Genomic DNA, 245,057 nt, shown 5'->3' with positions numbered 1-245,057 from the left:
TAAACACCATTATAATGTGTGTGTGGTACTGGAAGTGAATGCAGGGTTAACCATGTTGGACTCTTGAATACACATGTCCCTGGTTCCTGTTTTATTTTATCGTCTCCGCCGGGTCGGAGGGCTAAGTGCGTGCATCCGTCCGTCTGTCCGCCTGGATTTTCCATATTTCACCCTGTTTGGCTACAATTGGCTACAAGCTTCCAAAGTTTGCAGGAGTAGCCCATTTTGCACAAAATGCCACACATTTTGAATGCAACATCCAATTGCAGCACATTCCCACTAGGCCAAGGAAGAAATGCCTGATGGTGGCACTATAACAGGCTGATTCACATTTGTTCAAAATTCACTAATACACATTAGTTCTCGGGTCATGTAATAGAGATCGCATTCCAATTGCCTGCCTTCCGCTAGCAACTAGCATAATGGTCTGGGCAGCTAGGCTGGCAGTGCGTTGCAGGTTCGAATGCCGATCCCTGGCCTCATGTGCCACCTGTTTCCCTCACGGACTGTCTCTCTAACTCCTGTTTTTGTCCCATCGGACCCATCCTCTCTCAGAAGTTACCTGGTGGGTTGACTACAGTTGATTGACACCTGGCTCCCCAAAGACAATGTGGTCCTGAGCTTAGTAGTGTGTGACATGTATAATGAACTGGTCTGAATACTAGTGGGCCTTGCCATATCCAACTAGTGCTGTGAGAGACCTTGGTTCAAATCTGACATCTTCTGCATGCTTTTCTTGATTGTTTGATGCTTGACGAGGTTAAAAGCTACATTTGAAATATAAATACGTCAACGTGTCAAATCAAATCATTATTTCATCTTGTTCATCCTTTTTTTGGCTCTGCACTTATATGCATGTGGGAATGGGAAGGTGCAGTTGCACACCGGCGTATTTGTCAATGTGAGACTGCCAGACTGGTATAGAAAACGAACAGCACATGCTGGTGTGTCCCTTCAGCCCTCACACAAAACATCAGAGGGAAATTTGGACATGAGTTGAGTTCATTGATCTGAGCTCACTCTTTGTGGGCACTAACAGAGGAACTTTGTGTATGCTACGTGCCCGTCTGTCACTTCTGGGTGCAACAGAAAGCTCAAGGGATGTTGTGTAACATATATCTTATGTATTGTACCTTTTAATGTTTTTATTCATGTTTTTTTTTTATTGTTTGGACCCAATGTTTTATACAATTGTCTTAATAAAGTTACTAACGGCCCAGGCCGTAGCGTAACGGTCTGGGCACCGGACTGGTAAACCAGTCGCAGTGTGCCGCGGGTTCGACTCCCGGACCCGACACGGCCTTTACTGCATGTCTTCCCCCCATCTCTCTCCCGTTTCCTGTCAGCCTACTGTCTGTCCCTTCAAAAAACAATAAAAGGCGTAAGCCGCAAAAAAATATCTTAAAAAAAAAAAAGTTACTAACTAACTATGTCTCTTGCTCTTTTTTGTGATCATTTATCGTCTCCATCATGCCGGACAGCAGAAGGACAGAGGCTATGTTTGTGTCGCGTGTGAAGTCCGTCTGTGTGTCTCCGTCCGTGTGTCTGTGAGCAGCAGCTAATCTGTGCTGTACCAATCAGCTTTATGCGCATACTCCCAGGAGGCCAAGGAAGAACCTCTGCTCATGGGCCCCTCACCCACATTAGAAGGACATGCAGCAGAACCAGATGTGTGTGTGTTTTCAATTAGTCTAACTTGGTTAAAAAGGAGTTTGAAGATCATTAGTTTATACAAGACGGGGCTGTGTTTGATAAAAATGAATATCGAATATCTAAATATTGAATCAAGCAACTGCCTGGGATGCACACAGAAGCCCAAGTAGGTGTTAAAATGACCCCCAAAGTGTTTTAAAGTGAAATAGCCTGTTTAAAGTCAGCTCAAACACCTTAAGGGAGGGTGATGTACTTGGTCAAACACACATGCTCGACCAAGTATATCACCAGGGCAGCGCTCACTGGTTCCAGGAGGGGCTATTCCTATCCAAAACGGTGATAACCCCTGTCAGGATGATCTGAGTGGTAGCTAGAAGGATTTCAGTACCTTATTTGAGACTTTGAGCTTTATCAGCTGTCAGAGGCAGGGTTGCCAAGTCCGCTTGTTTCCCGCCAAAGTTGGCTTGTTTTTTTCCAGAGTTGTTTTGAATATCAAACAAGCCTTGTTGGGCTTATGAATTTGGGGGAGTATGAATCACATTGAGTGACAGAATCGGTCTGGTGTCTCAACTATGTGTGGAATAGTAATTATATATATAGAATTGATAATGATAAATGCATTAGTATATGGCAATATTATTGGGCTTGTTTTGGCTTGTTTTTCGAGGGAAGATTTGGCTTATTTCTCTCGCCAAGAGTTGGCTTGTTTTGGACTTGTTTTTGGAGGTGGGTTGGCAACTAGTTGGCAACACTGGTCAGAGAGGTGGTACAAGCGATGTCCACAATGTCCATGTGCATTGTCCATCTGATGTGCACACCGAGGTACTTGAAACTGTCCCATTGATCATGAGGGGGATATTGGACTGTATGTGTGTGTGGTGGGTATATTATGCAAATATGCATGTAATGCATGATTGCATACTGTCCACTCTGTCTTCAGCAAACAGTTACAGAGACACATATTTCCAAGTATCCTATATGTTCCTTTCTGGTGTAAAGTATAACAGCATGCCAGGTCACGGCTTCCGTTTGGAGCAATTTCTCAGCCAACAAAAACAAACATTATCAAAGCAGGAAACAAAGACTGGGGAATGTTTGCCTGCTGTGTCTCTGCAGTGTATGTGAATATCTGTGTAGGTCTGCTCTGAGGGAGTCTGAAAGACTGTAAGAGCATGTCAGAGGAACACATGTCCCTGACCATAATATACTATACCTCGAAGAAGGCTTGAAAGATGTGTCAGGGAGTCTTTGAACAGACGCAGTGATAAATGCCTTGTTTCATGACACAAACAGTTAACACTTGATCTGTGTTTACATATCCAGTCAATGACCATCTAGCTTGAAAATAAAAGTTTCTGCCAGGGTATTAACTAGTACAGAACCAGTGGTGGACAAAGTACTGCTCAACTGCAGTATAATCAAAGTATACTTCTGGACCTGGTCAAATACTACTCTCAGCTATAAAGGTTGCTTTTCACTATTGGAATTGTTTTATGTTTGTGGTTAATTCATGCCTAGAAATGTCAATTCCTTCCTAGAAATGTCGTGTCAAAAGTACAATATTTGTCTTTGAAATGTAGTAAAGTCAAAGTCAAAGTATCCAGAACGATCCAGTGTCCACTAGGTGTCACCATTGCTTTGAAGGCTCCCCTCCTCCCAATATTATAATAGTGAAACTGTCTGTAAGAGAAGCAAATGTCATTTAATTTGTCAAATTGTCACAAAAGTATCCCATATTGTCATGTCATCATCATGTCATTTGATCTTTTAAATGGTTATGTGTCTGACACACTCGCACTGACTAGGAGTAACTACTAGTCAATGTACTTTGCAGCTGCTTGTGAGAGAGAACTTGAAGCCTTCAGATGAAAGCCACTCCTTATTGGGACCACTGGAGATTTGGACATTAGAATGGTCTCCTGTGGTTCAGTCTAATTCTCCAGGCCTAATGTGGCAGCCAAGCGAGGTCAGATGAATGCTTCCCCTGTGCTCAGCACTGCGGACTGCCGAGCATCTGCACACACCAAACAGAATAGGACTACAGCTCAACACCCATTGCAGTCAGAACTGCAGCATCACTCCCAATCTTCCGCCGTAGTCTGAAAACCCACCTTTTCAGACTCCATCATGGCCCATAGCACTTACCCTACCCCCTTAGATAGCACTTCCATAGACTTAGATAGCATTTGATACAGACTTATAGCATGTTATGTAGACAGCACTATAATTGCATTGTATATAGTCATAGCACGCCATAGTACATATGTATAGCATAGTAGTATATATGTATAGTTTCATTATATAGATATTCCACTGTTACTTTCTTAGCTTACGCATGTTTCATGATAAATGCTTTTATGTGATGTATTCCCATGCTTTTGTTCTTGCTTAATGTAAGTCTCTCTGGATTAAGAGCGTCTGCTAAATGCCTAAATTGTAAATTGCTCAAAGGCAGCATGTTGTTCACTGAATGTTTCCAACAAGCAAAAGTTTTAATAATAACAAAGACTGCTAATAAATGTGTTCGGGTGTAACATCCCAGATGTATGCACCAGATGCGGTGAAGAAAGAGGCACATTGTTCCACTGTCTATGGTCCTGTCCAAAGTTGATGGAATTTTGGGGGAAGGTCGGGCAGGAAATACAGAAAATTTTGTCAATACATATTGTACCAGAACCAAAGTTCTTCCTGCTCGGTCTGTACCCAGAGGGACAGAAGATAAAGCGTAATGAACAAATATTTATAGATATATGTCTTTTACAAGCTAAGAGAATGATAGCATTGACCTGGAAGAGACCAGACAAACCGAGTATCACACAGTGGTTCAGGGAACTGTCGATATGTTTACCTTTGGAAAAGATTGCATATATTCTCAAGGACAAACAAGAAGTGTTTCAGGAGGTGTGGGGCCGTTTTATTAGATATATAAAGAACAATAATTTGTCACACTTAATGGATGGAGCTGAAGAGGAGTAGTGCTGTTGTTGTTTTTTTTGTTTTGTTTCTTTAGGTTATTGTTGTTTTGCTTTCTTTATAGTAGTAATTGTATTGTCTCGTAATGTTCATTGTTGTTTTCTGTATGTTTGTATTGTCATTTGTGTGTAAAAAAAAGGAAAATAAATACATTGTTTAAAAAAATAAATAAAAATATGACGTAAATTAAACGTCAAAACATTAAAAAAAAAAATGTGTTCGGGTGCATTGCACTCTCTGCAGGCTTGAGCCGTGAGTCCGTTTTTGTAAATAATGTGAAAACCACGTTGGCGTTTAATTCAGTTTGGCATGGAGACAATAGTTTACATTAAGCCCTCTTTTTGAGCAGTCACAAGAGTGACAGTGTGTGTGTGTGTGTGTGTGTGTGTGTGTGTGTGTGTGTGTGTGTGTGTGTGTGTGTGTGTGTGTCTGTCTGAGCACGACCTATTGACCCCTGCAGATGATGCTGATTGGGGTGGCATTAAGGTCACAAACCCTGATTTATTTCTTAACAGGCCACTTGGTTTGCACCAGTATTGTTTTGATGGGAGAGAGAGACAGAGAGTTCTAAACAGTTCATGTCTGACAATGACAATATTAACTAGAAAAAGTGCCCCTCTGGGCACAGGTCTCCACCAGGCCAGGTCAGGTTGTGGCCTCCTGGTGGCGTTATAATAGGCCAATGTGAAAAGGGTGCCATTTGTTCTTACACCATTGATGGCAATTGGATGATTTGAGGCATTTTGTTCCAAAAATGTGTTTTGCAAAAATCCACATGTTGGCTATAACAGGCCAATGTGAAAAGGGTGGGATATATTCCTCAGCCTAGTAGGAAAGTCTGTGAAAGATTTCACGTAAATTGCACGCTGTGTTCATGATTTGAGGCTTTTTGTTTCAAAAGGGCCAATCCTGCAAACTTTGTTAGGATGGAATATGAAATATCGGACGGATCCATCTTGAACACAGCATGTGTATAGAGAGTTTTTGCGATTTTTGGACAGAATCTGGAGTAATATCACCTCCTGGTGGCGCTATAACAGGCCGTTCTGGGAATTTTGAGGCAGAGGTTCATCGTTGGCATCCAGGGAGTGTTTGTTCAAAATTTGGCATCGACCGGGTTAACGGTGCCGGAGATTAGCTGTTCACAGAAGGACGGACGGACGGACACACGGACGGACGTGCAAACAGGCAAAAACATACTCTCTCCCATGCCTTCGGCCTGGTGGAGACAATAAAGCTAGCCATGAGCCCGGAGATTCAAACATTACTCTTATGTTCTTAACTTCTTCTACTCTACTTCTTTTCGAGGTTTTTCCCTCATGCCCCTCCTCATGTTCTACTACACTACACAGAGCGTGGTCCAACATGTGCAGACAGAGCCGATTACCCAATCTAAACAACAACAGGCTGCCATGTGAGTAGTCGGAACGCTCCAGTGATTGGCTCATATGTGACCAATGAGAAACATCGCAAGAGCTTGTTTGGATTAGAAGGCGTGGCTCCGAGAGCTTTGAATCACTGACACACATTAACCAGGAGAGAGGATATTCTCTCTCTCTCTCTCTCTCTCTCTCTCTCTCTTTCTCCACTTCACGTCTGCACTTATATCCAAGTCGCACCACAATTTAAGCAAAATGATTAGGTGTGCATGACGTAGTAACATTAGATTCAGTTTAATTGCTTGATATAGCAATAAGAACTGAACATGACTCACTCTGGTCCTGACATATGCCATGGCCATTGCAACTCTTTTATCTATCCTAGATACATCCCTTCATATAATGTGTAAGGGTAAACTTGCAATGCAGCGTGGCCTACTTCCCCATAGAACTGTTTGCATGGCAGAGGGAGACGGGGAGAGGTGATGAAGAGGGATTGAGGATGGGGGTGTTGATTGAAAGATGCTGAATAAACCCATTTCTACATTTCTACTCTAAAAGACTAAAACTATCCCATCCAGCCAGAGCAAAGACACATTGCAATCCTGATCCCTTCTTACACTGTCAGAGTCCTTTATACAAACACAAAAGCCAACATTTTGGTTTTGGAGGATGATAGAAAAAGCTTAAAAAGATTTAAAAAAAAGCTAAAGCTTGTCTCTGCATTATATTATTATTATTGGTTCATGAATGAATTCCTCTCCCCCGTTTGATATCATGTATATTTTTAGTACTTTGACTGGAAAAGAAATACTATAGGCAGGAACACAGCATTAGAGAAATTACAGGACAGAAACATCTATAATCTCAGACTGTGTCTAATTGTATAAGATCTCTCTCTCTCTTTCTGAGACTCTCTCTCACACGCGCACACACACACACACACACACACACACACACACACACACACACACACACACACACACACACACACACACACACACACACGTGTGTGTGTTTGGTTTGGTTATGTTTTTACCAAGATTTCTTTTGTTTTTGTCTTTTTCAACACCATTGTTCATACAAATGCTTTGCAATGGTATCTGTTTATTCAGTGTGGCATTTCCAGTTCTCGAGTTTGTCACATTCTTTCCAAGTGACAGAATGGAACATGTCATCATGTATTGAATTGAATTATTTGTCATCATATTCCTTAATAGTCCACTTGGCAGAATGTGAACCCAAGCATGTTGAGTACACCAACGTTTTATGTTAGAAATGTTGAGTATGGGTCCCTAGCATGTAGAAACTGCCAGATAGGATTCTAACTTGCATATGTTTTCCATGTGACCATACCATTAACAACCTAAAGGGATTTTTCTTTTCTAAATTTCATCATGCTTTAACTTGCATGACGTGTCAAAGTAGGGGGTTTTGATGATGCTGAATCCATTCCAAGCATTAGATTTGCACAAAAAACACTCCTTGGGCTAAAAACGGCCATAGCCGTCATAACAAAATGTGATGATGTCAGGGAGCACATTTGGGCAAGTGGCTATATGGCCGTTTTAAGCCCAATGACATTGAGTGTTTTCTTTTTTTTTGGTAAACGAATGCTTGGAATGGATAAACACCCTAGTTTGACATGTCACATGCTACATAAAGCATGATGCCATTTTGAATGTTTTGCCTTCTATAGGTTGTTAATGGTATGGTCACATATTATGCCAATTATGAAAATTGCTCAACATATGCAAGTTAGCATCTGACAGTTTCTACATGCTGGGGACCCATACTCAACATTTCTAACATCAGTTTCTACATGCTGGGGACCCATACTAAACATTTATAACATCAGTTTCTACATGCTGGGGACCCATACTAAACATTTATAACATCAGTTTCTACATGCTGGGGACCCATACTCAACATTTATAACATCAGTTTTTACATGCTGGGGACCCATACTAAACATTTATAACATCAGTTTCTACATGCTGGGGACCCATACTAAACATTTATAACATCAGTTTCTACATGCTGGGGACCCATACTAAACATTTATAACATCAGTTTCTACATGCTGGGGACCCATACTGAACATTTATAACATAAAACCTTGGTGTAGTCAACATGTCTGGGTTCACAATGGGGCTCTATGGGCTGGCAAGTGCCAAGTGCAAGGCAATTCCAATATGATTTTATAAACCTATCTAATTCTTTTAAAATAAATGCATCAATGGCCTATAACAAAATGCCCTGTCACAATATAACATTTAAGTGTCCAAATTTTAAGTGTCCAAATCATTGCCCTTTGCGATCTGCGTGCGGTTGCTACGGGAAGTGTCGTCACCAGCCTATGACAGCTCTCACAGTGGAGCAGCAGAAATCCTACAACAGTGGAGAGCTGAAGAAGCGGACGATTTCAGGAGAAAAACTCGCAGTAAATCCGTCTCCATCCTGCGCTATTCGGGGAATTATGACTCCCGAAACATTGAGAGCATAAACTTCACATTCCGAGCTTTCGGACAATACCAATATTGTAGCAATTTGAAGATTGAGGAGATAAAAAAGGGATGGTGAAAGTTGGATTGTCACAGAAGGAACTGAATCTGGTTGGGGTTCTGGGGGAAGGGGGAGTGCACCAGTAAAGGGAGGTGAAATATTTGTTTACTCTGTCCACATTAACAACAGTAAAACGTGTATCATTGTTATTTTACGACGAGGTGACGCCGGTTAACAGAGATAAACGAAAGGCTAAGTAACGTTAGCCAAAAACAGCAAAATGGAACTGAGAGTGGGGAACCGATACAGACTGGGCAGAAAAATCGGAAGTGGTTCTTTTGGAGACATTTATTTGGGTGAGTAAATAACATTTCATCAAATTATTTGTAGTCCAGATTTTATGCGAGTGGTGTTGTATTATTATAGCTATATAGCAAGCTTAGATCACCTAATCTCAATGACGTTCCTCTAGCTAGCTAATGTCATCTTTCTAGTACTAGTTAGCTAACCACTATAGCCCATTTAGCTGCTAGCTAGCTGCCAGTGCCAAGCCAGAAATTAAATGTTGGTTTGGTATGATAGTTAAAGGTTAACCGATGGGATTAGTCTGTCAATGCTGTGATAAAACTGTCACTAGAATAAAATGGCTCTCAGCTGTCAAACATGCCAAGTATGTCAACTGTCTGACAGCAACGCAGCTGGACAAAGCTGGGGGAAGAAAGGGATGTTGATTGTTTGTAGTTGTAAACGTTCCATGGAATGTTTGTAATACCGTGAAACGTTGCACAATTTCCCTTTGTCTAAATTAACACCACAGCAATTACTAACGCAGATTTCTCAAAGAATTTAAAAGTCCAGTTGAAATGTCAATTCTTAAAATTGACTTTCCTGTGCCACGAAGTCCAGTGCGATAAACCTCAAGTTATGTGATACGACAGCCAATATGACAGTCTGACACCAATGGAGGAGGCAGACATTTGTCATAAACGATATCTAAACAACGTTATGTACTGAGCACGTTGGCAAAAAAGACTCATCTTAATTGTTACTCACTAAGTAAGACACCACACATAGGTTACAGTTTGGCTAGTGTGAATACTAGAAATCTAGGGACTCAGGGAGGCAGAGATTTAAGACCCACCAGTTTGCCAATAGTTTTACAGTAGCCTGGTTCCTTCCATCTGTCAACTAATTCCAATGCTGAAGGGCTGGGCATGAGATAACATTAGCTAGCCACTAGCCAGCCCAGCAGTAACGTTCTGTCCTCCTGGCTATGACAGCTTAGCTACCCATATTGCAGGAAACACAGTGAACCAGTTTTCAAATTCCCATTTATTGTCTACCACAGTTGGCTTGTCAGATGCTTGTCATTTTTCACTGATGACATTACGATTGTATTGCTTTTATGTTCAATGGTGTGTGTGTTTGTGCCAACAATAATTGGTTGTCCTGGCCCTTCCAGTTTATGGAGTTTTAAGTCGAGATCAGTTACCCTTTTCCTATGCAGTCACCAACAAGGTTTAGCTGAGTAACTGTAGTAATAATTGTACATCATCATGATGTAACATGTCTTATTTGCTCGTCCACATATGACGTAAATTCTCCATTCATTGTCAATGGGAATTTAATGTTTTGTGTATGACAAAATTACCGATTTGCTCGTCTACATATGAGGTAAATTCATTGTCAAGGGAATTTAATGGTTGTCTAGTACTAATAGCTGAATATAGGTGGGGATATCACCCCTCAAATGAGCTTGTTTTATTTTTTTTGTCATGCCATAGATCGATGTCAGTAGAGCTTCAGCCATTTTGCAACCTCTTTGACTTGTTACCACCAGCCAGGTGGTTGACACATCTACCTGGAACCCTCATTCCAGGTAGATGTATGGATTAACGGACCTCTATTGATCCCTATCCCTATGGGGGAATTCAGGTGTCATATAGAAGCAACGGCAAATCGGCAATATATATGAACACAAAATGGTTACAGGTGAGAGTAGATGAGTTACATAACATTTTATTTAACCAGGAGTTGTTCAGAGACAGGAACGAGTCTGACACACACACACACACACACACACACACACACACACACGCACACACTCACACACTCACACACCTCCCAAGGCTGACAAAGCACAATTGCACACTAGGATATATGGAAAGGAATATTGTTTTCCATGGAGGATATCAGCTGTGCTATCTTGTTTTGTTGTTTCACAAATTCAGTCTGTTTGTACAAGTTGATATGGAAAACTGGAGATGACCGTCTGATTATGGACTTTCACAGGGGGAAATAGTCTCCACTACACTGCTTATCATCTTATTTCATCTGCCTGTGTTACGGAGCAACTTCTGATGAACAAAATGGCTTGTTAATGGCTTGTGAACTTTAAGTGATATTCATCTGTGTTGAGTCTGAAGACGGGTTAACAATGCTCAACTGACAAAGCTGTGTGTGTTTGTGCATGTTTTCTAGTGAGTGTCCCTGTCCCAATGGTACACTGTGTACCGTGTCATTCATTTAGTGTGCTACTGTCACTGGGATAACATGAGAGAAGCATTATGTCTCTCTATTATGTGAAACGTGTAGTGGTAATCAGAAATCCTTAGGCTTGTTCTTTCAAATGGTGACAATGTGTAATGGGCTCGAGTCTCGACCCCCAGCCAACCCCAGTCGCGTCTGTGTGGAGGTTTCTGAGCCCTTGGCAATAGCACACATGTGGTTTTCATAAGGTCATTCACCCCACCCTGCGCCCTGGGGTTTCACTCCAGCCCAGAAATACAGTCGTCACACACTACACATACTTAGTTTTATAGAGAGAGACCTATCTCTGCTTTAAAGCTGCATGTTGCATAACAGGCCAGGGTCTGCATTTGAAACATACTGGAAACATTAAGAAGGCCTACTCCTTCAAGACACCTTCTCTCAGTTTGGACTCGTTGATATTCTGCATCCATGGCTAGTTTTTATAATCTGTATTTTCATGTTGAATTGTCTTTGTATGTATTCAACTTTTCTTTGCTGTTGTAACTTTGGTTCCTGAATGAACCCTCTGGGAGTAATAGTTGTATTAATTATTTAATCTTGACACACAAAGTGTCACTATTCCCTCAACAGCATCATAATAAGCACTGAAAAGTGTGTTTCAGTCCTCTGAGGTGGTGTTGTGTTAATGTGTATGGCTTAGGTTGCATAGTAACACTAACACACACACACACACACACACACACACACACACACACACACACACACACACACACACACACACAAAACGGGTGAAGGGAAGCTCCAGTTTATTATAATTCCCCCTACCTTGCACTAATGTAGACACACACAGTTGGTTTATGTAACTCTATGCACATGTATATGAAGCGTAATGAATCACGCAGCCAGCATGTTGAGTGTATTTCTGCATGGAGGTGTCAAGTGTATTTTCAGGAGATGGCAGTCCGTCAAAAACTGCAACTAGCTGCCTGGTAGTGTCTGTCTTTGCATAGCAAGTCACAAGCCGACACATTATTCATGCATCTTCAACATGCTTCTGTTGTCAACAAATGTTCAAGTACAGTGTATGTGGTAATCTGTATGTATCTATCGAGTGCAGCGCTACTCAACCCACGGCCCGTGGGCCGCATGCGTCCCCTGCGACATGTCTGTGCGGCCCGTCATGGTCATACCAATAAAACATATTTTGGTTCTATCTCTCTCTCGTCGTCACGTAGTTGTGACGTTTACGGTTTACCGTCCCCGATGTATGTCGTCTCTCTCCTGCCTCCTCTTTAACAGATGTCGCTCAAATCAAACCTGATTTAGCTGATTGATTTATGAAACTATTTCACGAAACTATTTTTTTCATTTGTATACAGTAATTAGTAAAGTAAAGTGTGACTGAATGTCACCGGAAGATATTCATGATTCTCTGTTTGTCAAGCCAGCTGTAGGCAGATGTTTTCAAGTATAGGCCTATATTTAATTTGAGTATTTTGCCTTTTTTCTTATTGCTACAATTGTTACACTGTTACTATTCACATTTGGTGAATGAAGCCTGATTCTTGATTTGGAATAATTTATGTCCAGAGAGCCTGAACCCATTAAGTAGGAAAAATGTTTGTTTCCAAAACTGTATTAAATTTATAGGTATGTTATTTGTATCGGTCCATAAGACTGATATGGCTTATTAATTTCAGTAGTATTGGCCTCTTGGTCTACCTCTGATATTTGATTTATTTGCAACAGTAATCTGTTCATGTTCTCTTCACATTTTGTGAATAAAAGCCTAATTTTGTAACTTAATTTCATTATTAATCATTCCATGTCATAACAATAATTTTGTTCAATGAGGTTTGGCCTTTCCTAGATGGAAATGTAGGCCGTTTTGTTTCCTCCATTTTTTGACTATACCGTAAAGAAATCCAATATAGAACCAACGTTATTTGGGCTTGCAGCCTTTGGACTTTTGGTATTTCGCTGAGTGGCCCCTGAGCCATCTTAAGTTGAATAGCCCTGATCTAGTGGGCAAAATGAATGATACTTTATTGCCCTTTTGCATAATGAAAATGACATATTTTCAACTGAAGTGTTCATGCCAATAGTCAAATCACTCAACTCACTGATCCTGGTCGCTTCGCTGTCCTGAAGCACAAGTAGCCCAGAGGTGCCTGTTTACACTCAAGCTTCAGACTTATGTAATGCAATGGTCTTGTTCCTATGGTGTGAAACTGAAACCATACAGTATATTCTGGCCTTTCTGCAGTCCAAGGCTCTGGCTGTGGAAGTTGGCTTCCTGCATTGTTTTTATTGCTCCTTCTTGGCTAGGATGGGCCTGGACTTGCTCAGTCACTCTCACCGTTCCATGCCAATCCGTTATGCTAAAGAAAGTACTCTCAAGGAAAAATTGAACTTGTATTTTTGTCCAGCAAAATGGTTGAATAGGCCTTCTCACTTACTCATAGTTCCATTGCTGTGTCACATCCATGCTCATAGCTCTGACAAACTTAAAGGGATAGTTCAGATTTTAACTTAAGCTGTATGAAATACTTGCCAATAATATAGTGGTTGCAACTGTATTGATTGATTGCCTGAGTCCCATGGTGGGAGTTCTGCTTTGGTTTTGGTGAAATATTAAGTAGTTCTTGTCATTTTGTGTGGGGCACTGGGGCCACGCAGTAAAAGTAAATGAATCCACAAAACTAATGTAATCTGTATTGTTGACCTATTTCAAAAATATTAGTGCAACTTTTGTTCATTTTTGACCACACAGAACTGTTTTTTGTGTCCATTGGAAATAGGTCAACAATACAAATGACGTTAGTTTTGTGGATTCATTTACTTGTGTGGCCCCAGTGCCCCCCACAAAATGACCGGAACTACTTAATATTGACCAAAACCAGAGCAGAACTAAGAGAACTTGATTGCCCGAGCACTTTTTACCTATAAAGTGCCGTTTACACTGATTGTACACTCATAAAACAAATATAAAATAAAAAAGTGAGGGGTGCTCTTATCATCGTACATCATCATTCATTGTCGATGGGAATTTAATCTACATACATCAATTCTCCATTCATTGGCAATGAGAATTTAATGTTTGTAAGACGAGAATAGCTGAATATAGGAAGGGTTCACACTCAAACATAGTGTGAACCCTTAGTCTTATTCATAGATATGAAGGTATTTGTTATAACAAATGAGGTATGACATTTTGTATCGCAAATATCCCGTTAATCAAATTAAAAATCACACCTGTGTGAAGTGAGGGGTGCATGTTATACATCATCATGCATCATCACAATCCGGCCAATCGCAATTTTCGTCTTCACTTTTCTGTCTCCACTTTTTGAGGGGCACAGGTTTAATGTTTGCCTTTAGTTCAATGCTACCTCATTACGTCATATTGTCTCTTTATTGTTAATGGCGTTTAATGTTTGTGTTGGCACCGTTTGTTTTACATCACCATTACATCACCTAATTTTAACTTTAATATATTAGCGCCCCTCACTTTTTTTATCTTCAATATGTACTTCGCTCAGCCAATCAAATCATCGCTATGGGGTGATCAGCCTCAGCCAATCAAATCATCGCTGTGATTCACACAAATCCACAAAGCTGGGCATGGCGCCCCTGAAATGTACCTATATTCTTTTATTATGGACGATTGACTTTTCGGGCAAGTGGGCATGACCTTTGGGCAAGTAGAGCATCTCTGAGGCCTTAGTGTCAACCCCTGATCTCTGGATATTCATGAAGGAAGTTGTCTCCTCTCCCATAGGCACGGATATTTCAGTGGGTGAAGAAGTGGCCATCAAGCTGGAATGTGTGAAGACCAAGCACCCCCAACTCCACATCGAGAGCAAGATATACAAGATGATGCAGGGAGGAGGTGAGGCGTCACATCATCACACTTTTTTTTTTTTTTTTTAAGATATTTTTTTGCGGCTTACGCCTTTTATTGATTTTTTAAGGGACAGATAGTAGGCTGACAGGAAACGGGAGAGAGATGGGGGGATGACATGCGGTAAAGGCCGTGTCGGGTCCGGGAGTCGAACCCGCGGCACACCGCGACTGGATCACCAGTCCGGTGCCCAGACCGTTACGCTACGGCCTGGGCCATCATCACACTTTTAACCCATTCTGACCTGAGATCAGATTCATACGAGTTTTCCACTGGACACACACTGGTCTGATTAACCCATTCTGACCTGAGATCAGATTCTAAAAATGTCAGTCGTTCTTCGATTTTTCAAAAAAAAAGCAGACCTACAAGCTCGTATCGCGCCACTCGGTGGCGCGATATGAGCTTGTAGATCTGCTATTTTTCAATAGCTAAAGCATAACATGATGCTGACACCAAAATGGGTGCCCGGTCAGAATGGGTGAAAGCTCTCTTTCTGTTTGCACATAGGTTACTATCTGATTTCCTGCATTTGTGTAGGGGTGGGCGATCTGGTGCTAAATATCGCCATATATATATATATATATATATATGGCACTGCTTTATTATAGTTCTGAAAAATCTGTAATGTAAATGTTACAAGTGCAACAGTGAATTGTATTTGAAAGTACTTGAATTATTATTTTTCTTCAAACATTCATTCCACCCTCCTTGTTTTCCTTCCTCCAATGTAAATGTGACGCACACATTGCTGGGTCAGCCGGTGATTCCACATGCGTCACCCAGCAGGCTGAACGAAATGGACTGACTGGAACATTGAATCGGCTCACAACTGGTGCCTGAAAATTGCCATGAGTCACTCACGTGGGTCAAGCCACTTGCTCAACTGGAAACCATGTTGTCCGGGTGGGAATGGGTTAAAGCCAACTATGCTCCAGTGAATTCAATTTCAATTGGTGTGAGCTGCAGTGTAAACAGTGGAGTGTTTTTAGTTAAAAACACACCACTTTGTCTTTAAGTGCCTGGAAGGTTTGCCATGAACACAACATCATTAGTCTGTGTGTTGGTGTCAGTAAGGTATACCTTGCTGACAAATAAGCGGGCTTAGTTCATTGCAGTTGATCGCATAGTTCTGTTTTCATTCTAAATGTTTGTGTAAAGTATAAATTAGCTTTTAATGCTAGTGAGTTAATAGATTGGTTTGACATTGGTTTTCAATGCATTGATTGAGATTCATTAGATTCGAGGTTCCGCCGGAGCAGCCCCTTCATTATCTGTGTACCGGTAATATGCCAACAAGATCAAAACATTCTTCCCTGGCCTTGGTACAGTACAGTACAGTACAGTACAGTCACGTTAGCCGCGTTATTATAACATCATTGAATCACGGCATTTAGCCCATTTAGACCTGAGGCTGATACTAAAACGCCTTCTAAATCCTGACCAATGTTTTCAAAAAAACCTCAAATATGTAAAAAAAAAGAAAAAAAAATTAAAGGACAACTTTAGTTTTTTTCAACTAAGTTTCATGTTTTAGGTTATTATTAGAGAAACTAAAAGGTTTCATTTGCTGCTTTCTTTCGTTTTTGGGATTTTAGCAGTTTTTGACAGGGGCGGGGGCATTCGAGCATGGGGCTAAATATGTGTTTTTTTACAAAATATTATGGCGATTTATTATTTTATTTTTTACTATAGTCCTAATAAAGCCCAAGAAATTACATCTGACCACAAAAGATCACAGGATCTACTGAATGTGTCAAACTGACATATTGAGCCTATAGACCGATTCCGTACCGGTTTCATGGTTGCAGCCTACGTATTTCCTGTAGGCGGACTCGACATAGCTGCGGGAGTAAAACCCTCACCAGGCGCACCTCTTCCACTACAGTGAACGGCAGAGTGACTGATGTTAGTTTGCCTCAAACTTTACTCCTTTACCTGCTTTTTTACTAACACTAACATTACAAAAATGCCCAGAACATCGAGATGAACCTGTGTAGTTTATGGCTGCTCCAACAGTAGTGGCAACATAAAAAAAAAAAAAAAAAACGGAATGTCTAATATCCACCTCGGTGGCGGAGACCAGAGCCATTGAGTAATGGTTGAGACAAAGCAGTGAAGGGTCCTGAAAGATACGTAATTTCCCAATACCCAATCTTTCTGTTTTATGAACACAAGGCTGCTGTATTTTATACCTCATACTAAGCATTTAAAGTATGAGGTATAAAGTACAGCAGCCTTGTGTTAATAAACAGAAAGATTTGGTATTGGGTAAGACTTGCGTTATGTATCTTTCACTGCTTTGTCTCAACCATTACTCAATGGCTCTGGTCTCCGCCACAGCGGTGGATATTAGACATTCCGTTTTTTTTTTTTTTTTATGTTGCCACTACTGTTGGAGCAGCCATAAACTACACAGGTTCATCTCGATGTTCTGGGCATCTTTGTAATGTTAGTGTTAGTAAAAAAGCAGGTAAAGGAGTAAAGTTTGAGGCAAACTAACATCAGTCACTCTGCCGTTCACTGTAGTGGAAGAGGTGCGCCTGGTGAGGGTTTTACTCCCGCAGCTATGTCGAGTCCGCCTACAGGAAATACGTAGGCTGCGACCATGAAACCGGTACGGAATCGGTCTATACACACAGTATAAGCCTTCCCCCAGTAGGCTACCTTCACATTCAGTAGATCCTGTGATCTTCTGTGGCCAGATGTAATTTCCTGGGGTTTATTAGGACTATAGTAAATAATACAAAAATAAATCACCATAAAATGTTGTAAAAAAATACATATTTTGCCTCATGCTCGAATGCCCCCGCCCCCCTGTCAAAAAGAGCTAAAATCCCTAAAACGAAAGAAAGCAGCAAATGAAGAAAAAAAAACACTCACCTTTTAGTTTCTCTAATAACAACCTAAAACATGAACCTTGGTTGAAAAAAACTAAAGTTGTCCTTTAATGTACGTATAGTGGTTTCCTGTCTAAATTGGTTCATCATAAAACAAAATCAATTACTTATACTGGGCTGCCATAGCTATTTTCATTGAGGTGAAATCTTTCTTCTTTGTTATTAACCCATTTTGGGTCGGGGACCCCTTTTGGTGTTAGCATTATGTTATGCTTTAGCTATTAAAAAATAGCAGATCTACAAGCTCATAGCGCGCCACCGAGTGGCGCGCTACGAGCCTGTAGGTCTGCTATCTTTTTAAACATCGTGAAAAATTTCAGAAAACTGGAGGATTTAGAGAAGAATCTTTTTAAATTTCGAGGTCAGGCCAAAATGGTTTAATTAGTTTATTTTCCATGTGTCAGGCAGGCAATTAATGGCATTTTTCTTTCTTCCAATTTCCTGTGCAGTGGGAATCCCAACGATAAAGTGGTGTGGTGCAGAGGGGGACTACAACGTGATGGTGATGGAGCTGTTGGGGCCCAGTTTGGAAGACTTGTTCAACTTCTGTTCCCGCAAGTTCAGCCTTAAGACGGTACTGCTGCTGGCTGATCAGATGGTGAGACATTGATTCCTGGTCACACCTTTTTACATGATTACACACTGATATTGCTCCATAATAGAAAGCATTGTTTTTCTCTCTATCTCTCTGCCTCTCTATTATCTGTCTGCCTCTCTCCATATATATATTTTGTCGCATTTCGTTACTTGAAGTGAACGAGTAGCCAATTACGTTACAGAGATGTCCCCGCAGCCTCTGATTCGTATAACGGCTGTCATATCAGCTTCAACTTTGCGTAATGACCTACTTTCCTTCCGGTTCTCCTTCTCTGCACTACAGATCAGCAGGATAGAGTACATCCACTCGAAGAACTTCATCCACAGAGACGTGAAGCCAGACAATTTCCTGATGGGCTTGGGCAAGAAGGGCAACCTGGTGTATATCATTGACTTTGGCCTGGCCAAGAAATACCGCGACGCACGCACACACCAGCACATCCCCTACCGCGAGAACAAGAACCTGACGGGCACAGCCCGCTACGCCTCCATCAACACACACCTGGGCATTGGTAAAGACCGAACACACTCCAGTCTAATTTATAGTTGGTTGCGCATTAATAATCCAAAGCACTTTTCTTGATACTCAAAGTCACTTTACACAACGGAACAAATAAAATAAACTTTATTAAGATAACTAGTCAAAAGGACTACCCTCATTATCAGTTGTCATTTGTCACTACTACAGAAGAGGATCAGCTCATTAACCCATTTTGACCTGGGAATGATTCTATAAATGTCTTCTAAATCCAGACAGTTTTCTGAAAAAGCTGTGTTTCTATGTCAGTCATTCTTCGATTTTTCAAAAATAGCAGATCGAGAAGATCATAGCACGCCACCGAGTGGCGCGCTATGAGCTTGTAGATCTGCTATTTTTCAATAGCTAAAGCATAACATAATGCTAACACCAAAAGGGGTTCCCACCCAAAATGGGTTATCCACAAACTCTGTCAAGATGTGATGTTCTGGATGAGTTGTCACTTGTCAGGCTGAAAGTGTCCCCCCCCCCCCCCCCTTTGGAACTGCGTATCTCTGCGATAGTTGTTTTTCCTCATCGGCATACCTGAAGAATAAATCTCCTTCTTTTTCTATGTCCGCCACTACAGACAAGTGGTGGACAGACTGTGTAGCTCACATACCTGAAGAATAAATCTTCTTCTTTTTCTATGTCCGCCACTACAGACAAGTGGTGGACAGACTGTGTAGCTCAAGAAAAACCCAAATGTTAACCCACCACCTGACACAACAGTTTCTCCCAAGTTGATTTATAGTCAGGATGGTGGTCCCTTGCTCACAATCAAGTTGAAATACCCTGGCCTAAATAAACAGCTTTTCTTTCATATGCATTGTATAGGCCTATACACATTAATAATTATTATTTTGCTATAAACCTTTGTGCCTGTCTGACATAGCTTTGAGTGGTTGCTTTAAAACTGCAGGGAGAGCAAGTTGTTTTTGCCTCAGTGACTGTCCTCTCCTGGTGCTAGCCAGGGAAACGCCTGGGTGATGTCAGTCTAAATAATTGTAAAGCAATCTTTCTATTGACCACTTCTTCCTGTCCCAATTGTAGTTGATGCTGAATCCATGTTCCCTGACGGCACCACTTAAATTATGCTCCAGCATATTATAACTTTGGCTTATTGTCCACCTTGTTGTTTTACATCAAACCGTGATGATTGACATGCAAACTCGGGGAGAAAGATGCCCGATGTGAGCACGGCAGTACACATAATTGCTCTGATATGATTGTGTTTGGGACTCTGACAACTCCCCTAATAATAACTTGGTTTGCTGAACCAAATGTCACTTTCTTCGTACCGAGTTGGTAGTGGTACACACATGCACTTGATTGATGGATGGCAAGCTGTCTATCGGGCAGAAACCTACCTTTTAGGGAACAGAAAAATGAATATTATATGGATATTATTATATGAATATACTCGCATGCTCTTTTATAATATATAATACTTTTTTTTCCTATACTTTTTATCCCACGATTTTGTAACTCATTTTTCACCCCTGTGTCAATTATCTAATGTGATCCTGGGCTCTACACACCCTCCACCAACCTAGTCCCCATATAGGGGAGAGCAACGGACTTGAACTCATGCTTCCTTCATGCCTGGGTGTCCAAGTTGCTCCTTTACACCTGACAGAGGGAGTTTCCCTGGTTGGACGTATCGCGTGGAAGGAACACGTTATTCCAACCAGTTCCTTTCCCCTCAATCAGGTGCCCCGGGTGGCCAGGGGGAGGCAGTTTAGAGACCAGGATTACTGCATGTTTTTTGTGAGGGTACCTACCCTAGGCCTAGGGGACACGAGGAGAACATGCAAACTCCACACACAAAGGATATAATACTTTTCAATGTTTTAAAGTGATATTCTTTAGTTAAAATAAGTGTCAAATAGCTCTATAGTTTATATAATGACAGATGCGATACATTGTGAGCTTTGAGCTTGTATCAGATATTTTCACTGCTTTTAGGCGACTGTCATACAATGTATACAATGTCATACAAGTATAAAATTTGCAAAATCAAATCAAAACCTATGTATATATTCTGTATAGGGAGATAAAAGGGTTTTTATATTGTAACATATAATAATAATATATGTACTGTATAGAGCAAACGGATGTTTTCATTTGTTCCGGGTGTGACCTTTCTCTTGTTTTCCCCTCTAAAGAGCAGTCCAGGCGTGATGATCTGGAATCTTTGGGCTATGTCCTCATGTACTTCAATCTGGGATCTCTACCCTGGCAAGGACTCAAGGCTGCCACCAAGAGGCAGAAGTACGAACGCATCAGCGAGAAGAAAATGTCGACCCCCATTGAGGTGCTCTGTAAGGGATACCCCTGTGAGTACTGAGTTATGTTGGCCTTTTCCATTGCAAATGGTTTGGACGTCATTGTGTGCTGTGATTTCCTTGTATGCGTTTGTTGAGAGAGCCACAACTACCTGGTGTTGAACCGATTATGGAATCGTGTTCCGTGTCATATCTTTCTGTTGCAACTGTCTTCTACAAAACAAAAAAAAATGCCAATAAATATATCTGTATACTATATAGTGCATGTAATCTGTTACATTAGTTAATATGATCTTATCTTTTTCACAGCTGAGTTTGCCACGTACCTGAACTTCTGTCGTTCGCTGCGCTTTGATGACAAACCAGACTATTCGTATCTGAGGCAGCTCTTCAGGAACCTTTTTCACAGACAGGGATTCTCTTATGACTACGTGTTTGACTGGAACATGCTCAAATTTGTGAGTATAGACCGTTTCATTGTATTCTATAATAACAATAAGCTCATAACATAATGCTTGACACCAAAAGGGGTTCCCGTCCTGAATGGGTTAATGTTTGTAACCACTGCCCTCCAAAACGACCAACCTATTGAGAAAACATCTGCTTGCTAGCTAGCTAGCCTACAGAAATTGTCCATAAGATTTTTCATTGTATTATTTATTTATTTTGTACTGTTATTATTCAATAGCGACATCATGTACACTGGATTTGTGTTTTTGAGACGATGTTGAACACATTGTTGAATCATTGGATAGCGAATAAAATCGACACATGGCACGTGACGGGAATACAGTTAATTGCCTTCAGCGCCATATCTGTTTTCCTTGCATCCGTGTCATTGGTGGTATGATTTCGGTCTCGTCCTAGGGAGCCAATCGTGCGGCAGAGGAGGCGGAAAGGGACCGCAGGGACAGAGAGGACAGACTGAGACATGGCAGGACTCCCGGAGCCAGAGCACTCCCCGCTGCGTCAGGACGGCCCCGCGGAACACAAGAGGGAGCGCCGGCCACCCCACTCACACCCACCTCACACACAGGTCAGACCCCACTCACACCCACCTCACACACAGGTCAGTCCCCACTCACACCCACCTCACACACAGGTCAGTCCCCACTCACACCCACCTCACACACAGGTCAGTCCCCACTCACACCCACCTCACACACAGGTCAGTCCCCACTCGCACCCACCTCACACACAGGTCAGTCCCCACTCACACCCACCTCACACACAGGTCAGACCCCACTCACACCCACCTCACACACAGGTCAGTCCCCACTCACACCCACCTCACACACAGGTCAGTCCCCACTCACACCCACCTCACACACAGGTCAGACCCCACTCACACCCGCCTCACACACAGGTCAGTCCCCACTCACACCCACCTCACACACAGGTCAGTCCCCACTCACACCCACCTCACACACAGGTCAGTCCCCACTCACACCCACCTCACACACAGGTCAGTCCCCACTCACACCCACCTCACACACAGGTCAGTCCCCACTCACACATACCACCCCACCTCACACACAGGTCAGTTCCCACTCACACATACCACCCCACCTCACACACAGGTCAGTTCCCACTGACGCATACTGTATACGGCAGGGTTCTTTTGAAGCCAGCTTGTGCGCGCATACTGATTGCTATCAGTACTTGTCTGATATAACCCATTTAGGACTGAGACCAGATTCGACAAAATGTCTTCTAAATCATGACCGTTTTCTGAAAAACCTGTTTCTATATCAGTGGTTCTCAAACTTGCATGTCAAAAACCCCAAACATAATATGTAATTGGCCACCGACCCCCGTCTGAAAATATGTACTTCCAGGCCCCCCCCCCAGATCTACAAGGTCATCGCGCGAATTCACAGTGCCGTGCTATGAGCTTGTAGATCTGTTTTTTTTTTTTTCTTCAATTGCTAAAGTTTGAAATAATGGTTAACCCATTCTGACCGGGCACCCATTTTGGTGTCAGCATCATGTTATGCTTTAGCTATTTAAAAATAGCAGATCTACAAGCTCATATCGCGCCACCGAGTGGCGCGATACGAGCTTGTAGGTCTGCTATTTTTGAAAAATCGAAGAGCGACTGACATTTTTAGAATCTGATCTCAGGTCAGAATGGGTTCATCAGACCAGTGTGTGTCCAGTGGAAACCTCGTATGAATCTGATCTCAGGTCAGAATGGGTTAAAGTGGTTAAAAGCTAAGGTGACACAGATGCGTTCCAGTCCTCAATGGGATAAATGTGCAAACAGCTCTCTCTGTCTCCCCATCCATTGGTCATGTAGCAAACACGTCCCCTCGGCAAGTGTCCGGTATGGAGCGGGAGAGGAAGGTGAGCATGCGCCTGCACCGGGGCGCTCCCGTCAACGTGTCGTCTTCAGACCTGACAGGACGGCAGGACACCTCCCGCATGTCCACCTCACAGGTACAAGCCCCACCCTTTTCCTATATCAGCTGACCTCTGCCATGGCGTCGCACCATCAGAAATAAGACCACAAACATGTAATGTGTGGAAGACTCTGGCCCAGCTCGGTCGCTTTGGATTACGTCCTACGCTAAGCCTTATGATGGTGTACACACTCGGGACAACAGAGAACGGAATCTCGGTGCTTTAAGCTTTATGGTAATCTATTAAAGAAGAAGCTTTAAAACCCCTACTCGTATAGCTTCAAATAAACCATGTGGTGTTTTTACTCCACCAGAGATCGTTGTAAAGGAAGCGAGGTGGTCCATGGAGCGACTTTCTACATGCCTCATAAAACGATCATCTAGTCGACACAGTAAAAACCTGTGAATGTCTCAAGAGACCTTTTCTTTGTAGAATGCTCCATCTGGAAAGTCAGTGTACCAAAAGAGGTAGTACTGTTAACAGTTTGACTGTTTTTTACGATTAACCCGCATTTTAATCAACCCCCCTTCACTGCCGAGATTGTTGTATTACCTTTAGAGCATACGCTGAATTATTTGGGCTTTTAATCCGCGAAAATCCATCAAAAAAAGCTCCCATGGTTTGTTATGATCTGTGTGTAGCATCCACCATCTTGGTGCACCCGGAAGACGCACACAAGATTGGTTTCAATGAGGCGTTGCACCCAATGCATTTCCATTGGCCTCAATTTCCCAGAAGCCCTAGCAGCCCACAGCATGTGACGATTTCCGGTTTCGTCATCACAGCGAAGGCATCGAGTCTCATTCTCCGCGACGAAGACGGATTTTCTTTTGATTCATTACATTACGGCGGATTAAACACATAAAACAAAAGGCGGGTATGTCCGATACGGCAGCGACATTAACCTGGAGTAATCCATTCCCGGCACGGAAACTGTTAATGAAGAAACGGTGAGGGCTCGATTAGGAGTGTGCGCAAATAAGATTTGGTTATTCTATTTAATATATGTTTAATTGAGATATTAACTTCTTTATTATACATTTCCATTTTGCCCCGATATTACTGTCATGTTTAAATACAATGTTGCTTTTTAATGAATAAAATCAGCAAACTTAAGTAATGCCACGAACAGGCGGTCAAGATGAAACCAGCGGGCTCCGCAAAACCCCCGCATCCTCCCGCAAAACAAACGGATACAGAGCTTATACACTTGCAAGTTATGAATATGTCCGAGAACGTAATTTCCACTACTGTGCTGGACAACACACCGTAGGTATCGTCTCTCTCCAAGCGACATCTTCAGGCACGCTTCCCAAAGCGTGTGCATGAGCGCACCCCGCAGGCACGGAACGGGAACTTGGCCGCACCATTAAATTATTAGTAGTCTGTGAGAAGTGTGCGTTTTACCGACGTTTCTTTTCCCATGACGGTCATTCTCTGTTCTATACCCCTTTTGCTTTCCCTGTGTGCGTCACACTCAGCAATAATTATGTGAAACGGAACACAAAGATGAGTATTTTTATAACCACCAGCACCCCTCTCTCTCTCTCTCTCTCTCTCTCTCTCTCTCTCTCTCCACCCACCGTGTACGCACTGCTGTGCAGTGTCCGTGACACAATATAATAATATATAGCATAATAGGCCTAATATATGTCCGTGTATCTGTGACTGTGCTCCTCACACAAATAAACAACCCCTCTCTCGTGCACGCCTGCGCAATCTCAGCAACCGTTTGGGTAAATGTAAATTATGTAATGTTTATCTATCTCAATGGAAATATTGCTGGTTTTGCGGGACTAAACGATAAAATTGAGGCATGGTGCGGGACTAAATGGGACCTATTGTTTTGTTGCGGGCGGGAGCGGCGGACAGGTAGTCACTGCGGGCGGTCAAAATGAAATTTGGCAGGAATGGTCAGAAATTCAACGGGAGCGGGCAGGAATGGGATTAATAAAACACTCCCGCGCAGGGCTCTACCCCAGACAATATGAGTGAGCTTTCCCAGCTCTCCCAGTAATTATTTATCACAGCAGAGTTGTGCTTTCTGTTAGAGCGAGTGTGTCAATAACAAGCTAGACTTCTTCGGGTGTCTGCTGGAGTGGGTGGCAGCGGGTTTTGACTTTGACGTATACAGCCTTCTCTCTCCCTCCCCCCAACCTCAGAATAGCATTCCCTTCGAGCATCACGCCAAGTAGACGCTCGCCATGTCCTTGTGTGACGGCGGCAGCACACACCGGGTGAGTCCCGTCCCTGAGGCACCTAGGATGTACCGCTCCAGTTCTCAAAGTATCTCTGACTGACTCAGCCTCAAGTTGTGATATCATTCCTTTATGCTTAACTGTCAATTTACCCGATACATATATGAATGTTCAGACCTACATCCTTCATACCTAAAATGGAGAGCTTAATGCCACACTTCATCTTGTGTGCCAAATTTAAACCATGCCATGTTTGTGATAGTGTCATCATGGCCTGTCATACCGACGCCTGGCTCTGTCTCATTCAAGGACTCTTGAGTCAGTCAGACGATGAATATTTTCTATGCTGTAAAGCCACCACCCTTTGGAACTGGAGTGGAAGGTGCAACACAGTGCATCAAAGTTTTAGATTGTACCTCCCTCTTTACCGACCTTCTCCCAATGTGGCGGCAGCCCCCCCCCCCCCCCCCCCCCTCTCAACTCTGCGGCTGCGCCACGCCTGTGGCTTGTTTGCTTGCACTGTTGGTTTGATGCCTGCGTAAGGCTGCATCTCTCAGCATGCAAGCCTAGCTGCAAAAGCCTATAAAAAGCACTGATCCCCAAGCCTTGCCCTAGTGAGTGGACGTGCAGTCAAGTGTGTGTACCTCCTCTCTTGCGATTTCCCTCTTCCCCCCCCTGGCTTTTGCATTCAATCCTTGCATGATTTTGCGCTACTCTTTTTGAAGTCCCATGCCTGCAGCAGAAGGCATGACATGCAAAACACCTTCACAGGTTAACCCTTATATTAAAGCAAAGGTATTTTTTTTCCATTTGTAAGTATTTTAATGAAGGTACATGAACAGACCAAAACTAGCATCTGACTCACCCATCATCACTTTCTCAAGCTTGCTTTATCCGCATAGCCTTGCTTTGCTGTCAGTGGTCCCGACATGTTGCTATGCATTAGATTAGAGTGAGAATTCTGTTTCGATGTTCAGTTTGTTAACCACACGAGGGTTCCCTGTTCTAAGCATGTCATAATAGGCGAACATTCAGTAAAAAAAAAAAAGCAGATCTATAAGCTCACAACGCATCGCAATGTGAAACTTTGTGTGCTAGTGTAGGTCGGCTTAAGAGATCAGGTGTAGATGGGACTACCGGTAAGCTTAGTCCCCTTCTGGGACGCCGGCCAATGAATTATATAAGGTGGTTAATGAAGCTTGAGGAAGAAGTAAAGTAATGATTTGGAATGTAGTCATTTTGATTAGATTTGAAGAATAGATTGAACAGACATCATCTACATCAGATGGTGGCTTTTAGGAACCATGCATGGAATTGTTGTCCTGTTCAACTGGTTGACCGTCTGTCTGTCTGTCTTCTGTGTGTGCGCGCTGTAGATGGTGTCTGGCGTGACCCCTGGTGGTCTCCACTCTGTAGCTCCACGATGAGCCCCACCCTGCACCTGGCGGACCAAGCCTCGCTCACTCGGCAGCAAATCAGCTCTCTATGACGACTAATAATAAATAAAACGTACCACTATGAATGCTCCAGCTACCAACCCGAGGAGGCCAGCCACTGACTCTGCGACGGCGTCTGACAGGCTCTCGCTCTTCCTCTCTCCTCTTTTCTCTAAATGTCTCCCTTGCTCTCCCTCTCTCTGTCTGTGAATACGTCACCCCTCCCTCTTAACGGTGACACACGTTACGGTAAAGAGTCTTTGACTTTACTGGACCACTTCTCCCCGTGTCCATGTTTATCAGGAGACACTTGCACAACCCTCCACACTGCCCCTTGTGTTTTCCACTGTTTCTTATTCCTGAGGAAATCCTCAACGGACTGCGTCAGTTTTTGGCAACCGTGGCAACTCGACAGTCCTTTTTAGGACGACAGTGGCTGACGACACAACTGTTATTGCCATGGCTACGGCTCCTCCTCCTCCTGTCTATAGGGATGCTACATTTATAAATTAACTTTACACTTCTGCTACATTGCCTGAACCAATAAAATAGCTTTGTTTAGTTTTTCTTTTCTTTTTTTTCTGCAGTAAGGCTTGATTTATACTTTGTTGTGCACCAGGGTCACACACACCAAAAATGGCAGCTCTACAAGCTCAAAATGTTTCAGCTTGAACTTGTATATTGGCTACTTTAAGTGTGCGACATTGAAGCACAAAAAAGTATACATCAGCTTACGGTCAAGTAGAAGGACTTAGAAACTTCATGTTTTACATATGGCTAGTTTGGTGTGTGATGCTTTTCATTTGCTTTTCAGTTTCAAGTCTTTGCAGAGGACTTTAATTTGACCACAAGCCAGTTTTCTTTCTTTTGTAATTAATTGATTACAGACACTGATGGCTCTCTTCAATAACTATAGCCATTTGTATTAAAAGCTATCTACTTTGCATGCTTTAGCACTGCACCACCTGTTTTGACCAGTCAATTGTGGTTGGTCAAGTTCTGAATTAGTTGTGGCTAGCGGAGCCCATTCTTTACACACCAACTCTTTGCATTATGTTTGGATCTGGAGGTTGTATATTTATGAAGTGGGGCTCTCCCTGTCCGAGATACCTCTGGTCTATTCACCAACGGGCTTTCTTGCTAAGCTTCAAATGAACCCTTCTTCCCTTCCTAGTGTCTATATATATAAAATGTGCACTTTACAAAGGGATAAAGGGTGTCATTTCATACCTTTTGTCAGATGTCCATTCACTGCTGTACAGATCTACAATTTCATTCCCTTGTTATTTGTATTATTTCTAAGCTGTGAAATACCTGTAATATAGATGTGTACATTTTCTTTCCACTTTTTTTCATTCTTTCTGTTAAGAAATCCATTTGGGTCGGGGTGTAAACGGTGACCTTTCAAGTTGGTGCAGGAGCTGAACTGCAATTACTGGGTTCAATCATTGGATGCTCAGTATATTCTGCTCTTTTGTATTGATTACCATGTACACCCCTTACATAGTCACTTAAGATGAAGTGCAGGATCATCGATCGTGAAGAGATGACGCTTGCTCGCACCACCGAGGACGGACTCGAGACACTTGTAACTTTGACCAAAAGTTGATCGCTTCTAAACGACCACCGCCTTTCAGCGGTGCTGTTGTGTGAAAGAGTTTTCGTATGAAAAGGTGGACAATGTCGAGATCGAATGGTCCTGCACCGATGTGGCTAACCTTGGAGGCAAAAGGCACTGAATAAACATTACTCATACATTTTCAAGGTGATACTGAATGAATTACGATTCATGTGCTCACTCATAAAAGCAATTTAGTGTTTGGACGGGGGGGGGGGGGGGTTTGATATCTAAATCATTTTTGTCCTCAGCCTGAGTATTTCTATGGCTGCCGTCTATAATGCCATGTCTTTTGTCACAAAAGGCCTGTTGTAATTCAGCCTTCATACTACTATTTTCTCCATTTGTTTGATTTTGACTTGTGGCCTTTTTGGTCAGCCACTCAAACAGCCACTCAAACACCTATGTAATTATCTAAGCTACCACCTCAATAAGATTTACTTTCTCTCATTTGTATTTGCCACTGTATTTGTGTACTTTAAAAACTGTAAATAAATGAAAGTACTTGTACTTGGTGTTATTTAAAGAAATGTGCATTTGAATGAAGCATTCAGTGAAGGTTCATCTTGTTGGCCTGTAGAGGGTGCTGTATGAATGCTTTGGACAGGTTGGACTGGCACTCACTGTTCCCATTCTGTTTGGACTAAGGCCCATTCTAAAAATGCCTTCTAAGTTTTATAAAGAAATTCAAATATTTATTAATAAATTACAAGAATATTATGCTGCTAATTTACTGTACATGGCAACAAGAACCCCAAAAGCAGTTCCCGTCCAGAAGGGGTAAAACACACAAAGGGGTTCCCCCCCGCCACAACATGGGATGTGTTAAAAAAATTCAATAGTATACCGTAAAGCTTAAACGGTCAACTCTGACGTATCTATCTAATGCAAAACATGCTGTCTGTTTATTAGGTATTGAGGTTTTTATAATTCAATTTTATTGATGTATGTACATCAAAGTTCATATCGTTGCTGTCAGGAGGAAACCACCTAACTATTATTTTTTGCATAAATCAGTGCAATTAAACACCCTGTACGTCGGAGTTAGGTGGTTTCTTCCCCGACAGCAAAGATATAATGTATGTATGCTTTACATACCTGTATTTGTTTCCACATGTGCTTTTTAGGGGCGCGCATTAATGGGCAACTGTCATCTTCCACAGAAAAAGTTTATTTGTAAAACCTGACATCAAAGATCTGTCCTATTAGGCAGTGTACAGTAGTACAGTAAATATATTACTGATTAGATCTGTCCTATTAGGCAGTGTAGTACAGTAAATATATTACATTTCTATTAGGCAGTGTAGTACAGTAAATATATTACATTTACAGTGTAGTACAGTAAATATATTACATTTCTTACAGTGTAGTACAGTAAATATATGGACGCTGTTGTCGGGTGCTTTGAAGCAAGGTCTCCGACCTAAACCCAGAGGATCAAGCACGCAATAAATACAGTACAGCAGCAGCTGCCGATGCCATCTGTAAAATATGAACCTCACTAGCACATACTGTACAATACCAATAACACTGAGATTTTTTAACCTGTATCCTATTATTCTATTGTGAGGATGTGAACATCTGATATAAAACTTCCCAATGGCATGTGCCTCGGAAGCTTCCCCGCAAAGGCCATGGTCAAATATGTCGCCTGGTGAAGAGATTGCCAGGTTTACAGAATAAATTGGCAAAGTTCTCCAGGTGCTAAGCTGGCCTTCACAGGACAAAGACGAAACATGAAGTACACTCAACAGTCATATTTGAGCTTGAGCACGTTCAACAACACATTTTGACTATACAATCCAGAAGGTTTCCTCAATATCATATTGACAATTTTCTCTTACTGATATTACGTAATGGATGTCCAGCCACAACATGGCTCACAGCAATGAGTAACCAAGCAACAATATAAAACGTTTTTTTAAATGACAACACTCCAAATAATGAACTTTGTGCAGATGCCCGACAGCAGGTCTATGCCTGCACTTTTTGACAGGTAATCTGTGCACAATATTACCGGTGGATTAACACATTCCAGTTGTCCTTAACATAGAATAGTAAGTAAAGTTAAACAATGTTTGAAGCAAGGAAATTTAAATACCAGCTGAACGATGTGAATGGAAGCACACATCAAATAGAAATACTAAACATACTTAGAAGTATACAATGAAACACAAATACAAATAACGTAATCATGTTGTACATTGAAATGTTGACAGTCGCAAAAAGATCATTCATTGTTGATGCTACATAATATAACAATTAATTTACTTTACTTTTATGTACCATTTTGATGAGAAAATCAACTGAAGATTGTTCTTCTGCCCTGTGTGTGTTTGTGTGTAAAATGTGTTCAGTGCAGATCAAGAATACATCTCAGTCCATGTAGAACAGAGTAATGTCCCAGCTCTCTCTCTCTCTCTCTCTCTTGGTCTCTGTCTGCCTTCCTTCCACTGTCCACTGAGACAGATTGTGAGTACTCTATTCCGGACATTGTCCTTTTGACAGGGCGTCCAGTTCCACTCCACGATAAACGGATAACTCATGTCTACTTCACAGTGAAGTCTCAGTGTTTACATCAAGAGTCTCGCCCGCTGATTCCTTCACCGTGTTCACCACATCTCCTTGGCCCGTTTCACCTGCGGAAATCGTTCCGTTCTTTCCCGTCTTTGCTTCCTCCCCGGTCTCCTTGTCTTCTCCGTTTTGCACACTATGGTTCAGCTCCTCCTTCTCGCTGGCGTTCACGGCCATCTCCAGCTTGGCCTCAGGTTCTTCCGGTGTCTTCTTGATGCAGAAGAAGTTGCCGAGGGAGATGATGATAGCCGCCGCGCAGACCTCACATCCCGCCAGCAAGAACACGTACATGTACTGGCCCGTGGCGTCCAACAGACGACCTGGTTGAGAGAGGATGATTATTGTAAATGTTATGAAGAACTTTCATGATAAACATGAAACTCGACCAAACACATTTCTATTTCATTAATTAAAGAAATCACACCCGTGTGAAGTGAGGGACGCTCTTATCATTGTGCATCATCATACCATATCACATTCCGTGCTCAACCAATCAAATCATCACAAATGTCATTCCGGCCAATCACTTATGGCGTCTTCACTTTTCTGCCCTCACTTTTATCTTCAATATGTACTTTGCTCAGCCAATCAAATCATCGCTATGGGGGTGATCAGCCAATCACAAGCAATGTTTGTGTTCACACAAACTTGGAATGCTGGGCATTGGGCTCAAAAAATGACTACGAGGGGACTTTAAAATGTTACTTTGTGGCAGTAATGGGATTTCATACCACAGTAAACATGATGAATAAAGGGAGAGAAAGCTATTATTTTAGGATCTTACCTGCTCCAGGAGGCCCCAGTAGAACAGCGACGGCTTCCACAAGCAGCACAAGTCCAATGGCACTGGAGAACCTCTCTGTTCCTATGATGCTCATGAGGACCTCAAACTGTAGAGCTCCCACCATTCCGTAGGACAGGCCAAAGAAAATGCAGAAAATGACCAGCCCCCAGTAGTCAGTGGCCTGTAAGGAGAGATGAGACGGCTCTAGTCACGGTCCCACACATCCCATTTTCAAGCTTTTATTTATTTCCCCAGTAAATAGATATGTGGACTCCTAATTATGTGTTTAATATGGACCATAATCTACTTAAACTAGAGCAAGTTCTAGTGCTAACCCTTTTTTGTCAGAAACAAAGCACGGACAGAAGGTATGATTATTGCCAAAATAAAAAGGTGACAAACATAACATACATACTACAGCATATAGTACATTAATAAGATGGATGTGTGATTAGATTAGGTTAACTTTTTTTTCCCACCCTTTTTGATGAAAGCTTAATTGTGATATTATTTCTCACACCTTCTTGCTGTGTGTTTAATGTAGATGTAAACACAATCCTGACTGCTCCAATCTTACCTGTGAGCCTATGAGGTCTGTGCAGCCGTTGAAGAGCATCGCAAAGCTGAACAGGTAGACGCATCTGGGCCGCACCCACTTTAACCCTGCTATTATGCCAGACGTAGGACGAGCAAAGATGTCAACAAAACCCAGGATGGTGAGCAGCAAAGCCGACTTTGTGTCCTCGTTACCCATCCCTTTAGCGTAGCTCACCACAAACACAGGAGGCACAAACAGTCCCAGCACCATGACAGATGCTGCGATGGTATAGATAAGGAACCCTCTGTCCTTAAACACGCTGAAATCCAGCAACTTCTTTTTGGCTTGAGGCTTCTTCTCCTCCGAGGGTCCATCGAGGGTCTCCTCTGAGCTTATGGACTTCTTGGGGGCCAGCAGAGGCCTCATGAGGGCCCCGCAGGCACAGCAGTTCAGCAGCATGCCCCCCAGGATGAGGAAACCTCCCCTCCAGCCATACTTGTACTGAAGAACCTGTCCCAGCGGAGAGAGACAGCACAGTGCCACCGGGCTTCCTGCTGCTGCCAGTCCATTGGCCAGTGGGCGCTTTTCACTGAAGTACCGGTTCAGCATGATTAGTGAGGGCTGGAAGTTCAGAGCCAGGCCTAGACCTGTTATAACTCCAGTGCAAAGGTAGATATGCATGATACTGGTGGCAAAGGAAGCCAGGATCATTCCCAGTGAGGCAAACAGCCCTCCAACCATCATTACTGGCCGGCAGCCGAATCTGTTCACCAGCACACTGCACAAAGGCCCTAGGCACAGACAAAAATAGCATTATGTTATAGCTAATTCCATATTATGCTGTCATACTGTATATTTATATTCTCTCATGGTTGCTTTCATTCCAAAGTGAAATAGCACTTCTTTGGGGTCACATTTGAAATTGCATTTTTTTTTCTTTCTTTTAGTCTTTAAAGCTGCATTGTCTGTCACTTCAACTTGCTGCCAATCCATAAACAAGGGGAATTATTCCAGGTTGTATACAACAATCTAAATGAGTTCTCCCAATCCTCTGTGGGGCTTGGAGAGGGGAGCTTAGTACAACATGCTTTAGAAAGGAGGGGAAAACAACATGGCCAGCCACTGCAGCCAGTGCATGCACATAATATGTTTTCAGTAGCATTGGGTCTCCATCATTATAGACCTCAAACCGTCACACAGCGCATACTATTTTAAGGCATTGTGACTATCACAAATATTACACAATACAGCTTTAAAAATTTATAAATAACTTTATGGTTGAAAATATGTGAAAACGTTGTCTGCATAATCATGAGGTGTTGAACATTATCATGGAATGCAAATGGATTTTTTCGGAAAGAATCCCTTCAAGTTATCACTCTAAAATGTTTCCGTGCAGCTGATGCTTTTTACACAGTATAGTTTTAGGCATACCTGTGCCATACAGCATGGCGAGCAGTATGGACGAGATCCAGGCGGTGTCACTGTAGCCCACGCCAAACTCTCTGATCAGCTCCTTGAAGAAGACACTGACCGCCTTGGGGAAGGCGTAGGAGAAGCCTGTGATGACGAAACAGCCCGACAGCACCGCCCAGCCCCACCCTCCATCTGGCGCCGTCACCCCGGTGGGCCCGTCATCCACTACCGCTCCTCCCATGATCTCCGCTGGCTGCTCTGTCGAGGTACTTTAAGTGACTGTCAATGCTGGGGGAACAAATACAGAAGACAGAGGGTTAACTGTAACGGACCCACAGGGATGTTTCCAGGGTTAATATGTGTTTTCTTTGTGGCTTTTATTTTGAAGGGTTCCCTGCCCAAAAGTCAGTTCTCCAGTGCTTTTATTTGAATGATTTCCTGCCCACAGTGACAAATCAGTTGCAATTAAATGATCAAGTTCACCTGTGACTGAGGACAACGCCCAGGATGGGGTTGCACACTGAAGATCATAAAACTGCCACCTGCCCACCTCTGTGGTAAGGAGATTAAGGAACAGATACTGCCACAAGAGAGGAATGGCTTACATGGAGAAATATGTTTGTTAAGGAAGGGACGGACGGTACCGACAAGGAAGGATTGTTGACCACAAGCCCTGTAACAAACTGCTATGCACATGCCACTTTAATAGCACCTGGCTGGAAGGGGAACAAGGTTAATCCTTTTAATATTTGTCATATCTTGTATTTTTTTACTGCTTATGGATTTGATGGGCTTATTGTTGTGGGGTTTGTCATGGTTGATAAAAAGGGGGTTTTGAGTTATGTTTCACAGTAAAGTGAACGGTGATTAACTTTGATTGTGAACATTTATGCTGTTTGTTTAGGTCTATATGCATATGTCTCAACCTTTGCTGTGTTTGTTTATGGATTTATGAAGTTACTTATGTTATGTATATTTTTATATTACATATATCAATTGATATATCAATATCAATATCATATATCAATATCATATATCAATTTCTACGGTGAATTTTGAAATAAAGTATCAGTCAAAATCACTGTCAGTCTTCAACCTTATTGGCCAGCTGGGTCTGCTACATTAACCGTGATGCCATGATGTTGGCTGTACATGTCCAGCACATTGATTCCCATTATATAACTAAATAGCATTACTGACTTCAATATAAATGACTCAATTCAATGTAACACTTCCATTCCTTCTTTGATATAATGTGTATATAATATATATGTAAAGTGTACAGGAGAGGAGGATATTTTGACCAACATCTATAGTGTAAAATGACCTTGAGAAAGACTATATAGTGTTTCCAGTACAGGGACATGCAAACTATTCCTGAGAAAGAAGCACCTGTTTGTGTGTACGTGTGCAGTTGTGCAAGTGCATGTAGTATATTGACAGGATATGACTTGTCAGCAGGGTGTGAAAAGCATTTGCATGGTTCTTGCAGAAAGTAACTCTTTCAGACGGTCATGGTCAGTCACACAACATATGGAACTATCATAAATCTTCATCTTTTGACAATATTTCCTGTAGTCTATGCAAAAGAGACATTATTGTAATCTACTATGATCATCACGAGGATATTACAATATTACATAGTGTTGACCAACTTGGGGAAGTTGAAAAACGCACATAATTGTTGCAGGAAGCATGAGCATGACGAAGTGTGCCGTTAAAGACCACCTGCAATCTGAGAACCCATCTGCAAATAAAGGAGAAACGGCACCCTCTTTTCCTTGAGACTACTTATCAACTGGCACATTTCGATTGCCTGCCATTTAATTACCTCCCAACCAAATTATGGTCAATTAAAAGAGTTTAGAACAAGACAATGGTCTACTGTAAATCTAGATGGCAAGGTAAAAGCTGTTGGTTGAACATGATGTTGAACCTTCAAAGCTGTTTCACACCTTTGCTGTGGTGGAGATTAATACAATTCAGTCACTCAGGTGTTTATTCAACAGTGGCCAGTCAACCAAATGCTGATTCCTGATGAAACATTTGACATGGGTCTATATATTAGTATATGTTTTTTAAATGAAATCACATTTGACTGTTGACCTGTTGGGTAGCACCTGCCAGGTGTGACGGGAGTGTACCTATGTTCCCCAGGTTCTATGTTCCCCACCATGCAAAAAAAGTTATTTGTTCCCCACTTAGAATAAACCTAAACATGCAGGAACCTAACATAGTAGTTTTAATAATTCTAGAAGACTAAAAGTATTTTAGCAACTTAGTCTTAGTGTTACTTTTAGTAGCAAATTCTGATTTAAGTTCAGTCTTTGAAGAATCCATTGAACTTTAGGCCTGCCTATAGGCTACTTAAACTATCTAGTCTTAGCCAATTAAAAATGAACACTGGCATAAAATAAACTAAAACATAATTCCTCAGACTCTTCAACAAAGATGGCAAAAACAATTATACATACAATTGTATAGTATACAAAACACTGAACCTGGGGAACATAGGGATGACCCTGGTATGGTTACCACTACTACTACTATCAGAAAATGGACTCTCCACACACACACACACACACACACACACTCTACATTACAAGACAAAGTATTTTTCTCTGCTCTCTCTTGTGCGTAACCTCTTCCTTTCCATTCCGCTCTCAACATTTCCCTTGCATGTAGGCCTACAGACTACAGTATAGGGTTAGAGGTGTCTTTCACCTGGGCCGAGGTGAAAGACAAAGGTGGCAGTAGGCCCACCAGGCTGACAGTGGGTACAATGAATGAATACAGGAAGAGTGGTCACATGTTATGAACATGCACGGTACATCATTACCAGACTTAAATGTACTGTTCAAGTTCCTGTTTATGCCCTTAGCAATTTGTAGACATTTTAGAAATATTAGGCCTAATCGAATGTTCAGGAATGTTCCCCCCCCCCCAAAAAAGTGGAAACAAATGTCAATTTAACTGGATGAAAGTGAGGTGCCCACTCTTCCTGTCACCAGTAATATTGAGTGCGTGCGCGTGCGCGAGAGAGAGAGAGAGTGCGGTGGTGAGAGAGCATGTCAGCCCGATGAGGGTTGTGGAATGTAACTGACTCCTGTCAGAATGTTCAGTTCACAGGTTATGGCACGGGAGGCTTCTGAGGCACATGGGACACTTGATAAGATCAAAGCGTATAGGCCTCAGAGATGTGCATGTGCAGACTGCGCACACATATCCACCACCACACTGCAGGTTTCCTGCTATATTTATGGGTACCCCCTTATATCAGGAAACCTTTAAAGAAGCAGTCGGTGAGAGAGAGGAATGTAAAAAGATGCAATTTGGAAAGTGAAAAGAATATAGTCTACTACTTAGATCAGTGGTTAGTACACTTTTGTGTCATGTCAAGGCTTTTTTTTTTATACTTTAACAGTTTGAAGGGGGAAAAAGCAGAGATTTATACAATGATGATAAAGGATAACCTAAAAAAAACATGACTTATTTCCATTGAGGTCCTGTTATGTATTCAATTCAGTTGGGCCTGTCAAGGAAATGTGGAATACCTAAGTTGTACATTTAAGGAAATCATAAACCAAACCATGAGAAGCTGTTTTCTGTCCCCACTGACATTTAACCTGTGACTTGTGTGGTCTGGAGGGGTCTTCTCATTGGCATGTGTTAAGACCCACCTACTCCCTGAGGGGGGTAGTAATGTATTTAAGCTGAAGTCTAACTGAGATGTGTTGAGTCAGTACATGGTGTTCCATTGTAACGCTGCACTGCACTCCGTATTCGAATACATTTATTCCAATACTCTGAAACTCTGAATTGTGTCTGTCTCATTATGTTGTTCAACTGTGTTATAAGTGCTCACCGAAAAAGATTGCATTAACAGGCCCCCGCCCCAAATTAAAATGTATTTGGCTGCGGACCCCCCATCTGAAAAGATTTTGTGCGGGATCCCCATATAAGATTTGTGTTGTTAAAATGTTGTCAACACATGTCGAGTTTGTAGATGATCACACCCTCAAAAGTGCCTAGGGACTCTGCAAGGCAGGGGCGTCCTACTCCCTGAGCCAGGCTTGCACTTGACCTAAAGATCACATGGTGGTCAGATCAGAAGTTGAGGTGTGAACACTGAACAGGGACACCATGTCCTGACTCCTGCTGAGTGTTATGGATGGGGTTGGAATGTTAAAGTGCCATGGGGTATAGCTAGATCATAAATCAAGCTTCCTTTACTATTAGTATTATTACTATCATAATCTAATTACACATGTTTACAAACGTAATCTGGGTTTATTATGGTTATTGTAGTTTTCGTAAATCGGGTTACATAATGATTAATCCCGGGCAGTATAGGCTATGTATGTATGTGTGCTGACTAGCCTGACTGGTGGCAACTGAGGCGTGTGTTAACACAGAGCGACAGAAGAACCATGCAGAGTGAGGAAGAGAAAAAAAACGGATGCTGTCAAAACGCACGTAGGCAACCATGAGACAACCCCGCAGAGCAGACCCGGCAGCGTGCACGTAGCCTCCTCCCTCCTCCTCCAGTACCATATAGCCTATTAGGCCTACCATACACAGCCTACAGGTGACTCACGGGAAGATGCCCGGAGTCTGCTGGACTACGTGAGCAAAGGAACGTAGGCTACACAGTCTCAGACTCATGACCATCTGTGCATGACTATGGCATCATCGGACGGTAGCCCGCCGTTATGTCTATATCATGGTGCCCAGTACAGTACCCACTTCCACAGAACAGAATACACCGTGGACGTCATGATGATGAATCATGCGGTGCCCGCAGTTAACCATTACCAAGAGTTTGAATACGTAAAGCAGCAGTGTCGTCAGAGTGACATCGACATGAACGCCATGTCCATATAGGGCTATTTTTAGCCTATACTTACACAGACCTTTGTAGGATGTAGTATACAGGCTAGGTAATAAAAAGCAAAACATGCAATTGCTGATATAGTCTGATAAAAAAACACTGTGGGTCTAACAGTAGGCTACCGATATAGCTTGTGAAAACAAGCTATAGGGTTCCATCTGTCCACAATTAACTTGTGTCGTGAACGCGTGACGCCACCCACCTGTTAAACATAGGCTCATTTATACTTCCTCGTACGCCGGTGGCAAACCATATATGCGGTCGCATTTATATAAAATGTGCCCGTGTTGTTTGCATATAACTCTATGATGAAAATGCGTTTCTACGACTCTAGTAGTTGACACTAGCCTAATATTAAATAAGGTTTAACCTGCGCGCAATTGATTTGACTAATAGCCTACTGTACGTGTGGCAATGAATGGCGTGTTAACAACATGTTAAAATACGTGTATTAGAATAAAAATACAAAAACAATGTTAAGAGAGGGTATACCTGGCTGGATGGTCATTGGTCTGTGTATCTCTCGGATGCTCTCGCATGAAGAAGAAAGTAAGAAACGCATGTGGACGCGTCCTCAGTCAGTGGCCCTGCATTCTAGTGATAATAGGGATGTCCCGTCTATCACATCTATTGGTCGAGGAGGGTCTGACTCACCTACTGGGACTAGATGACGCGCCACCAAGCCAGCCTCCGTTGAACACACTGGATGGCGCACACGCAGAAAATAACATTTGCGCCCCTCTCTCTCTCTCTCTCTCTCTCTCTACCCCCTCTCTCATCTCTCCCACTTGTAATGGAGTCTGGACTCATTATGGACTGGTCAATTTGGTGTCTGAGACAGTCTGTACGTGACCGCAGTGGCGTGTGATGTGGATTGTGATTTTTTTTAAACTAGGGCTGTGAGTTTGCATTGCACGTACAGTGCGCTCAGTGCGCTATTTCAACCTTACCTCACGCCACGCACAAGACACATGTGCTGTTGCATTGTTAATTTGTTATTTTTGTTTCAATTAATTCTTAAAGTTTCTCTAAAAAAATCTGAACTAATAACATAAGCCACATATAATGAATGTGGTTTGTTGGTTAGTGGAACGTTTCTTTCACAACACAATCGACGACGGACAGTTTTCCCAGACGCACAATTTCCATGGCAACCGTATACAACGTGAACGTGAACCAGCAGTGAACCATAACAACACGGAAGAGCGGGGGAAAGAACAAATAAGTTTAAAGTTCGTAATGTTAAACCTCAATTATACATATGATTAAGAACTTATTTATCTGGTACTTGAATGTATTGGTAACTACTTGTAATGTATTAATAATAATATGGTTTGAAAGACTTAGTTAATAGTTAGCACTTAGCACTTAGCAGTAGCACACGGCTATCGACGATACAGTGTCCCCCAAATGCATATTTTCCCCAGGCAGATATTGCCTGCCACTCGAGGCTATTTCTGTCTATCATTAATTGGGAATGGAAAAAGAAAAAAAATATCTGTGTTATGTGTTCAGCACAGTTACATAAAAACTCCAGCCATAACTCAATAATTACTTTAAGTAATTTAATAAAATAATCCTGTTAAAATAGCTACAATTACAATTCAGGCATTTAGCAGACGTTCTTAATCCAGAGTGATTTACAGTAAGCATATAAGAACAACACATGGATTTGGTAATACATCAAAAACATAAAAAATAATCATCAAGAATCATACGTAAGCTATAAGAACCTGACATCTGTCTAACAGTGCAATAATATCTGTATAATGAAACTATGCATATACACTGTACAGTAGAATATCTATAATAATAATAATAATAATAATACATTTTATTTATAAGGCGCCTTTCATGGCACTCAAGGTCGCCGTACAGGTCAAAAACAGTACAAGAACACAGTTAAAAGCAGAAAGAAAAAAAACTAGGGCACAGCTATATAATTAATCTATATGCGTATACACTATGCCCTATAGTGTATACGCATATTGTTTCATTATTATAGCTGTACCCTACATAGCACCCTATAGTATAGGGTGCTAAATGACATAAAATTACATAAATTGAGCCTTTGCATGCGCCTGTAAGGTCATTGAGGCCAGGGCAAGTGCTACAGCAAATGCTAAAATGGAGTCGGAAGAGGTGGGTCACTGGGTTTTCAGACTACTAGCTACTGTCGGTAGGCCAATCAGAGGCAGGCGGGGCGTTACCATGTCTATGCTCGGACGTAGAAAGAAATCACGCGTAGCTAGTAGCTAGCTACCATGGGTGTTTTGCCTTTTATGACAGGCAGACATGATGTGACTGTCTCTTCAGGTATGCTCATGCGGTCTGCAGTGGCCATTGTCCCAAACGATCTGGCCACTCAGCTGGCCAATAAGGAGAGAGAATGGAAGGAACTGCAGTCGCTCAGGGCCCAGGAGCTGGAGGGTTCCCTTACAGAAGCTCAAGAAGAACTCTACTCTCTCAGGTGTCATTTGCCTGAACCATGATGTATTGTTATTATTGTATTTATTATTGCTCTGACTGTGATGGAGTTCTATTTCCTCTCTTGATTTTGACACCAACTGCCCATGTAAGGTTTGTTCCAGTGGAGGGAAACAAACCTGGTGGGCTAATTATGGATGCAGTTCTGCTGGAGCAAAGCTAGCTGCAATTTGCAACACTAGATTTTTTATATTGGGTTGAATGTAGAGTTGAACTGAGAGAAACAAAGACTGCCGAAGCAGAAAACCTGCAACACTCCAATTTAGAAATTTAGAAAATCCAAATTAGAAGGGTGGATTCTTGTAGGTGCAAGACTCAAAGATACTCAATTAAAAGAAGGAATGCCAGCACAATACCTTTAGTTACTCCACTGCGCCCTCCACCGATATTGCCAAGAGAAAAATCTCATAGACAAGATTGACTCAGAGTGCGTCCACTAAGGAAAGTAGGCTTTCTAATTACACAAACCGCCTTTGTATTGGTGAGTAAGGAAGGCCCATCTGGCCGAAGCGCGCACGTTGGCTCGGAGTCATCAGAGGTAAAATACCCTCCACTGACAGCCCAGTGATTAAATAAGGGCCTTTCTCGGCCCCACCCCTTTCCCATTTGTTTATATTGTGTTAAGGATCCAAGATGGCCCCAGCACCAGGAGGGGGTGGGGCGGAGGTGAGTGGGTGGGGTCGACATGCCCTTACTGGGCTGCGTTCACACATTCAAGACACCTGTCTTGTCTTTGTCTTGTGTCTGTGTTTAATGGCCGCTCCAATGCATTTCCAATGGAAGCCCATATGGTTTGACCAAACATTTTGTTTGATGGGGGGAGGGGGGCAGAACACATCCATCAAAGCTGTGTTCAGACACAAGTCAGGTGTCAGACACAAGGCAAGTGTCTTGAATGCAGCCCAGTAAGGGCATATGTCGACCCCACCCGCTCACCTCCGCCTCACCCCCTCCTGGTGCTGCGGCCATCTATAAACAAATGGGAGAGGGGTGGGACAAGAACCACCCGTCCGGGGCCGTGAAATTCCAGGTACAAGTTTAAATCATGTCCGTTCGAGGGAATGCAAGGTTCAACAGCCGCAGTGATTCTTAGCAAGGTAATGGGTATCTACAGCAGAAAGATGGAGGAATAACGTCACGAGGTGGGGCCCCCCTGTTATATACCTGGAGGGCAGGGTCAGTGGAGAGGAGCTCTGAATAACTAGTGTTGCAAATTGCTGCTAGAGCAAAGTCATTGACTCATTATTGTGTAATAATGCCATAATGCTGTGTGTCCCTCCCAGAAAGCGCTTCCAGCAGCTGAGGGAGGATTTCCGGTTCAACTTGGTCGTGCTGGAGGAGAGAGACAGAGAGCTAGAGAGATATGATGCCATGGCTGCCAGGGCGCAGACTGCAGAGAGTGCAAGGTGGATATAGTTAATTAGTTATAGACACTCCTCCAGAACCGATTTCACTTAGACCCATAGGTGGCACCTCACATATCGCACCACACCTCACAGGCAGGATGGCAAGGTGAAACAGAGATCACCTTGCAAATGCTCATTTGGGCGGCAGTGGCTCAGGGGTAGAGTGGCCGGTAGAGTGACCGCGAGGTTCCCTGTTCGATCCCGGGCTCCCCCAGAGTTAGTGTCAAAGTGTCCTTGAGCAAGCTCTGGACCCCTAATTGCTCCCGATGTGCAGGTTGGTGCCTTGCATGTTTTCATCTGCCATCGGTGTATGCATGTGTGTGTGAATGGGTGAATGTGATGCACAATCTATGTAAAGCGCCTTGGATAAAGGCGCTTTATGCACAGCCTACATCCATATCCCCAGTAAAAGTTTGTGTAATCCCAAAATATGACCTTTATTTCCAGGGAAGAGGAGACGAGCCAGTTGCATATCCATGTAGCAAAACTGGAGGAGCAGAGAGACAGAGAGGCTAAGGAGAGAGAAGAGGTGCTGAGATACAGCCAGCACAGAGCTGCTGAACACAGACTTCAGCTGGAGAGGCTGCAGAGGTGAGCCTAAAATTAGGCTTATAAAATTGATATAGTTCCAGTCCTTGATTGTGTGAGCTGCATTTGAAGTTGAATATTATTCCATAATCACACACCTGTGACTGCACTGCATCAGTATTACTGCGGCAAATGTGGATTTTGGTTTAGTTGTGCAAATAGATGGACAGGACTGCTCTGCATCATGTCTAATAACGCCCCTTAGCTGTTCTAAATAACTGTCACTCTTGGGGATTATTGCTTTAATAAGAATGATAATGATGGAAGGCTGGATCACAAAGTGAGAGAAAGGGAAGCCGGAGAGGTTGACAGAGCAGGGAAGTGGATGGATGGACTTTGTTAACAACTGATGACAAATTTTGTTTTAGTTCAATGTTCTTCAGAATAACGGCCAATGAATGGGCACTTCAGAATAATCCTTCATAACATTGATTGGCTCAGCTGGCCGGCAATACATCAAAACATATGTAAACATAGGTCATGGTGACATAATATTAAGTGGTGAGTGTCCATGCATCTGGTTGGAGCCAGCTTTGGGACAAGTTGATTAAGCTCGCGCGGAGATCTTGTACAGTCGCCTCAGAGCTTTTCAATTTCGAGCAGTAAGTGTTTTATGGGACAGGACAGTGCATCTATCTTCAGAGTTGGGTCAAAAACATTGTTGCTTGCTTTTGTGGATATAGATAGACTTTTATTGATCCCGCAGGGTAAATTTAGATGCCAGATCCAGAACACAAGGCTGATACAGACAGAAAAAATGAAGTATGGTACAGCTACCCTTGGCAAGACATCTAATAGAGTAAGAACTACTATGTACTAATAATGGTCGAGGAACCACTATTAACACAGTGTCAGCAGTGAACAGCAATGTATAACATGGTAAAAAGTAAAAAAAAATAAGATTACTCACCCCATGAAGTCTTGAATTCATGGATCTTTTTATTTTTTATCGTTATCGTTATTCCAAATCCAATAATTTGATAACCAGCAGTAATTCCCTGACACACAAAAAATGTGAAAAGTCTATGGACTTTGTTATGTTTGTTTAGAGTACTTTAAACAAACATAACCAGGCGCCCCTCACTTCACACATGTGTGATTTGTTTTTGTAATACAGTAGTTAAATTCGTCTGGTGATTATTTTGAGTCTACTTGCGTGCGTGCGTGCGTGTGACCGTGCGTGCGACCGTGCGTGCGTGCGTACGTACGTACACCTTTCTGTCTCTGTTGCTCTCTCGTTCTGTCCCCTCATTGCTCTACTATCTGTGGATTGCTTTACTGGGGGAGAATGGAATTAAGGATGAAAGTTCCATTTGCAACACAAAGCAAGCAGGGTAAGTGCTTAATTTATACTCCGTCGTACGACCAGGCCCGGATTGGCCAACAGGAGATGGCCAATTTCCTGATCTTGTGTAAGCACTGATGTGGCCTGCAGTCATGGCCTGTCAAAAATACAGGACAAAAAAAACTTTGCTTTGATTCAGCCCAGAAACTTGTGTTTCTGGGCTGAATCAAGACCAAAGTCATGATTATGAAGTCCATTTTATATTCTTTCATTTTGTTGCTGGCCTGTCAGAGGAAGAATACTCGTCAGTTTCACAATAGCGATTGGTCAACATGTCAATAATCAAAGAAGTAAGGTGGTCTGTGAGGAGGTGTGTGAGCAGTATAACCATCAGAGCAGCAATTCTATTTTGACAAATAGTTACATTATCAATATCAACAATGGACCCCAATGGAGCTGAAAGTCCCCAAATACAGAAAGGCCTGTGAAATTCCTTGCTTGCCACATATCATTATCTGTATGTCCACACACTACACAGATAATAAGAATGAAATACCACAGGTGGGTCATTAAAAGGTTTGTAAATGTCTAATGTTACTGAAATAAGATCACATAAGTTGAAGTTGTTAGGGTTAGCCTGTGTTGACCTGGAGTGACTTCATATTGTTGTTGCATTGAATATTGGTATTGGGCATTGGCATATATCTTTGCTGTCGGTACAAACCGATACAATATGTCCAAAACTGTTGCTTTTCAGGATTCAAATTCCAAAATAGCAAGGTTTACAATCTCAAAACGTGTCACAATGCAACGTGTTTTGAGCTATTTTTGCTACTTTTGTATGTCACTGACTGTAGTACAGTATGTTGAAGTACGGCATTATGTTTATTTTTACGAAAAACAACAACATAAAAAGTCTAAATATGGAGATTGTTTATGCCCGACAGCAATGATACTGAATATCCTTGGTAGCTGGAATCTAAATAATTAGCTGACAAAATAATCATTTATATACAATCACAGTGTTCTTTAGTTTAGCATAAATGGTAAATTTATTTCCATAGACTTATTGTAGAGTCTGTAGAGAACTGTATACTGTAGATTGCTACTTTTGGTTATGTTTAATGTGCTGTTATGTGACTGTGAGTCTCTAACCGTGGAATAATGAGCTTTGGGAATACTTTGGGATGGAATAATGCAGTGGCTATTGATTAATTTGGAGTGCTCCTGTGACATATGGAGGCTGTGTGTGTGTGTGTGTGTGTGTGTGTGTGTGTGTGTGTGTGTGTGTGTGTGTGTGTGTGTGTGTGTGTGTGGCAGGGTGGGCTGTGTGGTGTGTACACTATAGTAACTACAGGCCTGAACTATTGTCCGTACCTGCAACTGCGTACATGTACATCCCAGGTATTAATAAAAAGGAAAATTCAGCCTTTTCCAACATTGCTATTTTTTCCCTTTTATAATACTCAGATTGTCAGAACAATCATAAGACCACAGGTGAACACCATCATAAGAACACAGTAGGATCTCACCCCAGCAAATTGAACCCTGCCTATACACATTTGTGATGATGATAACCTGCTTTCTGTACTACAGGTCAGGAAGCCAACAAACTAAATTCAAACATTTCACATTGGCATTCTTGAATAGTATCTAATATTCACTTCACTGTTAATATAAATAAAATCACACTCACGCTCAGACAATCAAGTCATTTCAAATTTAGTACACACAGATGCTGGGTATAGGAGAGGCTATAGCGCCCCTCAAAAAGCGGATTTGAGGGTTTGAGTTGTCTTGGACAACTCCACGCTGACTATCAACACTAAGATGAAGGTGTACCAAGACTGTGTGCTCAGTACACTGGTTTATGGCAGCGAAGCTTGTACTCCTTCACTCCCACCAAGAACATCCATCTACGCTGTCTGGGCATCACCTGGCAGGACCGTATCTCCAAGAACGTCCTGGCACATGCGGGAACACCAAGCCTGTTTGCTCTGCTTACTCAAAGGCGCTTACACTAGCTTGGCCATGTCAGCCTCATGCAGCACCGTCAAGATGGCACAATCCCAAAAGACATGCTGTATGGGGAGTTTGCCACTGGCTCCAGACCTAAAGGAAGTACTCATCTTTGCTACAAGGATATCTGCAAGCGAGATCTCAAGGCAGGCATCCAGAGGAGCGAGAAAAGGAGAGAGGACCTCTGGGAGAAGAGGAAAGAGCGCAGGCGACAAAAGGCAGCATCAGAGACTGCAACAGAGACTGCCACTCAAGCATTGGACTGTTCAGCCACAGCACATGCTGTAACCCAACAACAGACTAATCCCTGGCTCATTGTCCATGGTTGAGTTCATTACAAAAACAAATACTTGATTTTCACGATTTCATGTTTGCTTACTTGGCACGTTCTGTCAGACCCTGTCAAATGTAATGCAATCCAATTATACAGTTTCCGTGTGTGTGTGTGTGTGTGTGTGTGTGTGTGGGTGGGGTGTATTAGCTCTACAACTGGGGACATTCAGAAACAAAGGGAGGAGTACGAGCAGATGAAGCGGGACCTTCAACGTCGGATACTGGAGCTGGAAGGGGAGCTGGCCCTGCAGAGACAGGTACTTGATGAACACGCACGCACGTGCACGCACACTTAGATATGCATTTTCGGCACTTCCGGAATTTGGTTTTAATTCATGGAAAACGTTTTTTGTAAATGTTTTGGAATAGTTATAATTCAAAACAAAATGTATAGGAAACAAAAAAAATGAAGGGACCCATAAAAGAAATTCCGCGACCCACAAATGGGTCCAGAGTAGACCCACTGTTTGGGAACCAGTGCTCTATGGTGCCTCTGGCTTAGCGTCTGCTCCAACAAACACAGTTCTTGGACTGGAAGCCGTCAAGGGAGGGTGTTCTCTGTCACTGACTCTAATAGTACATGGTTGGTCCGGGAGCCTGTTCAGAACGGAGATGAACTGTGAGGGATAGCGTGTTCCTCTGCGTGTGTAGCCCAGGGCTAGCCTAGAGGCTTATCATGTCGAGTGCATTCTCTCTGTCTAACCACACCCTGAAGAAAACCATCCATGGTCCAAAGCAGTTCTATTCTGATATTGCCCTGCAACTGAATAGTTTTTAAATTCGTCCTCCTGCTCTATTAAACACAGACACATTTTTCTATTCTCTTCCTCATCTCATCTGTGTAATAGTAGTCTCTCAAGACAGACTGTTGCCTCGCGTCAACTATTTAGAGGAACAACAGGGGAGGCGCTGTTTTCCCGAATATGGGACGATGGGATTCTCAGATTGGTGTAATAGTGACATAAGTGTCAAAAATGGGTATTGCCAACAACAACCTCATGATCGATCGATACAGAGGCCACGGTACGATATGTATCGCAATACGGGGGGGGGGGGGTTGCCTTTATTGATATACAGTACATAGACAGGAAATGGGGAGAGAGATCGAGATCGGGACTCGAACCCGTGACACACTGTCAGGACACCAGGATTACCAGCCTAGGTTCCCCGACCCGATACGCTTTGATTTTGAATAATGACCAAGTTTCCAAATCAATTAAAAAAACGTAGTTGATAACATTTAAACAAAAAGCCTAAGAAAACAATTCAAATAAAAATAAATATTTCTTTCATGGATAAATGCAAAATAATTAATCGTAACTGTCACACAGCATTTCCTGACGTATCGATATGGGGGTACATGTGTTTGTTCCGACATAGTCTGACAGGCATTAGTCCGACACCCTGCCCCAAACCCTAACCTAACCTAACCCTACCCCAAACCCTAACCTAACCTAACCCTACCCCTAACCCTACCCCAAACCCTAACCTAACCTAACCCTACCCCAAACCCTACCCCAAACCCTAACCTAACCCTACCCCAAACCCTACCCCAAACCCTAACCTAACCTAACCCTGCCCCAAACCCTAACCTAACCCTACCCCAAACCCTAACCCTAACCTAACATGGAAGCCATGGGTGAGTTTAACTGGCAACACATGTCGGGATGACCGTGGATGCCCTCCAGTCAGAAGGGACTAAAATAACGTATAGACCAGCCAGTCACTGACAGAGACCTTTTAGAATGAACCCAGACAGAAGGCCACTGGATCTGGAGAGGCTGAATGATCACTGCTGTAGGCTCAATGGGCCAACTCTACGGACATACTGCAACTGTATATAAATAAATGTGTGTATGTGAGGAAGGATCCCACAACCACAAATCCTTTCATCTATCAGTAACGGGATCCAGTGGTGATGAACGGGGTGGAAGGATGCTTGTCTGCTAGTGTTGGCTCAGAGTCTAGAATCTCCTGTTTAATCATGTGATCCATGCCAGGTCAAATCCTGTGCCAGTCACTTAGCCCCGATTTCCACTGCCATGGCAGTCAGAGTCAAGTTGATGTTAGATGTCAGAAGATTATCTAATAAAAATATATATTTTTGAGGGCCTCCTATGTCCAGGTTTTAGTGTATGTGCTAACACAAACTTTGTCCCTACACAAACATTAAATGCCATTGACAATGAATGGACAATCTTGAGTGTTCGTGTGAACACAAACATTGCGTAACACAAACATTGAAGACGAAGGTGAGGACACATATTCTGATTGGCCGGAATGAGACGATGTACCATGATAAGATCGCCCCTCACTTCACACAGGTGTTTGTTGCTGTCGTGGGGTTGATCTGACTTTTTCTTCTGTAACCAGGAAATGAGAGCAGACTTTGACAATGAGCTCCGACTGCAGGAACATGAGTTCAACCTGAGGATGGATGAGATGCGTGCTGTGGTGCTATCTCACGAGCTTAAAGTGAGCTTGTGTGTGTGTCTGTGCCTATTTTACATGTGTACTATATGTAAATTAATACTGATGTGTTCCTATGAACTGTATGTGTACTTGTATTGTCCTATAATTTTATTTCGTCCCTGTGATTCTGTGTGTCTGTGAGCAGCTAATCTCCCCGCTGGAAATATCGGTGTGAAACTTTGGGAAACGTTTATGAACTAGTTAAAGTGTGCAAAGACATCCTCACAGGATCAATCATGCCAATTCTGGGCTCTAAAATGACCTCAAATGGGTGTAGCGCTATGTGTGGGTTGTGGTTAGCTCTGCCAGGCAAGTTGAGTGGGTGTGGAGACGAGTGACAACAAGACATGTGGGCATGTTCACACATAACACATCTTCCACCTTATTATGCAGTACTTAGAGTACTACTATACAGCCTGCTTTATATGTCTACTCTGCACTGAAACTATCCATCTATTGTGTGTGTGTGTGTGTGTGTGTGTGTGTGTGTGTGTGTGTGTGTGTGTGTGTGTGTGTGTGTGTGCGTGCGCGCACTGTCCAGGTGAAGTTGCTGTCTAAGGAGACAGAGGTTCACTCCCAGGCACAGCTCCAGGCTGTAGAGGCCCTGCAGGCCTCAGAGGAGCTCTGCCAACAGACAAAAGCCCAACTCCAGCAACAAGCCTGGGAGATCAGAGACGTGGCAGCTGTTAAGGACAATAGGTACAGGGCTATCTCCATCTGCCTCTGTACCGTATGTGTGCATATACAATGTGTGTGTCATGCATGTATTGTATAGTATTCTCATGCACATAATCGTTGTACAAGCGATCGATGTGTTGCGTGCACATTCTCTCAGGATAAAGGAGCTTGAGGACAAGCGGGCGAAGATGCAGGGCAAGCTGAAGAAAGAGGAGGACAATCACATTAAAAAGTGAGAAAATCGAAAATAGCCGATCTACAAGCTTGTAGTAAGCTCATCTATTTTCGGTGTGTGGCACAAAGTATAAATCATATAAACAACGCATACATCGGGCTTCATAATAATAATAAACATGTCATTCTGCACGTTCTTGTCTGTCTGTCTGTCTGTCTGTCTGTCTGTCTGTCTGTCTGTCTGTCTGTCTGTCTGTCTGTCTGTCTGTCTGTCTGTCTGTCTGTCTGTCTGTCTGTCTGTCTGTCTGTCTGTCTGTCTGTCTGTCTGTCTGACTGTCTGTCTGTCTGTCTGTCTGTCTGTCTCAGACATGAGGAACTGGACCGCGCTCTGAGGCAACGTGATGGGCAGCTGGACGGCCTGCGCCGGGCGCACACGGCGCATCTGCAGAAGGCGGAGGAGCACATCGCTAAACTGCAGGACGATCTGGAGACCGCGGCTACGCAGACGGGCAGGGCACAGGAGGAGCACCGCCAGGGCCTGGCACAGAGGGACGAGAGGATAGAGAGGTGGGGTTGGTTTGTGTGTGTGTGTGTGTGTGTGATGCATTGGTGCATGTGTGGGAAGACTGGCAGCTGGAATTATGTAATCTTGTTCTTTGGGAGTCTGCTTGTGTAAGAGTGTGTGTGTGTGTGTGTGTGTGTGTGTGTGTGTGTGTGTGTGTCTACTTTTACTTGTTATTGGCTGCTTGCCTTGTTCTGCAGTCCTCTGCGAGCAGGCGTGGTAGTAACAGTAAGATTGAAACGCGTCTTTGATACAGTAGGGTGAGGTTCAGCGAAGTGCATGCAAGGAGATAAGACCAGAAAGAAAGTCTCGACGCTTAAAAGCTTTGCTTTTGTCCAGCGGATTCCCCGGCCGTGCACGGCTCTCGTGACCACTGTCCAGTAGGCTGAAGATGCATCTTATGTTACCCAGTGTTTGGTGCAAAGAGGGCACAGGCAGATGAACAGAGGGACCACTGTTTTGAGATGAGGTAGCAGCATCCATCGTTTCTCTGCCTCTAGTGGCTGCTACAGTAGCTCCGCCCCACCGTCATTGGCTTTTGAGAGGTGACAGGCCCAGCGGGCATGGAATGGCCCGACCCAGAAATGAAGAACAAAGATCAGAGACTTCAAACGCATGCACACGTCGCACGCACATGCACACCATGCCATCAACCCAATACAGTTGTGTTCACTCATACTGCATGTGTGCACACAGACAGTAGCCAATGACTAGACGACATTGTCTGTTGTAATTGTTCTTTGATGCATTTACAGTAGGCAACAAAGTCCCACGCACACCTGACAGGCTCTGAGACGGGTGCGTAGGCAGGACTCAATGTATTCAGAAGAAATGTGCACAAAGACCTGCACGCCGTCTGCACTTGCAATACTAAATAAAGTGTCCGTATTGCAAGTGCCGACGGTGTGCGGGTCTTTGTGCACTTGTGCATATTTGTTCTGAATGCATTTACAGTAAAACATCAGCTATCTGAGACTCTGTTAACTAATGGGCACAGTAAAATAAATTACAACTGTGTGTGTGTGTGTGTGTGTGTGTGTGTGTGTGTGTGTGTGTGTGTGTGTGTGTGTGCGTGCGTGCGTGTGCATGTGCATGTGCAGGCCACTTCATTATTGAAGTGGCCTGCACCTTTGATTCTAGCTTATGATTAATGACCAAAGTCATTAAGTACCAGCCGCTCCTCCAGACTATCATAGAGCTAGGCTATAGGTGCAGTCTACTTGTGTTAATATCTTCGGCAGCCTAGGACACGTACACAGTTTGGTTGTAAGAGGCTTCCAACAACTTGGGATGCCAAAAAAGCAGCTAAACGGCTTGCGGAATTCTGTGCAATCTCTTCCACTATCGGTAGCCGCTATTTGTCTGGGATTTGCTGATTGCACTCTGTACAGCACCTTGTAAATATTTGTGTCCTTGTATTGTATCTCTTATGTGGACATAAATACATGATTAAAGTGTGTGTGTGTGTGTGTGTGTGTGTGTGTGTGTGTGTGTGTGTGTGTGTGTGTGTGTGTGTGTGTGCGTGTGCGTGTGCGTGCGCGCGTGCGTGTATGTGCGCGTGCCTGTGTGTGTGCCTGTGTGTGTGCGCGCAAGGCTTCACAAAGAGGTGGAGACAACACGCCGCAGTTGGGACAAATATATCCATCAAGTGTCCAAGGAGACTGTTGTCAAGGATACAGAGCTGCTGGCCCTGCAGGAGAGAGACACCAAACTCAGGACAGAACTGGAGAGGAGCAGAGAGGATGTGGAGAGGTGAGGGGAGGGGAGGGGAGACTAGAGGAGTGAAGGGGAGGATCAGAAGGAAATTGTGGCAAAACTAAAAAATACATTATTTCTCTTTGTACCATCACAAGATCCTGTGAATGGTGGACCGAAGCAAATGGTGCTATTTGAACACTGCGCACAGTATTATGACATGATTGTCATTGTGTTTGGGATGTCCAGATACAAGCAGCAGCTGAGTGCAGGTGTGGAGAGAGAGAAGGCTCTGGACCAGAGGCGTGTCCAGGTGGAACTGGAGTGGCAGAGACGCTGCGAGGACGCCAAGGCTGAACATTACCTGGCCAGTGAACAGTTGATACAGGGCCTCGCCCAGGCCAGGGACCAGGTGAGCCTCTCACAGGTGCAGCTTCTCTGCAGAAACAGTGTAACGTTGTGAACTCTTCTCTCTAGTCTACTACGCCATGTCTTACACCCAGCGAAAAAGGCACAAAGCGCAGTGAGCTGTGTTTGTCAGGTCAATTATTGTTGATGAATCTTATTAAGAGTGAGTAAAGTCAGAAGGCGATTGTACCGTAGCCCAGTGGTTAGAAACCTTTTTGAAATGAAGCATGTTTCAAGGTCCGTATAAGGTCAATAAAGGGTTTAACACAACAGCGGGTGTGATTTTTTACATCAAATATAAAAATATTTCCAGCAGATTGTCCATAAAAATAACCTTTTTCCTTCTTTTGAAATATTTTCTTTCACACCAGGACATTGTAATTAATGATCATTAGGCAATAACCCACAGGTATCTCCCAGACTCTCTCCCCAGTCAGAGTTCAGAGGTTGAATGGATGTAGAATTATGTGCAGGATTTTGGACTTAATTTTATTGATTACATTTAAACCGAACATCTTCTCTCTCTTACTCATGCCAGTGTGCCAGTGATTATTACCCTTCCCTGTGCCAATGTTGGCACCCGTGCCCAAGGTTGCCTACCCCTGCCGTAGATCATCTCTGACCTGGTGTACTGTACAGCACAGTATTTGCCTGCTATTTAAAGAGCAGGGAAATACTGTGCTAGACGCATTGCAAACCTGCCTATGTAGGTCAATATAGATTGACCTACATAGGCAGGTTGCAACGCGTGCAGTGCTTGCAATCAAAATCCACCCGAATTCAACACACACACACGCGCACGCACGCACGCGCGCACGGCGCAACAACACTGCAGAGCTCAACACCCTGATGCTAGACAGGAGGGTGTGGAGGGTGATTCAGGATTCCCGAGTTGGTGTTGGCTAGACTGCACTCTCGCATCGCAACATCTCTAGTCTGGGGATGTCTCGCCTGTGCATTGTCGCTTTCCAAGTGTGAGCTGCAAGCTTCTCTATCAAACCGGTGAATAGGAACAGATTGGACTCCTGACGTATCAGGACCATGTACTTCCTTTCACATTGACCTAATATCAAATCACTCAAAGAAATAATTGTGTCACGCCCGATGTGAATGCATTCTCAACCACCGGGAATTGTAAAGGTGTTTTTAATGAGCTGAAAAATACAGGTTTTTAGAAGAACAAAATGGCACTCCAACTGTACATTTCAGTAGTTGACCACATGAAGTTTCAATATATACCAAGTCTTCACTTACTTCACATACTGCATGTCTCTCTCTGTCCGTCAGGCTCAGGCAGAGCTGAAGGAGCGAGACAGGGAGATGCGGGACCTGGCGGTCTTACTGCGCTGCGTCACCACAGAGAGAGACCAGGCGCTACAGGTGAGAACACACGGGGTCAAGCAGTGGGGTCAGAGAGTGACAACTGACAAACCACTCTCTCTTTCCATTGCTCCATCTGAAGCAGTGTTGCCATGTCTGCTTAATGCTTATTATAAGACACTTTGGGGTTGTTATTCTGCATAGTCGCGGTTTGTTTCTCGAAGTGTAGTTACTAGTTGCTTCTTTGGGCTTGTTTGCTAATGTTGTTTAACCCATTCTGACCTGAGATCAGATTCATACGAGGTTTCCACTGGACACACGCTGGTCTGACGAACCCATTCTGACCTGAGATCAGATTCTAAAAAAATGTCAAGTCGTTCTTAGATTTTTCAAAAAATAGCAGACCTACAAGCTCGTATCGCGCCACTCGGTGGCGCGATATGAGCTTGTAGATCTGCTATTTTTAAATAGCTAAAACATAACATGATGCCAACACCAAAATGGGTGCCCGGTCAGAATGGGTTAAACATTTTGATGTCAAGTGCCAGGGACCCCCATACCAGGTCGCTGTTTAAAATATTATTTTTTTTTCCTTTTTTTGTCAAGATTTTCTTTAACAAAATGGCAGATCTACAAGCTCACAACATGTTGCATCGTGTTGTGAGCTTGTAGATCGGCTATTTTCCAATTATATAGGTTTAAGACCAGCTCAGTGGCCTTGTGGTAGAAATGGGACCCAATGTCAGATCAGCTACAAATGATTCCCGAGCACGGCACAGATGCGGCTCACCACTAGATGGGTCAAATGCGGAGAATACATTTCGCATACAGCAATGTATGTTACAAATAGTAGGACTTTAACCTTTAACTTTTAAGTGCTTGTGTGGCCTTGTGCCTTTTGGGCTTGTTTTAATAGCTTGTTGCTGAGGTCTCTCGTAAAATCTGGCAACAGTGCTCTGAAGTAGTCACATACAAATCACCACTGAGTTGTTAGACGCGGGAGCGTGGAGATCTTCAGTTTGTCTTTCTTACACGATCTGAAGACACACGTGTTAACCTTTCAAACCCCGGTGGTGGCTAGCGTTACACAGATATTCCACAGCCAGCAGGATGCCAAGTTCAGCCCACGGCCAGAGAGGACGAGGGGCGACTACTCTGGCATGCCTGACCGATACCGAATACTCTGTAATTAGTCATTAATGTTCAACATTTAAAGGGTCTTAAAATAGACTGCTAAGAGAGACCGGGGACCACCTATTGACATGACATGACATTGACAGAGTGTGCCCCTATTGCCCGAGTTATACTTAGTTAGTTACGTGGACTGAAAAGAGAAAATGTACAAGCTCACAACGCGTCACAGTGCAACGGGTTGTGAGCTTATATATCTGCTCATTTTAGTGATTGACACTGGCCTTCACTGGGAACAAATCAGGTATATCACTTTCACACAAGTACTGTATAGTATGTGCACATGTTCATTGTACATACTACATACTGTATAGAGCACCCTCTGCCCATTTCAGCAATGTGCCCTTTTGGAGAAAAAAAAGAGAAATAATTGTATTTGTACAGTGAACAGTATGTGGACCATGGTGACATTGATCAATTCTTGATAAAAAAGCTTCTAATATATTATTTAGGCCCCAACATCTATTAATCTCTTAAAGGACCACTTCACCACTTTTCAAGGTATCTTCATATAATAGGTCCTCATTAATAAATCATGAAAAAATGGCACGATTGTTTTCAACTCAGTCTGTGTCTCATAGGAGGGCTGTGGGCAGTTTAGAAACCGTCTTCCAGTGACATCATCATTAGGCAGATTTTTTAAACAAGATTTTTTTACAAAAATAGATTTTAGATTTTCATTATCGTGAGAACGATGGCTTCCACTTTCGCATTGCAACTTTTCAGGACTAGAAATCCTGCAGTTTCTATTAGCTTGTATTCCCCATCGATGATGTCACTGGAAGACGGTTTCTGAACTGCCCACAGCCCTCCTATGAGACACAGACGAGGAGAAATAAATTGTGCCATTTTTTTCATGATTATTAGTGAGGACCTATTATATGAAGATAGGTTGAAAAGTGGTGAAGTGGTCCTTTAAGGCTATTAAGGCAACCGGCCGGTTCCACGCGCTGCACAAGGTGCCCTTTTTTCACTTGAGCAGTATGAAGCAGTATATCTTTCCCTAGAAAGGGACCATAACTCACCATAGCCTACTACAGGAGGAAGCTACAGTATGTGAATTGAAGTTCATAACCCTGATATAATATTACACCCATCAAGTCCTGGCGACTCCCTCTGTGCTTCCTGTTTTGCAATCTCTAATCCGCTAACACCGGATCTGATGTAATTATCGAGCCTGTGACGTCGATGCTGAAATTCTCATGAAGCTTCTGTCACTGGCAGTTAGGTTTTAGCGTGTTTTGGTGCTTGTGTGAGAACACTGCCATTTGACCTCTCTGTACCAACAACTTGACTATGATCTGTTTTGAGCTCAGAGTAGAAGCCATGTGATATTTTATTCAATTTCATACAAGAGAATCTGTAAATGTAATTTCCTAAACAGCTGCGAGTTGATGTTCTTGGCCCCTCTGTCTTAGACACAAATAATGCTACTTTTTGATCTGTACAAGTGTTTCATTCAATCTCTTAATACACACACATACAGTATATTGTCTAGAGAGTACAATTCATACCTCTCACAATTCCTATCACATGAAGTGTTGTATTTCCTATGTCAGTTGATACCCTCGCATGTCTCCCAGAGAGTATTTGTTCCCATCCTGGTGCTGTTTTAGGAGTTGGCCTTTTCTTGAGCGTCCACAGTGGTATGATGGCCTTTCAGCTTGGCTTGGTGTCTGACCATCATGTTCCCCTCTATGACGTATGTGGCACCCACAGGGAAAGACCTGCTTAAGATAAATGAGCTGGCAAATATCCAAATGTAAAGCAAATAAAACAACTATTCATTGTCCATACTAGTAAAGTGATAGTAATACGTTTAAAACACTGCTTAACCAACCCTGGCATACCAATGTTCGGGTCATACTTTCAACACTTTGCGATTATGCACTGTGAGCTTGTAGATATGATATAGTTTTTTTGTGGTTAAGTCAAAGTGGTTAATTTGATGTCTGTTTAAAATGTTTTAAGAAGTAAAAATACAAACAAACAAACAAACAGCATTCAACACACTAACATGTCAAATCAATCATATCATCTTGTACAACTAGATGACCTCCTCACTCAGTGGACTTTTCTATTCATAGTGTATATTGCAGTGCAATATACACTATAAATCTCTGGGCTGCCTTCTTGTCTGGGATGCATACTGTATACCAGACACCACACTGTAGGATACAGTGTACCGGACACCACACATGCACAGCTGTGAAGTAACTGTTGTGAACGGAGAACGCACACTCATAAGTTATAGCACTTCAGAGTCTGTTCTACTTGGAACCTTGAAAGGTCTAGAAATGTGTTTTACAGACTATGCCACCTCGCCTTCAGTCCAAAATCATCGTTGGTACAGGAGTGGGAGGTGCTTTTGAGCAGTAAGATCAGTTTGGTTTTAAACAGGTTAACACCACCTGTTTCACAAAGGCTAAGAAAGAGTGAGCATGTAGTGACAGGGTTTTATGTAGTGACCTCTCAAGACAGAATGCATTGAGAAATCATATTTCATATTTTCATAAAGGTAGAATCATAGGACTCTGGTAATTTAAAAAAAAGGTGATTTTGTGTTATTCATGTCATCCCATCTCTTTGCCTGTCTCCTGTCTCTCTCTCTCCACTGCTTCCAGTAAAAGCAGGAATCCCTTAAATATATTTGATTGTGTCATAGTTTGTGTGTCAAGAGTTTGACCAAGCTGACATCACAGTATGCGTGTCTGTCCATTAATGTCTGAAACGGAACACCTTAGGCTAGCGTCTGGCACAAGGCCAAGCAATACATCAGCCCTTTACAACCACGTGTGACCTGCCAAGGTCACTGAATGAATGTCATGTTGATTCTGAGGGAGTCTTGCATGATTAACCAGTATATTAAGCCAACCAGTATTAGAACATGTATATATATTTTGCAGGGCTGTCTCATAGTCAATTAATCAATTCATTAGTCTTTGTCATCCACAGTTGTGTTAGTTTAGTCATCATGATTTAATGCTTTTGTTCAGGCAGGCGTGCACATCTCTTGTAAACGGTATTAGGCATATTATGTTGTTTCATGAAGGTTTCTGGCAATGGTTCAGGCTACCCTACTGGGATGATAGAGATGATACATTCTTTGGTGGAAAAGATTAAAGTTCAATGTCAGAATTACATATTTGGTTATATCTCAAGAATGGAGTGGAGCGGAACAACAACTGGTGTGACGCTAAGGTTTTTTATTTTGCTATGGACCATCCCATACTCTATGGAGAGGAGTCTTCCTTGACCTTGGCCGCCACCCATCCTGAAGTACATGGGGGACTTTTTAGATGGCGAAAAAAAAGCGATGGCTAAAAAAAAGTGATGGCGAAAAAAAAGCGATGGCGAAAAAAAAAAGCGATGGCGAAAAAAAGCGATGGCGAAAAAAGGCGAAAAAAAAACGATGGCGAAAAAAAAGCGATGCGAAAAAAAGCGATGGCGAAAAAAGCGATGGCGAAAAAAAAAAGCGATGGCGAAAAAAAGTGATGGCGAAAAATGGCGAAAAAAAAACGATGGCGAAAAAAAAGCGATGCGAAAAAAGCGATGGCGAAAAAAGCGATGGCGAAAAAAAGCGATGGCGAAAAAAAAAGCGATGGCGAAAAAAAGCGATGGCGAAAAAAAAAGCGATGGCGAAAAAAAAGCGATGGCGAAAAAAAAGCGATGGCGAAAAAAAAAGCGATGGCGAAAAAAGCGATGGCGAAAAATGGCGAAAAAACGATGGCGAAAAAAAAGCGATGGCGAAAAAAGCGATGGCGAAAAAAGCGATGGCGAAAAAAAGTGATGGCGAAAAAAAAGCGAGATGATGATGATGGAGATGATGAGATGATGATGAGATGATGATGAGATGAGATGGCGAAAAAAGCGATGGCGAAAAAAAAGCGATGGCGGAAAAAAGCGATGGCGAAAAAAAAACGATGGCGAAAAAAAAGCGATGCGAAAAAAAGCGATGGCGAAAACAGCGATGGCGAAAAAAGCGATGGCGAAAAAAAGCGATGGCGAAAAAAAAGCGATGGCGAAAAAAAAGTGATGGCGAAAAAAAAGCGAGATGATGATGATGATGAGATGATGAGATGATGATGAGATGAGATGGCGAAAAAAGCGATGGCGAAAAAAAGCGATGGCGAAAAAAAACGATGGCGAAAAAAAAGCGATGCGAAAAAAAGCGATGGCGAAAAAAGCGATGGCGAAAAAAGCGATGGCGAAAAAAGCGATGGCGAAAAAAGCGATGGCGAAAAAAAGCGATGGCGAAAAAAAAGCGATGGCGAAAAAAAAGCGATGGCGAAAAAAAAGCGAGATGATGATGGAGATGATGAGATGATGATGAGATGGCGAAAAAAAAAGCGATGCGAAAAAAAGCGATGGCGCAAAAAGCGATGGCGGAAAAAGCGATGGCGGAAAAAGCGATGGCGGAAAAAGCGATGGCGAAAAAAAGCGATGGCGAAAAAAAAGCGAGATGATGATGGAGATGATGAGATGATGATGAGATGGCGAAAAAAAAAGCGATTGCGGAAAATGGCGAAAAAAAAAGCGATGGTGAAAAAAAGCGATGGCGAAAAAAAGCGATGGCGAAAAATGGCGAAAAAAAGCGATGGCGAAAAAAAGCGATGCGAAAAAAAGCGATGGCGAAAAAAGCGATGGCGAAAAAAGCGATGGCGAAAAAAAAGCGATGGCGAAAAAAAAGTGATGGCGAAAAAAAAGCGATGGCGAAAAAAAAGCGATGGCGAAAAAAAGCGATGGCGAAAAATGGCGAAAAAAAACGATGGCGAAAAAAAAGCGATGGCGGAAAAAGCGATGGCGAAAAAAAGTGATGGCGAAAAAAAAGCGAGATGATGATGATGGAGATGATGATGAGATGAGATGGCGAAAAAAGCGATGGCGAAAAAAAGCGATGGCGAAAAAAAAGCGATGGCGAAAAGAAAAACGATGGTGAAAATAAAGCGATGGCGAAAAAAAGCGATGGCGAAAAAAAAGCGATGGCGAAAAAAAAGTGATTGTGAAAAAAAAGCGAGATGATGATGATGATGATGGAGATGATGAGATGATGATGAGATGGCGGAAAAAAAAGCGATTGCGGAAAAATGGCGAAAAAAAAGCCATTTCTAATGTCTAATTAAGTGAAATCAACATCAGAATGTTCAGGTCTCAACCTAACAAACTGAAAAGACTGGTCTCTGCAAGTCTGCATGATTGTATTCAGAACAATTCTTTATGATGGCGAAAAAAAAGCGAGATGATGATGATGATGATGAGATGAGATGGCGAAAAAAAAAGCGATTGCGGAAAATGGCGAAAAAAAAAGCGATGGTGAAAAAAAGCGATGGCGAAAAAAAGCGATGGCGAAAAATGGCGAAAAAAAAGCGATGGCGAAAAAAAGCGATGCGAAAAAAAGCAATGGCGAAAAAAGCGATGGCGAAAAAAAGCGATGGCGAAAAAAAAGCGATGCGAAAAAAGCATCGCTTTTTTTTCGCCATTTTCCGCAATCGCTTTTTTTTTGCGAGATGATGATGATGATGGAGATGATGAGATGATGATGAGATGGCGGGAAAAAAAAGCGATTGCGGAAAATGGCGGAAAAAAAAGCGATGGTGAAAAAAAGCGATGGCGAAAAAAAGCGATGGCGAAAAATGGCGAAAAAAAAGCGATGGCGAAAAAAAGCGATGCGAAAAAAAGCGATGGCGAAAAAAGCGATGGCGAAAAAAAGCGATGGCGAAAAAAAAGCGATGCGAAAAAAGCATCGCTTTTTTTTTCGCCATTTTCCGCAATCGCTTTTTTTTTCGCCATCATAAAGTGATGGCGAAAAAAAAGCGATGGCGAAGAAAAAAAGCGATGGCGAAAAATGGCGAAAAAAAACTGTCGAAAAAAAAGCGATGGCGAAAAAAGCGATGGCGAGAAAAAGCGATGGCGAAAAAAAGCGATGGCGAAAAAAAGCGATGGCGAAAAAAAAGTGATGGCGAAAAAATAGCGAGATGATGATGGAGATGATGAGATGAGATGGCGGAAAAAAAAACGATTGCGGAAAATGGCGAGAAAAAAGCCATTTCTAATGTCTAATTAAGTGAAATCAACATCAGAATGTTCAGGTCTCAACCTAACAAACTGAAAAGACTGGTCTCTGCAAGTCTGCATGATTGTATTCAGAACAATTCTTTACTATATGGAATTTACTTTAGAATTCGGGCATATGTTTAGAATATAATCAAGTTTTTATATATATATTCAAATAAGAAACTGCCTCCAACAGACAAGTATAATGAGTTTAACTCCAGGATATTGGCATGTGCTCTCAATTTCATGCCATGCCATCCTCAAAACTGCTGTTTCAGTCTCCATCTACTGGTCAGGATAGTAAACTGCATCAGCTCTATGGTATGTATAGACCGATTCCGTACCGGTTTCATGGTCGCAGCCTACGTATTTCCTGTAGGCGGACTCGACGTAGCTGCGGGGGTAAAACTCTCACCAGGCGCACCTCTTCCACTACAGTGAACGGCAGAGTGACTGATGTTAGTTTGCCTCAAACTTTACTCCTTTACCTGCTTTTTTACTAACACTAACATTACAAAGATGCCCAGAACATCGAGATGAACCTGTGTAGTTTATGGCTGCTCCAACAGTAGTGGCAACATAACAAATAAAATAAAACGGAATGTCTAATATCCACCGCGATGGCTGAGACCAGAGCCATTGAGTAATGGTTGAGACAAAGCAGTGAAGAATCCTGCAAGATACATAATTTCAGTCTTACCCAATACCCAATCTTTCTGTTTTATGAACACAAGGCTGCTGTATTTTATACCTCATACTAAGCATTTAAAGTATGAGGTATAAAGTACAGCAGCCTTGTGTTAATAAAACAGAAATATTTGGTATTGGGTAAGACTGGCGTTATGTATCTTTCACTGCTTTGTCTCAACCATTGCTCAATGGCTCTGGTCTCCGCCATCGCGGTGGATATTAGACATTCCGTTTTATTTCATTTGTTATGTTGCCACTACTGTTGGAGCAGCCATAAACTACACAGGTTCATCTCGATGTTCTGGTCATCTTTGTAATGTTAGTGTTAGTAAAAAAGCAGGTAAAGGAGTAAAGTTTGAGGCAAATTAACATCAGTCACTCTGCCGTTCACTGTAGTGGAAGAGTGCGCCTGGTGAGGGTTTTACCCCCGCAGCTACGTCGAGTCCGCCTACAGGAAATACGTAGGCTGCGACCATGAGACCCGCTACGGAATCGGTCTATAGACGAATCCACCGAGGGGTGCCCTGGGTGCAGCCATTACTGAGGTGTACCATTAATAAGGGAAAATTAGCAAAATGTGTGGCAAATCTGCAAAAAAGGCTTACCACTAGCTTTCTTCACAAATGTGTTCATAAAATGTGAGCGAGATGATGATGATGATGGAGATGATGAGATGATGATGAGATGATGATGAGATGGCGAAAAAAAAAGCGATGCGAAAAAAAGCGATGCGAAAAAAAGCGATGGCGAAAAAAGCGATGGCGGAAAAAGCGATGGCGAAAAAAAGCGATGGCGAAAAAAAAGTGATGGCGAAAAAAAAGCGAGATGATGATGATGATGATGGAGATGATTAGATGATGATGAGATGATGATGAGATGGCGAAAAAAAAGCGATTGCGGAAAATGGCGAAAAAAAGTGATGGCGAAAAAAAAGCGAGATGATGATGGAGATGATGAGTTGATGATGAGATGATGATGAGATGGCTGAAAAAAAAAAGCGATTGCGGAAAATGGCGAAAAAAAAGCGATGGCGAAAAATGGCGAAAAAAAAGCGATGGCGAAAAAAAGCGATGGCGAAAAAAAAAGCGATGGCGAAAAAAAAAGCGATGGCGGAAAAAAAGCGATGCGAAAAAAGCGATGGCGAAAAAAGCGATGGCGAAAAAAAGCGATGGCGAAAAAAAAGCGATGGTGAAAAAAAAGTGATAGCGAAAAAAAAGCGATGGCGAAGAAAAAAAGCGATGGCGAAAAATGGCGAAAAAAAACGATGGCGAAAAAGCGATGGCGAGAAAAAGCGATGGCGAAAAAAAGCGATGGCGAAAAAAAAGCGATGGCGAAAAATAAGTGAGATTTTTATAGACGAATCCACCGAGGGGTGCCCTGGGTGCAGCCATTACTGAGGTGTACCATTAATAAGGGAAAATTAGCAAAATGTGTGGCAAATCTGCAAAAAAGGCTTACCACTAGCTTTCTTCACAAATGTGTTCATAAAATGTGTCTGCTATCACCTATTTGTTTGTTCCAATTTGTTTCCCTTGGAAAGGGTTTAGGGTACCATTAATAACCTATGTAAGGCAAAATTCTCACATTTTCATTATGCTTTAAGTAGCATGTAATCATGTGTCAAACTAGGGTTTTCATGATTCTGAATCCATTGCAAGCATTAGTTTGCATGAACATTTGGGCAAGTGGCTATGGCCAAATTTAGCCCAAGGAGTGTTTTTCATGCAAAACTAATGCTTCAGAATCATGGAAACCCCCTAGTTTGACACATCACATACAGTATACTTAAAGCATAATGACATTTTGAGAATTCTGCCTTATATGTTGTTAATGGTACCCCAACTTTCAGCTGCTGTCACAAAGTTTCCCACGGGAAACCAATTGGAACAAATTGATAGGTGATAGTAGACACCTGAACACATTTTGTGAAGAAAGCTAGTGGTAAGCATTTATTTTGCAGATTTGCCACACTTATTCTAATTTTCCCTTATTCCATTAAGCGCAGCTTTACACCACAGGACTGATTAGCTACACCTGGCCTACAGGGCACTGCTCCATGGATTTGTCTACACATTCCTACCTCTTGTCTGTTCCCAATGCACCTGCAGGGTTCCAGACTAAGTCCAGGGGATCTGGCGTCTGAGGAGATCAGTCGGCTGCAGCAGCAGAATGCCGGTCTGAGAGCTGTGGTGGCGCACATGAGAAAAGACATGGAGAGTCTTAGCCAGACCCAACCCCAGGCGCCTCCTCCGCGGCATCCTCCCCTGCCCCCAGGTGCTTCTGGTCTCACCACCACTGGACCTTCAAGCCAGACCCCTGTCCAGCCTGCTGACAACTACTCTGGAAGCAGAGTGCCAACAGGTGTGTGAATACCTACTTCTTTCCTTTTTATTTTGTTTTACAAACGTGATTCCTCTATCCTTCAAGTACTTCCGTGTATGTGAGTTTGTATTGATTGAATGAGATTTATTGACAGAAATTCCTATAAATGACAATGTATTTGTACATTGTCATTTATAAGCAATGGCTTGCCTGCCATTGCTTAATATACCAATCGTCGGCTGCACACATTTCTGTATTCAGGTTGTTTGCCCATGATGCTGTAGAGAGGTCGACCATAGTTTGCTGGTTCGATTCCCAGCACTGTCACTGTGTATTCCAGCTGTAAAATTGGTTACTGCAAGGTACTATGTACATGTACCGTATGTCCCTTGCGCAAGGCACTGCACCCCATAATGGGCTCCAGGGCCACTGCAGTGCAACTGACCCTCTGACCTCTCTGATGTAATACATACAGTAGGTGTAGGACTGTATGGACACTGTATGTGTGCGTGCATGTGCATGTATGTGTTGTAGGAGCGATGGGCAAGAGTATTTCAATTACCATGTGTTGGTTGACTCTTAACTATGAAGTGAGTGAGTCATTCTTCTACAAATGTCAGTATTGTCTCGCTCAGTACACCTCTGCATTGTATAATGCTATCTATTTCTACAGGTACATTAGAATACACCCAGGCTCTGGAGCAAGAGGTCTCCGAGCTGAAGGCTCGATGCAGGCACCTGGAGGAGAAGCTAGAGGGCGCCACAGGACCCCTGCACCCCACAGTTACAGCCGAGCCTGCAGTGGCACTGGCCCCGGTGTCTCCAGACAATGCATATATGCAGAACCACATCCGCTCACTCAATGAGACAATTGGTACGTCTAATTGTTGTATTGCATTTATGACACTAATGACAAATGAAGAATTCTAGTAATTACCTAGCTCACTGCCTAGGTGCAAGCAATAAGTTGAACCTAAAACAAAACATTGTGACGACAATAGCTTGATCTTAAGTTGTCCTTTTGTGTGCAACTGATCAGGCGGATTGCGTATGGAGAAAGTGGCCAACGCTGCTGCTCTGAAGAAGCAGGCGGTTAGAGTAGCCCACTTGGAGTCTTCTCTCTCTCAACTCACACAACAGGTACCAATGTGTACTAGATTGACTAAACTAGTGCACGTTGACAAGCCATAACCTGTGTCGAGCAATGTTAAAGCCTTAGCCATCATTATCCCAACTCACCTCACCTATTTATGTTGTTACTCTAGCATTCTCAATGTGTGCTCCATTTATGACTCCCTCTCTCATATCTCCAATGCATTCCACCTCCGTCTCCTCAGTGTCATGCTAAACAGCTGGAAGCAGAGGAGCTACGTCTGGAGCTGGCCAATCAGAAAAGAATGTGGGCCTCCGGCGAGGCGAGCCTACGCCAGCGGCTTGTCGTAATGGAGATGGAGCTGGAGGAAGTACGCAAAGAGAAGGACGAGTATCACAAAGGAAACATTCTCAACAACTTGGAGACGGTTGCCCTGGGAAACCAGGTAACTTCGAGTTCAGACACATATTTGTCTTACAGCTGCAGTTTCTTTGAATCAGGCCTGGCCTGAAAATCCAGTCCTACGTTGCGCTTCTCAGAGCAATGATCATTGGGTTATTAAGTGTTAACACACTGTGCCCCATGCATGCAATTTAGATTTTGTTTTTGGGAGTGACTATTTACACGGCAGACTCTTGAACAATGGCCCCTGGTGTGACTAATTCTCATGGCAGACACCTGAATAGTATTTGTGCAAAGTTTGGTGCAGAACTGCAGATTGGAGCAACGGTGCGCCTCGCAAGTAATTTGTGACCTCCACCGTCGGTCAGTTTTAATATTATCGGTACGATGTTTGCTAGGATCAGGGGCCAATTATTAACAATTCTATCTTATCAATGATGATTGGCACAATCAAAGCCTCTTATCCAGTCTAGGGATCTTGTATTAAATGTTATGGCGATAACAGAGTGTAATCATCCACACTATTTATCTGTTGAACCACAGGTGTCAGCACTGAAGTTGGACATAGCCAGCAGACGGGAGCCCATTGTTTGTGAGCAGGTATTTTGAAACGTGTTTGTATCTAGTCAACTTCAACTTTGCACCCGACATTTTCTCCCAACATTTTGTAGTTTTCAAGGAAAGAGTTATAAGGGTAAAGAATAGATAGAGAAATAAGGGAAAATAAGCCAGATAACTGGGCACTACTATATCAAATAGGCAATGTCAAATCATTTCTTAAAGCTGCTATAAGCAATAATGCCAAGATTTGAACGACCTTTTTTTGGGTATTCAGACAGTCAGTAATGGGTAAAACACTCCCAAAGAAAATTAGTCTCTGTGACACATCTAGGGGCCACAATCTGCATTCAAAGTGTTCCGAGAAGCGTTGTCATTGGTCGAGAAAAAACCCCGTTGCAATGACTAACCAATCAGGAAGCAGACAGGCAAATCGACCAATGACAAAGCTTCTAGAAAAATCTTGTGGCCCCTAGATGTGTCAAAGAGACTACATTTTTTTCTACCCATTGCTGGCTGTCTGAATACAAAAAAAAGTATAGAAACATTTGCAGCAGATATAAATAGTAGTAGATAGAATCACAGTCTCTTGTGCAGGTAAGACATCACATTTAGCAGTAAATATCAAACATATACATAAGTGTATACATAAGTGTAGGCTGATTTATCATTCACAAAGTCCAGGACTCAGCACCCAAATAGTTCTGAAGTTGGGTTGAACGTGTTCTTTAGTCTACACTACAGCAATCTATGTCTTTCTCTCCATTCCACCAGAGTGATTTGGTACGACAAGTCCAAGAGCAGAACCTTCACCTAAGACAGCAGCTGTTGGCCTCAGCCCTAAAACCTGGTGGCCCCTTGGGGGACGTCCAGGGCGCTAAACTAGGCGCCCCTCTTCTGCAGTCCAAGCTGAAGCAGGCAGCTCGCTGTATCGCACGTCTGACGAGGGACAAGCAGCAGCTGATCGAGATGGGCAATCGTCTCCGTTCGCAACTCAATGCTGCTGGACTACAGGGTAAAATAACCATGTAGCCTGCCTGCCTACAACACCATTTACAATTTAGCCACTGACAAGAGTGGCATGGTCACTAGACACTAGTCAACAGATGACAGTGTTAATAGTCACATAAGTGAAAACAATGTAGTACTTCAAAGAAACTAGGATATAAGGGTAAACATCAAACTTAGCATCTGTCTAAACAAGATTCTTAGCATTTGTGGTCAAGCAGATGCTACTCTAATAATACACTAATAGGTAATTAGGCTTGATGGTGGCCATGGCACATCTTAATTTGTTGAGTTTGAGCGCACAGATAACCGAAAAGACTAATCTGAGCACAGAATATTCTAGAGCCCTGAGGCCTCCCTTCTTGTCAGAATATACAGAAAAGCACAAACACTTCATGGGTTAGGAGTTCTACTTTCTGTGCAGCCCAGCTGGCGACGTGAGCGTCCTTTATTGATCTCGCAGCACAGCAGTTAGAGTAAAGTTACAGAGTAAGGAAAGTACTGTCGGGTAGAGCAATACAAAGGTAAGAAATAACAATAGAAGGACCATCAATAACAGTATACGAAGGCATACACCTATACTATACCTGAAGCGGCATCCTAGTGATGCAGGGGCAGAGAGGAGTCTAGTCTGCTAAATCTAGCTCCTCCAACTCCTTCAGCAGCTGATCCTCCTTCTGCATTTTCTCCACCTGGTTCTTCTGCAGGGTTTTTCCAGACGCCTGCAAGTCCTTCAACTCTTCAATGGCTCTCAGCTTCTTCTTTAAGTTCTTAATCTTCTTGTCCGTCTCCGGGTCACCTGTGGTGGGTGCTGATTGGTTGTTTGTGGCGGCGGGGGCGAGCTTAGAGAGAGGCTCCGGGGCTTCTAGTTTTGTCTCCTGTCTGGCAGCGTTCCTGGCCTCTCGTTTCTTCTGGTTTTTCAGAGCAGCTTTGGAGCGTTGTTTGTCTGCCGTCCCTCCGCCGCGCATGTTCTGAGGGGGCTCCTCCTCATGCAGTTTGGAGCGAACACTGACTGGTTTGTTGCGTAGTGCTGGTGGTCTGTAGGCCTGTGCTGGTGTGGCCTGGGTGCTGCCCAGGTCACTGGGGGCCGCATGGTACTTGACTGGCCGCTCAGGGAACACATCCTCTGGGAAGGACTGCCACAGAACCTGCCACAACTCTGCATCTGCTGGGGTGTCCTGCCGGTGGAGAACAGAGCCGGAGTAGTGCCAGATCTTGTAACCGTTATCAACACGCAACCGCGGAGCACAGGTTGCGGTGACAACGTGCTCGCCGTCTGGACACCAGGAGAAGTAGGTACAGTCCGGAGCCTGGGGCTTAGACACCTGTTTGTATGTCTTGACATCCCAAACCTCCATCTGTCCACTCAGGTTCCCAAAACCAGCTAACACCAAGAGATGACCCTGAGGACTGTAGTAGACCGCGTTTCTGGGTCCAGTACCGAAGTCAAATACAGGTTCACATTTGAGGTTAAAGATTGTGGCCTTTGCAGGCATGGAACCATAAACCACACAGAACTCTGTAGAGTTAGGACTCCACGCCACGTCATATATAGGACCATTCTTAGGTAGTTGGACCACAGCAGTCTCTCCATTAACAGCCAGGTAGTGTAGACCCTGTTCTCCGTAGTACGATGCTCCAGTCTTATCAACATCAGTGCTCGTTGAAACCAACACCGCTGACGCCTTTTTATTCCACAGCATGGACACTCTGTCCCCTTTAAAGAAGCTCTTGTTGGCCAGGACGGCGGCATTAACTCCAAAATGGGGGTACTGATAGAGACGCACGAAGGACGGGGAGCCCTTAACACCTGGAACATACACGGCCACCTTACAGGGCTGTCCTCCTGGTGACATAACAAAGTCTGACACCTTCTGCATGTGGAGCTTGTTGGCGATGGTGTTAAAGTCATTGTCCTCAAAGAAGTGCAGTTCATTGTTAACGCTCCGAACAGCAATCTTCTCATCATCTGACCAACTGGGACACCACGAATCAACCTTCTTCTGATAAAGAGCCTTCAGGTTGCTACCTGTGTGCAGGTCCCACAACTGAAGATTAGGCTCCCCCTGGTATGGTTGCCAGGTAACCAGGACGGTATTGAGTGGGGAGAACTCGAGAAGGGCTGTTTTAGGCAGGTCAAAGGTCGAAACGGCCGACCCGTCTGACACCTTCACCACATTGACCTTGTCTCCATTGCACCATCCAAATAAGGAGCCGTCTTTGCTGAAGGCCACATGTCTGCTCTGTCTGTTGTCCCTCTGGAAGGTGGGACTCTCCTCGCAGAATGGCGGTCCACGGAGCAACGTGGTACCGTCCGAACCACGCACTGCAAGAACGAGGGTGGGAGGCGCCATCTTGGAAGTAACCGCACGCGGGCCGGCGGAACCAAAAGGAGCCGACTCTGTTGTCATGATAAAGCCATGTGAGGCTTCTTCACAGTATGATTGTGATGACTGTAAAATACAAATCACGGTGATATATAAGTAAGCTGTGACATGGGCTCGATGTCATAACTTTCTTATAAACTATGACATATGACATGAAGATGTCACGTGTTTCCGGTTCGAATCTGCTGCCGACCCAATCAAATGAAGCAATGTGAAACTGAACCGGAATAGGAGACGGTTATGCCAACATCTATACACCCGGGAGTTGTGCACAGAGCCTATACAGTAATGTAGCCAGCTGCATCAGCCACATTACCGCACAGAGGTACATTGTTCTGGGTTAGATTCCTGGTTACAACGAATTTCGTTGTATGTCTCATACAGTGACAATAAAGATCTTATCTTATCTTATCTTATCTTATCTTATCTGGTTCAGAAGCTGTGTTCCTTCCTGCCGTAAAGTAGATAAGTGAACCAAAATGTGGTTTTGATGATAATTATAGAATAAAATGTTATCATTCATTACATTGATTATTACAGTCACGCTTCAGTCATACACCGTACACGCTGAGCGATCACATCTAGAGCACACTGACTAGACACAGCATGCTGTGTTTGACAGTATAATCAGGAAGTGCAGCTGTGTTTTGATTGGCCAGGCAGTGTTGACACAGACAGGAAGTGTGGGATCTCCTCTGCATTGTGGTGTGTTGCTGTTTCACACTGCCGTCCTGATCCTGGGTCCCCTCTGGCCCCGGGGATGAGAGAAGAGTTAGCGAGTTCACACACTGAGAGAAGATAAGCACTCCCAACTGTAAACACAAATGCTGTTCATACACCATATCATCATATTATTTAAACAAATACACAATGTACCGTGGCATGCATAGTTGCGTTTAAGCAATAACATTCCAGGGGGAGCATTGCTGTTATGTGGCTGTAGGCCTATGCAGATAGAAGGCCCATTTTAACTGTTCAATTATTTTTTCATCCCCTGACCAAGAGAATAATACAGGGTCTAATAACGGCATAGTTATGGATAGCAAGTTACTGTGCTCACTGCTCAGTTTGTGATCACCATGCAACTCCATATTTGTGCAAATATTTAATGACATGCTTGAGCAAAACCTTTGAGGGGGATACATAATGTACAGACAAAGATGCTCTAGAGACAGCTGATCCCTTTGACGTACCGTAAAAAGAAAATCTAGTAAATGTAGAAACATTGTAGCAAGTGAGCGTGTTAAGCTAATTAAATGTAAACTAGGTGGAGTGACTGAAGTTGCCATGTACTGAAGCTTTCTATGTGTAATGCATTATGCTTTATGCATAATGAACTAACATTGCTCATGCCTCAACAACAAACCTACAAATGTTTCTTCCATCTTCATTACGACTTCTGTTTCCTCTCAGTCACACCAACCAAGTCAACAGAGCCAGAGAGAGACTCCAGAACGGACGACCAGCAGGGTCGTCTCTCTGCTCTGGAACAGCTGCAGTGCCGGCTCACCACACAGGTAACTTTCTACCTATCCCTCTAGTCTGGCAGCCGACAGGCTTGCTCTGTTTAACCCATTCTGACCTGAGATCAGATTCATACGAGGTTTCCGCCGGACACACACTGGTCTGATGAACCCATTCTGACCTGAGATCAGATTCTAAAAATGTCAGTCGTTCTTCGATTAAGAAAATAATAGCAGACCTACAAGCTCGTATCGCGCCACTCGGTGGCACGATATGAGCTTGTAGATCTGCTATTTTTAAATAGCTAAAGCATAACATGATGCCAACACCAAAATGGGTGCCCGTTCAGAATGGGTTAAAGTGGCAAATTTGGTATATAGTCTTTTTTTTATTGGCCTAAAATATTGTCTATGTACATACATTCATGAATCCACTTGCTGACCGGCTGTCAGCATTGAGCAATTTTTTTTATAGGGGTTTATAATGTGACCATACCATAAACATCTATATATAAGGCAAGATTTTCAAATTTCCATTATGCTTTATATAGCATGTGACATGTCAAACTAGGGGGTTTTCATGATTCTGAATCCATTTCAAGCATTAGTTTTGCACAAAAAACACTCCTTGGGCTAAAAACGGCCATAGCCACTTAGCCATAGCCAAATTCCCCATCACATTTGTGTTTTTAGGCCCAAGGAGTGTTTTCTGTGCAAAAGTAATGCTTGGAATGGATTCAGAATCATGAAAACCCCCTAGTTTGACATGTCACATGCTACTTGCATAATGAAATGTTGACATGAAATGTTGAATTTTTTGCCTTATAGGATGTCTGGTATGGTCACATATACACCCCTATAAAAAAAGGTTGCTCAATTCCAACAGCTGGTCAGCAAGTGGATTCATGAATGTATGTATATAGACAATATTTTAGGCCAATAAAAAAGACTATATACCAAATTTCCCACCCCAAAACCCCAGCTGCCGGACTACTCTATAATTACAACATAACACATTATTCTCCCTTGCACTGAGCGCCCACCCAGTGTAGGCGAATGTTGAAGAAATCATCTCTGAAGGGACCACAGAGCAGTGTTACTTTTTTTTTTTTTTTTTTAAGATATTTTTTTGCGGCTTACGCCTTTTTATTGATTTTTTAAGGGACAGATAGTAGGCTGACAGGAAACGGGAGGATGACATGCGGTAAAGGCCGTGTCGGGTCCGGGAGTCGAACCCGCGGCACACCGCGACTGGATCACCAGTCCGGTGACCAGACCGTTACGCTACGGCCTGGGCCTGCAGTGTTACTTTTGACAGCAAATTCTGGTTTAGTCTTAAGGACCTTGCAGACTGATGTTATTTTCAGAAACAATGCCAAAATACTGCAAAACATTGCAGAAAAATCAGTCTGCAAGGACCTTTCACACCATTTCGTTTTAGCCCTATTTTAGTCATCAGAAATTGTTTAGTCTTAGTCTAGTCCTAGTCGGTTTTTTCTTCGTTTTTTAGTCTTTTGAATAACCCACCATTACATTTTAGTCATCTGAAAGTCTTATGTTGCGTTCACACGAGGCATATGCAAAGATGTGAAGATCACAGCATATTTGTCGCTTTGTATATCTCTCACATGGTCGTTGACATCATCAAGTGTGCGTGTGTCGGAGGTGCGGCGGCCGGCGGAGGAGATTGAGAAAAAACAATCCAGCATGGATTGTCCAACTGCGAGCCCCTTTGGACCTAGGCATTGTTTATATGCATTGGAAACAATGAAAGATTTGCTTCATAGCTTCACAACGCTGGCTTAAATTGACAATGAATGGTAGACTGTATCATTGCATCTGCCCGTGTGAACGCACCATTAGTCTAAATCAACTAAATGAACACTGCCACAGAGTGACAATTGTAATGTTGTGCATTTCTCTGTGTGATCAGCAGAGGGGGGCAGCTGGTTAGCCTAATGTTTGATCTGCCTCTAGGAGCTGCAGTACGCTCAGAGAGAGCAGAGGCCTGGGCCGCTCCTCTCCGCGGCTGACAGCGGAGGCCGGGGGGAAAACGGGGCCGCCAACCCTTGGGCCCAGGGGCACCAAGACACAGCCCGGCATGAGGTAACATCGCCATTCTAAATAATTGATTACCTGAAAGCACTAAAGCTAAGCCAGTTCACTCATCATAAAGAGACCAGACAATACAATACAGCAATAGATTCTGTAACACTTGTCAATAGCTCTGTGCTACAAAGTTACAAAGTTACTCATATATAACATGAGACATTCCATTCTCACACACAAAGACACAATGTAGCCACTCGAGTCACACACTGGATAATACAATACGCCCATTCAAATTCTGTTGGATTGTCCATAGAGATTGTCAATAGACATAAATAGGCATGTGTGCATGTGTGAAAATTAATAAATGTATATGCATACACATAGTTTGGAATCCACAGTATTATATTCTTGCATTCTAATTATAGTCTAAAATCAACATTGGATTTGCCAGTAATTATATCAAACGGAACTGTGGATGTAACAAGTTTCGAGATAATTAAGTAGTCGGACTCGTTACGTAAAAGTGTAATTGGCGAAGTTGATCGAAAGGAGTCACTCAACCTCGCATCGCCCTTTTGTCCTCTTCCACTTCTTCAGCATTCCAGAAGCAAAGAGAACACTCCTCCCCTGCTCGGCCAATCGCAGGTCTCCCCTCATCTGGATGTGGGGTCACATGATCTATCCTCTAGCCTGTCTGGTCCTCTGCTGTCATCTGTAGCCACGGAGGGGTCACTGAGGGAGGTGTGGCAGATGCTGGACCGAGGCCTGAGTCCCTCGTTTCTCACTGAAGGTTACTCACATCTCTCTTAACTGGCTTTTTTACTACACCTACAACTCTTCTGAAAAGTTTGGTTCCATTTTTACACTTTCCTGAGTTAGAAATTGATACATTTACAGGATTGTACTATTGTGTATACCAACTACATGCCTGTGAACCCACAGACATTTACTTCCAAATTTCATCACCTTGGCATGGTAGGCAGAATTTTAGAAAGAGTTCATTGAGAGGCTGTACAATGATGTAATATTTAGCTAAAATTGCCAATTACTGTAATTCAAAGTTCAAACACTTGGTATTTGGTCAGCTCTTGTACCTTGCCCTCATGTCCTCATCAACGTTTAATATAACATTACACAACCCATCTCCTCATCCATCATGCTTACAGAGGAATTATAAAATCAATTTCAATTCAATTCAAAGGGCTTTATTGGCATGAAAAAACATACGTTTACATTGCCAAAGCATGAAGAACAATACAACAATACAGCAATACAATCAAAACGAAAATGATGTACATTTGAAGGTCAGAATCTTCAATAGATCAAATTCTATGTACCAAGGTCACTCGGTGCAGGTATAGTGCAGGAATATACACAATAATTAGTCTTTAGGGTGGTTGTGTTCCATTTGATATCTTTCTCCTATCACAGCAACTCACAAATCTTGCTGCTGTGTTTGCACATTGTTGTACTTCGCCCAGCAGATATGGGAGTTTTTTGTCATTGGTAACCCATGTTTTCAAAATCTCTGTGTGTGGTTGTAATCTGTGGGAAGTATGTGTCTCTGATGTCTTGGTACAATGGACAGATGGTTAGGAAGTGTAGCTCGGTTTCCACATTTTGTGTGCAGTGGGTGCATAGTCTGTCTTCTCTCGGGATACAGGTCTGCCTATGACGGCCTTTCTCGATCGCGAGACTGTGCTCACTGAGTCTGTACCTAGTTAAGATTTTTCTTTGTTTTGGGTCGGTCACGGTGCTCAGGTATTCTGCCACTGTGTATTCTCTGTTTAGGGCCAGATAGCATTCTAGTTTACTCTGCTTTTGTGTTGCTTCTTTCCAATGTGTCAGATAGTTTTCCTTTTGCTGTTTTATAATTTGGTTTAGTCCAATGGGTTTTCTATCTCGTGGCTCTGTTTGTGTTTGTGCCCGGAGTTCCAGGGCCAGATGGCTGAGGGGGCATCTCTCTAGAGTTTCACTGTGTGTGAGTGCCTTGTTATGGAGTGCATCTAGGTCACTTTCTTTTAGGTGGTTGTAGAACTTAAGTGCTCTCTTTTTTATTTTGATTATGACTGGGTATCGTCCTAATTCTGCCCTGCATGCATTATTTGGTGTTTTTCGCTGGGTACGGAGAATGGATTTGCAGAGTTCTGTGTGTAGGGTCTCGGTTTTGTGTTTATCCCATTTTTCAAGGTCATGGTTTGCTAATGGTCCCCAGATCTCGAAACCATAGACGGAAATTGGTTCTATCACAGAGTCCAGTATTTTAAGCCAGGTTTTAATTGGGATGTCTATTTTGATGTTTCTTTTGATGGCATAGAATGCCCTTCTTGCCTTGTCTCTCAGGTCCTTTACAGCTTGGTTGTAGTTACCTGTGCTGCTGATTTTTTTTTTTTTTTCTATTTTAACTGCACATTTGTTGTTAGTGTACATTGATTTTATGATGTCATAGGTTTTCCCCCCAATGCCACTTTCCAACAGTTTGTACATCAGGCCCTCATGCCAAATTGAATCGAATGCTTTTTTGAAGTCGACAAAGCAGGAGAATAATTTGCTTTTGTTTTGGTTTATTTGGTTGTCAATTAGGGTGTTGAGAGTGTAAATGTGGTCTGTTGTGCGATATTTTGGTAGAAAGCCAATTTGTGATTTCCTCAGGACATTGCTTTCTGTGAGGAAATTTTGAATTCTGTGGTTGAGGATCATGCAGAGGATCTTTCCGAGGTTGCTGTTTACACAAATCCCGCGGTAGTTATTTGGGTCATATTTGTCTCCACTTTTGTGGAGTGGCGTTATCAGCCCTTGATTCCATGTGCTGGGGAAATCACAGTGGTCATTACATAGCCTACCATTTGAGCAAAAACTATTCTTTAACAATATTGATTAATAACCTGAGTTGCAATTTGAAGTCGTATAATCAGGTTTATCATACATGTGCAGTCCCAAGCTGCAGAATTCAGTTAGTCAGCATTTGCTTGTTGTTTTTTAAAGGAGAAACGTCTGCTGTAGTTGTGAATCCTATCGTTTTATTTTGAGGAAGACACAACACATCCCGATGTGTTTTTTTTGTCAACACCTCACGCTGGAACATCACTCCAGCTCCAGCATGAGCTCTAATGCAATGCATTTGGAAGTGGTATGTCAAATATGTCCTCCTCACAATAGAATGATAGGATTCACGTTAAATACCAGCAACATTCCCCTTTAAAGACAATATGACCAGTGTCTCACTCTGTCACAATAAACACACTCACACCCATATATAATTCGGAACGGTATGATGCATATCCTTGCTATTGGGCAGACATATTATATTCAATTTAATCTATTTTACCCAATTTTATTTATAGTTTATTTGTTATAGTGTTTTGCTTTTTATCATGCCCAAAATATGGATGCCAAGTTTAAAGTGATTTAGTCTGTCTGTGGGGTTTTTACATATTTAACTAATGAAAAGTATTAACCAAAGTTATTATTTAACTAAATAATAACTTACATTTGATCCATGTAACACTTTTCCATGTCCTGAACAGTTTTGGACCTACAAGGTTTCCGGCCACTGGCAGCGATATCCTTTTTGGGAGAGGGTTCGTTGCCCAATGTCTGGCCTTGTTTCTCAACCAGCCTTACCAGCTGCCAGATCACGCTGAAAATTACTGATCAAGGACATATAACCTAATTGAGCAACGACACTAACCTTGCAAAAGGCCTGGGTACACTTTAAACCACTGAACTGAATTGAATGAAATATGTATAATAATAATAATAAGCTATTATATATTCATATGTTAAACCTCCATACTTAATGTAATTGATGGAAAGTGCACAAATGTAAGAGCTTCTTTTTTGTTTTTGCAACATTTAGCATGTGTCTGTGTGTACAGTATGTGCATGACCTGCGTTGATCAGACACATTGACATATGTCACAATATTATTGTGACACGTTTAGTGTTCCACAGACATTGCTCCACAGACAGATAGCACTGCCAGGCATTTCCAAACGATGGAGGACATTGGCACAAGTAGAAGAACACCTCGGTGTTGCATGCTGGATGCAAGACAAATGTGCTGAAGTCTGAAGATGTTATCTAATCTGCATGTTTGAGCAAAGCACAGGCTTTCATGGGCATAAGAGAATGACTAGGATAAAAAGATTGAGTACTTTTCTTCCCCGATTTTTCTGTGCTAGGACCCTGCAGCATTTCTTTATGAGTGAACCTTCTGTTTCGTATAGACAAACTGTAATGGCAACGGAGCTGTGAGAGGAGTTGTAATATTACTGTTACAAAGTAATATTGCGTTTACCCGAGGTATATGCAAAGATCACAGCATATTTGTCGCTTTGTCACTTGTCGTCATCAAGCGTGTGTCTGTAACGCCCGGGATTCGAACTCTCCCGCGTGAATGTCCAATAGCTTAACCACTAGACCAAAGGGATATCCCAATGGACCGGGGATCGAGATATTAGACATCAGGCTGAGGCTCTGAGCCACACTGCTACACGTCCATAGTGAGTAGTGACGTGTGTCGGAGGCGCGGCTGGGGAGATTGAGAGAAAACAACAATCCAGCATGTAGCTTTGTAGGCTTGTAGCTTTCATCCGTTGAACCCAGCTCAGCTTCAATTTGTAGCTTTGTAGTTTTTTCAGCAGCTACAAACGTCGGCTGTATCTTTGCATCTTCATGTCGCTGGCTTCCATTGAATACGAATGGTAGACTGTATCTTTGCATCTGCCCGTGTGAACGCAGCATATGACTTTAAGGATAACTGTAGTCAGACTGACTTACATTCACTCGTATGGTATATTCAATTTTGATAGACTGAGACTTACTTATAATTCATGTATTAATTGATGTCTGTACTTACACTGATTATATTCATATTCACTGTTGATAGACAACAAATATCCAGGTATTCACTGCAGTAGACACTGTAATCACCATGGGCAGAGCTTGAGGGGGTTCAGGGGGTGCACTGCACCCCCTGGCAAAAAAAAAGAAAAATAAATTAAACTTAACTTCTGGCTTCTGACTGTAGTTTGTAATCATCTCTCTTATCATGATATGATGACTCGCTGTACGGCTGTAGTGCATGTGTGTATGTGTGTGAGCTGCTGTACTACCTAAATAACTCATTTTTAGGGGTTAGGGCATTGTAAAAACGCTAAAATAATAAAATAAAGGTCAAGAAAATGTGTCGTTGGCCAAGCAGTCGCACCCCCAGGCGCCGTCAAGTTCAAGCTCCGCCTATGGTAATCACTGTTGATAGTTTGTAGCCTACATACATGTATATCCATTGACAATAGATACATGCATATACTGAGATATTGTATATTTATACTTTGGTCAGTAGTAGGGATGCACCGAAAGGGAAATTCTTGGCCGGAACCGAATACCGAATATGATTAATATTATATATATTCTTTTCCTACCATTGCTGCCATGGCCGTACTTGCTACCTGATTTATGGTTATGGCAAAACTTAACTTAAATAATAATCACTATTATGGGTCCATAAAACACTTATTCAGTTCTTTTGAATGCACTAATTGCATAAACTATTCAGTGATATATTTTCTGCCGTAGATTTCCTGCGGCCGAATATTCGGTGCATCACTAGTCAGTAGTGTCAGTCTCTTAAACCATGTGTGATTATCCATTATCTCTTTTATCTTATCCTAATCGTTCTACCTGTCTTACACCGCGGCTCCACTGGACGTGTCAGCGTTGCGTCTCTGTCACCACCAGGGAATGTTCCCTTTTTAATGAAGGGTGGCTCCACTGCCTACGATGCGTTGCGCTGCGTTCGGTGACCGCTTTAAAATTGCCCCGGTTTGTTTTTTGACCCGCGTCACACTCGTCCAGTGGAGCCCCGCCGTTACCTACTACCACGCTTACTGCCGTTGCTGCTTCCCCCTCAGGGCTCAATAAAGGTTTATCTCAACGTAAGATAACAATAATAATTCATATTGTATTGCATTGTCTGCACCCTCAGGCGAAGCGGAGCCGAGCAGGCGGGACCTGGCAGAGCTCAGCAGTCCAGGAGTCCAGGTGAGGGTGCAGGGTGTCAGGGCTCCTGTGCAGGAGAAGAGGAAACCTGCTGGGATGTCACTGTCCTCACAAACAAGCAAGACTGTCACTGCAGGGACGGGCAGGAGCAGCAAGATCAGAAACTACAACATTAAAGACTGATGGATGTGTAACTGTACCGGCCTGAATGCATTGCATATTATGTATGACATGCAAATTGGGGAAGCATCATAGATATAAAAGCATATATATAGCTACTTTTGCATTCATAGCCACCTCCTTTCCTTGGGGGACCCACGCTGATTCATAGATTAAGCCTGGATACCATAACCAGTATGCATCTTCAAATCAAACAAAGGCATCATGGAAGCTCACATGAATTGATTCTTTCATGTTTGGCAGTGGACTCAGTGCTGTTGTGAATATGTCTGTTTTATACTTTTATGAATGAATGAATGTGCTTATCCTGGATTCCTGGTACTGTACATTATGTGCTCAATCTCAGCCTGTATATTTTGGCAGAGAAGATGACAATGACGTGTCTCTGGCATCACATGTCGATACCTTGTTTTACAAAACCACATTCCTTTGTCTCACGGATTATTGTTTGCCTGTGACTAGCATATGAAGCAATTTTGCAGAACAATATCAGTTCATTTTGACAGAAAAAGATCATGGGCTTATAATATATTTTTGTATGAAACAAATTATGCATTTTTATATTATCATTGTCTCATCTTGTGAACACTATCACCTTTGTGTTGATAGTAATGGCAAGTTCAATTACATATTTAAACATATTTAGTTAGTTTAATGAGCTCTTAACGGTAAAGGAGTCCCTTCAGAGTAGATTATCTTAATGATTGCATAGGAGAACAACGATAATTTTTAAAGAACATGTTAGCTTTTTTGTTTGAACTCTAGTAACCCCGACAGTCAGGACGAAACCCTCCTTACTTTACGTCACTATCCCTCGCTGGCGACAAGCTCCGCCCTTACATCACCCTATCTCCTAGCAATTCCCTCCGTCTATTTTGATTGGACAACGCCACACACCCCCGCTCTGTGATTGGCCGCACTAAACATCACTTGGAAAATCAGGATGTGTGTCACCACGTGTGTTCACGGTATCCAATGCATACATTATGATACGGAGCGTAAATATTATGCAATATTGCACAAGTGGCCACTTGTCTTTGTCTAATCGCACTGGACGGATGCCAATGAGAGAGTCACTGTAGTTTACAATGAGATATCACTATCCAGTCTGCAATCTACCATGTACAATACATGTAGGATAAAGTAGTATATATATATATGTATATACATATATATATATATTTATATATATATATACCTTTATGCTTGGTTTTATGTTTTACAAACATTTATTTTATACATTTAATGTATTATGAATTTAAGAGACCATAACACTCATTCACCACACAACACATTATTATAATTTTATTTTAATAGTCAATATAATTAAAATAAATTAATATAAGGTATGTAGTCTAATTTATTAATCACATCAGGATAATCCCAGAAAATAAACGTAGACATTTACCGTACGGTAGGGTAGGTTGCTTCATCAGTATTCAGTACCATGATGAAATAGTTGTAGAAAAATAGAAGACAGCTCATTTATCAACTTTAATTGTTCCAAGCATTTGATTTTTTCTTTTGCTGAGTCAATTCTTTGCTGAGTCCACTGGGCACTGTGGGCACAGTGGTGTTTCTCAATCATCTCCACGTGCCAGATCATGTCTCCAATGAGTGAACGTCAGTGATGCTGAACTTGAACTTGAACTTGGCTGCCTCCATGTCTGTCTGTGACTGTCCCCTGTTCGTTTCATCCAGGATGGTTCAGGGGTGATCTTCTGAACTCTAGACTTCAGTGTTTGATCCATTCCAGGCCAGATAGATGATCACACTGAACTCCAGACCGTGTCGGGTCCAGGATGGTTCAGGTAGGTGATCATCTACTCTGAACTCCAGTAACCCTGCTGTCTTGCCATCTCACTTTTTTTCTCTCTCCCTCGCTCTCTCGCTCTCTCCTCCCTGTAACAAACTGGGGCCGTTCAGCGAATTACTCCATCACTGGCTGGATCCTGCACCCTGCCTCTTTTCTCATTGGACTGTGCGGCAGAGCCAAGCTGTCAGCCCATGTGGCGTGGCCAGAGTGAATGTGAGACATTTAAATTCATCACAGAAAGACACATTAAAAGAAGAGAGCAGATTTTGTTTTGGCAGCAGCTGGGTCAGGGAACGGGAAGCGAGATAGGTAGTGATTCCCCCCGAACAACTGTAGAGAAGCACACGATCACTGCGTGGAGCAGGAGCAGAGGATAAACGGATTATAAACATAATACATGACAGCCAACTGCCAACATTGAACGTCACCATTATTGTGATTTATAGGACATTTATACATCGTCTGATCATCTTATAGGTAAGTTATCGGTATTAGTCAGCAAACGCGTGTGGCAAATGATTCGATGCATGGTCATTGCTGAACAGCTAGGACATGTTTTATGTTTGATATAAGTTAACAGTGAAGGGCCATATCATATCGATGCAATTGATTCATTGTGTCCTTTCTTTAAGTGTATCGATGTCACTTTTAAAATGAATGACCGCTAGCTAGCTTAAAGTGCATCACACACACACAGTACCGCTTCTGCATGGTCTTCACTGCAATGTTTATATTACGTTTTGGCCACATGACTTTAAAACAAATCGCGGATCTTGTTCTTGACTTGCACGCAATGTACAAGGGGAGAATTCGAGGAACGTTAAGTTCTTGGTTAGTAAACGAACGTCACTCATGTTGTGACATGTCACTGTCTACTGTACATATGTAGGTATAGTTCAGTTCAGACTCCGCGGATTTAATTAATCGGAGTAAATATGTTTTAATAACCGTTTCAGACAGTGCTTTGATTTTAGCATTCCCCTTCGTCATTTATTGCCGATGCCGCATATTAATCTGCGTATTATATGCGAGCACGAGTGTTTTAGTTTTTTTTAAAGCCAAGGCCTTGTTAACTGTAGCTGATGAAATGAATGCTTGTGACATTTTCCCCAAGAAAAGCGAAAGCGTGCCTGTTACTGTTTTAGTTGTGCTGCTCTGCCTAAGGTGCACCAGTCATTTCTTTCAGAGATTTATTATCCAGGAGTTTATTACTCAGCAGCATCTCTGGGCCAGGGTGGTCAATGAATGCTTCAGTTCAGTTCCTGTTTCACTCATACTATAACACACGTGTGTGTGTGTGTGTGTGTGTGTGTGTGTGTGTGTGTGTGTGTGTGTGTGTGTGTGAAAGCACTGTCATTGTCTTTGTACTTGGCTGGCAATACTGTCCCCGACTGTTGGACACCAGTGAACAGAGCACAGAAAAACCATAAAGCCAGAATAAGACATGTTTTTTTATAAAAGAAGTGTCTTTTAGGTTTCTGAACACATTTCATAAAATTATAGTCAAATCAAGTTACCAGTAATTAAGGAGATTATATGACCAGCAGCAGTATATTATGAACACATGGATGACTTTATCCTGTAGGACTTCAAGCTGCATAGTATGCTCTTTGTCAGTGAGACTCTCCTCGGAAAAATAGCTTGATTGTGCATGAGAGAGGACCAGGCCCATTTTGAAGCTTGGTTGAGGAATTTACCATGCACTCATAGCAGCCCTTACACATGTGACCTGGCTGGACAAATCACATAGATGCTACCCAGCCAAAATGTTAGGAGGAGGAGTGTTCTTTTCAAGGGGGGGCTTTCAAATAGTCTCACAATCGTCCCTCTTTTCTCTTCATACTGTGAGGCTCTGCCAGGTCGCCTTTTAGCCAGTATGTGGGATATTTATTCCTACTTGTCTTTGATGAGTAAAGTGAATGGGATGTGTAAAATCAATGTGGTCGCGATTATGAACAGCTCTGACAACTCAAGGGGGTGCTGCAACATCCTCCACTCTACAGATATGCTAGTTATCTAGAATTATAGATATACTGTATATTGGTTAGGTTACTTGTTCACGTGTTTTGTTATTTAGATTAGTTTTGCTTGACCAAATATTGTAGATAGCATGTTGTTTTGACCAATGCTAGATTTGATGTTAATGTGGTAGTTTTTTTGAAGCACTATAATATTGTCTTTACATTTTACGTATATACATAATACATCCATACATAAAATGTTTTATATGTATGTGACTATTTGCCCTGTTGAGTCCATGCCATTTACTCGTTACATAAGTGGACTTCTCTTTGGAGGTTATAGGTGCTACAGTAGCATGTTCACAGAACTTCACACACTACTACAGTAGATGCACCTTCCCTACAGTACACACACAAACCTTATGCTGTGTTTTAGAATGTAGTCTTATCTCCACTCTCTTCTGACTGTGTGATCAGTCTGGACAGTGGACACGTTTCAGGAACATTCCATGGCATGGTATCACCACAGTGGAATTAACTAATAATATAATACCACCATATATGATTATACCATATAGCGTATATATCTGTCACCAAGTGCTTGTTCCACCTGAGCTTTGGTTATTAATTGAATCCGGTACGGTAATGGAGGCAGATCTCTCAGGTTTTCCTTTTGACATACTGTATCTTAAGGCATATTCATACTGCATTTTTAGTCGATAAGGTGAGTTAGGTGGCCATTGAAACGATAGTAAAAACAAGAGAGATGTGTTGGGGTGAGCGTCTGAGTCGATTACCACTGCTGAGTGAAGTCATGTTGTGGTTTTTCGGTGGTCACCTTATCACCTAAGGCTGGAGTATGAATAGGCCTTTAGAAGTAAAGATTTACCCACCGTAATATGACATAATTGTAAGGTGCTATGAATATGTACATGTACATGTATATGGTACAATATGCCATTCAAGGGTGCCATGGGTGAAAACATTATTTAGAGGGGTGTCCTCTAAAACACTGTTTGTGAACCACTGGCTTATACTGTAACTGTAGGCTACACAATTTATTTTGTTTCCTCAGCAATAATAACTGGGATTTGACTAAATGATCAAAACAGAGGTGTTGCATTGACTGTGTCATCACTCAATCATCATGCTCTGTCCTGGCTCACCCTTTGTATTGCAGCAGACAGCAGCAGCAGCCAGTCACTGATCTCCTCAGTCAACCTGCTGTTTGTTTGTGTGTGTGATCTGGGTCAAGTATATATGTACAGTATGGGAGCTGGTGTTGTTCCATCATGGCCTAATCCTTGGCTCCTGCATCCAGGTGACCAAATCCCATTTAGGCTGCGTTAAGCCTGATTTATAGTTATACTTGGTCATACGACAGTGTTGTCGGAAAGGATCTACAAGCTCACAACGCGTCACTTTTCTTTTCAGTAAGCAACAGCGTCACTCATAATACACCCAGCATGAGATGGCGCAACTCTCCAGGACTGGTGAGACCAACAGCGTCGGACCCATGGTCCTGCCTATGATGACTGATAATGATGTCACAGATTGAATGGGTATACCTCTATGAGATTTATGTCTAGTTGTCACAATGCTGATTTCATCTGTCTTCGACTTCTATGTTGTTTACAGTTTACACATTGGCATATTGTGGAGAATGTTGCTGTAATGTGCGTGTACTGTAGGTAACACACAACACAGACTGGTGCACAGATACAGTAGAGAGTACCTCTTTGCACACGCAGCACGAGTTGTTCCCTTTTCCCTCCCCAATTTAGTCGTTATGCCAATTGATTCCTCCCCACACACATTTCTGTTGTCACTTCTGTTGTATCCTACTGACTCACCTGCCAGTGAGGAGCCCCCACCAGGAGGCCTGTAGAGCCTTCATCCTACTCGTCCCGCCCAGCACTCCCTGCTGACGGGTGCAGCCCCAGCCCGTATGAGTACGTGCAATGACCCGGGTTCTCTCCCTCAAACACTGGCCAATTGTGTTTGTGTATACTGTAGAGAAAGCTATGGATGCACCACAGTGGATTATTTTTAAACCACAACCTCCGTGGTGTTGGGCAGGGACTTTACCACTGCGTCTTGGGAAACTGATAGTTTCACTGTCCTTCTCATTGTTGGTTCAATTACGGTTCAATTATAATATACATTTATTAGCACAAGTCACATGTGACTTAATTGAGCATGTGTGTTTACCAGCTGAGCTTGCTAATACAGACCTGGAATTTCTAGTTTGGGGATTAGCGTTGCAATGTCAGTTTCCAGAGTGCCAGAGTGCATCATGGGATTTTGGCAGCGTGCACTGGTGAGTCATTCAGTCATACCGCTTCCAAAATGACGACAGTGGTCGTGTGTGAGCGTGTGTGTGGCGTGATGTGATGCGATGTGAGTGTAGTGGTGTGACACGGGAGAGGGTTTATTGAGTTTCGTGTACACACAGCCTCTGTCTGACTCTGACACACACACACACACACACACACACACACACACTCTGTGTGTCCGTATTCAATAGATCCGATCCAATACGTCTGAGCTAACGATTAACCCATTCTGACCTGAGATCAGATTCATACGAGGTTTCCGCCGGACACACACTGGTCCTGATGAACCCATTCTGACCTGAGATCAGATTCAAAAAATGTCAGTCGCTCTTCGATTTAAAAAAAAATAGCAGACCTACAAGCTCGTATCGCGCCACTCGGTGGCGCGATATGAGCTTGTAGATCTGCTATTTTTAAATAGCTAAAGCATGACATGACGCTAACACCAAAATGGGTGCCCGTTCAGAATGGGTTAAGAAATGGAAAGAAAAGAGTAATACATTTGTACTGTATGATGTAGGCCTATTGTTTCGGGATTCCCTAATTTCTCTTAACATGTGAGCATATGCTTTCACAATTGTTTTTGGCATCATAAGTCTACAGTGTAGACTTATCCTGGACCCCACGTTGTACAGTATATACACACCATTAAGCTTTCATTCTATGCATTCTCTCTTGTCCCCATCTCATGTATTTCTTATAGTGAGGCTGATACGGTGTCTGTCTCGGCATTTGTTGCACACAGGTTCTATTCCATTATGTTTACCTCTGTCAAGGATCTCATGTTTTGACCAATGGTATCCGTGGCCAAAATAACATGGCCAGCCACATTGCATTTTGCCCCAAAGAGTGTTTAGGTTGGATCATGCCCGCATACATTTTATTATACGGATACTCTAGTCTACAGTATATACTTTTATTTTAAAATGAAATTTGTCTGAAGTTTAACTCTATCTCAATATTATTCTATTGTGAGGATGTGAAAAATCATGTCATGTTCTGTATGTCGAGATCTCACTTTTGAGAGTGGTTGAAAATCTCCACCAGCCTACATGGAGTTTCCATGCGTTTTAAATAGACTGTTGGAGATACACAGAATGCATTGAGGAGTTGTGCATGGAGGATGTTTGATTCTCCTACATCAAAAGACAAGGTTGTGAACATCTAGTCGGTCACTGGCGTATCCGTTTTAAAATGAAAAGAATCTGCAACAATGTTTCGGCCACAGTCTGGCCCTCATCACCTGATGAAGCTCACGCCGTGGAACATTTTGAACATTTCTGCCAATAAGTAACGCCATGCCCAAAATGGGGACGCCAGGTTTAAAGTATGAATCTGCAAGTTTCCGTTGGCATAATACGGTGATTATCATCAAACTGTAAGCATAAAGAATATTGGCAGTGATTTCACGGAGTCACGGGCACTGTCTCGACCGCAGCGGTCACATCCACACACTGACACATGGCTTTCTGTAGGACAGAGAACGGCAACGCACTGGGACAAACAACTCTCCTTCCTTTTGTCTAGTCAGCATTCATGTCCATCTAGGACGGACTACTTTGACTTGTTATTAGGCTGCTTGCCTTGTTCTGCAGTCCTCTGCGAGCAGGCGTGGTAGTGACATCACAAAGATTGAAAAGCGTCTTTGATACAGTAGGTTCAGCGAAGTGCATGGATGAAAGGAGAATAGGAGATAAGACCAGAAAGAAAGTCTCGACGCCTAAAAGCTTTGCTTTTGTCCGGCGGATTCCCATGACAACTGTCATGTAGGTTGAAGATGCATCTTATGTTACCCAGTGTTTGGTGCAAAGAGGGCACAGGCAGATGAACAGAGGGACCACTGTTTTGAGATGAGGTAGCAGCATCCATCGCTTCTCTGCCTCTAGTGGCTGCTGGCTCCGCCCCAACCCCTGCGGCGTCATTGGCTGAAAGAGGTGACTGGCCTATAGCGGGCATGGAAGTGCCTGCATGGCCCAGAAAAGAAGAACAAAGATCTGAGACCACACACACACACACACACCCACCATCATGCAACCCAATCCAACACAATACAGTTCACTCATGTGTGATTGTGTGCACACAGACAGTAGCCAATGACTATAGATGACATTGTCTGTTGTAATTGTTCTTTCATGCATTTACAGTAGAATATCAGCTTTCTGAGACTCTGTTAACCAATGGGCACAGTAAAATAAACTGTGCGTGCGTCGTTGCGTGCGTGCGTGCGTGTGTGTGTGTGTGTGCGTGCGTGCGCTCTACTGAGAACATTTAAGCTGCCAGTGTGCTAATGTAGCATATTTGTAATGGCACAATTTATTTTTGTTCGTTTCAGTCTACAATTTCAAAGCATTTCAAAGCAAATGTTGACTATTTCTATCGCAAAATAATTTTAGATTCTTGGGGCTATAGTATATAGAACGTGACTGACACAATGTACATTCACATTCAGTAACTTTGCACAGTTCACATCAAATAAAAACAGATTATGTGACATAATACGGTGTGTGTGTGTGTGTGTGTGTGTGTGTGTGCGCATGATAAATGGGTCCGAGGCCTCGCAGGGGTGGAGCATGTCTCTTTGTGTAGTAGACAGTAGACGCCCCCAGGGTACCTTTTGTCTAGACTTTCTGCTACTCAGACCAGCATATTATGGTTTGAATAAAAAAAAAGATGAATTAAGAGTGATAGGAAGATCACAATTGCAAGAGGATGAAGCAAATACCTTTAAATATACAATGGTGCGCGTAGTATTAGGAGATCCTATAGGCTAAATATGAGAAGTTATATTTTACGCTTAGACATTTTCCCTTATCTTTCTACGTGGGTTCAGTCTGAGTGCTTTATTTGTACGGCTCATATGACATTCCATTACAAATTCTATAATGTATTTTGTACAGAAAAGGTCTCAATACATTGCTTTTTAGCTCCATTTGTCATATTTTCATGTTGAATTATTTAGTTGCCATCACGGCTTATCCTACACCCGTCATGTTTACTCTGTATTACATCTTCCTCTACTTGTCCACAGTGGTCTAGCATGGAAGAACGGAAGTCTAAAAATCAAGAATGATAACTATCAATAACATTAATGATGTGAGGCTTGTGAGCATCATCGTTACACTGACAAAGACCATGTACATTAAACAGTGGCGCCAAGCATGTAGTCTGAGTAGTCCCCACTCTATAGCTGTGTTGGAGCCATGAAATAGACTGATGATTATTATGTTATTGATGTACTGTATGAGGAGTTATGCCGAGAAACAAAACAAGAAAACAGTAACACTTATGCAAATGTATACATGTAATCAAAGCTTAATTAATGATGAATTAGTGATGAACTCACACATTAATGAATCTGTGAAGTCAATTTGGCATAATCAACTGTAGGATGGCAACGAGGGTCTGTCGGAGACCGACTGTCCTCGCTACTCTTACCTATCGGAGACTTTAATTCATGGATATTTTTCTGTTTTTGTTGCATTCCTAAGCAAATAATTTGATGACCAGCAGACTATTTGTGTCATAGGGAACCACTGCACATTACAAGAGTCTTACAAACGATAATGAATCTAATCCCGATTCCCAACCCTAGTGGTTCTGAACTTCTGGTCCTTGATGTGGACGGCTCTTTTAGACAGGTCGTTGTGGTGATAATATGGCTCCGTCGTACTGTTCCTGTTGACAAAGAGGCACACCTCTTCTCCCCTTTTGTGTTCACAGTAGTTCCAGTATGGATGACATAGTCATAGCAGGGATATCGGGCCGCCTGCCCGAGTCCCACAACCTGGAGGAGTTCTGGGACAACCTGTTGAACGGCGTCGACATGGTAACAGAGGACGACAGGCGGTGGAAGCCAGGTGAGACGTTGAACCCCAGCCTGCATGTACAAGTTGATAGAGATGTAATGATATGTATTTTCCCCTTCCCGATACTGATTCCGATACCCATAACTTGCGATGCCGAGTACAGGTCTATCCGATATCCACGTGTAATTTAAAAATCACACCTGTGTGAACCGAGTGGTGCAACTCCCCTCTCTCCCCCCCTCCTCTCTCTCTCTCTCCCCCCCTCTCTCCCCCCCCCCCCTCTCTCTCTCTCTCTCTCTCTCTCTCTCAGATTAGCTTTATTATGGATATCAATCCGCGTCGCTGAGAACTATGTTTTCATTATTATTTTGGGTCGGCCTTTCCTTCTTTAGCGTACCTAGACCGGATCGCGCATGCAAGCTGCCGTCCACGGGGGTCGGCCTTTCCTTCTTTAGCGTACCTAGACCGGATCGCGCATGCGAGCTGCCGTCCACCTCCCATTATACAGGCAGACTAAAAGCTTCAATAACTCCTAATCTACAGAGCTCTCCATGGTTTGGTCAATTAGCGCGATGTTCGGAGGTCTTTGCTGATTATCCGGTGGTCTAGATGGAAACATTGGTGCTTTCTAGAGCAAGGATGGCTATATTTTAGCTCGCTAGCATTTATTTAGCACAAGATGTGAGGCACGCGTTGTGCAGGCACGTGCATTGTACACACACGTGCGGATATTGCTGGCCATTGCTGGTTTCACGCATGCGCACACCACTCGTGCTCATGGCGGATACATGATACATACATGATACATACGGACATTCCTGGTTGTAGGAGTGGTTGCACCACTCAAAAAAACAAACACATCTAGGAAAGTGGGCTCCAAGGGTTCCTTGAGGGAGTTTCTCAAATGACCCTTACAGGTCTGTACTACTAAATGGACCTGTACACTCTCTGAGTTATGTGGGTCCTTGAAATTAAAAAGTCTGAGAACCAATGATCTAGGAATAAATACAAAAGTTGTTAATGTTAAAGTGCCGAAGTTAGTAAAATAATAATATAAATGCTAGTACAGGTAGTCAACTGAAGCATTCAAAACAATGATATATCATCATGAGATACATTATGTGGTATCGGATTGGCATAGACTGGCTTACTTGCCGATACCAACATTGTAGGCGGTATCGGCAGCTTTTCCGATACTGACATTTGTATCGGAAGTTGATAGATAGAATCAAATATATAAGTTGACAGCATCTTCTTCAGTTCTCCCTGAGAAAGACACCGCTCAATCAAAGCATCAGTCTGTTAAGCATCTGGTTCAGGTTCAGACAATGGCCTAATTGCACCTTTTGTCTCGGTTCTTGCACTTAAACTCTGTAGTTGCCCGGAGTCTCCCAGGGCGTTGCACTAGGGCCTCACCCTAGACTAGACTAAATACCTTAGCCTAGCCGTAAATAGAAATTCTACAAGCTCACAATGTGCTGTGACGCATTGTGAGCTTGTCGACCCATGTTTGACCCAGAATAGAAATTTAAAGTGGTTAATAATTGTAGGGTGGGTTTGGTTTGGGCTTGAATTGTCATGTTTTAGTCGCACTCTAGTCACTGTCGTCACTGTCGTTCGATCCAGTCAGCACGACCCCTTATCAGTGGCAAAGATAAGATATGACGGTCATTATCTCTTGCTTTGAAATGTAATCACAGCTGTAAACATTGTATCTTTACTGCCAGTCTGCCACTAATCGCTACTTGCTGAGTTATGGTCTTTGCAGTGATACAGTGGTATGGCAAAGTAACTGTTATATTCACGTGCGTTGGGTCATGTTCATGAAAATTATGTTCAACGCATCCTCAAGATCAAAACTCTCACTACCCATGTACAATTCAACACAATGATCAGATCTCAAATCACTGAGTAGACTGGTCCTCTTTGTTTGTTTTGTTGGTAAGACTGTATGTATATTAAGGTCCGGTCGACTATAGTGCATTATAAGCGTATGTATTATGCATTCATAATCTGTTTATAAGGCATTATAACACTTTATAAGTGTTTTGTTTTGAACTCTTAATTTTGTTTAACTCTGCATAATTGGTTTTAACCGTGTATGTAGCTCAACATCACTGCAGATGGGGGAAATCTCAATGATGAGGCTTAAATAAAGCTTTGCATGGATGAATGTGGGATTTTGCACAACAGGCTTGGGATTGTAAGCTCCACCTAAACCAAGCTCTGTTCTTCTGTCACATACCACTTTAATGAACCCACATGAAGCCTGGAGCTCGTATGAGAGCGCTGTGTTGTGAGGTGAGACTCTGTAGTCTCTCTGTACTACCCTCTAGTAAAGCTGCAGACTTTGAATTAGACTTCCTAAGTTCTTGGCAATATTGGTCTGGTGATTTGTAGCTCTCTTTCATCCTCTCTCTCACTCACGCGCACGCACGCACGCACACACACACACACATGCACACGCACGCGCTACAACAGCCCTGCTGTTTTCAGAAGTAGCCCCGTTTATTGACGATGTCCCTTGTCTTTGCAATCAAAGCAATTCTACTCGTGCTTAATTTATACCCTGTTGTATGGAGTCATAAAACAACTCTGCTGCCTCAGCTCAGCCTTTCGGTCTTGCTTTCCTCTGATCATCTTCTCTTCCGTCTAATTTAATTTATTGTGTCCTGGACCCGTTTCTTGTCCATTTCTCATTACGTAAAGTGCCTTTTTTCCTTTCCGTGTCTCTCCATTTTTTCCCCTCTGTGTGAATACCACCACTCATCCCCTCAGTGCTTGGCAACCACCTAGAGCTCACATTCAAGTGCTGAATAGGTCCCAGGCAGGCCGGCCGACACCCAGAGTAGACCGCACGCACGCACACACACACACACACACACACACACACACACACACACACACACACACACACACACACACACACACACACACACACACCTTGGGGAGAGAACATAGAACAGGAAAGAGGGGCTGCTGGTACAGTGTTTGCACAGTGATTTAAAATGGTGCAGACAGACAGACTTTCTGCTGGTTTCCAAAGACAGTATGTTTTGGTAAAGGAGCATCCGTCACTTCTCTACACCAGTACCTGTTAGTAGCTTGTAAAAACTCTGACAACCGTAAATACTGTAAGAATGTAATCCAGTCCAGTTTTAGTTTTAGTCAAATAATATTTGCACAAATATTGAAGTTTCAAGCAACACAGGCTCTTTCTCAGATTTCACAAAAAGAGAAGAGCATGTGTTGCTCATAACATTGCTATTTGTGCAGATTTAAAAGTATTTTAATGGGAGCTACTTGGTGTGGAGATTATTGTTTTTAATTTCATTTGCCATTTATCTACAGCAATTATCTAGCACATAAATTATATCCTGACCTCCTTGTGATTAATACATTTCCATGAATGAAAACACAGACCGTTTCCTCCTTTTTATAACCTTTCGGTTTATTGTCGTCTTTTCGTTCTGTCCCAGGTCTCTATGGATTGCCCAAGAGAAATGGCAAGCTCAAAGACATCAGCAAGTTTGACGCGGCGTTCTTCGGGGTTCACCCCAAACAGGCCCACACCATGGACCCCCAGCTAAGACTCATGCTGGAGATCGCCTATGAGGCCATCGTAGACGGAGGTGAGGACAAAAAGCCTTTATCCCATTCTGACCTGAGATCAGATTCATACGAGGTTTCCGCCGGACACACACTGTGTCTGATTAACCCATTCTGACCTGAGATCAGATTCTAAAAATGTCAGTCGTTCTTCGATTTTTTTCAAAAATAGCAGACCTACAAGCTCGTATCGCGCCACTCGGTGGCGCGATATGAGCTTGTAGATCTGCTATTTTTAAATAGCTAAAGCATAACATGATGCCGACACCAAAATGGGTGCCCGGTCAGAATGGGTTATGTGAGGGTGGCATGAACCGGTTTCACCCTGGTGACTCAACCAGTTAGCATTTGTATCACCATACAGACCTAATCCCCATGTCACGGGTACAAATCGGGATCACGGCCTGTGTCACAAGTCATCCCCGACATCATCTGGTGAAACGAATGGCTGAATAATGGAGTAGCTGCACTGTGGCTGAGACTGAAGCGTGTGTGTGTCTGTTGTCTCGCAGGGCTGAACCCAGTGGCGCTGCGTGGCAGCAAGACTGGCGTCTACATCGGGGTGAGCGGCTCGGAGGCTGGCGAGGCCTTCAGCAGAGACCCAGAGGAATTGCTAGGCTACAGCATGACCGGGTGCCAGCGGGCCATGTTTGCCAACCGCCTCTCCTATTTCTTTGACTTCAACGGTACGCAACTATAGCACAACACTCGTTCGTTTTAAAAGAGTTTTCTATCGAGTTATACTTTGTGAACTATGGTATCGTTTTTTCCCCCCCGCTTAATCCACCTTAATCTCCCCAGGCCCCAGCACTGCCATCGACACTGCCTGCTCCTCCGGCCTGTTGGCCTTGGAGAACGCCTTCCACGCCATTCGCCACGGACAATGTGACTCGGCGCTCGTGGGAGGGGTCAACCTGCTCCTCAAGCCCAACACCTCGGTGCAGTTCATGAAACTGGGCATGCTCAGTCCTGAGGGAACCTGCAAGTCCTTCGACGCCTCAGGTAGAAAAAACCTCAGAGGTCATAGCACATCATGGTTATTATAAGTGTTTTATTCATGTTTAAAATCATGTTGACCTAAGTGCTTTACAATCAATCAAATAGTAGAAACCCCCCCCCCCCCCCCCCAAGCATTTCTGTATATAATATGACTGAGATTTTCATTTTTATGGTCTGTCTGTCCTTCAACGTTGCCGCCCAGGAAATGGATACTGTCGTTCCGAGGCTGCGGTGGCCGTGCTGCTGACCAAGCGCTCCATGGCTAAGAGGGTTTATGCTACAGTTCTGAATGCTGGCAACAACACCGACGGTTACAAGGAGCAGGGTGAGAATGAACCGTCTTCAACAGACCTGCCTGTTCTCGTTCTGTTCTGACTCGTGACTCCTTAGTTGGCACCAAGCACGCAGTCTAGTTTGTCTGTCCACACATGGTTATTGGAGGCATTACGTAAATGCCCTCTTTGTCTGCTGGACACATTATTTTGTTGACTAGTGCCCAAGTAGTGCCCAACAGCTTTTGTATTTGCTAGTATTGGCCGTCGCTGAGTGGGTAGAGCGTCCGTCTGGTAATTAGAAGTTAACTGGTTCATCCCCCCACCCTGCCTAGTCTATGTGTCAAAGAGTCCCTGAGGAGGGTACACATGTCACGTATGTGCAAATAGTGATAATACCCCAAAACAACAAACGGTGACTATATTATTATCAAATGCACATTTTGATCTCAATTTGAAGAAATTGAGAGTACACTTATGCACGCATATTAAAGACATTATTTCTGTTTTGTTGCCCATCTCCCTGGCTAGTAATACCCAGGCACCTCTAGCCATTCGAAATACAAATACAAGTAGATGGAGACCTCTGTAAGGTATAGTGTGTCAGACTACTTTAAGCTAGAGTTTCTTAGCATGCACGCATGTATGTGCACACACCGTATAAATTAGGGAATGCACTCGTGCTCACCTTTCAACCATTCACTCTTCACTTACTTGGCTACTGAAGCTGTGTCTGTTTATAAACATGGACATGGTTGATGAGCAAACTTACACACATGCCTAAAGCGACACATATTGATATGACAAACTCTCTGAAAACTCATCTTTCTACATATCTATGTTCACAGAAGTTTCACACTTATCATTCCAAGCACATATACACCATGCTTTTGGTCGGGCTGTGAGGGTCGTTGCTTGTAGGTCAGAGTTGAATTGGTGTGACACAGACGCAAGCATTGGAATGAGGAGCTATATGCAGACAGGTCCAGTGCTATAAATATTAACCGTAGAATTTCCCAGTTACCACCTTCTCTGCACGCAAATGGCCTAGAAGGATTCCCAGTCAGTCTCATATTTACATTATTAGTTAACTTCATGGCACTATCATGTGAAATAGACTGCATGTCCATGTCTCTCATATAACGAACACACACACACACACACACACACACACACACACACACACACACACACACACACACACACACACACACACACACACACACACACACACACACACACTATAGTCCTTAAAGCTGCAATCCAGAAATGATTCTGTATAGTACAGTATGTTAATACAATATATCTAACACTATTGGGTGGTTGCAGGGGGTATCTCTACTTTCCATTGAGAAGTTCAGACCCTGTGTTTTGCAGTAACACTAGTGGTTGACAAGTGCTATTGCTTGAAGCTCAACCCATTCAGGGTGTCTCAGTGTTTCTCCTTATTTGAATTTAGTCATCTCTCATATAGAATAATCCCGAAGAATATTTCTGAATGACTCTCTCCTCCCTTTCCTCTACCAGGCGTGACGTTCCCATCGGGTGACATGCAAGCGAGGTTGGTGCGTTCCCTTTACGAGGAGGTCAATATCAGCCCTGAGCAAGTGGAGTATATTGAGGCCCATGGTACCGGAACCAAGGTGAGCTCACGTACAAGGCCTTTTTATTTGCTTCATCATTTCGTCACTAAAACAAGCCGTCTGCGAAAATGTAAACGCGCCAGTTGGAAGTTTGTCTCAACGACTGTGGTGTCTCTTGCTTTTCTGCATCCAGGTCGGTGACCCACAGGAAGTGAACGGCATCGTCAGCGTGTTCTGTCAATCGAAGCGAGACCCTCTGCTCATTGGCTCCACCAAGTCCAACATGGGCCACCCCGAGCCTGCTTCTGGTCTCGCCGCCCTCGCCAAGGTGAGACGTGGAACAACAAGGCCTTTGTTTAGGAAGATCTTCTCTGGTCCCCTAATAGTTGTGTAGTACTTCACACTTGGTCTAGCTTCATTTCGATTCACTTCATTATTCAGACTGAAATCCCTTCCCACGGTAGCACCAACCAATCAAAATAGTAGCAAAGCAGATGACGTCGTTGTCAATGTGGGTTGCTGCTAACGAACACGGTCAACGAGCGCTACTAGCATGTAAACGACGTTAAAATATGTCGGATGATGATGTTTCTGTAAAGAAACTATTCATCATATGGCGATTTAATAGCCAATTCAGGGGCTAGAGCCAGGTTAGACTTGGCCTGGAAACCAGACGAATAAACTGATGTTAGTCTGGCCATGCCATGCTACTCCAGACTGAGTTCAGGATTCAAATTAATCTGGTCTCAGTATTAACTCGGCATTTATATTTAGACAGGCTATTGTAGAGAGACGACAACGCAGGTTTCAAGGTGGAATCGAACCAGGAGATGTTTAGATCACGGTTTCCCCAAACAGTGAGTCGGGACCAGGGGGGCAGTCAGACAGATATTTTGTGAAGCCACAAGGAAATTGGGATTTCCTGAAAGTTCATATAATGGCCTGTTGTGGCGCTGTCATTGGGCCCAAAAAAACCCATAGCCCCATAGAAGTCCATGTATTTTGGCCCAACTTCACCTAGACTGTATTACCTTACATGGTCATGAATACTTTTTGCTTCCAGTCACTAGTTTAAAGTCTCATTTCTAATGTCATAATATTCTTTTTGGAAAATTATGGTCCCATTTATAAAAATAATTACCATAAAGTCGCGCATGTTCTGAGGGGCGTGGCTACCGTTACAGTCTATGATCGGGATCCCCCACCCACTCGAGTCAAAATAAAAACCAACGAAGAAGAAGGGGGGAAGTCCCGCCTCGTTGTCTGGGCCAGCCAATGGGCCAGCTGGGCCCAAAAGGATCTAGAAAGATGGCGACTTACAGTGCAAGGAATTATTGGCTTCATTTTACGTCCATGTTAGACCCGGGGAACGCTTTGTCCATATTTTTTTACAGTCTATGGTCGGGACCCATTTGGGACCCATTTGTGGGTCACGGATGCATTTTTATGGGTTTCCTTGAATTTATGATTTCCATAAATTTAGAAAACAAATGTTTAAGCAGTAGTGAAAATAGCCGAGTTTGTGTCGTCTTAAAGGGATTGTGACATTAAAAAAAAGGTTTTGGAATTGTTCTTGTATTTTTTAGGTTTTCTAATCTCAATTGCACCCAAAAAACATGAACTTTTAACATTCAGTAGATTTTCTGTGATCTGGGCTTTTCTGGCTCAAACAGGTGCTCTGATTTGCCGGCAGTAAGTGACATCACTTACTGCAAATCCCATATATGTCAATGGGATTTGCCAGCAGATGTCACTGTTTCACTGTGTTGCCTGTTTTCATTGTAGCTCAAAAGGCCCAAAAAAAACCCAAAGAAAACTTCAGACCCCAGAAAATCCACTGAATGTTCAAAGTTCAGGTTTTTTTGGGTGTAATTGAGGTCATAAAACCTAAAAGAAAAAAGAAAAAGAAGAAGAAAAATAAAAGAAAATGAATGTCATAAAACCTTTAATTTCTCCTGTGGGTGACGGGCAACGGGTTTGGGAACCACTGGTTTTAGATTTCTGTGGTCGGCGCACGACTATCCACTACTATCCACTCATCTACCGGCCCGCGCCGCCTCTCCCTCTCTCCCTCCGTCCAACCACAGGTGGTGCTGTCTCTGGAGCGAGGCGTGTGGGCTCCCAACCTGCACTTCAACAGCCCCAACGAGGACATCCCGGCGCTGGCGGACGGCCGCCTCCGTGTGGTGGACCGGCCCATGCCCGTCCGCGGGGGCATCGTGGGCATCAACTCCTTCGGCTTCGGGGGCTCCAACGTCCACGTCATCCTCCGGCCCGTGGACGGCGTCGCCCAGAAACCTCCCGGGTATGGGGATGTTGTCGATTATCCATGAGTTTGTGAAATTGATAACCTTTTGTGTCCATCAAGTGGCGTTTAACCCCATTCTGGGTGGGAAGTTGGGAACCCCTTTTGGTGTTGGCACTATGTTATGCTTTAGCTATTGAAAAATAGCAGATCTACAAGCTTGTAGGTCTGCTATTTTTGAAAAATCAAAGAACGACTGACATAGATTAGAAACGTCTTTTTCAGATTTTTTGAATCTGATCTCGGGTCAGAATGGGTTAAGAGAATAAATATCTGAGAATCTTAATTTCCCTCAATGTGACATAAAAAAAGACAGAAAGAATACAAAAGTCGTATTATTATATTCCTTAATCAAATATTTATTTGACCATTTTGAGATACAGGGGCCAAGCAATGTCATATTTTCTGAGGAGTGAAATTAAATGGAAAAGTGCACTGTGAGTGTCTTCTCTGTCACGTCACATGCAAGAGCAGAGACGTTGCTGGTGGCTACCAAGGCGGTGGTGGTGGTGGGGGGGGGGGGGCAGGGACTTTTTTTAACCGCCCCCCACATTGAAGAATCGATTCGTCGATTTAAATTGAAGAATCGATTCATCGATTAACAATGGACTATTTTTAAAGGTATATTCAGTGATTTCACTTAATTCAAATATCACTTATTTTTTTGTTTTGTTGTGATAATCCTCCCTACTATAGAGTGTGCTGGCCATATAAGGAGTTCCTCCCTGTCCCCAGTTAACCCCTGGGGGTCAAAAAACCTTAGGTTTCGTTTTTGACTCTCTATCCTGATTGGACGAAAGGCTGGGTCCCACAGCCAAAAACGAAACCTAAGGTTTTTTGAGTGAAATCACTGAATATACCTTTAACGTACCTATTAACAGGATGACAGAAACGCCCCCCAGGGCGGTCCCAAGGGTCCTCCAGGCCTGCGGTCGCACGGCGGAAGCGGTCGGCGCTCTGCTCGACAAGGGGAAGGAACACGCCGGCGATGACCACTTCCTGTCTCTGCTCAACGAGGTGGCCGACGTTCCCACGGCCAGCATGCCCTTCCGAGGCTACACTCTGATTGGCTCCCAGAGTGACGTCACGGAGGTGCAGCAGACCCAGGCCACTCCCAGGCCTCTCTGGTACATCTGTTCAGGTGAATGGTCTGCGGGTTAAAGCATGGAGCGACGGCTCTACCTTCGCCATTAAACGATGTCGGAACAGGTCAGCTCCATATATGGAGATCTAAGGGATCGAGGTTTGAGGTCAGATCTAGAGTTGCTGGCGCGGATCGGCACGTGCACACATACATCCGCCCGGGTGACGGCAGACTGCTGGGCGAGTGCCGTCTCTTTGCCATGGGATCAACTTTGACCAAAAAAATGCACAATGAAAAACTGGTATGGCCGGGGTCCATGGCTCATGGCCATGGCCATATATAGTGTGTCTTGAGTGTAGACTAGAGGGTTGTCAGACTGACATATGATGGACTGACAAGCATCTAAGGGTCTCCATGATGTCCCGAGATGTCATGAGGTCAGATCCATATAGATCTAAGGGTCACGAGATGTCACACAGTGCGATACCATAATGGAACCGTGGGTGACTAACTAACTAACTAACGGACGGGAGATGCAGGTTTTCAGAGTAAACGTGACCTTCGGTCGCATTCATCTTTGGAAGCCAAAATGGTAAAAAAAAGTGATTGATTAAACAGCCCGAAAAGAATGGCAGTGTATAAAGTTTACTTTTTTTTTATTTTATGTAAAAATTGCAGATCTACAAGCTCATAGCGTGCCACCGAGTGGCGCGCTTACGAGCTTGTAGGTCTGCTATTTTTGAAAAATCAAAGATTGACTGACTGAAACGTAGCTTCTTCAGAAAACTGTCGGGATGTAGAAGACATTTTTAGAATCTGATCTCAGGTCAGTGCTATAGAATGTCCTTCGGTCCAACAGCATATTGAAGTGAATGTGTGTGTCTGACGTCCACCCAGGTATGGGCACCCAGTGGGCGGGCATGGGCCGCAGCATGATGCAACTGCCAGAGTTCAGAGAGTCGATCCTGCGCTCCGACGTGGCTCTGAAGGACACGGGACTGTGCATCTCCACACTGCTCATGGAGGCTGACGAGAACACCTTTGAAGACACGGTCCATGCCTTTGTTGCTCTCGCTGCCATACAGGTATGGCCGAGCCACCATCTTGATAATGTGGGAACCTTGGCTGGGGCAGGATAAGTCTTTGAAATGAAACATTCCATTGAAATTCTTCTTTTGCGAAGGACATTTTTCTCATTTTCACTCGTAGTAATATAAAGTAATCACTGGTGAAGTGAGACATCTTCCACAGTTTTCCTATTGTCTAAGACAGGGGTTCTCAACGTTTCTGGCCGGGGACGGCCCCGGAAATGCTTTGGCAATGTCTCGGGACCCCCGCCCCCTCCCGACCCCCAATATAAATTGACTGCTACAATAACCTTAATAATGGAGACAATACTCCATAAATAAATACTCAAACCAGATATACATTAGGGAAGGTGTATGCATGTACTATGTAAACTCTTCATTTCCATTTTCCAGCCATTCAGTTGCAATTGTTTTTTATATTGTAATTTTTTTTTGGAAAATAATATACCCCCCAAAATAATTTGGTGACACCCCCCCCCCCCCCTCCTGAGGGGTTGCGACCCACGGGTTGAGAACCCCTCGTCTAAGATAGGTTGTGCTCTCTAGTATCATCTCCTAAACATTGCGGTTGCAGCCTTTAATGCTAATAATTGTAACCCATGTAACTCATACATGAATCTAGAAACGGAGGGTGTAGGGATAAGTGAAAAGATATAAAAAGTGGTTCCCTGCCACACTGTGTGGTCTCCATCAGTGCCCGCTCCTGAGTCCTGTTCCCTGCCACACTGTGTGGTCTCCATCAGAGCCCACTCCTGAGTCCTGTTCCCTGCCACACTGTGTGGTCTCCATCAGAGCCCACTCCTGAGTCCTGTCCCCTGCCACACTGTGTGGTCTCCATCAGAGCCCACTCCTGAGTCCTGTCCCCTGCCACACTGTGTGGTCTCCATCAGAGCCCACTCCTGAGTCCTGTCCCCTGCCACACTGTGTGGTCTCCATCAGAGCCCACTCCTGAGTCCTGGATGTGTCCTAGCTCTGGTCCATATAGCGTTAAGGACATCTCCTTAACGCTACGGTACTTTCAACTTCCTGCGCACGCATGAAATGCAGCACAGGCTGTCAGCCGTCGACCGCTGCAAAAAGAAAACGCTACTCGCCAATACAAAGATGTTTTTTGTGGAGTCGAAAGGCCTGCTTTCCCTAGTGGTCCCCCACCACACATATAAAATGCACCTTTTGGCCATTTTCTGGCCAAAAAGTGCATCGTCGGGGGCTCAGAGTCTGTCCACTAAGGGAAAGTAGGCTTTTGACACGACAAAACCGTCTTTGTATTGGTGAGTAGCGAAATCGTATTTTTTTTGTTTTGCAGCAGTCGACGGCTGTGCCAGCATTTCATGCGTGCGCAGGAAGTCGAGAATAGCATATCGTTAAAGGAGAATTCCATACTAAAAGGCTTTCTTACCTTTCTATGTAGTTGTTACGTCCCCACCAAAGAGGTCCAGGTGTTATTTTGTGCAAAAGCTCCTTATTGGCTATTTCCCCTACCATAAGCCCTAAATGAATTGCATTGAATTGAATGGGAATTGAATGGGGCTATGGGGTGTTGTGCTAATTCGCTTATTTCCATTGCTCAAAATTATAATTTCTTAGTTTGTATATATCCTCTCTTCATAATGTAAATAATATCCCAAGCGGCACACTTTACTACTTCTTTCGATGGAAATAAGCAAACTAGCATAACACCCCATAGCCCCATTCAATTCCCATTCAATGCAATGCAATTCATCGAGGGCTTATGGTAGGGAAAATAGCCAATAAGCACAAAAAAACACCTGGACCTCTTTGGTGGGGACGTAACAACTACAAAGAAAGGTAAGAAAGCATTCTACCATGGAATTCTCCTTTAAGGAGAAGTCCTTAACACTATGGACCAGAGTAGGCGTGTCCCACCGGACACAGACTAATGTATAAAGTAACACAAATCAGCAAAAGGCATACTGAACTTGTCTCTCTTGTCTTTTCGCAGATAGCCCAGATTGACCTGTTGACCAAGCTGGGCCTGGAGCCTGACGGCATCGTGGGCCACTCTGTGGGGGAGCTGGCCTGTGGCTACGCTGACGGCTCCCTGAGCCACAGTGAGGCCGTCCTGGCTGCGTACTGGAGAGGCCGCTGCATCAAGGAGGCCAACCTGCCTCCTGGAGGAATGGCTGCAGTCGGTAAGGATGGAGTGGAGGAGGAGCGATAAACTGTGTGTGTGTGTGACAGTAATGAACGCACTGTAGTCGCAAGCATAACACAGGGTGGTTGAACCGTTCCTCATTTTGCTGGGGACCACTTGGAACCCCCATAAGGACCCACCGTGGTGTGTTGTTGTTCAAAGTGTCTGTATTAATATTTTAATCACATATATGGGTCAATAAAATGATGTGCCAAGTGTATGTTACCCCCCCCCCCCCCCCAAAGTTCCCGCTCCGAAAGAGCCACAACCCTGGAATCTTGTACCATTGGCAAGAAAAAAATAACAATAAAAGATATAAACAAGTTAAATATGCACAGTAGAATATTCTCATGGAGGCGTGTTGTAATTGTCTGTGTGTCTCAGGGCTCACATGGGAGGAGTGTAAGGCTCAGTGTCCTCAGGGAGTGGTCCCAGCCTGTCACAATGCAGAGGACACGGTCACCATCTCTGGTCCTCAGGTAAACGGACACTTAAAAACCACTTCATTTGGTTGACCGGAGTCCCTCAGGGCTCCATACTAGTGCACCTTTCTCTCATCGCTCTACAGGCCACACTAAACGTCTCCGCTGAGAATAGGCGATCTAGAGGCATTATGTAAGACATTTGGGGCGGAGTAAGATGATGGAACTGAATGTACAGATACTACTGTATGCGCTGAACCCAGTTATTATGTTGGAAGTAATGTACACACACATAATGCTATCCAGATGTGGTCAGAACACATACAGTAGTGAAGCTGTGGTAGGTTACAAGAGTGTCTTTGTCTTGTAGTTAGGAGGGGGGGGGGGGGGGGGAACGACGACACTCCAATGAAATTCACATATCCAGTATTCATTCTTTGTTCAGTGCATGTGTGCACATTGCATAATCTGAGTTTGTAATGACTACCTGGAGATATGTGTCACCTGCTTCATATTTTGGCACGAAGATCATAACAATAAAAAGATCCTGATTAACAGGTTTTCCCCTTTAAACAGGACCTCATGGATTAAAGTTTGGATTCCATGGAAGACACATTGAGAGCTTGCAGTTAGGCTATTTGCATTTATTTGTAAGATTATAGCGTTTGAATTGGTCAAACTAGCAGTTCCAGAAGCATCTTCCATAAAACCACAATAGTCTTGGATAGTTCAATCAAGCCTCAAAAACATCCAAATGTCACATATTGTGGTAGTTGTAATAGTTTAGGAAACAGTGCTGGTGTGAGGGGCTCCTTTCACACTGTTTCACAAATCACACAGACGCACACTGGGACTTGGCTATTTAAAAAAACATGAACTGTGTTGTTGTCTGCCGCTTGCAGGAGGCTGTGAGTAAGTTTGTGGCAGAGCTGAAGGAGACCGGCATATTCGCCAAGGAGGTGCGTAGTGCTGGGGTCGCCTTCCACTCGTACTACATGGCCGCCATCGCTCCAAACCTGCTCGCGGCACTTAAAAAGGTAACTGCCAACTATACTGACCTACCTAGTATGACAGTGACACCTACTGGCAAACATGGGTAATACAACCATATCTTCATTTCGGCACACCCTAAATCAATTATGCAATGCCCATTGCCCCCTGCTAAGCATAATTTATCAAGAATAGATTATAGAGAGAATGATGAATTTTAATTTATGCTGGGTGGGGAAGGTATAGGGCAATGAAATGTTTTTAATGTGGAAAATCAAATAAAAGAAAAAATATATAAGGGGAAAAAATGAATAGATTGTTCTGATCCATATATCAGTTCAATGAACACGCAGGCTTTATTTCTCCTCCTCTGCAAGGTGATCAAAGCGCCCCGGCAGCGCTCCTCGCGGTGGGTCAGCTCCAGCATCCCCGAGGCTGACTGGGCGTCGCCCCTCTCTCTGTACAGCTCCGCTGAGTACCACGTCAACAACCTGGTGAGCCCCGTGCTCTTCCAGGAGGCGCTCAACCACGTGCCCGACAACGCCGCCGTGGTGGAGATCGCCCCCCACGCTCTGCTGCAGGTACAGTATGGCATCAGGGGTTGCAACTACTTAACAATTAGAATTATGAATAGTTGGTTTTAGTTATTATTTCAGTTAACTAAAACGTATTAACCCATTCTGACCTGAGATCAGATTCTAAAAATGTCTATTACATCCTGACAGTTTCATTATTAACCCATTCTGACCTGAGATCAGATTCTAAAAGTGTCTTCGATTTTTCAAAAATAGCAGACCTACAAGCTCGTATCGCGCCACTCGGTGGCGCGATATGAGCTTGTAGATCTGCTATTTTTAAATAGCTAAAGCATAACATGATGCTGACACCAAAATGGGTGCCCGGTCAGAATGGGTTAAAGAAACAAAAGTCATTGTGAAAATGTCTATTGGTTTTAGTCTTTGTCACAGATCTTCAAAAATAGCAGATCTATAAGCTCACAGCGCAATGCAATTTGCTTGTAGATCTGCTTTTTTTTCTTCCTGACCTTGTTTAGTCTGGCTCCTGACTAAGGAAATCCAATAAACGAAATGACATTAAAACTCTTCAAAACTAAACCCGAAATGGAAAACAGAAATTCCAAACGAAATCAAAGGAATGAACGACGCGACACTATAATAATAACTATCCCACCACCTTCCTTTCTTTCCCGCTGCCATAGGCCATCCTGAAGCGCAGCCTGAAGCCCACCTGTGCCATTCTGCCCCTGATGAAGAGAGGCCACGCCAACAACCTGGAGTTCTTCCTCTCGCACGTCGGCAAGCTCCACATGAGCGGGTCCGTAGCTGCCTCGCAATGCGCTGCATCACATCACACGTGCTGTATAGAGCAGGGGTTCTCAACCTGGGGTGTCGCGACTATCACTTTGAGTTAACCACATTCAGCCTGCCTTTCCTACTGTATATTGGGCAAGTAATTATTGTCAAAAAATGTTCTACAAGCTCACAAAGCATCGTATCGTGACACATTGTTTCGCTTGTTGATCAGCTTTCTTCCTGCAACACTCTTGTATGACAAAGTATAAAATAGGACTTAAAGGACAACTTTAGTTTTTTTTCAAACAAGGTTCATGTTTTAGGTTGTTATTAGAGAAACTAAAAGGTCAGTGTTAATTTTCTTTCATTTGCTGCTTTCTTTTGTTTTGGGGATTTTAGCAGTTTTTGACAGGGGGGGGGGGGGGGGGCATTCGAGCATGGGGCTAAATATGTATTTTTTTACAAAATATTATGGCGATTATTTTTTTTTATTATTTACTATAGTCCTAATAAACCCCAAGAAATTACATCTGACCACAAAAGATCACGGGATCTATTGAATGTGACAAACTGACATATTCAGCCTATACACACAGTATAAGCCTTCCCCCAGTAGGCTACCTTCACATTCAGTAGATCCTGTGATCTTCTGTGGCCAGATGTAATTTCCTGGCGTTTATTAGGACTATAGTAAATAATACAAAAATAAATCACCATCAAATGTTGTAAAAAAATACATATTTAGCCCCATGCTCGAATGCCCCCGCCCCCCTGTCAAAAAGAGCTAAAATCCCTAAAACGAAAGAAAGCTGCAAATGAAAAAATAAATTGACTCATCTTTTACTTTCTCTAATAACAACCTAAAACATGAACCTTGGTTGAAAAAAACTAAAGTTGTCCATTAAGTGGATAACGGAAAACAATGATAACATCTAATATAATAATTTAATAAATAAATACAAATGTATTTTGTTCCGATCAGTCGGTGCCAGCAATGCTTTTACTGGATTAAACTGAAAACCGGAGTCGCTTCTGTTATATTATTTTTATTCTGGGCGTTGGCCCCCCAGACAAGAAGCTCTGCTGTACACCGTGAATCTTCCCCCTTTGTCATAATTATTTCCTACTCTTCATGGTTTGTTTTCTGCGCAGCATCAGTGTGAATATTAACCGCCTGAGTCCGTCTGTGGAGTACCCGGTGCCATGTGGCACTCCGCTGATCTCCCCCCTGGTGCAGTGGGACCACACCCAGACCTGGGACGTCCCAAAGGCAGAGGACTTCCCCTGTGGCTCTGGGGGATCTACGTCTGCCACGGTCTACAATATTGGTGAGAATGCAGTAGTGTGTAGTCCCCAGATACGCTATATACTGTAGTAGGGCTGTCCCCGACTAAGGATTTGTATAGTCGACTGATAGATGAATACATTTGCTGTTAGTCGACTAATAGTCGACTGAGCAAAAAAAAAAAAAAAAAAAAAACTTGTATATAAAAATACAATATTTACAAAAATATACAAAAATATTGTATTATTCCACTAGGTCTGTGGGGGACATAAACACATTTGAACATTCTGACTGTTCAAATCTTTTTTTTTAACAACTGAGAGGCTTGTCATTAGCCAGATGTAGCACAGCAGGTGAGATTGAGATTCTGGATTCTTATCAGGCCAGCGCACTTGTGCGATTCAAGTCACAGGCAGTGGCACATTGCCACACAGGCAGACACACTCCACATGCACATTGGATATTTGAACAGTCAGAATGTTCAAATGTGTTTATGTCCCCCACAGTCCTAGTGGAATAATACAATATTTTTGTAATATTTTTGTAAATATTGTATTTTTATATTTAAAAAAAATGGATTTTCTTTTTTTATTTTTTTTTATGAACATCGACTAAGAGGTGGTCAGTCGACTATTCGACTAATCGAGGTCAGCCCTAATACGTAGTATGCCGTGCCGACGTTTTTTGAGAAAAAAAAAATGCTGTCTGCTAATCCATTTCCATCCATTGACCACGAGCGAGTGTGTATAGCCTAATACGCGCGCAGGGAATAATTATTGTATACCGTCTGCTTGCTCTGGCACAGAATCACTTGCTGTACATGTGAGGAAAATGTGCTTAAATGTCATCCAATCCGACTCGCTCCCTCCATGACACAGACATCAACCCAGAGTCCCCAGACTACTACATGTTGGGTCACTGCATCGACGGCCGTGTCCTCTACCCGGCGACCGGCTACCTGGTGCTGGCCTGGAGGACCTTGATGAGGAGCCTGGGCGTCGTCATGGAAACCACCCCCGTGACCTTTGAGGACGTCACCATCCACAGGGCCACCATCCTGCCCAAGACTGGTGAGGGCAAACATTCTGAACTGTATATTTTACATGTGATGAACTGAGTTATTTCTGTTGCTTTAATCCTTCACTAAAACACGTTTAAGCTGACTTGACAAGGTGTTTATGGTTTTATTCTCGCCAACAAGGGTTTCTATTTTATTATGCAAGTCCTGTGTACGGTTTAAAGTGGTTAAACTCATTAAAACAAAAGGAGGAATAATATTTCTCTGATAGACAAGAGTCTACCTGGCACCCCTACTACTAATAATGCGAATGGACAACGGCGATGATGAATTCTGTATCATATTATGTTATAAATGGATTGTGTCAACATGTGGAGAATACATGATTTGATATTGATTTTCATCGATTTTCTTCTTTCTCGTATACATGTATTTCTGTCTCTCGCAGGCTCGGTTCAGTTGGAGGTGCGTCTTATGCCTGCCACCAACAAGTTTGAGGTCTCGGAGAATGGCAACTTGGCTGTCAGCGGTAGGTCATATCACAATCTCTATAAGAAAGAATAACTTCTAACTAATTCTGCTACTTTTGTCTACATACTGTAGTCTCACCTCATAACAATCGCAGGGCCTATCAGAGAAGCAGATTTTACGTTTCTCTCGTGCAATCAACATAAACATCAAATGAGTCCACTCACCCTTTGACCTACTGTATCACAATCCTCTGGTTTCATTTCCAGGTAAGGTGAGCATTCTGGAGGACGCAGCCTTGGATTCATTCCGCTCTCAGATTGCCAAGTCAACTGTTGGCAAGGAGGACAGCAACCCTAAAATGAAGCTTACAGCCCATGACATCTACAAAGAGCTGCGTCTCCGTGGTTATGACTACGGAAAGACCTTCCAGGGTATCCTCGAGTCTAACAATGCAGGTGTGTGTTTCTGTGTGTGTGTGTGTGTGTGTGTGTGTGTGCTTGGCTTCCACAAAATTCCACAAATTCTGTAGAAATGTCACTGGTGCGTCGTTTTCACTTTCTTCTATTGGCATGAATATTCTATCTTAAATTGTTTCTAAAGTTTCCAATTTTATAGGATACATTTTCCATATCTCCTCATAGTTGCGCTCTTCCAGTCACTATTAATAGATATAAATATGTGTGTCTGTTTTAATAATGAGTCTCTGGACAATAATGGTCAACTATTGATTTGACGGGAACAAATTCCCCCTCCCGTCGGTCCTCCAGATATCTTCCTATAGTGTTGTTTTTCATTTCACTTCAGCTCCTTACAGTGAAATTATAGGCCTCTGATGCACGTCCAGTGAGCGCTACATTGTTATTCCGTTCGTTCATCCTTCCAAGTCCACAGAAGACCTAATTAATGCCCACAATCAATGACGGGCAGATCGCTGATCAGGACCCCTCTCTCTTTCATGATTTTTTGATTACATTACAATATCTCTGCTTTATTTTCGATAGAGAGAGAGGGGGACAAAGAGAGACGGAGACTGAGGCGGAATCTATCGGCATTCGATGAGACGAGACTAATTAACGCTGCCGCTATCCTTGCTTGTGATTGGTTGTCCCAGGTGACAGTGGGAAACTGCAGTGGACGGGCAATTGGGTGACCTTGCTGGACACCATGTTGCAGATGATCGTGGTGGGCCTGTCCGGCCGTAGCCTGCGCCTCCCCACCAGGATCCGCTCTGTGTGTGTGGACCCCACCCTGCACCGGGAGAAGGTCTTGGACTACTCTGAGGGCAAGCAAGGTCTGTGTTATACAATAAATGATAAGAGGCACACGTTTTAGTTAGAATAAAAATAAAGATAAATCAAAACTATTTCAGCTAGATTAAATTAGTTCTTAGAGCGGGTTTGCTAGTTTTTAGTTTCGTTTTTTATTAGTTTTAGTGTTTTTATTAGTTTTTTTTTCATACTTTGGGATATTTGTCAGGTGCCAGATTAACCCATTCTGAACGGGCACCCATTTTGGTGTCAGCATCATGTTATGCTTTAGCTATTGAAAAATAGCAGATCTACAAGCTCATATCGCGCCACCGAGTGGCGCGATACGAGCTTGTAGGTCTGCTATTTTTGAAAAATTGAAGAGCGACTGACATTTCTAGAATCTCAGGTCAGAATGGGTTAATCAGACCAGTGTGTGTCCAGTGGAAACCTCGTATGAATCTGATCTCAGGTCAGAATGGGTTAACAAATGTCAGCGTAAGTAGGCCTATTGTGTAATAAAACTCTACTCGAGAAAAACTAATACTAAGGGCATTTTGTCTATAATTTCAGTTTTCTTTATTTCTTTTTTTAAACACACAATTCAATTTCGGTTAGTTATCGTTTTTCTTTTTATTTAGATATTTTTTTGCGGCTTACGCCTTTTATTGGTTTTTTGAAGGGACAGACAGTAGGCTGACAGGAAACTGAAAAGAGATGGGGGAAGACATGCCGTGTCGGGCTCGGGAGTCGAACCTGCGGCACACTGCCACTGGATTACCAGTCGGGTGCCCAGACGGTTACGCCACCGCCTGGGCAGTTATCGTTTTTTAACCCATTCTGACCTGAGGTCAGATTCATACGAGGTTTTCCGCCGGACACACACTGGTCTGATGAACCCATTCTGACCTGAGATCAGATTCTAAAAATGTCAGTCGTTCTTCGATTTTTCAAAAAATAGCAGACCTACAAGCTCGTATCGCGCCACTCGGTGGCGCGATATGAGCTTGTAGATCTGCTATTTTTCAATAGCTAAAGCACAACATGATGCTAACACCAAAATGGGTGCCCGGTCAGAATGGGTTAATTGTTTTTATTTAGTTTATTCTTTTTCTCAATTTTAGTTTTTGTTATTTCCGTCAACTATAATAACCTTGACTGGGACTCATTTACCCCAGTATTACCTTGAGTTTAGTATACTGAAAACTGGAATGGTCTCTTGACGTCGTTCTTCCTGTCCGCCCCACAGCTGTGGATGTCCATGTGGACCGTTGTCTTGACAACATAGTGGCCGGTGGCGTCCAGATCTGCGGCCTCCACGCCACCGTGGCACCACGTCGCCAACAGCAACAGAGCCCGCCCACACTGGAGGAGTTTGTCTTTGTCCCCTACGCGGAGGCGGACTGCCTGATGGCCAATGAGAAGCTGGCAGAGCAGCTTAGGTTCTGCAAAGGTACAAGAATTCACTTGGTCTTTCTGTGTTTAAAGGGACACTTCACCCTTTTTGCAAAAAAATATATGTCAATGACGTTTAGAAGCTTTAGAACACTTTCCTGGAGATCTTTATGTGTGTAATATGTGGTTTTAGATATTTTAGATTGTAGCAGTGAGCCTGTTGTCTCTGATGTCATGGACACTGGGCTCACTGAGACTACATGTTGTCTCAGTAAGACAGCTCTCCCCCTATCCACAAGGAGGAGCAGTGCACCAGAGAATTATGGGAATTGTAGTCCAGGAAGGTAGTGAGACCAGTGTCCATGACATCAGAGACAACGGGCTCACTGCTACAATCTAAAATAACTAAAACCACATATTACACACATAAATACCCCCAGGAAAGTGATCTAAAGCTTCTAAACGTCATTAACATATATTTTTTTGCAAAAAGGGTGAAGTGTCCCTTTAAGAGAAAATGCACAATTGGAATGAAAACTTAGATGATTGCTTGTTATCTCAGGTATTTGCTTGTTATTGCGTCTATGAGTGCCTTTTGTAGGATCTCATCTAGTTGTTAGCTATTGCTTAGATGAGCAAAGTCCATGCATACTGTACATCCGGCCGGCTATTGACCAGCTTCTTCGACCTGATATGATAATGTAATGTTATATATACAGTTAGCTTAGGCCAACTATGTTAACTATCATCAACCAGCTTAGTTTACTCAATTGTAAAACTAAGTAGTTTACTTAGTTTTACAATGGGGAATGAAGGGGTTGAGCAATGTTATAATTTCTCACTGTATCTTTTCACCATAATAAATACATTGCACTGTGGCCAACTGCTGACTCACAATCTTTGTTTCAAGGAAAGGAAACAGAAGTTCATATGGGTTGGAACAGTTGTTAATGTCGTTGTCGGTTTGGAAAACCCTCTATAACGGCAGTTTGTCCTACGCTGTTCCTGCAGGTTTGATCCACAAGCTGCAGTGTAAGCTGGCCTCCCACGGAGTCAAGCTGTCCATTCCCGGTCTGCAAGGGGTGTCCGATGCCCCGCTGCCCAGCCCGGAGCCCTCCGAGCCCGGCCTGGTGCGGCTGCTGGCGCTGCTGTGCAGCCTGGAGCTGAACGGTAACCTGCGGTCGGAGCTGGAGCAGACGGTGCAGAAGGAGAGGGGTTGCCTTCTCCAGGACCCCCTGCTGAGAGGCCTGCTGGACGCCTCCACCTTCAGACACTGTCTGGACATCGCCATGGAGAACTGCACACCTGGCAAGATCAAAGTCCTGGAGGTAAGAGTGCGTGTAACGTACTGTGTACGTACTGGCAGGATCCGCCGGGAGAAACTATGCGCAGCTGCGCGACATGAGACTAATTACTTAGAGCGACAGAGAGAGAGAGAGGAGCGTGTGTGTGTGTACATGTGTGCGTGTGTATGTCAATTTTACAAAGGTGCAGACGATCAGAAATCAGCAGAGAGTGAGCAATGTTTGCGCTACTCTATGCCGAATTGAAGTGGACTCAGACCCAGACTTTTCTTTCCTCCCTGGAAATAAAAACGTCTGTGTTTCCGAGGCTACTGATTGCCAAACAGTGGGTCGGTGGACCAATTTGTATGGGTGACGACTCGTGTGTGTGTGTGTATATATATATATATATATATATATATATATGGCAAAGCGACACGTTGTGAGCTTGTATATCTGCTATTTTCACTATTGTGGGTACCGTGTAATCTCTCTTTTGGGTCTCGACCTGAAAACTTTGGGAAGCACTGGGCTACACAATGCAATGAATTGAAATGTGTGTGTGATGTTATTTGCAAAAGGTACATTTATATAGCGTCTCCTTGTAGATACCGGATGTCAGTGGCTCACTCTCGTTTAGCACTCCACTTCCGCTGGTCTCTTGAGAAATTTGACATTGTGTATTATATTATTTACACAATAATTTGGCAGGCTCGATATTATTGCGCCTGTTGCCAACCACTGGCCTAGACTGTAATTTAAAACGAATTAATCTTTCAAAGGACTGCTGTGTTTTTTCTCTTTGTAAATAGGCCATCACAGAATAAAATGGATTTTTACATTTTTACCTTGCCGAATTTGAAAATGTTAACCCATTCTGAACGGGCACCCATTTTGGTGTTGGCATCATGTTATGCTTTAGCTATTGAAAAATAGCAGATCTACAAGCTCATATCGCGCCACCGAGTGGCGCGATACGAGCTTGTAGGTCTGCTATTTTTGAAAAATCTAAAAAAACGACTGACATTTTTAGAATCTGATCTCAGGTCAGAATGGGTTAATCAGACCAGTGTGTGTCCGGCGGAAACCTCGTATGAATCTGATCTCAGGTCAGAATGGGTTAATGTACCATTTTACTTCACTCTCAGGCTCTATCCGGCGACGGACAGCTCTTCTCCCACGCCGTGCCCTTCCTCAACATTCAGCCCATGATGCGCGTGGACTACACGGCCACGGACACCGCCCCAGACCTGCTGTCCCCGCTCCAGGCCAGCCTGGATGGGCTTGGCGTCACGGCGGCCCAGTGGGACCCTGTGACGGGCCCCGCTCCCAGTGGACTGGGCGGAGCAGACCTGGTGGTGTGTAACCACGCCTGGGGCACTCTGGGGCCAGAGCAGGCCGGGCAGCTGGTGGCCAACCTGGCCTCTGGAGCCAAGGAAGGGGGATTTGTCCTCCTCCACACCCTGCTGAAGGGAGAGACACTGGGAGAGACAGTGGCCTTCCTCTCCACCCCCTCACAGAGCACCAGCAACCAGCAAGGACTGCTCACGCAGGTTAGTAGTAGTGTTATTTCTCATGGGGATGGGGGGGGGGGGGGGGCTTTCCACAAAGCCAGGAAAAACACAATACAGGCTGTGTCAGTTAGAAAACCTCATTCTCCAGACAGGTTCAGTACTGTACGTGCACCACTGTCGTGGTTCAATTCCTGTCGGTCCGGTGTGGTCGACGTAATTTTAAGTGTTTCACTTTTTTGTTTTGTTATATAAAGGTATATAAAGGTATAAGGTCCAATCAAATTAAATCCACTTTATTTATAAAGCAAATGTAAGACGACAGGGGTGAACACTCAGTAACAAAATATATATACTATTGATACTATTGTTGAAGGGCATAGAAATATTTTTGTACACACTTTTTGTGGCTTGGCCAGGGATTAAATCCAGTCTCAAGGCAGACACTAACCACAAGGCCACTGAGCTGCATTTATTATTACTACTATTTATTATTAGGTTATTATTACTTATCTATATTTCCATATAGTAATGTTAATATTTAAATATAGTGTCCAACAAAAACAAAGTGCCATGACAAACAAAATGGTAGTCATACTCTACTTTTTTTGTTTTTTTTGTTTTCAGCAAGTTGGCTGAAAACTGGCCTTGCTATTACTCACACATTATTAGCCTGAAAGAGCCCTATGCTTTTATGGGCATAGAAGAACAGAACAAACTAGCGCTGGAAACCCTGACTCCGACTTCCTATTGGCTCACCAACCTATGAGCCCGCCTCCCCTCCCCTCCCCAGTAGAACTGAGCGGAGGACACTGACATGACATCACCAAAGTTTGAGCAACGTTATTGGTTTAACGAAATGCAAGGTTCACTCCCACTGCTATGTCACTTTCCCTGCTTGGCTCGCCCAGGCTTTTTTTTCCCCTTCAAAACACCAGCTGTTTCCAAAGCTACTTGCACATTAGCCTCAGAAACCCAGACATTTTTATTTACTTGCACATTAGACATTGTGTGAACCACTGGAGGTCGCCGTTTCCCCACTCTGTTTTAGTCCCTTTGCATTCAGATACATTGGGCTGTATTTTGCATCTTAAGTACCGGGTCTTATTACTTAACTTAAGACCTGGAGGTGTGATCAATGCCATTTGGCTATTCTGAGTGGCCAAAGAGCATTGACCACGCCTCCAGGTCTTAAGTTGTCTCTCCCTTCAATCAATATGGCAGCTAACTGTTCAGCACCAGCTTTATCACCCTGTCTGTCCAGTCCTTGAATCAGTCCAGAGCAAATAAAGGCTGGGCATGGGATGGCAATTTGAACACCTAGAAAGGCAGAAATGCTTTTCCGTTTTCACTTAAATCAGTAAAGCTGGATTTATATATTGCTGTGGGCAGGGACTCGCACGGACAAGCTCACACCGACACATCACACGCACAACACGGCATATATATGAGTGGCTCTCCTGGCCTCACTAGCAACACGTGGGAAGGTGTAATGCTGCGTTCACATGGGATCAGGCAAGCGGTAGGCAGCAAACGGCACCACATGCTGGACGGCACAGAATGGTAAAAAGATTAAATATTTTAACAATGATGCTGTTACTGTCGCCGGTTCTGGTTGCCGGGCTGCCGTGCCGCCCCGTTCTGTTTTAACGTCCTGCTCCCGTCCACTAAAATGTCTTCCGGTCTGCCGTCTTGCCTGATCCCATGTCAATGCAGCATAAGTGAGAGGTATATTTATTATCGTCATCTCCTTCTCCTCTCCTGCCAGGCTGAGTGGGAGAAGGTGTTCTCAGAGGCCTCTCTCACCCTGGCCGCTGTCAAGAAGTCCTTCTATGGCTCCGCTCTCTTCCTCTGTCGCCGCAAGTTACCCAGCAAGCAGCCCATCTTCATGGCTGTGGACGGCACAGACTACCAGTGGGTGGAAACTCTCAAGGTGAGCTCCTCAGTGTCTCTGTCAAATGTAACGTGATTACACGTCTGATTATATTTCTTGTATAACAACACCTGATTACGTTCTAGTTTAGGCTGGCTACTGATTGTACATTCAATCATGGCCTTTGTCTGTATCCATAACACTGACTATAATCGTGTGTGTACTGTATATGTGTGTTTCTTGTCCAGACAACACTGGCTGAATCCTCGGACTCCCCTGTTTGGCTGACTGCCTCTCAGAGCCACTGTGGAGTTGTAGGAATGGTCAACTGTCTACGGCAAGAATCTGGGGGCAACCGCATACGGTAGGTTGCACACGTATACTGTATACAATAGGTATGTGTGGCACATCTGTCACCAAATGTACTACCGGTAACCGCTTCTCATCGATGTTTTCACCAGCTGTGCGTTTGTGTCCAACCTCGACGAATCATCAGCCGTGCCAACCCTGAAATCTACCCATAATTCCATGCAGTCCGTGCTGGAGGGGGATCTGGTCATGAACGTGTTCCGAGACGGGCACTGGGGCGTTTTCAGACACCAGCTCATCACTCAGGGTACCAAACTCCTCACACAATTTCATACATAGATCAAAATGCACACTGGGGCAGGGAATGTCATGAACCATTGAACCTATATGAACTATATCCTTCATTAACTGCCCGCCGGTGTCCTCCAGGGGTCTATACTCGGTCCCCTCCGTTTCCCCCTCTACACCAGATCTCTTCACCTATTTTCACTGAATGTTTGCCTATCCTCGGAAAAGGGAAACGAGGGGGTTTTGAGGTGACATTATTATGTGTTTTTGTCGCGGCAGATCTCAACGTGGAGTTGACGGAGCAGGCCTACGTCAACGTGTTGACCCGTGGGGACCTGTCGTCACTGCGCTGGATCGCCTCGCCTCTCCGCCATTTTGTGGCCACCGACCCCAACGTGCAGCTGTGTAGCGTCTACTACAGCTCCCTCAACTTCAGAGACATCATGCTGGCCACCGGCAAACTGCCGCCAGACGCCATTCCAGGTGCAGGCAACATAATAATGTATAAGTTCACATTTATAGCCTAAATTGGAAATAACTGAGGTAAAATTGTTATTTGTGCTATCTTATATTCTCTCGTTCCCTTTTATCTGTCACACACACACACACACACACACACACACACACACACACGTGCGTACTCTTAACCTTGCTCCTCCATCTCTCACATGGTAGGAGATCTTGCTCTGCAGCAGTGCATGCTGGGCATGGAGTTCTCCGGACGTGACCCTAGCGGTCGGCGTCTGATGGGCCTGCTGCCGGCTAAAGGCCTGGCCACCTGCGTAGACGCTGACAAGCGCTTCCTGTGGGATGTACCCTCCAGCTGGTTAGTAAACTGTGTGTGTGTGTGTGTGTGTGTGTGTGTGTGTGTGTGTGTGCGCGACGGAGAGTGCACACTTGAATGTATCAGTATGCTGCTAGCGCATGTGGTTTTTAATTATTTATACACTACACAACACTGTACACTTCACAACAACTTAACAAGTCGTACAGCAAAACACAGTAGCAAAGAATACAGATGCACAGATCAGCAAAAACAAGAAAGATTACCACACCGTGTTTAATACCACTGGGTAAGAAGAGGTGGACATGCAATCAATAAAACTGCAGGCTTTCCAGAGACAGGGCGTGTTCAATCCAATCCACTTTATTTATATAGCACGTTTCAAAACTCAGAGTTTACAAAGTGCTGTACAGGAGAAAAATTAAAACAAATGCACTAAAGCTACCACACAGAAAAACAACAGCGAGAAAACAAAGTACAAAAAGTGAAAACAGCTGAGACACAATACAGAAAGACAACAGAAAAGCAACAGCATCAGTGAGACAAAACATATACAAGGACCAAAGGAACTCAAGCGGGGTTAAAAGCCAAGGTATAGAGGTGGGTCTTTAGGCGAGATTTAAACGTCTCGATGGAAGGGGCCAATTTGACGTGGGAGGGGAGTGCGTTCCATAGTTTGGGGGCTACAACAGAAAAGGCTCGGTCGCCTCTGGACTTTAAGCGGGTCTTCTTTGTGACCCTGAGATTAAGCGAATACTGGACTACTCGCCCCGGTGCTTGCCCGTTTTTCCTCCCGGAATTTTCCCCAGTGAGGGGGATAACTTTGTAATATGCTATTGGCTGTTTGTATTCTTTTTGGAAAAATATAAAAAGATACTCCTGTGGAAAGGCTATATTATTTGACTTATATTGAACCTATAAACAATTTAGTATTATTTAGTGTAAGGTTTTGCCCCCTCAAATGGTACCTCGTCAGATAATCCCCACATATCCTACAACAACTTCTGTGAACAGACTTCACTCTAGTAGCTTTTCATCAATTATATTTGTACTTAGGCTGTTCTGCTGTCATGAAAGTTTATAGTTAGATAAATTCAAAGTCCAGCCGTCTGCTGTCCAGCCTCTCCCACCCCTCACTGGGGAAAATTCTGGGAGGAAAACAGAAACGGGGCGAGTAGTCTTGTTAACACCTTTTTGGGGGCCTAAAAATACACTTTCACACAAGATATCTCAAAATATAATGGGCAGATTGCCATGTAACTTATATTGAGACCCACCTCTTCAGACTCCATCTTAGCCCGTAGCACTTGCACTAGCCTCGGCGACCTCACAGGCGTATGCAAAGGCTAAACTTGGATAGCATTTTATGTAGACATTGCACTCTATAGTGTATACTCATAGCTTTACTGTACAGATTTTCTACTGTTAGATGCTAGGTTATTAGCTTCCGTATGATTCTTGATGACTATTCTTTTGTGTATTTGATGTATTACCATGTGTTGTTGCTTGCTTACTGTAAATCACTCTGGAATAAGTGCCTAAATTGTGTCCGTTTCCCCATGCAGGACTCTGGAACAGGCTGCATCAGTGCCAGTGGTCTACGCTACAGCCTACTACTCTCTGGTAGTGCGCGGCAGGCTCCGCCCAGGAGAGAGTGTGCTCATCCACTCAGGGTCAGGGGGCGTCGGCCAGGCAGCCATCGCTATCGCACTCAGCAAAAAGTGCAAGGTCTTCACGACAGTAGGTTAGTAGTACACTACGGCACACCTGCGCTGCACACACTGTCCCGTTTTCAAATAAATTGCTTCCATGCCGGCCAAGCCATGGACAAAAAGTGGTCAGTCAGACTGTATGTAATCGTCGAGACGAATTTATTTTTGGGGTACAAGAAACTAAATGCAATTGAGGTCCTCACAGTGCTGTGATAGGATAAAAGCTTGCAAATGCGTTGTGTGCTTGTAGATCTGCTATTTTCCCTCGTCTGGGTCCCGGATCTCGAGCTAAAGGGTTTGCGAACCACTGCTATTAGAGGTGCTCCAATCATCATCAGCCGTTGACTTGATTGGTGATCTGCAATTTACCCGATTTGGAGAAACCGATCTTTTATACCATTTAAGTGGTATAAAAGTCAATCGTATATATATATATATATATAGTATACTATCGTTTTGCATCTTTGTGACAGGCCTAAACATTCTCCCCTTCCTCCCCACACATAATCATTTTCGAAATATTCACATCTTCCAATTACGTACAAGATCGGTATCAGTCGATTGTGAGAAAAACCATCTGGGATCGGTCCCAAGAAACCTGATCTGAGCATGGCTATAAAGCATAGCCATTCAGGGTCCTCACTGTTCATTACTGTCCCCGGGCAGGCTCTGAGTCTACAGAGAAGAGGTAGGTTCCCTGAAGTTCCCTCAGCTCACAGCCCAGTCCTTTAATGTGTTAATTATTGTCCCCAGGCTCTACAGAGAAGAGGAGCTACTTGAAGGGCAGGTTCCCTCAGCTCACAGCCCAGTCCTTCGCCAACTCCAGAGACGCCACCTTTGAACAGCACATCCTGCTGCACACAGAGGGCAAAGGTCAGGCTGCCTGAAGAAATAACCTCACCAATTCATTTTCAACACCACACTAGGCATTTTGCTGTTGGTTTTTATCACATTGTGTGTGTGTGTGTGTGTGTGTGTGTGTGTGACCAGGTGTGGACCTGGTACTGAACTCTCTGGCTGAAGAGAAACTGCAGGCCAGTTTGCGCTGTCTGGCCAGACATGGACGCTTCCTGGAGATTGGAAAATATGACCTCTCCAACAACTCCCCGCTGGGTTAGTGTGACACATCATCACCGTGAAATTCCACACAAATATAGTATAAAACCTAAATTCCCAAAGTATGAAATGAATGAATGATGAATGAATCCTTCTCTAGAACAGTCTGCCCACACTGGCAGCCATTTTTAGCATTTTTACTAATCTTTCAAGACACAGAATACTTTGGTCATATGTTTCAGTTTGCGATTGAAAGGGGCTCCTTCTCCAGAGACGTTAATGTAGCCATTATATCTTTGTTGTTGAAGAAGAACAAAGACCCCACGGAATGTGGGAGCTACAGGCCGCTCTCACTGTTGAATGCTGACCTAAAAATATTTGCTAAGGTGCTCGCACGTCGTTTACAGGGTTACATGACTAGGTTGGTACATTGTGATCAGACAGGTTTTATAGGCACCAGATTGGCCACTGATAATGTTAGACGATTGTTGCATATTATTGACCGAGCTTGTGACCTCCGATCTCCTGCTGCGGTGCTGTCGCTCGATGCTATGAAGGCCTTTGACCGTTTGGAGTGGCCTTTTCTGTGGGCGGTGCTAGATAAGATGGGATTTGGTCCCACATTCATCACATTGATTAAGGTATTGTACTCAAATCCAACAGCGATGGTATTAACAGGCAAGATTTGTTCTCCTCTGTTCACGATAGGCAGGTCATCGAGGCAAGGTTGCCCCCTTAGTCCCCTCCTTTTTGCCCTCTCGCTCGAACCGTTAGCGCAGACAGTACGTCAGTCCACAGCGATCACACCTATCTCAGTTAACAACACACAACATCGTATTTCTTTATATGCGGACGACATCCTACTGTTTATTGAGAATGCTCCACAGTCAATTACACACATTCTTAAGATTTTTGATCAGTTCAGTGCCATCTCAGGCTACAAAATCAATTGGACAAAGTCAGCCCTTTTGCCGCTAAATGAGGAGATGCGATCTGTTGTTCTGCCTCCCATAATCCCAGTAGTGAACAAATTTAAATATCTTGGCATAGATGTGTTCCCGTCTCTTCAAGCTACTGTTAAAAACAATTATAGTGACACTTTGAACAAAATTTGTCTTGATTTAGACAGATGGTCGTCATTGCCCAACTCTCTTCGAGCTCGAGTATCAATCATAAAGATGAATGTCCTCCCTAGGGTTAATTTTGTGAGTTCTATGCTCCCACTGCCACCGCCAGCACAGTATTGGACTAAGATTCATTCTGCTATATCTAAATTTGTGTGGAATAGGAAACGCCCACGTCTTAAACTTTCCTTGTTACAGCGGACCAGAGCTGATGGCGGTCTCTCGTTGCCTAACTTCAAATTATATTATTGGGCTTTCACTCTTCGCCCCCTTTTAAGATATTTCGACTCAACTATAAAGGTTTGTTGGCGAGAGCTTGAGGAGAGTTTGGTTCATCCTGTTGAATTGAGAGATCTGATCTATTCAAACATAACGAATAATCAATGCAAAGTTCGCTTTGGGCCAATCATTTCTCATTTAGTAACAGTGTGGAGAGCGGCTGAAAAATTGCGCAAGATTGATTTGAAATGGAATTCGTTTTCCCCAGTGTTCAACAATGATGGTTTGCTTTTGGACAATCGTCCTATTCGTTTTCCAAGATGGAGTTCCAAGGGGATTCATACTTTGGGTGATTTATTTGATGCTAATGGTTTACGTTCTTTCCAGAATTTATGTGATATTTTTAACTTGCCTGGTAACTCTTTTTTTTTCTATTTACAATTGAGAACTGCCATGAGGACATATGGGGTGCCATGGCAGACCCCCCTTGCAATGCACCCTTTGCATAGACTTATCTGTGGTATTAGGTCAAGAGGTTTTGTTTCCATATTGTATGATTATTTATTAGAATCTAGTTATGGGACCTTGCCTGTCGATACTGTATGGAGGAATGACATACCAAATCTAGATCCAGATTGGAGTTGGGATACAGTGTGGTCTAATGTTATCCTGTCTTCTAGGAATCCTGATCATCAACAAATTCATCTAAATTTTGTTCATAGGACGTACTTAACCCCCCGTAGATTGTGTGCTATGCGGATTTTAAATAATCACAACTGCACTTTCTGCACTTCAAACACCATAGGTACATTCTTTCATATGGTGTGGGAGTGTCCGAGTGTCCTCACATTTTGGAATTTGGTTGCTACTAACCTTTCGACTATTCTACAAGTTAACATCACACCCTCCCCATCTCTATTCTTATTGAACGATGTATCCCAGTTGCCATTAAATAACACCCGTATTCGTGTCTTCTTTGCTGGCGTAACGGCCGCAAAGAAGATGGTTGCTTCGCACTGGAAACCGCCTCATACATTGTCATTTCGCCAGTGGGCTTTGACCTTTCTGGATATCATTTATCTAGAGATGTCTACAGCAAGATTGCATGGTGCAAAAGAGGAAAACGTTGAGATTTGGTCTGGTATTGCAGATTTGGTTGGGGGCATGGTTTGATCATTATTATTGTTATTATTATTATTTGTTTTTTGTTTTCATTGCACAGTGGTTGAAGTGATGACATTTTGTGACATCTTTGGTCTCGGGGGGGGGAGGGGTGGGTGGGATTGTTTGTTTTTGTTTTTGTGTGTTTTATGTGTGTTTTGTTTGCTTTAAGTCTTTCATGTTGTTAACGTGTCTTGTGATTTTTGTCTTAAAATAAAAAACATTTGATAACAAAAAAAAAAAGAATACTTTGGTCTATATGACAATGTAAACAACAGATATCGTGAAAGGAAGAGTCTCTACTTTATCTTTCTATACTTTATAAAACACAAGTGAAAATATTTGGGTAGTTAATTAAATTCGGTCTAGTTGTGAGAAACTTGGAGGCTCGCCTCTAAGGAGCCACACTGTACTGTAATAATTTTAAACCCACCCGCAATAATGGCGTCTGTGTCTCTTGTCCAGGCATGGCTCTGTTCCTGAAGAACGTGGCGTTCCACGGCATCCTGCTGGACGCGCTGTTTGAGGAGGGCAACCGGGAGTGGGAGGAAGTCTCCCAGCTGCTGAAGGAGGGCATTGTGGGAGGTGTAGTCCAGCCCCTGAAGACCACAGTGTTCGAGAGGGGCCAGGTGGAGGATGCTTTCAGATACATGGCCCAGGGCAAGCACATCGGCAAGGTCCTCCTTCAGGTTAGTCTAACTCCCTCCTCAGTTTGAGGGATTTACAGTAAAGTTGCATTAACACGGCAGACGCAAAGACGCAGTCTACCGTTCAATGTCAATGGGAGCCGGCGACATGACGATGCAAAGATGCATGTATAGCTGCTCCAACATTGACTGGTAGACTGCATCTTTGACTGCTTTACAAACTAAAGCAGTGTTGATTTTGTCGACTAAAACTATCACAGAAACTGTGACATTGACTGTATTCACACAGCGGCCAATTTGTTCTGACTTCATATTTACCAGAAATTAAATACAAGGTCTGCATGATGTCACTTTCCCTTCCTTTGTGGTCTCCAGGTGCGTTCGGAGGAGACGGGTGCAGCCACCCAGGCAGCGACGCCTCTCTCCCTCCCGGCGATCTGCCGCACCTTCTGCCCCGCCTCCCACTCCTACATCATCACCGGCGGTCTGGGAGGCTTCGGTCTGGAGCTCGCTCATTGGCTGACCGAGAGGGGAGCCCGCAAACTGGTGCTCACCTCCAGATCAGGAATCCGGAACGGTGAGCGAAATGTTATGCGTCACAAAACCGCTGCGTTGCTTCATATCGCGGCCTTGACATCGCACACATTGGGGGAGACGCGTGGTTGTTGTCGGTACGACTAACTGCAGGAGACGTTGGTCTACAATGCAAGCAGTGGTGTGTTTGTTCTACCGTTCTATGCTATATACGTATGTAAGTGTATACCGCCTGCAAATCATTTCATCAAGGAATAATTAACGTATACGTAAACCTAGCACGTAGCACTGAATTGTTCGGGAGAGAAATGTGCAGTGTGCCTTCATAAGAGAGAGAGAGAGGGGGGGAGAGAGAGAGAGAGAGAGAGAACATTAAAGTTACATGTGTCATAACAGTTGTGACCCATACCCTGAATCCCACATTAATCTTTCACAGATGTCTCTGAATCGATGTAGTCAAATATTAAACATTACTCCCGATGCGTCTGCTCGAATCTGTGAATCCTCACAACGACGCCAAAAATCAATGGAAACTTCTCAACATTATTGATTTTGTTTGCATCCTGTGTGTGGTGTGTGTGTGTGTTTGTGGGTGTGGTGTGTGTGTGGTGTGTGTGGTGTGTGTGTGTGTGTGTCTTCGTTCCGGTTGCCAGGTTACCAGGCAAAGCGTGTGCGTGAGTGGCAGAGTCAAGGCGTGCAGGTGCTAGTGTCCACCAGCGATGTCAGCACCATGGAGGGGGCGGAGCGTCTCATCAAAGAGGCCTGTGGCCTCGGACCGGTGGGAGGTGTCTTCCACCTCGCCATGGTAACTGTCGTCCCTACGTTGATTCCATCAGTCATTTGCACAGCGGTGGAATATTTTTTATATTGCAGCAATGCTGCAATATAAAAATACCCTTTTAAAAAAAAGAATAATCCGGAAGTCAAAAATGTAATTGAGGAAAAAGTACAAAAGTATTGGCGTCAAAATGTACTTAAGTAAAAGTAAAAGTGTTCATTATAATGCAGAATATCCCATTTCAAGTTTTCCGATTTCTAAAAATAAAAATATTTTGAAAGCAGTTCTACAAACTCAAAATGCATCTCGATGCGACACATTGTGAGCTTGTAGAAGTGGTTAATGCATGTGTTGTAATAATTAAAATCTACAAAGTAACTAGTAACTAAAACTTTTCAAATAATTGTAGTGGAGAAAAGGAAAGAAAATGGTCTCTGAGATGTAGAGGAGTAGAAGTTAAAGTACTGGAAATAGGAAATACTCAAGTAAAGTGCAAATAACTAAATATTGTACTAAATATACTTAGTTATACTTTCCACCACTGCATTTGCATTCCATAGAAGTCAGCATGTCTTCTATATGGAATTGTGTCACACACACTGAAAATAGAACAAGCTGTGTAGTAGCTTGTAGATGGCCTATTTTTGTATCCTTAGTTATTTTAAGATTAATCCATGCTTTGGTCCTTGAACCGTTCCTTTACACGACTGTTAGTTATCGCACAAGATATAATATAAAAAACTATATGTACTGTATATATTTTTTTCTTTTTCTTTTTTTTTCTTCTCCACTGCCTCTAACTTAATTTTCCAATGAATGTGAAACTAGGTGCTGAAAGATGGCATGTTGGAGAACCTGACCCCTCAGCTCTTCCTCGATGTCAACAAACCCAAATATGACGGCACCGCTCACCTGGACAAGTAAGAACCGCTGCATCTACATCTACACGCTGCTGTCTGGTCCAGCCGTCCAGTGGCACCACCAGTTGCATTATGAAGGATGGTGGTCTAATAACATGCAACCTGGCATCACTATTTTGGCCACGTACTGTAGGCCCTACTGTATAGGCCCAAAATATATCCCCAGGACAGGTTACAAGAACAATATAATAACAATAATGACAAAATAACAAAATAAAACTAGAAAAAGTGCCCTTCTGGGCACAGGTCTCTACCAGGATAGGAATGTAGGACATTGCAGCTTGCCTTCATCTGGTGGTTGGATAAAAGGGCAACAAAAGTAAATTAGAGGTAAAAACACTTTTCGGCCAGTTATAGCGCCACCTTGAGGCTGAGTTGAAATTGTTCATGTGGCATTTCTTCCTCGGCCTAGTGGGAATGTGCGTGCACAATTTCACGGAAATCACGCGATGTGTTCATGATTTGCAGCATTTTGTTTGAAACTGAGCACTCCTGTGAACTTTGGAAGCCAATCTTAACCAATCAGGATGGAGTCTGAGAAATCTGAAAGACCCGTTTCGTTGAATGGCTCTAGAGAGACTGTGTACCAATTTGCGCGATGTTTGGACAAAATCTGTAGGTGTACTGTGCAAAAACTTGTTTTGCACAAAGCGGCCTCCTGGTGGCGCTATAACAGGCCGTTCTGGAAAGTTTGGGGCAGAGGTTCATCGTTGGCATCCAGGGAGTGTGTGTGCAAAATTTGGCATCGACCGGGTTAACGGTGGCCGAGATTAGCTGCTCACGGACACACACACACACACACACACACACACACGGACGGACGGAGTGCAAAACATACTCTCCCTCCATGCCTTCGGCCTGGTGGAGACAATAAAAGGTACATGATATTTACAGTTTAGCAGTGAGAGAGGGTGGAGGAAGGAGGGGAAGGCTCCACCAGTGGTTGAGGTTGGATGTAAAAAAAATCCTATATTAAAATTGGATTTCGGGAGAACGGGCGTACCATCGTCACGATCGTGTCACAATGACAATTGGCTACCGTATACTGTATGCCACACGAGTATAAAGGGCTTACGTCGTTATAATTATATGGAAACATTCAAGAAATAGTTGTTTGTCTACTCTAAGCTGTCCCAATCCTTCCGGTCTGCACAAACAGCTTGTCTCAACACACATAATCTAATTAATGCAAATGTGCCTGTTTGTTCAGTCTTAAATCAGTCTTAAATCAGATTGGGAAGAGTTTATGTGCATGACTGCATGCATTCTAAATTAATATGTTTATCTATCTTTTTCCAGTGGTGGAAAGTAACTTAATTACATTTACTTTAGTTCTGTACTTAAGTGCAATATTGAGGTATTTGTACTAGGAATGCACAATAATTATCGACCCCAATACTTATCGGCTCGATATCAGGAATTATGACATCGGCGCTATTAATAATCTGATAACATTACTAATAGCGCCGATAATATATTGTATATATATTCTTTATTTTATATATTTTCATATGCTTGCAGTTCTGTTAATTGATTTGTTTTATCTGCTGACACCGTTACTCACTAGTATGTCCTTTATTAATAATTTATTATTATCGGTTTTTAGTATCGGTTCTTGAGAAGCAGCTGTTTAAAAAATCTAATTTGTACTTACTTGAGTATGTCAAATTTAGTTACTCGTTACTTTGTAGGTTTTGATTATTATTACAACGCATACATTAACCACCTCAGCTCTATACATTTCGGCCATTTGAAAATAGCCGATCTACAAGCTCACAATGCGTCACATGCAGAACTTGAAATGGGACATTCTGCACAATGAGAACTTGGTACTTTTGGTACTTTTAACCCATTCTGAACGGGGACCCATTTTGGTGTTAGCATGCTAAATAGCTAAAGCGTGCTTTAGCTATTGAAAAATAGCAGATCTACAAGCTCATATCGCGCCACCGAGTGGCGCGATACGAGCTTGTAGGTCTGCTATTTTTGAAAAATCGAAGAACGACTGACATGGAAACATAGCTTTATCAGAAAACTGTCAGGATGTAGAAGACGATTATAGAATCTGATCTCAGGTCAGAATGGGTTAAGTACATTGTGATGCCAATACCTTTGTACTTTTAGTAGTAAAGTAAAAGTTTGAATTCCGGACTTTTACCTGTGACGGAGTATTCAGTAAAACGTGCGAGTGCTTTAATCTTTCCCTCCCTCTCCTCTCTCCAGAGTGACCAGGAGGTCGTGTCCGGACCTCGGCCACTTCGTGGCCTTCTCGTCGGTGAGCTGCGGCCGCGGCAACGCCGGCCAGAGCAACTACGGCTACGCCAACTCGGCCATGGAGCGCGTGTGCGAGCGGCGGCGCCGCGACGGCCTGGCCGGCCTGGCCGTGCAGTGGGGCGCCATCGGCGACGTGGGCGTGGTCCTGGAGACCATGGGCGGCAACGACGCGGTGATCGGCGGCACGCTGCCCCAGCGCATCGCCTCCTGCCTGGAAGTGCTGGACCGCTTCCTGTGCCAGCCGCGGGCCGTCATGTCCAGCTTCGTGCTGGCCGAGAGGAGCGTGGTGAAGAGCGAGGGCAGCGGGCAGAGAGACCTGGTGGAGGCCGTGGCTCATATTCTGGGTAAAGATCACAATAATAGACCTATAAAGGTTCCGGCTCTGGTGTTCTCCAGAGGGGGGAAAAGCTTTCCCCTGTGATTCCTTGCAAAGCATAGCGGAAGCCTCTTAGATGTAGTGGAGACGTTGAGTAGAAGTAAAACTATTGGAAATTGGACAAATGCCTCAAAATATTAACCCATTCTGACCTGAGATCAGATTCATACGAGGTTTCCACTGGACACACACTGGTCTGATGAACCCATTCTGACCTGAGATCAGATTCTAGAAATGTCAGTCGCTCTTCGATTAAAAAAAAAATAGCAGACCTACAAGCTCGGAATCGCGCGATATGAGCTTGTAGATCTGCTATTTTTCAATAGCTAAAGCATAACATGATGATGACACCAAAATGGGTGCCCGTTCAGAATGGGTTAAGTACAGTACATAAGCAAATTTACTTTGTTACTTCCTCCCACCGCTGATTAACACGTAGACCTTTTTGTTTCTTTATTGTATTTCATTGAATCTTCGGGACATCGCGGTTACGTGCTGTAGAGTCTGACAGAGGCCTCAAGTGTGCAAATACTTTTGTTTGACTTGTCATCTTGCCATGATGACATAGACGTCACTTTATTTACAGAGTAAATATTAGATCGTGCCGTGCCTCTCATCTCCGCAATCCCCGTTTTCATCCGTTCGTCCCCGCAGGCGTGCGCGACGTGAGCAGCCTGAACGCCGACGCGTCGCTGGCCGACCTGGGACTGGACTCCCTGATGGGCGTGGAGGTGCGACAGACGCTGGAGCGTGACTACGACATCGTCATGGCCATGAGGGAGATCCGACAGCTCACCATCAACAAGCTCCGAGAGCTGTCCACCAGCAAGCCGGCAGGATCTGAAGGTATATATCCGATTATCCGCCATGACTTGAGTGTAGAATCAGACCATTTTACGACGACGTCGAGGCTCGTCAAAATAAATCATACGGTATTTAGTTGTCTTAACGTCGCAACGAAGCTTGTAGATGGCCCGTTTTCGGTTGTTAGTTATTTCAGTCTTTCAAGAAAGGTCTAATGATCTCAGATATTTCATAACCGCAATTGTTAACGCCTCAATCTGCAATTTCTTCAACTGGTTAGCCATATGGCTATATATGGCTATATATGTTTGCAGGACACACGCCGCTTAGTGTTTGGTGGTGGCTCCTTTCAATGCTGTTTCACAAAATGATGTGAATTTCACTGAATTATGGCCTAGCAACATTTTCTTTTACAGTCGTGTGAGATTTAATTTGTGCTTTTATCCATGTTCAAACCTCAGAGTCTGCTGTGAAGAAGAGCTCGGTCCACACGCTGCTGCAGTCTGACCTGGACCTGCTGCTGGTGAACCCCGACGGCCCCACAGTGGCGCCACTCAACCAGGTGCAGAGCCAGGAGAGGCCGCTGTTCCTGGTCCACCCCATAGAGGGCTCCCTCTCCGCCTTCAAGACCCTCGCCTCCAAGCTCAGCGTGCCCTGCTACGGCCTGCAGTGCACCAAAGGTCGGTTACGTTACAAGTATCGACGCTGCAATGTAGAAATTGCTCTGTTACGTGTAAATTCCGGAATTCAAATTGGACTAAAACACACATACTCATTATACAGAATGTATAAAATCTATAAAAAAAATCTTTTGAAAATAGCAGATCTACGAGATTGTCTATTTTCAAATGGCCCGAAATGTATTTAGGGCTGAAGTGGTTAGTGTATTTGTTTTTGTAATAATAAAAATCGACGAAGTAACTAGAAACTAGAAACTAAAGTATTCAAATAATTGTAGTGGAGTAAAAAAACAAATTGTCTCCGAGATGTAGTGGAGTAGAAAACAAAGTACAGAAAATTGGAAAAAAAACTACAGTAATCTAAAAGTACCTCAAGATTGTACTTAACTTAAGTACAGTACTTGAGAAAATAAATATATTGTAATTTTGTCTCATCTTGGTAGCCCACCATGCAGAAAGTAATTCAGCTAGATATACAGTAGCTCATTCTGACACCTGCTCAACAGTTGTACCTGATTCATTGATTATTGTATTAACAGTTTGTATAGCATGGGTACAGATATATCATATACAGGGTTAGAAAAAGGAAAAACTATTTACAGTATAGAAAGAAGGGGCTGTGGTCACTGTGTTCATTGTTTTTAATATTAAGAACAGAGTAATTTTCTATCAATGAAAATGCCATCGTGATTCATCTCCAGACTGTACAGCAGTTTGCAATCTGTTCCATAGCTGGTTTGCCTGGGGGAAAAAACTAATTAACTAACTAACTAATTAGTTATGTAAATTTTGCAACTTGTGGGGATTAGCTTAACATTGGTCATGATAAAACCATAACAGCTATCACTGCAGCGAGTAGCCAACGTTATGCAGCGACAGTGTTATGTAGGTACAGTAGGCTATTTCACGGCTTTTAAGAGCTCCAAAACTGCAGAATATCGTGGTCTGGGGGGTCGGACCGATGCCTGCTAGTTGCTAGCTTGCATCCGAGTTGTATCACCGTGGCACCGGCGATAAATAAAAAAGAATAAAGCGCCGATGCGGCGCCAAATGAATGGGTAACGTTGTATGAATGCAACGCCGTAGCATATTGTTAGTTCACGTGAGGTAACGTTAACCTTTGCTCGAGATTGCGATATTTTTGGCGATGCAGATTGTTAATACATTCAAATAATATTGGTTATTATCATATTTCTCCATAAAGTACAAAAAAGGCTTCTTACCTCGTCCGCCTTTCGCCCTCTGTGATGTTGCTCCGTTTTAAGTCCCGTCGCGACATCCCTTCAAACGAAGGGGATTCTACCCCTCGCCCTCGTCCCTACCCCTAGCTCCAAACAGAATTGAGATAACCCTTCCTCCTCACGTGAACGCGCATCAGCAGAAGGGCTAAGGGCCATGGAGAAGGGGGTAATTGGGAAAGGGCCAAAGTCTTTTCCCCTCAGCTGCCCGGCTGCTCAATGTCTCTGACTTCCCTTCCACCCCTGCCCCCTAGTGACACCGCCACTTTAGACACCGGCAAAATTGATGCACTATGAAATATAACTCTGCACTTTATATTTATTTTCCCTGCATGGTGTTGTCTTGTGTCTGTTGGTATTTGTGAAAAAAATTATTGAATGCACTCATGTTAATGTCAAAACAAATTCCTATGTGTGTATACACAATGGCAAATAAAGGAATCTGAATCACACACATTCATGTAACTACTGTACATGCACAAACTGGCGTTCTGACTAAATGCGCTTTCATCATTCATAACTGGGGGTCAATTGAATGTACAAAGTACTCAACCCCCAGTGCTTGAGTCAAAGTATATCCAAAAATACTAAAGTGGTGTATTTCAACTAGGACTTTTGACTCAAAGGCTTTCAGGAAGAAACCAAAAATACACAGGGAAGACATAATTGAATACCCTATTCTAACCACACTTGGGGGTCTATTAGAGTAATGTTAACTCCATAGACGCATACAAAACGTACAACAATCACGACACTCTATCTTTAAAAGGACAACTGCTTTCAACCCCCCACCAAAAAACCCTCCAATGTGTCCTCCATGTGTATGCTCTCCAATGCAGCCGCTCCTTTGGACAGCATCCAGTCCCTAGCAGCCTACTATGTGGACTGTGTCAAGCAGGTGCAGCCCGAGGGACCCTACCGGATCGCCGGCTACTCCTTCGGGGCCTGTGTGGCATTTGAGATGTCCTCTCAGCTGCAGGCCCAGAAGCGACCCGTGGAATACCTCTTCCTGTTTGACGGCTCGCACTCGTATGTGGCCGCTTACACGCAGGTGAGAGGGGGGGGGGGGAGCACTCGAATGCTGATGTGCAGACTTGCCATTCACACGCGCGTCAAACATTGACCTTTTTACAGGTCACTTTATACACCGAGGTGCCAATTACCACCTTCCAGCTGCCAATGTTTAAATTGTACATGGTTCAACCTCTGCTGTGTCCAGTAAACTATGCAAGCTCTGCTTCTGTCTTTGACCCCAACTGTCACCTTCTCGTTTCTATTGCTGCAAAACAATTTCTAGTTTTACATCATTTTAGTTGTTTAGTTTACAGTGAACTTGATCACTAGACATGGCTGCAGCCGCTGTTTTCCCTGTTTTGGGGGCTTTTTGGGCCTTTATTGATACTGGAGTTAGACAGGAAACGAGGAGAGAGGTGTGAGTGATGCGCAGCGAAGGCCGTAGGCATTCGGACTCGAACCCACAACGCGTTGTCAGGCTACAATGGAGCCTAGCTGCCGGGAAGATTGGCTCATCTCTTTAATTGACTCACAAGTTACTTTCTCAGAGATGGAAAAGAAATGGCTTTGAGGGTGTAATTTCAGGCTATAAAAATGCCACTGGAGAGGAAAAGATCTGCACACTGTCTTTATGCTCCCAAACATCTTGTTTGAGTAGACCATAAAATGACAAGGTTTTTTTGAGTGGTGCAACCACTCCTACAACCAGCAATGTCCGTGGGTATCTATGTGGCCGTCATGAGCACGAGTATGTGACTTATTAGTACCAGTAGGGGGCAGGGGGAAACTGCAGTCACTAAATGTTAATAGTATTTATAGTAGAACAGTATAGCACAATTATAAATTTGCACCCTAAGGCCAGAAAGTAGTCTAGGAGAGGGGGGACTTGTAGTCCAGGAAGGAAGTGAGACCACATTTTCATGACACATTTTAGCATCAAAATAAGATCTGGTTGCAAAAGGGGTGAAGTGTCCCTTTAATTCATCCCTTGCACTCATCACACAGTTGCTCCAACTGTACACTGACTGCGCCAGCAAATGCGTGCCGCAGTGTACAGTGTACCGACAGCTGTACACTGTGTACAGTAATCACAAAGCACTGGGCAGCCAATGAATGAACACAGCAATCATGTGCTACCATAAGTAGTAGTCAGAGGAGCATAACTGCCCATCATGGAAGTGGGTCAGCCCCTATCAGCCGTGAGCCCACCATTCTGCCTGCTTGAACTGTGTTGGAGTTTATTTTATTTTTGAGCAGCTGGCAGACAGACACCTGCTAGCGTTTGCCAGAACTGCCAGATCCCACTGAGCATTTTTTTTGTCTAATATAAGTTTAAATGGCCATCTAAAAATGGGCTAAATGAGCTAGTTTTTTTAGCGGTCTAAGCTTAGATTAGTAACAACGTTGTTTCAACGTCTAGGACTCTAGGCTAAGCTTAGACCGCTAAAAGAACGTTCATTTTTAGACTATTTTAGACGGACGTCTAATAGACGACTACTATTGCTCAGTGGGATACATGGCTAGTCTCAACACGCATGTACACACATGCGCGCACGTACGTTAAACTGTGTGTGTTGTTTTAACTATTGAGTTAACTGTAGTATTTTGTGTGCCAGAGCTACCGGGCCAAGCTGACTCCAGGCAAAGAGTCGGAGGCTGAGACTGAGGCTCTGTGTGCCTTCATCCAGCAGTTCACTGGAATGGAGTACAGCAAGGTATGTCCTTCACCTCCTCTTCATTCCTCTCCTCTCCCTGCTTTCCTCTGGAGCTTCACATGACTTGTTCTCATGAACTCATGAACTTCTAGTGGGCAGAGATAATCAATAAGTAGAATCAATAATAAGAATTATTAACCTGACTGTAAAAAGTAACTCTATAGTAAAAAGTTGGCGCTGCACTGCGGTGACATGGACATAAGGGCTACGCATGCGGGCCCTTTGTCTAAGACACATTTCTTCCTTGGGAGACAAATAATAAAGAACCTTGATAACTTGGGGGTTATTATTGATTCTGAATTGAATATTGAAGGACCACTTCACCACTTTTCAACCTATCTTCATTTATTCTTTTTTTTCTTTTTTTTTTTTTTAAGATATTTTTTTTGCGGCTTACGCCTTTTATTGATTTTTGAAGGGACAGACAGTAGGCTGACAGGAAACGGGAGAGAGATGGGGGGATGACATGCAGTAAAGGCCGTGTTGGGTCCGGGAGTCGAACCCGCGGCACACTGCGACTGGATTACCAGTCCGGTGCCCAGACCGTTACGCTACGGCCTGGGCCTATTCATTTATTTATACTAGTCTGTCTCTCATAGAAGGGCTGTGGGCAGTTCAGAAACCCATCCACCCATCGTTAGGCAGATTTTATTTTTTAAACAAGTTTTGTTTTAAATATGTTTATATTTTCATTATCGTGAGAACGATGGCTTCAATTTTGGCATTGCAAGTTTTCAGGAATAGAAAGTCTGACGTTTCTATTAGCTTGGATAACAAATCGATGATGTCACTGGTGGACGGGTTTCTGAACTGCCGACAGCCCTCCCATGAGACACAGACAGAATAGAAATAATTGGTGGCATTTTATCATGAACATTAGTGAGGACCAATTATATAAAGATAGGTTGAAAAGTGGTCCATTAATACACACATTAATGCATGCATGCCTTCATGTTTTGGGGTGAGCGTTCGGCACAACTGCCAATCAAAGTGACTGTACTGGCCAATCACAGCGAGTCTTTTCCAGGACTTTTATTTTTTATTTTTATTTTTATTTTTATTTGACAGGGACAACGCTCATTAATCAACATCAGTTTTCACATCAATGTAAATGGGCCAGAGTTAGCCAAAGCTAAATTTCATCTGTAGTCCCTGGGCAGGCTCTTAAAAAGTAAATGCAAAACACATAAGAGCATAACATGTGTTTAACTGCCATGTGGCTCGTGTGGTACATGGATGCATGTGCAATGACAACTAATAACACATTTATGAAAACACATATCACTTTTGAATGCAACAAATAGCGTGGATGATTTGTATATACTCTATGGGCCCCCCCTGTGTGTCTTTCCTTTTTTTTTTTTTTTTAAGATATTTTTTTTGCGGCTTACGCCTTTTATTGATTTTTGAAGGGACAGACAGTAGGCTGACAGGAAACGGGAGAGAGATGGGGGGATGACATGCGGTAAAGGCCGTGTCGGGTCCGGGAGTCGAACCCGCGGCACACCGCGACTGGATCACCAGTCCGGTGCCCAGACCGTTACGCTACGGCCTGGGCCTGTGTGTCTTTCCTTATTAAAATAATCATCACATTAACAGCTTGAACCTCACTACCTCAGACCATCTGGTCTCTCTCGTTGGTCCTACTAATCATTAACAGCTCGATCCTCACTACCTCAGACCATCTGGTCTCTCTCGTTGGTCCTACTAATCATTAACAGCTCGATCCTCACTACCTCAGACCATCTGTCTCTCTCGTTGGTCCTACTAATCATTAACAGCTCGATCCTCACTACCTCAGACCATCTGGTCTCTCTCGTTGGTCCTACTAATCATTAACAGCTCGATCCTCACTACCTCAGACCATCTGGTCTCTCTCGTTGGTCCTACTAATCATTAACAGCTCGATCCTCACTACCTCAGACCATCTGTCTCTCTCGTTGGTCCTACTAATCATTAACAGCTCGATCCTCACTACCTCAGACCATCTGGTCTCTCTCGTTGGTCCTACTAATCATTAACAGCTCGATCCTCACTACCTCAGACCATCTGTCTCTCTCGTTGGTCCTACTAATCATTAACAGCTCGATCCTCACTACCTCAGACCATCTGGTCTCTCTCGTTGGTCCTACTAATCATTAACAGCTCGATCCTCACTACCTCAGACCATCTGTCTCTCTCGTTGGTTCAGCTGGTGGAGACTCTGCTGCCGCTGGCTGACCTGGACGCCCGCGTCAAGGTGGCGGTGGACCTCATCACCTCCAGCCACAAGAACGTGAGCCGGGAGCTGCTGCGCTTCGCCGCCTCCACCTTCTACCCCAAGCTGAAGGCCGCCGACGGCTACGTGCCCACGGACAAGTACCGCGGGAATGTCACACTGCTGCGCGCCAAGACCAGCAGCGACTACGGAGACAACCTGGGAGCCGACTACAAACTGAGTGAAGTACGTACTGTATGGATTGAAGTTCTCAGATTTCAGTTCTTTGGATTCCATAGAACCCACCATAGAACCCACCACGAAAGCATGCTTTTGTCACGCACTGAAAATAGCCGAAATAAATAACCGTTTAAGTAGACCTACTTTTTTCACTAGTTTGGGTCACAGGGAGACATCAGACTTCTCTTTTGGGTCTCGAGCTAAAACGTTTTGGACTCACTGCTGTATACAATGCACACATATTGTATATGTATATGTATGTATACGCAGACACAGGAGCATGTACACATTACCAACATCTCAGGGATTGTGTTCCTTGGCCTACTGGCTGCGTGCATAAGAAATCCTCTATATACAGAGCTGCACATAAGTGGTGCGCCACCGCGCATGCGTCGTCAAAATTCAAAATGCGCTGTCAATCAAGCGCCGGGAAGCGCTTCTGCGTACCAACAGCCGGGGCCGCCTAGAATGATTATTATGGCCAGAAAGTAAATTCTGTGGCGAGAGCATTTTCCACCGACTGCCAATCACAGCGCGTCCTTACTCAATATTTATTCCATGCTGCTTTCTGCTGGGAGCCTGGGAGGAGGGCGGTTGGAGGACAGGAGTTTACTAGAGAAAACCTGACACAAATAATTTCGTCTTCTCCGTTTCAGATAGCAAACTGTAGTCCCCGGTGTAAAAGGTTTGCTTTGGATGCTTTGCACTCTTCCCATTTGCCGCTGTGCTTGTGTTTGTTTTCCGGCTGCTGGAGCAGCATGGTTGCTCGTGTGCGATGCCATATCTCACAGCCTAGGCACCGGCCACTGACTTTTTACGGGTACTAAGGTTTTAGTTCCGACATAGTGGAGTGGGAAGAGTTTAAAGCATTGCGGAATGGCACTGCTGCTGCCCAACATGAACACCGTGTCTCGACATACTGTCCCTTATTATCGTCAAGTCGGGTAGTGTACACTGTTTATTTTTGCACCGAGGAGCCATGTGTGTCTGACTGTCTGACTACGTCGCCTCAGCTAAAAAGTAAACAAAAGGGAAGCCTGATGTATGCTTCGCCGTACGATGTGTCGCATGTTAAAAAAAATAGCTGATCTGCAAGCTCACAACGTGTCGCAACACGGAATGAATGAGGACATTTATGTCCCATCTGACAAGCCTGTCTTTATTTCCCCAGGTGTGTGATGGCAAGGTGTCCGTCCACATCATCGAGGGAGACCACCGCACCTTCTTGGAGGGAAAGGGGGTGGAGTCAATCAGCAGCATCATCCTCAGCTCATTGGCCGAGCCACGTGTCACTGCAAGGGAAGGCTAGTCGCACCCCGCCCCCATGCCAGGCATCCTCGAAATGGACTCAGCAGTTCAGAATGTTTCGGATAGAACTTTGTTGCGTAGAATAGCCATGGAATGTGGGTGCACGTTTTACATTGAGAATCCCATGTATTTTGCACAATATGTTTCTATCTGTATAGATTCTGTGCTGTTGCACAGCCCTAATTGGACCTTACACCCCAAATGCACCTTATTCCATGTCCCTGTTGCACCGAATCCCAAATGGACCCCCAGCCTATCAAAGCTCTTTGCTTTGCCACAGCGTATGTTCACATGGGAACAAACCATGTGCAGTAATATGCTTAATAAGTTTTCGCATTATGTTACCAACCTTTTTTTTTTATTATTCTTTCTATCTTATATTCAATTTTAGTGTGACGTTATTGAGTTTATGTCTCGCCTGTACACATACCAACTAAAAACAACTGGAGAAAATAACCACACTTCCTTAGCCTAGCATGAGATGCTAGCGTGGATGTCATGTCAGCAGATCAGTTCCTAGACAGATCCCTGTAGCGGTTGACATTTACTTCCAACCAGGGTTGCCTGTCTGCTAAAGGGTGCATAGCCACTGTAGAAAATTAAACGATGCACCTTAACAAATGCACGTGAGGGGGATTCAGGTCTTCTGCATTCGTTTCTTTTACATGTGTGACTGTATGTGCATTGTGCATGTTTCATGCCCGGCCCCTAGCCTAGCCCATGCCAAACCCTATAATAAAACCCTAATGATGCAGACATCTGGTCACACCTGTATGTACAGTAGCTTAACAGAGCTGTTGCTCTTGAGCTGTTAGGGAAGATTCATCTTTAATAGAACTACACTAAAATGCAAGTAATTGACATTTGGTTTGTCTTCCTTTTTATGTTTATTTTGGCTATCCAGTGATGTGTTTACCATTTTGGTCATGACATGATCCTTTTTTTTTTTTGTATTTACATTCTTTGTTGCCTTGCAGCAATGAGATGAATAAGGAGTATATGGCCCAAAGATATTGTTTTAGATATTATTTACTTCTCAAACCATAATGTCCCAAGAATAAGACTTAAAAAGTCTCTAATCATCCTACAAATTGAAGATATGTACAAGCACCTTGGTTAATGGCTAAACGTAAGAATTGGTCACATTTCATTTGCTGTCATTTAAAATTAAAATGCATATAACCACAGGGGATTTACTAATTCAACAAATTTAACAGCCATTTGTTTTTTATCATCGATATCAAAGAGTGTTAAACATTCCTGAATTTACACTTGGAGCATGACAGATCGTATGCTATGATCTTGTATCGTTTATGAGACTAACGTGATGAAATGTTTTGAATATTACTGCCATTGATGCAGCACAGTTCAAAACAGTCTTGTCTGAGTTTTGGGTGGAACATAGAGCAAGGGTACAGTATTTGGATAGTGCCACGTTAATAATATTGTCCCTGCTATAGGTCTGGTAGGTGGCGGTGCTGTAGTAAATATCTCACAGAACATTAAAGCTTGCCCCATGAGCGCTTTAGGTTGTGAATAAGTAGATGGGTTTCTATTGCGTGTGTGTGTGTGGAAACACTGAGCGGTTGGCCTTCCTGCTGCGGAGCAGGGAGGTGTAAGACGGCCCGTTCAGATGGAAAAGCGTCACGCAAAAAGACAAGATTCAGGTTGTCTATGTCTATTCTATGGAGACTAGCATTTCACTCACACTCAAGAGACGGAAACACTTTCTCCGGTCTGTGGGAGAAGGTATTAGTACTGCAACACGATTTTTTTCTTGATTTTTTTTCTTTTTGTTAATTTGGGTGCAACTATTTAAATTTTTCATTTTTACAATTTTTCATTTTACAATTTTTTTTTATTTTACAAATTATCAGTTTTAAATTCAAAATGCGTTCCTGTCAGATTGTTCCCCACACCAAGCAGGCACATACGCTGACAGTAGCAGCAGACAGTAGTGACAGCAGCAGCCACTGATAACCTCAACTATTGCTTTTAGCTCAGCTTTGTGCTTTTGTGTGACGTTTTTCCAGGCTTTATTCCTGATCCTGGGTCAGATTTTACAATCCCCTTTGCTTAAGGTGCGTCGTTAGGATTCACTGTGGCATGAGGCAGCATCTGCCACAGCCGTTTTTGAACTCCAATGACCTTTTCCTGAGCCCCTGGTCGTCCTCCACAGTCACTGGTAGAATCCCAAACAGTTATGCTGACCTCTGAGACCTCTGATCAGGTCTATGAAGAGTCAGGTGCTCCACTTAAAGTGTGGTGATTGGTTGCAGTGAAAAGGAGGAGGAAAGTGACAGTGTGTGCTCCTCAAGTTGTAATTTTTTTTCCAGTATTTATTGTTACTAGTCAACAAAAATTTAATAAAGGTCTATCACTAACATTTGATGACTGTTTTATTGTTTTATTCTATTGTGAAAATTGTGTTGTGCGACATGTCATTTTTCATGTTTTCGAACATGATTTTCATAATGTTTCACCATGAAAAACTACTTACTATAGTATGTCGTTTTTCATGATTTTCATAAAATAAAATGTATTGGAGAAAACCATGAAAAACTAGACAAAGTGCCAATCGGCACAGGTCTCCACCAGGGCAGGTCAGGTTGTGCCCTCATGTTGGCGCTATAACAGGCTGTTGAGGAAGATTTGGGCCGGAGGTTCGTGTTGGAGGGATGCAGGTACAATGTTTTTCCATGTGTGCATACATAAGTTGTATACAGATCGATGCAGTTATAGCTAAAAACAGGAATTGGCCTGTTATAGCGCCACCGTGAGGCTGATTTTGAGTAAAAAATTGTGGCATGTCGTCCTCGGCCTAGTGAAAATGTGCGTGTATAATTTAACGGAAATTGCACACTGTGTTTGTGATTTGTGGCCTTTTTTCGAAATGGACGAATCGTGTGAGCTTTGGAAGCCAATCTTAGCCAATCAGGATGGAAGATGGGAAATGGTGGCGCTCCGTGTTGATCACATGACTATGGAGATAGTGTATACCGATTTGCGTGAAATTTGGATAAAATCTGAAGGAGTAATAATAGAAAATGTGTTTTACATATGTCAGCCTCCTGGTGGCGCTATAAAGAGCAGATGTGAAAAATTCCAGGCAAAGGTTTTTCCTTGGCCTCTAGGGAGTTGGCATACAAAGTTATCCACAGATCCGTGCAGTTAGAGGTAAAACACTTTTCGGCCAGTTATAGCGCCACCTTGAGTCTGAGTTGAAATTGTTCATGTGGCATTTCGTCCTCGGCCTAGTGGGAATGTGGGTGCACAATTTCACGGAAATCACGCGATGTGTTCATGATTTGCAGCATTTTGTTTGAAACTGAGCACTCCTGTGAACTTTGGAAGCCAATCTTAACCAATCAGGATGGAGTCTGAGAAATCTGAAAGACCGGTTTCGTTGAATGGCTCTAGAGAGACTGTGTACCAATTTGCGTGATGTTTGGACAAAATCTGTAGGTGTACTGTGCAAAAACTTGTTTTGCACAAAGCGGCCTCCTGGTGGCGCTATAACAGGCCGTTCTGGAAAGTTTGGGGCAGAGGTTTATCGTTGGCATCCAGGGAGTGTGTGTGCAAAATGTGGCATCGACCGGGTTAACGGTGGCTGAGATTAGCTGCTCACGGACACACGGACGGACGGACACACACACGGACGGACGGACACACGGACGGACGGAGTGCAAAACATACTCTCCCCACATGCCTTCGGCCTGGTGGAGACAACAACATACTGTATATTTCTAAAACTATGAAACATTTCAAAGATTCATTTTCAGGTAAACGTGCCTCCCTGCTTGGCAATCAGCATCAAGGGTTGGATTGGGGGTAAGTCCCTGTGACATACTGTACTAGTGTCATGTCCAGGGGGTCTCCTTGTACATCAAGCTGCCTCACGCTACAGAAACAGGAGATAGGCTCCTGCTATGGGCCTCATGGCTCGGCATGGCTACTACTACAATAGGTTTGAATGGGGTTTCTAGGTGTAAGTATGTAAATGGTGCATTTATATAGCGCGTTTATCCAAGGAGCTTTACAGAGATTGTGCATTACATTCACCCATACTGATGACAGCAGAAACCATGCAAGGCACCAACCAGCACATGCAGGAACTATTAGGGGTTCAGTGTCTTGCTCAAGGACACTTCGACACTAACTCTGGGAGAGCCAAATAGACGTTTAAAACACGTCTAAAAATAGACGTGTTTTAGACGTCTATTTTTAGATGTTTTTCGACGTCTATTTTTAGACGTTTTTTATCCCATTTTTAGACGCACGTCTAATAGCCGGCTATTGCTCAGTGGGATGGTCAAAAATGATGAAAATCTAAAATTCAAAAAACGATGGGCTATAACCCATCGTTTTTTTTTTTTTTTTTTTTTTTTCCAATCCTCAAAAATGATGAAAAACGGCGTGCTATAGTATGCCGTACGATATGGGCTATAGCCCATGGTCCAAAATGATGACGTTCTCTACCGCAACATACTTAAAAGTATAGCGGTGTGTGAGAATGGGTGTTGCGGAGGATGAGAAACTAATTCTCATCCTCCGCAACACCCATGATGATGTTTTGCTAACAACATAGAAGCCTACATTCTTACACCTAGACCTAGCAACCCCATTCTAGCCTACTTAGGTTCATCTTACGGTGGACATGTTTGCCTGAAAAGGAATATTTGAAATGTTTCATAGTTTTAGAAATATAGTGCTTTCAAATTTGAGACATTTAACATGGGGCTCAATGGCAGCTCTATAGGCACGTCAAAAGTCACTTTCACCTAGAAACTCCATTCACACTTTTTATTATTCAGCTTACTGTGGAGACACATGCTGGAACTTTTTTTTATTTTTATGTTTTGTAGTTTATGAGTTATTTAACTTAAACGCCCAATGCATTCTCTATGGCAATAGCACAACATTTGGCATGCTACTAGTCCTACATACTTACACCTAGCAACCCCATTCCAGCCTACTTAGGTTCATCTTACGGTGGACATGTTTGCCTGAAAAGGAATCTTTGAAATGTTTCATAGTTTCAGAAATATAGTGCTTTCAAATTTGAGACATTTAACATGGGGCTCAATGGCAGCTCTATAGGCACGTCAAAAGTCACTTTCACCTAGAAACTCCATTCACACTTTTTATTATTCAGCTTACTGTGGAGACACATGCTGGAACTTTTTTTTATTTTTATGTTTTGTAGTTTATGAGTTATTTAACTTAAACGCCCAATGCATCATCGTTTTTTTCATTTTTTCATTTTTTTCAAATCCTCAAAAATGATGAAAAACGGCTTGCTATAGTATGCCGTACGATATAGCCCATGGTCCAAAATTATGAAAAACGAGAAAAATCAAAATTCAAAAAACGATGGGCTATAACCCATCGTTTTTTTTTCATTTTTTCATTTTTTTCAAATCCTCAAAAATGATGAAAAACGGCGTGCTATAGTATGCCGTACGATATGGGCTATAGCCCATGGTCCAAAATGATGAAAAAAAAGGATATTATTTTTTTCAAAAATGAAAAAAAAACAATGGGCTATAACCCATCGTTTTTTTAATTTTTTAATTTTTTCCAAATCCTCAAAAATTATGAAAAACGGCGTGCTACAGTATAGTATGCCGTACGATATGGGCTATAGCCCATGGTCCAAAATGATGAAAAACGAGGATAATTTTTTTATTCAAAAAACGATGGGCTATAACCCATCGTTTATTTTCATTTTTTCATTTTTTTCAAATCCTCAAAAATGATGAAAAACGGCGTGCTATAGTATGCCGTACGATATGGGCTATAGCCCATGGTCCAAAATGATGAAAAACAGGGTATTATTTTTTTTCATAAATTAAAAAAAACAATGGGCTATAACCCATCGTTTTTTTTTTTTTTTTTTTTTTTTTCCAAATCCTCAAAAATGATGAAAAACGGCGTGCTACAGTATAGTATGCCGTACGATATGGGCTATAGCCCATATCCTCGCGGTGTATAGCGGTGTATGAGAATGGGTGTTGCGGAGGATGAGAGCATTCCTCTCATCCTCCGCAACACAATGCATTCTCTATGGCAATAGCACAAACTTTGGCATGCAACTGTGGTGGAAATTTAGAATGTCATAGGTGGAAAACAATTATACAATTAAAGATACACATGATTGGTTACTGTCATATCTCATTATACCATCTTTCACTATTGCTTCATTTTCAAGTGACTGACAGTTGTAATCTGACAGTTGCCAACATGTTTTGTATAGACCACTGTAGCCTGTATCTAGGAATAGTTACAAGTACATAGGTTATTTAGAATGGAGTCATTCCCTTTCTCTAGGGGATAGTTCATGGAGCTATGTACCTATGTGAGCCGGTGGAAATAAATATATGTGTTTGGTTTATTATAATTTGTGTGCTTTTGCTGTGTTATACTTTTGCATGTTTGTTTGAAATGTTTTCTTTAAGTTGCTATGAGTTTAATTGGAGTGAGATTATTGTCCAGTGATTTTGCTTTATAGTTTTGCTTGTTTTGTGAGTTGTATGATTTGTATAACTTGTTTTTCCACTGACTGACATTGAACCCTGGCTGATGCCAAACTAATGACCTGCACCTGGGTTGGGTGTGGCCCAACAATCAGGAGCCCTATATAAGACAGCAGAAGAAGTTGGAGAAAAAAGGAGGAAGGAGAAGGCTGTGTTGGGAGAAGGAGCTGGAAAAAGGGCAGCTCCCACGGGCTGTGCTCAGGACTGGGCCGGGACACCCCAGGCCTGGGGTCAGTGGTAGCCATGATTGCCGACTGTAGATGGGCTATAAGTGCCACGAGAGCCATGCCTTCGACAACTGTAAGAGCCACGACCACGGCCCCAGCTGGTGTGTGCCTGGCCTGGCCTTGCCTGTGAGGACGGGGCTGCCCAGAGACCGGTCGAGAGGAGAAGAGACAGAGACGAGACGACACAGAGCAGTAGAGAGGAGCGGGATGTGACAAAGAGTAATAGACTGACGGAGAGCAGGGGAGCTGGTTGTCGGGAAGGTGGTGGCACTATACGCACTTTAGAGTGAGAAGCTCTGGATGGAGGATCCGTTGTGAGGAGCCAGTTCCAGTTCGACCAGAGGGGAGGCGGCGCTGCGGCAGAGAAGTTGCGATACTGCAAGCCAAAGACAGATGGGCCCAGGTGAAATCCTGGGTCGCCTTGACTACAAGAGATGTAGAAGAGTAAACCCCTTCCCGGATTACCTGCACAACCTCCCCTTGCTGTATTGCACATTGCTCATTTGCACATTGCTTCCAGACATTTTATTGTGATTGATTGTTTCGTTTTGTTTTGTTGTTTTTGGTCAAGATTTTAGTTTAGTTTAGTTATATAGGATTGGTTAGGGTTTTAGGTTTAGGGCGTTTTAAGTTTAATTGTATTTTTCTACCATCCATTTTAGAGTGCCCGTGTATAAAGAAATAAAGTTCGATTTTGTAACTCCCCAAAACCCTGTCCTGTATCAGTCTTTTAACAGTTTTCCTTTCATTTATAATGCTCTTTAACTGGTTTTTAACTCGAACCTGGGTGTCCTTTTATTGTTTTAAGAGTTCCCTTTTACTCTGGTTTAAACCAAAGGGTGGCGTAGATCGGCTACAGTGGTTGAATAAGTTTCACAGTATAAACGCACACAGCACTTTAAAACGGTGCACTTTAATCTTATTACTGTGGTTCTTAAATAGTTTCTTATACTTAACCGGCTCCCGTCACACCTACACCATTTTAGAATAGAGTCATTCGACTCTTTGTAGCTAGTGCCACATATATCCATTTAAGAAAGGACATGTTTATGATCACCTGTTACTGTCACTGCTATTCTCGTGAGGGTGTGTGTGAGGGATAATAAAGGAGGGAGGTTTGGGAGAGGAGAGGGGAGAGAGAATTGAGGAGAGAGGAGTGATGATGGAAGTATGTTGCTATGCTGTAAATTGACCGGAGATATGAAAATAAAGAATGGAGCCTGAGAACTATTGAGAGGAGTCCTGTGTCCTGATATCTTTCACTATGCTGAGATCGTGAGATTCATAATTGCTCCTACACTACTAGTCCTACATACTTACACCTAGCAACCCCATTCTAGCCTACTTAGGTTCATCTTACGGTGGACATGTTTGCCTGAAAAGGAATCTTTGAAATGTTTCATAGTTTTAGAAATATAGTGCTTTCAAATTTGAGACATTTAACATGGGGCTCAATGGCAGCTCTAAAGGCACGTCAAAAGTCACTTTCACCTAGAAACTCCATTCACACTTTTTATTATTCAGCTTACTGTGGAGACACATGCTGGAACTTTTTTTTATTTTTATGTTTTGTAGTTTATGAGTTATTTAACTTAAACGCCCAATGCATTCTCTATGGCAATAGCACAAAATTTGGCATGCTACTAGTCCTACATACTTACACCTAGCAACCCCATTCTAGCCTACTTAGGTTCATCTTACGGTGGACATGTTTGCCTGAAAAGGAATCTTTGAAATGTTTCATAGTTTTAGAAATATAGTGCTTTCAAATTTGAGACATTTAACATGGGGCTCAATGGCAGCTCTATAGGCACGTCAAAAGTCACTTTCACCCAGAAACTCCATTCACACTTTTTATTATTCAGCTTACTGTGGAGACACATGCTGGAACTTTTTTTTATTTTTATGTTTTGTAGTTTATGAGTTATTTAACTTAAACGCCCAATGCATTCTCTATGGCAATAGCAAAAAAATTGGCATGCTACTAGTCCTACATACTTACACCTAGCAACCCCATTCTAGCCTACCTAGGTTCATCTTACGGTGGACATGTTTGCCTGAAAAGGAATCTTTGAAATGTTTCATAGTTTTAGAAATATAGTGCTTTCAAATTTGAGACATTTAACATGGGGCTCAATGGCAGCTCTATAGGCACGTCAAAAGTCACTTTCACCTAGAAACTCCATTCACACTTTTTATTATTCAGCTTACTGCGGAGACACATGCTGGAACTTTTTTTTATTTTTATTTTTTGTAGTTTATGAGTTATTTAACTTAAACGCCCAATGCATTCTCTATGGCAATAGCACAAAATTTGGCATGCTACTAGTCCTACATACTTACACCTAGCAACCCCATTCTAGCCTACTTAGGTTCATCTTACGGTGGACATGTTTGCCTGAAAAGGAATCTTTGAAATGTTTCATAGTTTTAGAAATATAGTGCTTTCAAATTTGAGACATTTAACATGGGGCTCAATGGCAGCTCTATAGGCACGTCAAAAGTCACTTTCACCTAGAAACTCCATTCACACTTTTTATTATTCAGCTTACTGTGGAGACACATGCTGGAACTTTTTTTTATTTTTATGTTTTGTAGTTTATGAGTTCTTTAACTTAAACGCCCAATGCATTCTCTATGGCAATAGCACAATATTTGGCATGCTACTAGTCCTACATACTTACACCTAGCAACCCCATTCTAGCCTACTTAGGTTCATCTTACGGTGGACATGTTTGCCTGAAAAGGAATCTTTGAAATGTTTCATAGTTTTAGAAATATAGTGCTTTCAAATTTGAGACATTTAACATGGGGCTCAATGGCAGCTCTATAGGCACGTCAAAAGTCACTTTCACCTAGAAACTCCATTCACACTTTTTATTATTCAGCTTACTGTGGAGACACATGCTGGAACTTTTTTTTATTTTTATGTTTTGTAGTTTATGAGTTATTTAACTTAAACGCCCAATGCATTCTCTATGGCAATAGCACAAAATTTGGCATGCTACTAGTCCTACATACTTACACCTAGCAACCCCATTCTAGCCTACTTAGGTTCATCTTACGGTGGACATGTTTGCCTGAAAAGGAATATTTGAAATGTTTCATAGTTTTAGAAATATAGTGCTTTCAAATTATTTTGAGACATTTAACATGGGGCTCAATGGCAGCTCTATAGGCACGTCAAAAGTCACTTTCACCTAGAAACTCCATTCACACTTTTTATTATTCAGCTTACTGTGGAGACACATGCTGGAACTTTTTTTTATTTTTAGGTTTTGTAGTTTATGAGTTATTTAACTTAAACGCCCAATGCATTCTCTATGGCAATAGCACAAAATTTGGCATGCTACTAGTCCTACATACTTACACCTAGCAACCCCATTCTAGCCTACTTAGGTTCATCTTACGGTGGACATGTTTGCCTGAAAAGGAATCTTTGAAATGTTTCATAGTTTTAGAAATATAGTGTTTTCAAATTTGAGACATTTAACATGGGGCTCAATGGCAGCTCTATAGGCACGTCAAAAGTCACTTTCACCTAGAAACTCCATTCACACTTTTTATTATTCAGCTTACTGTGGAGACACATGCTGGAACTTTTTTTTATTTTTATGTTTTGTAGTTTATGAGTTATTTAACTTAAACGCCCAATGCATTCTCTATGGCAATAGCACAAAATTTGGCATGCTACTAGTCCTACATACTTACACCTAGCAACCCCATTCTAGCCTACTTAGGTTCATCTTACGGTGGACATGTTTGCCTGAAAAGGAATCTTTGAAATGTTTCATAGTTTTAGAAATATAGTGCTTTCAAATTTGAGACATTTAACATGGGGCTCAATGGCAGCTCTATAGGCACGTCAAAAGTCACTTTCACCTAGAAACTCCATTCACACTTTTTATTATTCAGCTTACTGTGGAGACACATGCTGGAACTTTTTTTTATTTTTATGTTTTGTAGTTTATGAGTTATTTAACTTAAACGCCCAATGCATTCTCTATGGCAATAGCACAAAAGTTGGCATGCTACTAGTCCTACATACTTACACCTAGCAACCCCATTCTAGCCTACTTAGGTTCATCTTACGGTGGACATGTTTGCCTGAAAAGGAATCTTTGAAATGTTTCATAGTTTTAGAAATATAGTGCTTTCAAATTTGAGACATTTAACATGGGGCTCAATGGCAGCTCTATAGGCACGTCAAAAGTCACTTTCACCTAGAAACTCCATTCACACTTTTTATTATTCAGCTTACTGTGGAGACACATGCTGGAACTTTTTATTATTATTATGTTTTGTAGTTTATGAGTTATTTAACTTAAACGCCCAATGCATTCTCTATGGCAATAGCACAAAAGTTGGCATGCTACTAGTCCTACATACTTACACCTAGCAACCCCATTCTAGCCTACTTAGGTTCATCTTACGGTGGACATGTTTGCCTGAAAAGGAATCTTTGAAATGTTTCATAGTTTTAGAAATATAGTGCTTTCAAATTTGAGACATTTAACATGGGGCTCAATGGCAGCTCTATAGGCAGGTCAAAAGTCACTTTCACCTAGAAACTCCATTCACACTTTTTATTATTCAGCTTACTGTGGAGACACATGCTGGAACTTTTTATTATTATTATGTTTTGTAGTTTATGAGTTATTTAACTTAAACGCCCAATGCATTCTCTATGGCAATAGCACAAAATTTGGCATGCTACTAGTCCTACATACTTACACCTAGCAACCCCATTCTAGCCTACTTAGGTTCATCTTACGGTGGACATGTTTGCCTGAAAAGGAATCTTTGAAATGTTTCATAGTTTTAGAAATATAGTGCTTTCAAATTTGAGACATTTAACATGGGGCTCAATGGCAGCTCTATAGGCACGTCAAAAGTCACTTTCACCTAGAAACTCCATTCACACTTTTTATTATTCAGCTTACTGTGGAGACACATGCTGGAACTTTTTTTTATTTTTATGTTTTGTAGTTTATGAGTTATTTAACTTAAACGCCCAATGCATTCTCTATGGCAATAGCACAAAATTTGGCATGCTACTAGTCCTACATACTTACACCTAGCAACCCCATTCTAGCCTACTTAGGTTCATCTTACGGTGGACATGTTTGCCTGAAAAGGAATCTTTGAAATGTTTCATAGTTTTAGAAATATAGTGCTTTCAAATTTGAGACATTTAACATGGGGCTCAATGGCAGCTCTATAGGCACGTCAAAAGTCACTTTCACCTAGAAACTCCATTCACACTTTTTATTATTCAGCTTACTGTGGAGACACATGCTGGAACTTTTTTTTATTTTTATGTTTTGTAGTTTATGAGTTATTTAACTTAAACGCCCAATGCATTCTCTATGGCAATAGCACAACATTTGGCATGCTACTAGTCCTACATACTTACACCTAGCAACCCCATTCTAGCCTACTTAGGTTCATCTTACGGTGGACATGTTTGCCTGAAAAGGAATCTTTGAAATGTTTCATAGTTTTAGAAATATAGTGCTTTCAAATTTGAGACATTTAACATGGGGCTCAATGGCAGCTCTATAGGCACGTCAAAAGTCACTTTCACCTAGAAACTCCATTCACACTTTTTATTATTCAGCTTACTGTGGAGACACATGCTGGAACTTTTTTTTATTTTTATGTTTTGTAGTTTATGAGTTATTTAACTTAAACGCCCAATGCATTCTCTATGGCAATAGCACAAAATTTGGCATGCTACTAGTCCTACATACTTACACCTAGCAACCCCATTCTAGCCTACTTAGGTTCATCTTACGGTGGACATGTTTGCCTGAAAAGGAATCTTTGAAATGTTTCATAGTTTTAGAAATATAGTGCTTTCAAATTTGAGACATTTAACATGGGGCTCAATGGCAGCTCTATAGGCACGTCAAAAGTCACTTTCACCTAGAAACTCCATTCACACTTTATATTATTCAGCTTACTGTGGAGACACATGCTGGAACTTTTTTTTATTTTTATGTTTTGTAGTTTATGAGTTATTTAACTTAAACGCCCAATGCATTCTCTATGGCAATAGCACAAAATTTGGCATGCTACTAGTCCTACATACTTACACCTAGCAACCCCATTCTAGCCTACTTAGGTTCATCTTACGGTGGACATGTTTGCCTGAAAAGGAATCTTTGAAATGTTTCATAGTTTTAGAAATATAGTGCTTTCAAATTTGAGACATTTAACATGGGGCTCAATGGCAGCTCTATAGGCACGTCAAAAGTCACTTTCACCTAGAAACTCCATTCACACTTTATATTATTCAGCTTACTGTGGAGACACATGCTGGAACTTATTTTTATTTTTATGTTTTGTAGTTTATGAGTTATTTAACTTAAACGCCCAATGCATTCTCTATGGCAATAGCACAAAATTTGGCATGCTACTAGTCCTACATACTTACACCTAGCAACCCCATTATAGCCTACTTAGGTTCATCTTACGGTGGACATGTTTGCCTGAAAATGAATCTTTGAAATGTTTCAAAGTTTTAGAAATATAGTGCTTTCAAATTTGAGACATTTAACATGGGGCTCAATGGCAGCTCTATAGGCACGTCAAAAGTCACTTTCACCTAGAAACTCCATTCACACTTTTTATTATTCAGCTTACTGTGGAGACACATGCTGGAACTTTTTTTTATTTTTATGTTTTGTAGTTTATGAGTTATTTAACTTAAACGCCCAATGCATTCTCTATGGCAATAGCACAAAATTTGGCATGCTACTAGTCCTACATACTTACACCTAGCAACCCCATTCTAGCCTACTTAGGTTCATCTTACGGTGGACATGTTTGCCTGAAAAGGAATCTTTGAAATGTTTCATAGTTTTAGAAATATAGTGTTTTCAAATTTGAGACATTTAACATGGGGCTCAATGGCAGCTCTATAGGCACGTCAAAAGTCACTTTCACCTAGAAACTCCATTCACACTTTTTATTATTCAGCTTACTGTGGAGACACATGCTGCAACTTTTTTTTATTTTTATGTTTTGTAGTTTATGAGTTATTTAACTTAAACGCCCAATGCATTCTCTATGGCAATAGCACAAAATTTGGCATGCTACTAGTCCTACATACTTACACCTAGCAACCCCATTCTAGCCTACTTAGGTTCATCTTACGGTGGACATGTTTGCCTGAAAAGGAATCTTTGAAATGTTTCATAGTTTTAGAAATATAGTGCTTTCAAATTTGAGACATTTAACATGGGGCTCAATGGCAGCTCTATAGGCACGTCAAAAGTCACTTTCACCTAGAAACTCCATTCACACTTTTTATTATTCAGCTTACTGTGGAGACACATGCTGGAACTTTTTTTTATTTTTATGTTTTGTAGTTTATGAGTTATTTAACTTAAACGCCCAATGCATTCTCTATGGCAATAGCACAAAATTTGGCATGCTACTAGTCCTACATACTTACACCTAGCAACCCCATTCTAGCCTACTTAGGTTCATCTTACGGTGGACATGTTTGCCTGAAAAGGAATCTTTGAAATGTTTCATAGTTTTAGAAATATAGTGCTTTCAAATTTGAGACATTTAACATGGGGCTCAATGGCAGCTCTATAGGCACGTCAAAAGTCACTTTCACCTAGAAACTCCATTCACACTTTATATTATTCAGCTTACTGTGGAGACACATGCTGGAACTTTTTTTTATTTTTATGTTTTGTAGTTTATGAGTTATTTAACTTAAACGCCCAATGCATTCTCTATGGCAATAGCACAAAATTTGGCATGCTACTAGTCCTACATACTTACACCTAGCAACCCCATTCTAGCCTACTTAGGTTCATCTTACGGTGGACATGTTTGCCTGAAAAGGAATCTTTGAAATGTTTCATAGTTTTAGAAATATAGTGCTTTCAAATTTGAGACATTTAACATGGGGCTCAATGGCAGCTCTATAGGCACGTCAAAAGTCACTTTCACCTAGAAACTCCATTCACACTTTTTATTATTCAGCTTACTGTGGAGACACATGCTGGAACTTTTTTTTATTTTTATGTTTTGTAGTTTATGAGTTATTTAACTTAAACGCCCAATGCATTCTCTATGGCAATAGCACAAAATTTGGCATGCTACTAGTCCTACATACTTACACCTAGCAACCCCATTATAGCCTACTTAGGTTCATCTTACGGTGGACATGTTTGCCTGAAAATGAATCTTTGAAATGTTTCAAAGTTTTAGAAATATAGTGCTTTCAAATTTGAGACATTTAACATGGGGCTCAATGGCAGCTCTATAGGCACGTCAAAAGTCACTTTCACCTAGAAACTCCATTCACACTTTTTATTATTCAGCTTACTGTGGAGACACATGCTGGAACTTTTTTTTATTTTTATGTTTTGTAGTTTATGAGTTATTTAACTTAAACGCCCAATGCATTCTCTATGGCAATAGCACAAAATTTGGCATGCTACTAGTCCTACATACTTACACCTAGCAACCCCATTCTAGCCTACTTAGGTTCATCTTACGGTGGACATGTTTGCCTGAAAAGGAATCTTTGAAATGTTTCATAGTTTTAGAAATATAGTGTTTTCAAATTTGAGACATTTAACATGGGGCTCAATGGCAGCTCTATAGGCACGTCAAAAGTCACTTTCACCTAGAAACTCCATTCACACTTTTTATTATTCAGCTTACTGTGGAGACACATGCTGCAACTTTTTTTTATTTTTATGTTTTGTAGTTTATGAGTTATTTAACTTAAACGCCCAATGCATTCTCTATGGCAATAGCACAAAATTTGGCATGCTACTAGTCCTACATACTTACACCTAGCAACCCCATTCTAGCCTACTTAGGTTCATCTTACGGTGGACATGTTTGCCTGAAAAGGAATCTTTGAAATGTTTCATAGTTTTAGAAATATAGTGCTTTCAAATTTGAGACATTTAACATGGGGCTCAATGGCAGCTCTATAGGCACGTCAAAAGTCACTTTCACCTAGAAACTCCATTCACACTTTTTATTATTCAGCTTACTGTGGAGACACATGCTGGAACTTTTTTTTATTTTTATGTTTTGTAGTTTATGAGTTATTTAACTTAAACGCCCAATGCATTCTCTATGGCAATAGCACAAAATTTGGCATGCTACTAGTCCTACATACTTACACCTAGCAACCCCATTCTAGCCTACTTAGGTTCATCTTACGGTGGACATGTTTGCCTGAAAAGGAATCTTTGAAATGTTTCATAGTTTTAGAAATATAGTGCTTTCAAATTTGAGACATTTAACATGGGGCTCAATGGCAGCTCTATAGGCACGTCAAAAGTCACTTTCACCTAGAAACTCCATTCACACTTTATATTATTCAGCTTACTGTGGAGACACATGCTGGAACTTTTTTTTATTTTTATGTTTTGTAGTTTATGAGTTATTTAACTTAAACGCCCAATGCATTCTCTATGGCAATAGCACAAAATTTGGCATGCTACTAGTCCTACATACTTACACCTAGCAACCCCATTCTAGCCTACTTAGGTTCATCTTACGGTGGACATGTTTGCCTGAAAAGGAATCTTTGAAATGTTTCATAGTTTTAGAAATATAGTGCTTTCAAATTTGAGACATTTAACATGGGGCTCAATGGCAGCTCTATAGGCACGTCAAAAGTCACTTTCACCTAGAAACTCCATTCACACTTTTTATTATTCAGCTTACTGTGGAGACACATGCTGGAACTTTTTTTTATTTTTATGTTTTGTAGTTTATGAGTTATTTAACTTAAACGCCCAATGCATTCTCTATGGCAATAGCACAAAATTTGGCATGCTACTAGTCCTACATACTTACACCTAGCAACCCCATTCTAGCCTACTTAGGTTCATCTTACGGTGGACATGTTTGCCTGAAAAGGAATCTTTGAAATGTTTCATAGTTTTAGAAATATAGTGCTTTCAAATTTGAGACATTTAACATGGGGCTCAATGGCAGCTCTATAGGCACGTCAAAAGTCACTTTCACCTAGAAACTCCATTCACACTTTATATTATTCAGCTTACTGTGGAGACACATGCTGGAACTTTTTTTTATTTTTATGTTTTGTAGTTTATGAGTTATTTAACTTAAACGCCCAATGCATTCTCTATGGCAATAGCACAAAATTTGGCATGCTACTAGTCCTACATACTTACACCTAGCAACCCCATTCTAGCCTACTTAGGTTCATCTTACGGTGGACATGTTTGCCTGAAAAGGAATCTTTGAAATGTTTCATAGTTTTAGAAATATAGTGCTTTCAAATTTGAGACATTTAACATGGGGCTCAATGGCAGCTCTATAGGCACGTCAAAAGTCACTTTCACCTAGAAACTCCATTCACACTTTTTATTATTCAGCTTACTGTGGAGACACATGCTGGAACTTTTTTTTATTTTTATGTTTTGTAGTTTATGAGTTATTGTGGGCTCGCCACAGCGAGCACACATTAGTTACTCTCAGTTTATATTTATTATTCTTTATTCCAATTTCCGCCTTTTTTTTCGGTTTCTTACTACTTCCGCATACTTTATACTAGAAATTTAGTTCAAACTTCAAACTGTTCAGCTCTTTGCAGTTATTATTGCTAACATTTTAATTTTTACAAAGTTTTATACTTTTTATACTTTTTAACTTTTTAACTTTTTTTTACATGCTTTATAGTGAGAGTCGATGGAAGAAAGGTCCCATTTTTCACAGTTAACTTTTTTGAGCTCTTATTACTCCGTCATACTTTCACTTTGAAACTTCATTCAAACTTTATAATGTTCATCTATCTTTGAACTTTCATTGGTGAAAAAGTTGTTTTGAAAAAGTTTATACTTTTTAAAATATTTAACTTTATTTATAGTTTTTTCCTCCCATTGACAATGTATGGGATTTATCTCTAAATCAACCTCACTTTTGCAGCCTCATTACTCTGGCATACTTTGTCGTAGAAACGTGATTTAAACTTTAGAAAGCTCACACGACTCTGGACTTTTTCGTGGTTCAAACCGTATTCGAATACGTTAAATGGTTTTTCCGAAATCGCAGTTCAATCGCAGACCGTTTCGCCTAATTAGTGCCAAGTTAGAGTGCAGGGCTTCTTTCACTAGAGTGCGTGAACAGAAAATCTTTCCTTGAAAATTTACCAAACAAATTGCCGTCCCGGCCAAAATATTCACTTTACACGCATGTCCTTTGGTCATTTTGTAGCCACACATGTCCTCTTTCACACAATGTGACCACCAAAACACAGAGACATACAGAATGTGAACTACGGCCTTTTAAGTGACACAAATACAGTCAATCTGCTCATTGACCTCAATTGTAAAATCCTTACGAGGAAATTATCGTGATGACAATTCTTAACTCGCTCTTATAACCACATTTTCGATCGTACCAACACCACAATCGCACATGGTGCACAATATCTCAGGCCACTCACAGCGAAAAAATTATTTGCATTCGACTTTTACTTTTTGCGATAGAGCAATTTGTTCGGGCATAGTTTCCCCCCATTCAGGATCATTGTAAAATAGCCGATCTTCAAGTTCATATCGCGCCGCGCCACTCCCAGTCATAGTGCTGGCAGTTCTTTACACTTCCACAGCTGAGACATATAAGGGCTTAATTACAGGGCTGAAATTAAAGTTACAAGATCTCAATGAGTTGCTCTGCGATACCTTGTGGGCTTGTAGGTCTGCTATTTGTGCAATTGGATGGCCTTTACACAGCTCTCGCAAGAGCACGCACGCACGCACACACACACACCCTGTCTTCCTATTGGCTGGCCTTTACACAGCTCTCGCAAGCGCACGCACGCACACACGCACGCACGCACACACTTTTATAAAAAAAAAAATAAAATAATAATTAAAAAAAAAAAATTAAAAAAAAAAAAAAAAAATTAAAAAAAATTAAAAAAATGAAAGAAAATGAAAAAAATGAAAAAAATGAAAAAAATGAAAAAAATGAAAAAAATGAAAAAAAAAATGGAAAAAATGGAAAAAAAAGAAAATATTGGAAAAATTAAAAAAAATTAAATTAAAAACTTAAACTTTTTTTTTTAACTTAAAAAGAAAAAACTTTTAATAAAGAACTTAATATTATTATTATTTTACATTTAAAGAAAAATCTTAGACCATTATCAATAATCATTGTGTTTATGCTTTTAAAGATAAGCCTATATGCTATTTGAACCTTCTTTTTACATGTAAAAGTATGCTATTTCTGTTAAGCTCATGAATGCTTTTATATGTATACTCCATTGGATTGACTCTTTTTTTTCTTTTTCTTTTTTACCTTTTCTTAATTCATCAAGAATACATTGTAAAGCATTATTCATACATTACAAATCATTAGTAGACAGTAATACTTTACTTACTTTATTCTGCCAGTTTTTGGGCATCATACTACTTCCACATACTTTATTCCGCTTTATGCAGTTATTTATGTTTATTCTTTTTACCAATTTTTATACATTATTTTTAAAACTTTTCCTTCAGCTTTAATACATTTTCTACTGTACATTATATACATTGCGTCTTTTGGCGAGCCCACGCAGTTTCTGCAGGGAACTGCTTTCTAGTTTAACTTAAACGCCCAATGCATTCTCTATGGCAATAGCACAAAATTTGGCATGCTACTAGTCCTACATACTTACACCTAGCAACCCCATTCTAGCCTACTTAGGTTCATCTTACGGTGGACATGTTTGCCTGAATAGGAATCTTTGAAATGTTTCATAGTTTTAGAAATATAGTGCTTTCAAATTTGAGACATTTAACATGGGGCTCAATGGCAGCTCTATAGGCACGTCAAAAGTCACTTTCACCTAGAAACTCCATTCACACTTTTTATTATTCAGCTTACTGTGGAGACACATGCTGGAACTTTTTTTTATTTTTATGTTTTGTAGTTTATGAGTTATTTAACTTAAACGCCCAATGCATTCTCTATGGCAATAGCACAAAATTTGGCATGCTACTAGTCCTACATACTTACACCTAGCAACCCCATTCTAGCCTACTTAGGTTCATCTTACGGTGGACATGTTTGCCTGAAAAGGAATCTTTGAAATGTTTCATAGTTTTAGAAATATGGTGCTTTCAAATTTGAGACATTTAACATGGGGCTCAATGGCAGCTCTATAGGCACGTCAAAAGTCACTTTCACCTAGAAACTCCATTCACACTTTTTATTATTCAGCTTACTGTGGAGACACATGCTGCAACTTTTTTTTATTTTTATGTTTTGTAGTTTATGAGTTATTTAACTTAAACGCCCAATGCATTCTCTATGGCAATAGCACAAAATTTGGCATGCTACTAGTCCTACATACTTACACCTAGCAACCCCATTCTAGCCTACTTAGGTTCATCTTACGGTGGACATGTTTGCCTGAAAAGGAATCTTTGAAATGTTTCATAGTTTTAGAAATATAGTGCTTTCAAATTTGAGACATTTAACATGGGGCTCAATGGCAGCTCTATAGGCACGTCAAAAGTCACTTTCACCTAGAAACTCCATTCACACTTTTTATTATTCAGCTTACTGTGGAGACACATGCTGCAACTTTTTTTTATTTTTATGTTTTGTAGTTTATGAGTTATTTAACTTAAACGCCCAATGCATTCTCTATGGCAATAGCACAAAATTTGGCATGCTACTAGTCCTACATACTTACACCTAGCAACCCCATTCTAGCCTACTTAGGTTCATCTTACGGTGGACATGTTTGCCTGAAAAGGAATCTTTGAAATGTTTCATAGTTTTAGAAATATAGTGCTTTCAAATTTGAGACATTTAACATGGGGCTCAATGGCAGCTCTATAGGCACGTCAAAAGTCACTTTCACCTAGAAACTCCATTCACACTTTTTATTATTCAGCTTACTGTGGAGACACATGCTGGAACTTTTTTTTATTTTTATGTTTTGTAGTTTATGAGTTATTTAACTTAAACGCCCAATGCATTCTCTATGGCAATAGCACAAAATTTGGCATGCTACTAGTCCTACATACTTACACCTAGCAACCCCATTCTAGCCTACTTAGGTTCATCTTACGGTGGACATGTTTGCCTGAAAAGGAATCTTTGAAATGTTTCATAGTTTTAGAAATATAGTGCTTTCAAATTTGAGACATTTAACATGGGGCTCAATGGCAGCTCTATAGGCACGTCAAAAGTCACTTTCACCTAGAAACTCCATTCACACTTTTTATTATTCAGCTTACTGTGGAGACACATGCTGCAACTTTTTTTTATTTTTATGTTTTGTAGTTTATGAGTTATTTAACTTAAACGCCCAATGCATTCTCTATGGCAATAGCACAAAATTTGGCATGCTACTAGTCCTACATACTTACACCTAGCAACCCCATTCTAGCCTACTTAGGTTCATCTTACGGTGGACATGTTTGCCTGAAAAGGAATCTTTGAAATGTTTCATAGTTTTAGAAATATGGTGCTTTCAAATTTGAGACATTTAACATGGGGCTCAATGGCAGCTCTATAGGCACGTCAAAAGTCACTTTCACCTAGAAACTCCATTCACACTTTTTATTATTCAGCTTACTGTGGAGACACATGCTGCAACTTTTTTTTATTTTTATGTTTTGTAGTTTATGAGTTATTTAACTTAAACGCCCAATGCATTCTCTATGGCAATAGCACAAAATTTGGCATGCTACTAGTCCTACATACTTACACCTAGCAACCCCATTCTAGCCTACTTAGGTTCATCTTACGGTGGACATGTTTGCCTGAAAAGGAATCTTTGAAATGTTTCATAGTTTTAGAAATATAGTGCTTTCAAATTTGAGACATTTAACATGGGGCTCAATGGCAGCTCTATAGGCACGTCAAAAGTCACTTTCACCTAGAAACTCCATTCACACTTTTTATTATTCAGCTTACTGTGGAGACACATGCTGCAACTTTTTTTTATTTTTATGTTTTGTAGTTTATGAGTTATTTAACTTAAACGCCCAATGCATTCTCTATGGCAATAGCACAACATTTGGCATGCTACTAGTCCTACATACTTACACCTAGCAACCCCATTCTAGCCTACTTAGGTTCATCTTACGGTGGACATGTTTGCCTGAAAAGGAATCTTTGAAATGTTTCATAGTTTTAGAAATATAGTGCTTTCAAATTTGAGACATTTAACATGGGGCTCAATGGCAGCTCTATAGGCACGTCAAAAGTCACTTTCACCTAGAAACTCCATTCACACTTTTTATTATTCAGCTTACTGTGGAGACACATGCTGGAACTTTTTTTTATTTTTATGTTTTGTAGTTTATGAGTTATTTAACTTAAACGCCCAATGCATTCTCTATGGCAATAGCACAAAATTTGGCATGCTACTAGTCCTACATACTTACACCTAGCAACCCCATTCTAGCCTACTTAGGTTCATCTTACGGTGGACATGTTTGCCTGAAAAGGAATCTTTGAAATGTTTCATAGTTTTAGAAATATAGTGCTTTCAAATTTGAGACATTTAACATGGGGCTCAATGGCAGCTCTATAGGCACGTCAAAAGTCACTTTCACCTAGAAACTCCATTCACACTTTTTATTATTCAGCTTACTGTGGAGACACATGCTGGAACTTTTTTTTATTTTTATGTTTTGTAGTTTATGAGTTATTTAACTTAAACGCCCAATGCATTCTCTATGGCAATAGCACAACATTTGGCATGCTACTAGTCCTACATACTTACACCTAGCAACCCCATTCTAGCCTACTTAGGTTCATCTTACGGTGGACATGTTTGCCTGAAAAGGAATCTTTGAAATGTTTCATAGTTTTAGAAATATAGTGCTTTCAAATTTGAGACATTTAACATGGGGCTCAATGGCAGCTCTATAGGCACGTCAAAAGTCACTTTCACCTAGAAACTCCATTCACACTTTTTATTATTCAGCTTACTGTGGAGACACATGCTGCAACTTTTTTTTATTTTTATGTTTTGTAGTTTATGAGTTATTTAACTTAAACGCCCAATGCATTCTCTATGGCAATAGCACAAAATTTGGCATGCTACTAGTCCTACATACTTACACCTAGCAACCCCATTCTAGCCTACTTAGGTTCATCTTACGGTGGACATGTTTGCCTGAAAAGGAATCTTTGAAATGTTTCATAGTTTTAGAAATATAGTGCTTTCAAATTTGAGACATTTAACATGGGGCTCAATGGCAGCTCTATAGGCACGTCAAAAGTCACTTTCACCTAGAAACTCCATTCACACTTTTTATTATTCAGCTTACTGTGGAGACACATGCTGGAACTTTTTTTTATTTTTATGTTTTGTAGTTTATGAGTTATTTAACTTAAACGCCCAATGCATTCTCTATGGCAATAGCACAAAATTTGGCATGCTACTAGTCCTACATACTTACACCTAGCAACCCCATTCTAGCCTACTTAGGTTCATCTTACGGTGGACATGTTTGCCTGAAAAGGAATCTTTGAAATGTTTCATAGTTTTAGAAATATAGTGCTTTCAAATTTGAGACATTTAACATGGGGCTCAATGGCAGCTCTATAGGCACGTCAAAAGTCACTTTCACCTAGAAACTCCATTCACACTTTTTATTATTCAGCTTACTGTGGAGACACATGCTGGAACTTTTTTTTATTTTTATGTTTTGTAGTTTATGAGTTATTTAACTTAAACGCCCAATGCATTCTCTATGGCAATAGCACAACATTTGGCATGCTACTAGTCCTACATACTTACACCTAGCAACCCCATTCTAGCCTACTTAGGTTCATCTTACGGTGGACATGTTTGCCTGAAAAGGAATCTTTGAAATGTTTCATAGTTTTAGAAATATAGTGCTTTCAAATTTGAGACATTTAACATGGGGCTCAATGGCAGCTCTATAGGCACGTCAAAAGTCACTTTCACCTAGAAACTCCATTCACACTTTTTATTATTCAGCTTACTGTGGAGACACATGCTGGAACTTTTTTTTATTTTTATGTTTTGTAGTTTATGAGTTATTTAACTTAAACGCCCAATGCATTCTCTATGGCAATAGCACAAAATTTGGCATGCTACTAGTCCTACATACTTACACCTAGCAACCCCATTCTAGCCTACTTAGGTTCATCTTACGGTGGACATGTTTGCCTGAAAATGAATCTTTGAAATGTTTCAAAGTTTTAGAAATATAGTGCTTTCAAATTTGAGACATTTAACATGGGGCTCAATGGCAGCTCTATAGGCACGTCAAAAGTCACTTTCACCTAGAAACTCCATTCACACTTTTTATTATTCAGCTTACTGTGGAGACACATGCTGGAACTTTTTTTTATTTTTATGTTTTGTAGTTTATGAGTTATTTAACTTAAACGCCCAATGCATTCTCTATGGCAATAGCACAAAATTTGGCATGCTACTAGTCCTACATACTTACACCTAGCAACCCCATTCTAGCCTACTTAGGTTCATCTTACGGTGGACATGTTTGCCTGAAAAGGAATCTTTGAAATGTTTCATAGTTTTAGAAATATAGTGCTTTCAAATTTGAGACATTTAACATGGGGCTCAATGGCAGCTCTATAGGCACGTCAAAAGTCACTTTCACCTAGAAACTCCATTCACACTTTTTATTATTCAGCTTACTGTGGAGACACATGCTGCAACTTTTTTTTATTTTTATGTTTTGTAGTTTATGAGTTATTTAACTTAATGCATTCTCTATGGCAATAGCACAAAATTTGGCATGCTACTAGTCCTACATACTTACACCTAGCAACCCCATTCTAGCCTACTTAGGTTCATCTTACGGTGGACATGTTTGCCTGAAAAGGAATCTTTGAAATGTTTCATAGTTTTAGAAATATAGTGCTTTCAAATTTGAGACATTTAACATGGGGCTCAATGGCAGCTCTATAGGCACGTCAAAAGTCACTTTCACCTAGAAACTCCATTCACACTTTTTATTATTCAGCTTACTGTGGAGACACATGCTGGAACTTTTTTTTATTTTTATGTTTTGTAGTTTATGAGTTATTTAACTTAAACGCCCAATGCATTCTCTATGGCAATAGCACAAAATTTGGCATGCTACTAGTCCTACATACTTACACCTAGCAACCCCATTCTAGCCTACTTAGGTTCATCTTACGGTGGACATGTTTGCCTGAAAAGGAATCTTTGAAATGTTTCATAGTTTTAGAAATATAGTGCTTTCAAATTTGAGACATTTAACATGGGGCTCAATGGCAGCTCTATAGGCACGTCAAAAGTCACTTTCACCTAGAAACTCCATTCACACTTTTTATTATTCAGCTTACTGTGGAGACACATGCTGCAACTTTTTTTTATTTTTATGTTTTGTAGTTTATGAGTTATTTAACTTAAACGCCCAATGCATTCTCTATGGCAATAGCACAAAATTTGGCATGCTACTAGTCCTACATACTTACACCTAGCAACCCCATTCTAGCCTACTTAGGTTCATCTTACGGTGGACATGTTTGCCTGAAAAGGAATCTTTGAAATGTTTCATAGTTTTAGAAATATAGTGCTTTCAAATTTGAGACATTTAACATGGGGCTCAATGGCAGCTCTATAGGCACGTCAAAAGTCACTTTCACCTAGAAACTCCATTCACACTTTTTATTATTCAGCTTACTGTGGAGACACATGCTGGAACTTTTTTTTATTTTTATGTTTTGTAGTTTATGAGTTATTTAACTTAAACGCCCAATGCATTCTCTATGGCAATAGCACAAAATTTGGCATGCTACTAGTCCTACATACTTACACCTAGCAACCCCATTATAGCCTACTTAGGTTCATCTTACGGTGGACATGTTTGCCTGAAAAGGAATCTTTGAAATGTTTCATAGTTTTAGAAATACAGTGCTTTCAAATTTGAGACATTTAACATGGGGCTCAATGGCAGCTCTATAGGCACGTCAAAAGTCACTTTCACCTAGAAACTCCATTCACACTTTTTATTATTCAGCTTACTGTGGAGACACATGCTGGAACTTTTTTTTATTTTTAGGTTTTGTAGTTTATGAGTTATTTAACTTAAACGCCCAATGCATTCTCTATGGCAATAGCACAAAATTTGGCATGCTATACTAGTCCTACATACTTACACCTAGCAACCCCATTCTAGCCTACTTAGGTTCATCTTACGGTGGACATGTTTGCCTGAAAAGGAATCTTTGAAATGTTTCATAGTTTTAGAAATATAGTGCTTTCAAATTTGAGACATTTAACATGGGGCTCAATGGCAGCTCTATAGGCACGTCAAAAGTCACTTTCACCTAGAAACTCCATTCACACTTTTTATTATTCAGCTTACTGTGGAGACACATGCTGGAACTTTTTTTTATTTTTATGTTTTGTAGTTTATGAGTTATTTAACTTAAACGCCCAATGCATTCTCTATGGCAATAGCACAACATTTGGCATGCTACTAGTCCTACATACTTACACCTAGCAACCCCATTCTAGCCTACTTAGGTTCATCTTACGGTGGACATGTTTGCCTGAAAAGGAATCTTTGAAATGTTTCATAGTTTTAGAAATATAGTGCTTTCAAATTTGAGACATTTAACATGGGGCTCAATGGCAGCTCTATAGGCACGTCAAAAGTCACTTTCACCTAGAAACTCCATTCACACTTTTTATTATTCAGCTTACTGTGGAGACACATGCTGGAACTTTTTTTTATTTTTATGTTTTGTAGTTTATGAGTTATTTAACTTAAACGCCCAATGCATTCTCTATGGCAATAGCACAAAATTTGGCATGCTACTAGTCCTACATACTTACACCTAGCAACCCCATTCTAGCCTACTTAGGTTCATCTTACGGTGGACATGTTTGCCTGAAAAGGAATCTTTGAAATGTTTCATAGTTTTAGAAATATAGTGCTTTCAAATTTGAGACATTTAACATGGGGCTCAATGGCAGCTCTATAGGCACGTCAAAAGTCACTTTCACCTAGAAACTCCATTCACACTTTTTATTATTCAGCTTACTGTGGAGACACATGCTGGAACTTTTTTTTATTTTTATGTTTTGTAGTTTATGAGTTATTTAACTTAAACGCCCAATGCATTCTCTATGGCAATAGCACAAAATTTGGCATGCTACTAGTCCTACATACTTACACCTAGCAACCCCATTATAGCCTACTTAGGTTCATCTTACGGTGGACATGTTTGCCTGAAAAGGAATCTTTGAAATGTTTCATAGTTTTAGAAATACAGTGCTTTCAAATTTGAGACATTTAACATGGGGCTCAATGGCAGCTCTATAGGCACGTCAAAAGTCACTTTCACCTAGAAACTCCATTCACACTTTTTATTATTAGTGTGGTTGCCTGAAGGCAACCATACTATTGTTTTTGTGACCTTTTATTATTCTTTATGTTCTTATTATAGATAAACTTTATTTTGTCCCGTTATACCTCCCACAGTTTTTGTCGCACGCACTCGAGCCATATGTCAAAACGACGGGCTACATCGGGAATCGTGTGCGTGTATTGGGATAAGACATTTGTTGGATAGTTTAATTGATATGAATTAATTAGTGCATTAAATTTCCCCATAGACATGAATGGGGAAATGCAAAAACTCACTTTCAAATATTTTTTCCTCTGAGACCGTAAGGGCTATACTTACAAGAATTGGAGGAGAGATTCATAATAATTACTAAAATTAATTACCTTAGAACTATATCGGTCGGCCTTTACATTTTTGGGTATAACTCTTGAACCGTAGGTCGTAAAATCAAAATGTTTTTTTCCATGGATTCCTTGGGTCATGACTCATCTTCGCATATAGGCCACGCCCATTTCCGTCTAGAACGAATTTGCAGCAAATTAGCATTTTCTTCAAAACACACTTTTTGCTCCTCCTCCTACAGATTTTGTCCAAATCTCACAGAAATCGGTACACATGATCTCGGGATCTATCCGATGAAAACAGCACAGTCAGAATTCCGATATTCCATATTGTTCGTCCGTAATCAGCTTCCAAAGTTAGTGGGAGGGGCCTATTTTACAAAAAAATGCACAAATCACGAACGGAAAGTCCAATCCTCCCCAAATTTGAATCACATGTTTAGGATGGCCTAATCAACACAGAGCCAAAAGCAATTCCATTTCCATCCATAGGGGGCGCTACAATTGCAAAAACAATTACCTGTTTGTTGCAAAAACACGATTTTGGGGGGGAAATCCCCTTTGAATGACTTACGCATGATCACAAAGGGTGACTTGACATTGTAATTGGCTGGCAAAATTACTGGGAGGGGCCTATACCCCTTTGTTGCAAAAACATGATTTTGGGGGAGAAATCCTCTTTGAATGACTTATGCATGATCACAAAGGATGACTTGACATTGTAATTGGCTGGTATAATTACTGGGAGGGGCCTATATCAGCCAACCTATCCGATTTCAACAGCACAGTCAGAATTTAGATCTTCTGTATCGTTCGGTCGTAATCGTCTTCCCAAGTTAGTGGGAGGGGCCTATTTTACAAAAAACGCCACAATTCACGCACGGAATGTCCGATCCATCCCAAATTTTAATCACATGTCGAGGGTGGTTTCATCAACGCAGAGACAAAAGCGATTCCATTTTCGACGGGTGCGATGTGGGCAACCACACTTTGCAATTTCCCAGAATTGCCTCTTTCTAGTTCAGCTTACTGTGGAGACACATGCTGGAACTTTTTTTTATTTTTAGGTTTTGTAGTTTATGAGTTATTTAACTTAAACGCCCAATGCATTCTCTATGGCAATAGCACAAAATTTGGCATGCTACTAGTCCTACATACTTACACCTAGCAACCCCATTATAGCCTACTTAGGTTCATCTTACGGTGGACATGTTTGCCTGAAAAGGAATCTTTGAAATGTTTCATAGTTTTAGAAATACAGTGCTTTCAAATTTGAGACATTTAACATGGGGCTCAATGGCAGCTCTATAGGCACGTCAAAAGTCACTTTCACCTAGAAACTCCATTCACACTTTTTATTATTCAGCTTACTGTGGAGACACATGCTGGAACTTTTTTTTATTTTTAGGTTTTGTAGTTTATGAGTTATTTAACTTAAACGCCCAATGCATTCTCTATGGCAATAGCACAAAATTTGGCATGCTATACTAGTCCTACATACTTACACCTAGCAACCCCATTCTAGCCTACTTAGGTTCATCTTACGGTGGACATGTTTGCCTGAAAAGGAATCTTTGAAATGTTTCATAGTTTTAGAAATATAGTGCTTTCAAATTTGAGACATTTAACATGGGGCTCAATGGCAGCTCTATAGGCACGTCAAAAGTCACTTTCACCTAGAAACTCCATTCACACTTTTTATTATTCAGGTTACTGTGGAGACACATGCTGGAACTTTTTTTTATTTTTATGTTTTGTAGTTTATGAGTTATTTAACTTAAACGCCCAATGCATTCTCTATGGCAATAGCACAACATTTGGCATGCTACTAGTCCTACATACTTACACCTAGCAACCCCATTCTAGCCTACTTAGGTTCATCTTACGGTGGACATGTTTGCCTGAAAAGGAATCTTTGAAATGTTTCATAGTTTTAGAAATATAGTGCTTTCAAATTTGAGACATTTAACATGGGGCTCAATGGCAGCTCTATAGGCACGTCAAAAGTCACTTTCACCTAGAAACTCCATTCACACTTTTTATTATTCAGCTTACTGTGGAGACACATGCTGGAACTTTTTTTTATTTTTATGTTTTGTAGTTTATGAGTTATTTAACTTAAACGCCCAATGCATTCTCTATGGCAATAGCACAAAATTTGGCATGCTACTAGTCCTACATACTTACACCTAGCAACCCCATTCTAGCCTACTTAGGTTCATCTTACGGTGGACATGTTTGCCTGAAAAGGAATCTTTGAAATGTTTCATAGTTTTAGAAATATAGTGCTTTCAAATTTGAGACATTTAACATGGGGCTCAATGGCAGCTCTATAGGCACGTCAAAAGTCACTTTCACCTAGAAACTCCATTCACACTTTTTATTATTCAGCTTACTGTGGAGACACATGCTGGAACTTTTTTTTATTTTTATGTTTTGTAGTTTATGAGTTATTTAACTTAAACGCCCAATGCATTCTCTATGGCAATAGCACAAAATTTGGCATGCTACTAGTCCTACATACTTACACCTAGCAACCCCATTCTAGCCTACTTAGGTTCATCTTACGGTGGACATGTTTGCCTGAAAAGGAATCTTTGAAATGTTTCATAGTTTTAGAAATATAGTGCTTTCAAATTTGAGACATTTAACATGGGGCTCAATGGCAGCTCTATAGGCACGTCAAAAGTCACTTTCACCTAGAAACTCCATTCACACTTTTTATTATTCAGCTTACTGTGGAGACACATGCTGCAACTTTTTTTTATTTTTATGTTTTGTAGTTTATGAGTTATTTAACTTAAACGCCCAATGCATTCTCTATGGCAATAGCACAAAATTTGGCATGCTACTAGTCCTACATACTTACACCTAGCAACCCCATTCTAGCCTACTTAGGTTCATCTTACGGTGGACATGTTTGCCTGAAAAGGAATCTTTGAAATGTTTCATAGTTTTAGAAATATAGTGCTTTCAAATTTGAGACATTTAACATGGGGCTCAATGGCAGCTCTATAGGCACGTCAAAAGTCACTTTCACCTAGAAACTCCATTCACACTTTTTATTATTCAGCTTACTGTGGAGACACATGCTGGAACTTTTTTTTATTTTTATGTTTTGTAGTTTATGAGTTATTTAACTTAAACGCCCAATGCATTCTCTATGGCAATAGCACAAAATTTGGCTTGCTACTAGTCCTACATACTTACACCTAGCAACCCCATTATAGCCTACTTAGGTTCATCTTACGGTGGACATGTTTGCCTGAAAAGGAATCTTTGAAATGTTTCATAGTTTTAGAAATACAGTGCTTTCAAATTTGAGACATTTAACATGGGGCTCAATGGCAGCTCTATAGGCACGTCAAAAGTCACTTTCACCTAGAAACTCCATTCACACTTTTTATTATTCAGCTTACTGTGGAGACACATGCTGGAACTTTTTTTTATTTTTAGGTTTTGTAGTTTATGAGTTATTTAACTTAAACGCCCAATGCATTCTCTATGGCAATAGCACAAAATTTGGCATGCTATACTAGTCCTACATACTTACACCTAGCAACCCCATTCTAGCCTACTTAGGTTCATCTTACGGTGGACATGTTTGCCTGAAAAGGAATCTTTGAAATGTTTCATAGTTTTAGAAATATAGTGCTTTCAAATTTGAGACATTTAACATGGGGCTCAATGGCAGCTCTATAGGCACGTCAAAAGTCACTTTCACCTAGAAACTCCATTCACACTTTTTATTATTCAGCTTACTGTGGAGACACATGCTGGAACTTTTTTTTATTTTTATGTTTTGTAGTTTATGAGTTATTTAACTTAAACGCCCAATGCATTCTCTATGGCAATAGCACAACATTTGGCATGCTACTAGTCCTACATACTTACACCTAGCAACCCCATTCTAGCCTACTTAGGTTCATCTTACGGTGGACATGTTTGCCTGAAAAGGAATCTTTGAAATGTTTCATAGTTTTAGAAATATAGTGCTTTCAAATTTGAGACATTTAACATGGGGCTCAATGGCAGCTCTATAGGCACGTCAAAAGTCACTTTCACCTAGAAACTCCATTCACACTTTTTATTATTCAGCTTACTGTGGAGACACATGCTGGAACTTTTTTTTATTTTTATGTTTTGTAGTTTATGAGTTATTTAACTTAAACGCCCAATGCATTCTCTATGGCAATAGCACAAAATTTGGCATGCTACTAGTCCTACATACTTACACCTAGCAACCCCATTCTAGCCTACTTAGGTTCATCTTACGGTGGACATGTTTGCCTGAAAAGGAATCTTTGAAATGTTTCATAGTTTTAGAAATATAGTGCTTTCAAATTTGAGACATTTAACATGGGGCTCAATGGCAGCTCTATAGGCACGTCAAAAGTCACTTTCACCTAGAAACTCCATTCACACTTTTTATTATTCAGCTTACTGTGGAGACACATGCTGGAACTTTTTTTTATTTTTATGTTTTGTAGTTTATGAGTTATTTAACTTAAACGCCCAATGCATTCTCTATGGCAATAGCACAAAATTTGGCATGCTACTAGTCCTACATACTTACACCTAGCAACCCCATTCTAGCCTACTTAGGTTCATCTTACGGTGGACATGTTTGCCTGAAAAGGAATCTTTGAAATGTTTCATAGTTTTAGAAATATAGTGCTTTCAAATTTGAGACATTTAACATGGGGCTCAATGGCAGCTCTATAGGCACGTCAAAAGTCACTTTCACCTAGAAACTCCATTCACACTTTTTATTATTCAGCTTACTGTGGAGACACATGCTGGAACTTTTTTTTATTTTTAGGTTTTGTAGTTTATGAGTTATTTAACTTAAACGCCCAATGCATTCTCTATGGCAATAGCACAAAATTTGGCATGCTATACTAGTCCTACATACTTACACCTAGCAACCCCATTCTAGCCTACTTAGGTTCATCTTACGGTGGACATGTTTGCCTGAAAAGGAATCTTTGAAATGTTTCATAGTTGTAGAAATATAGTGCTTTCAAATTTGAGACATTTAACATGGGGCTCAATGGCAGCTCTATAGGCACGTCAAAAGTCACTTTCACCTAGAAACTCCATTCACACTTTTTATTATTCAGCTTACTGTGGAGACACATGCTGGAACTTTTTTTTATTTTTATGTTTTGTAGTTTATGAGTTATTTAACTTAAACGCCCAATGCATTCTCTATGGCAATAGCACAACATTTGGCATGCTACTAGTCCTACATACTTACACCTAGCAACCCCATTCTAGCCTACTTAGGTTCATCTTACAGTGGACATGTTTGCCTGAAAAGGAATCTTTGAAATGTTTCATAGTTTTAGAAATATAGTGCTTTCAAATTTGAGACATTTAACATGGGGCTCAATGGCAGCTCTATAGGCACGTCAAAAGTCACTTTCACCTAGAAACTCCATTCACACTTTTTATTATTCAGCTTACTGTGGAGACACATGCTGGAACTTTTTTTTATTTTTATGTTTTGTAGTTTATGAGTTATTTAACTTAAACGCCCAATGCATTCTCTATGGCAATAGCACAAAATTTGGCATGCTACTAGTCCTACATACTTACACCTAGCAACCCCATTCTAGCCTACTTAGGTTCATCTTACGGTGGACATGTTTGCCTGAAAAGGAATCTTTGAAATGTTTCATAGTTTTAGAAATATAGTGCTTTCAAATTTGAGACATTTAACATGGGGCTCAATGGCAGCTCTATAGGCACGTCAAAAGTCACTTTCACCTAGAAACTCCATTCACACTTTTTATTATTCAGCTTACTGTGGAGACACATGCTGGAACTTTTTTTTATTTTTATGTTTTGAAGTTTATGAGTTATTTAACTTAAACGCCCAATGCATTCTCTATGGCAATAGCACAACATTTGGCATGCTACTAGTCCTACATACTTACACCTAGCAACCCCATTCTAGCCTACTTAGGTTCATCTTACGGTGGACATGTTTGCCTGAAAAGGAATCTTTGAAATGTTTCATAGTTTTAGAAATATAGTGCTTTCAAATTTGAGACATTTAACATGGGGCTCAATGGCAGCTCTATAGGCACGTCAAAAGTTACTTTCACCTAGAAACTCCATTCACACTTTTTATTATTCAGCTTACTGTGGAGACACATGCTGGAACTTTTTTTAATTTTTATGTTTTGTAGTTTATGAGTTATTTAACTTAAACGCCCAATGCATTCTCTATGGCAATAGCACAAAATTTGGCATGCTACTAGTCCTACATACTTACACCTAGCAACCCCATTCTAGCCTACTTAGGTTCATCTTACGGTGGACATGTTTGCCTGAAAAGGAATCTTTGAAATGTTTCATAGTTTTAGAAATATAGTGCTTTCAAATTTGAGACATTTAACATGGGGCTCAATGGCAGCTCTATAGGCACGTCAAAAGTCACTTTCACCTAGAAACTCCATTCACACTTTTTATTATTCAGCTTACTGTGGAGACACATGCTGGAACTTTTTTTTATTTTTATGTTTTGTAGTTTATGAGTTATTTAACTTAAACGCCCAATGCATTCTCTATGGCAATAGCACAACATTTGGCATGCTACTAGTCCTACATACTTACACCTAGCAACCCCATTCTAGCCTACTTAGGTTCATCTTACGGTGGACATGTTTGCCTGAAAAGGAATCTTTGAAATGTTTCATAGTTTTAGAAATATAGTGCTTTCAAATTTGAGACATTTAACATGGGGCTCAATGGCAGCTCTATAGGCACGTCAAAAGTCACTTTCACCTAGAAACTCCATTCACACTTTTTATTATTCAGCTTACTGTGGAGACACATGCTGGAACTTTTTTTTATTTTTATGTTTTGTAGTTTATGAGTTATTTAACTTAAACGCCCAATGCATTCTCTATGGCAAAAGCACAACATTTGGCATGCTACTAGTCCTACATACTTACACCTAGCAACCCCATTCTAGCCTACTTAGGTTCATCTTACGGTGGACATGTTTGCCTGAAAAGGAATCTTTGAAATGTTTCATAGTTTTAGAAATATAGTGCTTTCAAATTTGAGACATTTAACATGGGGCTCAATGGCAGCTCTATAGGCACGTCAAAAGTCACTTTCACCTAGAAACTCCATTCACACTTTTTATTATTCAGCTTACTGTGGAGACACATGCTGGAACTTTTTTTTATTTTTATGTTTTGTAGTTTATGAGTTATTTAACTTAAACGCCCAATGCATTCTCTATGGCAATAGCACAACATTTGGCATGCTACTAGTCCTACATACTTACACCTAGCAACCCCATTCTAGCCTACTTAGGTTCATCTTACGGTGGACATGTTTGCCTGAAAAGGAATCTTTGAAATGTTTCATAGTTTTAGAAATATAGTGCTTTCAAATTTGAGACATTTAACATGGGGCTCAATGGCAGCTCTATAGGCACGTCAAAAGTCACTTTCACCTAGAAACTCCATTCACACTTTTTATTATTCAGCTTACTGTGGAGACACATGCTGGAACTTTTTTTTATTTTTATGTTTTGTAGTTTATGAGTTATTTAACTTAAACGCCCAATGCATTCTCTATGGCAATAGCACAAAATTTGGCATGCTACTAGTCCTACATACTTACACCTAGCAACCCCATTCTAGCCTACTTAGGTTCATCTTACGGTGGACATGTTTGCCTGAAAAGGAATCTTTGAAATGTTTCATAGTTTTAGAAATATAGTGCTTTCAAATTTGAGACATTTAACATGGGGCTCAATGGCAGCTCTATAGGCACGTCAAAAGTCACTTTCACCTAGAAACTCCATTCACACTTTTTATTATTCAGCTTACTGTGGAGACACATGCTGGAACTTTTTTTTATTTTTATGTTTTGTAGTTTATGAGTTATTTAACTTAAACGCCCAATGCATTCTCTATGGCAATAGCACAACATTTGGCATGCTACTAGTCCTACATACTTACACCTAGCAACCCCATTCTAGCCTACTTAGGTTCATCTTACGGTGGACATGTTTGCCTGAAAAGGAATCTTTGAAATGTTTCATAGTTTTAGAAATATAGTGCTTTCAAATTTGAGACATTTAACATGGGGCTCAATGGCAGCTCTATAGGCACGTCAAAAGTTACTTTCACCTAGAAACTCCATTCACACTTTTTATTATTCAGCTTACTGTGGAGACACATGCTGGAACTTTTTTTAATTTTTATGTTTTGTAGTTTATGAGTTATTTAACTTAAACGCCCAATGCATTCTCTATGGCAATAGCACAAAATTTGGCATGCTACTAGTCCTACATACTTACACCTAGCAACCCCATTCTAGCCTACTTAGGTTCATCTTACGGTGGACATGTTTGCCTGAAAAGGACTCTTTGAAATGTTTCATAGTTTTAGAAATATAGTGCTTTCAAATTTGAGACATTTAACATGGGGCTCAATGGCAGCTCTATAGGCACGTCAAAAGTCACTTTCACCTAGAAACTCCATTCACACTTTTTATTATTCAGCTTACTGTGGAGACACATGCTGGAACTTTTTTTTATTTTTATGTTTTGTAGTTTATGAGTTATTTAACTTAAACGCCCAATGCATTCTCTATGGCAATAGCACAACATTTGGCATGCTACTAGTCCTACATACTTACACCTAGCAACCCCATTCTAGCCTACTTAGGTTCATCTTACGGTGGACATGTTTGCCTGAAAAGGAATCTTTGAAATGTTTCATAGTTTTAGAAATATAGTGCTTTCAAATTTGAGACATTTAACATGGGGCTCAATGGCAGCTCTATAGGCACGTCAAAAGTCACTTTCACCTAGAAACTCCATTCACACTTTTTATTATTCAGCTTACTGTGGAGACACATGCTGGAACTTTTTTTTATTTTTATGTTTTGTAGTTTATGAGTTATTTAACTTAAACGCCCAATGCATTCTCTATGGCAATAGCACAAAATTTGGCATGCTACTAGTCCTACATACTTACACCTAGCAACCCCATTCTAGCCTACTTAGGTTCATCTTACGGTGGACATGTTTGCCTGAAAAGGAATCTTTGAAATGTTTCATAGTTTTAGAAATATAGTGCTTTCAAATTTGAGACATTTAACATGGGGCTCAATGGCAGCTCTATAGGCACGTCAAAAGTCACTTTCACCTAGAAACTCCATTCACACTTTTTATTATTCAGCTTACTGTGGAGACACATGCTGGAACTTTTTTTTATTTTTAGGTTTTGTAGTTTATGAGTTATTTAACTTAAACGCCCAATGCATTCTCTATGGCAATAGCACAAAATTTGGCATGCTACTAGTCCTACATACTTACACCTAGCAACCCCATTCTAGCCTACTTAGGTTCATCTTACGGTGGACATGTTTGCCTGAAAAGGAATCTTTGAAATGTTTCATAGTTTTAGAAATATAGTGCTTTCAAATTTGAGACATTTAACATGGGGCTCAATGGCAGCTCTATGGGCACGTCAAAAGTCACTTTCACCTAGAAACTCCATTCACACTTTTTATTATTCAGCTTACTGTGGAGACACATGCTGGAACTTTTTTTTATTTTTAGGTTTTGTAGTTTATGAGTTATTTAACTTAAACGCCCAATGCATTCTCTATGGCAATAGCACAAAATTTGGCATGCTACTAGTCCTACATACTTACACCTAGCAACCCCATTCTAGCCTACTTAGGTTCATCTTACGGTGGACATGTTTGCCTGAAAAGGAATCTTTGAAATGTTTCATAGTTTTAGAAATATAGTGCTTTCAAATTTGAGACATTTAACATGGGGCTCAATGGCAGCTCTATAGGCACGTCAAAAGTCACTTTCACCTAGAAACTCCATTCACACTTTTTATTATTCAGCTTACTGTGGAGACACATGCTGGAACTTTTTTTTATTTTTATGTTTTGTAGTTTATGAGTTATTTAACTTAAACGCCCAATGCATTCTCTATGGCAATAGCACAACATTTGGCATGCTACTAGTCCTACATACTTACACCTAGCAACCCCATTCTAGCCTACTTAGGTTCATCTTACGGTGGACATGTTTGCCTGAAAAGGAATCTTTGAAATGTTTCATAGTTTTAGAAATATAGTGCTTTCAAATTTGAGACATTTAACATGGGGCTCAATGGCAGCTCTATAGGCACGTCAAAAGTCACTTTCACCTAGAAACTCCATTCACACTTTTTATTATTCAGCTTACTGTGGAGACACATGCTGGAACTTTTTTTTATTTTTATGTTTTGTAGTTTATGAGTTATTTAACTTAAACGCCCAATGCATTCTCTATGGCAATAGCACAACATTTGGCATGCTACTAGTCCTACATACTTACACCTAGCAACCCCATTCTAGCCTACTTAGGTTCATCTTACGGTGGACATGTTTGCCTGAAAAGGAATCTTTGAAATGTTTCATAGTTTTAGAAATATAGTGCTTTCAAATTTGAGACATTTAACATGGGGCTCAATGGCAGCTCTATAGGCACGTCAAAAGTCACTTTCACCTAGAAACTCCATTCACACTTTTTATTATTCAGCTTACTGTGGAGACACATGCTGGAACTTTTTTTTATTTTTATGTTTTGTAGTTTATGAGATATTTAACTTAAACGCCCAATGCATTCTCTATGGCAATAGCACAACATTTGGCATGCTACTAGTCCTACATACTTACACCTAGCAACCCCATTCTAGCCTACTTAGGTTCATCTTACGGTGGACATGTTTGCCTGAAAAGGAATCTTTGAAATGTTTCATAGTTTTAGAAATATAGTGCTTTCAAATTTGAGACATTTAACATGGGGCTCAATGGCAGCTCTATAGGCACGTCAAAAGTCACTTTCACCTAGAAACTCCATTCACACTTTTTATTATTCAGCTTACTGTGGAGACACATGCTGGAACTTTTTTTTTATTTTTAGGTTTTGTAGTTTATGAGTTATTTAACTTAAACGCCCAATGCATTCTCTATGGCAATAGCACAAAATTTGGCATGCTACTAGTCCTACATACTTACACCTAGCAACCCCATTCTAGCCTACTTAGGTTCATCTTACGGTGGACATGTTTGCCTGAAAAGGAATCTTTGAAATGTTTCATAGTTTTAGAAATATAGTGCTTTCAAATTTGAGACATTTAACATGGGGCTCAATGGCAGCTCTATAGGCACGTCAAAAGTCACTTTCACCTAGAAACTCCATTCACACTTTTTATTATTCAGCTTACTGTGGAGACACATGCTGGAACTTTTTTTTATTTTTATGTTTTGTAGTTTATGAGTTATTTAACTTAAACGCCCAATGCATTCTCTATGGCAATAGCACAAAATTTGGCATGCTATACTAGTCCTACATACTTACACCTAGCAACCCCATTCTAGCCTACTTAGGTTCATCTTACGGTGGACATGTTTGCCTGAAAAGGAATCTTTGAAATGTTTCATAGTTTTAGAAATATAGTGCTTTCAAATTTGAGACATTTAACATGGGGCTCAATGGCAGCTCTATAGGCACGTCAAAAGTCACTTTCACCTAGAAACTCCATTCACACTTTTTATTATTCAGCTTACTGTGGAGACACATGCTGGAACTTTTTTTTATTTTTATGTTTTGTAGTTTATGAGTTATTTAACTTAAACGCCCAATGCATTCTCTATGGCAATAGCACAACATTTGGCATGCTACTAGTCCTACATACTTACACCTAGCAACCCCATTCTAGCCTACTTAGGTTCATCTTACGGTGGACATGTTTGCCTGAAAAGGAATCTAACCCAACAACGATGGGTTATAACCCATCGTTTTTTTATTTTTTTATTAATCCTCAAAAATGATGAAAAACGGCGTGCTATAGTATGCCGTACGATATGGGCTATAGCCCATGGTCCAACATGATGAAAAACGAGGATAAAAAAAAAAATCAAAATTCAAAAAACGATGGGCTATAACCCATCGTTTTTTTTTCATTTTTTCATTTTTTTCAAATCCTCAAAAATGATGAAAAACGGCGTGCTATAGTATGCCGTACGATATGGGCTATAGCCCATGGTCCAATATGATGAAAAACGAGGATAAAAAAAAGATTCAAAAATTCAAAAAACGATGGGCTATAACCCATCGTTTTTTTTTTTTCATTTTTTCATTTTTTTCAAATCCTCAAAAATGATGAAAAACGGCGTGCTATAGTATGCCGTACGATATGGGCTATAGCCCATGGTCCAAAATGAAGAAAAACGAGGATAAAAAAAATAAATATCAAAATTCAAAAAACGATGGGCTATAACACATCGTTTTTTTTTTTTCATTTTTTCGTTTTTTTCAAATCCTCAAAAATGATGAAAAACGGCGTGCTATAGTATGCCGTACGATATGGTCCAAATTTAATTTAAAAAATTGGGCCAGGCCCCTGCCCTTTCCTGGCACCCCCCTACTCTCCCCCTGCCTGGCCCCTCCCCTTCCTACTCTCCCTGTGCCTGGCCCCTCCCCCTGCCTGGCCCCTCCCTACTCTCTCCCTGACTGGCCCCTCCCCTTCCTACTCTCCCCCTGCCTGGCCCCTCCCCACTCTCCCCCTGCCTGTCCCCTCCCCTTCCTACTCTCCCCCTGCCCATCCTACTCTCTCCCTGCCTGGCCCCTACTCTTCCTACTCTCTCCCTGTCTGGCCCCTCCCCTTCCTACTGTACCCCTGCTTGGCCCCTCCCCTTCCTACTGTACCCCTGCTTGGCCCCTCCCCTTCCTACTGTCCCCCTGCCTGGCAACTGGCCTTCCTACTCTCCCCCTGCCTGGCCCCTCCCCTTCCTACTCTACCCCTGCCTGGCCCCTCCCCTTTCCTACTGACTGAACTCAGCCTACTGTCCTCCTACCTGACCCCCCACCTACATACCTGACCCCACCACTCTGACACCCAATGACCTTCCCCCCTACACTCCCCCTGACTGAACTCCGCCTACTCTCCTACCTGACCACCTTACTCTCCTCCTACCTGACCCCACTAATCTCCTCCTACCTGCCCAGTATACTCTCCTCCTACCTGAACCCCACACCTTGTACTAGGTATTCTATTGATATCATCTGATTTATCCACTGGGCGACTCCTACTCTAGGTGTCAGTGATTTGAACCATCACCGCCTACTAGGAGTATGTCGGGTTTGAACCGGCACACTTCTACTAGGTATACTACGGATATCATTTGACTTATCCCCTGGGCCACTGAGGCACACAATCATGGTGAATTTCTGGGCGGCTTTAAAGTTGTCCTTCTGGAAATCAGTGTGCAAAGCAAAGTGTCACAGTTATGACTAATGTGGGATTTGAACACTGGACCTGTGGATCCCAAGGACAGCCTCTCATCAGACTGTGCTAACAGCTGGATACTACAACACAGCTTTTTTGTTTGTTTTCTTCTTCTGAAATCGGTCTTGAAACTAAAGACATGAGTCGGGTTCGAACCGGCACACTTCTACTAGGTATACTACGGATATCATTTGACTTATCCGCTGGGCCACTGAGGCACACAATCATGGTGAATTTCTGGGCTGCTTTAAAGTTGTCCTTCTGGAAATCAGTGTGCAAAGCAAAGTGTCACAGTTATGACTAATGTGGGATTTGAACCTTGGACCTGTGGCTCCCAAGGACAGCCTCTCATCAGTCTGAGCTAACTGCTGGAAACTACTACACAGCTTTTTTGTTTGTTTTCTTCTTCTGAAATCGGTCTTGAAGGTAAAGATATGAGTTGGGTTAGAACCTGCACACTTCTACTAGGTATACTACGGATATCATTTGACTTATCCGCTGGGCCACTGAGGCACACAATCATGGTGAATTTCTGGGCTGCTTTAAAGTTGTCCTTCTAGAAATCAGTGTGCAAAGCAAAGTGTCACAGTTATGACTAATGTGGGAATTGAACCCTTTACCTGTGGCTCCCAAGGTCAGCCTCTCATCAGACTGAGCTAACTGCTGGATACTACTACAAAGCTTTTTTGTTTGTTTTCTTCTTCTGAAATCGCTCTTGAAATTAAAAGAGTCGGGTTTGAACCGGCACACTTCTACTAGGTATACTACGGATATCATTTGACTTATCCGCTGGGCCACTGAGGCACACAATCATGGTGAATTTCTGGGCTGCTTTAAAGTTGTCCTTCTAGAAATCAGTGTGCAAAGCAAAGTGTCACAGTTATGACTAATGTGGGATTTGAACCCTGGACCTGTGGCTCCCAAGGACGGACTCTCATCAGACTGAGCTAACTGCTGGATACTAGCAGTTTAAACCGGCACACTTCTACTAGGTATACTACGGATATCATTTGACTTATCCGCTGAGGCACACAATCAAGGTGAATTTCTGGGCTGCACACTGAGCCACTGGTTCCAGACAATTCACACTGCTTTTTTGTTTGTTTGCTTGTAAGTGACACATCCAGAATGTATTTTTCAATGTATTGTTAGTTCTTAAACATAAACTCATACAGTTCATGCCCCAGTGAGATCAGTTTGAGAGTCATACGGTTGTCTGTACCTCATTTCAACTGCCGAATCTCAGGTTTGAACCAGGAACCTTCAGATCTACAGTCTAATGCTCTCCCAACTGAGCTATTACAGCTTGCAAGTATCACATCCAGTATTTATTTTTACATTGACTGTTACTTGTTACTTCTTAAACAAAACAACTCATAAAGTTTTTCACCCAGTGAGATCAGCCTAAGAGCCATAGGATTTTCTGTACCTCATTTCAACTGCCGAAAGCCTGGATTGAACCAGGGACCTTTAGATCTTCCATCTAATGCTCTACCAACTGCGCTAATTCGGCTTGTAAGTGTCACATCCAGAATATATATATTTCAATTGATTGTTAGTTCTTAAACAAATAAACTCATACAGTTTTCCCCCAGTGAGATCAGCCTGGGAGTCATACGGTTTTCTGTACCTCATTTGACCTGCTGAAAACCGGTTCCATTTGTACACTGTCAAAGTAACTAACTTAATACTATCAACATCTATCTATTCTATAGTCCCTCTAAAACAGTGGTTCCTAAACCTTTTCTTGTCAAGGACCCCCACATTTACACTTTATTAACCCGTGGAACCTGAACCTGAACCTGAACCTGAACCTGAACCTAACCCTAACCCTAACCCTAACCCTAACCCTAACCCTAACCCTAACCCCATAAGAGAAGATTGTTACGGATCTAGCAGTGATCTAGAATGATCAATTATATTAATAAAACGTCCAAAACTGTGAAAATTAAGAAAATGAAGTTGAAGAATCACTATAAATCTAAAACAGGTCAGAGTATTTGATCCAGTTGTAAACAAGGAAGTGGTCCGGGTTTGATTGGAGGAGACAATGTAAGGAGCCCTAGGATTGGCTGAAGGCGGACCGATCTGATTGGCCAAGGAATCTGTCAATCAGAATGATTGGCAGGTCAAAAACCAGCACCTTCCTACTGAGTGTGTCGGCTAGCACAATTCTACAAGGAACTCTACAGATATCTTTTTTTTGACCATGGGCTTTAACCCATATCGTACGGCATACTATTCTACATTTTTGAGGATTTGAAAAAAATGAAAAAAAATAAAACATGGGTTATAGCCCATCGTTTTTTAATTGTTTTTTTTTTTTTACCTCGTTTTTCATCATTTTTTACCATGGGCTATAGCCCATACCGTACGGCATACTATAGCACGCAGAGATGGGCAGTATTTGAAATACATGTATTTGAAATACATATTTGAAATACTTTTTTGTATTTTGTAATTTGTATTTCGCTGGGATGGAAGAAATGAGATGTATTTTGTATCTAAATACTTTCAGATTGAGTATTTTCTGTATTTCAAATACATAAAATACTTTTTTTGTTTTAATGTAATTTTATTCTCAAATGGACATGTTAAACATTTACACTGCCTCAGGTTTAAACTGTCAAAACACACGCACCCATACACACAACACAACACAATGTGTGATGTCACTTCTATTCCGCCTTCTGATTAATCAATCAGATTGATTGATTGAAATATTTATTAACAGTTTGCAAAATTACAGTACATTTCAATCACAAACTCAATACAAAGACTGTTAACTATGAGTAGACGACCCAATTAATCATTACACTTGTTTACAACAGGGTCCACCATGTTCAATTCATCAAAACATTTAGAGACGTACAAATAGACACTTCTATATAGTTAAAGAACAGAACAGGAATTCATCATAAAGGAAGCAAAAAGGGAAAAGAAACATATACAGTGAGGGGAAAAAAGGGGGGGGGGGGCGGTGGGGGGGGATTCAGATTTTATGGGGGCCAGTTTCGCATTGCAGCCGTCCATAGGTGCCCTTTGAGAGCGGTTTTGAAGGAGTCAAGGGATTCACATGTCTTAATGACTGTTGGTAGGGCGTTCCACATTTTGGTGGCATAGGAGTGAAAATAATTTAGTCCCTTGTTTGTGCCGGATCTGGGTTGTACATGGTTTGTTGCACTCCCTCTGGTGTTGTGGGTGTGGACTTCGTTTACATAAGGAAGTATTTAGACAGGTACATGGGTATCTTGGTGGTGTATCGAATCTTGTGGACCAGACCCATTGCAAGATGCTGTACTCTGTCGTCGACCCTAAGCCATCCCAGCCTGTCAAAGTGGGCAGGGGTCACGGGGTGAGGTGGGTTCGGGGGGTGAGGCCAAGTAGGAGCCTGACCAGTTTGTTTTGGGAGGTCTGGAGCCTTGTTTTAAGGGCCTTTGAGGTGCTGTGGTACCAAGAGGTGCATGCATAGTCAAATAAACCTTGTACGAGGCCTCCTGTTAAGGTCTTCAAGGTGTTTTTGTTGACCAGTGAGGAGATCCTGTAAACTAGGAATCTTGTTCTTTGATTGACTTTTTTGATTACGTTGGTGGCCATTTTATCACTATGCATGCACCTCTTGGTACCACAGCACCTCAAAGGCCCTTAAAACAAGGCTCCAGACCTCCCAAAACAAACTGGTCAGGCTCCTACTTTGCCTCACCCCCCAAACCCACCTCACCCCTGCCCACTTTGACAGGCTGAGATGGCTTAGGGTCGACGACAGAGTACAGCATCTTGCAATGGGTCTGGTCCACAAGATTCGATACACCACCAAGATACCCATGTACCTGTCTAAATACTTCCTTAATGTAAACGAAGTCCACACCCACAACACCAGAGGGAGTGCAACAAACCATGTACAACCCAGATTCGGCACAAACAAGGGACTAAATTATTTTCGCTCCTATGCCACCAAAATGTGGAACGCCCTACCAACAGCCATTAAGACATGTGAATCCCTTGACTCCTTCAGAACCGCTCTCAAAGGGCACCTACGGACGGCTGCAATTCGAAACTGGCCCCCGGAAAATCTGAACCCCCCCCCCCCCCCCCCCCCCCCCCCCCGACCACCCCCCCTTTTTTTCCCTCACTGTATATGTTTCTTTTCCCTTTTTGCTTCCTTTATGATGAATTCCTGTTCTGTTCTTTAACTATATAGAAGTGTCTATTTGTACGTCTCTAAATGTTTTGATGAATTGAACATGCAGTGGACCCTGTTGTAAACAAGTGTAATGATTAATTGGGTCGTCCACTCACAGTTAACAGTCTTTGTATTGATTTTTTGCTTGAAATGTACTGTAATTCTGCAAACTGTTAATACATATTTCAATCAATCAATCAATCAATCAATCAAAGCTTACACACTCAAATTAAATCACAAATGAGAGGCAGAGTAGTGCGGGCCTTCAGTTGTTGGAGACTAACCTCACAAGGCTCATATCTTCAAGTTCTTCTTAATAATCCTCAATGTATTAGACATTCTGACAGGTCATTCATTTAATATTTGGCAATCAATTATGAATTTACTTATCATTATACACATGTTCATGAAAATGTATTTTCATGTATTTTCAAAATACAAAATACGTATTTGTAGCTCAAATACATTTCTCAGACCAGTATTTGTATTTTGTATTTAGATACATTTTTGACCCAGTATTTGTATTTTGTATCAAAATACATTTTCAATGTATTTTGCCCATCTCTATTAGCACGCCATTTTTCATCATTTTTCAGGATTTGAAAAAAACATGGGTTATAGCCCATCGTTTTTTGATTAAAAAAAATATATATATATCCTCGTTTTTCATCATTTTTGAACATGGGCTATGGCCCATACCGTACGGCATACTATAGCACGCCGTTTTTCATCATTTTTGAGGATTAAAAAAAAAAACGAAAAAAAAAAACATGGGTTATAGCCCATCGTTTTTTGAATTTTTGATTATTATTTTTATCCTCGTTTTTCATCATTTTTGACCATGGGCTATGGCCCATACCGTACGGCATTCTATAGCATGCCGTTTTTCATCATTTTTGAGGATTTGAAAAAAATGAAAAAATGAAAAAAAACAATGGGTTATAGCCCATCGTTTGTTTATTTGTTTTATTTTATTTTTTATCCTCGTGTTTCATCATTTTTGACCATGGGCTATAGCCCATACCGTATGGCATACTATAACACGTCGTTTTTCATCATTTCTGAGGATTTGAAAAAAATGAAAAAATGAAAAAAACGATGGGTTATAGCCCATCGTTTTTAGATTTTTTGTTTTTGTTTTTTAATCCTCGTTTTTCATCATTTTGGACCATGGGCTATAGCCCATATCGTACGGCATACTGTAGCACGCAGTTTTTCATCATTTTTGAGGATTTGAATGCAAATTAAAAAAACGATGGGTTTTAGCCCATCGTTTTTTGAATTTTTGAAAAAAGAATTGAACCCTTTACCTGTGGCTCCCAAGGACAGCCTCTCATCAGACTGAGCTAACTGCTGGATACTACTACAAAGCTTTTTTGTTTGTTTTCTTCTTCTGAAATCGGTCTTGAAAGTAAAAGTCGGGTTTGAACCGGCACACTTCTACTAGGTATACTACGGATATCATTTGACTTATCTGCTGGGCCACTGAGGCACACAATCATGGTGAATTTCTGGGCTGCTTTAAAGTTGTCCTTCTAGAAATCAGTGTGCAAAGCAAAGTGTCACAGTTATGACTAATGTGGGTTTTGAACCCTGGACCTGTGGCTCCCAAGGACGGCCTCTCATCAGACTGAGCTAACTGCTGGATACTACTACAAAGTTTTTTTGTTTGTTTTCTTCTTCTGAAATCGGTCTTGAAAGTAAAAATATGAGTCGGGTTTGAACCCACCATCTCCCGATCATGTGGCAGCGTTCTAACACACTGAGCCACTGGTTCCAGACAATTCACACTGCTTTTTTGTTTGTTTGCTTGTAAGTGACACATCCAGAATGTATTTTTCAATGTATTGTTAGTTCTTAAACATAAACTCATACAGTTCATGCCCCAGTGAGATCAGTTTGAGAGTCATACGGTTGTCTGTACCTCATTTCAACTGCCGAATCTCAGGTTTGAACCAGGAACCTTCAGATGTACAGTCTAACGCTCTCCCAACTGAGCTATTACGGCTTGCAAGTATCACATCCAGTATTTATTTTTTACATTGACTGTTACTTGTTACTTCTTAAACAAAACTCATAAAGTTTTTCACCCAGTGAGATCAGCCTAAGAGTCATAGGATTTTCTGTAGGCCTACCTCATTTCAACTGCCAAAAGCCTGGATTGAACCAGGGACCTTCAGAGCTTCCATCTAATGCTCTACCAACTGCGCTAATTCGGCTTGTAAGTGTCACATCCAGAATATATATATTTCAATTGATTGTTAGTTCTTAAACAAATAAACTCATACAGTTTTCCCCCAGTGAGATCAGCCTGGGAGTCATATGGTTTTCTGTACCTCATTTGACCTGCTGAAAACCGGTTCCATTTGTACACTGTCAAAGTAACTAACTTAATACTATCAACATCTATCTATTCTATAGTCCCTCTAAAACAGTGGTTCCTAAACCTTTTCTTGTCAAGGAACCCCACATTTACACTTTATTAACCCGTGGAACCTGAACCTGAACCTAACCCTAACCCTAACCCTAACCCTAACCCTAACCCTAACCCGAACCCCATAAGAGAAGATTGTTACGGATCTAGCAGTGATCTAGAATGATCAATTATATTCATAAAACGTCCAAAACTGTGAAAATTAAGAAAATGAAGTTGAAGAATCACTATAAATCTAAAACAGGTCAGAGTATTTGATCCAGTTGTAAACAAGGAAGTGGTCCGGGTTTGATTGGAGGAGACAATGTAATGAGCCCTAGGATTGGCTGAAGGCGGACCGATCTGATTGGCCAAGGAATCTGTCAATCAGAATGATTGGCAGGTCAAAAACCAGCACCTTCCTACTGAGTGTGTTGGGTTTGAACTAGCACAATTCTACAAGGAACTCTACAGATATCTTGTGATTTATCCACTGGGCCACTTAGCTTTGAGGATTTGAAAAAAAGGAAAAATTAAAAAAAACGATGGGTTATAGCCCATCGATTTTTGAATTTTTGAAAAAAAGAATATCCTCGTTTTTCATCATTTTTGACCATGGGCTTTAGCCCATATCGTACGGCATAATATAGCACGCCGTTTTTCATCACTTTTGAGGATTTAAAAAAAAATGAAAAAAACGATGGGTTATAGCCCATCGTTTTTTGAATTTTTGAAAAAAAAAAATTATCCTCGTTTTTCATCATTTTGGACCATGGGCTATAGCCCATATCGTACGGCATACTATAGCGCGCCGTTTTTCAGAATTTTTGAGGATTTGAAAAAAATTACGTACGGCATACTATAGCACGTCGTTTTCATCATTTTTGAGGATTTGAAAAAAATAAAGAAATGAAAAAAGCGATGGGTTATAGCCCATCGTTTTTTGAAAAAAAAAAAAAAGGTATCCTCGTTTTTCATCATTTTGGACCATGGGCTATAGCCCATATCGTACGGCATAATATAGCACGCCGTTTTTCATAATTTTTGAGGATTTGAAAAAAATGAAAAAAACGATGTGTTATAGCCCATCGTTTTTTGAATTTTTGATTTTTTTTTTATCCTGGTTTTTCATATTTTTTACCATGGGCTATAGCCCATATCGTACGGCATACTATAGCACGCCGTTTTTCATAATTTTTGAGGATTTGAAAAAAATGAAAAAAATGATGTGTTATAGCCAAATTCAATTCAATTCAATTTTATTATAGTGTCAAATCACAACAAGTTGTCTCAAGACACTTTACAACCAACAAAGTTCCACCCAGAGCAAGCAATATTGCGAATTTGCGACAATGGTAACGAAAAACTCCCCTTTAGGAAGAAACGTCAGGCAGAACCCGACTCTAGGGTGGGCGGCCATCTGCCTCGACCGTGTTGGGGGGGGGGGGGGGGGGGGGTAGAGGGAGAGAGAGAGATAGACAGAGAGAAATAGACAGAAATAGACAGGTGGGCTCCGTGGAGGGGTCTGGTCCACATCTGGTCGAGGTCGAGCTCTGTGAGGCCGGGTCCGGGTCACACTTCTGGACCATGGGCTATAGCCCATATCGTACGGCATACTATAGCACGCCGTTTTTCATCATTTTTGAAAAAAATTAAAAAAAACGATGTGTTATAGCCCATCGTTTTTTGAATTTTTGATTTTTTTGTATCCTCGTTTTTCATATTTTTTTTACCATGGGCTATAGCCCATATCGTACGGCATACTACGCCGTTTTTCATCATTTTTGAGGATTTGAAAAAAATAAAGAAATTAAAAATCATTAAAAAAATAAAAATAAATAAAATAAGTATCCTTGTTTTTCATCCTTTTGGACCATGGGCTATAGCCCATATCGTATGGCAGATGTGTTATAGCCCATCGTTTTTTGAATTTTTGAAAAAAAGAAATTATTTTTCATCATTTTGTATGTAGGACTAGTAGCATGCCAAAGTTTGTGCTATTGCCATAGAGAATGCATTGGGCGTTTAAGAAACTATAAAACATTTCAAAGTAAAAAGTTCCAGCATGTGTCTCCACAGTAAGCTGAATAATAAAAAGTGTGAATGGAGTTTCTAGGTGAAAGTGATTTTTGACGTGCTAATGTCTGCCATTGAGCCCCATTGTAAATTTGAAAGCACTATATCATATCATCATATTATAATTAACCGAATGTCTGTGTGTCCGTGTGTGTCTGTCTGTCAGAAACATTGCCGTAACTCATTAATGCCTGCTCCAATCACTCCCACTTTTCACACAGGCATTGACCATATGAATATGGAGGGCGTAACGAAGCCCTTTTTCGATTTGACACATTAATGATTATTAATTTATTTATTAGTCAATTACAAACGCACCCAGGCGCAGTACCCTTCACGGCCACAGGGGGGGGCAAATATCTCACAACGGGTAAGGACTAGTATCTAAAACTATGAAACATTTCAAACCGTAAGATGAACCTAAGTAGGCTAGAATGGGGAATGATGAAAAACGGCATGCTATAGTATGCCGTACGATATGGGCTATAGCCCATGGTACAAAATGATGAAAAACAAGGATAAAAAAAATAATCAAAAATTCAAAAAACGATGGGCTATAACCCATCGTTTTTTTCAAATCCTCAAAAATGATGAAAAACAGCGTGCTATAGTATGCAGTACGATATGGGCTATAGCCCATGGTCCAAAATGATGACGTTCTCTCTAAGGCAACATACTTAAAAGTATAGCGGTGTATGAGAATGGGTGTTGCGGAGGATGAGAAACATTAGCATGTTTTGCTAACAACAGAGAAGCCTACATACTTACACCTAGCAACCCCATTCTAGCCTACTTAGGTTCATCTTTACGGTGGACATGTTTGCCTGAAAAGGAATCTTTGAAATGTTTCATAGTTTTAGAAATATAGTGCTTTCAAATTTACAATGGGGCTCAATGGCAGACATTAGCACGTCAAAAATCACTTTCACCTAGAAACTCCATTCACACTTTTCATTATTGTGGGCTCGCCACAGCGAGCACACACTAGTTACTCTCAGTTTATATTTATTGTGGGCTCGCCACAGCGAGCACACACTAGTTATTGCCAGTTTATATTTATTGTGGGCTCGCCACAGCGAGCACACAATAGTTATTGCCAGTCTATATTTATTCGTTATTTGTGGGCACAGCGAGCACACAATAGTTATTGCCAGTCTATATTTATTCCGCTTCTTTATTCCGCCGTTTTTTTTGGCACCTAACTACTTCCACATACTTTATGCTAGAAATTTAGTTCAAACTTCAAACTGTTCAGCTCTTTGCAGTTATTTATGCTTGTTTTTTTTTTTTTTACAAAGTTTTATACTTTTTATACTTTTTAACTTTTTAACTTTTTTTTACATTCTTTATAGTGAGAGTCGATGGAAGAAAGGTCCCATTTTTCACAGTTAACTTTTTTTTAGCTCTTATTAATCCGTCATACTTTCACTTTGAAACTTCATTCAAACTTTATAATGTTCATCTATCTTTGAACTTTCATTGGTGAAAAAGTTGTTTTGAAAAAGTTTATACTTTTTAAAATATTTAACTTTATTTATATTTTTTTTCCTCCCATTGACAATGTATGGGATTTATCTCTAAATCAACCTCACTTTTGCAGCCTCATTACTCTGGCATACTTTGTCGTAGAAACGTGATTTAAACTTTAGAAAGCTCACACAACTCTGGACTTTTTCGTGGTTCATACCATATTCGAATACGTTAAGTCTGAGTCAGTGGAGCGTCAGAGGCGGAGCACAGCTCAGAAGACAGCGACCCACCCTGGGTCACGTGATTGACCATAAAGTACGTATCTACCCGTCTTCCTCCTCAATCAGAGCAATTACGCAACAGCCGCGCTGCGCACGTAATGTTTGAAAGGTAGGAAGCGTCTAAAAATGTGATAAAAAACGTCTAAAAATAGACGTCTAAAACACGTTTAAAAATAGACGTGTTTTAGACGTCTATTTTTAGACATTTTTTATCCCATTTTTAGACGCACGTCTAATAGCTCAGTGGGATGGTCAAAAATTATGAAAAACGAGGATAAATAATAAATTAAAAAAGATCTAAACACGATGGGCTATAACCCATCGTTTTTTTTTTCATTTTTTTCAAATCCTCAAAAATTATGAAAAACGGCGTGCTATAGTATGCCGTTCTGTATGGGCTATTAATCGAGCGTCTAAAAATGGGATAAAAAAGTCAAAAAATAGACGCCTAAAACACGTCTAAAAACTAGACGTGTTTTAGACGTCTATGTTTAGGCGCTTTTTATCCCATTTTTGACCATGGGCTATAGCCCCTACCGTACGGCATACTATAGCACGCCTTTTTTCATCATTTTTGAGGATTTGAAAATAATTCAAAAAATCAAAAAACGATGGGCTATAACCCATCGTGTTTTTTTTCCATTTTTTTCAAATCCTCAAAAATGATGAAAAACGGCGTGCTATAGTATGCTGTACGGTATGGGCTATTAGACGAGCGTCTAAAAATGGGATAAAAAATGTCTAAAAATAGACGTCTAAAACACGTCTAAAAATAGACGTCTAAAACACGTCTATTTTTAGACGTGTTTTAGACGTCTATGTTTAGGCTTTTTTCCCATTTTTATGGGCTATAGCCCATACCGTACGGCATACTATAGCAAGCCGTTTTTCATCATTTTTGAGGATTTGAAAAAAATGAAAAAAACGATGGGCTATAACCCATCATTTTCTATTTTTTCTTTTTTTTTTAATCCTCAAAAATGATGAAAAACGGTGTGCTACACGTCTAAAAATAGACGTGTTTTAGACGTCTATTTTTAGACGTTTTTTATCCCATTTTTAGACGCACGTCTAATAACCGGCTATTGCTCAGTGGGATGGTCAAAAATGATGAAAAAACGAGGATTAAAAAATAAATCTAAAATAAAAAAAACCATGGGCTATGACCCATGTTTTTTTTGTTTCCATTTTTTCCAAATCCTCAAAAATGATGAAAAACGGCGTGCTATAGTATGCCGTACGGTATGGGCCATAGCCCATGGTCCAAAATGATGAAAAACAAGGTTAATTTTTTTTTCAAAAATTCAAAAAACGATGGGCTATAACCCATGTTTTTTTCATTTTTTTCAAATCCTCAAAAATGATGAAAAACGGCGTGCTATAGTATGCCGTACGGTATGGGCCATAGCCCATGGTCAAAAATGATGAAAAACGAGGTTAAATTTTTTTTCAAAAATTCAAAAAACGATGGGCTATAACCCATCGTTTTTTCCCCATTTTTTTCCAATCTTCAAAAATGTAGATAAACGGCGTGCTATAGTATGCCGTACGACATGGGCTATAGCCCATGGTCCAAAATGATGAAAAACGAGGACAAAAATAAATAAATAAATAAAAAAAACGATGGGCTATAACCCATCGTTTTTTTCATTTTTTCATTTTTTTCAAATCCTCAAAAATGATGAAAAACGGCGTGCTATAGTATGCCGTACGATATGGGCTATAGCCCATGGTCCAAAATGATGACGTTCTCTACCGCAACATACTTAAAAGTATAGCGGTGTGTGAGAATGGGTGTTGCGGAGGATGAGAAACTAATTCTCATCCTCCGCAACACCCATGATGATGTTTTGCTAACAACATAGAAGCCTACATTCTTACACCTAGCAACCCCATTCTAGCCTACTTAGGTTCATCTTACGGTGGACATGTTTGGCTGAAAAGGAATATTTGAAATGTTTCATAGTTTTAGAAATATAGTGCTTTCAAATTTACAATGGGGCTCAATGGCAGACATTGGCACGTCAAAAATCACTTTCACCTAGAAACTCCATTCACACTTTTTATTATTCAGCTTACTGTGGAGACACATGCTGGAACTTTTTTACTTTGAAATGCTTTATAGTTTCTGAGTTATTTAACTTAAACGCCCAATGCATTCTCTATGGCAATAGCACAAACTTTGGCATGCTATATTAGTCCTACATACAAAATGATGAAAAACGAGGATACATTTTGTTTAAATCCTCAAAAATGATGAAAAACGGCGTGCTATAGTATGCCGTACGGTATGGTCAAAAATGTTGAAAAACGAGGATAAAAAAAAGTTAAAAAATTCAAAAAACGATGGGCTATAACCCATCGTTGGTTTTCCCCATTTTTTTCAAATCCTCAAAAATGATGAAAAACGGCGTGCTACATTATGCCGTACGATATGGGCTATTAGACGTGCGTCTAAAAATGGGATAAAAAACGTCTAAAAATAGACGTCTAAAACACGTCTAAAAATGAAAGTTTTTTTAGACGTCTATTTTTAGACGTTTTTTATCCCATTTTTAGACGCACGTCTAATAGCCGGCTATTGCTCAGTGGGATGGTCAAAAATTATGAAAAAAAGAGGATTAAAAAAAGATCTAAAATTTAAAAAACGATGGGCTATGACCCATGTTTTTGTTGTTTCCATTTTTTCCAAATCCTCAAAAATGATGAAAAACTGCATGCTATAGTATGCCGTACGGTATGGGCTATAGCCCATGGTCCAAAATGATGAAGAACAAGGTTAATTTTTTTTCAAAAATTCTAAAAACGATGGGCTATAACCCATGTTTTTTTCATTTTTTTCAAATCCTCAAAAATTATGAAAAACGGTGTGCTATAGTATGCCGTACGGTATGGGCCATAGCCCATGGTCAAAAATGATGAAAAACTAGGTTAAAAAAAAATCAAAAATTCAAAAAACGATGGGCTATAACTAGGGCCGGGACTAATTGCGATTAATTAACTACAGAAAAATTAATGCATTAAAAAAATTAACGCATTTTAATCACACTATTTTTTTTCACCGCGGAACGTTGTCACTGGACAGTTTTCAGACGGACCTGCGCACCAAGTGTCCGTGTCCTCTTCAGACAATAACACCACCAGACACTGCAGACAGTTCACCATACTGGGGGAAGCCGCTGAGATCACTTTGCTTGTCCCCGTGGATTGGAAATAAGATTTAAAAGGCTATCCGATGGTAGCGTGGATTACAGCACAGTTGTGTGCAATTATTCAATAAATAATTATTACCCCTATTACTACAAAAACAATGTTTTATTGCTTAAACGTATGTATTCACTATTCATTGATTCACTAGTATACCAAAATCCATTTGAAAAAATTGCTTTCTCACTGTTCTCGGGTCAAATAATGATATGCGATTAAAATGCGATTAATCTAGATTAATTAATCGCAAAGCCTCTGATTAATTAGATTAATTTTTTTAATCGAGTCCCAGCTCTAGCTATAACCCATCGTTTTTTTCATTTTTTCATTTTTTTCAAATCCTCAAAAATGATGAAAAACGACGTGCTATAGTATGCCGTACGATATGGGCTATAGTCCATGGTCCAAAATGATGACGTTCTATACCGCAACATACTTAAAAGTATAGCGGTGTGTGAGAATGGGTGTTGCGGAGGATGAGAAACTAATTCTCATCCTCCGCAACACCCATGATGATGTTTTGCTAACAATATAGAAGCCTACATTCTTACACCTAGCACCCCCATTCTAGCCTAGTTCATCTTACGGTGGACATGTTTGCCTGAAAAGGAATATTTGAAATGTTTCATAGTTTTAGAAATATAGTGCTTTCAAATTTACAATGGCAGACATTGGCACGTCAAAAATCACTTTCACCTAGAAACTCCATTCACACTTTTTATTATTCAGCTTACTGTGGAGACACATGCTGGAACTTTTTTACTTTGAAATGTTTTATAGTTTCTGAGTTATTTAACTTAAACGCCCAATGCATTCTCTATGGCAATAGCACAAACTTTGGCATGCTACTAGTCCTACAGATGGACATGTTAGCTGGGAGGGCATACTATAGTATGTCGTTTTTCACGATTTCGGAGGATTTGAAAAAAAGGTGAAAATCGCGGAAAAGAGAAAGGCTATAGTCCATGGTCACAGACCGCATAGGTCATTTATACTGGTCAAGGTTATTTATACTGGTGAAGGTCATTTATACTTGTCAAGGTCATTTATACTGGTCAAGGTAATTTATACTTGTCAAGGTCATTTATACTGGTGAAGGTCATTTATCCTGGTGAAGGTCATTTATACTGGTCAAGATCATTAGTCCATGGTCTCGGAGGGCATACTATAGTATGTAGTTTTTCACGATTTCGAAGGATTTGAAAAAAAAGGTGAAAATCACAGAAAAGCGAAAGGCTATAGTCCATGGTCACGGACCGCATACTGGTCAAGGTCATTCATACCGGTCAAGGTTATTTAAACTGGTGAAGGTCATTTATATTGGTCAAGGGCATTTATACTGCTCAAGGTCATTGATATTGGTCAAGGTCATTGAGCGGCGAGCTATAGTGCGCAATTCTTCATCATTGTTGAGGATTTGAAAAAAGGTGAAAATCAAGGAAAAGCAAAAGGCTATAGTCCATGGTGTCGGAGGGCATAATATAGTATGTCATTTTTCACGATTTCGGAGGATTTGAAAAAAGGTGAAAATCGCGGAAAAGCGAAAGGCTATAGTCCATGGTCTCGGAAGGCATACTGGTCAAAGTCATTTATACTGGTCAAGGTCATTGATATTGGTCAAGGTCATTGAGCGGCGAGCTATAGTGCGCAATTCTTCATCATTGTTGAGGATTTGAAAAAAGGTGAAAATCAAGGAAAAGCAAAAGGCTATAATCCATGGTGTCGGAGGGCATAATATAGTATGTCATTTTTCACGATTTCGGAGGATTTGAAAAAAGGTGAAAATCGCGGAAAAGCTAAAGGCTATAGTCCATGGTCTCGGAAGGCATACTGGTCAAAGTCATTAATACTGGTCAAGGTCATTTATATTGGTCAAGGTCATTGAGTGGCACGCTATAGTGCGCGATTCTTCATCATTGTTGAGGATTTGAAATAAGGTGAAATCACGGAAAAGCAAAAGGCTATAGTCCATGGTCACGGAGGGCATACTATAGTATGTCATTTTTCACGATTTCGGAGGATTTGGAAAGAAAAGTGAAAATCGCAGAAAAGCGAAAGGCTATAATCCATGGTCTCGGAGGGCATACTATGTCGTTTTTTACGATTTCGGAGGATAAAAAAAGAAAATATGAAAATTGAAGAAAAACAATAGACTACGGTATATAGCCCATGGTCTGATTTTCTGGAGTGATTTGTCTTTTTCTCAAATCCTCGTTTTTCATAATTTTTGACCATGGGCTGTAGCCCATCTCGGACGGCATACTATACTTCATGGTTTCAGACGGAAGGCTAGAGCATGTTGTTTCTCGATTTGAGGTCGAGAGAAAGATGAAATTCGAGAAAAGGCAACACAATGAGCAGAAAATTTAAATAAACCATGTAAATACAACAAATCGAGCAGAGCACTGCAGGGACTCGAACCCCGTTCTGGAAAACCAATAGTACCACACCAGTGCCTTAGTTTGTTTTGTTGCAATTTACAGGTACATTATTTTCATCTTGTTCTCAAATCCTGCCAAATCATGAAAAACATCATGCAGTCCGAAACCATGGACTATCTTTTTCTCAAATCCTCCAATATCATGGATATTGCATAGTATGAGCCGATGGATCAGTCCGATCTGAAATCCCTCTCTCGTAAGACGGCACTTAATTTGGCGCTTTCCAAACGTGTCGGTGAGCTGCAGGCCTTGTCAGTCAGCCAAGACTGCATGAGGTGGAAACCCGATGACACAGGGGTGTCGCTGTGGCCTAACCCGGCATTTCTGCCCAAGGTAATTACGCTGCAGACGGTGAACCGAGTGCTAGAAATTACAGCATTGTGTTCTGTTCTGGGCCCCCAGGAAACTGTGGAGGGCCTTTCTACGTTGTGTCCAGTCCGAGCACTTCGTGCTTATGTGGATCGCACACAGGCCATACGAGGCACAGGCACGCAGCTGTTTGTCTGCTATGGGGGCAGGAGGTTGGGACTTCCCTTGTCCAAGCAACGGTTGTCGCATTGGCTTGTGGACACAATCTCGGCGGCCTATGTTGATCTAGGCCAGCCGGTCCCTGAGAATGTGGTGGCCCACTCCACAAGGGGGGTGGCCACTTCTTGGGCTGCACTAAGAGGAGTGTCCATGGAGGACATTTGTGCAGCGGCTTCATGGACTGTGCCTTGGTCATCGTTCGGTCTCATAGATCCATAGTTATAGACATAACTTACGTTTCTAGGTGTAAGTATGTAGGACTAGTAGCATGCTAAAGTTTGTGCTATTGCCATTGAGAATGCATTGGGCGTTTAAAGGACAACATTAGTTTTTTTCAACCAAGGTTCATGTTTTAGTTTGTTATTAGATAAAGTAAAAGATGAGTGTTAATCTTTTTTCATTTGCTGCTTTCTTTCGTTTTAGGGATTTTAGCTTTTTTTTTACAACATTTTATGGTGATTTATTTTTTTATGGTTTACTATAGTCCTAATAAACGCCAGGAAATTACATCTGGCCACAGAAGATCACAGGATCTACTGAATGTGAAGGTAGCCTACTGGGGGAAGGCTTATACTGTGTGTGTATATAGGCTCAATATGTCAGTTTCAGTTTGTCACATTCAATAGATCCCGTGATCTTTTGTGGCCAGATGTAATTTCCTGGCGTTTATTAGGACTATAGTAAACTATAAAAAAATAAATCACCATAAAATTGTGTTAAAAAATGTAAGTATGTAGGACTAGTATCATATGGTGGTATGTCCTCTGTGTTATTTTATCCATTTGTAACTCTGAGAGAGTATAAATATTTATACTCTCGTCTCGAGTTAAATCAACGCTCTGGGTGCTATCATTCAGTTTATTTTATAACACAAGGCAAAAATTACATGGGTCAATATATGAAGAAATCTAATTAATCCTAAACTCATTTAAGTGTGTATGTGGCCTATGTGCTAAAGGTCAGGTCAAGGTCCCTCTCGCACCCTCTCTTCCAAGCAGGTGTCCAAGCAGGCAGCAGGTATGGTCACTGTTGACATGGGAATGACATGTACCATATTCCCCTCATCATTGACATGCAGCTCTTTGTTCTACACTACTTCCACACACTACTTACAGTCATTCCTCAGCTGCATTTCAAGGTCCAGCACTGGAAAAGCCGCTCTGGACACTTCTCATCTCATTGTACTGACTGATGGTTATACTGTGTACCAACTGGTGCAAGGTATCACATTCTTTTCTAACGTTTACAGATTAAAAAAAGGTTACTGTAGTAGTAGGTTGCATAAAAATGGACAAGAACAATAGTTCAATCTAGTATACTAGTATACACTGGGGGGACATTGGGGGGACTCTTCGGGGTCACTGGGGGGACAATGGGGGGGTCACTGGGGGGACACTGGGGGGAAACTGGGGGGTCACTCCTGGGGGGTGCACTGGGGGTAAACTGGCTGGTATACTAGTAGGCCTAATACTAGGAGTAGTGAGCCAAAGTTTGTGCTATTGGCCTATTGCCACTGACAATGCATTGGGTGTTAGCGTGCCTATAAGTTTGTGCTATTGCTATATTGAAAATTACATTTTCAAAAAAGACAAATAAGATTTTCTGCCATTGACCCCCATTATAAATTTGTCCATTGAATACAACACATGACAATAACACAATGAAAAGAGAGAAATATGGGTTTAAAGTATAGGATAATTTATGGTATGGTATTTATGGTAATAGGATGGTCAAATTTCCTATCAAAGTGCCCAACCCTCATGGGTTTATAAGAAACCATTTTACATTTAATTATATTCATATAATACATTGAATAGGCAGAGTGAGGCAAGGCTTATATGGAGTCTGGGACTTCATAGTTGGGCGTGTGTCTTTTTGGTTACCGATTACAGAGGTCTTGTTCCCAGTGGGCAGAGCAGGTCTGTTGAACAGACGTCTGTTCATTGTAAAGTAGGCCTACACCATGGACATTTTATTCATCCAAAACCAGAGTAATTAATACCATTTTAGAAATATAGCATGAAGTTGAACTATAGGAGAACTGGGATTTGAACATGGAATTTCAGTGCGACTACTGATCGAGTGACTGATCATTATAGACCAGCTCTGGTCTACACTTCCAGTAGATGTCTCTTAATACTGTTGAAGAATTATTTTGTATGTTAGATGTACTAGACCAGGGGTCCTCAACTAGAAATGCTGAAGGTCCACAAATATTTTTTGAATAAGGCCAGCAGTCTCATGCGCACGCAAATACAATTGCGGGTCTCGGGACACGTGGGCCCCACAGGGTGGGGCTGCCCCCCTCGCCCCCCACCCCTAGAAACAGCTATGCCTGTTTAGTACAGTCAAACCAAGCTTATACAAATCGGGTTCCATCCAACCAACCAATACTGTGGTGCAGACTATGAAAATATATTTTTTCACTTTGACAAATATTCATTATTCATCTCCAAAAATCCAATTTTGTTCACACATTCAACTGAATGTGTGAACATGTCACTGCGACCCCAGCTAACAGCTAGTAGTGAGCCAGTCAGCGCAACATTGTCATCATGACATGCCGGCCCATAATACACAGGCACACACAATCAGTCGGTCCACATTTAGAGCGTTAATTGCGTTGCTCAGCATTGAGCGGAGAATTCAACTCGCGGTCACGGTGACTTTTTTTTCTATAATTTCTCCAGGGTCCGCAGAGAGGTGCGCCGCGGTCCGGTCATGGACCGCGGTCCACCTGTTGAGGACCCCTGTACTAGACCTTTTACAATTGTATCATGCATTATGCATGCTGGAACAGATTAACCTGTCCTGGGGAGAGCCATGGATGCTGCGAGGGATCGGATGAAATGGAGAGCAGCTCATTGAAGCCTTATGTCCCATAGGGGACGAAGAGGAGTATATGTATGAGTACATATCTCATGCTATAGAAGCATGAGGGATGTTAAGGATACAATTTATTTTAGATTAGATTGACATTTTGTCAGGAACACCTCAGTATTAAGACCCGTATGCAGAATAATCCAGGAAACAACGACTTGCACTCAAGTACCTTTATTTTAACTCAGAAAACCCTCCCAGGGCATACATAACAGAAAGTCCCACTCTTGGGCACACAGTGTTATAATTGAGCAACCTAACCAATAACACAGAGTCCCTAATATACCTCCATGCTCATTAACAAAAGTCTCTTCAGCTTAGAAGCACAGGTGGACACAGTCTCACAATCGGCCAGCGGAAGGGAGGCAACAGAGGGGCAAAGGTAGGGACGGCGGTCCAGGCGTGGTACGTCCTAGGACAGGACGTGACAGCACCCCCTCCTCAAAGGCCCGCTCCCCAGGGACCGAAGGAGATAGGGGGAGGCAAAACCAACCAGTGGACCAGGGGCCGGAATCCTCGTGGGGGGGAGGGTGGGATAGGGTCGGGGAAACTGCCAGGGGTGGGTAGAACCGCGCCCCAGCGCAGTGACTGGCACCGGTTAACCGGAACACGGAGCAGGGAAATCGGGGGCCCGCCGGACAGAGTAAAGGGAGAGCCAAGGGGAAAGGCCATGTCCAGCATCTGGGCCAGGGAGAGGGGAGGACGAGGGGGACCGGGGGGGTAAATTGGGCGGCGGTGAGTCCTCGACGACTGGAAGAAGCCCCCAGCAACCTGTCAGCATCTCGCCATCGCCGACCCGGGGGGGGGGGGGGGGGGAAGAGGAACACTAAACAGCAAGCAGCACACAACCACGCCAGCAACACACACTCGGGAACCCATCCAAAAAGCACACACCAGTCACACAATCAGATGGGAAGGAACACACAGTATAGTGAGAGACTGCACCACAAGGCAAAACAAACTAAAAAAAGGAAGAAATCATCTACAACTGAGCTAAACCCTCTCTCTCTTAGGGCAAGCAGCAAAAAAATGACCAGTTTGGGCACAAAACAAACAAAGTTTATCCTTCATTCACCTCTCTTTCTCACCGGGAGACAGCTTGAAGCTCCCCAGCTGCATCGGTTCACTGGGCGCAGACGATTCAGCCGCTGACGTCATCAGAGCATCTCAGGGGTCTTCGGTAACACTCTGCGTCTCCCGGCGTCGTTCAGCAGGCCACGGTGGACGATACCAGTCTCTCTCTCTCCCGCGTTCATGGATGCGATTGTCCACTTGGATAGCCAGCGATACCAAAGAGTCCAGACCCTCTTGCAACTCCCGAGACACCAGCTCGTCCTTTACAGCATCAGAGAGTCCCGAAAGAAATGTCGGAATCAATGCCGCCTCCTTCCAGGCGCTCTGCTGCTAACACACGGAACTCGATAGCGTAGTTAGCCACACTGTTGCGCCCTTGCTATAGATTAAGCAGTCGTGTAGCCGCGTCTCTGCCACGAACTCGTCGGTCGAATATCCTCTTAATTTCCTCGACGAACAGATCATAATCACCGCACAGAGTTGAATGTCTCTCAATCAAGGCGTTAGCCCAGGCAAGGGCTTGGCCCGATAACAATGTGATCATGTAGGCTACCTTGGCACCATCCGTAGTGAAAGCAGATGGCTGTAGAAGAAAAACCAAGGAGCACTGCGTCAGAAACCCACGGCAATCCGCTCCCCCATTAAACCTCTCTGGGTGCGGGACGCGCGGCTCTGTGGGTGTTACGATGGGGTGGAGGCCCGCCGCGGCCTGTCCAACCTGGACCCCACGGGGAGGGGGAGCGACGGTGAGGTTTTGAACAGCGGCGACAAGCTGAGCGAGGCGATCATTCATCTCACCCAGAATGTTCTCATGTTGGTGTGGTGTATTTCAGCGCGCGGCAGTGCAGGAAAAGAGGCCAGAATACCGATGTATGAGGTTACAAAGCAGGCAGCTTTATTTGTAGTAAAAAACAGTCCAGCAGTCAAGGCAAAGCACAGACAAAGGAAACGTCCTTTGCGGGTTCTCCGGATTAAACAACACACAGTAAACTCGATAGCCGAAATGAGTTGACCGGATCCAGGAACCTCGATCAACCCTCCACCCTGTCCTTATATTGTAACTATAGGTCCCTCCTCTCCCGGACATACGGCAGGCATTTCCTGACTCTTGACCAATGAAATATCTGCTACTAGCTCATACAGGTTCACAGAGGCGGGCCTCTCTGGCAGAGACACTAGACATTAGTAACTTCTAACCTTGCACTAAAACAGATGACTATTTTATAGATACAATGACAAATTGTAGTTAAAACATAACCGGTCTTTAGATGAAACAGAGCACTCTTATGAACATGGTTAATCATACCTTAAAAGTATATGAAAAATGGAAACACTTGTAGTTAGGAAATGTTTAACGGAACTATAAAATAAAACTGAACACTTTCTCTTAAGAGGTAAAACCAACACGGTGAAACGAAACCCTATGTTCTTATCGTACATTTTAAAGGAGACGAGTTAAACTCACTTATTAATAGTTAGAGTCTCATCTTTCTATAGTGACAGATTTATAAAATCATTGAGTTTAACCTGTGGAATTAGTTTACAAGTACCAAATGGTAACAAATGGTCTGGGGTGAATTTCTAAAACCTCTCCCCTCCAGGGGAGTGAGCTTCAAAGGAGTTAGAAACAATGACCCTTTGTTTTCAGGTGTGAATCGTAAATGCTCCCTGTCTCTTAGATTTTGAGAGAGAGAGAGATACTTTACGCTGTAGTGAAACACTTCAATTTAGACAGTTCATTTATCTAAATTATACGACATAGGCCCAAAAGCTGTCCTTGTAGCGCCACCGCGCCTTGTAACTGATTGAATTCCGCTGGGTCCATTTTATGGCTCAATTATACTGTCAGGAACACCTCAGTATTAAGACCCGTATGCAGAATAATCCAGGAAACAACGACTTGCACTCAAGTACCTTTATTTTAACTCAGAAAACCCTCCCAGGGCATACATAACAGAAAGTCCCACTATTGGGCACACAGTGTTATAATTGAGCAACCTAACCAATAACACAGAGTCCCTAATATACCTCCATGCTCATTAACAAAAGTCTCTTCAGCTTAGAAGCACAGGTGGACACAGTCTCACAATCAGCCAGGGGAAGGGAGGCAACAGAGGGGCAAAGGTAGGGACGGCGGTCCAGGCGTGGTACGTCCTAGGACAGGACGTGACACATTTGGCACATTTTCACTGTTGATCTAAATTCTACAACGAATTTGGTTCTCACAATGTATAGATTATCTTTTGATAGTATATTGTTTAGAGATTTAGACTGATGTTTAGGTTCTTGGGTTACCTGTGATTCTAGTAACGAGGCACTGCACTGTCTCTCTGCATTTGATATTGTACAGTAAGGCTATGTTTAGGCTACCCTGCTTATTATAAATCACTTTGGATAAAGAACATCTGCTAAATACCTAAATTGGAAATTGGAAATTGTAAGCACGCGCTGCAGCCTGCAGAGCTGTCTCATCAGGAGCTCCTTGCCACTGCTGTGGAGTCTGGCTCTGAGAACGTACGTATGCACACACCACAGCCCTATCCCATGCACGTGATGATAAAGTACAATTCTGGGATATTTTTGGTCTGTTTCACTACATTTATTAGCCTTCAATGGATATAATATCAATTGGGAAAAGGTGACATAAATGGGGATAACAGAATCCCATGATCTGTACAATTTACAATTTAGGCATTTAGCAGACGCTCTTAATCCAGAGCGACTTACATTAAGCAAGAACAAAAAGCATGGGAATACATCACAAAAAAGCATTTATCATGAAACATGCGTAAGCTAAGAAAGTAACAGTGGAATATCTATATTATGACTTATGAGACTATACATATAAACTATATATACTACTATGCTATACATATGTACTATGGCGTGCTATGACTATATACAATGCAATTATAGTGCTGTCTACATAACATGCTATAAGTCTGTATCAAATGCTATCTAAGTCTACAGAAATGCTATCTAAGGGGGTAGGGTAAGTGCTATGGGCCATGATGGAGTCTGAAAAGGTGGGTTTTCAGGCTACGGCGGAAGATTGGGAGTGATGCTGCAGTTCTGACTGCAATGGGAAGTGCATTCCACAGTTTTGGAGCCAGAAGGGAGAAGAGTTTGGGACGTGTGGAGCGTTGTCCCGGCGTTTTTAGTGAGGGTACTTCCAGCTTCCCTGCGTTGGCTGATCTGAGTGAGCGGGAGGGTTTGTAGGGTTCAATCATACTTGCAAGATATGGGGGAGCCATACCTTTGGTTGCTTTGAATGCCAGCATCAGAGTTTTGTATTCTGTGCGGGCAGCGACCTGGAGCCAGTGGAAGGAGCGGATCAGGGGGGAGACATGTGAGAATTTTGGCTGGTTGAAGACCAAGCGAGCTGCGGCATTTTGGATCAGCTGGAGAGGCTGTAGCTGCATGGCTTAACTTCTTTGGGAAGGTTATCTGTAACGGGCATTAACCCTCTGTCGAGGGTTCTTTATAGCCTGGATTATTGTCTACTCGATCAATGCCGAAGGCTGGAGACCATGTTTTCACTCCTGTCCGTCCAGCCGTCCTTCCCTCCTTCCGTCCGTCCGCGTGTCTGGGAACAGCTAATCTCGGCCACCGTTGGACTGCAGGTCTGATTGCCATGAAACCTTTTTCAAATCAGCCTCACTATATAGGCCTACTCCCATTATTTAACTACAGAGTCTTGGGGACTATAGGCTATAGATATTGAGGACTATATAGATTGACGACTGGACACCGTCACGCTAAACAGTTATAATTGGTTCCTCCTCTAGTATTTTAAATTATGGAAGGCTCAAAGTTAGAAAAGAGTGCAATATCCAGAGTTTAGCAAAAAGGAAGAAAATAAGACTTTGCCTCTACAGACTAAGAGCATGCAGCATCCAAAAGGTAAATGATTTTTATTTTGTGTTAAATTGCTCTATTGCTCATTGCTAGAGTGTTTGTTCTGTAACAGGTGTCTCCCTGTCTCTCCAGCTCTTTAGTAATAAACAGAAAATACATTTTCAGGTCGGATACAAATTGTATCCAATCAGGAGCCAGAACTCCCACTTAAGCTATTAATGGTCTTAATCTATTTGTGAGTTATCTGACTGAAGTGCATTTTTCAGCAGATCTTAAAACTCAATGATAGAGAAATCAATTGATTTAGATTTGATCTAATCTCGAAGGTTACAATAACAGATAGTCCTCCGCCAGTTCAGGTAGGTTACCGTGGGCTCCTGGTGGCGCTATAATAGGTTCATGTGAAAAGGGTGCCATTTCCTTACGCCTTTCACTGCAATTGGACGCTGCATTCATGATTTGAGGCATTTTGTTCCAAAAATGTGTTTTGCAAAACACATTTTTGGCACAAAATGCGTTTTGCAAAAATCAACCCGCTGGTGGCGCTATGACAGGCCAATGTGAAAAGGAAGGCATTTCTTCTCACGCTTTTCACAGCAAACGGACACTGCATTCATGCATTTTTGTTGGCAGGTGGAGTTCAAATGTCTTTGACGCTCAGCGTTCAATGTGGTGTGTCAGAGATAAGACCACGTGAAGGGACATTCTGATTTTAAGACTTTACATCACTACAGCAGGGTGTAATCTTCTGCAGTCACACTGTGATTGATGATCAACACTGCTTATACAAACCATCTGAAATCTCCCAGGGAGATGGACAAAATTCAGCTTTTGATGTTTTGAAGGAAAAACTATTAATTACAACATTTAAGCCAATAAATGGGTTCTCTTTCCTGATTGGATGGAATTAGTGACCTCCCTGAAAATGTGTTTTATGTTTAAAGAGCTGCTGGAGAGATGAGGAAACCTCTATTACTGAGCAACCACTCTGTACAACCTTTTTCTTTTTGAATGCATCAACCATTGCATCAACTGAAACCATTTCAGACTTTTCGAGAACACAGATTAATTAATTGAATTTGAATATAACTTAAAAACATGCTTTGATGCTTTGTGTGATCTTGTTGACCTGCTATTGTCTGTGTTCGGCACCACCGCACAACTAAGTATAAATCATGTGAACTGTTTTTTTTTAAATATTTTTTATCCCACGATTTTGTAACCCATTTTTCACCTCTGTGTCAATTATCTAATGTGATCCTGGGCTCTACACACCCTCCGCCAACCTGGGGAGAGCAACAGACTTGAACTCATGCTTCCTTCATGCATGAGTGTCCAAGTCACTCCTTTACACCTGCCAGGGGGGAGTTTCCCTGGTTGGACGTAGTGCGTGGAAGGAACACGTTATTCCAACCAGTTCCTTTCCCTCCATCAGGCGCCCCGGCTGGCCAGGGGGAGTACGTTTAGAGACCAGGATTACTGCATGTTTTTTGTGAGGGTAGGGGAGAACATGCAAACTCCACACGTGAACTGTTCTGATGAACTAATGCAAAAATAACCAATGATCCTTTTTTTCTTATTTATTTTTATTTTATTCTATTCTTTTTTTGTCTATGTCTATTGTTTGTCTGCTTTTGTTACTGTTTCGTACTTGCTTTATTGTTGATGTATTGAATGTAGGTGATTTATATTCTCTTAAAAAAAACAAAAAAACAAAGGGACACTACAATGTAATGATACAAGCACATGTGTGGGTATTGTAAATCGATGTGCCCAAATAAATAAACATTTAAAAACAAAGTATAAATCATGCTCCCCATATAAACAGATTATTTGTGCCTTGGATGACTGCCTCTGCTGTCGGTGTGACAATATATAATACACACATTGTAAAGCCTCTTTGGAAAAAGGTGCCGCGCAGACCATTTACCAAGTAATTGAGGTATTAGAAAACATTGAATAAATACTGTATAACTCAAGGCTATTAAATAGCCTTGAGGTATACAGTATTAGTAACAGAAACTTTTCACTTTAGCTTTAACAAATTTTGTTAAAGCTAAAGTGAAAAGTTTCTGTTTCAGAATGTGATGGAGATTTGCTCGTTGAACTATCTAATAGGCTAACATAAACACATTGAACAGGCATACACAAGGAGAGAAGGTGAAAGAGGGGCAGGAGGAAGGAAATGGAGGACAATAAAGGGAAAGGGAGACATATTGCACTCTGGAGATATTGAAAGAGAAAAGCTGAAAAGGGCAGTGAAAGAGGGAGGTAGTGAGGGTAAGAAAAATGATCATGTGTGTGTGATCAGGTCAGATGTTCACTGTGCCGGTAATCAGCTATGCACAATATCACTCATAATGACCCCTGTATTCATTCTGACAGGGCCAGGGCCAATGCTAATGTGCATGCTTTGTATTCATGCGTTTTTGTCCACTGAACAGTGTTTATATTAGACATCACAGTATACCGAGCAAATCTCCTTGGTGCTTACACTTGTTTCCTTGTTTAACCTTTCTAAAAAATACCAATGTACTTTTTGTATTTTAATAGCCATGCATGTTTCCCCTCTTTTTTTAGCCTCCTCTTTATCTACCTCTTTTCCTCACCTCCTCAGAGGTGGATAAAAAAAAAACGTAATAATAAATAGGCTGTTTATAAATGTCGAGTGACTGCATGCAACACATGCATAGCAATTTATATCTAAGCCTGTACTGTAGACAGAGGTCAGCTCAGGATACTATAGATTTTTTACAAGCCCCCTTCCATATTAAAAAGTAAGGAATTAGCCCAGGCGGTGGCGTAACCGTCTGGGCACCCGACTGGTAATCCAGTCGCAGTGTGCCGCGGGTTCGACTCCCGAGCCCGACACGGCCTTTACTGCATGTCATTCCCCCATCTCTCTCCCGTTTCCTGTCAGCCTACTGTCTGTCCCTTCAAAAACCAATAAAAGGCGTAAGCCGCAAAAAAATATCTTAAAAAAAAAAAAAAAAGTAAGGAATTATAGTTATCGTTACTTATCTAAAACAGTAATTTGTTACTTTACTTTACATTAAATTATGAAAGTAACTACTTTACTTTACTTTACTTTACTTAAAAAAATAATAATATAAAAAACGATTTTTCTTGTTATTAATTAATCTCAATTAATCGCATATATCAATAGGCCTATTTGACCTGATCATCAGTGAGCTTTTTTTCGAATGGATTTGGATACGAGTGAATCAATGAATAGTGACTACATAAGCATAGGCAATTAAAAAAGTAGTAATAATAATACAATAGTGATAATATTATTATTTATATAATGCTTCTCTGAGTACTTAAAGACGCTTTTCAAGGGGAACATGAGAAAACAAATAAAAACTACTTTATTAGAGAAAAACTAAGACTATGGAATAAAATAAATGAAAGTGGAATGAGATAGCTGGGGAAAGAAATATTCTAGAGGTGTGTTTGAACTTATAGGTGGTGGCTGGCATGTCTTGTGAGTTTTGGGAAGTGCATAGGGTGGCCACCTGCAAGACCTCAGAAAGGAGGACACTTTTGCGGGGCTCGCTCGCTCGTGGAGTCCCCTGCTCCATTGCTCATTAAATGTAGTTTTTCATTTCGGCATATTTGGTTTGTTTATCTCTGCATTAACTATACTAAAGTGATTGTGAGAGCACAACAAACAAACCGACCATCCCACTGGCAGCGTTGCCAGGTTTTGGAAGAGAACCAAGCAACCATGTCTATGAAAACAAGCCCAAAAGAAGCCTGACTAGGCTTAGTAGCCTATTATATAAAACAAGCCCAAAGTCGCTTATAATTAAGCGGACATGGCAACACTCTGAACGTCTCCACTCGCCTCTCTCTTTTTAAGACAGTGTGGCCGGCTCGCTGCGGAGATTTTAATACCCAGGCAGACGACGTAAATGACAGTAAATGACACAAGCACTGTCTGTATATCACAAAAAAACGGACAATTATGTGTCCGGCCAGAGGTTGAGGTGGGAGGAGGACAGGTGGGTCTAAAACCGGACTGTCCGGCGTGAAACCGGGCGTCTGGCCACCCTAGAAGTGCATAGTTTTGACAGGTCTGCCTGCTGTGGACAGTGAAACCCTGACCATTAAACACGGGCAGACGAAACGATACAGTCTATCATTCAATGTGAAGCCAGCAACATGTTGATGCAAACAGACGTGTACAGTAGCTGCTCGGCCTGCTCCAAATGATATTCCCATTTGTCTGTGTCTGCCCGTGTAAACGCAGCATCGAGTGTGAGGGTTGGGGAACGGATGGAAAGTACCATTGTGTTATTAACACATTGATTGCTAGAGTTTTCTATTTGCTCAGGCTTGGTGGTGCTGAGCGATTAACATTGGGACTTCTGAACTTTTTCGGGGCCCACAGCGAGGGGCCTCTTATAGCGAGAATCACACCGCATAAATCAAAAGGAAGCCAAACTAGTCCACTTCAATTTAAAAAAAAAATTATGATTCTACCATCTTCCATTCTGGAGATATTGACCTTTTTCTAACACCTGCTTTTCGCAGCACGCTGCTCTTTTGAAAAAACAGCAGAGATATGGAAGGTTGAAGTTGACAGACATTGACAGACAGATATAAAAATGAACACAAATAATATCATATACATACTACACACTGAATGAAAGCCCTGAATGTCTACTTTTAGGAGGAAAACAAATACACATGGTCCCATGTATAGTTTGTCAGTAATTGGCTATTGAATGCAGCTTGCGCCCACCAGAGAGGATTTCAGAAAATGCATGGACCAGAAGAACTATTATTCACAAAATAAGGCCTATAGCGAAATGTACATACTATATACCGTATGAAACAGAAGACTCTCTGCTTTCATAAGAAAAATACTTCTACTGTAATAATAATGAAAATCACACCCCTGTGAAGTGAGCAGTGCAATGTTGCGCAACATTGCACTGCTCACTTCACAGGGGTGTGATTATATATATATATATATATTGTATATTTGTTTTCCTCCTAAAAGTAGACATTCAGGGCTTTCATTCAGTGTGTAGTATGTATATGATAATAATTTATTTATGTTTATATCTGCCTGTCAATCTCTGTGACTTTAAACCTTTATAACTCGCTATGATAACTTCATGAGGAAATGCTCACTTCACAGGGGTGTGATTTTTATTATTATTACAGTATTAGTTTTTTTCTTATGAAAGCAGAGGGTCTTCTGTTTCATACGGTATATAATATGTACATGTCGCTATAGGCCTTATTTTGTGAATAATAGTTGGACCTGAACAACTGCATTCAATAGCCTACTGACAAACTGTACATGGGATCAATATTATGTATTTGTTTTCCTCCTAAAAGTAGACAATTAGGGCTTTCATTCAGTGTGTAGTATGTATATGACAATAATTTATTTATGTTTATTTTTATATCTGCCTTCAGAACGATAGTATAACGGTGAGATGCGTTACTGGATCGGTGAGTTTAGTGGTTGAGGTTGACATGTCTGGACATGTTTGAGGAAAGAAGCACAGGAGAGAGAGATGATCAAATAACTGGCTGCTTTGTTGGACAACGCTATCTTCACTTTGTTTGGGCAAAGAAGCAGAGATCAGCGATGGAAAAGAGTTTTATCCACGGCAGATAAGTAATGACGTATTATCGAGGGACCGCCATGATCAACTAACTGCCTGGGACCGAGGCTACGTTGTCACCAGCCAATGCAGCCATCGCTATCCGTTGTGTGATTGTAGCCTTTTTATTCATTATAATTGCAGTGATAAGACCTATATCACAGCCGGGCGTCTCTCTCGATACCGTGGATATAGCCTACATCCACAATCACACAACGGATAGCGATGATGGCTGCATTGGCTGACGAAGACGTAGGCAGTAAGTTGATCATGGCGGTCCTTCGATAATACGTCATTACTTATCTGCCGTGGATATAAAGCTCTTTTCCATCGCTGATCGTGCTTCTTGCCCAAACAAACAAAGTGAAGACGCGATGGCGATACACACAACGGATAGCGATGGCTGGTGAAGACTGAAGACGTAGCCAGGCAGTTAGTTGATCATGGCGTGTGCCGTGTGCGTGTTGAAAACGTTATGAAATGGCGATCGTTGAAGATTATTCTTGGTTTATATACTGGCAGAGGGCAAATCGACACGACTGCGTTATATCTTTTTCCGAGAATGAGAGAGCGGTGCAAGGCGATTGCAAGGCGCAGTGTGGCCTGGGGCCAGTGGGGGGGGAACTCAAACTGCAATGCGATCCGGGCAGAAGAGACTCCCCCCACAAAGATTCCTCGGGAGAAACCATGTAGAAACAGGAGGGGAGGGGGAATCGAGTGTATTCACAGACACTAGACTACTACTAGAGTATGGGTAACTCCATTTTAGATGCCCTGACATCTGCGTTGGTCTATGCCGTTGCCGTGCAGACCCATACGTGTAATGGAGGCATTGGAGGAGGGAGCGTCTTCGCCACAGACAGACCTCTTTTCAGGAGGGAGGGGCTTTTTACTCCCGGATCACATATTGGAGCTTCCTGGAGACGATCGCTGTTATTTTCTTCGGTGTCCTGGAGCATAGGACGTTGATGTACAGTAAGCAATAAAAAAAACGTATAAAACGTATACATACGCTTCGCGCGTACGGCGTTCGATATTAATAAAGCGTATGGATACGTTTCCAGCATTTTTTGTGTTAAGGAGGACTCCTTGGCTTCTAACGATATGGACCAGAGTTAAACTAATGTTAGCTCCCATGCTAACTAGTTGCTACCCTCGTCAGAAACAACAAAAACCACCAGCCAGATCGGGTGGAAGCTGCTGATATCACTTTGCTTGTGCCCGTGGATGGGAAATGAGATTTAAAAGGCTATAGAAGCGTGGATGAAAGCACAGATGTGCAATAAAGTTGTGTCGTGAGTCTTGATTTTCGTTCTACCGGCGATTTCTGTCTGTGTAGTATCTATGTATGTGTTACAAGGGTTTTTGTGTCTGTGACTAAATGTGTTACTGTTTACAACAGCCAGTAAGCCCGCCCACCCTGTAGACTGTCTCTGATTGGCTTACCCTGAAATCTGGCCCTACGTTAGCCAATCAATGACCTCTTCTGCGACGTGCTTTTATCATGTTGGGGTGTATCAAACCATGTGGGCTCATGGGCTGAGAGGCTAGTATGACTGCACAAACGAAACTGTCAACACAGAGAGCGCTCTCTAGTCTCTGCACTGCAGTCAGCAGCACAGAGACGCCTGTATGATAGACTCACGGAGCTGCGAGACTTTTCACTGATCACATAAGTTGACATAATATTATAACGCCATAACGCGGGTAACGCTCGCACAATAACTATAAGGCCGTTGTGGAATGGGGAAATGTAAAGCGTTAGGTTACAAGTTACTGCAAATAGTAGTTACATTATGTAACGTAACGCGATGTAAGGGCGTTAGTCACAACACTGGTCGCCATGGGTCCAAACGGTTGGAAGGAGTTAACGCTAAAACCGCCTTGACCCTTTGGTGTGGTTTGGGCCAAGAAATGCATGCGTTGAATCACTAGGGTCAACGTGGGTCAACGTGCAACAATAAATATCACACCGCAGGGACAACCAGTGGTGGAAAATAACCAAGTACAATTACTTCGTTACTGTACTTTTGAGAATTTGTACTTTTATTTACTATTTTTATTTTTGCTGTACTTTTACTTTTACTTCGTTACATTTACAAGTAAAAAATCGTACTTTTAATCCGCTACATTAAAATTGGACACCTTTCGTTACTCGCTACACATTTCCGCGCAAAATATGCGAAATATGCGGGGCTCGCTTGATCGCCTCACTCATTCGTTCACATCAAGGGGCTGCTTCAAAACGCCACTGAGCAACTTCCACTGACATGAATAGCGGAGGGGCGGAGCTTCGCGCCAGTTCAGTCTCTATCCTTTTAATACTCTATGGTTCACATTCACGCAGAAGCTGGACAGAAGCGCCCGTCTATCTCTCTCGCTCTCTCTCTCTCTGATGCGGTGAATAAATTCCAGCGAGCCGCGCTGTGTGTGTGTGTGTGTGTGTGTGTGTGTGTGTGTGTGTGTGTGTGTGTGACGTGCGCTGCATCTGCTGGTTATTGTCTCCACCAGCCGAAGGCATGGGGAGAGTATGTTTTGCACTCCGTCCGTCCGTCCGTGTGTCCGTCCGTCCATGACCAGCTAATCTCAGCCACCGTTAACCTGGTCGATGCCAAATTTTGCACACACACTCCCTGGATGCCAACCATGAACCTCTGCCCCAAACTTTCCAGAACGGCCTGTTATAGCGCCACCAGGAGGCCGCTTTGTGCAAAACAAGTTTTTGCACAGCACACCTACAGATTTTGTCCAAACATCACGCAAATTGGTACACAGTCTCTCTAGAGCCATTCAACCAAACCGGTCTTTCAGATTTCTCAGACTCCATACTGATTGGTTAAGATTGGCTTCCAAAATTCACAGGAGTGCTCAGTTTCAAACAAAATGCTGCAAATCATGAACACATCGCGTGATTTCCCTGAAATTGTGCACCCACATTCCCACTAGGCCGAGGACGAAATGCCACATGAACAATTTCAACTCAGCCTCAAGGTGGCGCTATAACTGGCCCAAAAGTGTTTTACCTCTAACTGCACGGATCTGTGGATAACCTGGTGGAGACCTGTGCCCAGAAGGGCACTTTTTCTAGTTGCAGTTATGTTTTCGTCACATACACAGCTTAACTTCAGGAACGTTACACTCACCGATCCAGGTGATTGCAATAATAATCACTGTAGGCCTAGCCGCCTAGTGCATTGCATGTAAACATCTGTCAAACGGGATGGTTGTTAAAGTTGATATCGGTTTTAACTTTCTCCCCCAATAATGTAATCCACATTTGTGCATAGGCCTATAGCCTACTGTAGTCTTTTTTTGACTAGTTTAAAAGACATTTTCAAGCTCTTGCTACTGAAATGACCGATTATTTTTGGAGACAGTTTTGGAGTGGTGTGGGTGGGGCTTAAATAGTGAAGGACTAATTATAATGCGTGAATTCACGCAATTATAAATGTTTGCAAATGTTTTGCAAATTGCAATGGCTCTCCCCTAAATGACTGTCTACCCCCATCTGAAATATATTTTTGTGTGAGCTTGTAACCTGAGTTGTTTGTAATGTTTGTAATGATAGTAAACACAAACATTGTCCTAACACAAACATTAAATGCCATTGATAATGAATGGTCAGTTTCTAGTGTTTATCCTAACACAAACATTAAATGCCATTGATAATGAATGGCCAGTTTCTAGTGTTTATCCCAACACAAACATTAAATGCCATTGATAATGAATGGCCAGTTTCTAGTGTTTATCCTAACACAAACATTAAATGCCATTGTTAATGAATGGTCAGTTTCTAGTGTTTATCCTAACACAAACATTAAATGCCATTGATAATGAATGGCCAGTTTCTAGTGTTTATCCTAACACAAACATGAAATGCCATTGTTAATAAATGGTCAGTTTCTAGTGTTTATCCTAACACAAACATTAAATGCCATTGATAATGAATGGTCAGTTTCTAGTGTTTATCCCAACACAAACATTAAATGCCATTGATAATGAATGGCCAGTTTCTAGCCCAACACAAACATGAAATGCCATTGTTAATAAATGGTCAGTTTCTAGTGTTTATCCTAACACAAACATTAAATGCCATTGATAATGAATGGTCAGTTTCTAGTGTTTATCCCAACACAAACATTAAATGCCATTGATAATGAATGGCCAGTTTCTAGCCCAACACAAACATTAAATGCCATTGATAATGAATGGCCAGTTTCTAGTGTTTATACCAACACAAACATTAAATGCCATTGATAATGAATGGTCAGTTTATAGTGTTTATCCCAACACAAACATTAAATGCCATTGATAATGAATGGTCAGTTTCTAGTGTTTATCCCAGGGGTCTGCAACAGGCGGCTCTAGAGCCACTTGCGGCTCTAGAGCACACCCCTAGTGGCTCCTGTAGCGTTATAAATTTTTTTATGAAAATGTATAATGTAATTTTATTTCACATTTGTATTGTTCATTTATGGTTTCTGTAGGAGGCCAAATGTGACAAACCTTAAGTTTTCCAATTTTGTAAAAATGTGTAGAATAAATAAGTTTCAATACATGTCAACTAAGATTTGCGTCATAGCATGCGACACACTCGGTGCCGTTCCAGCCAGGTGTCTATTATAAACAAACCGGTGGGTGTGTGAGGCTGCTGCCAGCTACGCTACTACGGCTTCTACAGGGAGAAAAAGAAAGATAGCCGAAAACAGAGGATTTAACAGTTCATGGACAGAGGCTTTTGCCTTCACAGCCAATGCAGATTGACTGCCTGTACAGTATGTATGTTTAATCTGCAGTGAGAAGCTATGAAACAACAAGAAAAGTAACGTTGAAAGACATTTCCAGGGAAAGCATGCTAAGTTTGCAGCTGACCACCCAGCTGGGAATGAGAGAGTGCTGTTGCAGAACTACTGAAGTAGAAGAGAGCAAACAATCTTTTAAAAAGTGGATCGCATCTTTAAACTCCACCACTGCTGCTAGTTTCGTTGCAACCCGGGAGATAATAAAGCTTGGCAAGCCGCATTATAATGCGTTAAAAATGATTGCGGCTCCAGATAGATTTTGAATTTATTTTTTGGTCGAAAATGGCTCTTTCAACATATTGGGTTGTCGACCCCTGGTTTATCCCAACACAAACATTAAATGCCATTGGCCAGTTTCAAGACGAGTGTTGAGATAAAGCCACTGTTGGACTTAATTTCTTTGTAGGCATTTTGAAAAACATGTTGTACTTTTTACTTGTACTTTGTACTTGTACTTTGTAATTTTTACTTTTGTACTTAAGTACATTTTACACCGGGTACTTTTTGTACTTAAGTACATTTAATTTGAGGTACTTTTGTACTTTTACTTAAGTGACTTTCTCAATGGGTACTTTGTACTTTTACTTAAGTAATTTTCAAGTAGAGAATCAGTACTTCTACTTAAGTAAAATATTTTTGTACTTTTTCCACCACTGGGGACAACGCTAAAACCGTCTTGACCCTTTGGTGTGGTTAGGGTTTAAGAGTGTGCATACTGTTTATGCTCACCGGATCTGATTGGTTGAGAGGGAATTGAACTGTAGATATACACGTAGATACCGCTGCTGTTCATTGGAGCATCGTCATCGTCATCGTCACGGCCGCCATCATTTGTTAGGGCCGTACCACCTAATGCATGTAATTCTGTGGATTGGTTTGTTACGAATATCATGTAGTTATAATAACATATGTGATACAAATATATGTCATACAAAGCACCATATCATACAATTACAAAGATAGAAACACTATGGGTTATAAAAGAAAATATTCTTTTGTCTCAGCCTAGGTAGATTTCCTGCAGAGTTTTGACAAGCTGTAATACATAATATGGAGCCAATGTTGACATGTGGTCAAGTGGCCATTGAGGCGTCTAACAGTTTGTATGTATCAATTCCAGTAAGTCAATGTAATTCAGGTTAAGAGAGACAGACGTAGAAAGAGTCAGACAATGATATTGTGACAATTAACCTTAAAAGAATTTCCAGGCATTCTCCTCAAATAGAGATGGAGAGGAAATCAGCCAACGTGTGGCGTGCTCATTGGGGATGGTGGGGTGCATGTCAAACTCAGTTTCCCAGATGCTCAATCGACACATAGAGCACCACCACACATCCCCGTCAGGCTTCGTACACACATATCAGACGAACATGCTCTGTGCTGTCCGCGTTTCATGGCCGCCTCAATGCTTTTCCAATGGAAGTCACGTGGTTTGACCAAACAGTTGTGTGTTATTGCCCTCCTCCCCCATCACACACAACTGTTTGGTCAAACCTTCCATTGGAAAAGCATTGGTGCGGCCATGAAACACAGGCAGAGCACAGAACATTCGTTCTTTATGTGTGTACCAAGCCTCACAGATACTCACACAAGGCAGAGTAAGATTCCATTACGGTACAAGCATGCAGTCAATTACTAGTGTGGAAGGCTGGAAGGTCTGCAAAAGAACACAACACAACACAACACAAAACAACACAATAATAACAGAAATGTTGGTTGCATGAACAAGTAGAGTAAAAAAGTAAAGTAATAAATTTTTCATAATGCAATTTTAGGAATACTAATGAGGAATGATCAAGATAAGGTATGAGGACGAGGATTGAGGAATGATTTTAGCAGCAGTGGGGGGAGGGGGGGGTTAGAATATCAGCTTTATTGTCACATCACAGGTTTACAGAAGTAAAAAAGAAAAAAAGTGCAATATTCTATTGTTTTTATTATTTTCATAGAAAAAAGAAGAAGAAGAAGCCGAAGAAGAAGAAGGGGGGCAAGGGGGAAGAGAAATAACTAAAATAACTACATATTTACATATCGTTGCTGTTGCTAGGAAACTACCAACTCCATTTATAAGGTTTTTTTTTTGTGTGTTTTTGTGTGTGTTTGACCCCCAGACTCTGTGGTGGTGAGCTGCAGCTACTTCACCACTGCATGCATATATAACGGTATTATATACTATCCTTTTTTGTACGCTTGCTATCGCTAAGACCAAGGACAGTGGTGCTTGTTAGATCGGAAGTTATTGATTTTAATAAATAAAGCAGCGCTGGACCACGGGTATGCAATTTCCCCAGATGAGGAAATTAATTTAATTCAATGGTGCGCGTGCGTGTGTAAAGGAAGATTTGACTTACGGGTGTGTGTCGGTAAAATTATATTACTGTACGGTATGTATGCATATGGGTGGGTGTGTGTGTGTGTGTGTGTGTGGGGGGGGGGGACGACGACGACGACGACGACGACGACAATAGAGAAGCATCTTCAATAGAACTGTTTGGCCAAACTGTAACTGCACCATCCATCTCACTCCTGTTGAGACCTATAGTGCCCCGAAGCGATCCATCCATTAAGACATTAGTTCTACAACTAAACAGTCCATACAGGATGTTTAGCCATGCCAATAAAGCCCTTTGAGTTGAATTGACTGTTTGGACAAGTCAAGCAAGGTTGGTTTAGTTATCTCCTCTGTTGTGATTCCAAAGGCTCTCCTCTATTAAAGGTAGTGACTTCATTATATGAAGAACAGGACAGGAATAGAAATAGATAGAATATAGCTGCAAGCAGCGATAAGGCGGGACCAAGGAAGAAGGCAATAAGCAATAAGAACAATATACACAATAAGCCATAGAATAAGCCATAGAAATGGAAGACTGAACTTGAGAAAAAGAAGACTGTAATTGTGACAGGGTTGGTTTAAATTGTGGTGTTGCAGGGTTCTTGAAGACTCATACACTGAGTTAGCTGTGCCCGGATTTGAACCCATGACCTTGTGGTCCAAAGGCGAGAGCTCTTCCTACTGAGCCATCTGGACACAATCAGTTGTGTCATCGTCAACAGTGAAATCATTCAGCGTTTTTTATGACAATTATGTGTGTCCTTGTTTTGGGCATGTCACTATCCATTATTACAGTGTGTTCGCTGTTCATGTTTTCACATACAAACTTCTCTTCAACTGGGATTTCAGATAATGGTCCATAGATTGTGTGTAGAACGTTTCACGCAAATTTCTCAAAAATCCAGGCAGAAAATGAGGTATAAGCATTTTTCAAATTCCTCAAAATGGCGGAAAGTCTGAGGGCGGAGCTTACTGGTCAAAGTGACAGATGTGTTCCCCATGAGTCAAGGAACATGTGGAAACAAGTGTAATGACTTTTGGCCAAATGAGGTATGAGTTATGCCTGTTCAAAGGTTTAATTTTCATAAAATTGTTATAGCTCCCCACTTTGTCCAATTGGAGTAAGACTGGTTTCAGTGCTATTTTCCATTACCCTCTACCATACTGTAACATTTCATAAGCATATGACGCTGCATGTATGTATTAGGGGCAGAAGAAGAATGTTCACAAAACAGCATAAAAATGGCATTTTTTCCTTAAAAAAATGTTTTTTGTCCATATAGGTCCAAAGTTCACGTGTAGAAGTTTTCATGCACTTTGATCAAAGATCCCAAGAGGAGATAGATTTAACAGTTTTTCATATAATTCAAAATGTCGGGTGGATCAGAGGTAAAAAAAAATAAGAACCCGCTACTTGTTCGGCATGAAGAGATGCATAGGCCTATGTGTATCAAAGTTTCATTGCCGACGTTCAAACGGTTCATGATCTATGCGCATTCAAAGTTTACATTTTTAATTGAGTGCTATAGCGCCACCCTTTGGCCAATGGTCAATGAAAGTATGTCCACGAAAGTACGCACACAATGAAAGTATGCACGTACTCATCGCGTGAAAAAGCATGCGATGAAAAAGTACGTGATGAAAGTAAATGCTCAATGAAAGTACATGCGCGATGAAAAAGTACACGATGAAAAAGTATGTGATGAAAAAGTATGCGACGAAAGTACGCACGTAACGAAACGCGCAATGAAAGTATGCGTGCGATGAAAAAATATGCGATTGAAAAAGTGTGCGATGAAAGTATGCGATTAAAGCATTTTGTACAAAGATCCTGGGAGGAGATAGATTTAACTGTTTTTCATATAATTCAAAATTGCGGGTGATCAAATGGTCAGTTCAAAAGTAAGAGCACGCTACTTGTTCGGCATGAGGAGACGCATACATATATCAAAGTTTTATTGCTCACGGTCAAACGGTTCATGAGCTATGCATGGTCAAATTTTGCATTTTCAATTGAGTGCTATAGCGCCACCCTTTGGCCAATAGTTGTGGGCTTCACATCCTCACAGTTTGGCATGACCATATTCCTGAGTTTCGCGAAAACTGACTGCACGGTTCAGCCAGAACTGCTATTTTTGTGGGAAGAAGGAGAAGAAGGAGAAGAAAAAAACAGACAAAAACAATAAGGGACCAAGTCCCTTTGGGACTGCTTGGTCCCTTAAAAACATGATGTTCTAACAAACAGATGACAGTAGATCTGTATATAAACTGACATCCTGCATACATGTGGCTATTCTGTCTAACGCACTATTCCCAAACAGTGGGTTGAGACCAGGGGGGCAGTCAGCCAGATATTTCGTGAAGCCTCATTTGAAATCGGTAGTTCATATAATGGCCTGTTGTGGCGCTGGACTCGACCCAAAAAGCCCCATAGCTCCATAGAGGCCCATGTATTTTGGCCCAACTTCACCTAGACTGTATTACCTTAATAAACATGGTCATGAATACTTTCTTCTTCCAGTCACTAGTTTAAAGTCTCATTTCTAATGTCATAATATTCTTTTTGGAAAATTATGGTCCCATTAATTAAAAAAATGACCATAAAGAAAAAAAAACATCGCGTATGTTCTGAGGGGCGTGGCTACCGTTACAGTCTATGATCGGGATTCCCCTCCCACTCGAGTCAAAATAAAAACCAACGGAGAAGAAGGGGGGAAGTCCCGCCTCGTTGTCTGGGCCAGCTGGTCCAAAACGGAGCCAGCCAATGGCCAGCTGGTACCAAACGGATCTAGAAAGATGGCGACTTACAGTGCAGGAATAACAGGCTTCATTTTACGTCCATGTTAGACCCGGCGAACGCTTTGTCCATATTTTTTACAGTCTATGGTTGAGACCCTGCCCCCAACAGGGTCACAGACCAATTTTTATTGAATTATAGATTTCTAATTTTAGCTGAACTTGGGGCCAGTATAGGCCTTTGGTGAACAGCATGGATATTTTTTTACAAAAAAAAACCCACAATAGCCCAGGGCCTTAAGGATGAACCATACGTTTTTGAGAGAATAAATGGAAGGAAATTTTGACAGTAACAAAAAAAAAAAAAAAAAAAAATAGACAATCTACCAGCTCTCAACGTGGCACGAAGCGTGCTTTGGAGTTTGGATCCGGGGAAACGTCTAATCTCTTTAGACTACTGGTAACGTGAATGGTGTTTTCACCAGTGTTGATTTTGTCGACTAAGACTAAGACTAAAGGCTAAGTCGACTAAGGTTTTTGACACTTCGTCGACTAAGACTAGACTAACAAAACATAATTTCAGAAGACTAAATGGGACTAAAGACTAAATGTGCGTTTTCAAAAGACTAAGACTAAATCATAAGATTTAGTCTCCCCCAAGTCTCCCCCAAGTGCCCCCCCAGTGCCTCCCTAGACAGTGTACCCCCCAAGTGCCCCCCACTGGCCCCCAGTGCCTCCCCAGACAGTGCCCCCCAGTGCCTCCCCAGACAATGCCCCCCCAGTGCCTCCCCAGACAGTGCCCCCCTAGACAATGCCCCCCTAAGTGCCCCCCCAGTGCCTCCCCAGACAGTGCCCCCCTAAGTGCCCCCCCAGACAGTGCCCCCCAGTGTCTCCCCAGTGTCACCCCATGCAGTGCCTCCCCAGACAGTGCCCTCCCAGTGCCTCCCCAGACAGTGCCCCCCTAGTGTCTCCCAATGCCTCCTCAGACAGTGCCCCCCAAAGTGCCCCCCCCCCCCCCCTTAGTAAAAGACTAAGACTAAACCACTAAGACTTAAGGTCATTACACACCGGCGAATTGGCGACGCGATATATTCGTGCGAATAATTCGCATTAAAAAAAAAACAATTGAAGTCCATGCAAGCTTCCACATCAGTGGCGAATGTGCGAATGTGCGAAAATGCGACCGTTTTCGCTTTTATTTGTTCGCTCTGGTGTCGTATTTTTCAGAGATTCGCAGGCGAACTGCAACATGCAATATTTCGCATTTTCAGATCGCTTATTCGCATTGCGTCGCTAATTCGCCAGTGTGTAATGACCTTAAGACTTGTCCCTTAGAGCCCTAATTTTTAGACGATAAACCGATATAATGAATACATAGTTTAAAACTTAACAAGACTTAAATGTAAACTGTGAACAGACTCTTACTGTATGAACATGGTTAATCATAACTAAAAGTATATGAAAAGGGGAGACAGACTTAAAGTTAGGAAATGTTTAACGGAACTATAAAATAAAACTGAACATTCTCTTTTAAGAAGTGAATTAGCGAAACACTATAATCTTGTAGCACATTCTAAACGAATACAAGTTGCACTCACTATTAATAGTTTCATGACCGATTGTTGAAAGCCATTCTTTAAGTTTAACTGTGGAATAGTTTAAATCAGTAAGAGTTTAATGACAAAGTGAAAAATGGAGAGTGGCCTGCTGGTGATTCACTCCAGGGGAGTGAGCTTCAAACAAAGTGAGAACAATAGCTTCGGATTCGGGTGTGAAGTGTAAAAACATTCCTGGCCTGAGTTATATACGATGAGTAAAAACATTTTACTTACTTAGTGACAATAGTATTGGTTCATTTATACGGAATTGTACGACAGTACCCCATATTTCAGCACCTGTCACAAAGTTTCCCAAGGGAGTTGGGTTGGAACAAATGTATATGTGATTGTAGACACCTTTATGAACACATCTATGCACCCGCACTTTAGAACAGTGCACTTAAAATATTGATGTTGTGTTTCTCATGAAGTAAGTCAGCTAATGGTAAAGTTCTATGTGACTCTGATCGGCCCCTGGTCACACTGTCAGTGACTCCGTCACGCCACCATATATGGCCGTCAGTCTGTCACGCCTCGTGACACGTCACGCCACCAGGTCGTGAGTCTGTCACGCCTCGTGACACACTCCATATTTGGACGTCTCCATATATGAAGACATATATCACGACACTGACCTCATCAAACCCTGGATAGCCATACATGGAGAAGACTGGTTCATCACCTAGATCTGCATATTTGGAGCCGGCCAGCAACTCTACATCTGACCTCAAACCTTAAACCCTTAGATCTCCATATATGGAGCTGGCCTGTTCTGACATTCCATATGTTCATCCTGTCCTTCCTCTTCGATGTCTCCCTTTTGACTGATACATGTCCACTTCTAGATGGGCCCGCCCCAAAGTTATTAGTGCAGCCGCGCCCGGCAGCCGGTGAGAGTTCTGAACAGGCCCGAAAATTAAGGCCCGGCCCTACCTGGGCCCTCATCAAACCCTGTACACTCAAGACACTGCCACCACTGCCACCCTTAGATCTCCATATATGGAGCTGACCTCCATATGTTGATCTGACCTCATCAAAACATGTACACTCAAGACACATTCCATATATGGCCAGACCTCATCAAACCCTGTACACTCAAGACACTGCCCCTGCTGCCACCCTTAGATCTCCATATATGGAGCTGACCTGTTCTGACATTCCATATGTTGATCTGACCTCATCAAACCCTGTACACTCAAGACACGCTCCATATATGGCCAGTACAGAATTACAGAATTAATAAGTCCATATGTTGATCTGACCCCTGTGCCAAAGCTCCAGCGCTCGCCCAGTAGTCTGCCATCCACCAGGCAGATGCGTGCACGCCCTCAGGGCGTCTTACTGGTTCTAGGTACTGTATGTGTAAATGTGGTTAATAAATACGGTCCATATACACTCTTAATTCATGTAAAAGTTTATTTATTTTGTAGTGTTGTTTTGAAGATAAACAACAAGATCCCTGGATGAAGATGATGATAGGCATCATTCCCTGAAGAAGGCAGTATTTCTGTCTGAAACGTTGGTTTGTTTTCTTTGTGTGTTTGTGTTTTCTTTGTGTCCATAATAAATTCGCTTAAAAAAAAACCACTAAACCACTTAAAAATCTGCTTAAAAAAAACCACTTAAAAAAAACTGCGAAACGGCAAAAGAAAACGCTTAAAAAACCCCCGCAAAAAAACGCCTTAAAAAAACCACTTAAAAAATCGCTTAGAAAAAACCCCCACTTACATGCTGTATATTTCTACACCACGCACATGCACATCCCATTTCACCTTGGTGGGGGAAAGTAGACCCTTCAAGCAGTTACCATTACTTTCAGAGTGTGCCGCCGAGCTGTGCGCATGCAAGGTCACTTCAGTGGGAGAGAGATTGCTATATATTGTCAGGGCAGAGAGGGACACGTGAGAATTCTCCAGGTCAGACAACTCTCTGGCCTGCGCTTCGCGGGGCCCCCAAATCTGTGGACTGATATGATCTAATCCGAATTTGTGATGTAACAGGTCGTATTTGCTTTCATGTATGTCTTTGCTGTTCATATGTATATCACATGACCATTCAATATGGGATAATTGTGGGCAATCAATAAATGCCAGATCTTGTGAATCCATAATTTTAAGTGTACAGCCTGTTTATTGGACTATTAGATAACCCTCTCACAGGATGGCGCATCAACCTTCACCATAGCAACTGAGACAATTTTCCACCTGAAACCAGCTGTACACAGGTGACCCAGAGACAGACTCAGCTTCACAGACAGACTAGCATGCGGACACACAATATGATTACTGTATGTCACCACCTGCCCACACACAAACAAATAGAGGCTGCAAGACCATTACGAATCCTGACAAGCATGTCCATCATTTCCTCTTTCTCCTTCCTCTCACTCCCTTCCGTGGTGCGTCGCTAGCAGCGGCAGCAGCCTTCGTGTCAGCAGGGAGTAAGAATGTCACTCCTCATAATAAGTGTGGCGGATTGGTGGACGGGGTTATCAAAGAGACCAGGGACACGGTGGAGCACATACAAAGGCAATGAAAGACGACGAGGCAAAGAGAGGAGAATGAAGAGAAAGTGATGTGAAATGCTAAACCACTGAATATACAGAACAAGAAAAGCAGTCTCGGTGGCTCAATATGCTCAGAACTTAACTGAAAAAGCTTGCCATATTATTTGTTATATTTCATTTGTTACGTTCCACCAGGTGCACAGGTAATGACACAATCTAATCACACAAAACCTAGCCTCCAAACTTGTAGATTGGCTATTTTCAGCAAAGATATTTAAGAAAAAAGGAGGGAACCTAATACAGATCCCTGGGGGACTCCAGTCAAAGTGGTTAAGAGTAGTCGACTGGCTGTTCAAGCTACTTTGCAGTGTACTTCTCCAGTATATCCAGAAGTTGGTTAACTTCTGCCAGGACCAGACCTGTTGGGCCAGGCCCGGAGTGGAACTCCAAATCAGGCCGGGAGTTATACGCCTTGGCAGGCCGCAGTGCGCTCGCCGAAATTTTGGGGGCCCTTGGGGGACATTTTGGGGGCCTTTACAGCAATTTCACATGAGAAATGTACCATCTGATGTTATTTATATTATTAACTTCTTCCCTTCATTAACATAAGACACACAATGTAGTTGTGCTGCAGCAACACTGCCTGAATTGAATTAAAATTGACTGTGGCTGGCCTGGCCTTAGCTTAGGAGAGATTCTTTATTTTCTTTATTTTTTTGGACAGCCAGGCCACTAGGAGGCAGGCCACCGGGAATAGTCCCGGGCTCATTTGGGCCCCGTCCAGAGCCTGGGCAGGGGCCCTGTCCAGCGGTGAGCGTTGGGCACTGGCCTACTTGGAACGATGCAAGTTGGAAATGCATGCCCCAACCAGTTATTACTTGCACGAGCAGAGCGCACAAGAACTGTAATATAGCTGCGTATGTCGGTGGCGTCGCTCGGCCAATCAGAGATTGGCTGATGACATGTTCTCCACCAGCTAATAAAGTGCCATTTTATTAATTCATTATTAAACATAAACACACCCCATTTGCTGTTTCCTACTTGGTTGGAGTTCAGCTCTTACTGAACCACTCTAAACTGCTCTATGATCGGCCTTTTTTAGAACCAGACAATAAACACAATCTAGCTTCCTTGATGTATTTCAGAATTAGTTCAGTGGACTATGCATGTTAATCTTTAGTAAAAGTCTGCCTGTTACTGAGCCCGTCGGAGCTCTGTCTAATACACTAAAAACTGAAGTTTTAAATCATTGGTCTTGCTTCTGTTACGATGACATCATGAATGAATCAGTAATTAAGCGAAGCTATGAAACAGCAAAGTTTAGTTATATCCGTACAGTAATAAAGCAACGTGTGTAATCACTGTTGAAGTAATAAATTAATGCAGTATAATCACCGGAGTAATACTAAAGCAACGGTACTGTAATTCACCGTAGCTGAAGTAATACAGTCAATAAGCATCCAGTGTAACCACGATGCTAACGAAGTCATCGACCCGTTAGCCTAGCCTACTACGTGATCAATGGATGTCTGCTGTTAGTGTGACGCTAGCCGAGAAGCAAGACAAAGACGGCCATCCCAGCGAGCGATAGCATCACTGGACCCGTCATCGGTCGCCTATGAGGAAAAGTCCTGTGTAAACAAACAAGAAGCTAGCCACCTTTCCATTGACATTGCATTGAGCCTAGCAAACAACTAGCATTAAGATAACTTAGAGCTGACTTGGGCTAACGTAAAGCTAATTTCTCTTTGGCATGCCTCGTCATCAGCTCCGGCTTCTTCTAAAGCACTTTTATACTCTATACTACGAGTTACAAACTCATCAAACTTTCTGACCATTTCTTTTTGCATAAACCTAAGTTCATTTTCAGACATTGAGTCCGTTAATACTGCGGCTTTAGTTGCTCTTTTAGTCAAAGCGCCTTGGCTAGCCGATCACTAGCCAAGGTTACGAATGGTTAAGAAACCTTTGTGTTTCAAGATGGCCGGGTCTGGGACATTCCTCAATGGCGGCTGCTCAGGGTCTTGGCTGTGAAACACGTGTACTGTATCCCCTCCACCCAAAGACTCTCCTATGCTATTAGCATTAGCAAGCAGGCAGGCAGACAGACAGACAGACAGACAGACAGACAGACAGACAGACAGACAGACAGACAGACAGACAGACAGACAGACAGACAGACAGACAATCGTGGCAGATACAACACAAGCAGATAGAGGTGGATTTCATCTTTGACGTGAGTCACATGGCTCTTCAGCCAGGGAGTCAATAGCAATAACTTTGTTGAGGACTCTTGAACCCCACTGGGTTTTGTCAGTCTCACAGACCAAATCCTCAATTCAGTGGTATGATCTGTGTGTTTGCTCATCTTTTCTTCCATTGCTATTCAACCCGTAACGCCGTACCTGGAAAGAGGATGGTTGCAGTTGTTACTTCTGCTCTCTGTGGCATGCAAGTCAAATGGAAAGTTTTCCTGTGAGACCCGTCCTTGCTTTCCTGAACTACTGCACTCTCTCCTGCTCGCCCTACTTCCACCACTCCTCTTCTGCTTCCATCATGCCCACTCCCCCCCATGGGACAGCAAGTGATCGTGAGTGCTAAATTACCACTCCAAGGCCAACGTGGCCGTACTATTCCCTTTAACAGTCAGCTGACCCCGGTACTTTATGCGCAAATTCGGCTTTGCTTCAATAGTGGTATTACATTTCTGCAGGCAGGCACCATAGACATGACATGACGTTGTCACATTTGGGTTAATTATTCCTATTGCACTGCATGCTGTCACCTTTGTGCCTTAAAAGAACAGACCCACAAGCTTTCACAGCCATGATGTATAGCCATAGGTGGCGGGTGCGTAAGGCTAGGGAAGGCTTAGCCTTCCCAAAAATTATGCTGGGTATTTTCTTTTAATATATATAATATATGTGCGCAGCATTATAGAAGGCTATTGTGTGTGTGTGTGTGTGTGTGTGTGTGTGTGTGTGTGTGTGTGTGTGTGTGTGTGTGTGTGTGTGTGTGTGTGTGTGTGTGTGTGTTGTCGCTGCCCCCTGGTGATCGCTGATCGGATAGGCTATATACACTATACAGCAACTGGCCTAATCAGCATTGACTACTATTGGTATGTCTGTAAACCTCGTCTTCCAGTCGCTTTGTAGCAAAGAGTAGCGTGCGCTGGTTTGTTTTGGGAAACAGCAAAACGCAAAATTTATTTTTCAAGGCAAAGATAAAGTAGCCTAATTCAGAAGAAGAAGCTGTGAGTCGGCTGTCAGCACTCAGCAGCACCACCAGTGCCGCACGGTTCACGGTTCACAGTCCACACCACTGCAGCAACACTGACACGTTCAGCGGAGTGACTGCTGTCTCTGTGCCGTCTGTGAAGAGCCATGAGCCGCGACTCCTGGAGGGGCAGCAACACCGCCAGGTAATCTACACTGACTGACTCGAGACTTGAGAAAAAGACGTCCAAAAGTCGTTGTCTGTGTATAGGCTAATTCATTGGTAAAAGTATGCTAAATAACTCATTTTTAGACCATCTGGGAAATAAATAAATAAATAAATCCGCGACGGCGGCCTCGCTTCGCTCGGCCTCTGGTATGGGGCCTATACCGGTGTGGGCAAAGGGGTATTGGCGCCATATTTTTGCGCCATATTTTTGCATCATTTATTGCAGAGTGTACTTGGACTTGGCTTGGCGGTGCCCCATGTGTACCATGTGTGCATGTGGACAATTTGTGTCTGTGCATTATAATTTAAGTGCTAGACCACTGGTTCTTAAAGTGGGTTCAGCAACCCCCAGGGGCTTTGAGGGGGCTCTAGTGAGTCCTCAGCAAAATGTGTTAATATACGAGTAGCATCAACATCATTTTAAACATTGAACCTATGAATCTGCTCTTTTCACTGCTATCTGCAATCTTGTATGGGGTCGCTGTTCTGATAGGGGGCCACATGCATATCAATTTGGGGTTTCTTAACATGAAAAGGTTTGAGAACTACTGTGCTAGACTGCCTGTCAGAGAGCCATATGTCTCAAAGTATAAAAACAAATACTGTTTGGCAAAGCGAGTGGCAAATGAGATTAACGTTGTTTAACGTCATTTAATGCAATCAGATTTTTCTGTTTGTATGGATGTCAAGGCCAGAAAGTAGTGTATGATGATGATTTCACACGTGTACCCTCTATTGCATAGAGCTGCCATATGTCTCACCCTTTGAGTGTGACAGTCACGCAATTTAACCCTTTACCACGCACCACGCCACACATGCCATTTCACACGCATTATAATGATAAATAACAAGTTTCTCTGCGGCTCCGCCGCGTAATAACGCACGCTCATGTGTGCGTCCTCACAAATGGATAGCCGATCTGCATGCAGCGCTGATATATGCAGGAGGGTAAACAGTGGACCAAATCGTCAGCAGGGTCCCTGACTGAGTGACGCATGGAAATGAGCCATGCGAGTTTAACATTGCTTCGAAATATTTTTCATGGAAGACAATATAGCCCCCACAAGTTACAACAAGTGAGTAAGTGACCTGTGACTATCTCTCTTCTATACTGGTGTGTGGCGTCTCTTGCGTGATATGAGGAAGTGGAACGGTGCCATAGCCCGTGCACATTATAGGCGTGTGTGTGTGTGTGTGTGTGTGTGTGTGTGTGTGTGTGTGAAGTGAAGTGAAGGGGGAGGGGCCGCATCGCGACTTGTTTCTGTTCATAGAGAGAGAGCCCACCGATGTGTTTGAACTAAGAAAATGTAAAAATAAGGAATTTTCCCACATTCCAGTTTTCTGACATATTCCCCAATTTCCACTGAGATTATGGGGTGAATGAATGTGGCCAGACCCATCTTCTCTTTCTGTCATAGTGACATTGTCCTGCATCAGATCATGTCCAAATCAAGTTCTCCAATCTTCAGTTTTTTGAAGATTTTTTGAGTGGTGCAACCACTCCCTTACGGAGCTATGTGTGTGGCTGACTGGGTCTGAGCACTATGTGTGTGGCTTGCTGGCTGGCTGGGTCTGAGCACTATGACCCCTTTTCCACCGGGGTTGAACCGGTTCGGTTCTTTCTTCCCGCTAAATATTGAACCAGTTCAGAGTGTTTCCACTGGAAATGAGTTGGTTCCGAACCATAAACGTTCGTTCCCAATGTGAACCACAAAACGGTGGTTCAGCTTTGTAATTGCACGCAGCGCTTTGTGAACCGAGACGATATAAGTGGGTGTGTCAGTAGGTTGGAACTTGTCAGTGGATTGGAACTTGGGAGGACCTCGCAGACACAGTGACACACGCAACAGATATCTTTGAACAAAAATACGTTTACATTAATTGCCAACGCAAACATGAAACGATCCAAACGTATACGGATGCATCGCGATCCAGAATCCAGCTGAGACTTGCGGGGCGTTATAATAACTTGTAACCTTGACATCACAACCTCGTGGATACTGTTTACATCGGTTTGTGTTGTGCAACGCCCTCGGGGCGCATGACGGATCCTTCTCTTTCAACATTTTGTGTTGAGGTATAATAGCGCCACCAAATGAACCGGCCGTCAATCTGGTGGAAATGCAGCCGGTTCGCGACCGGTTCGCAAAAAGCACCAAGGTTCGGAACGGCACTGGTTCTGAACCGAAGTTCTTTTGGTGGAAAAGGGGCCTATGTGTGTGGCTTGCTGGCTGGCTGGGTCTGAGCACTATGTGTGTGGCAGCTGTGGCTTGCTGGCTGGCTGGGTCTGAGCACTATGTGTGTGGCTGGCTGGCTGGCTGGCTGGGTCTGAGTACTATGTGTGTGGCTTGCTGGCTGGCTGGCTGGGTCTGAGGAGCATAGATAGATGGATATCTTTTTCATTTCTACTTTAAGCATGAGGAGGCTGTCAGTGCAGGGAGAGCAGCTGGCATGGAGGTGAAGACATCAGTGTTAAGGTTAAATATCAACGTTAAAACGGGCCAAATCGACATTAAAAAAAGCCAATTCTTTTCGCCGCCGCCCTTCGGACGGCGGCGAACACATTAAGACATTAGATTCTCACTCTTGAAATGTTCTGAAATATGGCAGCCCTGATGAACCTGAGCTCAAATTCTGTGGGTGTGACTGCTTACTAATGCAGTTGCATAAATGTCCGCATGTTCTTCAGCTTCAACCTTTTCAGCTAACAAACAAATTTCTTTAGAATTTGTTTGCTTTTCAGACTGGGAGATTTGAGCATCTAACCTTGGTAAACAATCTGTTGAATGAACAACATCTATTTGCCCATTTACCTTTTGAATATGGTGACAAAGGTATGCTGACAGGAAGTGTGTGGAGAAAGAGACCTTGGAGAAGTGCATTCCAAATACAATCAAAACAAAAATTATGTACTTTGTCAGATTCTTCAATAGATCAACTTCTATGTACCAAGATCACTCGATGCAGGTATAGACCGATTCCGTAGCGGTTTCATGGTCGCAGCCTACGTATTTCCTGTAGGTGGACTCGACGTAGCTGCGGGGATAAAACCCTCACCAGGCGCACCTCTTCCACTACAGTGAACGGCAGAGTGACTGATGTTAGTTTGCCTCAAACTTTACTCCTTTACCTGCTTTTTAACTAACACTAACATTACAAAGATGCCCAGAACATCGAGATGAACCTGTGTAGTTTATGGCTGCTCCAACAGTAGTGGCAACATAAAAAATAAAATAAAACGGAATGTCTAATATCCACCGCGGTGGCTGAGACCAGAGGCATTGAGTAATGGTTGAGACGAAGCAGGGAAAGATACATATCGCCAGTCTTACCCAATACCAAATCTTTCTGTTTTATGAACACAAGGCTGCTGTATTTTATACCTCATACTAAGCATTTAAAGTATGAGGTATAAAGTACACTGGCGTTATGTATCTTTCACTGCTTCGTCTCAACCATTACTCAATGGCTCTGGTCTCAGCCACCGCGGTGGATATTAGACATTCCGTTTTATTTTATTTTGTATGTTGCCACTACTGTTGGAGCAGCCATAAACTACACAGGTCCATCTCGATGTTCTGGGCATCTTTGTAATGTTAGTGTTAGTAAAAAAGCAGGTAAAGGAGTAAAGTTTGAGGCAAACTAACATCAGTCACTCTGCCGTTCACTGTAGTGGAAGAGGTGCGCCTGGTGAGGGTTTTATCCCTGCAGCTACGTCGAGTCCGCCTACAGGAAATACGTAGGCTGCGACCATGAGACCAGCTACGGAATCGGTCTATAGTGCAGGAATATACACAATGATTAGTCTTTACGGTGGTTGTGTTCCATTTGATATCCTTCTATCACAGCAGCTCACAAATCTTGCTGCTGTGTTTGCACATTGTTGTACTTCGCCCAGCAGATATGGGAGTTTTTTGTCATTGGTCATGTTTTCAAAATCTCCGTATGTGGTTGTAATCTGTGGGAAGTATGTGTCTCTGATGTCTTGGTACAATGGACAGATGGTTAGGAAGTGTAGCTCGGTGTCCACTTCATTTAGTGTGCAGTGGGTGCATAGTCTGTCTTCTCTCGGGATACAGGTCTGCCTATGACGGCCTTTGTGTCAGATAGTTTTCCTTTTGCTGTTTTATAATTTGGTTTAGTCCAATGGGTTTTCTATCTCGTGGCTCTGTTTGTGTTTGTGCCCGGAGTTCCAGGGCCAGCTGGCTGAGGGGGCATCTCTCTAGAGTTTCACTGTGTGTGAGTGCCTTGTTATGGAGTGCATCTAGGTCACTTTCTTTTAGGTGGTTGTAGAACTTAAGTGCTCTCTTTTTTATTTTGATTATGAGTGGGTATCGTCCTAATTCTGCCCTGCATGCATTATTTGGTGTTTTTCGCTGGGTACGGAGAATGGATTTGCAGAATTCTGTGTGTAGGGTCTCGGTTTGGTGTTTATCCCATTTTTCAAGGTCATGGTTTGCTAATGGTCCCCAGATCTCGCAACCATAGAGGGAAATTGGTTCTATCACAGAGTCCAGTATTTTAAGCCATGTTTTAATTGGGATGTCTATTTTGATGTTTCTTTTGATGGCATAGAATGCCCTTCTTGCCTTGTCTCTCAGGTACTTTACAGCTTGGTTGTAGTTCCCTGTGCTGCTGATGTTTAGGCCAAGGTAGGTATAGTTTTTAGTTTGTTCTAGTGGGATTGTATTTAGGAAAAATTGGTGGTTTTGGCGGCTGGGCCTTTTTTGAAATATCATGATTTTAGTCTTGGTTAGGTTCACTGTCAGGGCCCATGTCTGGGAGAATTTGTGTAGGAGATCGAGTTGCTGCTGTAGTCCTTCCTTGGTTGGGGACAGCAGCAGGTCATCTGCGTAAAGTAAGCATTTGATTTCTGTGTTTGCCAAGAGGATGCCTGGAGCTGTAGACTGTTCTAGCGTTTTTGCTAATTCGTTGATATATATGTTGAAGAGTGTTGGACTCAGGCTGCATCCCTGTCTAACTCCACGGCTTTGGGGGAAAACGTCTGTGTGCTTTTCGCCTATTTTGACTGCGCATTTGTTGTTAGTGTACATTGATTTTATGATGTCATAGGTTTTCCCCCCAATGCCACTTTCCAACAGTTTGTACATCAGACCCTCATGCCAAATTGAATCAAATGCTTTTTTGAAGTCGACAAAGCAGGAGAATAATTTGCTTTTGTTTTTGTTTATTTGGTTGTCAATTAGGGTGTTGAGAGTGTAAATGTGGTCTGTTGTGCGATATTTTGGTAGAAAGCCAATTTGTGATTTGCTCAGGACATTGCTTTCTGTCAGGAAATTTAGAATTCTGTGGTTGAGGATCATGCAGAGTATCTTTCCGAGGTTGCTGTTTACACAAATCCTGCGGTAGTTATTTGGGTCATATTTGTCTCCACTTTTGTGGAGTGGCGTTATCAGCCCTTGATTCCATGTGCTGGGGAAAATCCCAGAGCTGAGCACGATATTTAGGAGTTTTAATATGGCCAGTTGGAATTTGAGGTCGGTGAATTTTATCATTTCATTTAGAATTCCGTCTGCCCCACAGGCCTTCTTTGTTTTAAGTGTTTTTATTTTGTCTTGTAGTTCTTTTAGGTTGATTTGGGAATCTAGTAGATTCTGGTAGTCTTTTATGGCTGACTCTAGGTTTTTTAGTTTATCTTTTATTTGTTTTTGTTCTTTGTTCTTCTCGATTGGGCCAAAGAGGCTAGAAAAATGGTTTACCCATATATCTCCATTTTGGATGGGTAATTTGTCCTGTTTTAGCTTATTAAGTCTGTTCCAGTTTTCCCAGAAGCTGTTTGTCTGTATGGAATCCTCAATATCTTGCAGTTGGTTTCTAACGTGTTGATCTCTTTTTTCTATTACTGTGTTCTTGTATTGTTTCAGTGTTTCCCCATATTGGAGACGTGTGTTGTGGTTGTCTGGGTCTCTGTGTTTTTGGTTTGATAGTTTCCTTAATTTTTTTCCTGAGATTCTTGCAGTCATTATCGTACCATTTGTCATTCTCGAATTTTTTTCTGGCTTTCTTGTTTGATACTTTTAGGTTTGCTAGTGAGGCTGTAAGTTCGAATATATAATTGAGGCCTTCTACTGCCCTGTTTACACTTTCACTGTTTTCTTCAAAGGTTTTTTCTAGGAACTGGTCCAGTTGTGATTGGACTTGTTTTTGTCTAATAGCATTTTGGAAGGCTTCCATTCCATTCCTTCCATTTGTAGAGTTTTCTTATATTGTGTAGTTTGTTTGGCGTTTGTTCTTTGTGTCTGTGTGTTGATCTGTTTAGATAGGCTGTGGTTCTGTTGTGGTCTGACAGGGGTGTTTGCGGGCTGACTGTGAAAGCTCTGAGAGATGCCAGGTTCATGTCAGTGATAAAGTAATCTACCGTGCTGTTTCCCAGGGATGAGCTGCATGTATATCTACCGAAGGAGTCCCCTCGGAGTCTACCGTTAACGATGTACAGACCCAGTGAGCGACAGAGCTGTAGTAGTTGTGACCCATGTTTGTTTGTTGTTTTGTCGTGGTTGAATCTCGGGGGAGCTGATGTTTTCCCCTCCTGGTAAGTGTTTGTTTCCCTGTGTGTTTTTATAAAACATAAAATTAAGCAGATACCCGTTTGTAAATCCGTCAAGATTTCAGCGAGTTATGAATATTTTAGTTTGAGCTGCCATTGAACATACTGTACTGTAGCCCCTCAGCAAGATGGCCACGGGGTGAACTACGTCAGAGACTCCGCCTTGAGCCATCTAGCCTTTATATATATCTATGTGTGCTAGGGCTGTCGTGGTTACATAATTTAAACCGCGGTGCGATCAATTGGCTCAGAAGCGCGATATGCGATACTGTGCGATATAGTTCTCAAGCCCCCTTTAAAATGATTGAAAAAATTACAAAATACATTATTAATAAACGAAAGTTACACTAAGCTTTACTTTACTATGTTGCTTTATAAATGGCAGAGACGACAATGTTTATTTAAAATTAATCTTCAATTAGTCCTGGTCTTCATTAATTTAATATATTAATTTAATATATTAAATGAATGGTGTAAAACCGAAAGCAGTAATGAAAATGGAACACACCATCAACTGCCTATATAACCCGCAACGGCTTCAGAGAAGAACGCAAATTGATAATTGTTCTGTTTGCTGCTTGTTATTATGATAGTTGCTCCGTGAGTTTGGAAGTAAAGAAGAGCTTGTGAATCAGCAGACCATGAATGATACAGTTTAACACAACTCTTCTTTACTTCCAAAAGTTCCAAGTGTCCAAACCCCATGCAAAATACAGTCCACAACTCCACATAGAAACAAAGCTATACAGAGAGTAGCCTTCACACATGTCACTTCTATACATAGAAAAAGTTGAAAAGCGGAATTTAAAAGACCATTGATAGATTAAAATGTACAGGAATTGTCACGTGTAGGTGAGGTAAGGACCCAAACGCAGGACAGCCAGGCATGTAGTGTTCAAAACCATGAATTGGTGTTTCATAATCAATACAGAAGACAGGTGAACAGGAACAACTTTGAAACAGGTGACAGGATAAAATGACTCAACAAGGACTGATTGGGGAAGACTGATATACACATGAGGGTTGATTACAAAATGACACAGCTGGAGCAAACAAACATAGAACCATGAAAACTAGACCAGGGAACAATACATAAAAATACAAGACCTAGACTGTACAATGAATAACAAAAGTCTGTGACTATGACAGGAATGGTTTGATATCAAACTCTTTAGCAATAGCCTACCTGGCAATCAAAGAAAATATATTGATTGTGATTTAAACCATGGTTAGTTTATTGTCTCCACCAGCCGAAGGCATGGGGGAGAGTATGTTTTGCACTCCGTCCGTCCGTCCGTCCGTCCGTCCGTGTGTCCGTGTGTCCGTCCGTGAGCAGCTAATCTCGGCCACCGTTAACCCGGTCGATGCCAAATTTTGCACACACACTCCCTGGATGCCAACCATGAACCTCTGCCCCAAACTTTCCAGAACGGCCTGTTATAGCGCCACCAGGAGGCCGCTTTGTGCAAAACAAGTTTTTGCACAGTACACCTACAGATTTTGTCCAAACATCACGCAAATTGGTACACAGTCTCTCTAGAGCCATTCAACCAAACCGGTCTTTCAGATTTCTCAGACTCCATCCTGATTAGTTAAGATTGGCTTCCAAAATTCACAGGAGTGCTCAGTTTCTGCAAATCATGAACACATCGCGTGATTTCCGTGAAATTGTGCACCCACATTCCCACTAGGCCGAGGACGAAATGCCACATGAACAATTTCAACTCAGCCTCAAGGTGGCGCTATAACTGGCCCAAAAGTGTTTTTACATCTAACTGCACGGATCTGTGGATAACTTTGTATGCCAACTCCCTAGAGGCCAAGGAAAAACCTTTGCCTGGAATTTTTCACATCTGCTCTTTATAGCGCCACCAGGAGGCCGACATATGTAAAACACATTTTCTATTATTACTCCTTCACATTTTATCCAAATTTCACGCAAATCGGTACACATGATCTCCATAGTCATGAGATCAAGACAGGTTTGTTTGATTTCTCATATTCCATCCTGATTGGCCACGATTGCCTCCTACAGTTTTCAGGAGTAGCCCGCTTTTTACAAATCGCCACAACTCCTCAACGCAGCGTCCCATTGCGATGAAACTGTGCACGCATATTCCCACTAGGCTGAGGAAGAATCCTGGTGGAGACCTGTGCCGATTGGCACTTTATCTAGTTTTCTTTGTTATGTTATTATGACAACTGTGTCACCTCAACGTCTGATTTATCTCTCTCTTTTCTCTGTCTCTTTCCACCCTTCTCCACCCCTCACCCCTCATGTTCTCTCTCTCTCTTCCATTAAAACAAAAGTTCCTGTCAGTACTCAATAGCTCCTTCTGTCTCAGGGGCCCACTTGCTTTAAGTGAGCAATGCATATATAATCAAAATGTGTTCTCTGTATGCACAATTCAACATTTGGAGGCGTTTTTCTCTCGCGCGCACACACACACACACACACACACACACACACACACACACACACACACACACACACACACACACACACACACACACACACACACACACACACACACACACACACACACACACACACACACACACACACACACACACACACACACACACACACTATTCTTTACTTAAGCCATCACAACATACCTAGTACAGTATATATTATTATTTTTTCCCTGCCATTTGGAATGCACATGTTTTTGCTGCACAGTCCAAAGCTAATTCTGGATGTTGTTGTTCCTTAAACCGGAAGTTACATCGCCAGATTCGCTCTATTTGGTAAGAATCGGCATAATGGTGACGTTAGCGCCACCTTCAGGACTGGGTATAATACTATAGTATTGCCGTGTGAGAATGAGATGGAGTGTGTATATCACAGATTTTTCTATTGGCATTAAAATGACAAATTAAACATATGAATAGTGCAGGCAGAAGGCACAATCCACTGTTAACTAGAAAAAGTGCCCTTCTGGGCACAGGTCTCCACCAGGATAGGAATGTAGGACATTGCAGCTAGCCTTCATCTGGTGGTTGGATAAAAGGGCAACAAAAGTAAATCAGGATGGAGTCTGAGAAATCTGAAAGACCGGTTTCGTTGAATGGCTCTAGAGAGACTGTGTACCAATTTGCGTGATGTTTGGACAAAATCTGTAGGTGTACTGTGCAAAAACTTGTTTTGCACAAAGCGGCCTCCTGGTGGCGCTATAAACAGGCCGTTCTGGAAAGTTTGGGGCAGAGGTTCATCGTTGGCATCCAGGGAGTGTGTGTGCAAAATTTGGCATCGACCGGGTTAACGGTGGCCGAGATTAGCTGCTCACGGACACACACACACACACACACACACACACACACACACACACACGGACGGACGGAGTGCAAAACATACTCTCCCCCCATGCCTTCGGCCTGGTGGAGACAATTAGGCTGGCCATAAGGGGTAAGGGGTTGAGGAGAGGATGGAGCATAAACAGTGATGGGCAAGCTACTTGGAAAATGTAGTAAGCTACACTACCAGTTACTCTCTATTAAATATAGCTCAACTACAAAGAAGCTATCCCCAGATAATTGTAGCAAGCTACACTATAAGCTACATGGCAAAAGTAGCTAGCTACATGGACACTACTTTTTTTTAAATATTTTTTATCAACTTCATGATCAAGTTTCCACCGAACAAATAGCCTAATAGGCAGGCAAAAATGCTGAGTTTGATTGTTTATTAAAAAACAAACTGGAAACAAGCCCTCTGTCTGGCTTTTGGTGTCAACTTTTTCACATTTACTTGTATTAATGTACCTTGCGGTGTCAGGAGCCAGCTGATTCATGTGTTCAGTGTTGGGAAAGTTCTTTTTTTTATTAACTATAGTTCAGTTCACAGTTAATTTTTTTTAAAGATATATTCAGTGATTTCACTTAATTCAAATATCACTTATTTTTTTGTTTTGTTGTGATAATCCTCCCTACTATAGAGTGTGCTGGCCATATAAGGAGTTCCTCCCCGTCCCCAGTTAACCCCTGGGGGTCAAAAAACCTTAGGTTTTGTTTTTGACTCTCTATCCTGATTGGACGAAAGGCTGGGTCCCACAGCCAAAAACGAAACCTACGGTTTTTTGAGTGAAATCACTGAATATACCTTTAAAGGAACTAATACAGTTCATAATTCAACATTTTGAACTAAAGTTCATGGTTCCAAAAAATTAACGATTTTAGTTATTTTTTGTTATTTTTTTTTAAATGGAGTTGGAACAACTGATGTTCAGGAGGAGGAGAAACGCGCATTGGCCCTGCCCTTAATGCCACTCTCCGCCCTCCACGTCAATCTACCTGCCCCCATTTATACCTGCCCAGTACCACCCAGAATCCTCCATGCTTCGCCTGCCTCGCTGCGTCGCACACCAGCCGCCTCCCTACAGGCTTCTCGCAATTTTTATTACCACCTTTTCCTCACTCACCGTTCGTCCACGGAACCAGCATTCTACCTCCTTCGCGTAGACACGTTCGCTGCGGGATACACAGACAGATGGCCTCCCCAACCTCAAAACCGGCACACCGTGACGACACGGGACCTTCGCCGATCAGACGACATCACCTACAGCCCAAGCGTCACGCCGTTCGATCCATCCGCCTCCCCAACACTACAACCCACAAAGCTAAGTTTCATTCAACCGTCCGTCCTCTCATTAAGCCACAGCGTAGCCCAGGGCTTTCCATTCATGCCCAAGCTCACACTACGCGCAGCCCGTCACGTCATCACTCCGTGACAGCCACAACCAGAAGCAGTTCCTGCTGAAACCACACGGGGCCGCTGAAGGCCAGCTAACTGACTGCACTCAGCCTCGGGCTTCCACGCAGCCTTCTTTAACGTTAACGGTTCACACTCTCACAGTGCTTATCCCTGCAGCCAAGCTTCCTTATGTCGTGCGTATCATACCGTATGGACATAACCCTTGCTTGCCATTCACCCAGTTCAGACAGCCATGCTCCCAGCCTCCCATCCCCAGCCATTCAGCCTTCCATTCAGCCAGCCATGCTCCCAGCGCCCCTCACAGACCCCAGCCACCCCTTCAGCCATTTATTCAGCACCAGATGTGCACTTTACGTAGCCCTAGCACTTCTTAGTACACATGTATATCGTTTAATATAATATAGCATAGCACGCATCGTTGACATAGATACTCCACTGCTACGTTCTTAGGTTATACTGAACCACTACTTTTATATATGCGATGTACGACATGCCTGTTCCTGCTTAAACGTAAGTCGCTCTGGGTCAAGAGTGTCTGCTAAATAGCATTTTGTACTTTGTTTTCAGCTAGTGACTAGTCGGTCAGCCAGCCAGGATCCCAGCCTCTCATCCCCAGCCACTCTTTCAGCCATTCAGCCAGCCACGCCCCCAGCGCCTCTCTCAGGCCCCAGGCTTCATTCAGCTAGCCACGCTCCCATCGCCTCTCTCAGGCCCCAGGCTTCATTCAGCTAGCCACGCCCCCAGCGCCTCTCTCAGGCCCCAGGCTTCATTCAGCTAGCCACGCCCCCAGCGCCTCTCTCAGGCCCCAGGCTTCATTCAGCTAGCCACGCCCCCAGCGCCTCTCTCAGGCCCCAGGCTTCATTCAGCTAGCCACGCCCCCAGCGCCTCTCTCAGGCCCCAGGCTTCATTCAGCTAGCCACGCCCCCAGCGCCTCTCTCAGGCCCCAGGCTTCATTCAGCTAGCCATGCCCCCAGCGCCTCTCTCAGGCCCCAGGCTTCATTCAGCTAGCCATGCCCCCAGCGCCTCTCTCAGGCCCCAGGCTTCATTCAGCCATTCATTCAGCCAGCCACGCTCCCACCGTCCCTCTCAGGCCCCAGCCATTCCTTCAGCCATTCTTTCAGCCAGCCACGCTCCCAGTGCCTCTCTCAGGCCCCAGCCTTCTTTCAGCCATTCATTCAGCACCAGGATTGTTTTTACGTAGCCTAGCACTTCATAGTATACTTTGTTTATCGTATACTATAATATAGTATAGTACGCATAGTTGACATAGATACTCCACTGTTAGGTTCTTAGTTTATACTTGTTTCACGATAACTACTTTGTATTTGTGACGTATGACATGCCCCCCCTCCCCCGTCCCCTCCCTCTCTCCTATCCCCCCCTCCCTCTCTCCCATCCCCCGTCCCCCTGTCCCGTCCCCCCACTCTCTGCCCGCCTCCGCCGAGGCTCCGCCCGCCTTCCTCATGGCTTCTCCTGCCGAGGCTCCGCCCACCCTCCCTCGGCCTCTCTTGCCTTCCCACAGGCCTCACCCGCCTACCCTCCCTTCCTGGCCCCCCCTCCCCAGGCTCCGCCCACCTTTCCCTCGGCCTCTCTTGCCTTCCCACAGGCCTCACCCGCCTACCCTCCCCTCCCGGCCCCCCTCCCCAGGCTCTGCCCACCTTTCCCTCGGCCTCTCTTGCCTTCCCACAGGCCTCACCCGCCTACCCTCCCCTCCCGGCCCCCCCTCCCCAGGCTCTGCCCACCTTTCCCTCGGCCTCTCTTGCCTTCCCACAGGCCTCACCCGCCTACCCTCCCCTCCTGGCCACCTACCACCCTACGCTGGATCTCCCCAGCGTTCACTCCACGCTGCCACCCCCCAGCGTCCTTTCCGACCCCTCCTACCCTCTCCTCCCAATTTTTCTCTCTCCACAGCAACCCCAGCGGTCTTCCCGCCCAACTCCCCTCCGCCCCTCCTACCCCCCCCCCCCGTCCCCTCCCTCTCTCCTATCCCCCTCCCTCTCTCCTATCCCCCCTCCCTCTCTCCTATCCCCCCTCTCCCGTCCCCCCATCCCCTCCCAGCCACCTCGCCACTGTGGTATCCCTTTTCATAATAGTCCATATTCGTAATATTCCATGTCAAATGTTTGGTCACCGTGCCAGGACAAATGTGCCTTGTTATCAGTCCATTTCCGCAATATTCCACGTCAAATGTTTTGGTCACCGTGCTAGGACAAATGTGCCTTGTTATTAGTCCATATTTGCAATATTTGTCTTTTGTCATTTACAGATGATCCGCTGCCCGCCGCCTCACTCCCCTCTCTCCCTTCCTCGTACCCTCCCCGTCCCCCCCTCCCTCTCTCCACGGCCAGACCAGGGCCGCTCCGAGAGTGCCTGCCCCAGGAGATCCAGCTAGACCACTTCCCCCACGCTCGATCCACCTTCCTCCCGACCCACTCCCACCCCCAGTTCTAGACCTTGCTTGTTTTTGTTTTTTTTGGGGACCTAGAATACAAACTACGCACAGACACGGGTTCCTCTCTCAGACCCGTATCCTGCCCCAGACCCTCAATTTCAGGTTCAGGTTTAGGTTCAGGCACAGGTTCAGATTATTTTGTCACGTGTATAGATTCAGAGTATAAATACAATGAAAATTATTCGGCGTTAAGCGTTAAGACCTTGCGACATGTGATGTGTATGCCCAAGTCACCTTTCTCCCCCGGAACTTCCCCTCGACACCTCTCCGTAGCGGCCTTCCACCCTCCTCGGCCCTCACTAGCCACAGCCACCTCGCTCCTCCGCCCTCACAACTCTCCCTTCCCTAGACCTCGCCACGCTCTCCAACCTCCTCCAGTCAATTTCACTAGCCACGGCCACCTCGCTCCTCCGCCCTCACAACTCTCCCTTCCCTAGACCTCGCCACGCTCTCCAACCTCCTCCAGTCAATTTCACTAGCCACGGCCACCTCGCTCCTCCGCCCTTACAACTCTCCCTTCCCTAGACCTAGCCACGCTCTGCCTCCTCTAGTCACTTTCAGTAACCACGGCCACCTCGCTCCACCCCTACAACTCTCCTTTCCCTAGACCTAGCCACGCTCTCTGCCTCCTCTAGTCACCCTCAGTAGCCACGGCAACCTCGCTCCACCCCTACAACTCTCCCTTCCCTAGACCTCGCCACGCTCTCCACCTCCCCTAGTAACAACTTCCACAGCACTCCCCCCACATCGGCGCAGCATCCACCGCTGCCAGCCGAGGCCCCCCAAGACCTCGCCGCCCACCTGCTTGGCAGATGGGCCTCCCAAGCCTACCAGTTCCACCCGTACGAACCTCCCTGCTTCCCTCAATAAGTAGTTGCGGCCCGTTTGTCCTTTTTGGGGATATCGTCCATGCGCACCGTAAGACGAACGCCTTATGACGAACGCCACACGACGAGTGCCATTCGACCTCCTCCCCAAAGACTCCAGGGTCGGCGACCCCCCCGGAACCTACACATCCGCATTCATTCATCCCTCCTTCATCCCTCCATTTCTTCACTGTCAATAAATTCCTTAAACCTCCCCAATGGCGTGTTTATTCCTACTAGTGAAATGGAGTTGGAACAACTGATGTTCAGGAGGAGGAGAAACGCGCATTGGCCCTGCCCTTAATGCCACTCTCCGCCCTCCACGTCAATCTACCTGCCCCCATTTATACCTGCCCAGTACCACCCAGAATCCTCCATGCTTCGCCTGCCTCGCTGCGTCGCACACCAGCCGCCTCCCTACAGGCTTCTCGCAACCCACCCCCACCCCTTCACCTCCATTGCAGCTCCTCTCCCCGCTCCCCCCAAAGGAGCTACTACATCCACCTCGCCAAAAGTGGATCAAACGATTAAAACAAAACTCTCTCCTCTCCTTATCAGGTTCCTGCGGGGGGATATCGTCCATGCGCACCGTAAGACGAACGCCTTATGACGAACGCCACACGACGAGTGCCATTCGACCTCCTCCCCAAAGACTCCAGGGTCGGCGACCCCCCCGGAACCTACACATCCGCATTCATTCATCCCTCCTTCATCCCTCCATTTCTTCACTGTCAATAAATTCCTTAAACCTCCCCAATGGCGTGTTTATTCCTACTAGTGAATTATTATTATTGCCACAGCCTAGCCATTTGCGCACCAGCTGAGACTAGCTGACCCAGGTCACTAGGTAAAACAGTGCCTCGGGGAGGCACTGTTTTACCGAATATTTGAGGATGGGATACTCAGATTGAGAGAATGCTGACAGGCACTTAAATGAGATGTTAATGTCCTGTAGGTAGACTTAGAAATAAAACTAGTGTTGACTAATCAATACAAGTGGCTCTTATTTTGATGGGGCAGTTTCTGCACAAGAAGTCCGTTTGACTTGTAAACAAGCTACGATGAATGAGCTGTCAAAGTACTACTTCGCTAAACCACGTTAGCGATCAAATTTACAATATGAAAACTTTCACTTAGACAATAATGTAGGTTACACACACTGGAATTAAACATGGAACCTGCAGGCAGCATTAGGTGAGTAATTCACTGTGTTGTGCTAGAGATAAAAGCCAAAGGACAGCTGCTGCGTGGGATCCTCTTGCTGCTTAACAACATAACTGTCAGACTCTTATCTAAACCAACCAATCATGGATTTTTTCCCCCACAAAACTTTATTTAACAGTCAATTTGTAACTTATAGCTTTTGTTGAAAGCTACGTCACTACTTGGGTCTAAAAATAGCTACACTACAAAAAACGCTACTTGGTTCAAAAGGAGTGAAGCTACCATCAAGCTACTGATAAATGTAGTTAAGCTATGTAGCTTCGCTACTTGTAGCTAGCTACTGCCCAACACTGAGCATAAACTACAGCTCAAGTACCCTGGGCTGCTGGGTTGATGGGAGCCAAGAGGAGTGCAGCCTACTTGACCCTATACAAATGGCAGAAATCTTTGCTCTTAAGCAAGAGTGACTCATGGGGTACAATTAGCCACATCTAGACCCTCCAGATGTGGCACAATTTAACGCAGAATCAGCCAAATGGAGCAGATTATGCAGGAGTCATTATTATTGTCTCCACCAGGCTGAAGGCATGGGGAGAGAGTATGTTTTGCACTCCGTCCGTCCGTGTATGTTCTCTTATACATTCAGAGTGAGACAGCACATGCATGTAGGTGAGATTTCATTTCAGATCAATGTTTTCTCATTAAAACATGTTCGGATTGGTAGATAATCATCAATAGATGCAATGGCTATCACTGAATAAATAACATTTTGTACTTCCGCAAAACCAATGGCAGCACAACCAGGGAATGGTAATTGTATCGTTATTCCCACCATCAAATATAAAAGTTAAAATTTCACATGTGATAACCAACGTGTAAAACATGTGTCCGAATATCACGTGCTTGTGTCCACACTTGTGCTTTCCATAAATGTGACATTTTTGAAAGGGTAATTTCTCTGGCCATTGACCCATTTCAATCCTTTTTTTCAATTGCCTTCACACTCTCTTTCACCTGTAACCCTTTCTAACAACATGGGCAAGCAGTGACACACACACACACACACACACACACACACACACACACACACACACACACACACTTATTTCAGAACAAATGATCACAGGACATGTGCAAACCAAAGCTTTACTGTGCGTGTACTGTAATTGTTGACTCTTTCTGTTCACTTACCTAGAACCAATTAGGAGTCTTATCTTGATTTCGTTTGAGAAAGTTCTCATTAAACACAACATTAAACATTAACATTAAACACAACATCCATTTTCGTGATGTGTGTGTGTGGCATGTCGATTGCTGAAAACTATACTTTCCCTGACACTGACTATAGTCAGCAATATAGTCAGTTAATGGAAAGGTTTCCTATTGACCCAGCGTTCAATATTTGTATACCAATTTCCACCAGAGTTATATTCTCCCACTGAGAGAGCCATCTCGTGAGTGGTTTGAGAACGAGGCCAATCATCAAAGGAGATGGAAATTCCGAAATGGGTTTGTTGAACTAATGACTCGGAACTGCTATAGTTTTCAAAGTGCCAATGTGTGAACGGCAGCTAAATAGCAGACGTTTCTGACAACAAATTTGCGAACTGAGAGGTACTCAGCGGACTTTATAGTCTCATTTACAGTCTGCCATGGCAGATGTATTAGAAGATGTTGGATGTACTGCATTATTCATTTTACAGATGGCAAGTTGGCAACAGGAGCAGTATGCCCACTTGCAGCAGTAGACAAAGTAGTACGCAACCCCAGTACTTTCACAGTAAGTGAAATTGCTTGGTCAATTTCTGGAGTACTTAATACGTATTAAATAGATTACATAGATAGATTAAGATGAACAAATTACAATTTAAACATTTTCCCCAAAAATGTAGATTTTCCAGACATTTTTGATGTATCAATATCAATAAAAGTGAGAATAGCAGATCTACAAGATCACAACACATCGAGCTTGTAGACCAGCTTAAGAAGCTGTTAATTCATAATGTAACTTGTACCTTGCTAGAAATGTAGTGGAGATGAAAATGCAATATGAGTCAATGTGATGTGTACAAAAGTACTAATACTTACAGTACAGTACAAAGTACAGTAAATGTAGAAAGGGAGTCTACCAACGCGCCTCAAGCCTGAAACGGCTGATCCGGTGCTTCACAGGTGCAGGGACATCAAAGTTGCATAAGGAGAAGAGACTGGAGCAGCACGGACATTTAGAGCCTTTTATTTAGGTGCTGAGTATACAAAAAGACTAACGTTGATCATGACCGCAAGGTCGAAACGTTAGTCTTTTTGTATACTCAGCACCTAAATAAAAGGCTCTAAATGTCCGTGCTGCTCCAGTCTCTTCTCCTTATGCTACAGTAAATGTACTTTGTTACTGTCCACCACTGCCCACTTGCCCTCTAAATAAATGGTTAGCAACGCCATTCCTGGGCACAAAGAGAGAATAATGCAATTCTATTTTATACATAACTGGCTGCATTGACCTTGTGCCCCAGGTCTGACTCTGATTCAGTCCCATATTAGATGGTGAACATGTCAGGTGCCATGGATTAGCAGGGACATACAATGTTTCCACAAGAAGATGAAAAGAGGACTTTCATGGCTGAAGGCAGGGCAAGGCTAACCAAATTTTTAGCGAATTTCAACACAAGGCCAAACCATTGAGGATACTGCCTAGTTTTTCGACCTTTGAAGAACAACCGTGTCGACATCATTGTTCCGTTTCCTGAAAATCCGCCTTAAAGGGGAATTCTCATTTTCAACATTTCATGTCATTAAATACCTTAGAGCTAATGAAAAAGATCATTAACATTGTGAAGTACATCTTGATGATGTCATCAAGATGATGTCAACAAGATGTACTTTAATGATGTACAAGATGTGTTTTAAATCACTCCTGAAGACTGCTTTTAATCCATCGTTGTGATTTGTTTTTCACCGATGTGCCACTATTCTGTGTTTTTGCTGTTGCCTTTGGATGTATGATATGTTCTATGCTCTTGTTGTTCAGCATGTTGTGACCTTGTTCTTGAAAGGTGCTATATAAATAAAGTTTTATTATTATTACTTCACAATGTTAATGACTTTAACAGCTCTAATGTATATTAATGACATAGTAAAATGTTGAAAATGAGTGGAATTCCCCTTTAAATGGTGTGATCCCTTGTCGTTGTGTTGAAAAAGAATCCAAACTGCTGATCAATAACATTGGGCCTCAATTTCCCAGAAGCCTCAGCAAGCCAGTGCGACTGAAACATTTTCGTGAACAAGAGGGAAGCTGTTCTACATCAATTAACTCATGTACCTCGTGAATGGGAGGGAAATGAACTCCCCCTTTGGAATATTTTGCTTAACCGGCTTATGGCCAGTGCCGTAATTGACGTAATTAATCAATAAATCCCTTATGGCCACTGACATAAGTGATGTAATTGTTTAATCCCCTGTAATCGGGAGCTTAATATAACAAAATGTAGCAACTTTTAGCTTGTTTGGCTAACGGCCAATGCAATCTACCTAAAACCGGCCGAAATCCGTGCATGCATGGTCGATCACGCACACGCTTGATCACGCAATGCATCGCTGCGTAAAATGCAAAAGAGCTTAATTTGACTTAATTATTAAAATAAACAATGATCGCTTAGCATTCCGGACATCTGATGCACAGTCCTGCTGCACAGTCCAAAGCTAATTCTGGATGTTGTTGTTCCTTAAACCGGAAGTTACATCGCCAGATTCGCTCTATTTGGTAAGAATCGGCATAATGGTGACGTTACCGCCACCTTCAGGACTGGGTATAATACTATAGTATTGCCGTGTGAGAATGAGATGGAGTGTGTATATCACAGATTTTTCTATTGGCATTAAAATGACAAATTAAACATATGAATAGTGCAGGCAGAAGGCACAATCCACTGTTAACTAGAAAAAGTGCCCTT

The 245,057-nt window shown here is 42.2% G+C and overlaps 5 protein-coding genes across 9 annotated transcripts; 3 read left to right on the top strand and 2 right to left on the bottom strand.

The window, feature by feature from the left end:
* The first annotated feature begins 8,394 nt into the window (after positions 1-8,394).
* csnk1db (casein kinase 1, delta b) lies at positions 8,395-29,374 on the top strand. 4 transcript variants are annotated; one of them, XM_083787928.1, is made up of 10 exons: positions 8,395-8,866; positions 14,785-14,895; positions 18,257-18,405; positions 18,688-18,916; positions 21,090-21,260; positions 21,519-21,667; positions 22,077-22,245; positions 23,509-23,648; positions 25,780-25,849; positions 27,187-29,374. In XM_083787928.1, exons 1-9 carry the CDS (start codon positions 8,791-8,793, stop codon positions 25,828-25,830), a joined length of 1,245 nt encoding a protein of 414 aa, XP_083644054.1. In that variant the 5' UTR covers positions 8,395-8,790; the 3' UTR covers positions 25,831-25,849; positions 27,187-29,374. The 4 variants fall into 4 exon arrangements, with proteins under 4 accessions (XP_083644054.1, XP_083644056.1, XP_083644055.1 ...); XM_083787930.1 differs by having other exon boundaries at positions 25,775-25,849; XM_083787929.1 differs by lacking the exon at positions 25,780-25,849.
* Positions 29,375-31,185: 1,811 nt separating this feature from the next.
* Positions 31,186-39,655, bottom strand: slc16a3b (solute carrier family 16 member 3b). The gene is made up of 5 exons (XM_083786948.1): positions 39,560-39,655; positions 34,195-34,464; positions 32,800-33,551; positions 32,223-32,403; positions 31,186-31,758 (listed from the first exon to the last, which is right to left on the bottom strand). Exons 2-5 carry the CDS (start codon positions 34,415-34,417, stop codon positions 31,418-31,420), a joined length of 1,497 nt encoding a protein of 498 aa, XP_083643074.1. The 5' UTR covers positions 34,418-34,464; positions 39,560-39,655; the 3' UTR covers positions 31,186-31,417.
* A 1,736-nt stretch (positions 39,656-41,391) lies between these two features.
* Positions 41,392-80,445, top strand: ccdc57 (coiled-coil domain containing 57; the record flags this gene model as incomplete). The annotated part of the gene is made up of 21 exons (XM_083787438.1): positions 41,392-41,537; positions 42,838-42,960; positions 43,408-43,551; positions 47,334-47,442; positions 49,559-49,660; positions 50,199-50,356; positions 50,493-50,567; positions 50,876-51,076; positions 52,665-52,823; positions 53,016-53,178; positions 54,462-54,554; positions 64,538-64,790; positions 65,425-65,625; positions 65,791-65,891; positions 66,089-66,289; positions 66,790-66,846; positions 67,579-67,819; positions 71,613-71,716; positions 73,640-73,768; positions 74,312-74,504; positions 79,704-80,445. The coding sequence occupies 21 exons, from the start codon at positions 41,392-41,394 to the stop codon at positions 79,898-79,900; spliced, it is 3,150 nt and encodes a 1,049-aa protein (XP_083643564.1). The 3' UTR covers positions 79,901-80,445.
* Positions 68,439-70,166, bottom strand: LOC310874051 (eukaryotic translation initiation factor 2A-like; the record flags this gene model as incomplete). The annotated part of the gene is made up of 1 exon (XM_083786719.1): positions 68,439-70,166. One exon carries the CDS (start codon positions 70,164-70,166, stop codon positions 68,439-68,441), a length of 1,728 nt encoding a protein of 575 aa, XP_083642845.1.
* Positions 80,446-81,597: 1,152 nt separating the features above from the next.
* fasn (fatty acid synthase) lies at positions 81,598-139,483 on the top strand. 2 transcript variants are annotated; one of them, XM_083787198.1, is made up of 43 exons: positions 81,598-81,708; positions 89,731-89,867; positions 93,296-93,448; positions 93,938-94,111; positions 94,227-94,427; positions 94,627-94,749; positions 96,224-96,339; positions 96,473-96,607; positions 98,367-98,584; positions 99,466-99,725; positions 100,566-100,753; positions 102,720-102,909; positions 103,296-103,390; positions 104,236-104,370; positions 104,701-104,904; positions 105,543-105,658; positions 106,789-106,964; positions 107,800-107,991; positions 108,388-108,468; positions 108,677-108,865; positions 109,522-109,701; positions 110,907-111,110; positions 112,064-112,380; positions 113,484-113,888; positions 115,615-115,779; positions 115,968-116,083; positions 116,181-116,335; positions 116,596-116,799; positions 116,992-117,142; positions 118,666-118,844; positions 119,566-119,685; positions 119,803-119,925; positions 122,838-123,061; positions 123,395-123,596; positions 124,207-124,358; positions 125,160-125,251; positions 127,475-127,869; positions 128,556-128,747; positions 129,167-129,385; positions 131,463-131,674; positions 133,254-133,352; positions 135,544-135,795; positions 136,961-139,483. In XM_083787198.1, the coding sequence occupies exons 2-43, from the start codon at positions 89,741-89,743 to the stop codon at positions 137,096-137,098; spliced, it is 7,569 nt and encodes a 2,522-aa protein (XP_083643324.1). In that variant the 5' UTR covers positions 81,598-81,708; positions 89,731-89,740; the 3' UTR covers positions 137,099-139,483. The 2 variants fall into 2 exon arrangements, with proteins under 2 accessions (XP_083643324.1, XP_083643323.1); XM_083787197.1 differs by lacking the exon at positions 81,598-81,708 and adding an exon at positions 81,783-82,190.
* The last annotated feature ends 105,574 nt before the right edge of the window (positions 139,484-245,057 follow it).

Source organism: Protomyctophum parallelum (genome assembly GCF_964188405.1).
Source record: "Protomyctophum parallelum genome assembly, chromosome: 17".
Lineage (NCBI taxonomy): Eukaryota > Metazoa > Chordata > Actinopteri > Myctophiformes > Myctophidae > Protomyctophum > Protomyctophum parallelum.
This window is presented reverse-complemented; position numbering and strand designations above follow the sequence as displayed.

What these genes read in the sequence shown, in the direction of transcription:
- slc16a3b (XM_083786948.1), bottom strand. Translation starts at nt 34,417, where the DNA reads ATGGGAGGAGCGGTAGTGGATGACGGGCCCACCGGGGTGACGGCGCCA. An exon ending in CGCCATGCTGTATGGCACAG is followed by an intron (nt 33,552 to 34,194) that starts GTATGCCTAAAA and finishes GTCTGTGCCTAG; the next exon opens with GGCCTTTGTGCAGTGTGCTG. An exon ending in CAGACCTCATAGGCTCACAG is followed by an intron (nt 32,404 to 32,799) that starts GTAAGATTGGAG and finishes CTCTCCTTACAG; the next exon opens with GCCACTGACTACTGGGGGCT.
- csnk1db (XM_083787929.1), top strand. Translation starts at nt 8,791, where the DNA reads ATGGAACTGAGAGTGGGGAACCGATACAGACTGGGCAGAAAAATCGGA. An exon ending in TGCTGCTGGCTGATCAGATG is followed by an intron (nt 18,406 to 18,687) that starts GTGAGACATTGA and finishes TCTGCACTACAG; the next exon opens with ATCAGCAGGATAGAGTACAT. An exon ending in GCTCTGTAAGGGATACCCCT is followed by an intron (nt 21,261 to 21,518) that starts GTGAGTACTGAG and finishes TCTTTTTCACAG; the next exon opens with CTGAGTTTGCCACGTACCTG.
- fasn (XM_083787198.1), top strand. Translation starts at nt 89,741, where the DNA reads ATGGATGACATAGTCATAGCAGGGATATCGGGCCGCCTGCCCGAGTCC. An exon ending in TGGAGGAATGGCTGCAGTCG is followed by an intron (nt 102,910 to 103,295) that starts GTAAGGATGGAG and finishes TGTGTGTCTCAG; the next exon opens with GGCTCACATGGGAGGAGTGT. An exon ending in CTCCAACAACTCCCCGCTGG is followed by an intron (nt 119,926 to 122,837) that starts GTTAGTGTGACA and finishes TCTCTTGTCCAG; the next exon opens with GCATGGCTCTGTTCCTGAAG.